The following is a 247456-nucleotide window of genomic DNA, read 5'->3' on the forward strand; positions in this document are numbered from 1 at the left end:
CCTCTCTTCTGAGGGACCTGAGTTCCTATCAAGTTGGGCCTAGTAAGAGGTGTGTGGCAATAATAAACTATGTGGTCTGTAAGCAGCCAGCATGTGAAAATGTATGTGTGGGCCTATAGAAAGAAATGGAAAAATATGCACATTCACCATGTCAGGTGCAGGACAGAAGAATGTATCAAAGAGAAAGGGAATGTACACAACTCTGAAATGCTCCCATGGTGATTTAATCAGACGCACAATGAACACAACGTTTCGATCCGAAGTTTGATCATCATCAGGTCGTACATACACCACTGTGAAACACACATACTTAAGTAACCTCTAGAGGCATATACATCCTGTCAGTTGAATACAGTGTACAGTACATTCGGGAAAATATTCAGACACCTTTAACTTTTCCACATTTTGTTACGCTATATTCCAAAATGTATTAAATCGTTCAATCTACACACAATAGAGCAGAACAGGTTTTTAGAATTTTTTGCAAATGTATTAAAAAAAAAACCCGAGATCACATTTTACATTTACATTTAAGTCATTTAGCAGACGCTCTTATCCAGAGCGACTTACAAATTGGTGAATTCACCTTCTGACATCCAGTGGAACAGCCACTTTACAATAGTGCATCTAAATCATTAGGGGGGGTGGTGAGAAGGATTACTTATCCTATCCTAGGTATTCCTTGAAGAGGTGGGGTTTCAGGTGTCTCCGGAAGGTGGTGATTGACTCCGCTGTCCTGGCGTCGTGAGGGAGTTTGTTCCACCATTGGGGGCCAGAGCAGCGAACAGTTTTGACTGGGCTGAGCGGGAACTGTACTTCCTCAATGGTAGGGAGGCGAGCAGGCCAGAGGTGGATGAACGCAGTGCCCTTGCTTGGGTGTAGGGCCTGATCAGAGCCTGGAGGTACTGCGGTGCCGTTCCCCTCACAGCTCCGTAGGCAAGCATCATGGTCTTGTAGCGGATGCGAGCTTCAACTGGAAGCCAGTGGAGAGAGCGGAGGAGCGGGGTGACGTGAGAGAACTTGGGAAGGTTGAACACCAGACGGGCTGCGGCGTTCTGGATGAGTTGTAGGGGTTTAATGGCACAGGCAGGGAGCCCAGCCAACAGCGAGTTGCAGTAATCCAGACGGGAGATGACAAGTGCCTGGATTAGGACCTGCGCCGCTTCCTGTGTGAGGCAGGGTCGTACTCTGCGGATGTTGTAGAGCATGAACCTACAGGAACGGGCCACCGCCATGATGTTGGTTGAGAACGACAGGGTGTTGTCCAGGATCACGCCAAGGTTCTTAGCGCTCTGGGAGGAGGACACAATGGAGTTGTCAACCGTGATGGCGAGATCATGGAACGGGCAGTCCTTCCCCGGGAGGAAGAGCAGCTCCGTCTTGCCGAGGTTCAGCTTGAGGTGGTGATCCGTCATCCACACTGATATGTCTGCCAGACATGCAGAGATGCGATTCGCCACCTGGTCATCAGAAGGGGAAAGGAGAAGATTAATTGTGTGTCGTCTGCATAGCAATGATAGGAGAGACCATGTGAGGTTATGACAGAGCCAAGTGACTTGGTGTATAGCGAGAATAGGAGAGGGCCTAGAACAGAGCCCTGGGGGACACCAGTGGTGAGGCGCGTGGCGAGGAGACAGATTCTCGCCACGCCACCTGGTAGGAGCGACCTGTCAGGTAGGACGCAATCCAAGCGTGGGCCGCGCCGGAGATGCCCAACTCGGAGAGGGTGGAGAGGAGGATCTGATGGTTCACAGTATCGAAGGCAGCCGATAGGTCTAGAAGGATGAGAGCAGAGGAGAGAGAGTTAGCTTTAGCAGTGCGGAGCGCCTCCGTGATGCAGAGAAGAGCAGTCTCAGTTGAATGACTAGTCTTGAAACCTGACTGATTTGGATCAAGAAGGTCATTCTGAGAGAGATAGCGGGAGAGCTGGCCAAGGACGGCACGTTCAAGAGTTTTGGAGAGAAAAGAAAGAAGGGATACTGGTCTGTAGTTGTTGACATCGGAGGGATCGAGTGTAGGTTTTTTCAGAAGGGGTGCAACTCTCGCTCTCTTGAAGACGGAAGGGACGTAGCCAGCGGTCAGGGATGAGTTGATGAGCGAGGTGAGGTAAGGGAGAAGGTCCCCGGAAATGGTCTGGAGAAGAGAGGAGGGGATAGGGTCGAGCGGGCAGGTTGTTGGGCGGCCGGCCGTCACAAGAAGCGAGATTTCATCTGGAGAGAGAGGGGAGAAAGAGGTCAGAGCACAGGGTAGGGCAGTGTGAGCAGAACCAGCGGTGTCGTTTGACTTAGCAAACGAGGATCGGATGTCGTCGACCTTCTTTTCAAAATGGTTGACGAAGTCATCTGCAGAGAGGGAGGAGGGGGGGGAGGGGGAGGAGGATTCAGGAGGGAGGAGAAGGTGGCAAAGAGCTTCCTAGGGTTAGAGGCAGATGCTTGGAATTTAGAGTGGTAGAAAGTGGCTTTAGCAGCAGAGACAGAGGAGGAAAATGTAGAGAGGAGGGAGTGAAAGGATGCCAGGTCCGCAGGGAGGCGAGTTTTCCTCCATTTCCGCTTGGCTGCCCGGAGCTCTGTTCTGTGAGCTCGCAATGAGTCATCGAGCCACGGAGCGGGAGGGGAGGACCGAGCCGGCCTGGAGGATAGGGGACATAGAGAGTCAAAGGATGCAGAAAGGGAAGTGAGGAGGGTTGAGGAGGCAGAATCAGGAGAAAGGTTGGAGAAGGTATGAGCAGAGGGAAGAGATGATAGGATGGAAGAGGAAAGAGTAGCGGGGGAGAGAGAGCGAAGGTTGGGATGGCGCGATACCATCCAAGTAGGGGCAGTGTGGGAAGTGTTGGATGAGAGCGAGAGGGAAAAGGATACAAGGTAGTGGTCGGAGACTTGGAGGGGAGTTGCAGTGAGGTTAGTGGAAGAACAGCATCTAGTAAAGATGAGGTCGAGCGTATTGCCTGCCTTGTGAGTAGGGGGGGAAGGTGAGAGGGTGAGGTCAAAAGAGGAGAGGAGTGGAAAGAAGGAGGCAGAGAAGAATGAGTCAAAGGTAGACGTGGGGAGGTTAAAGTCGCCCAGGACTGTGAGAGGTGAGCCGTCCTCAGGAAAGGAGTTTATCAAGGCATCAAGCTCATTGATGAACTCTCCGAGGGAACCTGGAGGGCGATAAATGATAAGGATGTTAAGCTTGAAAGGGCTGGTAACTGTGACAGCATGGAATTCAAAGGAGGCGATAGATAGATGGGTAAGGGAGAGAGAGAGAATGACCACTTGGGAGAGATGAGGATCCCGGTGCCACCACCCCGCTGACCAGAAGCTCTCGGGGTGTGCGAGAACACGTGGGCGGACGAAGAGAGAGCAGTAGGAGTAGCAGTGTTATCTGTGGTGATCCATGTTTCTGTCAGTGCCAGGAAGTCGAGGGACTGGAGGGAGGCATAGGCTGAGATGAACTCTGCCTTGTTGGCCGCAGATCGGCAGTTCCAGAGGCTACCGGAGACCAGGAACTCCACGTGGGTCGTGCGCGCTGGGACCACCAGATTAGGGTGGCCGCGGCCACGCGGTGTGGAGCGTTTGTATGGTCTGTGCAGAGAGGAGAGAACAGGGATAGATAGACACATAGTTAACAGGGTACAGAAGAGGCTACGCTAATGCAAAGGAGATTGGAATGACAAGTGGACTACACGTCTCGAATGTTCAGAAAGTTAAGCTTACGTAGCAAGAATCTTATTGACTAAAATGATTGAAATGATACAGTACTGCTGGAGTAGGCTAGCTGGTAGTGGCTGCGATGTTGACACTACACTAATCAAGTCGTTCCGTCGAGTGTAATAGTTTCTACAGTGCTGCTATTCGGGGCAAGCTGGCTAGCTAGCAGGTTAATTGCGTTACGTTACTTTAAAAGAACGACAATAGCTGGCTAGCTAACCTAGAAAATCGCTCTAGGCTACACAATTGTCTTAGATACAAAGACGGCTATGTAGCTAGCTAGCTACGATCAAACAAAACAAACCGTTGTACTGTAATAGTTACTACAGTGCTGCTATTCGGGGGCTAGCTGGCTAGCTACGTTACAAGAACGACAATAGCTGGCCAGCTAACCTAGAAAATCGCTCTAGGCTACACAATTGTCTTAGATACAAAGACGGCTATGTAGCTAGCTAGCTACGATCAAACAAAACAAACCGTTGTACTGTAATAGTTACTACAGTGCTGCTATTCGGGGGCTAGCTGGCTAGCTACGTTAGAAGAACGACAATAGCTGGCCAGCTAACCTAGAAAATCGCTCTAGACTACACAATTGTCTTAGATACAAAGACGGCTATGTAGCTGGCTAGCTACGATCAAACAAATCAAACCGTTGTACTGTAATGAAGTGAAATGAAAATGTGATACTACCTGTGGAGCGACGCGGAATGTTGACCGGGTAGTTGGAGTTCAATTCGGTAGAGGTTGGCTAGCTGTTGGCTAGCTAGCTAGCAGCATTTCCTACGTTAAGGACGACAAATAGCTGGCTAGCTAACCTCGGTAAATTAAGATAATCACTCTAAGTCTACAGACTCTAAACTGCACAATTATCTTGGATACGAAGACAGCGAAGACAACTATGTAGCTAGCTGACACTACGCTAATCGAGTCGTTCAGTTGAGTGTAATAGTTTCTACAGTGCTAGTGGACAGTGGATGTTAGCTAGCTGCTTAGCTAGCTGCTGGGCAGATACGTTAGGAGTAAGAAATACGATAATTATGCAATTGTCGTTGATACAAAGACGGCTATGTAGCTGGCTAAGAAGAAATTGCTAAGATTAGACAAATCAAACCGTTGTACTATAACGAAATGTAATGAAAAGTTATACTACCTGCGGACCGAAGTGTAGATGCGACCGCTCGCTCCAACCGGAACCGGGACCATTTTACTTAAGTAATACATTTTTCTTCAGTGAAGTAGCTATCAGCAAAGTCAGTGCTAGTGTGGGGGGGGGAAGTTGAGCGAGTGTTTGTTTTTTGGGGGTGGGGTACTGTGGGATTATTTAAGATACTCCTTGAAGATGTAGGGTTTCAGATGTTTTCAGAAGATGGGCAGGGACTGGTTCCACCATTAGGGTGCCAGGATAGAGAAGAGCTTTGACTGGGCTGAGCGGGAGCTGCCCTCCCGTAGGGGTGGGAGGGCCAATAGACCAGAGGTGGCAGAACTAGGTACTTGTGTTGGCGTGTAGGGTTTGAGCATAGCCTGAAGGTAGGGAGTAGCAGTTCCTCTTGCAGCTCTGTAGGCAAATATCATGGTCTTGTAGTGAATGCGATCTTTGACTGGAATCCAGTGGAGTGTGCGGAGGAGCCGGGTGACATGGGAGAACTTGGGAAGGTTGAACACCAGGCGTGCTGCATTGTGGGTAAGTTGCAGGGGTTTGATGGAAAAGCGGGGAATCCAGCCAACAGCGAGTTGTCCAGACGGGAGATGAGAAGTGCCTGGATTAGGAACTGCTGCTTCCTGTGTGAGGCAGGGGCACACTCAAAAGATGTTGCAGAGCATCAACCTGCAGGAGCGAGTCACTGCTTTGATGTTTGCAGAGAATGACAGGGTCTTGTCCAAGGTCACGACAAGGTTCTTTGCACTTTGGGAAGGAGCCACCATGGAGTTGTCAACCGTGATGGCGATGTCTTGGAACGGGCAGGCCTTCCCCGGAAGAAAGAGCAGCTCCGTTTTGTCGAGGTCGAGCTTGAAGTGGGCCGACATCTAAGCTGAGATGTCTGCCAGGCACGCAGAGAATTCAGTTCATTGTTCGCTGTTAGGGAGTCCTGCATGCCCTGGGCATTACTGAATCAAATCTAGAGTCATATCTAATCAAATCTGAATCACACTAGTCGAAAGATTTGTTCGTTTTACTGAACGAGTTGAAAAGATCAGTCAGTAAAAAAAGCAGAACTGCCCATCTGTAATATAAAATTCCCAGAAATGGGTATTCAGAACACATGCCCATTGATTTTGGTATAATGTTTGGACAGAGGATCACAGAGCTAGCCATGGCAAAATGCATAAAATTGCAGTAAATTGTCTTTCAGCTCAATGAAAGAATTTGTAGAATTGCAGAAAATGCGCTTTACAACAGCAACATTTTCTTTACACTGCCAAGATGACTTTCGCTACCTTCTAGCTAGCTAATATACTATGTTAGAGTTTACACTGCCAAGATGACTTTAGCTACCTTCTAGCTAGCTAATAGACTATGTTAGAGTTTACACTGCCAAGATGACTTTGGCTACCTTCTAGCTAGCTAATAGACTATGTTAGAGTTTACACTTCCTCTTCCAATGAAGTAAGGCGAGGTCAAAACAATGTCTACCAAATCTATTCATTTTAAAATGTTGATTACTTCATTCTTGCCATTATCATTCACCTGATAAGACAAGACATGACTTAGATGTTTTGCTAGTATATGGTCGCCGGCTTGCATGGACAGGGTCGAATCTCCGAGCAGGAGGAGAGAAAAAGGTCTGTGCTATCATTGGATCCTTCGGACCTCCCTACCCCATTGAAGTTGAAATGTAAAATGGTTAAGGGTGCAGGTTTAGGTTTATGCTAGGAACTTCCCAAGGATCCCAGATAACACTGATGACAGAAAAGGCAGAGGAACTTCTTATGCCAGTTGAACCAGAAGCAAATCCAACACCGTCCTAATGGTGGTCGGGGATGCAACAATGTAACTAAATTATTCTGTGCAAGAATGAGCTAAAAGTAACCTGGGGTTTACATACACTTCACACCAAATAGACTTGGTGTTCATCTTTGACCTCAAAAGCACGCAACACATGAATACATACACAGCAGCGTCAATGGTGTCATAGCTTGCTTTGACGTCATAAAAGTACATACAAGTCTTTCTCTCTCTTGCGCTCTCTCACTTTAGCTGGGGCTATGTTCGTTGCAACCAGTGGAGCATTCTGGAAAGTATTCAGACCCCTTCCCCTTTTCCACATTTTGTTACGTAACAGCCTTGTTCTAAAAATGTATTTATTTATTTTATTTCACCTTTATTTAACCAGGTATTTAACCAGGTAGTTGAGAACAAGTTCTCATTTACAACTGCGACCTGGCCAAGACAAAGCAATGCAGTTCTACACATACAACAACACAGAGTTACACATGGAGTAAAACAAAACATACAGTCAATAATACAGTAGAAACAAGTCTATATACGATGTGAGCAAATGAGGTGAGATAAGGGAGGTAAAGGCAAAAAAAAGGCCATGGTGGCAAAGTAAATACAATATAGCAAGCAAAACACTGGAATGGTAGATTTGCAGTGGAAGAATGTGCAAAGTACAAATACAAATAATGGGGTGCAAAGGAGCAAAATAAAAATTGATTAAATAAGATCATCAATCTACACACAATACCCCATAATGACAAAGTGAAAACAGGTTTTAGAAAATTTTGCACAATTATTAAATATAAAAAAACAGAAATTCCTTATTTCCATAAGCATTCAAACCCTTTGCTGTGAGACTCGAAATTGAGCGCAGGTGCATCCTGTTTCCATTGATCATCCTTGAGATGTTTCTACAACTTGATTGGAGTCCACCTGGGGTAAATTCAATTGATTGGACATGATTTGGAAAGGCACACACCTTTCCATATAAGGTCCCACAGTTGACAGTGCATGTCAGAGCAAAAAAACGAGCCATGAGGACGAAGTAATTGTCCATAGAGCTCCAAGTCAGGATTGTGTCGAGGCACAGATCTGGGGAAGGGAATCAAAACATTTTCTGCAGCATTGAAGGTCCCCAAGAACACAGTGGCCAGACAGAAGCCACTCCTCAGTAAAAGGCACATAACAGCCCGCTTAGAGTTTGCCAAAAGGCACCGAAAGGACTCTCAGACCATGAGAAACAAGATTATTTGGTGTGATGAAACCAAGATTGAATTCTTTGGCCTGAATGCCAAGCATCCCTACGGTGAATTATGGTGGTGGCAGCATCCTGCTGTGGGGATGTTTTTCAGCAGCAGGGCGTGGGAGACTAGTCAGGATTGAGGGAAAGATTAAAGGAGCAAAGCACAGCGATTCTTGATGAAAACCTGCTCCAGAGTGCTCAGGACAGGACAACAACCCAAAGCACACAGCCAAGACAATACAGGAGTGGCTTTGGGACAGGTCTCTGAATGTCCATGAATGGCCCAGTCAGAGCCCGATCAAACATCTCTGGAGAGACCTGAAAATAGCTGTGCAGCGACGCTCCCCATCCAACCTGACAGAGCTTGAGAGGATCTGCAGAGAAGAATGGGAGAAACTCCCAAAATACAGATGTCCCAACCTTGTAGCGCCATACCCAAGAAGACTTAAGGCTGTAATCGCTGCCAAAGGTGCTTCAACAAAGTTCTGAGTAAAGGGTCTGAATACTTATGTAAATGTGGTATTAAAATTTGCCCAAAAAAATCTCAACTTGTTTTTTCTTTGTCATTACGGGGTATTTTGTGTAGATTGATTCAATTGTATATTTTACTCCTCAATTTTAGAATAAGGCTGTAACGTAACAAAATGTGGAAAAATTCAAGAGGTCTGAACATTTTTTCCAAATGCACTCCATCTGTATTCAAAGTGAAAGTGAAAGTGCTAATGCCTTCCGTTGTCCTGACTGTAGGCTAGGGTTTGTGTGTCTAGGCCGTCTGCGCAGGGACCTTTGCTTACAATCTCCAAGTCAATTTGCAGGGGCGGCTCGAGCATGTAAACCAGCCGACTGACTCTGAAAACATTGAAATCAGCAAGAATCTTATTGACTAAAGCATGTCCCAATTAACTCTGATCACAACTCATAAAACGCTCATTAGAAGGCCCATTAATGGGCAATGGGCAAGTCGGGGTCAGGCTATCAGACTGTGATTTGTAATCTCTGGAATGGAAACTTGGCGGCGACATGAGTTGCTGAATTTGGGCTCCTGAGACTATATAAGGAGAGGAGTGAGGAAATATACGTGGTGTTTTGGTGTGGGAGAAAGACTTGAGGCACATAAAAGCACCATCCTGCTGCAAATTGAAGTGAAAGTGAAGTGAAATATGCTGACAGAAGAGAGAAATCTGCAGATTCATGATGTATTCAGTTGTTAGACACCCCACCCAACGGCGTGCAGTGTTGGGACTCCCCTCCCCGACACACACACACAACCACACGCTGGGACTCTCCTCCCAGACAGTCAGTCATTAGTGAAAGCATCGCAGCATACCCTCGTTTAGAATCCATAGACCTGATCACAACATTCTGCTCCACCAGGCTGTGTTAAAAGTATCTCTCTCTCGTTCTCTCTCTGACTTTCCCTCTCTTTCTCTCTCAGGGGCTGTTCTTCACTCGTGTTCTCTCATCTCTTTCTCTATCCCCCATCTTTGTTTTTGCAGGCCAAAAGAATAAATGGATAATGATGATTCACTTTGTGAGCTTACAACCCCTCAGCATTGAGTTTGTCTGCCATTATTTCTGTGTGTCCTTGCTTCGGGTTGTATTATCCTAAGTTGTGTGAGTCCCAGGTGCAGACTGTAAAGCAGGAGAGTTTCTCAAGAGAGTTTTTGCCTCACAAGTCTCTACATGTCTTATTTTTTTCATTCTGTGTATTTTTTTTGACTGTAGAAATTCCTTTCCTTCCACCTCTCTCTCACCACCAGACTGGGTGGTTAGATAATTAGAGCCGCAGTACGAGGCTGTGTCCGAAATTGCACCATATTCCTTACATAGTGCGCTACTTTCCACCAGGTCACAAATGGTTCTGGTCAAAAGTAGTGCACTATTTAGGGAATAGGGTGACATTTGGGATGGAAGCCAAGCTTGTTTTGGGAGCGCTCTGCAGCCAATTGATTTCTTGGTTGTGGTCAGGATGAGTGTGAAGCTTGGCTGGTGAAAGACAATCACTCACACAAATACAGTCTGTCTGGAGTCTGGATGGTGGTAGGACTGGGAGGAGAGATGACTAGCTGACTGACTGGGTGGGAGGATGTGCTTCTCACAATATTTTCCTCGGAATAAAAGCATGAAATAAATCTCCACGCCTATGAAACCTGACATGATTACCCAAAGCCTCTCTGTCTCTCTCTCTGTCTCTCTCTAATACATTGAACACACACTCACACACTCGCTCTCTCTCTCTTATACTATTGAGAGAGCACAGCAGCAACAAATCCTCTATCTGAAGCATCAATCAGCAGACCAGCCGCCCACACATTGAAGCGGAATTAAATGTAATGTATTTTCCAGAGCTCTCACACCGCCTGCTCCCTCCTGACATTTGACCCTTATAGGATGGTCAGCACTAACCCACTTCAGGTAGATCATCCTCCCGTCACTTCAATGGGCAGTGGAGCCTCCGCTGTTAACACAGTGCACTGATGTTGTCCAGAGCCCTATGGTAATTCACTTTATGGGGTATAGCATGCCATTTGGGACGCAGTTTACTACCCCTTCCTCTATTTCCCTCTGTTTCACTGCAAATGAGGCTTTGATTCCATACAGAGAAGGAACGGTGCATGCATTAGTCAGGCCAAGGTTAGGATATCAAAAATCACATGAAAAGTTACCCAGCAACCACCCAGTAATTGCTACGTCTGAGGGAATCATTGAGGTTGGAGAGTAATGTTGACACAAAAAAATAGGCCACATTCACACAGAAATGTGTCATATACATAAACTGTGTGCTTTAATACCTATAAGTGGTGTCTTCTTGCTCTTTTCTCTCTCTCTCTCTCTCTGTATCTCTCGCTCTCTATCTCTGTCTCTCTGTCTCTCTGTCTCTCTCTCTCTCTCTCTCTACCTCCTTCCACCACTTATCTCACTTTGTCTTTGATAAATTTGCTGATGGATAGAAGAATTGAAGAAGTGGTTCAACAGATTCCAACTCCTGGCTGGCTCTCTGTACTAGGTCCTCTCTCTCGGGTCTCCCTATCATTACCTCCACCGGGCCAATTACCTGCACTGTCAGCTCATCTCTGATATGGCTTCAAAGGGGGAGGTATTTCAAGGTGACACCAGTGAAGAGGGGCTGATATGGCGGGGGGGGGCTGGAAATGGTATGAAGATCTTTTGATCACATCGCAAATTGCTCCCATCCTGAAGAAAAAGGGCAGGTGAGGAAAGGATAGAGGTGTCAGAGGCAGAGCAGCTCGTTCTGCAGAGGAGCCTGTGTTGTCACTTTGTCTACTCAAAGCAGAGGGCTGGCTCAGGCTCCATCTCGCCCCCTTGTTCTGCAGAGGAGCCTGTGTTTTCACTTTGTCTACTCAAAGCAGAGGGCTGGCTCAGGCTCCATCTCGCCCCCTTGTTCTGCAGAGGAGTTTAGAGGATGCAAGCAAAAACTTCACAATCATGATTGTCCCAATGTCATTTGTCCCAATGTCATTTGTCCCCATGTCGATTGTCATTTGTTCTAAAATTGCTAAATGGCAATATGTGTAGAATCGCAGAAAACTTGCTTTAAAACTGCAGCATTTTCTCTACACCCCATGGCAAAATGTTTAGAATTGCAGGAAATTAACTCTAAAACTTTGTTTATTGAACCTTTATGTTGACAGGGAAGTCATACTGAGACTAGGGTATCTTTACAGATAAGCCCTGTATAAATATACAAAATTCAAAACATATTAAGAAAAACAGACAAGTTTATCAACATGGAGGTCTCCTATCATTACTCTGAACTAACCAAGGGGGACCAGAACATCTGATTTCAGAGAGCTCTATAGGTTGTTCCTCATAAAAGGCACAAAAAAAAGAATAGTTTGGTAATTTGTAAGTGTAAATTGAATTAATGATGATAGATACATAGGACGTTTCTGCATGACTGCTTTGTAGAGTTATATACAAAGAAGCCCAACCCACTTTTTGATACAAAACACATTGATGGGTTCTATAACCATCACCAGTATTAAACCTAAAGGCAAAGTGTAGATGCTGCTACATTCACATAGATTATACCCCCCATAATCTAAAATAGACATAAAAGTAGTCTGGACAATTTCCTTCCTATTAAAAGAATTGGACCTTTTTTTCAAATTTGAGCCTAAAATGACATACCCAAATCTAAATGCCTGTACCTGAAACAAGGATATGCATATTCTTGATACGATTTGAAAGGAAACACTTTGAAGGTTGTGTAAATGTGAAATAAATGTAGGAGAATATAACACATTACATCTGGTAAAAGATAATACAAAGAAAAAAACATGCGTCACAAATCAGAGCAAGATTACTGAATGTAAGTACATTATTTACCTTCAGAGGTGAACGTATCAAACCAGTTGCCGTGATAAAAGTGTTTTGTTATTGTGCACGCTCTTCAAACAATAGCATGGTACTTTTTCATTGTAATAGCTACTGTAAATTGGACAGCGCAGGAAGAATTTAAGCTTTCTGCCCATATAAGATATGTCTAAGTCCTGGGAAATGTTCTTGTTACATACATCTTGCTAATCACGTTATCTTAACGTGGCGGGGGAGACACCGGTCCCGTAGAGGTTAACAAAAGTCAGACATGCTTTGTTTATGTAAACACAGACACTGGACAGAGATATGGCTTTTTCTTTACAACTCTGCCAAGAAGGTCAGCATCCTGGGGTTGCCTCTTCACTGTTGACGTTGAGACGGGTGTTTTGTGGTTTCTATTTCATGAAGCTGCCAGTTGAGAACTTGTGAGGTGTCTGTTTCTCAAACTAGACACTCCAATGTACTTGTCCTCTTGCTCAGTTGTGCACCGGGGCCTCCCACTCCTCTTTCTATTCTGGTTAGAGCCACTTTGTGCTGTTCTGTGAAGGGAGTAGTACACAGCGTTGTATGAGATCTTCAATTTCTTGGCCATTTCTCGCACTCTCAGAAGAGAGTTCTTTGTTTCTGGCCATTTTGAGCCTGTAACCGAACCCACAAATGCTGATGCTCCAGGTACTAAACTAGGAAAGAAGGCCAGTTTTATTGCTTCTTTAATCAACAGTTTTCAGCTGTGCTAACATTCTAATGATCAATTAGCCTTTTAAAATGATAAACTTGGATAGGCTAACACAATGTGCCATTGGAACACAGGAGTGATGGTTGCTGATAATGTGCCTCAGTACGCCTATGTAGATATTCCATAAAAAATCTGCCATTTCCAGCTACAATTTACAACATTAAAAATGTCTACACTGTATTTCTGATCAATTTGCTGTTATTTTTATGGACAAAAAATGAGCTTTTCCTTCAAAACAAGGACATTTCTAAGTTACCCCAAACCTTTGAACGGTAGTGTGTGTGTGTATGTATATATATATATATACAACTGAGTTAGCAACAATCTATATAAATAACATTGGTAATGCTGTAAAATATGTGTGTGTGTATATATATATATATATATATATATATATACACATATTATATATTATATAATGTTATTTATATAGATTGTAATATATTACACACACACATATTTTACAGCATTACCAATGTTATTTATATAGATTGTAACCTTTGGGCACCCCCTCAAGGAACTCAGATTTGACCCCAGGTACCTTGATGGCCTGAGTTCTGTCATTGAGATAATAATGAAACCATCCGCAAGCATCAGTACCAAACCTTATTGACAACAACATATTCAACAGAATGACATGGTTGTACAGTATCAAAAGCTTTTGACAAGTCTACAAACATGGCAGCACAATTCTTTCTATCATCTAACAAGTCGTAGTGGTGCTATGTTTAGGTATTGAATCAATCCGGACTGATTAACATTAAGAATAGCGTTTACGGATACTAAATAAGATAGCTGTTTCTTGACGAAAGATAAGGAAACCTCGAAATGGGTCGATAATGATCAAGATCTCTATACTACCCCCACCCATGTGGAGTGGTGACACAAAACTGCTTTCCACACTTCTGGAATATTTTCTAATACTAAAGTTAAATTTAGTTAACTGAGCCAGCAATGATGGGGGGCTGCATACTTAAGCAAATATGGGTCCAAATTGTCAGCCCCTAATGACTTCTTGGTTTCGATAGCTAATAAGGCAGCAGGTACTTCAGTGTCTATGACCTGCCGAAAAGAAAAAACCCTGACTACTTAAAAAATGTCTTTTGCAATGTGTGTGGGACTTGGATGAGGGTATGAAGACTCGCGAGCAGCTGCGGACCCTCATGATGAGTTCCGATTTTTTTGTGGCCCCCAGTTGCCCATCCCTGGCCTAACTGCTGTGACCGATTAGATGTAAAAATCATAGCAACCTATCCAATCTCTGACCAGGGCTGGGCCCCACTGTCCTTATCTCAACTGATGTACTTATAGTAGGCTACAGTGGGTCACAAATGTAATCATAGAGAACAAATCTGCTTTGTAGCTTTTAGGAGAGCTATATTACCGGTACACACTACTAATCCCAAGATCCTCAGTGGAGGGCGTGATTTCCGAGGTCTGTGTTGCTAGGGGGAAGGGAAGGTGGTGCTGGGGACCTGTTGGAAATGACGGGAGAAGAAATCCGATTTCAATATAACGACCAAAACAGTACGCCTGGAATATAGCAAAGAAACGTCACCAGACCTGCGTGCTAAGGGTGTGTGCTAGTTCAAATGTATATTCATGCATTCAAACAATGCATCGTTGCGGTGTGTGAAAGATTCGCTGTCCAGCTTGCTTGCTAACTCAGTTGTGTTGGTGCACTTATCCCCACCTCTCCGGCTAGCAAGCACGCCAGCTGGCTAACTAACTTACTAGTTAGTTAATCGAGAATTGATTCTAGTGTCTTCACCAAATAATCAGAGCTAGTTAGCAAGTCTACATTTTTATGGATATAACAATGACTGCTTGTTCTTTTGTAGCAAGCAAATTTGCTAACAGTTGGCTAACTGGCTAGACTCAAATTAGCCAGCTAACGTTAATTAGCATGCTCGATAGCTAGGTAATTGATCTAGTTGAGGACAGCACCCATGCTGTCACTGACTAAGTAGCTTGCATTTCAAAAACACCAGGTGGCTTTCAGATTAATGTGAACTTTGTTATTCATTTGAGTATATCTGTATCTGCGTTTACTGTGGATTAACAATTTAAAACATGAACATAGCTAGTTAGGGGATATGCCATTCAATGCGTGTGATTTATAATCCTACAAATCCCTGGTATCACGCCCTATTTGATACTAAATTCCTAGTCAGTACTAGGACTGAGAGTACAATAACAAAGTTTACAATTCACTTTGATTGCCAATAACACACAAGGTATGCAATGAGTCTTCTCCCCTTTATAAAAATGATTGACAAGACCTGTATACCCAACCATAGGGTGTGAATAACCATGGAGACCTTGATAAGTGCGGTGGCCCCTCGGTCCCCTGCGCCGGTGAAGAAAGCCTCGGAGGTGGATTTCCGGTCGGGGGTCATGCTGGAGCAGCTGTCCTCTCAGGTGTCTGAGCTGGTCACCCTGGAGCAGGGGGACTTTGGGGACCAACTGGCCCTGGAGGTCCACACGGCCAAAGACTTTATCTTCAACATGCTGGGTAAAGCTCATAATAACAGAGAATGTGTTGTGACACACTGAGGTTAACATTCTGAAATCATTAGATGGTAAAATATATGATTGAAATATATTTATAATATAATGATTAACATTTATTTTATATATTGTGTGTTTGGTGAACACTTCTAAGTTATGTGATTGTAGTGTGTAGCAGTGGAGGCTTCTGAGGGGAGGAAGTCTCATGAGAAGGACAGATAGAAGAAAGGTGTTGGCTGTGTTTATGTTGTGTGTCATACCCCTGACACACAGTACTTTTCAGCCAGGTGAAGTGTGGTTGTTTGTCCAATAGGTGGCACTCTTCCCTCTCTTCACTGCCACTGCCCTCCCCTAAGCTCTCTCCTTTTCTCTCCTCTCTCCCTGCCTGTCCCAGTGCAACTGGAACCAAGCCTCTTTGGCCTATGTCCCTTACTTTGCTCTTTCTTTCCTTCTCTCTCTCGCGTCTTGTTTGTGGATCATGTGCAGCTTGAGAGGGAAGCACAATGCAAACAGTCGAACTGGCTGTAAGTCCACTCTCCCCGTCCATCTCTAAATCCACTCTCCCCGTCCATCTCTAAGTCCACTCTCCCCGTCCATCTCTAAGTCCACTCTCCCCGTCCATCTCTAAGTCCACTCTCCCCGTCCATCTCTAAGTCCACTCTCCCCGTCCATCTCTAAGTCCACTCTCCCCGTCCATCTCTAAGTCCACTCTCCCCGTCCATCTCTAAGTCCACTCTCCCCGTCCATCTCTAAATCCACTCTCCCCGTCCATCTCTAAATCCACTCTCCCCGTCCATCTCTAAGTCCACTCTCCCCGTCCATCTCTAAGTCCACTCTCCCCGTCCATCTCTAAATCCACTCTCCCCGTCCATCTCTAAGTCCACTCTCCCCGTCCATCTCTAAGTCCACTCTCCCCGTCCATCTCTAAGTCCACTCTCCCCGTCCATCTCTAAGTCCACTCTCCCCGTCCATCTCTAAGTCCACTCTCCCCGTCCATCTCCACTCTCCCCGTCCATCTCGGTAAGTCCACTCTCCCCGTCCATCTCTAAGTCCACTCTCCCCGTCCATCTCTAAATCCACTCTCCCCGTCCATCTCTAAATCCACTCTCCCCGTTCATCTCTAAATCCACTCTCCCTGTTCATCCCCATGTAACAATAGCTGTGAATAGGAGCCACTATTGGCACGGGTGTATTGTTTGCCCAAAAATATCATAGCTGACAGCCAACCCTCCTCCTGTGTCTCTCTGTATCTTTTGCTAATCAAGTCAGATATTGGATAAGCTCTCTGCTTCTCCTACTTTGGTTATGTGCTTGCTAGTCTAGCATCCTCTTTTCTCTCTCTCGCTCTCCCTCTTGCTCTCTCTCTCTCTCTTTCGCTCTTTTTGTCTCTCTTTGTCTCTTTCTCAATCTCTTTCTTGGTCTCTCCCCCTCTCTCTCCCCTCTCTCCCTCACTCTCTCTCACAAACACTTAACCCTCTACCCCAATTTAGTGACTCTCCCTGCCCTCACTGTGTAACCAAATCTTTTCCTACCACTGCTCCACATTCTTTCTTGACTCACATGTCCTCACACCGCCACATTTTTTTTGCTTCATTTCCTGGCTCCTTTTTTTCTTCTTCTCCCACTCGCTGTCTCCATTGACAGTCAGACTGACAGCTAAAAGCTGCTCTTAAACACTTCGCAGTGGGGGGTTTTTTCCTACAGTCTAGCTCCCTGTATGGCAGCCAAAGGATGCAATCTATTTCTCCCATCACCCTACCCCTCCCTCTCTCTTTCTTTCTCTCTCTCTCTATCTGCTGTTTCATTTCCAACTCTGCTAGAGAACAGAGATAATGTGAGTGTCGGTTGTGTGATTGTGTTAATGCACTGTGTTCATTAGCTACGGTAGTAGCACTGCCACTTGTATTCTTTTTAAGGACCTTGAAGAGGATGGAGCCTAGGCAGTTAAAAGGGAATATCTGCCCAGCTACTAGGAATGTTGAAATGGGCCCTTTTATATGGAACACTTGGAGTGTGTGTGTGTGTCTATGCATCTGTGTGTCTATGCATCTGTGTGTCTATGCATCTGTGTGTTTGTGCATCTCTGTGTGTATAAGTGTTGTCACGATACCAGGTTTGGGATACCGACGCAAAACTCAATACCGAAACGATACCGTGGCCAAAAACGCTGAACAATGTTGATAACTGGTAGAACAGTATCTTCTATATTGAATTTCGTCCCAAAATAAAACACCATGTTAAATAACAGAAGAATTACCTCAATCTTCCCTTATGCAAAACCATATGTTTTAAAAAGTCATTTGATACATATCAGGGTTGATTTGCTCATCTATGGCCATAATATTGGGTCAAATTACATTCATTAGACCTGCAATTGTTTCATTACAGCTAAATAATTGAATGTATTAAATGAATAGTTTAGTTCCAAAACAACATTAAAAAACCCCACTGACGCTCATTTCTGAAACTTTTACGTTGAAATAGTCTAGAATACAATTGAATTTACCCAGCATACTACGAGTACCAGGGTGCAATGCTCTGCCCAGGGCTGCTGGCTGGCTCGTGGCTACTGCTAGTAAGCCAAGACAAATGCTAAGTAGTCAAAATATATTGTTGTCAAGTTATGAGTGTATTTCACATTGCACAACCCAAAATGAATCCCATTATAATACCCAAATAAATGTCATGCTGAATATATGTTCATGTCATTGTCACTCAAAAATAATTCAAATTTACTAGAATAACAACGTAACTGCAATAACAACGTAAATGCAAATGTCGTATACAATAGTTTGCTTTATTTAGTTTTGCTTGGAACTGAACCTCCCTTCCATTGCACTGCTTTGTATCATGTTTTGCTTAATTGCTCATCTGCCCTCTTCTGCTCTGTAATCAAAGTATTCCCATAGTTTGCTTCTGCAGCCCAGTTTTGTCAACAAGCTGCAGGCGAGGAGATACGATGTTTTGGTTTCAAGAAGCCACGCTGTCGATATTGTCTCTCTAAAGTGTTTTGCACTGTGTCAGCTGCATGGGCAGCCTGGCTAGCTACTGCCCCCGTGAAGATTTAGACAAATTACTAGACAGACTTGGTCCTCTCAATCCATATATGAGGTGAGACACATTTGACAGAAGTACCGAAAGTTAGAAAAAATTCTAGTACCGAACCGTTTTTCAATGTTCTAGTATTGGAAATACTAGAGTTTCCGAAACACCGTGCAACAGTAGTGTGTGTGTCTGTGCATATAATGTGTTTGACATCCTTTCTAGTTGGGTCTGTTTTATAAAGATTTCTCTAGCCTAGTTTAAGCAGCAGGTGGCTCCCCACTGGCCATTAAGAGCTGACAGAGATGGAGAGGGAGAGTAGAGATATTGCACCACACAGGGAAGCAGCTGCACAGATCCAGGGAAGGAAAAAACACTTTCTTTGCCCAGTAACTCCTCAGTTAACTGTTTTAGGCTCGCCTGTAGCATGCCTTTGGAAAGAAAATGCCTCCAGTACTCCCACAGGACTATATGGGTCGGTGGGAATGCAGACTAATGACAAACATGCAGTGCATTTGGGATGTATTCAGACCCCTGCCTTTTTTCCACATTTTGTTATGTTACAGCCTTATTATAAAATATATGATGTATTTTGTGTACACAATACCCCATAATGACAAAGCGATAACAGGTTTTTATATTTTTTTGCAAATGTATTAAAAATGAAGGGGAAAAAAAACACCATTTACATAAGTATTCAGACCCTTTGCTATGAGACTCAAAATTGAGCTCAGGTTCATCCTGTTTTCATTGAACATCCTTGAGATGGTTCTACAATTCAATTGATTGGACATGATTTGGGAAGGCACACACCTGTCTATATAAGGTCCCACAGTTGACAGTGCATGTCAGATCAAAAACCAAACCATGAGATCGACGGAATTGTCCTTAGAGCTCCGAGACAGGATTGCGTCGGCACAGATCTGGGGAAGGCTACCAAAACAATTTTGCAGTATTGAAGGTCCCCAAGAACACAGTGGCCTCCATCATTCTTAAATGAAAGAAGTTTGGAACCACCAAGACTCTTCCTAGAGCTGGCCGAACTGAGCAATCGGGGGAGAAGGGAACCCGATAGTCACTCTGACAGAGCTCTAGAAGGACAACCATCTCTGCAGCACTCCACCAATCAGGCCTTTATGGTATAGTGGCCAGATGGACGCCACTCCTCAGTAAAAAGCACATGACAGCCTGCTTGGAGTTTGTTAAAAGGCACCCAAAAACTCTCAGACCATGAGAAACAAGATTCTCTGGTCTGATGAAAACCAGATTGAACTCTTTGGCCTGAATGCCAAGCGTCACATCTGGAGGAAACCTGGCACCATCCCTAAGGTGAAGCATGGTGGTGGCAGCATCATGCTGTGGGGATGTTTTTCAGCGGCAGGGACTGGGAGACTAGTCAGGATCGAGGGAAAGATGAATGGAGAAAATAGCTGTGCAGCGACGCTCCCCATCCAACCCGACAGAGCTTAAGAGGATCTGCAGAGAAGAATGGGAGAAGCTCCCCAAATTCAAGTGTGCCAAGCTTGTAGCATCATACCCAAGAAGACTTGAGGCTGTAATCTCCGCCAAAGGTGCTTCAACAAAGTTCTGAGTTAAAGGTCTGAGTACTTATGTAAATGTGATATTTCAGTTTATTTTTAGTACATTGCAAAAATCTAAACCTGATTTTGCTTTGTCATTATGGGGTATTGTGTGGATTGATGAGGGGGGGGGGACTATTTCATCCATTTTAGAATAAGGCTGTAACAAAGTGGAAAGAGTCAAGTGGTCTGACTACTTTCCGAATGCACTGTAACAAGTGATTGTTCTTATTTACAGTAAGAAGTGAGATATCGTCTTGTAAGGTTGTAGGTTCAAGTCTGTCAGATAAAATGCTACAAGTCTTTGCTGAACCAGTAAGTAAACAACAACTTGATTCTAGTGCTTTCTGCTCTGTATACACTGAGTAATCCTCCATGTTTCATTTTTCACTTCCCTTCAAAGACAGAAAAATTGACTTGGAGATAAAAAAGGAGAGGAATGTCGCCCGCTCCTATCAAACTAAAAACAGAATCCCGTTATCGCCATGGGTTCTCTCCCCATCTTCAGCCCCCACTTCTTAGGCTAGTTTTTTACAAACACACCCTTTTGAACACCAGACTACTGGTGACCCCCTTCCCCACAGATCTCATTAAAGAAGTATTTGTTTTATACCGCTCTATAGCCGTTTTAATTCAAACACAAAGAAGGCTAGAGAGGAGAGAGGGGAGGGGAGAAAAAAGGGGGAGCTCCATTTCAGATTCGGCCGTCTCACCGAGGCACAATAACAAAAGAATGAGGCACAAGTCAGGCATTGTCTCGAACACGTCCAGGCGTGCAAAGTCAGGAGGTCGCCTAGAGTTGAGAGACGTAAAGACAAAGCAATAGCAAAACAACCCAAACAAGCTGTTGTTTTGTCTCTTCCCGCTGTGCTTGTTTATTGTTGTCTGCGTGTCGGCTTGCCCGCCCCCCCCACCCCCAACAGTGGGATCACCCCCTGTATGCAACGACCAATCAGAGAAAAGCGTATTCGGAAGGGGACTCCTCTGGACAGATGGGCCCACATGTTGGGCTTCCGTAGGTGGGAAAATATCTCAGTGTTAACCTACACTGTCCTATAGGATCAAAATCCACTTACTATTATCTTATTCAAAAGTGACATATGCAAAACATTTTGGTTTTCAAGGTCATCGCCTATTTTGAGGACATATTGAATACTATTTTGTATTTTCTGTACCTCACTTAGCCTTCAACTAAGATCAAGCTAGATTAATTAAAGGTCTGTGTGTATGTATCTTGGCAGCGATGTCAACACGACTGCATCTGAATGTAAATTGACCGTTGTTTGATTGTGTGGCTGGTCTGTAGCAGCTAAGTTGTTCCGCTTGTGTTCAGGTAATGATCGTTTGTGCAAATGGTTGTTGACCGCTTTCAACTCTCCCATAGAGCTTGTGTCCTCAGTGCGTCACACACACGCACCTTTTTGACTAATGCCGCCTATGGTCCACTTTAGCTCTCTGGAAGCAGTTTTCTCTCTTTCTCGCTCTTTCGTTCTTTCTCTCGCTCTCGCTTTCTCTCTCTCATAGTGTACAAACCATTAGGAACACCTGCTCTTTCCATGACAGACTGACCAGGTGAATCCAGGTGAAAGCTATGATTGTGTGTGTGCCATTCAGAGGGCGAATGGGCAAGACAGTGTCTTTTGAACAGGGTATGCTAGTAGGTGCCAGGCGCACCTGTTTGAGTGTGTCAAGAACTACAGCGCTTGTGGGTTTTTCACGCTCAACTATTTCCTATGTGTATCAAGAATGGTCCACCACCCAAAGGACATCCAGCCAACGACAGGCCAGTAGTCGAAAATGGTTAACTGATTAAAGCGGACAAAGGAGGCTAACACAAATTGTACATAGCAACAGATGGGCTATAGTTCGTCAACTGACAGTCCAGTACGAATGGTTGCTGGATCGAATCCCCGAGCTGACATGGTCAAAATCGGTCTTCTGCCCCTGAGCAAGGCAGTTATCCCACTGTTCCCCAGGCATCGGTGATGTCGGTTAAGGCCGCTTTAGGTCAGTCAATCCTGGAAGATTTCAAGAACTATGAAAGTTTCTTCAAGCGCAGTCGCAAAAACCATCAAGCGCTATGATGAAACTGGCTCTCATGAGGACCACCACAGGCAAGGAAGACCCAGAGTTACCTCTCCTGCAGAAGATAATTTTGAGTTACCAGCCTCAGAAATCGGCAATTAACTGCGCCTCAGATTGCAGCCCAAACAAATGCTTCACAGAGTTCAAGTAACAGACACATCTCAACATCGACTGTTCAGAGGAGACTGCGTGAATCAGGCCTTCACGGTCAAATTGCTGCAAAGAAACCACTACTAAAGGACACCAATAATAAGAAGACACTTGCTCGGGCCAAGAAACACAAGCAATGGACATTGTAGAAAAGAGTAAAAATAAAGAAAACTGTTGAATGAGTAGGCGTGTCAACTTTTGACTGGTACTGTGTATATATACACATACTGATTGTATAAAACATTATAAACAACGTCCTATATTTTTATAGTAGAGTCTCCTCCGACGTTCGATAACACACACCAAGTCTCACGGCGACGAACAGCTCTGCGTGTGTTTGCTGTGCCTCCAGAGTCTGTACGCTCCCCCCTCTAGTGTAGGAGGAGATGGTTTCTTAACAGGCAGAAGGAACATTACAACTCATTAACTACAGACTGATAATTAACCAGGCGAGTGCTGTTGTATGAACTACTACAGGGAAGAGATCTCTCTCTCTCTCTTTGGGCTCTGTCGCTCGCTCGCTCTCTCTCTCTCTCCATTTACTGAATCACTTTTAATGTACATTACATAAAAAGCAATTTGACATTTACTTCATGTGAAAACCCAAACGGATGTATCATAGTCATAACACTGCGTTTAGGTTATATATTGTTTTAGCATACATCGATCCCCGAACACAGTCCATCGCTCCATTAAACTCTGTACTACAGCATTTGAACACAAACACATTGTAATGTTTCGATCACCTTCGTTTTGCGGCCTGGTGTTTGATAGATAGCCCCTGACCCTCTTTAGCTTCAAAATAAGGTTTCTCGCATCGACACCCAATTGGATTAGATGAGAACAAAGTCTCCCTCTGTTTAATTTTGAGAATGAGCGAGGCCTATTTTAAGATCTGGAAATGAAAGCGAGGCTAATCTCCGAGCTTGATGTGAACGCATAAACACCGTCGGAGGGAGGGTGGAGGGGGGGGGGTACCAGGACACACTGACTCTTTTGTGTGTGTTAATCCGTCTCTCTTGAGTCTCAGAGTATGAAAGCTCTGTATTTTAAAAGGAGCAAGGGCTCGATTTAGAGGCTAATCGTTTACGTTTTAAAAGACTCCGGGTTTGAAGCCGAGCGAGAGTGTTCAGTGGCAATTGAATGGCTAAAACGGTCTCTGCTGGAAGGATCTGTGTTACGATTCATTGGATGGTTTGGCCCTACGTCTTTGTTATAGAGAAGGCCTCCTGTCTGACATCCCAACCTTTCCCATTGTGAGTCGACGTGTTTACACAGCTACTCTTACCCTGTCTCTCTCTTACGGTACATCCCTTCTCTCATCTTTTCACTTTTTTTGGCGCCTGTATTTACATTTTAGTCATTTATCCATATCGACTTAGTGTTAGTGCGTTTAATCTTAATATAGCTAGGTTGGACAACCACATATCCCAGGCACAGAAAGGGGGGGGGGAAAACATCATTATTATTTTTAATATTTTTTAAATCTCTTTTGTAGTACTGGCATCCACACCACAAGCATTCCTCTTATACGTATGTGTGTGTGTGTGTGTCACGGTTCCCAGAGTGGCTCTATGGAAATGAGATCTGCTATGCTTGACCTCCCAGAGACCTACTGGTGGATGCATAACACTGTGGCTGTTTTGAATGGGAAATAGATGAATTAATTATAGTACTCAAACACAGTGAGTTAAGTCCTGGTTTGAAAAGGTTCAGGCACTTTAGTTTTCCTCAGTCCAGCTTCAAGGCCTTATTGGAGCCTCACCTTTGCTAAGCTGGCGACCTTTGTGTCTAGACTTTGCGTCTAGTCACGACCTGGTGTGGGTTTTGTACACCCCCCCCCCCCGCTCTCTCCCACGTTCCACCTCGCGCTCTCTCTCACGTTCCTCTGCATGCTATAGTATGCTCTTCTGCTTCCCATTTGACCCAATTGATCAACTCTAGAGATAGAACCAAAACAAATCAGAGGAAGTTTCTGCTTGCCGACTCTGCCCTTTGTCTGTCTGCCTGGAAGATATTTTCTCTCCCTCTTCTCAGCTTCTCTCAATGTTTGGGAAGAACTGACAGATTTTGATTTCTATATCTGATTATTTCTCTGCTTTCCTTTTACTGTCAGTATAACACACACTGTAGATAGACACTGTCTTTGAAATAGCTCTCTCTCTCTCTCACACACACACACACACACACACACATCGACACAGGGCCTGTAATTGGATGAGAGAAATCGCGTTAGGAGCTTTAGGCTCCAGGCTGCAGTCTCAGTGTCTGCAGTTGGCAGTCGCACCACCCCCCTCCCCCCCACCCCACCCCACCACTGCCTTCATATCGACCTCAGAGCCTCCCTGAGGGGATGGGTATAGGGGTGTACTTCAGGTCAAAGTTGACAGCCTGGAAGGCATCACTGGGTCTTAGCTCTGTGTGTGTGTGTGCGTGCGTACATGCACATTTGAGTGTTGCGAGTGTGTGTGTGTGCGCACGGTGAAGATGCATGGTATCATGTGTTGAGAGTGACCTTTTAAGCCTGTCCGGCTCTCATCTTGCTTGACTGGAACACCATAGTTGAGAACACAATAAAGGGATTTGATTGGGTTCAGTATTTTTCATCAACTCTTTGGCAAAGAGGAGAGTTTTGGTTTGGGCTGGGAGGGAAGTTGTTTGCCAGAAGCTAGATTGATAGGATGTTATGACTATTCGAAAGCTGTTAGTTTAGACTTTTCTTTCTTTTTTTTCTCTCATGCACTCTCACAATCTCTTTTCCTTCCTCTCCCTCTCTTACTCATTCCCTCTCACGCTATCCCTTCCTCCTCTCTCACTCTCTCCCCCCGGTTTCCCCTCTGTCAGAGTTATTGCAGTTTGCCCAGTCATTTTGGCTGTGTTCAGTAAAGACTCCCCCTAGGAGGATAAAGCCAGGGTTGGTTGAGGACGAACAGCTAGCGTGGAGAATAACATAAAACCACACACTGCGCCCCCCGAGGGAGCTGTGTAGACCTCATATATTTTTATGTCAATATCGCTACTGCTGTATTTCATGAATGTATGCTTTGCCTTCAGAAGAAATGGAACGGCTCAAGTATTGTATTTGTTTTTAATGTCATATTACACTCATCCTTTGTGTGTGTGTGTGTGTGTGTGTGTGTGTGTGTTTTCTTCCTCTAGGTCTAGTACAGAAGGTGGACCAGCGTCTCCCAGTGGCCAATGAGTACCTGCTCCTGTCTGGGGGGGCCAGGGAGGGGGTCCTGGACCTCAACCCAGAGGAGCTGGGGGACTACGCCAAGGGGGCCGACTTCGACCTGGACTTCACCCTCCTGGTGCCCGCACTCAAGCTCCACGACCGCAACCAGGTTGGTGCAGCAGGCCCGGGGATGTGAATCGTACTGCTTGAATGTGTCTACGTTTATTGATGAGAGGTTGTGATGTGTCTTACGGGATGTTTTTACTGTATACTTTCTGATATGGTGATTTTGATGCCAGACTAATCACCAGTATTGCCTCAGGAAAACAAGTATAGCTTAATGCAGCGTCATCTCATGTCAACCAGCCCGTCACCCTAGACATGCGGCAGTCGGCCCCCTGCCACTCCTGGCTGTCCCTGCGTCTGTGCGACCCCACCACTCTGGCCAGGTGGAGCATCTGCTGCCAGGAGGAGAACGGATTACCCCCTGATGAGGAGGATGAAGAGGACAGGGGAATCGGTCACCATGCTGTTCCCCCCTCCATCCATGTAATGCGTCTTCTAACTTCTCCTATTATTCTTTCTTTTTATTTTATTGCTTTTAGTTTTATGAAAGTTAATCAAATGTGTGTTGCTTTTAGCTTAGTCTTTTATTGTGTTTTACTGTAAAGTGTGATGAAATTATTTTAAAGGGATAGTTCAGGTATTGGCAAGGAAGGGGTTTTATGTACTTCCTTGGAGTCAGATGAACTTGTGGATACCATTTTTATGTCTTTGCGTCCAGTACGAGGGAGTTCTGCGAGCCAATGCTACCTATCTTAGCGCGAAGATTGGAAGTCTTTGCACTAAGCTAATGCCAAAATGACCCTTTAATTGCACTTGAACTAAAGTTGGGTCATGATTTGATCCCAGTCCCCCCACCAGTCTCTGGATGGGTGCTACTTCTCTCCCGCGCTGGTGGCTGACTGGTTCTGGGGGGTGGTGGGCGAGGCTGTGGACGAGCTGAGACGTTCACCACAGAGAGGCATCCCCATCCCAGAGAGGCTGGAGCGCAACGGCCCCCTGACTACCCTCATTCTTCAGGTAGGGAGTTAGTGTACATCCCAAATCTCACCCTATATAGTGCTAATAGTAGTGTCTATATAGGGAATTGGAGGCCATAGTTGTCGTCTGTATCAATTCCAGAATCTGATTAATTGGCACTAGCAACCATCTCAGCTAGTCGATTCTGGAAAAACTTGTGTTGAACAAATGTATTTACTAAGCCTATGTTTATCCGGATAAGTAATTCAGAACATCTATTTTAAATAATTGTGTTTTACAATAACTGGTTCCTACCTCCAGGCGGGGTCCAGCCGAGTGCTCTATGACCTCCTGCCTGTGGTGTCCTTCCGGGGCTGGCCCGCCGTGGCCCAGAGCTGGCTGACGGCCAACCACTTCTGGGACGGGAAGATCACGGAGGAGGAGGCCATCTCTGGGTTCTACCTGCTGCCCTGCCCAGCCCCGCTGGGGGGGAGGCCTGACCGGGAGTGGAGGCTGGCCTTCTCACGCAGCGAGGTGGGTAGGTGGTTAAGTTAGCTCTTCTTTTTGAGTAATTAGCGAGTTCAATAGATTGGGCCTCCTTCCTTATTTGGCCAGAATGGTTATCTAGCTAGATGTGTTCAATTGCAACTCAGTGATATGACATTGTCACAAGCAGCAGGATGAACCGCAGATATTGCAGATGAGCGTTAGGCAAGACGATGCACTCACACAGAGTATATGGCCATGTGCACGGGTACACTTCATGCTGCTGCAACGTGATAGCTGCGGGACCAAAACAGCAGAGAAGGCCTTCGACTTCATACTCTTAGTTGTTTCGGAAGTCTGCCCGATACTGCTGGGAAATTCCAAAATTACAGTTTGCTGTTTGTGCTGTCATTCTGTTACCAAACTTTGCACCTGCACTGTTTTTCAAGTAAATCTTTTTTTGTCAAAATGTTCAGTGGAAATTGTTAAAAGTTGTCCTTGTGCATAGAGTTGTATGGTTTGACTTTGCAATCATTCGTTTTTGTTTGACATGCATGCATTTTAAAGTCTCAACATCATTCTGTTGCTGTGGAATTGCCCTGCTATTTATCTTGTGCATTGTCAATTCTACCTTGTAAATGTTAGCTGAAGCTAAAGCGCATGACACAATCAAAAGTATGTGGACACCTGGCTGTCAAACATCTCATTCCAAAATCATGGGCATTAATATGGAGTTGGATCCATATTTGCTGCTATAACAGCCTCCACTTTTCTGGGAAGGCTTTCCACTAGATGTTGGAACATTGCTGCAGGGACTTTCTTCCATTCAGACAAGAGCATTAGTGAGGTCAGGCACTGATGTTGGGCGATTAGGCCTGGCTCGCAGTCGGCGTTCCAATTCATCCTCAAAGGTGTTGATGGGGTTGAGGTCAGGGCTCTGTGCAGGCCAGTCAAGTTCTTTCACACCGACAAAACCATTTCTGTATGGACCTCGCTTTGTGCACGGGGGCATTGTCATGCTGAAACAGGAAAGGGCCTTCCCCAAAATGTAGCACAGAATCGTCTAGAATGTCATATGCTGTAGCGTTAAGATTTCCCTTCACTGGAACTAAGGGGCAAAGCCCGAACCATGAAAAACAGCCCCAGACCATTATTCCTCCTCCAATAGTCTTTACAGTTGGCACGATGCATTCTGGCAGGTAGCGTTCTCCTGGCATCTGCCAAACCCAGATGGTGAATTGTGATTTATCACTCCAAAGAACGCGCTTCCACTGCTCCAGAGTCCAATGGCGGGTGGCTTTACACCACTCTAGCCGACGATCTTATGCTTGTGGGCGGCTGCTCGGCCATGGAAACCCATTTCATGAAGCTCTCGATGAACAGTTCTTGTGCTGACGTTGCTTCCAGGGTGATTGTGGAACTCGGTACTGAGTGTTGCAACTGAGGACAGGCATTTAAACGTTTTTTTTTATTTTTTTTTTTTTAACACACTTCACACCCTGTCCTGTTCTGTGAGCTTGTGTGGCTTACCACTTTGCAGCTTTGTCGTTGTTGCTCTTAGATGTTTCCACTTCACAATAACAGCACTTACAGTTGACCGGGGCAGCTCTAGCAGGGCAGAAATTTGACAAACTTACTTGCTGAAAAGGTGTCGAAATGTTGAAAGTCACTGAGTTCTTCAGTACGGGCCATTCGCCTGCCAATGTTTGTCTATGGAGATTGCATGGCTGTCTGTTCTATATTATACACCTGTCAGCAACGGGTAGGACTGAAATAGCAGAATCCGTTAATTTGAAGGGGTGTCCACATACTTGTGTGTGTATATATAGTGGAAGTACAAGTTCAACTTTAAATATGTTCAGGTTGAACTTTGAATATGTCTTCTAAATACAGTTGAAAATGAATCAACTGTAACATTTAGCTTCAGTATAACACCCATCAGGGCTGTCTCTGGTGCTGGTGACATCCAATTTCCCCTTGTTGGTTTAATAAAGCTTATTTTAATTCAATTCAATCTGAACCACTGGCTGCCATATCATTGTCTGTCTCCAGGTTCAGCTGAAGAAGTGCATCCCGTTCCCCATGGCCCAGGCCTTCCAGGCAGCCAAGGCTGTCCTCTCCCGCCTCCTGGCTCGCCCCCGCACTGGCCTCAGCCCCTACCACCTCCGCACCATCCTTTTCTGGGCCTGTGACCGCCTGCCCCCCTCCTACCTGTCTTCGCCTGACTCCGACACTCCCGCCCGTCTCCTCCTGGGCCTCCTGGATGACCTGGCCCACTGCATCTTGGGTAAGAACTGTCCCAACTACTTCCTGCCCCAGTGCAACATGCTGGAGCACCTGTCGGACAGCCAAGCCCTGCTGGTGGCCCGGAAGCTGGCTCACGTCCGCTCAGACCCCACCGAGCACCTCCGGGCGGCCCTGGACCAGGCACAGCAGGCAGGCCAGCTCAAGAGGAAAGCGGCGGGCGCCACCAACGGGCATGGCGGGTCACCTGGCCACAGGTACCCGGCCAGTGGCATCATCTCACCCTCGGACGACAAGCTGGCCGCCAGGCTGCAGCAGCTGGTGACAGAAAACCCAGGGAAGTCGATTTCTGTGTTTCTCAACCCTGATGATGTCACAAGGCCACACTTCCGCATCGATGACAAATTCTATTGACCTGAGGGCCTAGTCTAGTGTTGTGGTAGCCACACACACACACTCTCACACACAAGTTAAATAGCGGGCCAAATATTGGCGAGTCAACCAGGATGGCTCGAGGCGCGAAACACTGCCGATCGCTGCTCCCTATACTGCCCCCTCTTGGCGGCGAATGATAACGACGCTAACTAATAAGCGTTAACTCTGACTCTGTTGTAACTATAAGACACTGTACCAAAAAAATCCATACTGCACGCTCCCAAGAAGATGCTAGCTCTAGAGAAACCAACACATTTCTTTCGATTTAGAGACACCGTGACAGAAAAAGGCTTGTCAAGTGGTTACCACGGAGACCACTGCTCTTTATGAAGCTTGCCCTAACGAGATGTTTTTTTTTTATTTAGCTGGTTCTACAAAGAAAAGAGAATCGCTTTAGAATGAAGAAAGGAGCTGCTGCTTACTAAAGGGTACACGGTTTCACTCTCTTAAGGGTTTATGCTCTTCTCGTCTCTGCACACTGCTGAGAATACTGTATTCCCCCCTTTTTCTGCCCAATCAAAGTGGATGATAGCTGAATAAGAAAAGGGGTATCAAGGAACTTGGATGTAACTGAATGTAATTTGGTGTGGGGAAATGTCTTTGAACAGAGTGTTTTCTTTCATTCCCTCTTTCTATATTTCTTTTTATCCCTCGTTCTCTCGACCCTCTGCCCCACTCTCTTTAACTCCCTATCTCGCTCGTTCGCTATCTCTCAGGTATTTTGAATGTTTGTTTTCTATGTGACTCCAGACTCCCTCTGGTAGGGTTATGGTCCCCCATATCTACCTGAGTGGTATAACCCAGGGCGGTCCTTCCATTTCAACTCTCACTATGTGGCGGAAGGCACCAAAGAGCCACGCTGGAAGGGTGTTTCGAGGAGCCTTCAGCTCCACCCCATAACAAAAGGTATCTGTATTCACTGACCCAGAGTCAGTCTGTACTGTTAACGCTCATATTCCCCACCTTTACAATCCTCACCAACATGCAGATGAGAGATCACCTTATCAATTTGCCTTTTATCCCCTGAACGCTTGAAGAAGTTTCATCAGATAAGGGTCATATCATAGAGGCTATCAACTTAGTTCCTCTTTATTACAGTCCCCTTTGAAAGTATCTTAAACGGTGAGACGTGGTCATTTAAACGTTGTATGACATAGACCGACTACCTATAAGGAGACCGGTTGGGGAGGAGAGGTGTGAGGCAGGGTTAGCCGCTAACACAGTTGGCCCAATGCTTGATTGTATTCTAATCTCTACGTTACAGCATTACAGTACAGCCATAGCATGGCTAGCTACACCATGTAATCCCCCTGAGGCTGGTGTAAGGGCTATTTGCTTTGTTCTACTTTTTTATTTATTCTGTCTTGTTGTGGGGATGTTAAGGTTTTTGTTTGAAACCCCCCAAAAAAGCATTTTGTATTGTGTTCTCAGATTTGTAATTGTGAGAGACTTGACTGGTTTTTGTGATGGTCCCTCCTCCTGCTTAGCAGGCCTGTTTTAACAAGGTGTGTGCGTGTGATCATTGGACGACTGATCGAGGTCTTTATATGTGCTGATGTAATGAGGGATGGAACGGGAACAAATGCGCAGCGGACTCAAGCACGCAAATGTGCTAGCTACCCATCTACCTTCATCTCTTTCTGTGTGTGGGGGTCTTGGGGGCCCTATCTTGTCCACCCAGATGTGTGCTGTTAGCAGGGGGATGGATGGGGAGACTGGCCAGCCCCTGGCCCTTTGTAGAGATGAGCCCTTAAGGAAGGTGCCCCTGGGACAGCTGCTTGTCTCTCTCTCTTCATCCCCCTCTCCGCTCTCCGTACTGCTCCTATCTCTCTATATAATGTATGTTTTTCTCTCTCTCTCTCTCTCTCTCTCTCTCTTCATCTCCCTCTCCGCTCTCCGTACTGCTCCTATCTCTCTATATAATGTATGTTTCTCTCTCTTCATCCCGCTCTCCGTACTGCTCCTATCTCTCTATATAATGTATGTTTCTCTCTCTCTCTCTCTCTTCATCCCCCTCTCCGCTCTCCGTACTGCTCCTATCTCTCTATATAATGTATGTTTCTCTCTCTCTCTCTCTCTTCATCCCCCTCTCTGCTCTCCGTACTGCTCCTATCTCTCGATATAATGTATATGTTTCTCTCTCTCTTCATCCCCCTCTCCGCTCTCCGTACTGCTCCTATCTCTCTATATAATGTGTTTCTCTCTCTCTCTCTCTCTCTCTTCATCCCCCTCTCCGCTCTCCGTATCTCCTATCTCTCGATATAATGTATGTTTCTCTCTCTCTTCATCCCCCTCTCCTCTCCGTCTGCTCCTATCTCTCTATATAATGTATGTTTCTCTCTCTCTTCATCTCCCTCTCCGCTCTCCGTACTGCTCCTATCTCTCTATATAATGTATGTTTCTCTCTCTCTCTCTTCATCTTACTGCTCCTATCTCTCTATATCTCTCCTCTCTCTTCATCCCGCTCTCCGTACTGCTCCTATCTCTATAATGTATATCCAACTGCTCCTATCTCTCTATATAATGTATGTTTCTCTCTCTCTCTCTTCATTCCCCTCTCCGCTCTCCGTACTGCTCCTATCTCTCTATATAATGTATGTTTCTCTCTCTCTCTCTTCATCCCCCTCTCCGCTCTCCGTATTGCTCCTATCTCTCGATATAATGTATATGTTTCTCTCTCTCTCTCTCTCTTCATCCCCCTTTCCGCTCTCCGTACTGCTCCTGTCTCTCTATATAATGTATGTTTCTCTCTCTCTCTCTCTTCATCCCGCTCTCCGCCTATCTCTCTATATAATGTATAAGTTTCTCTCTCTTCATCCCCCTCTCCGCTCTCCTTACTGCTCCTATCTCTCTATATAATGTATGTTTCTCTCTCTCTCTCTTCATCCCGCTCTCCGTACTGCTCCTATCTCTCTATATAATGTATGTTTCTCTCTCTCTCTCTCTTCATCCCGCTCTCCGCCTATCTCTATATAATGTATAAGTTTCTCTCTCTTCATCCCCCTCTCCGCTCTCCTTACTGCTCCTATCTCTCTCTTCATCCCGCTCTCCGTACTGCTCCTATCTCTCTATATAATGTATGTTTCTCTCTCTCTCTCTTCATCTCCCTCTCCGCTCTCCGTACTGCTCCTATCTCTCTATATAATGTATGTTTCTCTCTCTCTCTTCATCTCCCTCTCCGCTCTCCGTACTGCTCCTATCTCTCGATATAATGTATGTTTCTCTCTCTCTCCCGCTGGTTGAATACCGTTAATTAAATATCATGGTGGACATGAATGTTCATTTACACAATATCAAAACACTAGAGGTCAAAAAGAACTGTTATTTAGGATTCTATAGAATTCTACGTTCTCTAGAACGTGATAGAATCACTGTACTACTGTATTGGTACTACTTGTATACATTGGTATTGCTATTTGATCAGCATCAGTTAGTGGAGCGATTTAGGAGCTACTAGTGAATTGAGTTGTCACTTCTGTTCTGTATAGCCTGGGTACAGGTGAGTGTGAATATGGACACCTTGACAAACCAAAGCATGTAGTGACGGTTGCTATACAGAAGAATGTAGACCCAGACGATAGTTAAGTGTGGGTATGTAAACTGCCAAGTACCAGGTGTGTGTGGTCCTAGCACTTTCATGGTGGTGGTCTTCGACACACCACAGCCCGATGTTGTAAGAATGTTTGAACGTATCAACGTTGTCAGGACGTTTTTGAGGCGTCCTTTAGAGATTTTTCTCCTTCCTGAAATGCTCCCCTACGTTTTAAAACACGCCAACAGTCCAACGTTGTGGTGAGGTTGTTTGAACGTGGTGAAGCTGTTTGACAGTTCCTCTAAAGTTTTAAATCCAGTGCTGTTTGAAGTTTGAAATATGCACTGTCAAGAGTATCTCTCACGATATACCTTAATCTGCCTAGTTTGTGGGCATAGAAAGTAGTATGAAGCTTGAATCAATATTTAGCCTCTTTCTGTGAAAATTGTAAACACACTTTGATCCTGGTGCAGAATATCAATATAAAAAAGTTAATGGCGGCAGTTCTATGCAATTCTGTACCCAATCTCACTTGGACTGTCTGCCGTAGATTGAGCTGTTGTGCCCTTTTCATCTACAGGGATGATCATGTTTATTGTGAAGTTTAAAAGTCTATGTAGAAATGAATTAGTTCTGCCCAGGGTTTCTATACCTATTGAATACGAAATGTGTGTTCGACGATATGACATTATCAAACATTCAGACATCCCTCTCCCATTTGCTTTCCTGTTTGAAATCTGATATCACGTAAGTGTCGGAGGCAACTAAGTCATGCATTGATAACGTCGAGGCAATGTGAGATCACTGTACTGCTTAAACTACTAAACCTTATATTATTTGGTGCTTAAACTACTAAACGTTTTATTATTTGGTGCTTAAACTACTGCTAATTGTTTTTGATTGAAAATAAACCATGATTGTAACACTTTTTCCCACTGGAATCACTCAATCAATTCAAAATAAAAAATAGTTCATCAAAGATATCCCGACCTAATTACGGTCTACAAGAGCTGCAGTATCAATCCATGGCTGGAAGTATTTGCACTTTGAAAACTTTTCCTCTTCCTCCATAAAGTGCAAATGAAGTTGATTTTCTCTTATCATGTGACTGTTACTGCAGTGTTATTTCATTTGGGATGCTTTGAATGATGATCTTGAATGGTACTGCCGTAGCATGAAATAAATCTCGACATCTCAATCCTAACATTTTGACTGTATAACTTCTTTGTGGAATAATGTTAGCCTGGCCCCAGATCTAGTTGTGCTGTAAAAGCCAACTCCTAAGGTGAGTCATGGGTAGCTACCTCAACGTGGCTGCCGGTGTTAAAACACTGGTGTGTCAACATAAACGGCCTTATCAACACAAGTGGCTGGATGGAAAAACTGGGCAGATTTGTTGCCGCCTAAGTCTGTTTTGTATGGCTGCATCTCTGAGCATTTAGCTAACCCTTTTCCTGACCGTAACCTCATTCTTCTAACCTGCTACTTTAATGATCCTAACCTGCTACTTTAATGATCCTAACCTGCTACTTTAATGATCCTAACCTGCTACTTTAATTATCCTAAATTGCTATTTTAATTATCCTAACCTTTTACTTTAATGATCCTAACCTCCTACTTTAATGATCTTAACCAGCTACTTTAATTATCCTAACCTGCTATGTTAATTATCCTAACCTGCTACGTTAATTATCCTAACCTGCTACGTAAACAAAGCATCAGTAATACCACACAGGAACTGACCAATGAAAATCTGTTAAGAAACAGAAAACACAACTCAAATCAAAACCATCCAACAAATGAAACAGCGCTGATGTTACTTACACCCATCGCTGATGATCCACCCACTTATTTGGCCACGCCCACTTTCAGACACACTTCACGTCTGCAGTTATCCATACTTGCTTAAGGTTGGCATGAACAGATCTGGGACCAGGCTAGAAGAACGTTAACAAGGTCTGTTGGCACAGTTGGTTCAAGCAACATCAGGGTTTGTTGTTTTGTTCCCTACATGGGCTACATATTGTTGGTGTGCTGGGGGGAAATCTGTCATCAACTGAAAGTACTCAACATGGAGGGGGGTGAGTGTTTTATGACTAGTAGTACTGTAATACAACTAAGTCATTCAAGACGCCTTGTGAACGTCTATTAATCCTTGGCTGCAGATCTGAAGATAAATTAAAGTCAACATTTTTGTGAACCATGTTTTTTCCCCCGGGACTCAACAATTTGCTGTATAATAATGCGTTAATTTGAAGTAACTTTGGATAAAATAATCTGCTCCGTTTATCACATTAGGACATTAAGTAAAAATCCTATCAGTTTGGAATCGAGTTTCCTTCCTTTCGGTCTGGGGAGCAATACAGTGCAGTTCCAACAGAGGGTGCTAGGAGACAGCACTTCTGCCTAAATATAGCACCATCTACTGTCTGTCCAGCTCTGCTCCTCTCAGATAGTCACACTGGGATAAGAACATCAGGAGAGGATCCAGAGAGGAGAGAAATGGCATGTGTCTGTGGCCCCGGTACACACTCGCAAACCCACACTAATCTGGACAATTTGCCCTGGTCAAAAGTGAAACATACACTCGCATAGTTGCTTATACACACTGACACACACACACACACTCACCCTGATGACCACAGTAGCAATCTGCTGTTCTATTAAGAAGATTACAAGGCCAGGGTCTTTCAGGATTGTGTGATTGGCCTGGCACAGCAATGACCTCACTACCAGTTATATCACCCTAGATCAGCCCTCCAGGCCTGGCTGTTGCCAGATTGGCTGGTCCATGGCTGGGGAGGAGACAGCAGGGGTCTTCCTGGGTCACTGAAGCACAGAGGAGATGAGGGAATGATGGAGAGGATGCAGGCAATCCTAGATCCCTTAGGTGTATAGTGGTAGAGGGAGAGAGAGCGCTCTTTTCCGTTCTCCCTCTGTCAGTGTGCTGGGCTGCTGCTGTATAAGACCCACTAGTGACTGAACGCTCAGGATATTCACCCCAGTCTGGGTATAATTACCAAATACATTATCTTAAAAAGCACAACACAGCTACCAGTATATCTGCAGAGACGGCACTGCAGGGATTCACAAACTTTTTTGGCCTGTGACCAATTTTGATTTCAAAACTTATCCCACATCCCACCATGTTAAAAAAAAATAAAAAATGATGAAATCAGTGGCCAATGTTTAGAGTTGCACCCGCTTTTGCCCTCAACAGCCTCAATTCGCCGGGCAAGGTGTCGAAAGCATTGCACAGGGATGCTGGCCCATGTTGACTCCAATGCTTCCCACAGTTGTGTCAAGTTGGCTGGATGTCATTTGGCTGGTGGGCCATTTCTTGATACACGTGGGAAGCTTTTGAGTGTGGAAAAACCCAGCAGCGTTGCAGTTCTTGACACAAACCCAGTGCGCCTGGCACCTACTACCATACCCCGTTCAAAGCCACTTCACATCTTTATTCTTGCCCATTTACCCTCTGAATGGCACACAATCCATGTCTGTTGTCTAAAGGCTTAAAAATCCTTCTTTAACCTGTTTCCTCCCCTTCATCTACACTGATTTAAAGTTGACATCAATAAGGGATCATATTGTTCACCCAGATTCACCTGGTCAGTCTGTCATGGAAAAAGCAGGTTTTCCTGATATTTTGTACACGCAGTGTACGTGTTCCTGAGAGTATTATCCTTCAGTGATGGGGTCATAATATTTTGTCGTTTAAACCATTCTTAAGATAGAGTCACATTTGTGGGACGAAAACTGAAACTGCTCTATTTACTACAACCGCATCTAGCAGCTGCTAGAGGTTACTGACGTAACCCCGGTACTATGAACCAAGCACGATTTACAGTTTCTCTCGCGACCCCACTTTCAGATCCCTAGTTTGGGAAACGCTGCTGTAATGTGTTTTAACTTGTATCTGTTCTATAATTTGATATAGACTTATATTTTGAGTTGTTTTGGGTAATGTGCACAAACTTGCTGTATCTATTTGCATGTTTGTCCTTGAATGGTGTCACTAGTCTAGTCTCCTCTGTCCTGTGTACAGTTAAAGTGGGCCATTGTAAAACCTCACGGTTAGGATGCTAGTGAATGAGGCCAGGTGGAGTAGATCTGGACACTGATCACTCAATTAACATTGGTCATAGTCCTAGTGTGAGATGTAACAGTCTCTAGAGGTTTAAACCGGATCTGATGGTAAATGGTCTCGAGGTCAAACCGGATCTGGTGGTAAATGGTCTCGAGGTCAAACCGGATCTGGTGGTAAATGGTCTCGAGGTCAAACATGATCTGATGGTAAATGGTCTCGAGGTCAAACATGATCTGATGGTAAATGGTCTCGAGGTCAAACCGGATCTGGTGGTAAATGGTCTCGAGGTCAAACATGATCTGATGGTAAATGGTCTCGAGGTCAAACCGGATCTGGTGGTAAATGGTCTCGAGGTCAAACATGATCTGATGGTAAATGGTCTCGAGGTCAAACCGGATCTGGTGGTAAATGGTCTCGAGGTCAAACCAGATCTGGTGGTAAATGGTCTCGAGGTCAAAAAAATGGTCTCTGTTCTGCCTAGTGAGCATGTGAAGCTCACCATTACTATTTCAAACATACACTATAGGGAATGGACACAGGCCTACTGTACAACACTACCTAAAGCCAGGAGAGGGGATATGGAATGAACACAGGCATAGACATCCCTAATCAGTCATGATGTAGACTACAACCACCCACTGTTTGTGTGGACTGCACTTTAGTAGCTCTTCTTTAGGAAGGAAATGTTAAAGAAACAATTTCACTTCGGAATATTTGAAGGCATGACCATATTCCTGCTCGACTCTCCGATTCCCCTCACGAAAGTCTGTAATTACTGGGAGATTTAATTCATATGGGGCGAGGGGAGCAGGGACGGAGAGATGGAATCTTTGATCTGTCCCTGTATTCACAGATGCTGTAACAGAAAGGGAGGAATAGAGGAAGAAGAGAAGTTGTTTGTGATCAAACGGGCTTCAACTTACTACTGTATTATCAATCTCTCTCTATCTCTGTGGTAACAGGAGGGAGAAGGCAGAAGACAACTTCTCAACCTGCGTCAGCACGCCCGCCCCCCTTCAGAGAATAACACAATTTAGGGATAATTCATCACTGAGGAACGGAGTAATGAGGGAAGGGGGATGGAAGGGGATGTTCATTGGTTAGGGAAGTGGACAGAGAAATTGCTTGCAGGTGGTTCCAATGTCAGGTGGGACAGTACAACAGTGGCTGAGATACTCCATACTGAGCAGCAGCATAGTCAACATTTAAATGTCAAGCCATATAATAAGGTAGAGGTTGATACTTAATATTGAAAGAAGCTGTGAAAAAACCATATCAAACAGTGGAAAAGGTGCTGGTGTCAAGCAGGCACAGAGTCATATTCATTAGACACCAAACAGAAGAAAACACAAACCGGGAGGGACTTCCTGAAATAGTCCACTAAGAAATGTTGGTTTTCACTTCCTGTTGCAAAAAGTTTCGCTACGGTGTGCACTAAGGAATAGGACCCTGAGGTCACCTCCAGTATTATGAGGTTAGACCACAGGAAACCGAGGGGAAAATAAATAAGACCAAAGGTGGGAAGACACCCAAGCCTAGCTGTGTGCCAGATCTGTTTGTACTGTAATTCCAACTCATTCCCAGTCGTTGCCATGGCAAGACAGCCCAAACGGATCTGTGACCAGGCTAACCCAGCTCTGATGTGAGGCGTGCCTATGGAATGTCGCAGTAGTAGCTGCAATCTGCTCTGTCTCGCCCCAGAAACTCTTAATACATAGGATCCTATAATGGAGATGAATGTATACTGGCAAAGGAACAGGTTCTCACTGAACGATGGAGGGAGAGAGAGAGAAAGGAGGGAGAGTGAGCGAAAAGGAGGGAGAGGGATATTTGAAGGAGAAAGGGGGACAAGGAGAAGCATGGATAAAATTAGGGAAAGGAGAAATGAATGGAGTGTTCACCCTCAGGTGAAGAAACAGATGTAAATAAACAACAATAAATAACAAAAACAGAGCGATTATGGAACTGTTGGTGTCCCCGTATGACTCTAGAACTACCCTGCAGTACTGAGTGGTGACAATCTCAACACAGACAAAATACACACACAAACACACTCAAACACCACCAGTAATACATTTAATTCAATCAAAAACACAAAATGAAACAATCAGTTGTGCTTTTCAATGAAAAGTATGGAAAATTAAGATGAGTAATGAAATAAACCTAAAATGATAAATCTGTGCCAAACATAAGCTCAGAGCCCTATGTAACTATGTAAGGATTAGCCCCTTTTTTTCAATTTTCACCTAAAATGACATACCCAAATCTAACTTCCTGTAGCTCAGACCCTGAAGCAAGGATCTGCATATTCTTGGTACCATTTGAAAGGAAACACTTTGAAGTTTATGGAAATGTGAATGGAATGTAGTAGAATATAACACAATAGATCTGGTAAAAGATGATGATACATAGGAAAAAAAACGTTCTTTTGTATATTTTTTTGTATCATCTTTGAAATGCAAGAGAAAGACCCTTAAAAACGTCGTCAGGATCCTTGTCCCTTCCATGGGACGGTTGAGCTAAAGTAGGCTAATGCGATTAGCATGTAAGTAACACAAAAATGTTTTAGTACGTGCTAATCTAACTGCACTGTCCCATTTACAGTAGCTATTACAGTGAAAACTCATGTGCAAGCGAGCTGATGTTAAACAGGTAAATTGTTGAACCTGGTGTTAGGGCTGGAAAATGCTAGTATGCAAGTTTTTGCAAGACGAAATTGCAAACTAACATGTGTTTGACACTTGCACGTCCTTAGCGCCAGCAGTGGCGATTTTAGCATGTAAATCTTGGTGTGGCAACACTACACAACATTAAATTAATTGCACTATGATGGTGACAAACGGTGCCCACAGACGGCCTACATAAAGCTGTCCCAACACCTTACCACTGCTACACCTGGCTATCAGCGGAGCCTTGTCTGGCAGCAAAACAGTTCATTCAGCCTCATTTATTGCTTAAAAAAACCTAGTTGATATGTCTGACTTGCTTAAACAGATGTGGTTTCTACTGACAATTGAGATGTACAAACTATGGCATAAGGGGACAACAAGCTGATAAGAGGTCATCTGTAATTTCGATAAAGACATTAATGAGCGAGCTCGGACAGATGTAGTCAATATAACTATTTGTTTAGCACTTTTGAAATGTACAGAGACAGAATTCAGAACATGGGCAATTCTTAGTGTTCTCCCTGTACACCAAGTCCGAACCGTGGGATAAATACAGGGGGCATATAAGCAGACAATGAAAGCTCTTACAGTATTCAATGATTACATTTCTTTAAAACAGCTAATATAGGCAACATGTGCACCACCAAGTCAGAACAGTAGGCAAAATTAAGAGGAGTAAATAGACCAAATTATTAGGGTGATGCACATCAGCTACTAACGTCTTACTACAAAGCATACACTTAGTATTACTTTCTTAGCTATAGTATACATATCTCCCTGGCATATTACATCATGCAGCAACATACAATACATTTTAGGACTTACCTTGTTGTGCTGTGCTCACTTGAACAGGAAGGTTGTGTGGTGGTCCTTCGTAGGCAAATTTTGTCATCAAAGTCTGGCATTCTCTGGATATATGGTGCTTCAAGACAACTGGGAACTCGGACAAAAACAAGGTCGGATCATGATGACATCATAGATCTTCAGGTCGTAGCTCTAGAAAGAGGCTGGATTTACAATTCCGAGTTGGATGATCGTTCAAAACGTATTTTCCTAGTCGGAGCTTGTTTATTCCCCAACTTCCCAGTTGTCTTGAACTCACTATGGTCAAGCTTTTGTAGTTCCGAGTTAACAGTTATTTTGAGCACTGCACAAATCATGCTTCATTGACAGCATGGCCAATGTTGAATGTTTATAATTTTAAACTTGAAAAAGAGCTTCTTAATCCTAGATTTGGTACCACACAGCCACTCCAATGAATAGCAGGCTAGTGATTTCTTTGCAATGCTTGCAGTTAGCCACTGTCGCTGATTCCTTCCAAACCACTCATTGTTGAATGTGCGATTTCCAACTTGTAGTGTAATGATTTTTGTCCAATGGCCGATGAGCACGGATACATTTTATCTATAATTTCTCTTAATTATTTCTCTTCATATAACAAGGATTAAAGTGGATTTGCCAGTAGATTGTCGACTTGATTCATGATGATGACTGCAAGCTAAGATTTTGAAATGATGTTGACATGATCAGTCCAATCAAAGCTACTGTACATATAACGTGATTCGACATCATTTTATCTGTGTCCAGTGACCTTGAGCCTTCTTGGATGGGCACTTCTAATGTAACTCTATGGCAGCACCCAAGGGGCTAGAATTTTCAAGCTCTACCCTTACACCTGGCGGTGACGTAGTGTCCCCATGAGCGACAGACACTGAGCCAATCACGGCGCAACGCTCCATATTTTCTGCTGGCTTGCCCCACCACAACAAAAAGCACTGAGCTCGGCTGAAACACCTGCATTTTGGAACTGCCATACTCAAGAAAACAAAAAAGAGCATGTTTGTATGCAGCTTTATTAACTCAATTATATATATTTTTTTACATTGTTTGCAAACTGATATGTGACACGTATTAATACCAAAATAACATGCAAAAAAGGCCAGACCTCCCACCCATGTTAAAATATATTATTCCAGCCCAGGTGCAATTTAGATTTTGCCCACTAGCAGGCATCTGTGTATGTGCAGAGTTTCACACTGATCCAATGAACCATTTAATTTCTGTTCAAAGTTTTGTATCAAGACTGCCCAAATGTGCCTAATTTGTTTATTAATACATTTTCATGTTCAAAATGGTGTACTCACCTCAACAATAGCATGGCAATATTTGAGGTGTGTCCTTAAAAAAGTCACAATTTCATGCAGTGCTAATGGGAAGTTTTAAGACCCACAAAAAGCAGGTCTTAAAGGTAACAGTTGATGAGAATGGCATGCTTTTGACAGAGGAAGTCCAGCCCAGACATGACGCACAGTGCCCATGGAAGGAGAGATGTGCCCGGTGAATCTCGTATTTAGAAACATTAAAAAAACATTTGTTTTCCCCCTATTTCGTTTAATTTGATAAGAAACACAAGAAATTATGAGACATTGGGCTTTATTTTCAGCTGGCGCTAAGTGGGTGTAATTTCATCATGTAAAAACTCACGTACAGGCATTTTCCAGCCATCGCCTTAACGCTGGTTTAGCAGCAATGCATAGGTGCATCTTTTTTTATCCTGGCCATTAGCCAAACGTCGCCTATGAATTAAGGGTTTTTAAAGGGTCTACTGATAATTTTGTTAGTTTTTTTTGCCCTCCTGCTTTTAAAAAATTCACAATTCACGTACCTGCATTTCGCTTATGCAAGTATATCCATCCCCAGGGAAGGGGGACGAGAGCAGTAGAGGGAAATAGAGAGAGGAAGGGGGTTGGATTTGGAGGGGAAATGGGGACAAGGATGAAGGATGGATAGATTAGGGAAAGGAGAAATTAAAGGAACGTTGACCCTAAGGTGACGAAACACAGACGTAAATAAACAAGAACAGCTGGTGTCCCCATATGACTCAAGTCCTACCCTGCAGCACTGAATAATGACAATCAACACTCACACCACCAGTAAGACATTTCAATCAATCAAATTGAAATAAAAACGCACAATGAAACAATCAGTTGTGTTTTCAATGATAAATGAAAACTAGTCTCTCTTGTCCACAGCCATTGCGTAAGTCGGTTTGAATCCTTTTCAGACAGGAAAATGACGTTTCAGCTCATATACTTCGGGTAAATTGGTGGTCAGGTCATTTTTCACGAGTGATTGCAGCAGCTCACCTGGTGGTTTGTGGAAGGAGGCATCAGCATAGATTAGATGCAGCTCATTTTTTCAACCTCTGGTTGTCAAAGAAAAGGTACTTCTGGAACGGCTGTGTGAGTACTCTCAGGAAACCCCTCTTCCTTTGAGTACTCAGGAAATGACCCATGATCAAGGAAGGAGTCGAGGCTCTTCATGTCAGCAAACCTCTGGGTCATGTGTAGGTTAATTCCATTGAGAGTTTGGAAGTACAGTCGTCAGTATCTGTCCAGGGAGCTTGGGTCATTGTCAGAGTCGTCCCAGTGGTTGACTCCCTGCTCACATTGATGCAAGCCACAACAGCATCTTTTGCATCTTTCATCTTCCATTCCAACCATCCGGACAGAGTTGTCATATATCCCTTGAAACTTTGCATCCCTTCCGATGGCTTTCAATGTACTCAGTGTATTATCAACCCGTACGTACACAAGAATGTCTTACGTCAAGATATTTGCTTTGCAGGCCCTGAAACAGTTAGTTCTGTGAGCAAAAATGGCCTTTAAAACACCAAGTTAAAAAATGTACATGAACTCCTTTAGTTTCTGTTTCAGAGCACTGCTCTGGGCAATTTAATCTTTATCCCAGCCAAGCTAAAAAAAAACTAACAGGAATCTCTTCCACATAACACCCTTATCATTGACATAGCGTGCTATGATTGTCAACTGACATTTGCAGGATATGTCTGTGGTGTCATCCACCTGGATTGCTATGAAAGGTGCTGAACTGATCTAACTATAAATGTCACTTTGTAACATGTCTGCGATGCGATAAGAGAGGTTGCATCTCTGGATGTACTAGTTATGCTGGGTGAGGTCACCACGTGTAGGAAGTGGGACGAAGGACGTATCTGAGGCATGTGGGACTAGGGGCTCTAAAATAATGATGAACTAAAATAATGATAACTATATATACAGTTGAAATCGGAAGTTTACATACACCTTAGCCAAATACATTATAACTCAGTTTTTCACAATTCCTGACATTTAATCTAAGTACAAATTCCCTGTCGTACCTCAGTTAGGATCACCACTTTATTTTAAGAATGTGAAAAGTCAGAATAATAGTAGAGAGAATTATTTATTTCAGCTTTTATTTCTTTCACCACATGCCCAGTCGGTCAGAAGTTTACATACACTTCATTAGTATTTGGTAGCATTAACTTTAAATTGTTTAACTTGGGTCAAACGTTTCGGGTAGCCTTCCACAAGCTTCCATAAGTTGATTGAATTTTGGCCTATTCCTCCTGACAGAGCTGGCGTAACTGAATCTGGTTTGTAGGCCTCCTTGCTCGCACACGCTTTTTCAGTCCTACCCATACATTTTCAATAGGATTGAGGGCAGGGCTTTGTGTTGGCCACTCCAGTACCTTGACTTTGTTGTCCACAACTTTGGAATATGCTTGGGGTCATTGTCCATTTGGAAGACCCATTTGCGGCCAATCGTTAACTTCCTGACTGATGTCTTGTTGCTTCAATATATCCACATAATTTCTCCCCTCATGATGCCATCTATTTTGTGAATGTGCACCAGTCCCTCCTGCAGCAAAGCATCCATGGAACATGATGCTGCCACCCCCGTGCTTCACAGTTGGGATGGTGTTCTTCGGCTTGCAAGCCTCCCCCTTTTTCCTCCAAACATAACGATGGTCATTATGGCCAAACAGCTCTATTTTTGTTTCATCAGACCAGAGGACATTTCTCCAAAAAGTACGATAATTGTCCCCATGTGCAGTTGCAAACCGTAGTCTGGCTTTTTTTATGCCGGTTTTGGAGCAGTGGCTTCTTCCTTGCTGAGCGGCCTTACAGGTTTTTGTCAATATAAGACTCGTTTTACTGTGGGTATAGATACTTTTGTACCTGTTTCCTCCAGCATCTTCACAAGGTCCTTTGCTGTTCTGGGATTGATCTGCACTTTTCTCACCAAAGTACGTTAATCTCTAGGAGACTGAACGAGTCTTCTTCCTGAGCGGTATGACGGCCGCGTGGTCCCATGGTGTTTATACTTGCGTACTATTGTTTGTACAGATGAATGTGGTACCTTCAGGCGTTTGGTTCATCCTTAGGAGCAATTTCCAGACTTGTGCAGGTCTACAATTCTTTTTCTGATGTCGTGGCTGATTTCTTTTGATTTTCCCATGATGTCAAGCAAAAGGGAACTGAGTTTGAAGGTACACAGGTACACCTCCATTTGACTCAAATTATGTCAACTAGACTATCAGAAGCTTCTAAAGCCATGACATCATTTTCTGGAATTTTCCAAGCTGTTTAAGGGCACAGTCAACTTAGTGTACGTAAACTTCTGACCCACTGGAATTGTGATACAGTGAAATAATCGTTCTGTAAAAAATTGTTGGAAAAATGACTTGTGTCATGCAGGAAGTAGATGTCCTAACTGACTTGCCAAACTATAATTTGTTAACAAGACATTTGTGGAGTGGTTGAAAAACAAGTTTTAATGACTCCAGCCTAAGTGTATGTGAACTTCCGACTTCAACTGTACAGTACCAGTCAAAAGTTGGACACACCTAATCTACATTGTAGAATAATAGTAGAGGGAAGAAAACTCTAGACCACATTTACCCCACACACAGAGATGCGTACAAAGCTCTACCTTGCCCTCCATTTGGCAAATCTGACCATAATTCTATCCTCCTGATTCCTGCTTACAAGCAAAAACTAAAGCAGGAAGCACCAGTGACTTAGTCAACAAGAAAGTAGTCAGATGAAGCAGATGCTAAGCTACAGGACTGTTTTGCTAGCACAGACTTTAATATGTTCCGGGGATTCTTTTGGTAGCATTAAGGAGTACACCACATCAGTCACTGGCTTCATCAATAAGTGCATCAATGACATTGTCCCCACAGTGACCGTACGTGCATGGATTACAGTTAATATCCGCACTGAGCAAAAGGGTAGAGCTGCCGCTTTCAAGGAGCAGGACTCCGACCCGGAAGCTTATAAGAAATCCCGATATACCCACTGACGAACCATCAAACAGGCAAAGAGTAAATATAGGACTAAGATTGAATCGTACCTCACCGGCTTCGACACTCATCGGATGTGGCAGTGCTGGCAAACTATTACAGACTACAGAGGGAAGCACAGCCGCGAGCTGCCCATTGACACAAACCTACCAGACGAGCTACATTACTTCTATGCTTGCTTTGAGGCAAGTAACACTGAAGCATGCATGAGAGCACCAGCTGTTCCAGACAACTGTGGTCAAGCTCTCTGTAGCCGATATGAGTAAGACCTTTAAACAGGTCAACATTCACAAGACCGCAGGGACAGACGTGTACTCTGAGGATGTGCTGACCAACTGGCAAGTGTCTTCCCTGACATTTTCAACTTGTCCCTGACTGAGACTGAGTCTGTAATACCAACATGTTTCAAGCAAATGAAAAGTAAGATAAGTAATGAAATAAACTGAAAATTATTAAATTATAATATATATATTTTTTATAAATCTGTCGTTGACTCCTCACACTAACTTTAGTCAGGGGTCATCCTTATTTTCCTGCCCTCTTTTCTCTCTCCTTCCATTGGGCCATCCCTTGTTCTCGTAGAAAATATTTTAGTGCAGTTGCTCTCTCCATCTGTTTGATGTTGTCTGGCATTCCCTTGGCTCTCAGCGTCTCCTTCATCTGAACAACACAACAGTCTTTAGTCACTAAGTATGAATCTGAAATGGAACCCTATCCCCCATTGTGCTCTACTTTTGACCAGAGCCGTATGGGCCCAGGTCATACAAAGTCGTTCAGAGCCCAATGTGTTTACATTAAAGCATAAGTTAGATGACATGAAACATTGTCACTGAAATAAATGAAATTATGAAACTATGAAGATAATGTGTTAAGACTTAATGTACTCCACAGTGCATTCGTAAAATATTCAGATTTTTACACACAATACCTCACAATGACAAAGCGAAAACAAGTTTTTAGAAATGTTTGCAAACGAATAAAAAATAAAAAACTGAAATACCTTATTTACATAAGTATTCAGACCTTTTGCTATGAGACTCAAAATGTACCTTTGGTGCATCCTGTTTCCATTGATCATGCTCGAGATGGTTCTACAACTTGATTGAGTCCACCTGGGGTAAATTACATTTATTGGACATGATTTGGAAAGGCACACACCTGTCTATATGAGGTCCCACAGTTGACACTGCATGTCAGGGCAAAAAACAAGCCATGAGGTCGAAGGAATTGTCCGTAAAGCTCAGAGACAGGATTGTGTCGAGAGATAGATCTGGGAAAGGGTATTAACATATTTTTGCAGCATTGAAGGTCCCCAAGAACACAGTGGCCTCCATAATTCTTAAATGGAATAAGTTTGGAACCACCAAGACTCTTCCTAGAGCTGGCCGCCTGGCCAAACTGAGCAATCAGGAGAGAAGGGCCTTGGTCAGGGAGGTGAAGAACAACCCGATGGTTACGCTGACAAAGCTCCAGAGTTCCTCTGTGGAGATGGGAGAACCTTCCAGAATGACAACCATCTCTGCAGCACTCCACCCATCCAGCCTTTATGGTAGAGTGGCCAGATGAAAGCCACTCCTCATTAAAATGCACATGACAGCCCACTTGGAGTTTGCCAAAAGGCACCTAAAGGACTCTCAGACCATGTGAAACAAGATTATCTGGTCTGATGAAACCCAGATTGAACTCTTTGGCCTGAATGCCAAGCGTCACGTCTGGAGGAAACCTGGCACCATCCCTGTTGTGAAGCATGGTGGTGGCAGCATCATGTTGTGGGGATGTCTTTCATCGGCAGGGACTGGGAGACTAGTCAGGATCGAGGGAAAGATGAACGGAGCAAAGTGCATAGAGATCCTTGATGAAAACCTGCTCCAGAGGGCCCAGGCCCTTGGACTGGGTCGAAGGTTCACCTTCCAACAGGACAACAACCGTAAGCACACAGGAATGACCACACACGAGTGGCTTCAGGACAAATCTCTGAATGTCCTTGATTGGCCCAGCCAGAGCCCGGACTTAAACCCGATCGAACATCCCTGGAGAGACCTGAGCTGCAGAGAAGAATGGGAGAAACTCCCCAAATACAGCTTGTAGCATCACACCCAAGAAGACTTGAGGCCGTAATCACTGCCAAAAGTGACTGAGAACACATTCTCATTTGCAGCAATAACCTGGGGAATAGTTACAGGGGAGAGGAGGGGGATGAATGAGCCAATTGTAAACTGGGGATTATTAGGTGAGCCAGGACACCAGGGTTAACACCCCTACTCTTACGATAAGTGCCATGGGATCTTTAATGACCTCAGAGAGTCAGGACACCCGTTTAACGTCCCATCCGAAATACAGTACCCTACACAGGGCAGTGGGATATTTTTTTAGACCAGAGGACAGAGTGCCTCCTACTGACCCAACAACACCACTTCCAGAAGCATCTGGTCTCCCATCCAGGAACTGACCAGGACCAACCCTGCTTAGCTTCAGAAGCAAGCCAGCAGTGGTATGCAGGGTGGTATGCTGCTGGTGAACAAGGCTGTAACGTAACAAAAAGGTTGAATACTGAATACCTTCCGAATGTACTGTATATACTTGAGCTTGCCTGCTTTATTGACCAATAGAACAGTCCCAAAATGGGAAACCTCATGCATCTTGCAATTCAGGCAGGCTAGAGCTTAAGATATTTGAAATACTTAAAATCGTATCTGAACCCAGGTCTGGCAGGAATACACATCAATACAGTATGACTGGGGAAATAAAATGCAGTATAATTTATGGGTTATTGTTACGCTTGGGATATTAGCCTCTTAGAGGGCAGTGATTACCCTACGACCTGTTATTGATCCCTCTGTTATGGTGTTTATTTACCAGTTATTACCGTGGCCATTACAGCAGATGCTCACATCGATTCTCCTGTTAGAGGAGCAGCAATTCTACAAGAGGGGGCCCAATTGGCTTTGAACTTGAACTCTCCACATGCAGACACATGCATGCTTTCAGATACACGTAAAAAACAATGTATGCTGAACAGAGTTTCCACCCCTTATCTTTTTATCCCTCTCTCTCTCCTCTTCATCTCTCTCTCTCTCCTCTTCATCCCTCTCTCTCTCTCTCTCCTCTTCATCCCCCTCTCTCTCTCTCTCTCTCTCTCTCTCTCTCTCTCTCTCTCTCTCTCCTCTTCATCCCTCTCTCTCCTCTTCATTCCTCTCTTCCTCCTGATGAGTAGGTCCAGTCTGGGTAATGTTGAATAATTCGGAAGCAGACCTGTATTTATTATAGCACTTAGTTTAATAGGATCAGCTTTATAAAGGGAGTGAAGACTGTGTGTGTGTGTGTGTGTGTTCGTGCGTGCGTGCGTGCGTGTGTGGAGCTTCAGTCGCCAGACGGCCACAGTTGGGAGATGATGGGATATCACTTATCCCCCTCCTCCATCCATCGTTCGCCCACCGAAAGCACTCTCCCAGTCTACTAGAATAATTGATTCTAAGAATGCCAACTCATTGAAAGCGATACAAATGCAAACCACGACCTGCCTACGTAAGCACACACACACGTGCGCACAAATGCATGGACGCATACACACGTAGGAACATAGAGCTTACGCACACACTGCTGAGGGAAATTAAAACGAGGTGCGTGTCGATGGACAATGGAATTCCGCCTGTATATTCTGTGTGCGTGTCACCACCACAGACTGTGTACCACCACAGACTGTGTCACCACCACAGACTATGCATTGACATTGAGGGACAGAGGGAGGGAGGGGGTGGCAGTATTGGCTCCTGTACTGATGAGGCTAAAATGACAGAAACATAATTTTACTAGCCACTCCTCCAACCCTCCCCACTCTCACACCTCCAATCCACAGACCCTCCCACACCCCTTCTCCAACTGATTAGTCCCTGTTCTGGGCCTCAGCTACCTGCCCTCATAAATCACAATGTAGGGACATTTATTCTGCTTGTCTGACTATTGTTTGCTTCTTTTATTCTTTCATTTTCCGCCTAGATATCTGAACACTGGAGAGGAGAGATTTCCACTGGCCCCACATTCGACTAGGAAGGTGGTAAAATTGCCAGTAATATACAGGGAATAAATGCAAGCATTAACACGCACCCACCCACACACACAAACACAAACACACAATCACGCAAAAAAACACACACGTCCATTGGACTCACACGACACATACCTCCAACACTATCATCTATTATCCTGGCTGCTTTTCGACCCGTACCAATAAGTGACTGAAAAGCTCATGTAAATAAATCTCGGGGAAAAAGTGTAATCCAATTGTGCACACCTGTTTTCTTCTGGGATTGCAGGAAAGGTAGAACAGACAGTGGTTGGAGCGGAAGACAGGATCGGGAAATGTAGAGGCATGTGGGCACGCTATGTTTCTGATATTGCTGTGGTGTCAGGGAACTGGTGTGGATATACTAGTACAACAGCAACCCAGAAATAGGTGTGTTTGTGTGTGTTGGTCTTCATGCCTCTTGCATGTGTTTGCCAGAAGAGAAAAACAAGCTTATCATGGGAATACATTAAATAAATACAGAGAGAAGACTGGACATGCAAGGACTCAAGGGTGGCTTAAGTGCAGAATAATGTTCTCACAAGGGTTCTGTATGTTCGGAGTACACACGCACGCTTGTGCGTGCGTACTCCGAACACATAGAACCCTTGTGAGAACATGGTTCTGCACTTAAGCCACCCTTGAGTCCTTGCGCGCACATACACTCACTCACTCTCTCTCTCTCTCTCTCTCTCTCTCTCACACACACACACACACACACACACACACACACACACACACACACACACACACACACACACACACACACACACACACACACACACACACGTTAGTATGAACTCTCCACAGGAGTATAACCCTGCACCACGCAAACACAGTCAAACACACACATACCCGTAACCAGGACCCATGCATATTGTTCACATACTGCAAGGAATCATATTCATGGCTACATGCTGTGTCGGTGAATGTTTCTGACACCAGATGTACATCCATATTCCAGTCTCTATTGGAAAAGGAGATGTGTGGCTCAGAGCACCACGGATAGACAGAGGGATGGATAGCGAGGGCTGGAGTGAAGACTGGGGAAGGACACAGGGAGAGAGGGAGGGAGAGAGAGGGTGGTGCCGCCGGGCAGAGCCCCTGGCTGGTGTGTCTTGGGAGGGGTGGAGCGAGGGAGGGATGGCAGAATGGAGGGCGGGGTGCCGGGCAGAGTGTTTCTTGTCTTTCACACGGCAGGATGAGTCATCTCAACCCTCCCTCTCTCCCTGTGTCCTTCTCCAGTCTTCATTCCAGCCCTCGCTATCCATCCCTCTGTCTATCCGTGGTGCTCTGAACCACACATCTCCTTTTCCAACAGAGACTGATGAACACTGACATGCAGTATGGATGTACTGACACAAGGAGATGGAGACCCCTGTAGGAAGGGGGGGGCAGGGAGAATCAAGAGGTAGAATGAAAGAGAGTAGGCATATTCCACTTTACTTTAACAGACTACAGCTCTCAAACATAATATGAGGTCACCTATTACAACACAGACTGAGTTACAGAGAAAAGCTGTAACGTGGGCATGTATTTGTGTGACTGAGCGAGAGAGAGAACACATGACACAGTCTATGAAACCAATCCTGTATTACAGCATGTCTCTGTTGTAATGGTAGACCTCTGTTATGTCTCCTCCATCCTTCCATCTCTATACTCCATGTGACAGTGGAGGCGTAGCTGGAAGACTGTCTGAGCCAGCAGGGGGGCAGGAGGTGAATGGTGCCTGTCACTCTCCATTCCCTCAGACATACATCTCCCCCTCCCTCCCCCGTCCCCCCTCCACACACACACACACACACACACACACACACACACACACACACACACACACACACACACAGTCCTCAGATAAACTGTTCCACTATACCCCCGGAGCTGGCCTTTTGCTTTCAGATCACAGGCTGATGGGGACTACTGTAGCGTATTGAGAAGCTCGTCTTTAAATATAACTTGATACACTAGTGCACTCGTTACACTATATTGTTGTAGATCCAGTTACTGTAAATGAGAATGTGTTGTCAGTCAACTAACCTGGTAAAATAATCCAGGTTAAAAGAACAAGGGGAGGAGGGAATCACTCATGTTCAGACAGTTTGAATAGGGACAGATTGTTGGCCCATATCTCGTATCGTCTGGCCAAATACAAGGTCACATCTCCAATAACCTCCATTCACTAGAGCATTAGAGTTCCATGTCCAAAGTCGAGGATTTGGCCTTAGTGTGTAACACACTTGTATGACAGAGGTCAATTAACTAGTCAATCAGTCCATCAATTAATCCCAAAGTCAATTGTCACAGTCTATAGTCCTTCAGCACCTGTGTCACAACGGACTTCTGCATAAAAAAACATTTTGTGTAAAAAAAACATTATTATTGATTCGTGACACATTGTTATAGGGTAAATCCATATGAGTTCAAACACTTTTTGACAGCATCCATTTTTATTGAAACAGCACTTTCCGTACAGGTTTTCCCATGGAAGAAGTGGTCAGAAAGTGACCGTTTGGACCTGAATGCCAAAACATTCCAGAGATAAATGTGCTCCAAGTTGACCAATTTTGCATACCCCTACCATACAATTAGACATCCATATCTTCATCACTGGTGAAGATTAACGGTTTAGTGTGATATCATTTAAAAGCTTACAAACAGGGCTGTTAAACTATGTCATAATTTCTTAAACAAAACAAAAACGCACGTTTTTTTCATATTTGTATATGTTGTAGCTTAGACCCGACTTTACACCATCTGAGGTTCTTGTGTTGCGGCCGGCATCAGTTGAGACACAACATTCCCTGGGATACAGGGTGGGGTATCATTTCAGGCATAGAAATAGAATTCATAGATTGGACCTATCCCTTCAGACCACTGTAATTTGGCTGATACACCATTGAAATGTATAATTACTACCAAGATGGCCGCCGGTCCACCCACCGGTCTTAAATGGTCATGTCCATTCTATTATCTGTCTTTTCTAGGATTTCAACAGGTTTCCTGTGGAGGATTAACAGTATAATTTAAAACAACAGATAGTCCCATTCAAGTCAACATTCTCTGATGTGTAGACCTCCAAACATCTTTGTGATACCATTTGAAAGTCGAAATGTGTGTTTTATTCCCATAGTACATTTATCAGCCAAAACATGACACCCACCCTGCATTCAAGAGAATGGTGTGTCTCAACCTATGGCAGGCACAACACAAAAATATCCAAAATGGTGTCTAACCTGCAACCTATACGAGTGTTTTCTGACAATAAAAAAAAAATTAAAATAAATAAAATAAAAAAATAAATAAAATAAAGCTAAAAAAATGACTTAATTTGTATGATAACAGTTTGACAACCCTGTAGTAGTAAGCTTAAAGATTATATACATCTCAACCATTTATCTTTCACAGTGGTGAAGACATGGATGCCTCGTGGTATGGTGGGGTATGCCTCGTGGTAAGGTGGGGTATGCCTCGTGGTATGGTGGGGTATGCCTCGTGGTATGGTGGGGTATGTCTCGTAGTATGGTGGGGTATGCCTCGTGGTATGGTGGGGTATGCCTCGTGGTATGGTGGGGTATGCCTCGTGGTAAGGTGGGGTATGCCTCGTGGTATGGTGGGGTATGCCTCGTGGTATGGTGGGGTATGCCTCGTGGGGTATGGTGGTAAGGTGGGGTATGCCTCGTGGTATGGTGGGGTATGCCTCGTGGTATGGTGGGGTATGCCTCGTGGTATGGTGGGGTATGCCTCGTGGTATGGTGGGGTATGGTGGGGTATGCCTCGTGGTATGGTGGGGTATGCCTCGTGGTATGGTGGGGTATGCCTCGTGGTATGGTGGGGTATGCCTCGTGGTATGGTGGGGTATGCCTCGTGGTATGGTGGGGTATGCCTCGTGGTATGGTGGGGTATGCCTCGTGGTATGGTGGGGTATGCCTCGTGGTAAGGTGGGTAGGTGGGGTATGCCTCGTGGTATGGTGGGGTATGCCTCGTGGTAAGGTGGGGTATGGTGGGGTATGCCTCGTGGTATGGTGGGGTATGCCTCGTGGTATGGTGGGGTATGCCTCGCCTGGTATGGTGGGGTATGCCTCGTGGTATGGTGGGGTATGCCTCGTGGTATGGTGGGGTATGCCTCGTGGTATGGTGGGGTATGCCTCGTGGTATGGTGGGGTATGCCTCGTGGTATGGTGGGGTATGCCTCGTGGTATGGTGGGGTATGCCTCGTGGTATGGTGGGGTATGCCTCGTGGTATGGTGGGGTATGCCTCGTGGTATGGTGGGGTATGCCTCGTGGTATGGTGGGGTATGCCTCGTGGTATGGTGGGGTATGCCTCGTGGTAAGGTGGGGTATGCCTCGTGGTATGGTGGGGTATGCCTCGTGGTATGGTGGGGTATGCCTCGTGGTATGGTGGAGTATGCCTCGTGGTATGGTGGGGTATGCCTCGTGGTATGGTGGGGTATGCCTCGTGGTATGGTGGGGTATGCCTCGTGGTATGGTGGGGTATGCCTCGTGGTAATGTGGGGTATGCCTCGTGGTAAGGCGGGGTATGCCTCGTGGTAAGGTTGGGTATGCCTCGTGGTAAGGTGGGGTATGCCTCGTGGTATGGTGGGGTATGCCTCGTGGTATGGTGGGGTATGCCTCGTGGTATGGTGGGGTATGCCCCGTGGTATGGTGGGGTATGCCTCGTGGTATGGTGGGGTATGCCTCGTGGTATGGTGGGGTATGTCTCGTGGTATGGTGGGGTATGCCTCGTGGTATAGTGGGGTATGCCTCGTGGTATGGTGGGGTATGCCTCGTGGTATGGTGGGGTATGCAAAACGGGTCCACTTTTAACTATTGAATATTTTGGCATTCAGTTCCAAAAAATATCTGAGCACTTCTACAATGGGCAAATACATATAGAAGGCTTCATTCACATAAAAAGGTGTCTATTAAAAGTTATTGAATTCAAATGGATTTAGCCTATAGCTGAACATCAATAACAGCATCTGCTCAGAGAGACAAAGATGAAAGATGAAACAAAACAGAACAGAACAGGGACAAGTGTACTGTAGTATTGAGTAGCTTTGGTGTAATGACAACTGTTGTAGTAGTTTGGTCCCCTAGGGGCCTATGTATTATGTGACCCCTGGTCTCTCTAATCACTGTTGGCCTGGTAATCTAATCTTGGTGAATCCTCTACGCCCTCAGGAGCTGGCACCACTATACTACTCCTAGTGGCTCTGTAGCTGATTGTGGGCGGTGTTCTGTGTCCACACGCAAATACACAGACATAATTGAGTCATTTATCAGTTTGTTTTTGTCTGTTCAGATCCTCAGGTGGGCTGGTAGTACTGATGGAGATTTAGGAGCTCTACCCAGGTGTGTGTGTGTGTGTGTGTGTGTGTGTGTGTGTGTGTGTGTGTGTGTGTGTGTGTGTGTGTGTGTGTGTGTGTGTGTGTGTGTGTGTGTGTGAGAGAGAGAGAGAGAGAGAGAGAAACGTGCTCACTGGTGTAATGGATGCTCACACTGCGGTGGCAGATGTCACACTCACAACTTATGAAGTTATCTTCTATCATACAGCCAGGGTGACCTTGGGGACGGCTGTCGGATGTGCGGGTATATACATATGTGTGTGTGTTTCTGTGTGTTGACGGTATTGGAAGCGTTATTTATGTGCATGTGTCCATCATAGAGCCACACACTCAAGGGACGTGTCAGGACTAGATTAGTATGATTGGGTAAGAGTTACATCACAGGGAGAAGTTTTTTGTTGTTGTAATCTGGAGATATAAGTCATTAGTACTCTTCACAAGAGAAAGAGGGGGGACTCCATGGATAAGTGTGTGTGTGTGTGTGTGTGTGTGTGTGTGTGTGTGTGTGTATTTGAAAGTGCGTGTGCGAACATATACGTGTTAATTTGACTTTCGTGATAAACAATTGCTAGTTAAAGTCTTGTTCATTCACTGCAACTCCCCGATGGACTCGGGAGAGGCGAAAGTCGAGAGTCATGCATCCTCCGAAACACGACCCTGCCAAGAAGCACTGCTTCTTGACACACTGGAAGCCAGCCGCACCAATGTGTTGGAGGAAACACTATCCACCTGGCGAACGAGGTCAGCTTGCAGGCGCCTGGCCCACCACACGGAGTCACTAGAGCGTGAAGGGACAACGAAATCACGGCTTGTCAAACCATCCCCTAACCTGGACGATGCTGGGCCTGTGTGAACATACTTTGTCTTGCCACTGTATGTGAACCCTTTGGAAATACCTGGATTTCTGCATAAATTGGTCATACAATTTGATCTGATCTTCATCGAGGTCACAACAATAGACAAACGCAGTCTGTTTCAACTAATAACACACAAACAATTATACATTTTCATGTCTTCTTTTGAACACCGTATAAACTTTCACAGTGCAGGGTGGAAAAAGTATGTGAACCCTTGGATTGAATAACTGGTTGACCCTCCTTTGGCAGCAATAACCTCAACCAAACGTTTTCTGTAGTTGTGGATCAGACCTGCACACCGGACAGGAGGAAGCATCTCAATCAGGTTGAGGTCAGGACTCTGACTGGGCCACTCCAGCAGGCATATTTTCTTCTGTTGAAGCCATTCTGTTGTTGATTTACTTCTGTGTTTTGGGTCGTTGTCCTGTTGCATCACCCAACTTCTCTTGAACTTCAATTGGTGGACAGTTGGCCTTACATTCTCCTGCAAAATGTCTTGATAAACTTGGGAATTCATTTTTCCGTTGATGATAGCAAGTTGTCCAGGCCCTGAGGCAGCAAAGCAGCCCCAAACCATGATGCTCCCCCCACCATACTTTACAGTTGGGGTGAGGTTTTGATGTTGGTGTGCTGTGCATTTTTTCTCCACACATAGTGTTGTGTGTTCCTTCCAAACAACTCAACTGTAGTTTCATCTGTACAGAGAATATTTTGCCAGTAGCGCTGTGGAACATCCGGGTGCACTTTTGCAAACTTCAGACGTGCAGCAATATTTTTTGGGGACATCAGTGGCTTCTTCCGTGGTGTCCTCCCAAGTTAAAACAGGATTTTACAAATTTTTGCAACAAAAATTATATATATATATATATATATATATATATATACATACATACACACACTACCGTTCAAAAGTTTGGGGTAATTTAGAAATGTCCTTGTTTGTTTGTCCATTAAAATAACATCAAAAATACAGTGTAGACATTGTTAAAGTTGTAAATGTCTACTGTAGCTGTAAACAACAGATTATTTCATGGCATATCTACATAGGCGTACAGAGTTCCATTATCAGCAACCATTGTGTTAACTAATCCAAGTTTATCATTTTAAAAGTCTAATTGATCATTAGAAACCCGTTTGCAATTATGTTAGCACACTTGCAAACTGTAGTGCTGATTAAATAAGCAATAAAACTGGCCTTCTTTAGACTAGTTGAGTATCTGGAGCATCAGCATTTGTGGGTTGGATTACAGGCTCAAAATGGCCAGAAACAAATTACTTTCTTCTGAAACTCGTCAGTCTATTCTTGTTCTGAGAAATGAAGGCTATTCCATTCCGAGAAATTGATAAGAAACTGAAGTTCTCGTAAAACGTTGTGTACAACTCCATTCACAGAACAGCGCAAAGTGGCTCTAACCAGAATAGAAAGAGGAGTGGGAGGCCCCGGTGCACAACTGAGCAAGAGGACAAGTACATTAGAGTGTCTAGTTTGAGAAACAGACACCTCACAAGTTCTCAACTGGCAGCTTCATTAAATAGTACCAGGCTCAATGTCAACAGTGAAGAGGCGACTCTGGGATGCTGGCTTTCTAGGTAGAGTTCCTCTGTCCAGTGTCTTTGCTCTTTTGCCCAACTTAATTTTTTCTTTTTATTGGCCAGTCTAAGATATGGCTTTTTCTTTGCAACTCTGCCTCGAAGGCCAGCATCCCGGAGTCACCTCTTCACTGTTGACGTTGAGACTGGGTACTATTTAATGAAGCTGCCAAAGTGTACTGTGATCAGTTGGTGTCCAGAGACTGATGTTTTCCATCTTTCAAAGACATTCTCTTTTTTTACCGAAAGGGGGAAAAAGAGGTGATGATTTAGTTTAGGAACGTTTATTACGCAGCAATTGCTGGGGAATTGTAGTCGAGCAAGAGCCACCGTGGAGATGAGGAAAACATGATCTAAGCAATTTTCAGGGTTAGTGCTTTCTCTCTCTCTCTCTCTCTCTCTCTACAAACACACACGTCCCCTAATGACCAGATGCTGTTAATTTCACGTCTGTTGACTTATTTACATTCCTGCAATCATGGGATTATATGAATATTTATAAAGCTGATCACTGAAGGGTATTTGATACTTGTGTGTGTGTGTGTGTGTGTGTGTGTGTGTGTGTGTGTGTGTGTGTGAAGGAGATCCAGGAGCTAGTTGAAAGGTGAGAACAACAGCGTATTTTCAGTCGGGTTTCCTCTCCTTCCACAGCCCCTCTGAAGACTTCTAGTATGGCGAAACACTAGCAAAAGTCCAATTAACATTTAATCTGGGCTAAAGCTCAAGACACTCAAGTTGTATCTCTCCCTTCTTGTTCTTACTCTAATATCTCTGTTATAAGCTGATAGATATTCCAGCTTCTATCTGAATTGTTCCCTGTTCATAACAAGAGGAGACATATTCTCAGCATCTAAGAGTTGCTCAGTATTGTGTGATGGCGTTAAGTGATGCGTCATCCATCAATGCCAGCTCAGTCACCTTTCATTTGGATCAGAAGGACTTTCACAGGTAGGTGCAGAGAAAGGACTTGTGTCCTACTGCTTTTCCAGTCCATCCCCTGATAACCAGTAATATGACTAGAGAAGTCAAAAGGTTGACCTTCTTCTGAGGTGACATAGACCCTATTTTGGTCCATCTGTAATTACACTAGTCTTGTTGGGATGCAAGGGGCAGTGTGTATATGCCTTTTTAGGAGAGTGTGTACGTTTAGGAGTGTGTCAGGTCAATGACTTGACATAGGGCTGGTGAGTGCTGGTGGTACAAATGAGAGGTAATAGCCACATGGAAAACACCTCGCAAGGTCTCTCTCTCTCTCTCTCTCTCTCTCTCTCTCTCTCTCTCTCTCTCTCTCGCTCTCTCGCTCTCTCTCTCTCTCTCTCTCTCTCGCTCTCTCTCTCTCTCTCTCTCCTCTCGACAGGACCACACTATTTATTCCCACCAGGTGAAAGAGCACACACACACACAGGCACACACAGACAGGAGCAATGGTGATGACAACCCAGAGCTGAATGATTTAAGACTTGGGCCAGACTCTCCTCTCTATCTGTTCTCTAAAATGCCCATGCCTGCCCCGTTTAACCATGCCTGCCCCGTTTAACCATGCCTGCCCCGTTTAACCATGCCTGCCCCGTTTAACCATGCCTGCCCCGTTTAACCATACCTGCCCCGTTTAACCATACCTGCCCCGTTTAACCATACCTGCCCCGTTTAACCATACCTGCCCCGTTTAACCATGCCTGCCCCGTTTAACCATGCCTGCCCCGTTTAACCATGCCTGCCCCGTTTAACCATGCCTGCCCCGTTTAACCATGCCTGCCCCGTTTAACCATGCCTGCCCCGTTTAACCATGCCTGCCCCGTTTAACCATGCCTGCCCCGTTTAACCATGCCTGCCCCGTTTAACCATGCCTGCCCCGTTTAACCATGCCTGCCCCGTTTAACCATGCCTGCCCCGTTTAACCATGCCTGACTCCAGAGGACACACACACACACCCGTTCAACACATCCGACGCCGTTACGACAGCGTTAATGTGACAGCGTTCAGTTAGTGTTGACTAAGGACCTCCCGTGACCCTCTCGCTAATCATCCATATTTAACAGCCTGCTGGATTGACAAGGTCAGATTCATCCACCATCTTATCCCTTTATTCACTCCCTTGTTACCTGCTCTTCGTTCATTTCATCCCTTTAATTTATTTGCTCTCTCGTTCCCTTCTCTTCTTTCACACCGAGAGCCATTATTTTGGCAAGGGACTCTTCTGGGACAATGACTCTCAGTTGTGTCATCATGGGAACACTTCACCAATCACGTGTTAGTTATGAAGCTAATTAACCAATCAGCTGTCTGTCATGCGTGTACTTCCCGTAGAAATAGAAGCTAAGCGACAAGGAAGGAGAGGAGAAACGGAAGAAGAAAGGTTTCACATCAGGAGATGTCATAATTGACAGGAAAGAAAGAAGGGAAGCAGATAATTGGTTAGAGGAACGCACCAATGGTTTGTAATGATGTATTTCTAAGCAGCTTTGGTGAAGTGGCTCCTCATGTTCAAGTAGTGTGGGGGTCAGTGGATGCAGGGAAAGCCTGAGGCAAAGAAGGAAGGAGACAGAAAATGACACGGAAGAAAAGGAAGGGTAAATGAAATAGGCGAGGGGCATGGGAGACTGAGAGAGAAAGAGCCTCTTCTCTCTCCTCTCTTCCCTCAGGGTTGACACCATCCATCCATTTCTCTCTGATGCCTCTACTAGAGAAAACCCCCAAAGCATCAAAGCTTTACCCTCCAACTCTCTCTATTTCTCCCTCTCTCCTCCCTCACTCTCCCGCTCTCTTTTCCCCACGTCTGGATCGTACAGGGCTAATCACAATCTGTTTCAGTGTGATATCACAACGGCTCTATTGTCAATGTAATTCCATCCAGTCTATTGGGCAGCCGATCACAGTGCAGTCCCAGCCCGTGCCAACCCAACACATATACACACACACACAAAGATTTGGGCACAACCCAGTGTCGCTGCAGCCCTGATGCCACCTAATTGCTTTAGGGGGTTTCCATGATCCCATCCATCCATCCCATCCATCCACAGCTCTGTCCAGTACCAACAGACCGACAATCTCTTTTATTATTTCACACTTTTTAGATTTCTTGTAAGTGCTGGTTAAATGTCAACTCAGTCAAACTACTGTATTGTCAGTTAATCACCATGAAGGGACTTTGCTGTCAAAGCATTTGTTCTTGGTCTTTACACCTCTTCAAAGACGAGTACACAATTATGACTATGTCTATATAACCTTTATACCAGGGTTGCCCAACTGGCGGCCCAAGTGTGATTTTATTTGCCCCCCCCAAGTTTTCTGAACAAAACAATTCAATTTGCATATTTAAAAAAAAAGTGTTGGTACAGGAATGATTCAATACAACTAAACCATATTCTGTCCCAACAGCACCCAGAGCTGTGTCTGCTACTGTAGTCTGGAACCAAGAGGACTAGGATGAAACCTGTCCAACCGCTGGAAAAACGCCAGCAAATCAGCTCCGAGTGATTTTAGTTTGGAAATCTATTCCAAAGTATCCCCACGCATAGTAGGGAAGTACAGTTGAAGTCGGAAGTTTACATACACCTTAGCCAATACATTTAAACTCAGTTTTTCACAATTCCTGACATTTAATCCTAGTGAATATTCCCTGTCTTAGGTCAGTTACCACTTTATTTTAAGAATGTGAAATGTCAGAATAATATTAGAAAAAATTATTTATTTCAGCTTTTATTTCTTTCATCACATTCCCAGTGGGTCAGAAGTTTACATATATTCAATTAGTATTTGGTAGCATTGCCTTTAAAAAGTTTAACTTGGGTCAAACGTTTCAGGGAGTCTTATAACAACCTTCCCACAATAAGTTGGGTGAATCTTGTCCCGTTCCTCCTGACAGAGCTGGTGTAACTGAGTCAGGTTTGTAGGCCTCCTTGCTCGCACACGATTTTTCAGTTCTGCCCACAAATGATCCATAGGATTGAGGTCAATGCTTTGTGATGGCCACTCCAATACCTTGACTTTGTTGTCCTTAAGCCATTTTGCCACAACTTTGGAAGTATGTTTGGGGTCATTGTCCATTTGGAAGATCCATTTGCGACCAAGCAAAACTTCCTGACTGATGTCTTGAGATGTTGCTTCAATATATCCACATACTTTTCCTTCCTCATGATGCCATCTATTTTGTGAAGTGCACCAGTCCCTGCCGTAGCAAAGCACCCTCACAACATGATGCTGCCACACCCGTGCTTCGCGGTTTGGATGGTGATCTTCAGCTTGCAAGCCTCCCCCTTTTTCCTCCAAACATAACGATGGTCATTATGGCCAAACAGTTCTATTTTTCTATATCATACCAGAGGACATTTCTCGAAAAATAACTCTTTGTCCCCATGTGCAGTTGCAAACCGTAGTCTGGCTTTTTTATGGCAGTTTTGATGTAGTGGCATCTTCCTTGCTGAGGGGCCTTTCAGGTTATGTCGATTATAGGACTCGTTTTACTCTGGATATAGATACTTTTGTACCCGTTTTCTCCAGCATCTTCACAAGGTGCTTTGCTATTGTTCTGGAAGTGATTTGCACTTTTCGCACCAAAGTACGTTCATCTCTAGAAGACAGATCGCGTCTCCTTCCTGAGCGATATGACGGCTGCGTGGTCCCATGGTGTTTATACTTGCGCACTATTGTTTGTACAGATGAACGTGGTACCTTCAGGCATTTGGAAATTGCTCCCAAGGATGAACCAGACATGTGGGGGTCTACATTTTTTTCTGAAGTCTTGGCTGATTTCATTTGGTTTTCCCATGATGTTTTGCAAAGAGGCACTGAGTTGAAGGTAGGCCTTGAAATGCATCCACAGGTACACAAACTCAGATGATGTCAATTAGCCTATCAGAAGCTTCTAAAGCCATGACATTATTTTCAGGAATTTTCCAAGCTGTTTAAAGGCACAGTCAACTTAGTGTATGTTAACTTCTGACCCACTGGAATTGTGATACAGTGAATTATAAGTGAAATAATCTGTCTATAAACAATTGCTGGAAGAATTACTCGCATCATGCCCAAAGTAGATGCCCTATCCAACTTGTCAAAACTATAGTTTGTTAACAAAAAACTTGTGGAGTGGTTGAAAAACGAGTTTTAATCACTCCAACCGAAGTGTATGTAAACTTCCGACTTCAACTGTATATGTGTCCGTTTACAAATGTAAGTAAGGTTTGAAATGATTATGTTTTAGTCAATTTGCAGTCTACATATTATTCGTAATTATGTTCCGACCCCCCGCGGCTGCATGTAGTTATTACCCCAGTTTTACTCTTTTACCTGAGAGTGTACCTGCAACACCACAATCTGAATACTCAATCAGGGACCTAACTCACCCTTTGCCTGCAGTTTGCCTGCATGTCATTTCAAAATCAGTGTTTAATATCTATCCCAAGCTGTCTGCATGATTATACAAACATTCCTACTGTGATATCATCAGTGTACTTAGCATCACCCATTTAATCCTCCCCAAAAAAGCCCTGTCGCACCAAACCCCATAGACATGTCATAATACCTTTACATAACGCCTGTTCAGAATGCTTTAATTAAAAAGAAAGAAATAAAGCTCATTTCAAAATGCTTTCCTACTTAGCAGATCAGCACTTGCATCGGCGGCTTTAGACAAACAAAACAAATGACAAGATAGCACGGGATGACAGGCTTAGAAAGGGGGGAGGGAGGGAGAGAGAGCAAGAGTGGAGAGGAAAGGGGGGAGGAGAGGAGAGAGAAAGACAGAGAGATGGAGAGAAGAGGAAAAGAGGAGAGGGAGTCTACAGTATTCATAATGCTTTTTCTCAGGGTAGTCGCGTTTCCCGTCACTCGAGCAGCAGAAGACAGACACTCCCATCCAAACTTCCTCAAACGATGCACTCTATATACCTCCCATTTAACCACTCTGATGGAGAAACAACTCACAAACCAACACGCCAAACGCAGCAGTACATACACTCTTGAGAACTCTACGCCACACACACGCACGCACGCACACACACACGCACGCACGCACGCACACACACACACACACACACACACACACACACACACACACTTTGATACTTCCTCTGAGATGAGTGTGTGTGTTATGTTACTGAGACTGGAAAGAGGATTGTGTTTTAAAGACAATGCCACAGTTTGTACTGCATCTCTCTCTCTCTCTCTCTCTCTCTTGTTTCTCTCTCTATTTCTCTCTCTCTCCCATGGTTTGTCTTTCTCTCCTTCTGTCTCTCTCCTTCTCTAGCTCTCTCTGGCTCTCTCTCTGGCTCTCTTTGGCTCTCTCTCTGGCTCTCTCTCTGGCTCTCTTTGGCTCTCTCTCTGGCTCTTTAAGTATTTAAAGCTACCAGCCAGGCTTTTTCTCTCTCCTGTCCTCAGTCTGTTTTGAGTGGGGCTAAGGCTGTGTCCCTTGACGACCTGTCCGCTTCCTCACTTCCTCTCACTTTCTCTCCTCTCATCAGCACATTTATCATTTCTACTTCATATTCACATTTAATTGTCTCTTTTCCGCTCTCTTGTTCTTTTTCTCTCTTCATCATCGTGTCATTTTAACCCGCTCTTCCTCTCCTCTCCTCCCCTCTCCTCTCCTTTCCATTAGTTTCCTCTCCTCTCCTCCCCTCTCATCTCCATTGCCTGCCTCTCTTAGACACACAAAGAAAGGGCTGCTCCATGACCCGTGCATTGTTTCAGTGTTGCAAGAGAACCTCTCTTTCACAAGTACTGTTCTCTAGTTATCTGAAGAGAGAAGAGAAGTGGAGATGGGCTGCAGGGAGGCCAGACTGCCTATTGTCTTTGGTTGGCTTGGCTGGCTGGCATTTGGAGAATTCTTGTAATGCATCACTAAATCCCAACAGCACTCAAGCCCTTCATGTCTGTACTGGGAACTTGAGGGAAGGGACGTAGTGGCTATGATATTTCTATCCATCAGCTCTGGTTGTTGATTGGTTTGTTTGACAGAGGGAGAGTTTTGGAGAGTGGTTGAACCGATTCCACATATAGATCTCTAGAGAGGTTTAGACCACACACAGATCTATTCATGGCTCTGGTTCGACTGATTGCGGTGTCTCCGATGTCTCTGCACACCACACCCAACTGAAGATCGGTGAGGAGATTTTTTCAGACTATTTTTCTCTTCCCCTGTCTCCCTCCCATCTAGTTCTCCTTCCTATTCCTCCCTGGATCCTCCTCCTCCTTCCCCATTCCTCTCCTCCTCTAGATTATATTCTGTCAGCAGTTGGACAGGTTTATTCCCCGTCCTTTTGCTTCCAGACTACAGTAAGGAGACACAGCTCTGGGTGCTGTTGGGACAGAATATGGTTTAGTTGTATTGAATCATTCCTGTACTGTTCTGTAGGTTGGGCCTTGTTGCAGGCCTTTGTAGTGTGAGAGAAAAATGATCCACAGATAATCATTGTGGGAGAGAAAAACATGTTGCAAGTGTATGCAACCTATATGGTGTGTTTGTGTGTGCTTGTGTGTGAACATCAGCGTTTTAGAGTAGAATAGGGTATAAGGTATGTGTGTTTGTAGAGTAGGGTATCAGGTGCGTGTGTGTGTGCTTGTGTGTGAACATCAGCGTTGTAGAGTAGAATAAGGTATAAGGTATGTGTGTTTGTAGAGTAGGGTATCAGGTGTGTGTGTGTGTGTGCTTGTGTGTGAACATTAGCGTTGTAGAGTAGGGTATAAGGTATGTGTGTTTGTAGAGTAAGGTATCAGGTGTGTGTGTGTGTGCATGCGTGCATGTTAAACTATACTTGTGGGGACCAGAAACCCCAACGAGAATAGTAAATTAACAACAATTTGACCAACTGGGGACATTTTGTTAGTCCCCACAAGGTCAAATGCTATTTCTAGTGGGTTTAGGGTTAAGGTTAGAATTCGTTTTAGGGTTCAGTAGCTAGGGTTAGGTTTAGGGTTAATGTTAGGGTTAAGTAAGGTATAAGGTAGGGATCATCAATTGCAGTGCTTTCAGAAAGTATTTATACCCCTTGACTTATTCTACATTTTGTTTTGTTAGAGCCTGAATTTAAAATTGATTACATGTTGATTTTTTTGTCACTGGCCTTCACACAATACCTCCTAAGGTCAAAGTTGAATTTTGTTGAATTTAAAAACAAACAAATTCATACAAAAAGAACAGTTGAAAAATATTGAGTCAATAAGAATTCAACCCCTTTGTTATGGCAAGCCTAAAGTTCAGGATTAAAAATGTGCTTTACAAGTCACATAATAAGTTGCATGAACTGCAATAAAAGTGTTTAAAATGATTTTTGAATGACTACTTCATCTCTGTACCCCACACATACAATTCATTATCTGTAAGGTCCCTTAGTTGAGCAGTGAATTTTAAACACAGATTCAACCACAAAGACCAGGGAGATTTTCCAATGCCAGCAAAGAAGGGCACCTTTTGGTAGACGGAAAAAAACAGACATTGAATATCCCTTTGAGCATGGTGAAGTTATTCATTACACTTTGGATGGTGTATCAATACACCCTGTCACTACAAAGTTGCTGGAGAGGAAGGAAACTGCTCAGGGATTTCACCAATCGACCAAAACAAGTTACAGGGTTTAATGGCTGTGATAGGAGATAACTGAGGATGGATCGTCAACATTGTAGTCACTCCCCAATACTAACCTAATTGATTGTGAAAAGAAAGAAGCCTGTACAAAATAAAAATATTCCAAAACATGCATCCTGTTTGCAACAAGGAACTAAAGTAATATTGCAAAAAATGTGACAAAGCAATTTACTTTTTGTCCTGAAAATAAAGTGTTATGTTTGGGGCAAATCCAATTCAACACATTACTGAGTACCCCGCTTCATATTTTTAAGCATAGTAGTGGCTGCATCATGTTATGGGTGTGCTTGTAATTGTTAAGGACTGAGTGGTTTTTCAGTATAAAAAAATAAACGGAATGCAAAACACAAGGCCAAATTGACACTGAAATTGCTTACCAAGAAGACAGTGAATGTTACTGAGTGGCCGAGTTACAGTTTTGACTTAAATCTACTTGAAAATATATGGAAATGATCAACACGTTGTAACGGATGTCGTCTGGAGATAGAGAGGAGGACCAAGGTGCAGCGTGTTCATGTCTTTTTTTAATAAACAAACTTAACACTGGAACAAAACAATAAACGATGTGACCAAAACGAAACAGTACCGTGTGGCCCAAACAACAAATACCCACAAACCAAAAGTGAAACCCGGGCTACCTAAGTATGATTCTCAATCAGGGACAACAATTGACAGCTGCCTCTGATTGAGAACCATACTAGGCCGAACTCAAAACCCAACGTAGAAAAGCAAACATAGACTGCCCACCCCAACTCAAGCCCTGACCATACTAAAACACAGACGAAAACAAAGGAACAGGTCAGAACGTGGCACTCGTCTTAGAAATTTACCAAGAAAGAGCCACAGCTGTAATGGCTGCCAAAGGTGTTTCTACAAAGTATTGACTCAGGGGTGTGAATACTTATGTAAATTCAATATCTCTGTATTACATTTGCAATACATTGGCAAACATTTCTAAAACATGTTCTCACTTTTTCTTAATGGTGTGTAGATGGGTGAGAAAAATACATCTGTTTAATCCATTTTGAATTCAGGCTGTAACACAACAAAATGTGGAAAAAGTCAAGGGGTATGAAACCATGGTACACACAAACGTGCTACACACTCACTCGCTTTTTTCCCTGTGTGACTTTGAGAGGCAGATAAATTTACCAGGTATCTTTGTCAGAGAGTAGTGCAGCGGACTTCAATTACTCCCATTAGCTTAGTGCACTTCTTTTCTTCAGAGGATAGTCAGGGGGCCGGAACATAAATACAAATCATTTGTAGACTGCAAATTGACTGCAAGAAGCCCAAATAAATATAACATTTGACAAAAACATAATTATTTGAAACCTTGGTTAAATTTGTATATGATCACATACACAGTATTATGCGTGGGAATGCTATTATGCGTGGGAATGCTATTATGTGTGGGAATGCTATTATGTGTGGGAATGCTATTATGCGAGGGAATATTATTATGCATGGGAATACTATGCGTGGGAATACTATTATGCGTGGGAATGCTATTATGCATGGGAATACTAATATGCGTGGGAATGCTATGCGTGGGAATACTATTATGCATGGGAATACTATTATGCGTGGGAATACTAATATGCGTGGGAATGCTATTATGCATGGGAATACTATGCGTGGGAATACTATTATGCATGGGAATACTATTATGCGTGGGAATACTAATATGCGTGGGAATGCTATTATGCGAGGGAATATTATTATGCATGGGAATACTATGCGTGGGAATACTATTATGCATGGGAATACTATTATGCGTGGGAATACTATACGTGGGAATATTATTATGCGAGGGAATACTATTATGCGAGGGAATACTGTTATGCATAGGAATATTATTATGCGTGGGAAAACTATTATGTGTGGGAATACTATTTTGCGAGGGAATATTACTATGCGAGGGAATACAATTATGCGAGGGAATACTATTATGAGAGGGAATACTATTATGTGAGGGAATACTGTTATGCGTGGGAATATTATTATGCGTGGGAATGATATTATGCGTGGGAATGCTATTATGCGTGGGAATGCTATTATGCGAGGGAATATTATTATGCATGGGAATACTATTATGCGTGGGAATGCTATTATGCGAGGGAATACTGTTATGCGAGGGAATACTGTTATGCGTAGGAATATTATTATGCGTGGGAATACTATTATGCGAGGGAATATTATTATGCGAGGGAATATTATTATGCATGGGAATACTATTATGCGAGGGAATACTATTATGCGAGGGAATACTGTTATGCGTAGGAATATTATTATGCGTGGGAATGATATTATGCGTGGGAATGATATTATGCGAGGGAATGCTATTATGCGAGGGAATACTGTTATGCGTAGGAATATTATTATGCGAGGGAATACTGTTATGCGAGGGAATACTGTTATGCGAGGGAATACTGTTATGCGTAGGAATATTATTATGCGTGGGAATGATATTATGCGTGGGAATGATATTATGCGAGGGAATGCTATTATGCGAGGGAATACTGTTATGCGTAGGAATATTATTATGCGAGGGAATACTGTTATGCGAGGGAATATTATTATGCGTGGGAATACTGTTATGCGAGGGAATATTATTATTCGTGGGAATACTATTATGTGAGGGAATACTATTATGTGAGGGAATATTATTATGTGAGGGAATACTATTATGCGAGGGAATACTATTATGTGAGGGAATATTATTATGTGAGGGAATATTATTATGTGAGGGAATACTATTATGCGAGGGAATACTATTATGCGAGGGAATACTATTATGCGTGGGAATACTATTATGCGAGGGAATACTTTGGAACAAGCCGCCAGTTGGGAAACCCTGTTATAAGATGTGTCTGTATAGAGTAAGGTATAACGTGTGTGTGTTTCATCAGTACCTCGGTTGGCAGGATATGAGGTAACTGCAGGCTGATGGCCAAATGCATCACAGTCTAACAAAGACGTTAACAACCCTCGTCTCAGAGCAGGAACTCTGTCACCTGAGGTTTATGTGTCTGTGGAGAGAGAAATGATACATTTATTAAACGTTCCCTGTAGGACGAGTTTCAATATCAATCCTTGTTTTGAGGGGTTATTCGTCTCAGAGCGACACCATGCTAACAACCACTGACTGACACAGGCACTCGTGTATTACTGCGTTGCTTGGCGAAAGGTTATAATTTACCCAGGCCTTATCGACGGCTGTATCTGTGGATTTATAGTAGTTGGATCCTTTCAATTGTAGCCGTCGTGGTATCGCAAAGCAGGCACACAAACACACACACCATAGGCCTGTATTGCTATCACATCTCAGCATTTGTGTTTTTATAGCCCCGTGGTTGTGTACATCTGAGTTTTATTGGGTATATTCATCTGTGACTCCCATGTCTCGGCACAGTGTTGCAGACTACACAAAATGAAAACACGTCGCCTCCACACATTATGGTATGTATTTATATATCTATATAAGGGACTATGCATACTACGCATGTGTGCCAGTGTGTTTAGTTGATAAACTAAAGCTGGCTATTGCTATTCTATCTGTATACGAATGTGTCTGTGTTTGTCTATATACATGTTTGCGTCTCAAATGGCACCCTATTCCCTGCATAGTGCACTAGTTTTGATTGGCCCTGGTCAAAGTTACTGCACTATATAGGGAATATGGTGCCGTGCTACCACAGTTTATATTGGCAAGGTAGGCACTGTTTCCTAAGGATTACAGAGGAAGCTGGCATTATGCAGGCTATTGCAAACTTCATCTCCCCTCTCTCCTTCCTTTCCTTTCCCCTCTAGTCATTCTCTGTGATCCCTCCTCCCTTTCCTGTTTCCCTCCCTCTACACCCCTCTCTCCATCTATAATTGAAAGTTGTGGAGGTAGCCTTCGGCCTCTGTTTCGGCCTCTGTGTTTCTCTCTCGCTCACTCTCTCTCACACACACACACACACAGGGCTGAGAGGAGGCGATGTAGTCGTTCCTTCAGATCTGCAAAAGATTAAGGGCTCTATTCAATCCGCATCGTGGAAATTCAGCTGCTTTACAACGTGATTGACATTTAAAGGCAATGTTCCGCTTTAGCGGGGACTGCATTCACTGTAAACGTTGCATATGTCGGCTCAATCGGAGATGACCTTTACATTTCTATTGCGGAATCTGTAACAGTGCAGCTTTACAGATTGAATAGAGCCCTTAGTGCTATGCTAATCTTTAACAGTCCCCTCCTCTTCCCTCTCCAATGGAGGGTTCGGACATTAAACATCAAAACGAGTCCACTGCTCTGCTCCCTCCTTTCACAGCCCAAGTAAGAGACTAGATGTTACATGTAACCGAGGATGTTTCTGTGTGAGAGAAGATGATTCTTTATGGGGAGAGTGTGTGTAAATGTGTGTCGAGATCTTTGTGTGTTTGTGGCGATGATGATGTGTTTCCCCACTGTGTGTCTAAATGGGATTTCCTCTGGAGAGGTCTCTGGGGCCTCAGACTACTAATCTCTCACACGGACACTGTGTCTGAACTCCAAATCCCACAATCCCATCTGCTTGAACCCCCCCCCCCAGCCTACAGCGGTGTGATTGGAGAGCGTCTGATGAGATGTGATATTCAGGGACTAAAGAGTGTGTTTTAGTGCTAATCTGTGTGCTCATATAAAACATGTGTTTGGGATTTTCTACTTGACAGATTAAGAGAGGAAGTGGACTTCATAAGCGGAGCCATGGACAGCAGCACGATGATGTTACCTAATCTGACCAAGGTTGAGACGTTATCTCTCTATCCCAATGAACAACTGAAAACACAGTGTTCCAACTCTAGTATAGCATGTGGTTGATGATTGAGGACCGGACTGACAGTGACATGTTTGCAGTCGAGAGGTAATAACTAGAGACTTCCTGAATGCCTCAGTGTGACTTGATAGAGAGATGGAAGGATGAGGGATTGAGGGATGGAAATATGGAATTACGGTGTTCATATTAGGTCAGCCAAAAATAACAACCAAGCCACACCATCCCTCTATCCCTCCATCCTTACATAATGATGTGGAGGATTAGAGAGAGAAAATGAGACCAGTCACCTCTGTTGTGTCAGAGATAGGGGGAGAGGGGGGGAGTGAGAGAGGGAAAGGGGGGTACCAGGTCATTTGTACAACTGAATGCATTCAACTGAAATGTGTCTCCCGCATTTAACCCAACCCCTCTGAATCAGAGGTGCGGGCGACTGCCTTAATCGACATCCAAGTCTTCGGCGCCCGGGTAACAGTGGGTTAACTGCCTTGCTCAGGGGCAGAACGACAGATTTTTACCTTGTCAGCTCGGGAATTCGATCCAGCAATCTTTCGGTTACTGGTCCAACGCTCTAACCACTAGGGAGAGGAGGGAAGAGATGGAGGAGAGGATGAATGTAGGAACAGAGGGGAGAGAAGTGTGACATGATCAATTTGGGCACCATCCATGCATAAATCAGATACATTTTTAAGAGTTTTGGAAAATAACATGTACTTCGTTTTTACCTGCATTAAGTACCCATTTCAGTTCAACAAAAGGTTTCTACAAAGCAATAAAGGCAGGTTGTAGCTCCGAAAGAGCCTTGTCGACATAAGGGGCAACGGTATACACAACAGTATCGTCTACAGACAAGTGGAGTTTACAATTACTTACAGACAAACCAATATTGTTTACATAGATAGTAAAAAGTACAAGGCCCAACATCGACCCTTGTGGGACAGCTTTAGTAATATTAAGGAACCCTGACTTCACACCATCAGAAGACACACATTGTGTCCTGTCTGTCAGATAATTTTCAAACCAAATGCGTGCCGCCTGATCCAGGCCAATTTCAGATAACCTATGAATGAATAATGAGTGGTCAACATTATCGAAAGGTCAATGAAAAGGGCAGCACAATGCTGCCTTCTGTCCATACAGTTTACTTGATCATTTATAACAAATGAAGCAGCAGAAATATGCTATGATCTGGCCTGAAACCCGATTGATAAGCACTTAGAATACATCTTGTTGATTAAAGATTCTAAGATTTTCACGAGGCAAAACAGTTCAGAGATCAAGCGATTAATTATTCATGTCAGTGGGCTCACCTCATTTGTGGAGAAGGAGCACATGGACAGCCATCCAAACACTAGGGATAGCAACTGAGAAAGTAAAAAATATGTGAATGATTCCACAGAAATCTGCACCAAGAAAGGATCAAGAAAATCAGCCCAGTGGATTTTTTTTACATAAGCAAGGTGTCGAGCACATCACAAGTAGAAAGATGTTGAAATGAAGACAAAGATTCACTAGAAGTTGATGGATCTTCCATCATGTCAATTAGAGGCTAGGAGAGGGAAAAGCAGTCGACTGACCAGGGTCAATTAAACCACCATTTATTTTAAATAAAAAGCCTTTTAAAAGGTATAAAATGCTGATTCATGATGATTCATTTTTTCTCTGTAATGATGCTAAAGTCTGACATCTTGTTTAGTCGAGGAAAGAGATTCATTATCACACTTCAGTGCATTAACTGTTTCCCAAAATGTTGACGGATCATCAGTAGAGTCTCCTCATAATGGGATCTGAAAGTTCTATAGAGAATTACGGATTTGCCATATTTTTTTACTCAAAGGTGTTTAAAGGGGGCAAGTTTGTCTGCAAGAGAGATAAAAAAATAGATGACAAATGTTCTCCAGCCAATTCATGGTCAGGTATACAGCTGATAAAGGAAAGCTCAGTAATAAAAAATGAAGAATCCCAGGAGAAAAGTAAAAAGATTAGATACAGTATGTCTTCATAATTAAATGAGGATTGGTATTTTTCTGTTTGGTATCTCTAATACATGCAATATGACAGTGATCGCTGAGATAATTTGCCAAGACACCACTAGACAAATACTTGTGGGCGCTATTAGTCCGAATTAAATCAATCAGTGAGGAGTTAGCAGGGTTTTCCACATTGAGCTATATCAGGAATCAAGGTAAGACCCAGATGCAGACACGTCAAATTGACAATGGGTTAATATTCCAACAGGGAACAGGCAATAGACAGGTCAAGACAGGCAGGGGTCAGTAAACCAGAGGTGGGGCAACGGTACCGGACGGCAGGCCGGCTCAGGATAGACAGAGGTCAACCATCCAGAGGTGGGGCCAAGGCACAGGTCAGCAGCCAGGCTGAGGGTCTGGCAGAGTGGTCAGGCAGGTGGGCTCAGAGTCCAGACAGGCAAGGGTCAAAACCAGGAGGGCGAGAAAAGAGAGACTGGGAAAAGCAGGCGCTGAGAACAAACACGCTGGTTAACCTGACAAACAAGACGAACTAGCAACGGACAAACAGACAACGCAGGTATAAATACACTGCGTATAATGGGGAAGATGGGTGACACCTGGAGTGGGGTGGAGACAATCACAAGGGCAGGTGAAATCAGGGTGTGACAAGCTGAGTGGGCTTTGAAATCAGTTGAATATTTTTAATTGTTCTGAGGCAGGGGAGTCTCAATCTACACTGAACAAAAATATAAACAACACATTAAGTGTTAGTCCGTGTTTCATGACCTGAAATTTAAGATCCCAGAAATGTTCCATAGCGACAAAAATCTTATTTCTCTCCAATTTTGTGCATACATTTATTTTCATCCCTGTTAGTGAGCATTTCTCCTTTACCAAGATAATCCATCCACTTACGCAGGTGCATCTTGTGCTGGGGACAATAAAAGGCCACTCTAAAATGTGCAGTTTTGTCACGCAACATAATGGCACAGATGTCTAAAGTTTTGAGGGAATGTGCAAATAGCATGCTGACTGCAGGAATGTCCACCAGAGCTGTTGCCAGTGAATTTAATGTTAATTTCTCCAACGTCGTTTTAGAGAATTTGGCAATACGTCCAACCGGCCTCACAACCGCAGACCACGCCAGCCCAGGACCTTCACACCTGACTTCTTCACCTACGGGATCGTTTGAGACCAGCCTCCGGACAGCTGATGAAACTGAGGACTATTTCTGTCTATAATAAAGCCCCTTTGTGGTAAAAACTCATTCTGATTTGCTGGGCCTGGCTCCCCAGTCGGTGGGCATGGATCCCAAGTGGCTGGATCTATGCCCTCCCAGGCACACCCATGGCTGCACCCCTGCCCAGTTGTGAAATCCATAGATTTAGAAATCATATACATGTCATATACAGTGCATTCGGAAAGTATTGAGACCTCATGACTTTTTCCACATTTTGTTACGTTACAGCCTTATTCTTAAATGGATTCCCTCTAGTGGTGTGGGGGCTGTGCTTTGGCAATGTGGGTGGGGTTATATCCTGCCTGGTTGGCCCTGTCCAGGGGTATAGTCGGACGGGGCCACAGTGTCTCCCAACCCCTCCTGTCTCAGCCTCCAGTAATTATGCTACAATAGTTTGTGTCGTGGGGCTAGGGTCAGTCTGTTATCTGGGTATTTCTCCTGTCTTATCAGGTGTCCTGTGTGAATTTAAATATGCTCCCTCTCTTTATCTTTCTCTCTGTCTCGGAGGAGGACTTGAGCCCTAGGAACATGCCTCAGGATTACCTCACCTGATGACTCCTTGCTGTCCACCTGGTCGTGCTGCTGCTCCATTTCTATGTAACCCTGATCTGTTCACCGGACATGCTACCTTGTCCCGGACCTGCTGTTTTCGACTCTCTCTCTCTACCGCACCTGCTGTCTCTAATTCTGAGTGATTGGCTATGAAAAGCCAAATGACATTTACTCCTGAGGTGCTGACCTGTTGTACGCTTTACAACTACTGTGATTATTATTATTTGACCCTGCTGGTCATCTATGAACGTTTGAAGATCTTGTACATGTACTGCTATAATCTCCACCTGGCACAGCCAGAATAGGACTGGCCTCCCCTCAGAACCTGGTTCCTCTCTAGGTTTCTTCCTAGGTTCCTGCCTTTCAGGGAGTTTTCCAAGCTACCATGCTTCTACATCTGCATTGCTTGCTGTTTGGTGATTTAGGCTGGGTTTCTGCATAGCACTTTGTGACTAAGTTTCTCCCATTCTCCACGGCAGATCCTCTTCATCTCTGTCAGGTTGGATGGGGAGCGTTGCTGCACATCTATTTTCAGGTCTCTCAAGAGATTTTTAGGTCTCTCAAGAGATTTTCATTTGGGTCCAAGTCCGGGCTCTGGCTGGGCCACTCAAGGACATTCAGAGACTTGTCCCGAAGTCACTCTGGCGTTCTCTTGGCTGTGTGCTTAAGGTCATTGTCCTGTTGGAAGGTGATCCTTCACCCCAGACTGAGGCCCTGAGCGTTCTGGAGCAGGTTTTCATCAAGGATCTCTCTTTACTTTACTCAGTTCATCTTTCCCTCAAGCCTGACTGGTCTCCCAGTCCAGGCTGTTGAAAAACATCCCCACAACATGATGCTGCCACCACCATGCTTCACCGTAGGGATGTGGCAGTTTTCCTCCAGACATGACGCTTGGCTTTCAGGCCAAAGAGTACAATCTTGTTTCATCAGACCAGATAATCTTGTTTCTCATGGTCTGAGAGTCCTTTAGGTGCCTTTTGGCAAACTCCAAGTGGGGTGTCATGTGCTTTTTACTGAGGAGTGGCTTCTGTCTGGCTACTCTACCATAAAGGCCTGATTGGTGGAGTGTTGCAGAGATTGTTGTCCTTCTGGATGATTCTCCCATCTCCACAGAGGAACTCTGAAGCTCTGTCAGAGTGACCATCGGTTTCTGTGCCTCGACCTAGGTTGGGCAAAACTAAACATGGCGGTGTTCGCCTTAGCAATCTCGCTAGAATAAAGACCTCCTCCATTCCTGCCATTATTGAAAGAGATTGTGATACCTCACATCTCAAAATAGGGCTACTTAATGTTCGATCCCTCACTTCAAAGGCAGTTAGAGTCAATGAACTAATCACTGATCATAATCTTGATGTGATTGACTTGACTGAAACATGGCTTAAGCCTGATGAATATACTGTGTTAAATGAGGCCTCACCTCCTGGTTACACTAGTGACCATATCCCCCATGAATCCCACAAAGGCGGAGGTGTTGCTAACATTTACGATAGCAAATGTCAATTTACAAAAAAACAAAACATTTTCGTCTTTTGAGCTTCCAGTCATGAAATCTATGCAGTCTACTCAGTTACTTTTTATAGCTACTGTTTACAGGCCTCCTGGGCCATATACAGTGTTCCTCCCAGAGTTCCCTTAATTCCTATCGGACCTTGTAGTCATAGCAGATAATATTCTAATTTTTGGTGATTTTAATATTCACACGGAAAAGTTCACAGACCCACTCCAAAAGGCTTTCGGAGCCATCATCGACTTAGTGGGTTTTGTCCAACATGTCTTTGGACCTACTCACTGTCACAGTCATACTCTGGATCTAGTTTTGTCCCATGGAATAAATGTTGTGGATCTGAATGTTTTTCCTCATAATCTTGGACTGTCGGACCACCATTTTATTACGTTTGCAAATGCAACAATAAGTTGCTCAGACCCCAACCAAGGAGCATCAAAAGTTGTGCTGTAAATTCTCAGACAACCCAAAGATTCCTTGATGCCCTTCCAGACTCCCTCTGCCTACCCAAGGACGTCAGAGGACAAAAAACAGTTAACCACCTGAGGAACTCAGTTTAACCTTGTGCAATACCCTAGGTGCATTCACACACCTAAAAACATGTGTCATAAGAATCTAGCTCCCTGGTATACAGAAATTACCCGAGATCTGAAGCAAGCTTCCAAAAAATTGGAACGGAAATGGTGCCACACCAAACTGGAAGTCTTCCGACTAGCTTGGAAAGACAGTACCGTGCAGTATCGAAGAGCCCTCACTGCTACATGATCATCCCATTTCCAACTTAATTGAGGAAAATAAGAACAATCCGAAATTTATTTTTTATACTTTCGCAAAGCTAACTAAAAAGAAGCATTCCCCAAGAGAGGATGGCTTTCACTTCAGCAGTAATAAATTCATGAACTTCTTTGAGGAACAGATCATGATCATTAGAAAGCAAATTACGGACTCCTCTTTAAATCTGCGTATTCCTCCAATGCTCAGTTGTCCTGAGTCTGCACAACTCTGTCAGGACCTAGGATCAAGAGAGACACTCAAGTGTTTTAGTACTATATCTCTTGACACAATGACGAAAATAATCATTCCTCTAAACCTTCAAGCTGCCTACTGGACCCTATTCCAACTAAACTACTGAAAGAGCTGCTTCCTGTGCTTGGCCCTCCTATGTTGAACATAATAAACAGGTCTCTATCCACCGGTTGTGTACCAAACTCACTAAAAGTGGCAGTAATAAAGCCTCACTTGAAAAAGCCAAACCTTGACCCAGAAAATATAAAAAACTATCGGCCTATATTGAATCTTCCACTCCTCTCAAAAATGTTAGAAAAGGCTGTCATTGCCTTCCTGAAGACCAACAATGTATATGAAATGCTTCAGTCTGGTTTTAGACCCCATCATAGCACAGAGACTGCACTTGTGAAGGTGGTAAATTACCTTATAATGGCGTCAGACCGAGGCTCTGCATCTGTCCTCGTGCTCCTAGATCTTGGTGCTGCTTTTGATACCATCGATCACCACATTCTTTTGGAGAGATTGGAAACCCAAATTGGTCTACACGGACAAGTTCTGGCCTGGTTTCGATCTTATCTGTCGGATATGATGCAGAAAAATGAATCCATGCTTTTGTTACTTCTAGGTTAGACTACTGCAATGCTCTATTTTCCAGCTATCCGGATAAAACACTAAATAAACTTCAGTTAGTGCTAAATACAGCTGCTAGAATCCTAACTGAACCAAACAATTTGATCATATTACTCCAGTGCTAGCCTCCCTACACTGGCTTCCTGTTAAGGCAAGGGCTGATTTCAAGGTTTTACTGCTAACCTACAAAGCATTACAATGGCTTGCTCCTACCTATCTTTGCGATTTGGTCCTGCCGTACATACCTACACGTACGCTACGGTCACAAGACGCAGGCCTCCTAATTATCCCTAGAATTTCTACGCAAACAGCTGGAGGCAGGGCTTTCTCCTATAGAGCTCAATTTTTATGGAATGGTCTGCCTACCCATGTGAGAGACGCAAACTCGGTCTCAACCTTTAAGTCTTTACTGAAGAGTCATCTCTTCAGTAGGTCATATGATTGAGTGTAGTCTGGCCCAGGAGTGTGAAGGTGAATGGAAAGGCTCTGGAGCAACGAACCGCCCTTGCTGTCTCTGCCTGACCAGTTCCCCTCTCTCCACTGGGATTCTCTGCCTCTAACCCTATTACAGGGGCTGAGTCACTGGCTTACTGGTGCTCTTCCATGCTGTCCCTAGGAGGGGTGCGTCACTTGAGTGGGTTGAGTCAATGACGTGATCTACCTGTCTGGGTTGGCGCCCCCCGTTGGGTTGTGCCAGAGATCTATGTGGGCTATACTCGGCCTTGTCTCAGGATGGTAAGTTGGTGGTTGAAGATATCCCTCTAGTGGTGTGGGGGCTGTGCTTTGGCAAAGTGGGTGGGGTTATATCCTGCCTGTTTGGACCTGTCCGGGAGTATCATCGGATGGGGCCACAGTGTCTCCTGACCCCTCCTGTCTCAGCCTCCAGTATTTATGCTGCAGTAGTTTATGTGTTGGGGGGCTAGGGTCAGTCTGTTATATCTGGAGTACTTCTCCTGTCTTATCCGGTGTCCTGTGTGAATTTAAGTATGCTCTCTCTAATTCTCTCTTTCTTTCTTTCCAAACCAGTTCTCAAGCAAATTAGTAAGAATGTCTCACCCCATGTTCAAGAATGGCCTTTATCCCTTTATTCAGATTACAGCCTCTCACTTTCAGTTACTTGAAAATTAAATCATCTCCAAAATATTGCTATTTTTAAAACAAGCCATGGGTTGGTTGCAATTTCAGTTTAATCCAAAAAAGACAGAACAAATAATACAACAAATAGTGGTTAAACTCAATATATGAATTTGATAACAAAAACATTTTTCAATTAAATTACATTTAAAAAAGGGGCGGCAGGGTAGCCTAGTGGTTAGTGTGTTGGACTAGTAACCGGAAGGTTGCAAGTCAGGAAGTTAAAGCTTGATCGCAAAAGGGTCTTCCAAATGGACAATGACCCCAAGCATACTTCCAAAATTGTGGCAAAATGGCTTAAAGACAACAACGTCAAGTTATTGGAGTGGCCTGACCTCAAGCCTATAGAAAATTTGTGGGCAGAACTGAAAAATTGTGTGCGAGCAAGGATGCCTGCAAACCTGACTCAGTTACACCAGCTCTGTCAGGAGGAATGGGGCCAAAATTCAACCAACTTATTGTGGGAAGCTTGTGGAAGGCTACCCAAAACATTTGACCCAAGTTAAACAATTTAAAGGCAATGCTACCAAATACTAATTGAGTGTATGTAATCTTCTGACCCACTGGGAATGTGATGAACGAAATAGAAGCTGAAATAAATGATTCTCTCTACTATTATTCTGACATTTCACATTCTTAAAATAAAGTGGTGATCCTAACTGACCTACGACAGGGAATTTTCACTAGGATTAAATGTCAGGAATTGTGAAAAACTGAGTTTAAATGTATTTGGCTAAGGTGTATGTAAACTTCCGACCCCCAAACTGTATTTGGGGGACACAACCTTCCCAGCTCTGCAGATTTTGGTGCTAAGAGTAATTAAATCATTTATTTTGGTACTGTATATATGTATCTTGTTTTTGTTCACAGGTCCAGGATTGGCAGAAGAATTGCAACACTTACCTGGAGCTAACTCTGCAGATAGCACGACTGGGTGATTTGAAAAGTCATAGTCAATCGATCAACAATAATATATTACTTTTTATCTTTAATGAGAATAGAAAGGTTCAGAACTTTTGTGAAGCAGCACAAAACATCACAGCACAGTCAAAAAAATATATGGCAAACAGAAATCCAAGATGGATGGCATTAAGATATAGATGGCAGGGGTTGAATGGAGCTGAAGGGTGGGACTAATAGCAACAAGATTGTCCATAAAATGTACATAGGTTCAGAACTTTTGTGAAACAGCACAGCTAAAAATACATGGCAAATACAAATCAAACTGGATGGACATCAGAAATAGAGGAAGGCCAGGACTAATACCAAACCAAATATAACTATTGTAAAATAGATTGTGTCGGTAAAATGTGTATAGTATGTTTTAGCTGGAAGTAGAAGCCTAAGAATTGCTGTTCATTAGTTTACTCCAATTAGGGGAGGGGTGGTAGGGTTAATGGAAAATAATAAAGGAAAAAATAGTTTTCGTGTATATACGTGTGTATGTATGAAGTGGCAATTTCAGCATGACATCTTGGTGGGGGAAAAGAAGAAAAAGTGGGATACATGCCAGCAAAGCCACTACACACCACTAAACAACACATTAATTGCACTATAACAGTTTCAAACAGTGCCCAGAAACTGTTAGGGCCTACATAATGCTGTCCCAACAGCAGTCCCAACATCTTACCACCTGTCACGCTTGTCGAAATGATCGGACCAAGGTGCAGCGTGGTAGGCGTACATTTTGTCTTTATTAAAAATGAACACCTAAAAAACAACAAAAGGAAAACGAACGTAACGTTCGGTAGGCTACACAGAGCTGTACAAAAACTAAGGTGGCAAAACAGGCTAGCTAAGTATGATTCCCAATCAGAGACAACGATAGACAGCTGTCCCAGATTGAGAACCTCCGACTTCAACTGTAACTATTTGCTTAGCACATTTGAAATGTACAGTGACAGAATTCAGATCATGGGCCATTCTTACAGTGTTCTCCCAGTACACCAAGTGCGAACCGTAGGATAAATAAAGGGGGCATATGAGCAGACAATGAAAGCTTTTGCAAAATTTGATGATTACATTTCTCTAAAACAGGATATAGGCTACTTTGCACCACCAAGTCAGAACAGTAGGTGAAATTAAGAGGGGTAAATAGACCAAATTATTCAGGTGAGCCACATGGGCTACTAACATCTTACTAATCAAATCAAATACCATTTTATTGGTCACATACACATGTTTAGCAGATGTTATTGCGGGTGAGCCACCTGTCTTAAATGACGGGTTGCTGCTGTATTTATGTATGTATATTTATATATGTGTGTGTATGTATGTATGTATGTATGTACAGTGTGTGTGTGTGTGTGTGTGTGTGTGTGTGTGTGTGTGTGTGTGTGTGTGTGTGTGTGTGTTTGTATATATATTTACAAAATATATGGGGGATTGGAAATGATGCAGACAATTAGATTCATGGAAGCTACAATGTATCTGCAATATTAAAGCTTATCTACCCCCTAAATAAAAAAATAAAAATTGCTGCAGACATTTATAATACCCTTCCCCAGATCTGTGCCGCGACGCAATCCTTTCTCTGAGCTCAATTCCTTCGACTTCATGACTTGGTTTTTGCTCTGAAATGCACTGTCAAATGTGGGACCATATACTGTATAAACAAGTGTGTGCCTTTCCAAATCATGTCCATTCAATTGATTTTATCACAGGTGGACTCCAATCAAGTTGTAGAAACATCTCAAGGATGATCAATGGAAACACCTGAGCTCAATTTTGAGTAAATAAGGTATTTCAGTTTTTTATTTTTAATAAATTGCAAACATTTCTCAAAATGTTTGCAAAATGTTTTCGCTTTGTCATTATGGGGTATTTGTGTAGATTTGGAAATAAATAAATGTAATCTAGAAGACTACAGAATTCCATATATATTATTTGTCTTCAGGAAGGCAGTGAGTTGCTTTTTCTAAACTTTTTGAGAGGAATGGGAGATTCGATATAGGCCGATTAATATTTTAGATTTTCTGGGTCACGGTTTGACTTTTTCAAGAGAGGCTTTATTACTGTCACTTTTAGTGAGTTTGGTACACATCTGGTGGCATAATAAATAACATTAATAGACAGGTACAGAATTATATCAATTTAAAATAAGAATAGACGTTCATAATCATAATAACAGCTACACTGCAGTCATCCATGTTGTCTTAGTTGCTTACTGTTACAATTGCACGTCCTGATCCTTATCTCTCAGAACCAGTTGTTCTGTAAAAACTTGTGAGAATCTCACAACATTGGGAACCGCCGTGTCCTTGGTTCTCCCGTTTGACGTCAATACTATTCATAATAATAATGTGATTCATAGATGTTGCTGAACGCAAGTGCAATGAAAACGGATGAAAATGGAAATGCAACAATTCCCCAGCTAAGGCTTCAACCACAATTTTCACTCTAGCACCTGTGCAATTCAGCTCATAAATGAGCTACAGATGGAGTTTCCTCCCCACCAAGGCTTCAATTTAATCCATAAATTGAAACTTCCCATTTGGGCTAACAGTAACAGAGTTAACACTGGATTGTGGGGGTTTGCCGTTGATAAAAAGAAAATTCAAATGTTGGATATCCCCACTCTGGCTGGATTCCAATAGGAATACACATCCCTTGCAAGCCAGAATGATGTGACTTTGCAGGCCTGAGTGTCAGGCCACTATATTAGGGTAAAACTAGGCCTTAAAAAATAAGGCCATATGAAATATGTATAGTTTTTTTTTAAATAATAACATTTTAATGATAACATATTTGCTTAGAATCTCACTTGGTGAAAGCCACATGACTGAAAATGAATCCAACAACCATATCACTAACAAATACAGTCATGGGTAGTAACTCTCTACGATTCACTCAAAAAAAGGCAAGGCACACTGGGAAATATGCAAATAGAGCTTTACACTGAGCAAAGTGTTCATTTAAAACACTGGAGACACTGGAGAGGAGAGGAGATCATCTGATGTGTGATCTCTGGTCAGCGTTACCTGGTTGTGTCAAGCTCAGGGATTTGACAGTGCTGAAACCGACACACACCAAAACACATGGACTCATTAACTCCTTATATTCTCATCTCTCCCTCCTCTTTTTCTCTCTCCCTTCTCTCATTATGTCTTTCTCTCTCTCTCTCTCTCTCTCTCTCTCTCTCTCTCTCTCTCTCTCTCTCTTACTCTCTCACAAACCCTTTATCTCCTTTGTAGTGTTATCTATCCTTGGCCTCCCTTCCTCCTCTTCTCTCTTCCTCCTGGCACTCTGTAGCAGGTCTTGGCTTGTTTGGACTGAGTGATGTCTTCATCACAAATCTCCTGTGTCTGTGGCTCTTTCCAGTTTTAAGTGTCTACCTCCCCTCAATGTGGAGCTGTGAGAAACGGGGTTCTTCTGATCCGCTGGAGTTCTGTGGTGTGAGGAGAGCTAACCTAACTCCAGAGCCAAAAGGAGAGAGAAGGGGATAATAAGAGGGTGAGAGAGAGAGAATAAGAGGGTAAGAGGATGGGAGAGAGAGAGAGAGAGAGGTGCAGTAGAGATATGCAGAGAAAACTGGAATACGTGTGTGTGCATGCGCATGTGTGTGTAAGTTCCCAGGAGAGGGAGAATCTTACAAGGAGAGAAAACCCAGCAGGCGAGAATCCAATCCAGGGCTTATATTATATCCATATAATATAAGCACTGTTAAACTGCTATTACTATACCGAAGAAAAATATGAAATGCAACATGCAACAATTTTGAAGATTTTACTGAGTTACAGTTTATAGAAGGAAATCAGTCAATTTAAATGAATTCATTAGGCCCTAATCTATGGATTTCACATGACTGGGCAGGGGTGCAGCCTTGTGTGGGCCATGGAGGGCATAGACCAACCCACTTGGCAGCCAGGCATACCCACCTAGAAGGGTGGGCACCTGCTCGTCGAACATCTAATTCCAAAATTATGGGCATTAATATGGAGTTGGTCCCCCCCTTTGCTGCTATAACAGCCTCCACTCTTCTGGGAAGGCTTTCCACACGATTTTGGAACATTGCTGCAGGGACTTGCTTCCATTCAGCCACAGGAGCATCTGTGAGGTCGGGCACTGATGTTGGGCGATTAGGCCTGGCTCGCAGTCGGCGTTCCAATTCATCCCAAAGGTTTTTGATGGGGTTGAGTTCAGGGCTCTGTGCAGTTCAGTCAAGTTCTTCCACACAGATCTCGTCAAACCATTTCTGTATGGACCTGCACAGGCATTGTCATGCTGAAACAGGAAAAGGCCTTCTCCATTCTGTTGCCACAAAGTTGGAAGCACAAAACCCTCTAGAATGTCATTGTATGCTGTAGAGTTAAGATTTTCCTTCACTGGAACTAAGGGTCCTAGCCGAAACATGAAAAACATCCCCAGACGATTATTCCTCCTCCACCAATCTTTACAGTTGGAACTGTGCTTTGGGGCAGGTAGGGTTGTTCTGGCATCCGCCAAACACAGGTTAATCAGTCAGATTGCCAGATGGTTTAGCGTTATTCATCACTCCAGAGAACGCGTTTCCACTGCTGCAGAGTCCTATGGCGGTGAGCTTTAAACCACTCCAGCCAACGCTTGGCATTCTGCATGGTGATCTTAGGCTTGTGTGCGGCTACTCAGCCATGGAAACCCAATTCATGAAGCTCCCGATGAACAGTTATTTTGCTGACGTTGCTTCCAGAGACAATTTGGAACTCGGTAGTGAATGTTGCAACCGAGGACAGACGATTGTTACACGCTTCAGCACTCGGCGGTGCCGTTCTGTGAGCTTGTGAAACACCACCACATCGAGGCTGAGCTGTTGTTGCTCCTAAACGTTTCCACTTCACAATAACAGCACTTACAGTTGACCGGGGCAACTCTAGCAGGGCAGAAATTTGAAGAACTGACTTGTTGGAAAGTTGGCATCCTATGATGGTGCCGCATTGAAAGTCACTGAGCTCTTCAGTAAGGCCATTCGACTGCCAATGTTTGTCTATGGAGATTGCATTGCTGTGCGCTTGATGTTATACACCTGTCAGAAACTGGTGTGGCTGAAATAACAAAATCAAAACATTTGAAGGGGTGTCCACATACTTTTGGCCATGTAGTGCATATTGTTTAATAATGCACATTGATAATACTTAAACAATATGCAATATGCAATATGTTGAGATTAGCTGACTAAGATCAAGAAATGGCAATGAGAAGCGAAGAACAAAGCAAGTATTTAATTAACATAGTAGCGTGTACAAGTTCCATAATATAAGGCAAAATCACAAGTTGCAAAGCATCACTGGCATTAAAACAGGCCTTATTCTAGGCCTAAAGATCTAAGCGTGAACAAAACATGCCTACTCAGGCCAAAGGCCAAGCAGTCTAGAGAAGAGCGTTTACATACAACCGTTTCCGTAGGGCAAGAGATCGAACACAATACCTTTTGAAGGTCTAACTGTTCAAACCATAACCATTCACCATTGACCAATCAGACCCACCAAACTACGGTAGCTTGATCAATCTGGCCCAATCTCCACAGCATGTCACAGCATCCAAAGCCTAGTGTGGGGGATGAGGCCAATGCAGAATACAATCCCTTTGCATGCAGTACTTTCAAGTTCACCCTGTCCAGATACAAGTTACCACAGAGATCATACATCAATACAGATGGCAGAAAACAATTCTCCACAGAGGACAAGTTTCAGACGAATACCAAACATGGCTACAATAGCATTATTCTAACACACATTTCTATAGAGGCATGTTGTCCTCTTAATTGGGGAAGGACTAACTGGTCCTTGAGCATTGTCTTGGACCATTTGCCATGCGGACCCAGGTGGAAAAGAGCAAATAAGTTGGCGCGGGTGCCTTCATACGTTCGATAAGTGACGTTGTACCGATGACGCTGCCCTGCCTGACTCAGTGTGTCTGTCTGTCTGTCTGTCTGTCTGTCTGTCTGTCTGTCTGTCTGTCTGTCTGACTGTCCATGTCCTTGTCATATAGAGCAGTGTGGAGAGGGACTACAGCCACTGACATACACTCTCTGTTTGTCTCTTTACACCAACATCACAGAGGGGGGGGGGGGGGGGCGGTAGAGAGAGAAAATAGGAAAGGGGGAGAGAGGGGAGGAGAGGATGGGAGAGATACAAGGAGTGAGGAGGGATTTCGAATCAAAGAGGAGGGAGAAGGAGAGCAAAGGGGAGGGCTTAGGGAAATAGAGAGCGTGTGATTGAGCGAGAGAGCGTGTAAAGCATGTTGCTGCTGCTGGCTCTGTAATGCACTGTGAGCAGAGGACGAGAAAGAAAGAGGGAGAGAGGGAGTCACACACACACACCCTGTCTCTTGCACGCACACACACAGAAACTGAGAAGTGTCTTGCTTGGGAGATTGAGAGACACATGCACGCACTCTCACTCTCTCACACATGCACACACACACAGGGGGAGTGGTGAAGGCAGGCTCCGGTGCGTTTTGAAGCAGCAGTGAGGGTAAGAGAGAGGACTAGCCAGTACAGAGGACAGACGACTCTTAAGCTTGAACGGACCGTCACCTACCTACCAGCCCCCAGCCGATGAGCCACAGCCACTGCCACAGCACCGTAAGAGACTACAGCTACCTGTCACCTCCATCCCTTCATCCATCCCTCTCTCCCCCTCAACTCATCAGTGTCTATGTGAAGGGCACTCGGCTGTAGTGGTTCTGTAGTTAGCGCGCCTTGCAGAGTTGGAGATCTGAGGGGAGGATAGGCAGCAGGCATACTGAATGTGTTCCCCCTCTCTCTCTGCTCTCGTTCTTCATCTCTCTCGCTCCCTCATTCATGAATGTCACCTCTGTCTGTGGGAACTGCTGGTATTTACAAATGTTTCTTTCTCTCTCCCTCTTCCTCTCTCTCTCTGTCACTCTTGGGGGGGGGGGTAGGTGATAAAAGGGGTTATGCCAGGAGAGCTTGAAAGGAAGGGAAGATCCAGCTCTCTGTCAGTCCATCTGTCCGTCCGTCCGCCTCTTCATCCTCAAGCCCCTTTTTTTCGGAGCCGATATCTCAGGTCGGACTGTCCCATTTTGAATTCTTCCTTTTCTCTTGTCATTCTCTTGTTTTGATGGCGGGATGTTAAAGATCAGGTGAAGAAAGGAGGAGCTGCATTGTGGACGTCTGCCAGGTCATGTCGTTTATACATTGTTAGTTTGTTGTTTTTTCAACGATCCCTCTTTTGTCCTCCTCCTGACTGAATTGAAGAGTGTGTGTGAGACGCAGGACTGGAGCCTATGAGGACTTTGAGACTGATCTGTTTTGATATGATCCGGTCGTCAGGCAAATTCTTTCCTATCCTGACGGAGCTGTATCAAAGTTAGCTGGAGCTCAAGGGAGAGGAGGGGGCCGTGGGGAGGGCCTGGGGCCCACGACAGAGCACCCGCATTGGGACACATGCAGAGAGGGACACTGGCATAGTGGTTCTTCTCACCCACTGTTTTCTGTGTACAGGAAAATGACAACAGTAGTTTTCTATTGTCCTGTTGCCATGTTGACGGAGGGACAGTGACATACCAGGGCAACACCTGAACAACAACAACGGTAACAGCAAGGACAGGCAACAGCCATATCTAAAAGACAACAACAGGTAAACCACCAGTGACAGCAACAATGCACTGCATCTAACCAAACCTCAATCAGCCAACACCTGATAACTTTGGGTGGGCCTTTGACAAGGACTCCACCCCTCCATCTCTCCATCCCCCTCTCTCCCTGCTGTGGTGTCCTTCTCCCTTCATCCTCCAGCGAGAATCCCCTAGTGACCCCACTCTGCTACTATATTTATCCAGATATTGTTGACATTATATTGACATTTATATGTCAATCTAGGCAAGTTTGCTCAAAGGATTCTGGGTAATCACCCCGGGCGGTGCTCCATCGCCCTGGGTGAAAGGGCAGGGGGGTGGCCCACGGTTCCCCCCGACCACAACCGGGTGAAGAGCGGGCGCGGGCAGCAAGATGGCAGCTCTCGCCAGCTCGTTGATCCGCCAGCGGCGGGAAGTGAAGGACCCCCAGGCCAACCGGCAGGTGGCCAACAAGAGGAAGCCGTGCCCCAAGGCCAACAAGTCCCTGTGCCAGAAACAGATATTATTACTCATTTCAAAAGTCCGACTATGTGGCAATCGAGGCCGAAAATTAGAAAAAAGACCGGGTGAGTCAACACATATCTTTCTCTTTTCTGTTTTTTTTTCTTTCTTTCTTGTCTTTCTTTCCCACTGAGATTCAGGATTGTTTCTTTGATCTGGTTAATTAAAAGAAAAGCTCCTTTACCTCCCTGTTACTGAACACACATGCAGAGTATGGGTTGAGTCTGTGCTCCCGGTAGGAAGGAGAGGTGTTATTCGGGTATTGACCGAGCGGGGACATTAGCATAAGCCCCCGTCATGTGTGGGGGAGGTCAATGGAGCTGATCACAGGTTTATTGAACTCAGGTCAAAGTTCTCTTGAATCATCAGGGGAATGGCTGGAACATCTGTTGCATTATCAACTAAATGGAAGCGAGAGGGAATAACTACTTGTATGTACTGATTCTGCTCAGCCTGTCTGTAGAGAATCTAAAACATTCAGACATATATCCAGTCATATCTGACAACACAGTAAAAGTACATTTTCTAAACACCTCATTTCCCCCGTTACAACACACCTCAAGGGTCAAAGTATACATGGCAGAGAATTAACCAGAAAACTGACCCCTTCACTCTCTGTAATGGTTCTGATTATTGTGTCAACACGGCGGACCGACCAGCAGACAGGTCCCGGTCATCCGCGACAGTCGAATGAACTTGACTTATGGCGTAGTGATTTAGCGCCGTATGAAAACGTCACTAGTCTCATTTACGATTCTGGGGGCCGTTCACCAAGGGGCCCCCATGGTAACTGGCTTGGGACTATTTCTACATTGGGTGTTGTGTAAAATAAACCGTGTGTGTGTATGTGTTATAAACTCAGAGACACATTTAGCCTGTCAGTAAATCTATCAAAAGACATTTCTAGTTAGCGGAATTAAACTAGACGTGAGAAGGCATATTCCCAGACTGCTTTGGGGTCTTCATATGGTGGCGTTTTATGACCTCCTATGTAAATGTACCAAAATGATGTTTAATGGTGGCTAATAGTATTTCTATGAGGTAGTGTGAGACATTGGGTTGAGCATGAAGTCTAAGACAAACAGTTCTTAAAAGGATATTCTAGCATTTGGGATGAACTCGTGGACATGTCTATGCGTGCTGTAGGAAGGTAAATAAGAGGTCTATTCGCAAACCAATGCTAACTAGAAAATGGCTTCATTTTTGACTATAACACTGCTTAATTGCCAAATCTCGCAGTATCCCTTTAATGTAAAAAAAAAAATAACAAAAAAAAGAGGCAATAATATGAATATTATTTACAACATGGTGATGTTTGGAGATAAAGAGCACATCCTGATTTTGTGTGATGTTCACACACTGTGACACACATCTCGGTCCTCTTGACATGTGGAACCGGTCGTTTGGAGTGTGCTGAGTGTCAATGAATTGGATTGATTTATAGGACTGTGATGTCACCTTTAGAATCGATTAGCCTTTTCTCGCTCAGTATACTGTCTTCTATTTAATATCATATTTCCCGAGTACGATTTCAGGCATGTCATTTTAAGAATTGAATGCTCACTTACTGTTTGATTCTGTTTGAGGTTTGACCTCTATTGTGGTTGGATTGTTGTGTGAATTTTCTATAAATGTGGTGTGAACGTTCTATAAATCAGAGTGGTTCTCAACCCACATTAAACCAATCTGGGAAACCATTTGTAATGCCATATTGATAATAGTTGTAGTAATCATATGACAAATGAAATAATTCAATGTTGCCCATATTCTTGATGAAGAATGTTAAGAAGCCCTGCTAATAGCACCTCATTAAAAATGTTATCACTCTCCCTGGTTTTAATCATTTCATTTGAGAATCGCTGCTATAAATGTTGTGTGAACCTTCTATGAATGTCAACCCACCGTATTTCATCAGGATAATCACCATGGAAACATTAACCCTGAACATAGCATCTGCCGTCGCGGCGACCGCACTGTAATTACAGGTGTAAAATATGGCGGAACACGCTCACGCTCACACCGACCGAGGCCACAGTGAAAACAGATATAAAGGCCAGGTCCTAATGGCCTGCCATTGTTTGAGACCCATTCCCTTTCTCCACAGTCTGATTGTTTTATGATCTCCACAATGGTGACATTCACTTTAAGATATAGCTGGACCCCTGTCATTGTGGGAATGTTGCTGAGAGTGAGAGAGAAAGACAATCATTTGCTCAGGGTGTGTGAGAAGGTGTGTGTGTGGTGCACGGTAACGAGGGATGGAGAGGGGAATGGAGAGAGGGGATAGCTGTGTCATGTTTAATTCCTGTATCAACTATGGTGACAGTTCAAACGTGTAGTATGTCAGTGTGTGATCTTTCCATTGGTGTGTGTTGTTTTGTCTGTGTTGGTGAGTGTGGTGGTGTGGGTGATATGGGTCAATATGTTTTAGTGTGTTTGTGTGTCTCTGTGACTGTGTGAGTGCTCCAAGTGTTCCTGCGTGAGTGGCAACGAAATCCCTTACAGAAAAACCACATGAGATGTCAGTTCGAGAATGAAGTGAGTGGTGAATGTTAGAGGGGGAATAATTAGCCACACACCTCCTAGCATTTTGCATGTGAAACTTCAATTGATTTGTGATATCATGTGAAAACAAGTTTTTTGGAACACTTCACAAGTGATATGAGGAACTGACCCCCCCCCCGGTGGGTACTATCCCAAACTACAAACTAATGCCGGCCCACCCTCCACTTCAGCCCAGTCAGCTGTTAAGAAGGTCAGCCTGCTCCACTGCAACCAACACTACATGGAGGAGGAATCACCACATGGGAATTACAGACAGAGACAGAGACAGAGACAGAGAGAGAGAGAAAATGAATGAATGGGATGATGTATAGGGCATAAGTGCTGTTAACCAAACAGAATACAGCAACACCTAGACCACACATCATTTTAGGGGCACGCTCATCTATTGTGTGTGTGTCTGCATGACAGTGGGCCTGCATGAGGATGTCTGTGTTTGCATAGAGACAAGTGATGTGGTGACAACACACACACTCTGGCTGGCTGCTGGTGTGTATAAAGGAAGGGTGTGTGTATAGAGGCAGCGTGTGAGCGGTTCATTCTTGCAGTGTGATTCATCAGGCCCCGTCAGCACCACTCATTAACACACTGATTTATCAATAACAGACACACACAGATTTGATCAACAACACCGTTCTCAGTTTAGAGAGCAGCCTCTCAGCCCTGCACACACACAGAGCGGTATCGGCCTGAGGTTAACCCATCTCTTTCTCTCCAAAGTGTATCTTCTCTCCCTGGCTAAAGTAACCATGGCAGCGTTGTCAGTGAGCCAGGCAGTTAGTCAGGGACAAAGGGGAGCTGGGGCATTGTGTATTATGCTACAGTACATAGACCCAGGAACCAGTCTATTGTGAAGCTGATCATGTGCATCTATAACGTACAGTAACTCTAATTATTATAGGGGAGTGGCTACTATTAGGGATGAGATGACAGGCATTCACTGTTGTGCGAGGATTGTGTATGCATGATGCTTGATGCACGTAACTACATACAGTAGACAGTATTACACACACACACACACACACACACACACACACACACACACACACACACACACACACACACACACACACACACACACACACACACACACACACACACACACACACACACACACACACACACAGCAAGTTTGTCAATAAGGATATGGGTCCATCAATAAGGATATTGCTTTCCCATTAGTGTTGTAGTGTGTGAAAAATACAACTACTGCAATAAACCACAGAAAATGTAAGTGTTACATACCACTGAACATTTGTAATTATTTCATTACGCTATTGTTTCCAAATACGGTCACAGATCTATAAAAGGCTATGAGCTGTGAGCGAATGACAGCAATTTCTATCCCGAAAGTTCAGACCACCGCCATCCAAAAGAATTATGTCTGATTCTACCTGTCTAAGATGGCCGTAAATTTCCATTCTTCAGTTCCATTGTTTTTCACTGCTCACCTCCTGTTTAATGCCAATGGGACAGATGTTGTGTGTGAAATGGTGCCCGGTAGCAATGGGTTTTAGATGATCACATTTGGTCTCACTAATGATCAATGAGTGTAAATGCTGAAGGTCCTACCTGACTGATTTATGGTTTTATGTGGAAAGTCTATTGTTTTTTTTTAGTGCTCGGTGAGAGTATCGACATGGATAGGTGACAGTTCCATGGTACCAAAGTGGGACAGAGAGATTGGAGCACAACAACTGAGCTTCAGTTGACCTTCAAAGTAGGAGAAAACATAGGGACAACACACACACAGTCAAAAACTGCACTGCAACAACAGTTAACAAATCACCACACTTTTACAGCATATAATGGTGGAATCAAGCAACACGTCAACAAACCTTTTTACGTGACAAATTGGACAAAATCATCACAAATTGTCATGCAGAATGTCATGATTCCCGAAGCAAAAATCTAACATTTTGGACTGCAGCTACCACAAAAACAAAATCCAATTATTTGGTCCAAAAATCTGTAGGGACTGATTGATCCTGTCTTGTCATGTACAGTTTACATTGGCACCCTTGCACTTTGTTCAAGTAACTCACAATTTTCCCTAAAAATAAGTATTTGGTCTCCACAATTCTTTATTTCACTGTTAATATTACAGAACCTTTGTTTTAGATTCAGAACTTAATATATCCATTTAAATCAGAAAATAAACAGGATTGGCATTGACAAAATTGACACCCGAGACTTAATATTTGGTAGCACTGTCTTTGGTCAGAATTCAAGCGCTTCCAATAACCATCAATGAGCTTCTTGCACCTCTGTACTGGTAGTTTGTCCCACTCCTCTTGTGCAAACTGCTCCAGTTCTCCCAGATTAGAAGGGGGCCTTCTCCCAACTGCTGTTTTCAGATTTCTCCAAGTTTTAAATGGGATTTAGATCTGGACTCATTGCTGGCCACTTCAGAACAGTCTAATGTTTTGTCTTGAACTCATCCTCGGTGCTTTTTGAAGTCTGTTTGGGGTTATTGTCCTGTTGGAAGACCCAGGAGCTTTGACAGAGACCCAGTTTTCTGACATTGCACTCCAAAATACCTTGGTATTCTCCTGATTTCATGATGCCATGCACACGTTCAAGGAACCCAGTGCCAGAGGCAGCAAAGCAACCCCAAAACATCACTGAACCTCCTCCATGTGTGACTGTAGGGAAGTTGTTATTTTATTTGAAAGCTTCATTTTGTTCTCTGTAAACATCGAGATTGTGTGCTTTACCAAAAAGCTGTAATTTGGTCTCATCTGTTCACAGGATATTTCCCCAGAAGGGTTTTGGCAAGTTCAGGTGTGTTTTGTCAAATTGCAGCCCAGCTTTCTTATGTCTTTCTCTCAGCAATGGGGTCCTTCTGTGTCTCCTACCACATAACCACCTTTCATTGAGTTGGCGACGGATGGTTGAGTTGAAACTGTCGTACCTTGTGTCTGAAGGTCAGCTTGAATCTGTGTGGCAGTTGTTCGAGATGATTTCTCCACAATTCAAACAATCCTTGGCTGCACTCTTCCATCAAGTTCTCTCTTGCGGCCACGTCCTGGGAGGTTGGCGACAGTGGCAGGGGCCTTAAACTTCTTGATAACATTACGTACGGTGGAAACAGGAACATCAAGGTCTCTGGAGATGGACTTGTAGCCTTGAGATTGTCCATGCTTGGCTATAATCTTGTGTCTGGCCTCCTCAGATAGTTCTTTGGTTTTCTTTCTTTTGTCCATACTCATTGCGGTAAACACTGTGACACATAACAGGAGAATGACTCCGTTTCTCTATTCAAACTGGTTGAATACATGTTTTTATACTGCAGACAACTTCAACTCAGCACAGGTGAGTTCAATTCCAAAGTAAATGAGAATCACCTGTTTGAAATCTAATTATTTCTAACTACTTCTAGAAGGTGCCAATAATATTTCCGGGCCATTTTAGGATTTCTTTGTGGAATTAGCTAAAATTCAGTTAATTATTCAAATTTTTTTTTTTTCTACTGCACACCGAAGACATACATATGTGGATACCAAAATAAGCTTTAATTTCAACAGTTTTCTGGAAGAAATGCGGCATTATTTGAAAAAAGTGCATGGGTGCCAATATTGTTGGCCACGACTGTATGTAGTTGGCAGCCTTCTCTCTCATTGTGAATATGTGACTTAAGCACATGCAGGTAAAAGATGTGTTTCTGCCAAGGCAGCATCTTCCTCTCTCCCCACCTTCTTGACTCAATGTCAAAAATGAGCAAGTGGCGAGATGACATGAATGAAGCATTATCCCTTTAATCATGTCAGTATTAACAGAGGAAAGAGAGGAAAGCCCACATTAGCATTTTCAATGTGCCTGATTTTATGCACACACAGATGTGCATACGGTGCATTCGGAAAGTATTCAGACCCCTTGACTTTCCCCACATTTTGTTACAGCCTCATTCTAAAATGGATTAAATAGTTTTTCCCCCTCATCAATCTACACATAATACCCCATAATGACAGAGCAAAAAATGGTTTTGGGAATTTGTAGCAAATGTATAAAAAAAAATGTATATTCTCCTCAATCTACACACAACACCCTATAATGAAAATACAGAAACAGGCATTTAGAAATGTTTGAAAATGTATAAAAAATAAAAAATTGAAATATCACATTTAGATAAGTATTCAGACTCTTCACTCAGTACTTTGTTGAAGCACCTTTGGCAGCGATTATGGCCTCTATTCTTCTTGGTATGACGCTACAAGCTTGGAACACATTGGGGAGTTTCTTAAGCTCTATCAGGTTGGATTGGGAGCGTCGCCGCACAGCTATTTTCAGGTCTCTCCAGAGATGTTCGATCGGGTTCAAGTCTGTGCTCTGGCTGGGCCACTAAAGGACATTCAGAGACTTGTCCTGAAGCTTCTCCTGCGTTGTCTTGGCTGTGTGCTCAGGGTCGTTGTCCTGTTGGGAGGTGAACCTTTGCCCCAGTCTGATGTTCTGAGAGCTCTGGAGCAGGTTTTCATCAAGGATCTCTCTGTACTTTGCTCTGTTCATCTTTGCCTCGATCCTGACTGGTCTCAGAGTCCCTGACCTGAAAAACAACCCCACAGCAACAGTTTTCAGCTGTGCTAACATAATTGCAAAAGGTTTTTCTAATGATCAATTAGCCTTTTAAAATGAAAAACTTGGATTAGCTAACACAACTTGACATTGGAACACAGGAGTGATGGTTGCTGATAATGGGCCTCTGAACGCCTAAGTAGATATTCCATTAAACATCTGTCGTTCCCAGCTACAACATTAACACTGTCTACACTGTGTTTCTGATCAATTTGATGTTATTTCAACGGACCAAAAAAATGTGCTTCTCTTTCAAAAACAAGGGCATTTCAAAGTGACCCCAAATGTTTGAACGGTAGTGTACATGCAGAGAAAAACACAAATGCGCATGCACACCCCGCACCCCCCTCTCCCCTTCACCCCTTGTGGCCATGCGTGCAGAGTGTGATATCTCTGTCGGCCCTGTCACACCGGCCTCACACACCCTCATTAAATAACTCTTCCCTCTAACCCCCTCTTTTCTATCCTCCGTCTCCTCCCCCTCTCTTCTCCCCACGGCCAGTGTATGTGTGCGGTGTGTCAGAGCTGGGCGCGTGTTAATTTGCTTTGATCATGGAGGGATTAGTGGGTGACAACAGGTGTGAAAGACAAAATAGATAATGGCATACTCTGCTCCTGGCATCTCTCTCTCTCTACCGCCCCATGCCTCTCTCCAGCTACCACTACCCCTTCCCACACACGCACACATAGTGGGGCAAAAAAGTATTTAGTCAGCCACCAATTGTGCAAGTTCTCCCACTTAAAAAGATGAGAGAGGCTGGTAATTTTCATCATAGGTACACTTCAACTATGACAGACAAAATGACAGACTTTTAAATTCATTAAAAGTCCTACAATGTGATATTCTGGAATTTTTTCTTCTCATTTTGTCTGTCATAGTTGAAGTGTACCTATGATGAAAATTACCAGCCTCTCTCATCTTTTTAAGTGGGAGAACTTGCACAATTGGTGGCTGACTAAATACTTTTTTGCCCCACTGTATACACATGCTGCACTAAAACATGTATACTAACGGTCACTTAAAGCAATCTTTTGACATGAGTACATGAACCACAGTTAAAGTAACTTCCAAGTGAAATCTCACTTTTAAAAGTTCATATTCTGTTAACTCATAACCAAATTATGTTGTTGACTTGTCCTATACTCGTATTTGTGACCAAAGCATAAATTGGAGAACAAACACAAACTTGTATCTCAAACAGCGTTAAAAAAATGCTTGCAATTTCCTTATAGAACATGATGTCATCTCCCTGAGGAGGATAATCTGGCCAATCAGCAGTCTAATGACCATTATACGCCCACACCCTTCTGTTGTTGGGGTACACACACACCGTTCCAACACAGAAAAGCAGCTTATTAACATACCTATTTTTTTTAATTCGGAAGGAAAACTATATATACGTAATATTTCATAAAGATCTGGAAACACTGGGCAGTTACTTTAAATATTCAACACCTTCCATACTAAGTACATGAACTACATTAAAACATTCATGCTCTTCTGCCATGCAGCCAGCCACCACACTACTCATTATCAAAATGACATCCGGAAGAGCAGTGTGTGTGTGTGTGTGTGTGTGTGTGCACGCAATGGCACGTGTATGCATACGTGCCTGAGCTTTCACGTCTGTCTGTGTGACTGTTCTTGTCTGTGTGTGTGTGTGTGTGTGTGTGTGTGTGTGTGTGTGTGTGTGTGTCTGCTCATGCCTGCTCGGTGTATGTGTGCCCGTGTGTGTGTGTGTGTGTCAACCATCCCATAAGAGGTAGCTAGAGTAGAGTGTAGAGTGCTAGTATTTAGACTAACAAGGAGCACATTACGGCAGTAAAGAGGCTCCCTGGTGATGTTCTGCTAAGACAAGGTAGTGTTGTGATGGTAGGGCTGATGATGTAACAGGACCTTCTGCATTACAGGGACGGGGCTGATCTATGTGCACTGTGGGGTCTCCCCTGGGAACCTGGTGTGCGTGCAGAGCAATGAGTGCAGATACATGTAATGTATGTTCATTTGTGTGTGTGTGTGTGTGTGTACACTGCATGACGAGGCGTATGTGGACACTTGCTCGACAAACATCTCATTCCAAAATCATGGGTATTAAAATGGAGTTTGTCCCCCCTTTGCTGCTATAACAGCCTCCACTCTTCTGGGAGATGTTGGAACATTGCTGCAGGGACTTGCTTCGATTCAGCCACAAGAACTTTCGTGAGTTCGGGCACTGATGTTGGGCGATTAGACCTGGCAAGCAGTCTGCATTCCAAATCATCCCAAAGGGGTTTGATGGGGTTGTGGTCAGGGCTCTGTGCAGGCCAGTCAACTTCTTCCACACCGATCTCGACAAACCATTACAGTATGGACCTCGCTTTGTGCACAGAGGGCATTGTCATGCTGAAACAGGAAAGGGCCTTCCCCAAACTGTTGCCACAAAGTTGGAACCACATAATTGTCTGGAATTTCATTATATGCTGTAGAGTTAAGATTTCCCTTCACTGGAACTAAGGGGCCTTACCCGAACAATGAAAAACAGCCCCAGACCATTATTCCTCCACCAATCTTTACAGTTGGCACTATGCAGTCGGGCAGGTAGGGTTCTCCCGCCATCCGCCAAACCCAGATTTGTCTGTCAGACTGCCAGATGGTGAAGGGTGATTCAATACTCCAGAGAATGCGTTTTCACTTTTCCAGAGTCCAATGGCGGCTAGCTTTACACCACTCCAGCCGACACTTGGCATTATGCATGGTGATCTTAGGCTTGTGTGCGGCTGCTGGGCAATGAAAACCCATTTCATGAAGCTCCTGACGAACAGTTCTTGTGCTGACGTTGTTTCCAGAGGCAGTTTGGAACTCGGTAGTGAGTGCTGCGATTTTTATGCGCTACGTGCTTCAGCACTTTGCAGTCCCGTTCTTTGAGCTTGTGTGGCCTACCACTTCGAGGCTGAACCGTTGTTGCTCACAGACTTTTCCACGTCACAATATCAACATTTACAGTTGACCGTGGCAGCTCTAGCAGAGATTGCATGGCTGTGTGCTTGATGTTATACACCTTTCAGCAACGGTTGTGGCTGAAATAGCCAAATCCACTAATTTGAAGGGGTGCCCACATTTGTATACATGCCTTCGGAAAGTATTCAGACCTCTTTACTTTTTCCACATTTTGTTACGTTACAGCCCTATTCTAAAATGGATTAAATGAAAAATACCCCATAATTACGAAGCGAAAACTGTTTTTTTAGATGTTTGTGCAAATTTATAAAACATTTAAAACATAAATATCTTATTTATGTAAGTATTCAGACCCTTTGCTATGAGACTCGAAAGTCCACCTGTGTGCAATCTAAGAGTCACATGATCTGTCACATGATCTCAGTAAATATACACCTGTTCTGAAAGGCCCCAGAGTCTGCAACACCACTAAGCAAGGGGCACCACTAAGCAAGTGGCACCATGGAGACCAAGGAGCTCTCCAAACAGGTCAAGGAGAAAGTTGTGGAGAAGTAGAGATCAGGGTTGGGTTATAAACCTCTTGAAACTTTGAACATCCCACGGAGCACCATTAAATGCATTATTAAAAAATGTAAAGAATATGGCACCACAACAAACCTGCCAAGAGAGGACCGCCCCCACCAAAACTCACAGACCAGGCAAGGAGGGCATTAATCAGAGAGGAAACAAAGAGACCAAAGATAACCCTGAAAGAGCTGCAAAGCTCCACAGCAGAGATTGGAGTATCTGTCCATAGACCACTTTAAGCTGTACACTCCAAACATCTGAGCTTTGCAGAAGAGTGGACAGAAATAAAGCCATTACTTTAAAAAATGAATAAGCAAACACGTTTGGTGTTCACCAAAAGGCATGTGGGAGACTCCCCAAACATATGAAAGAAGGTACTCTGGTCAGATGAGACTAAAATTGAGCTTTTTGGCCATCAAGAAAAACGCGATGTCTGGCGCAAACCCAACACCTCCCATCACCCCGAGAACACCATCCACACAGTGAAGCATGGTGGTGACAGCATAATGCTGTGGGGATGTTTTTCATGGGCAGGGACTGGGAAATTGGTCAGAATTGAAGGAATGATGGATGGTGCTAAATATAGGGAATTTGAGACTGGGACAGAAGTTCACATTCCAACAGGACAATGACCCTAAGCATACTGCTAAAGCAACACTCAAGTGGTTAAGGGGAAACATTTAAATGTCTTGTAATGGCCTAGTCAAATCCCAGACCTCAATCCAATTGAGAAACTGTGGTAGGACTTAAAGATTGCTGTACACCAGCAGAACCCATCCAACTTGACAGAGCTGGAGCAGTTTTAACTTGAAGAATGGGCAACAATCCCAGTGGCTAGGTGTGCCAAGCTTATAGAGACACCCAAAGAGACTTGCAGCTGTAATTGCTGCAAAAGGTGGCACAACAAAGTATTGACTTGGGGGGGGGGGGGTGAATAGTTATGCATGCTCAAGTTTTCAGTTTTTCTTTTCTTATTTATTGTTTGCTTCACAATAAAAAATATTTTGCATCTTCAAAGTGGTAGGCTTGTTGTATAAATCAAATGATACAAAAAAATATATTTGTATTCCAGGTTGTAAGGCAACAAAATAGGAAAAATGCCAAGGGAGGTGAATACTTTCGCAAGCCACTGTACACAGTGTATGTGTAGGTGACCTTTGTGGATGTCTGCATGTGTGAATGTATGTACATTTTGTGTGGGTTAGCCACCTTTGAAAGATGTGAGAACAAGTGTGTGGACTTGTGTATGTGTCTTAAAGGGGAATGGAAACACTTTAGGAAGTAAAGCTATAAGCACACATGTGTATTCCATCCACTAATACTAAACATGAGCATTTGACATAGAAACATCTCTATTTTTAGGATGTTGATATTGTATGTTTATTAGAGGTATGGGTAGCGCTATCTTAAATTGCCACTGACGACTGGCGGGAGAGAGCGAATAGTGAGCAATAGTAATGGGGTCTTTTTGTAGGAACTAACTCCGCCATGGTTCGTTTCGCAAAGCCTATGGGAAAATGTATAGGGTTTTTGGATAAACGATGAAAATAAGGTCTGTGATAACACAGGCTTAGGAGATCTTATACGTTTTGTTCTATGAGCTAATCTTCATCAGCTAAAGTCACTTTTTGTCAATTTTGACGCCTTTATGTAATAAAAACACAACACACAAAGGCTTCATAATTCATAAAGATCACTGACTGACATTATCTCATAGAACAAAACGTCTAAGATTTCATAAGTCTGTATTAACCACAGACCTTTGGCGTTTATTCCAAACCCACATTTTTCTCCATTTATTTTGCCCATGGGAATGGCTGAACGAACCAGAGGTAAATCATTTCCGTTTTTTAGGACTACAAGCTGGCGAGATCTATTTTGAGTGGGGGACTGAAAGTGAATGAATGGTGCCACGGGCCTCACCTACACTGGACCTGAAAGGTTTCTCACAACTTTGACAGCTTTGTCATTGAGATCAGCACAACAATATTAAGGTAAGACACTGTATGGCCGGTCGTGACCGGGAGTCCCATAAAGCGGAGCACAATTGGCCTAACGTAGTCCGGATTAGGGGAGGGTTTGGCCGGGGGGTTCTCCTCGGCTCACCGCGCTCTAGCTACTCGTGGTGGGCCGTGCGCTTGCAAGCTGACTTCGGTCGTCAGTTGAGCTGTGCTTCCTCCGACATATTGGTGCAGCTGGCTTCCAGATTAAGAGAGCAGGTGTTAAGAAGCAGCGGGGCTTGGTGGATCATGTTTCGGAGGACTCATGACTCGACCTTCGACCTTCCCGAGCCTGTTGGGGAGTTGCAGCAATGAGACAAGATCATAACTACCAATTGGTAGAAGGAAAAAAAAAGTTTTTACGTTGGTAAATTATAATATTTACATTTGAAAGTATTTTTTTCGATTATACTATGAGTCTGTGAAATTAACTTTGATATGAATCAGAGTATACAGTCAGGCAAAACGAGCCATGGTAGCTGGCTAGCCTACTTGATTTAGCTCTTCTCTTGTCTTGTCTCTTTGACGCCTAATGAGATATCTAGCTATGTTTTCATTGATAGATGTACAAAATACAATGCTCATACTGACAATTCAAAAGAGAATTTGTCATTGGTATTAGCTAAGAGCTAAAATGAAATGGCTAGTGTCTGATTCGATGTGTAGCAAGCTAGCTAGTAGCTAGTCAGCCACAAGAGAGAGCTGCTGCAGGATTGCTATTCTACAAGTAAAATGTATGACACCCATATAATTATCAGCTAGCTAAATAACTTCTACATAGGTAGATATCTCCTTGGGCGTCTTCATCTGTGATATGATTCCTAAAAATAGTAAGCTTGCTGACTGTTGATTGCAATAATGAATGTAGCCTAAACCTGAAGTTTAACCCTTACAGCTAGCTAGCTAATAGCTCTGACTTTTGAAAGCTCAGGATGGTAGTCAGCTCGGTAACTACATTATCATTGTCTAGCTGGCACTCTAACTGTTAATTATGTATTATTGTTGTGTACTACTGGGCCTATAGATGTGAGGTCTATGTTTAAAATGTTTTGCTTCCTCTCTCTCTCTCTCTCTCTCTCTGTAGGACACTGGTGGACTGTCAGCACTCAGAACTTAGTGAAGAGGACGACACTGTAGACATGTCACCTGTGCACCAGGCAGTCAATGGAAGGTGTCTCCAAGGTGCCAAGGACAGACAGGGTCTGGAGAGACTGGACAACATGCTGCTGAGTCTGCAGACAGGGCTGAGGGACAATCATACCCTCACAGCCTAGATAGAAACATAGGAAGGAGGATATGACGTGGTTTGTTTGTGTTACGCCAGGATGCAAGGGCAAGCAGTAATGCATCGTAGAGGACCTACATTGTTTTAGGTTGTGGTACTCCATTGAGTGTAACTCATTGCAGACATAGGGACTAGTAAAGGGACACCTAGTCCTCACCCAGTAGCTTAGATTGTCACTAGTCATTTTGCCTCCCTTGCATGCTTTTAATAAGTTCCCATTCTGACTCTCCATGTATTCGGCTATAAGCATAGTGGAATGCATTTTGCTATTGGCATTGTGTATCAGGCTCTAGGTCTAGTGTGCACAGAAGAAATATACGTTTTAAAGCCAAATATTCTTATTATATGCCTTATTCTTATCATATTTTGTCATTCAAATTTTCAATGTAACTTGCACTTTGTTTTCAGGTTTGAGTGAGACGATGTATTCCCCGCAATAAAGTACTTTCAATAAAGTTCTTGATTTATTAATATTATATTACTTGTGTATGACTTTCCTTATCATATGTAAGACTAAATGCCATTTGTAATGTTTTGGTCCAGATATGTGTTTAATATACAGTCCAGATAAGAAAATGTGTAATAATGGAACATTCCATGGAATTCTAGAAGAAAACACCGTTCACTAAAACGGATGTAACTCATTCACAGTACAAGGTATTAATATTCTGATTTCAGATTTTCAATCCTAACAAAATAAGAAAGACTCAACACGATATACGTTTTTCTCTGTCCTCATAAGAAGTTGTGTAAATGGTAGTTGTTTGGGAAAAATGTGTTGATTTTCATACACATTTTCACAGGTGTTTTTTCTTGACTGATTACCATTTCATTGATGCAGTGCTATTGTATGTCATTTAATTTGAACGGGCTGTTTCGCAGCTTTGAAAATACAGTACAGTGAGGGAAAAAAGTATTTGATCCTCTGCTGATTTTGTACGTTTGCCACTGACAAAGAAATGATCAGTCTATAATTTTAATGGTAGGTTTATTTGAACAGTGAGAGACAGAATAACAACAAAAAAATCCAGAAAAACGCATGTCAAGAATGTTATATATTGATTTGCATTTTAATGAGGGAAATAAAGTATTTGACCCCTCTGCAAAACATGACTTAGTACTTGGTGGCAAAACCCTTGTTGGCAATCACAGAGGTCAGATGTTTCTTGTAGTTGGCCACCAGGTTTGCACACATCTCAGGAGGGATTTTGTCCCACTCCACTTTGCAGATCTTCTCCAAGTCATTAAGGTTTTGAGGCTGACGTTTGGCAACTCAAACCTTCAGCTCCCTCCACAGATTTTCTATGGGATTAAGGTCTGGAGACTGGCCAGGCCACTCCAGGACCTTAATGTGCTTCTTCTTGAGCCACTCCTTGGTTGCCTTGGCCGTGTGTTTTGGGTCATTGTCATGCTGGAATAAACATCCATGACCCATTTTCAATACCCTGGCTGAGGGAAGGAGGTTCTCACCCAAGATTTGAGGGTACATGGCCCCGTCCATCGTCTCTTTGATGAGGTGAAGTTGTCCTGTCCCCTTATCAGAAAAACACCCCCAAAGCATAATGTTTCCACCTCCATGTTTGACGGTGGGGATGGTGTTCTTGGGGTCATAGGCAGCGTTCCTCCTCCTCCAAACACGGCGAGTTGAGTTGATGCCAAAGAGCTCCATTTTGGTCTCATCTGACCACAACACTTTCACCCAGTTGTTCTCTGAATCATTCAAGATGTTCATTGGCACACTTCAGACGGGCATGTATATGTGCTTTCTTGAGCAGGGGGACCTTGCGGGCAATGCAGGATTTCAGTCCTTCACGGCGTGGTGTGTTACCAATTGTTTTCTTGGTGACTATGGTCCCAGCTGCCTTGAGATCATTGACAAGATCCTCCCGTGTAGTTCTGGGCTGATTCCTCACCGTTCTCATGATCATTGCAACTCCACGAGGTGAGATCTTGCATGGAGCCCCAGGCCGAGGGAGATTGACAGTTCTTTTGTGTTTCTTCAATTTGTGAATAATCACACCAACTGTTGTCACCTTCTCACCAAGCTGCTTGGCGATGGTCTTGTAGCCCATTCCAGCCTTGTGTAGGTCTACAATCTTGTCCCTGACATCCTTGGAGAGCTCTTTGGTCTTGGCCATGGTGGAGAGTTTGGAATCTGATTGATTGATTGCTTCTGTGGACAGGTGTCTTTTATACAGGTAACAAACTGAGATTAGGAGCACTCCCTTTAAGAGTGTGCTCCTAATCTCAGCTCGTTACCTGTATAAAAGACACCTGGGAGACAGAAATCTTTCTGATTGAGAGGGGGTCAAATACTTATTTCCATTTTTGACATGCGTTTTTCTGGATTTTGTTGTTATTCTGTCTCTCACTGTTCAAATAAACCTACCATTAAAATAATAGACTGATCATTTCTTTGTCAGTGGGCAAACGTACAAAATCAGCAGGGGATCAAATACTTTTTTCCCTCACTGTATGTATTGTTTATTCTTATATGGCTTGACACCAGCAAATTTTGCTACAGTTACAGTTAGCTGCTGTTCTAAAGCCTAGTGTTTCCATTCCCCTTTAACACGTGTGTGTGTGTGTGTGTGTGTGTGTGTGTGTGTGTGTGTGTGTGTGTGTGTGTGTGTGTGTGTGTGTGTGTGTGTCTGGGGCACCTTGATAATTGCAGCACCATGTCTACCTGTGCGTTGGTTCTGTGCTACAGGAGCACAGGTGCACGATGTGTCCTTCACTTTAATGTGCCATCAATCTCTCACACTGGAGACACGCCAGAGAACACACACACACAAGGTACACACTTCAAGGATGTTGCAGGATACGCATCAAGGCATAGACATTTACACACTTACACTGTAAAGGGATTGTTGTGAATTTAACAGTAACTTGCAGGCAGCTCAGTGGCAAGTAAGATATTGTATTATATGTTGCAGTAAACCTATTGTAATATACAGTGACTTTGTAAAGTATTCAGACCTCTTGACTTTTTCCACATTTTGTTACGTTACAGCCTTATTCTAAAATGGATTAAATATGTTTTTTCCCTCAGAAATCTACACACGATACCTCATAATGAGAAAGCTAAAACAGGTTTATAGAAATTTTTGCGAATGTAGTTAGACCCTTTGCTATGAAACTCGAAATTGAGCTCAGGTGCATCCTGTTTCCATTGACCATCCTTGATGGTTCTACATGATTTGGAAGAGCACACATCCGTCTATATAATGTCCCACAGGTTCTACAGTTGACAGTGCATGCAGAGCGAAAACCAAGCCATGAGGTTGAAGGAATTGTCCGTTGAGCTCCGAGACAGGATTGTGTCGAGGCACAGATCTAGAAGGTCCCAAGAACACAGTGGCCACCATCATTCTTAAATGGAAGAAGTTTGGAAAGACCAAGACTCTTCCTAGAGCTGGCCGCCCGACCGAACAGAGCAATCGGCAGAGAAGAGCCTTAGTCAGGGAGGTGACCAAGAACCTGATGGTTACTCTGACAGAGCTGTAGAGTTCCTCTGTGGAGATGGGAGAACCTTCCAGAAGGACAACCATCTATTCAGCACTCCACCAATCAGGCCTTTATGTTAGAGTGGCCAGACGAAAGCCACTCCTCAGTAAAAGTCAAATTAGAGCCCCCTTGGAGTTTTCCAAAAGGCAACTAAAGCACTCTCAGACCATGAGAAAAAAGATTCCCTGGTCTGATGAAATCAAGATTGAACTCTTTGTCCTGAATGCCAACCGTCACATCCGGAGTAGACCTGGAGCCATCCCTATGGTGAATCACGGTGGTGGCAGCATCATGATGTGGGAATATTTTTCAGGGCAGGGACTGGAAGACCAGTACACAGAGATCCTTGATGAAATCCTGCTCCAGAGTACTCGGGACATCAGACTGGTGTGAAGGTTCACCTCCCAACAGGACAACAACCCTAAGCACACAGCCAAGACAATGCAGGAGTGGCTTCGGGACAAGTCTCTAAATGTCCTTGAGTGGCCCAGCCAGAGCCCGGACTTGAACCCGATCCAACATCTCTGAAAGTAGCTGTGCAGCGACGCTCCCCATCCAACCTGACAGGGAAGAATGGGAGAAACTCCCCAAATACAGGTGTGCCAAGCTTATAGCGTCACACCAAGAAGACTCGATGCTGTAATTGCTTCCAAAGGTGAATCAAACAAGTACTGCGTAAAGGGTCTGAACACTTAAGTAAATATAATATTTCAGTTTTTCATTTTCAATAAATTAGCAAAAATGTCTCTAAACTTGTTTTTGCTTTGTCATTATGGGGTACTGTGTGTATGTAACAGGTGTAAAATATACTTTATGTATTTCACCGAAAATCCCTCCATATTTATTTTCATTTATTATTTTCAGGTTTTGAGATAAATTACCGTACTTTCAAGAGTGAACTATTTTATTGTATTCATTTTCTAAGTTGTGTTAATGTTGTGGTGCCATCAACGGGAGCCATGCTTTTACTCCTCAGTTTGCTCAAAGCGTGATGAAGAGAGGTATGTGTTTATGTATGCTCCGGTCTTTTGAATGCAAACGTTCACAAATGCATGAAAAAGACAAGCAAAAATTATATAATCATTGACTTAGTGTTGTTGCACTACTGTTTGTAGGAATACCAATTGGCGTGAATGGGGATAATTTTAGAGCGCAAATTTGATTGCAACTTTGCAATGCTAGGGCAGCTACCGTTAGCTTTGTTTGCGGGAGAGGGTCTCTTTCAGGTACAGACAGCATGAGTTTTCTGACGATTTTCTCAAGGGCATTATACACTGTCTTTTGCATTTTATCAGGCAAATATACTGATGAGAGTCCAGACAGCAGCATTAAAGTTTGCATAGCATTTGTATCCATTCCATGCTGGTACGTTTTTGTATTTCATGTTTAATGTGTCTAGTTAGCGGCCATTCATTTTGTTACTTGTCTGGTCATGTCAAAAATGGCATTGTTGCCTTATTAGTATGCCTCAGGTATAATGGTACAATAGTACACTCAAATATCTAGCACGAATGAACAAATTATTAGAGTTCAGTGTGTCAAATCGGAGGGCCTGTTGTCCGGACCTCTGGCAGTCTCTATGGGGGTGCCACAGGGTTCAATTCTCGGGCCGACTCTCTTTTCTGTATACATCAATGATGTCGCTCTTGCTGCTGGTGATTCTCCGATCCACCTCTATGCAGATGACACCATTCTGTGTACCTCTGGCCCGTCTTTGGACAGTGTGTTAACTAACCTCCAGACGAGCTTCAATGCCATAAAACTATCCTTCCATGGCCTCCAACTGCTCTTAAATGCAAGTAAAACTAAATGCATGCTCTTCAACCGATCACTGCTCGCACCTGCCCGCCCGTCCAGCATCACTACTCTGGATGGTTCTGACTTCTGAATATGTGGACAACTACAAATACCTAGGTGTCTGGTTAGACTGTAAACTCTTCTTCCAGACTCACATTAAGCATCTCCAATCCAAAATTAAATCTAGAATTGGCTTCCTATTTCGCAACAAAGCCTCCTTCAATCATGCTGCTAAACATACCCTCGTAAAACTGACCATCCTACCGATTCTCGACTTTGTCGATGTCATTGACAAAGTAGCCTCCAACACTTTACTCAACAAATTCACAGTGCCATCCGCTTTGTCACCAAAGCCCCATATACTACCCACCACTGCGACCTGTACGCTCTTGTTGGCTGGCCCTCGCTTCATACTCGTCGTCAAACCCACTGGCTCCAGGTCATCTACAAGACCCTGCTAGGTAAAGCCCCGCCTTATCTCGGCTCACTGGTCACCATAGCAGCACCCACCCATAGCATGCGCTCCAGCAGGTATATCTCACTGTTCACCTCCAAAGCCAATTCTTCCTTTGGCCGCCTTTCCTTCTAGTTCTCTGCTGCCAATGACTGGAACGAACTGCAAAAATCACTGAAACTGGAGACTCTTATCTCCCTCACTAGTTTTAAGCAGCAGCTGTCAGAGCAGCTCACAGATCACTGCACCTGTACATAGCCGATCTGTAAATAGCCCATCCAACTACCTTATCCCCAACATGTATTTATTTATTTATCTTGTTCCTTTGCAACCCAGTGTCTCTACTTGCACATTCATCTTCTGCACATCTACCATTCCAGTGTTTAATTGCTATATTGTAATTACTTTGCCACCATGGCCTATTTATTGCCTTACCTCCCTTATCCTACCTCATTTGCACACACTGTATATAGACATTTTCTACTGTATTATTGACTGTATGTTTGTTTATTCCATGTGTAATTCTATGTTGTTGTATGTGTCGAACTGCTTTGCTTTATCTTGGCCAGGTCGCAGTTGTAAATGAGAACTTGTTCTCAACTAGCCTACCTGGTTAAATAAAGGTGAAATAAAATACAACATAAATACAATTAGTCTATTGATGTACAACGTTTATAAGATGAAATGTGAGTCTTTTGAAAATATGAACATGTACATTTTGTACAATGCATTTTTTTGTTGATGTAGAGTTTGCTCAAAGCGTGATGAGGAGAGGCAAATATACTTGTGCGTGAGAGTCCAAAAGGCAGCATTAAAGCTTGCCTAGCATTTGTATCCATACCATGCAGCCATTAAAAGAGAGACAACCAGCAGAATTGTGTCTAGAGCCTTCCCTTCCATCTACACCTCACCAGAACATAACGCAGAATGGGACCAGTACAGAATCGGTGCAATGTAGATTGATGAAGGATTTTGTATTTTTTTTTAAATCAATTTTATAATAAGGCTGTAACGTAACAAAACATGGAAAAAGTCAAGGGGTCTGAATACTTTCTGAAGGCACTGTAAATACAGTATCAAAGCAAGTACTGTGTAATGACACACAATACCAACAACATTATCTGGGTTAAACAATTATGGAATAATGATTATCCAGAATTCATGAGAACACACAATGTTACATTCACTCCTGAGTATCAAATTGTTGTTAGAGTAACAAGTTGTTGTTAGAGCGGTCTCTAAAGGTGCTATTCTTCTATTGGGAGAATATAACAATACTCAAAGTGCAACTGACGATTTTGGAGCCTCAATACAACTAGAATGAATTGACATTTTAAACGATAAATGTAATAACATGTATACAAGAAAACTATGATGATACGTTACTATTCCCTCTGCTAAAATGTACTGGAATGCAGCCCTAGGACAAGTGAACTGAAACAAAGTCTCGTTGTTGTCTGGTAAATATAGTATATCTAATAAGGTGAAAGAAGTATCATACAAACTCATTCATAAAATCTACCCTGTAAATACACAGATTCAAAATAGTTATTGATAACAAATTTCTATTTTGTGGTTGTGACCCAGAAACTCTTGACCATTTATTTTGGGACTGTTCTTATGTCAGAAGATTTTGGAGTGATTTTATTTGACTATTAATGTTAATCTGAGACTGATATTATGTTTTATTTTGTTCCAAATGATATGGACCCTGGTTTAAATTTCATTGTTCATTTGTTTATTTTTCATGGAAGATTCTTTATCCATAAAAGAAGTGGGAGGAGAACAAACCTCTCTTTGCATTATTTAACATAGAATTTAAATATTATTTTGAAATGATCAGTAAATGTAAAAACAAAAAAGCAATATGGCACCATAAAACATTTTGACAAATTGAAAATAGGTGTGGTTTATGTAAAATAGGTTTGGTTTATGTAAAATAGGTGTGGTTTATGTAAAATAGGTTTGGTTTATGTAAAATAGGTGTGGTTTATGTAAAATAGGTTTGGTTTATGTAAAATAAGTTTGGTTTATGTAAAATAGGTGTGGTTTATGTAAAATAGGTGTGGTTTATGTAAAATAGGTTTGGTTTATGTAAAATAGGTTTGGTTTATGTCTGTTAGGTTTATGTACTCTTGTTTGTATATTTCTGTATTTGTATTTGTTGTGTTCATAATAAAAATGTTTTTTTTTAAAGACACAATACCATAAAATTGACTGGTACCGTAATCGGAACGAATGAATGGATACATGGATGAGGGGAGTGGTATGTATTTCACAGTATTTTACTGTAATTACAAGGGATTGATGCAAGCTGGTTGGCTGCTAGGTAAAGTGTTTTCACATTACAGCATATTTTTTCCCTTCCCACAACATTTTCGCACAATGCACCATAATTTACAGTATGCTGCAGTAAAACGTTTCAGAGTATTTTACTGTTGATAATACCCCAAATTACCATATAAATTACAGTTTTCCGATACAGTGGAGCTACATATTGGTGGGGGATAAGAGGTAACATTCAACCTTTGAGTTGATGTAAAATATTCATCATCAACTTGGCTTTCCCTCAGCATAAACAGGAGATATGGAGAGAATGAGAGGAGAAGGAGGCAGACAAGAAGAAGGGAAAGATGACAGTGAATCATCAGTTAATGTATGAATAAATTCTGTAGCCACACAGAAAAATATATATATTTTTATTTTATTTTTTAGCTTTGGTTAAATGTTGGATTTATACATTAGGCCTATATAATGGTGATTAAAATTGAGCATTTTCTCTGGCACTCATTTTTAACCCATTAAATTATTTAGTTTATTTCAAATAAAAAAAGGGTGTTTTGACATCAATCATACAGAAAGTCCTCTTTAAATCCTGTTCATAAGCATATCAACAACAAACCTCAGGAAAAGTATCAGAGCAAATGCCAACATGGAGTTCAATCTTCCACACCAGGCCAGTGAAAAGCCCCAACAGAATTAATCCTTTACAAGCATTAACAACAAGTAGTAATGAAAAGGAGACACTGCAGCGACCAGCTCTAATCCAATAGAAATTGAAGCGCTTCAGTTTACTGGTCATTCACTCTCCAAATCAAATCACAAAATGGAGGCTTCTCTGCCAAGTGCTGTTCACGGCTTCTGTAAGGAACAAGGATTGCGTGGCAATGCTCCATCTGGGGAGAGGAGAGAACAGAGTGTGAATGGTCCCGCTCAGTACAAATCAATCAGGAGCAGAGACTATGTAGTCTGGTCCAAACCAGATTAAAGCCATACTACGGAAGGGTTCTATCCAAGCCAACCCAGGCTGTACAGGCCCCTATTGAAGTCAAAAAAGGGTAGAAATAGCCTGGTTCAAACTGGATGGACTGGAGTGCAGTGAAGTGAGCCAAAACCGATATTGTATGAACATACAGCTGGTCCGATTACAAGTGGGCAATGCTTACTGCTTACAAACATCATGGTGACACATAAAAGCTTGCACAATCACAGACATATTCAGTTGGACATAGACACTGACTAAGCCAGGGCCATGGGCCTGTAAAATGGCCCAGTAGATGAGAGAGAATGAGTGTGTGTCGCAGGCGGTTGCGTTTTAAATGGGAGGTCTCTCTCTCTCTCTCTCTCTCTCTCTCTCTCTCTCTCTCTCGTTAAAGCAGACAAGGACAAACTGAGCCTGACATGTACTGAGAGGTAACCACTGAGACAAAAAGGGGGGGCGGGGAGAGGGGTGTGGGTTTGTTTTGGAGCAAGGGGCAGTGGATGGAGGGAGAGAGTTACAGAGAGGGGGTAGAGAAGAGAAAGAGGGAGGTGTGGGTTAGGGCGAGGAGTGGTAGAGGAAGATGTCAGGTGCCGTTTGCCTCAGGTATGCTAGGTAACTCGTCACCAATGACTAAAACGTCATCCCTGCCCCCTCCCCCCTCTTTATCTTCCAACATGATTTTCACCTGCACTTTACTTTCAACGTCTCTATTTAAAGCTCTATTCGGAGGAAGGTAGTTGGGGCTCTCACTCAGGATGGGAGAGCGCACACGCACACACACACACTAGGCAACCCTGGGGCGGCAGGGTAGCCTAGTGGTTAGAGCGTTGGACTAGTAACCGGAAGGTTGCAAGTTTAAACCCCCGAGCTGACAAGTTACAAATCTGTCGTTCTGCCCCTGAACAGGCAGTTAACCCACTGTTCCTAGGCCGTCATTGAAAATAAGAATTTGTTCTTAACTTACTTGCCTAGTTAAATAAAGGTCAAATAAAAAACACACACACACAAATCTTCACATCTGTGAGAGCTACTGTACGAGCCTTGGGTACAGCCCCCGTCCATTTAGCAGGAAGCTGCTGTGCATTAGCTAATTTGTCTTCCTCCCCATATCGGGCCCTGTTTTATATGAGGGGAGTTTGAGAGGGGGAGAGAGAGAAAAAGGTCTGCCTGGGGACCCAGCCTGCAGTTTGATAACAGGAGGAGGACAAGGTGGAGGGATGGAAGAAGAAGGATGGAGGGATATGTGGCCCACAGCACCAGTTTTTGAGTTAGGCCCCTTGTGATGTGTGAAGGGTTTGTGTTTGTGTCTCCATTTATGTAGTTGAAGTGAGACTGTACTCTCCTCTGTTCTGCGGGCAGCTCCACTGCTTCAGACAGAGATAAGCAGGCATAATTAAGAGGCCATTAATAAATCTGTTAATGAGCACTCCATTAGAGAAAGGAAAAGGACAGGCACATTAAACCCAGTCCACTGTACTGTGCTACACATGCTACACTGTAGAGGAACCAACATGCTACACTGTAGAGGAAACAACATGCTACACTGTAGAGGAAACAACATGCTACACTATAGAGGAAACAACGTGCTACACTATAGAGGAAACAACATGCTACACTGTAGAGGAAACAACATGCTACACCGTATAGAAAACAACATGCTACACCGTAGAGAAAACAACATGCTACACCGTAGAGAAAACAACATGCTACACTGTAAGGGAAACAAATTGCTACACTGTAGTGGAAACAACATGCTACACTGTAGAGGAAACAACATGCTACAATATAAAGAAAACAACATGCTACACTGTAGAGAAAACAACATGCTATACTGTAGAGTAAACAACATTCTACGCCGTAGAGGAAACAACATGCTACACCGTATAGAAAACAACATGCTACACCGTAGAGAAAACAACATGCTACACCGTAGAGAAAACAACATGCTACACTGTAAGGGAAACAACATGCTACACTGTAGAGGAAACAACATGCTACACTGTAGAGGAAACAACATGCTACAATATAAAGAAAACAACATGCTACACTGTAGAGGAAACAACATGCTATACTGTAGAGGAAACAACATGCTCCACTGTAGAGAAAACAACATGCTACACTATAGAGGAAACAACATGCTACACTGTAGAGGAAACAATATGCTACACTGTAGAGGAAACAACATGCTACACTGTAGAAAAAACAACATGCTATACTGTAGAGAAAACAACATGCTACACTGTAGAGGAAACAACATGCTACACTGTAGAGGAAACAACATGCTACACTGTAGAAAAAACAACATGCTATACTGTAGAGGAAACAACATGCTACACTATAGAGGAAACAACATGCTACACTATAGAGAAAACAACATGCTACGCTGTAGAGAAAACAACATGCTACACTGTAGAGAAAACAACATGCTACACTGTAGAGGAAACAACATGCTACACTGTAGAGGAAACCACATGCTACGCTGTAGAGGAAACAACATGCTACACTATAGAGGAAACAACATGCTACACTGTAGAGGAAACAACATGCTACACTGTAGAGGAAATAACATGCTACACTGTAGAGGAAACAACATGCTACACTGTAGAGGAAACAACATGCTACACTGTAAAGGAAACAACATGCCAGACAATAGAGGAAACAACGTGCTACACTGTAGAGGAAACAACATGCTACACCGTAGAGAAAACAACATGCTACACTGCAGAGGAAACAACATGCTACACTATAGAGGAAACAACATGCTACACTGTAGAGAAAACAACATGCTACAGTTATGGAACAGGTATACATCATTATTATAATTAATGTAGAATTAGATGTTTACTTCTCATCTCTATAATAGGTATGTTACTCTATATAATAGAGTAGTATGTAGTATATAATATTATAATATTGTGCTTATCTTCAGTGTTAGTGAAGGGGGACTGGTCAAAAGTAGTGCACTATGTAGGGGATACAGTACCATTTTGGATGCCACCCTGCATCCCATTTGGGAGTCCAGATGCTGCTGAGAGTGGTGTTGGAGGGCCAGTAGGAGGAACTCTTTCCTCTGGTACAAAAAAACTATCTCAATACTCCAGGACAGTGATTGGGGACATTGCACAGTGTAGGGTGCCGTCTTTCGGATGGGATGTTAAACGATTGTACTGATTCTCTGTGGTCACGAAAGAGCCAATGGCAATATCGTAGGGTTGTTAACCCCGGTGCCCTGGCTAAATTCCCAATCTGACCCTCATACCATCATGGCTACATAATCATCCCCAGCTTCCAATTGGCTCATTCATTCAACTACTCCTTGGTAACCCAAGATGGCTTGGTAGTCGTAGACGTGTGTTTTGTTTAGTCCCGTCCTGTCCTGTCCCTTGCATATATTGTTTTCTTTGTATATAATTCGTATTTATTTTAATCTCACTTTCCATCTACGGACTGAATATACTCTCCTGCAACCCGCCTCACCCAAACCCCCATCAGAAGCTAGCCAGCTAACTAGCTACTAGCTAGTAGTCAGTTAGCCACTGCTAGCGGTCCTCACTGTTAACTTGGACATCAGCCAGCCTCAGCCCGGTCAATTCCCGTCCGTCTGCACAGCGCAATATCAACCCAGAGCATACCGGATTGCTGTTTCTCTACCACATCTCCGGATTCCTACCACAAGCTCTGAACCTCTACACCGGATCATCGCAGAAAGCTAGCTGGTTTCCGAGTGGCTACTCCTGGCTAACATCTCTGTCCCGAAGCAAGCACCAGCTAGCCTGGAGCTAGGCCCATCTCCTGGCTAGCCGAAGAGGTCCATCAGCCAATTCTTAGGCTACAATACCTCTTTTGCCAATTGGCCTGGACCCTTTACTGCCGACACGAAACCCAGCCGATCCATCATGACTGGTCTGCCGACGTAACCGTCCGAGGTGGTTTCAACAGGCTCTTTCGTTGCGATGCCGCCATAGGCCCATCTGCTATCCCCGGCCCGCGAGCTGTCTGAATCACTGCGTCTCCAGCTCACCTAGCGTAGTAGCGACTACTGAATTGGCTCTATGACTCATCTATTGATACTCTCTGGACCCTATGATCACTCGGCTACACATGCCTCTCCCGATTGTCAATATGCCTTGTATATTGCTGTTCTGGTTAGTGATTATTTTCTTATTTCACTGTAGAGCTCCCAGTCCTGCCCAATATGCCTTAGATAGCCCTTCTGTTCCACCACCCATACATGCGGTGGCCTCCCCTGGCTTAACTGGTCCCTCTAGAGACAACACCTCTCTCATCGTCACTCAATGCCTAGGTTTACCTCCACTGTACTCACAACCTACCATACCCTTGTCTGTACATTATGCCTTGAATCTATTCTTCCGTTCCCAGAAATCTTCTCCTTTTACTCTCTGTTCATAACACACTAGACAACCAGTTCTTATAGTCTTTAGCCATACCCTTATCCTACTCCTCCTCTGTTCCTCTGGTGATGTAGAGGCTAACCCAGGCCCTGCAGCCCCCAGCACCACTCCCATTCCCCAGGCGCTCTCATTATATGACTTCTGTAACTGTAAAAGCCTCGGTTTCATGCATGTTAACATTAGAAGCCTCCTCCCTAAGTTTGTTTTATTCACTGCTTTAGCACACTCCGCCAACCCTGATGTCCTAGCTGTGTCTGAATCTTGGTTTGGGAAGGCCACCAAAAATCCTAAAATTTCCATCCCTAACTATAACATTTTCCGACACGATAGAACTGCCAAAGGGGGCGGAATTGCAATCTACTGCAGAGATAGCCTGCAGAGTTCTGTCATACTATCCAGGTCTGTGCCCAAACAATTCGAGCTTCTACTTTTAAAAATCCAAACTTTCCAGAAACAAGTCTCTCACTGTTGCTGCTTGTTATAGACCCCCTTCAGCCCTCAGCTGTGCCCTGGACACCATATGTGAATTGATTGCCCCCCTTGGTTCACCTCAGACTTGACTGCCCTTGACCAGCACAAAAACATCCTGTGGCATTTTGCATTAGCATCAAATAGCCCCGCGATATGCAACTTTTCAGGGAAGTCAGGAACCAATATACTCAGTTAGTTAGGAAAGCTAAGGCTAGCTTTTTCAAACAGAAATTTGCATCCTGTAGCACTAATTCCAAAAACTTTTAGGATACTGTAAAGTCCATGAAGAATAAGAGCACCTTCTCCCAGCTGCATGCCGCATTGAGGCTAGAAAAGACTGTCACCACCAATAAATCTACGATAATCGATAACTTCAAGAAGCATTTTTCTACAGTTGACCATGCTTTCCACCTGGCTACTCCTACCCCAGCCAACAGCTCTGCACCCCCTACAGCAACTTGCCCAAGCTGCCCCTCCCCGCTTCTCCTTCACCCAAATTCAGACAGTTGATGTTCTGAAAGAGCTGCAAAATCTGGACCCCTACAACTCAGCTGGACTAGACAATCTGGACCCTCTCTTTCTAAAATGATCTGCCGAAATTGTTACAATCCCTATTACTAGCCTGTTCAACCTCTCTTTTGTCTCAGATCTCCAAAGATTGGAAAGCTGCCCCGGTCATCCCCTCTTCAAAGGGGGATACACTCTAGACCCAAACTGTTATAAACCTATATCCATCCTGCCATGCCTTTCTAAAATCTTCGAAAGCCAAGTTAACAAACAGACCACCGACCATTTCGAATCCCACCGTACCTTCTCCACTCTGTAATCTTGTTTCTGAGCTGGTCATGGGTGCACTTCAGCCACACTCATGGTCCTAAACGATATCATAACCGCCATCGATAAAAGACAGTACTGTGCAGGCGTCTTCATCGACCTGGCCAAGACTTTCGATTCTGTCAATCACCGCAATCTTATCGGCAGACTCAATAGCCTTAGCTTCTCAAATGACTGCCTCGCCTGGTTCACCAACTACTTCTCAGATAGAGTTCTGTGTGTCAAATCGGAGGGCCTGTTGTCCCGACCTCAATGGGGGTGCCACAGGGTTTAATTATCGGGCCGAATCTTTTCTCTGTATTCATCAATGATGTCGCTCTTGCTGCGGGTGATTCTTTGATTCACCTCTACGCAGACAACATCATTCTGTATACATCTGGCCCTACATGGACACTGTGCTAACTAACCTCCAAATGAGCTTCAACGCCATACAACACTCCTTCCGTGGCCGCCAACTGATTTTAAAGGCTAGGAAAACTAAATGCATGCTCTTCAACAGATTGCTGCCCGCACCTGCCCGCCTGACTAGCATCACTACTCTGGACGGTTCTGACTTAGAATATGTGGACAACTACAAATACCTAGATGTCTGGTTAGACTGTAAACTCTCCTTCCAGACTCACATTAAGCATCTCCAATCCAAAATTAAATCTAGAATCGGCTTCCTATTTCGCAACAAAGCCTTCTTCAAATCATGCTGACAAACATACCATCGTAAAACAGACAATCCTACCGATCCTTGACTTCGGCGATGTCATTTACAAAATAGCGCCCAACACTCTACTCAGCAAACTGGATGCAGTCTATCACAGTGCCATCCGCTTTGTCACCAAAGCCCAATATACTACTCACCATTGTGACATGTATGCTCTCGTCGGCTGGCCCTCACTACATATTCGTTGCCAAACTCACTGGCTCCAGGTCATCTATAAGTCTTTGCTATGTGGTCACCATAGCAACACCCACCCGTAGCTTGTGCTCCAGCAGGTATATTTCACTGGTCATCCCTAAAGCCCACACTTCCTTTGGCCGTCTTTCCTTCCAGTTCTCTGCTGCCAATGACTGGAACGAATTGCAAAAATCACTGAAGCTGTAGTCTTATCTCCCTCTCTAACTTTAAGCATCAGCTGTCAGAGCAGCTTACCGATCACTGTACCTGTACACAGCTATTCTGTAAATAGCACACCCAACTACCTCATCCCCATATTGTTATTTATCCCCTTTCTCTTTTGCACCCCAGTATCTCTACTTGCACATCATCATCTGCACATCTATCACTCAAGTTTTAATGCTCAATTGTATTTGTTTTGCCTCTATGGCCTATTTATTGTCTTACCTCACTACTCTTCTACATTTGCAAACAATGTACATAGATTTTTCTATTGTGTTATTGACTGTACTTTTGTTTATGTGTAACTCTGTGTTCTTGTTTTTGTCGCACTGCTTTTCTTGATCTTGGCCAGGTCGCAGTTGTAAATGAGAACTTGTTCTCAACTGGCCTACCTGGTTAAATAAAGGTGAAATAAATAAAATACTTCAACTATTCCCCAGGTCGTTGCTGTAAATTAGAATGTGTCCTGAGTCAACTTACCTGTTTAGTGTAGCAGAACACCCTCCTCAAAGTAGGCTTTATAGTTACATGTGTATCCTGAGTATCCCCCCACCAGCCCAAAGCTTTACAGTAATAAATGAGACAGTATTTTAACAGAGTAAGAGCTCTTTGAGTATCTGTGGTATGTACTGTATTTCCGGTACGAAAGGTGCAGTACACCCTTTGGGGGTGGTGTTGTGTTTGTGGTGACGCTGAGAACTTTTCAGACCCACTTATGTCACATGGCGGGTGTTATAAATGTTGGATGGCAATCAGGAGGACCGGGAGGGACGATCTGAGAGAGGGGCTGAGTGGGACGTGAGTGGGGTGGGGAGGCGAGGGTGGCTGTGTGTGTTTGTGTGTGAGAGAGAGGGTGTGTGTCAGAGAGAGAGGGCGAGAGTATGTGTACAGAACCAGTCGAAAGCTTGGATCAAACCTACTCATTCAAGGGATTCTTATTTTTACTATTTTCTACATTGTAGAATAATAGTGAAGACATCAAAACTATAAAATAACACATATGGAATCATGTAGTAACCACAAAAGGGTTAAATAAATCAAAACATATTTAATATCTTAGATTCTTCAAAGTAGCCACCCTTTGCCTTGATGGCAGATTTGCACCCTCTTACACACTCCAACAGAAGTTTCCACATGTGCTGAGCACTTGTTGGCTGCTTTTCCTTCACTCTGCGGTCCAACTCATCCCAAACCATCTCATTTGGGTTGAGGTCAGGTGATAGTGGAGGCCAGGTCATCTGATGCAGCACTCCATCACTGTCCTTCTTGGTCAAATAGCCCTTACACAGCCTGGAGGTGTGTTGGGTCATTGTCCTGTTGAAAAACAAATGATAGTCCCACTAAGTGCAAACCAGAAGGGTTGGTGTATCACTGCATAAAGCTGTGGTAGCCATGCTGGTTAAGTGTGCCTTGAATTCTAAATAAATCACAGACAGTGCCACCAACGAAGCACCCCCACACCATCACACCATCACACCTTGCTTTTTTTGAGCTGTTCTTGCCATAATATGGACTTGGTCTTTTACCAAAAAGGGATATCTTCTGTATACCACTCCTACCTTGTCACAACACAACTGATTGGCTCAAACATTTAAGAAGGAAAGAAATTCCTAAATTAAATTTGAACAAGGCACACCTGTTAATTGAAATGCATTTCAGGTGACTATCTTATGAAGCTGTTTGAGAGAATGCCAAGAGTGTGTAAAGCTGTCATCAAGGCAAAGGGTGGCTACTTTGAAGAATCTCAAATATAACATATATTTTGTTTAAGACTTTATTGGTTACAACATGATTCCATATGTGTTATTTCATAGTTTTGATGTCTTCACTATTATTCTTCAGTGTATACAATAGTAAAAATAAGGAAAAACCCTGGAATGTGTCGGTGTGTCCAAACATTGACTGGTACTGTATGTGTACGTATAGGGCTATTGTGTGTGTGTGCGTGCGTGTGTGTAACTGTGCTTCCTTGCTTGCGTGCGTCTGTCACATGCATTAGTTTGCAGAGTGACTGAAGCGTGTATGGGGACCGACAGCACAGTAAGTCGTGTGATGTAAGTTCCTTGTGGCCAAGACATATGGCTGGTGAGGAAAATACCTTCTGAGAGTGACCGTGACCTCCTGAAAATGTTGTTGTAGTGTTAAAATGGATTTTATTGTAGTAGGAAGAGGCTGTGGCCTCGGCAACATATGGGCTGTTTGTGTTTGTTGTTGTTTTTGTTGACAGGATTTCATGATAATGGATCTCTCTCTCTCTCTCTCTCTCTCTCTCTCTCTCTCAATCCCTCTTTTTTACCTCCCCATCTCTCTCCCTCAATCTCTCTCTTTACCTCTCTCAAAGTAAATTAAGCTTTTACTTAGTTACAACTGTCCAACTCCTCTCTCATTATCCCATAGCTAAAGGGCTTTGACAACAGTAATTGCTAAAAGACTGCATCCCACCCACACGCATTAAGAGAAAACATTGGAAGGATTCCGGGGGTTTTCCCTGTATTCCAATTAAACACAGAAAGAGAGAGCGCAGGGACAGAGATCGAGAAGAGAGACAGAGAGAGAATAATAAGAAGGGGAGAGCAGAGAATCCCTCCCTCCCTCCATCCATCCCCCGCTCTTCTCCTCTCCTCTAAAACCCATCTTTTAAACTAAACTCCAGGGACCGGAGGGTGGAAGCAATTACTAATGTTTCCCCTTGTATTGCATGATGATAATGATTAGACTGATGATGAACCACGGGGGTTGCCAGATGCTTGGAAAAACTCTTTTTAACTGACCTGTTGTTTTTTTTACCCGGTGGCCTTTCTCCAGGAAAGAGCCAAATAGACATGATGAGACTGCACAAGCCTGTGTGAGTGGAGGGTTGTGTGTTACAGTATCCAACCTGGCAGTCCCTGAGAAATTGAAGACATAATGAGTGAGTCACTAGCTAGGTTTCCATCCAATTGGTGACTAAAAACAATTTCCACCAGAGTTGTGTTTCTATCAAATTGACTAGTTGCGGATAAAAGACTGTGCGTGATGATGTAGTGCACATAACATTTACTTCTGTGGTTAAGTTCCCATGTACCCATTGTGGAAATTCTTACACAGGGACACTCAAAGTCAATCTTAAATTTATTGTCAGCACGCTGGAGAGGTTCCAACAAACTTAATGCACCATAGTGAACGTCTGTCAGAAGCTCTGCTGGGGCAGTCCCGACAGTTGTCTTATATACAGCTATACACAGACAAGTTATATTTGCATGATTTAACATAATTAATTCATCATTAGCATTTTGTTTTGTTCATGTGACCGAACCAATCATGACATGTGACAGACCAATACCTCACGAGGCCTCTTCTCTCCAACCTGAGACCTTGAAACAGATCTTTTGTTCTCAAAACAAGGTCTGGGCGTACTGCCAAATTGCAGACACTGATAATGAGGATTTGCTCAGTCAGTCACTTGCATAAACACAGAAATTGGTTTATAGAAAAGCATAAACATAGAACATAGAAATTGGTAAATAGAAAAGCACTAGTATAACATTTCCATCACATACCAAATAAAAAATACAAGTTAAGTGGGTTTCCATCACATTTTCAACTCTGCTGATGGTATTGTCCCCCCAAAAATTAGATTGCGAACTTGTCCACTCTGAACTCTGGCCAACAGTGATAAAGTGCGGGTAAACTTGCCTGATGAGCTTGTATTTGTCAAATGGCAGCAAAAGATTGATCGATCATCATAATTTAATACATTTTACAGACATAAAAAGATCCCACCTTCTCTAGCGTATTTTGTTTTGTCGACATCTGGAAAGTTTACTGACAAATCTGCTGCTTCCATCAGGCCTGTCTTGACATGTTTTATCTGATATAAAAAGGATGAATACAGGTTTGGGTGGGTTACTTTATAAATGCAATCTGTTAGTTACAAGTTACCTGTCCAAAAATTCAGTAACGTAACATTTGAATTACCCAAACTCAGTAACATGATCTGATTACTTTCAGTTACTTTTAAATTATTTTCCCCTTAAGAGGCATTAGAACAAGACTAAAATAATCCATCACAAACATGTGGTGTGTCATCATAGGGGTCTCTGACTTGTGGTCAGTCTCGTTTAGGTGGAAGAAACATTATTTTTTCGATGCTGAATTTAACTTCAATGAGAACACAGAAACGTGTGATCATGTATTATATTTCGCAAACATCCTTTCTGAATTTAAAAGTAATGATCTAGGTTTTTCAAAAGTATCTGTATTCTGATAACAATATTTGACCGACCGCCTTGATTTCGGTCTTATGTAGCGATATTTGAAATTGTGCTTTTTACATTGGATAAAAGCAGAGACAGAGAGTTACAAAATCTTATATCATACACTGCATTTGAGGAACAATGGGGAAAGTAATTCTGCTTTGAAAGTTGATAAACTTGTAACCTCACTTTTGAGAAAATGGCCTTTGAATGTTTTGGTACCTTCTGGAGAGCTCTTCTTTGTCTACACCCACTCAGCATCATTCACGATAAGCTTTAGCCCCCACCCAAACTCTGATCATTTTACTCGCCTTAGCAAAGCTGGTTAGGCTGGTTAGGCTGTTTTCATGTTATCCAGAGCGTTGGTGACTGTAACTGTGCTGCTGGTAACAATTGAATTGCTTTTTTTGCCAACGTTTACTGACACCGGCCATATTCAACGGGTGTTGAGCGTTCGTAAATTCACCTGTTATTCTATGCTCTGGCACACTCAGACGAGAGTTCTCAGTAATCAGAGTAGATGGCCAGACTGAATTTATGAACGCACCCGAAATGGTTAATTGTATAATGGAGTCTTTCGTTAAAACGTCTTAGGGCTGCAATCCCATTAACGGGATGATATGGCAACAGCCAGTAAAAGTTCAGGGTGCCAAATTGAAAACAACAGAAATCTCATAATTACAATTCCTCAAACATACATGTATCTTATACCGTTTTAAAGGTAATCCTGTTGTTAATCCCACCACAGTGTTCGATTATGTTATGTTAGGTGACCACCAACTCACAAAAAAAACACAGCCATTTTTCCAGCCAAAGAGAGGAGTCACAAAACGCACATATAGAGATAAAATGAATCACTAACCTTTGATGATCTTCATCAGATGATACCCATAGGGGTGGCAGGGTAGCCTAGTGGTTAGAGCGTTGGACTAGGAACCGGAAGGTTGCGAGTTCAAACCCCCGAGCTGACAAGGTACAAATCTGTCGTTCTGCCCCTGAACAGGCAGTTAACCCACTGTTCCCAGGCCGTCATTGAAAATAAGAATTTGTTCAAATTAACTGACTTGCCTGGTTAAATAAAGGTAAAAAAAATAAAATAGGACTTCCTAGTTCATACACAATACATGTATGTTTTGTTTGATAAAGTTCATATTTATATAAAAAAAATCTTACATTGGCGCGTTACGTTCACTCGTTCCAAAAACATCCAGTGATTTTGCATAGCCACATCAATTCAACAGAAAAACTAATCATAAATGTAGATGAAAATACAAGTTATACACATGGAATTATAGATATACCTCTCCATAATGCAACCGCTGTGTCCGATTTTAAAAAAACTTTACGGAAAAAGCAAACCAGGCAATTATCCGCCATGTTGGAGTCAACAGAAATCACATTATAAATATTCCCTTTCCTTTGATGATCTTCATCAGAATGCACCCCCAGGAATCCTAGTTCCACAATAAATACTTGATTTGTTCGATAATGTCCATTATTTATGTCCAAGTAGCTACTTTTGTTAGTGGTTTAGTACACAAATCCAAACGCTCGTGCAGGTCCATCCGAACGTCGGATGAAAACTTCAAAAAGTTATATTACAGGTCGAAGAAACTTGTCAAACTAAGTATAGAATCAATCTTTAGGGTGTTGTTATCATAAATCTTCAATAACGTTCCAACCGGAACTTCCTTTGTGTGTAGAGAAACCATGGAACGCAGGTCGCTATCATGTGAATTGCGCGTGACTGCTCTCTGCCAGACACCTGACTCATTCAGCTCTCATTCATCCCCACAACACAGTAGAAGCCTCATTCAAGTTTCTAAAGACGGTTGACATCTAGTGGAAGCCCTAGGAAGTGCAACTTCATCCATATACCACTGTGAATTCAATAGGGGCTGGGTTGAATATCGACCAACCTCAGATTTCTCATTTCCTGTTTGGATTTCTTCTCAGGTTTTTGCCTGCCATATGAGTTTTGTTATACTCACAGACATCATTCAAACAGTTTTAGAAACTGCAGAGTGTTTTCTATCCAATACTAATAATAATATGCATATATTAGCAACTGGAACTGAGGAGCAGGTCGTTTACTCTGGGCACCTCTGGTCACCTTTCATCCAAGCTACTCAATACTGCCCCTGCAGCCATAAGAAGTTAAGACATGTAGCTAGCTAAACAATGAACAATCTTACCCGTGGTCTGAAATCGGAGTAGATAGCCAGAGCGAATGTTAGGGTTAGGGTTAGGGATAACAATTGCAATTTAACAATTGCATTTTGTATTTACAGATGGCATGCATGTTTATTATTAAAGCACATGAACGTTCACATGTTCGAGAAGGCATTTCTGCCCAAAAAACGGATTTCGATTAAAAAAAAATAGTTTACGTTCAAACGGCTCCTGTGAAGCAGTGACCCATATGCCTAGTTTCCTGGAACGGGTTACATATGTTTGCTGGTAACGTAACTGATTACAGTTTTTTTGTCATGAGATTACTTGTAACTCTCTACATTTACAATTGTCTTTCTACATACAATCAGTTTCTCCCCAACCTTGAGAGTGAGAAAGAGAAAGATAAAAGGGGATGAACAGATGGAGCAGGAAGCACCTGCTGCAACTGTAAACCATGTGGGTAGCCTTGCTGGCTGGCGGGGAGAGAGAAAAAGAAACCACACCACTGCTCTCCCTGTCTCCCTTTGTGGTAGACTTACTACAGACCACACTGGGGTAGGATAGCAGTATTTTGGTTCAGTGGCCAGGAGACAAAAACACAGAACCACCGTTGCGAAAGCATCAACTGAACAATATGAAACCATCATAAAAAGAATAACACTTCATTTGGCCCTGACCAAACTCTGTATCAGGACATGGTAGTCTCTCTATCTGTAGTTGTTTTTGTCTGGGAGCCAGTGCCACAATTGATTTGAGCAGTTAGAGATGATTACGCAGGAGGTGGAAACAGCAGTGGTACAAATGAATGGGGGAAATTATTAGGACTAATATTTCAGGTGATTGCAGGGCAATCATGGGGGAATGATTGGTGTGTGTGTGGGTGCATGCACTGACTGTGTGTGCGCATGTAGCGGGGGAGCGGATAAACTGAGGACAGAATCAGAGAGGGACATAGAGACTCCCAGCAAATCAGATTAATTAAAGAGTATTGATGCATGAGATTAGATTGGGAGCCTATGGTGTAAAGGATATGATTACACGAGAGAGAGAGAGACAGACAGACAGACAGACAGACAGACAGACAGACAGACAGACAGACAGACAGACAGACAGACAGACAAAAGATAAATACTGAGAAAGGGAGAACGAGATGGAGAGAGGTGAGAGTGAGTGAAAGACCAGATAAACAGAAGAAAGACAGACCTCCCACCAACTCTCTCAGTTGCCCATGGAGACTAAACAGTGTGCTTTTGCTTGGTTGCCAAGGCACCCAAGGTATTTCCTGTTGTCGTGGCAACGCCGACTGACATGTGGGTGACTGTGACATTTACGGCTGTGTGCGCGTCAGCCTGTCACACACACACACACTGTCCTCCAGTCCCTAATTAGGAATGTCACCCAGAAGAAGGTGACGAGACAGGGCCTGCCAGAGAGAGAGCGAGCCAGCGAGCTTAATCACACACACACACGATATGTCAGGACACCCATAGCATTTATTTGTCAACACACGCAGTGTCACACGTCACCGAATATGACAGTGAGAATACTAAATATGTCAGGTCTTTAATTTGTTTCTATCTTTATGGAGGACAGCTGTGAAATAGTGTGTATGTGTGTGTGTGTGTGTGTGTGTGTGTGTGTGTGTGTGTGTGTGTATGTGTGTGTGTGTGTGTGTGTGTGTGTGTGTGTGTGTGTGTGTGTGTGTGTGTGTGTGTGTGCATGTGAGACCATTAAGTTGCATAGCTGTTACTTGCCCCCGTGGGAATTGACAGGGATGTATATAGAGATAGATTTTGGAGTAACAGAGGGAATGTGTGAGGGAGGGAAGTAAAGAGATAAATAGCTAGCTGAGGTTTGTTTGTTTTTATAACTCCTGACACAAGGTAGGCAGGGTGTTTTTGAGCAAGAGAGAAAGAGAGAAAGAGAGAGAGAGAAAGATGTACACCATTGAAAGCTGATTAGCATTGTGGTCCATGTCCCACTGCCGTGGCTTCGACTCACCGCTAAAAAGAGAGAGAGAGGGAGAGAGAGAGATAGATAGAAAGACAGAGGGATGGAGAGAGAAAGTGGCAGATTCGCTGCCTCAGCACTCTGGGGCGGAGGAGAAGAGAGGAGTCTGGTGAACCTGTGTATTTAGAGAAAGAGAAAGAGACATGGAGGGAGGGAGGGCGAGAGGGAGAGAGAAGGGAGAGAGAGAAGGGTGGAACTGCAGACAAGAGGGCACTTCACCCTCATACAGGATAATTGACACTTTTCTCTTTTCCTCCTCGCTGTCCTCTATCTTCCCCCCGTTCTCAGTGTCTGTGGTGCCTCATTGAACTGTGGTAATAAAACAGACTCTTTTTCTCCTTCTGTTCTTCTTCCTGTCCTCCGCCGTCATTCTTTTCTCTCTTCTCGCTGTTGGGGGTGTGTCCTCTTCTCTCGTCCTGTGCATTGCTGCTGACGTGCTAAAACACTCTGCTCCATACGGGTGTTTAAGGAGACAGCACATAGACTGTACACCGCTCAGACACAGTCACACACTGGTGCTCGCTGGGCGAACGGTGCAGCGGTCATTAACTAATGGACTGCGGGGAGAGCGTGCCCACCGCTGCCCGCCACACAGGGGTCAGGGGGGCACTGATGCAAGAGAACATCAGTCCATCGGAGGGTCACTCCACCCCATCTATCTCTGTCATACTGCCGTGCCAACACAACACACACGCACACTAGCTGTTAAACACATCCACACACTCACTATCACACACTCGTTGATAAACACACACACAAACACACATGCACACTGATAAACACACACACTCGCTGATAAACACACAGATGAATGGAGCCGTCTTCAAAAACTGCTGAGAGAGAGATGCGTGTGTGTACGTGTAAGGCATTGGCAGCCACACACTGTCTCTCCTCAGCTCAGTGAGTCAGACACAGAACAGTAGCACTGCAGTGGGAGTACAAAGTCTCAGTTCACAATAGGAATTTGCAAGGTGATACGAATAGCTGCCTGGAAGCAGTGTTAACTGTTGACTGTGAAATATACAGTTGTATGGAATAGTGAGTCACACTGTAGAATGATGCCAATCAGTAACTGTCACCCTGAGAGCGACGGGACAGAGATTTCAGAGGCAGATTATTGCGCTGGTATCGGCCTCTAACGGCACTTAAGGGAATATACAGAATGTATCTGTCCATAGGTCATACCAACTTAACATCACCACGTTGGATCACTTTCCTGTTAAATGTATTGGGTATTAAACCATTTAAACAGCTCAAAGACGAGTAAGGTTCCTTGTTTGGTTCGTAGCCATCCTCCAACTTTTGACGCCCTTTAACGATGCAAGTTGCAACACAAGCGTTCAAGCCTGATTGATTTTTTCCCCCACTCCTTCGCTGACTCCGCCCCGCCTTTGATTTTTTCTTCTTTCTCGTTCTCGCTCACCCTCTCCTTTCCTCTCCCTTTTCTCTCTCGCTCATTCTCTCCTCCACCTTCCACTCCTCTCTCTTTTCCCACGTTCTCTCTCCTTTCCTCTCCACTCGCTCCCTTCCTTCCTTTTCTCTCTTCCCCCTTTCTCTCCCCTCCCTCCTCACCGCTCTCTTTTCTTTATCTTGTTCCCTCTCTCCGCTCCTCCCTGTTCTATCAGGTGTTGGGTGGAGGCCAGACACCAGAGCATTGTGGGTCTAATCGTTAACGTCATTAACATCACTAACGGCTCGGCTTGGGAATCCTCCGCAATGGCTCTCTCCTTCACGCTTTCTCTCCATCTCACTCTCCCTTCCCTCTCTCTCTCTTTAACTCTATCCATCTGTCTGTCTGTCAGTTTGCCTGTCACTCTACCTGTCTGTCTGTCCATTTGTCTCTGTCTGCCTGCCTGCCTGCCTGCCTGCCTGTCTGTCTGTCTGTCTGTCTGTCTGTCTGTCTGTCTGTCTGTCTGTCTGTCTGTCTGTCTGTCTGTCTGTCGTTCTGTCGGTCTGTAAGTTAGTCTGCCTTTCTCACTCTTCCTATTTTCTCCTCTGAACATGACAGCCCCCAAGGGAAACTTTCCTCTTCTATAGCATTGTCATGCCTCCCTCCCTCCCTCCTTTCCACTCTCTTTTATCCCTCCCTCCCTCCCCCTCCCTCCCTCCCTCCCTCCCTCCCTCCCTCCCTCCCTCCCTCCCTCCCTCCCTCCCTCCCTCCCTCCCTCCCTCCCTCCCTCCCTCCCTCCCTCCCTCCCTCCCTCCCTCCCTCCCTCCCTCCCTCCCTCCCTCCCTCCCTCCCTCCCTCCCTTATTTCCCCTCTCTTTTCTCCCTCCCTCCCCCTCCCTGCCTCCCTTCTTTTCCATATCAATATTCCCCTTCATCCTCCCTCTTATCTCTTCCTCGTTAGCCCATCGCTCACTCATTTCTCTGACAGCTGCTTTTCTTTCCCCCCCTTCTCCTTTCTCTGGCTCCCTCTATCTCTATCTCGGTCTTAATCATTCTGCTGTCCGTTAAGCTACAAATCATTAAGCTTTACAGACAAACTGCTCATTAGTTGCTCTTTAATTAATCCTCAACTCCCCTCCTTCACTCTGACCTCTCAGCGGGGTGTGTGTGTGTCGTGTGTGTGCATGTGTCTGTGTGTGTGCATCTGTGCGTATGTGTATGAGTGATTATCTGTGTGTGCGTGTGTGTTCTGTGTATAAGTGTCCTGTGTGTGTGTGTGTGTGTGTGTGTGTGTGACTGCTTTTCAGGAAGTAGATGGAGATAAATGTGATGTATGGCTTTGTGTCTTAGCCTCTCTGCCTTCATTGCATGTATCTAGTCTCTCTGGATATAGAGACAGACATTATGGAATTAGACTGAGACAGCTGACAAATATCCACTTTATCTCCTACTCACACACTTTTCCTTCCTTTTCTGTCCATTTTTGCCCATTTCTCAGGCCGCCATTGGCCAAATCTGCGTTCAAAAATGTACATATATACGTCCTATGGCAGCCTATTTCCAAACTGCACTATATGTGATTACGGTGCCATTTAGGGCATATCCCAAGAGATCTGTACTGTCTTCATTGGCTAGCTGTCATCTCTCTTCAGCCAATGCAATGTCAGGAGAGAAATACTGTCCCAGTTGGTGAGCCATTGTAACTTACTTAGTGATCTAAGTGACAGCAAGGGTTGGAGCTTTTGTACGTCGTGACAGGGCTCCATTTCATTGGACCTGGTTGCTTTTTCCTCTTCTTATAACTAACCTTTCCTAACACGTTAATAGATGTCCAATAAGCTCCACGACCATTCATTTATCAACACCGAATAAATCCCTTTCATTAATTATCATTATCGATCTCCCTAAAAGCGGGCGTTGGGCGGGCTGCAGAGTCAGAGCAGTGGGGAGAAAATAGTTTGTTTTAAAGTGTCACCACGCCCATCTCTAGATGAATGATGAGGAAGTCTTTCACAGCCAGATATGATTGATGGTCCCACTAAATACGCCCATTAGGAAGTGGGCTCTCCCTGCCTCCCTCCCCATTACTCTTACTCACACAGGGCCACCAAGAGCAGCCATGGTCATTTGATGCAATTTAAATGCAGACCTATCGTGAATATGAATAGGTGAAAATGTGATGGAAGATACACCTAGAGCTTTTTATGCCTCCTGTGTGTGTGTGTGTGTGTGTGTGTGTGTGTGTGTGTGTGTGTGTGTGTGTGTGTGTGTGTGTGTGTGTGTGTGTGTGTGTGTGTGTGTGTGTGTGTGTGTGTGTGTGTGCGGGCGCGTGTGTATGTATTTCTCTCGAACGCTCTAACTGCTCTCTAGAGTTTTGTTATTGGGCGTGACAGGAACAGCGATGGGAGATGTTGCAGCTTCACCGACAGCAGCTTTTGGTACAGTAGAGATGCCTGCTACATCCCAAAATGGCACCCTGGTCCCTTTGTAGTGCACTGCCTTTGACCAGGGCTCATAGGGCTTTGGTCAAAAGTAGTGAACCGCATAGGGCATAGGGTTCCATTTGGGACACACCCACAGTTGTGTAGCTTGTGGTAGCTTGTTCTTTAGTGTTATTACTAATATTATTATTATTATATTAGTCTTCTTCTTGTTCTTGTTCTTCTTGTTCTTATTAATAATTGGGTACCTTCAGTCCAGGTGATTTGCCATGGATGCAATAAATAGTTCAATGTGAAATATTAACGCTACAGTCGTGGCCAAAAGCTTTGAGAATGACACAAATATTAATTTTCACAGTCTGCAGCCTCAGTTTGTATGATGGTAATTTGCATATACTCCAGAATGTTATGAAGAGTGATCAGATGAATTGCAATTCATTACAAAGTACCTATTTGCCATGCAAATGAACTGAATCCACCAAAAACATTTTCACTGCATTTCAGCCCTGCCACAAAAGGACCGGCTGACATCATGTCAGTGATTCTCTCGTTAACACAGGTGTGAGTGTTGATGAGGACAAGGCTGGAGATCATTCTGTCAGGCTGATTGAGTTCGAATAACAGACTGGAAGCTTCAAAAGGAGGGTGGTGCTTGGAATCATTGTTCATCCTCTGTCAACCATGATTACCTGCAAGGAAACACGTGCCGTCATCATTGCTTTGCACAAAAAGGGCTTCACAGGCAAGGATATTGCTGCCAGTAATATTGCACCTAAATGAACCATTTATCAGATCATCAAGAACTTCAAGGAGAGCGGTTCAATTGTTGTGAAGAAAGCTTCAGGGCGCCCAAGAAAGTCCAGCAAGCGCCAGGACTGTCTCCTAAAGTTGATTCAGCTGCAGGATCGTGGCACCACCAGTACAGAGCTTGCTCAGGAATGGCAGCAGGCAGGTGTGAGTGCATCTACATGCACAGTGAGGCAAATACTTTTGGAGGGTGGCCTGTTGTCACAAAGGGCAGCAAAGAAGCCACTTCTCTCCAGGAAAAACATCAGGGACAGACTGATATTCTGCAAAAGGGATTGGACTGCTGAGAACTGGGGTAAAGTCATTTTCGATGGTGTATCCACTTTCCGATTGTTTGGGGCATCCGGAAAAAAACTTGTCCGGAGAAGACAAGGTGAGTGCTACCATCAGTCCTGTGTCATGCCAACAGTAAAGCATCCTGAGACCATTCATGTGTGGGGTTGCTTCTCAGCCAAGGGAGTGGGCTTACACACAATTTTGCCTAAGCTATGAATAAAGAATGGTACCAACACATTCTCCTGAAAGCAACTTCTCCCAACCATCCAGGATGATGGAGCACCTTGCCATAAGGCAAAAGTGATAACTAAGTGGCTCGGGGAACAAAACATCAATATTTTGGGTCCATAGCCAGGAAACTCCCCAGACCTTAATCCCATTGAGAACTTGCGGTCAATCCTCAAGAGGAGGGTGGCCAAACAAAACCCCACAAGTTCTGACAAACTCCAAGCATTGATTATGCAAGAATGGGCTGCCATCAGTCAGGATGTGGCCCAGAAGATAATTGACAGCATGCCAGGGCGGATTGCGGAGGTCTTGAAAAAGAAGGGTCAACACTGCAAATATTGACTCTTTGACTCTCAACTTCATGTAATTGTCAATAAAAGACTTTGACATTTATGAAATGCTTGTAATTATACTTCAGTATTCCATAGTAACATCTGACAAAAATATCTAAAGATACTGAAGAAGCAAACTCTGTGGAAATTAATATTTGTGTCATTCTCAAAACTTTTGGCCAGGACTCTACACCCTTAGAAAAAACATGCTAAAAGGGTTTTTCTATTGTCCCCATAAGAGAATGCTTTTGGTTTCAGATAAAACCCATTCCACCGGGTTGGTTCTACATGGAAGCCAAAAGGGTTCTACTGGGAACCAAAAAGGGAAAGCCATGTAGTAAAGAGTGTAGTAAAAACCAATGTGGGTGGGTGTCTTAAAAGCCGTAAGTTGTGATTGATGGAGCAAAGACAATATTAGCTGCAGTAAGGGGTAAGACGGTGACTGGCTTAACAAGAGAGGAGAATGAATCCAGAATCTATGCCAAACTATTGCAATTTGAGTTATTTGAGCTATTTGACCAGTATACGGAACAGCAGCGTCTCACCCTCCAGTGTGTCACAGCAGACAGACAGACTGATTTGCTTAAGCACAGTCTCGCCTCAGTGCTTTATTGACGTTGGGCGTGACGAGCCCTCCTCTTTTATTTAGTGTGAAACTCTCCTAATGAAATAAGAGTGTCATTCCGCGTTACACTGCAGCCACGCTATTCCCACACACCCCTTCCTCCTTACTCTCTACTCTCGCTCTCTTCCTTATGTTTCTCTCTCTCTCTCTTTCTCTCTCACACTTCCTTCTCTTCCTCTTACTTCTCTTTTTAGCTTTGTCTTAAAAGGCTAAACTGATCCTAGATTCAGCACTCATACTGAGCATACACTACATGACCAAAAGTATGTCGACACCTGCTCGTCGAACATCTCATTCCAAAATCATGGACATTAATATGGAGTTGGTTCCCCCCTTTGCTGCTATAACAGCCTCCACTCTTCTGGGAAGGCATTCCACTAGATGTTGGAACATTGCTGCGGCGACTTGCTTCCATTCAGCCACAAGAGCATTAGTGAGGTCGGCACTGATGTTGGGCGATTAGGCCTGGCTCGCAGTCGGCCTTCCAATTCATCCCAAAGGTGTTCAAAGGGGTTGAGGTCAGGGCTCTGTGCAGGCCAGTCAAGTTCTTCCACATCGATCTCGACAAGCCATTTCTGTATGGATCTCGATTTGTACCTGGGGGCATTGTCATACTGAAACAGGAAAGGGCATTCCCCAAACTGTTGCCACAAAGTTGGAAGCGCAGCATCGTCTAGAATGTCATTGTAGGCTGTAGCGTTAAGATTTCCTTTCACTGAAACTAAGGGGCCTAGCCCGAAACATGAAAAACAGCCCCAGACCATTATTCCTCTTCCACTAATCTTTACAGTTGGCACTACGTATTGGGGCAGGTAGCGTTCTCCTGGCATCCGCCAAACCCAGATCCATCTGTCAGACTGCCAGATGGTGAAGCGTATTCATCACTCCAGAGACCGCGTTTCAACTGCTCCACCACTTCAGCTTTACACTTTGGTGGTGGTAAAGTGGGAGATTTGTACAGGGTAAAAAGGGATCTTGAAGAAGGAACTCCATACCCTGTGGATGGCGCATAATTGGAGCCAATTTCCTCCTTCCTGCAGCAAGAAGCAGTCAGCTGGTATTCTGTCTATAATGGAGTGGCCAGCACAGTCACCGGATCTCAACCCTATTGAGCTGTTGTTCAGCCACTTTAGCCGACGCTTGGCATTGCGCATGGTGATCTTAGGCTTGTGTGCGGCTGCTCGGCCATGAAAACTCATTTCATCAAGGCCCCGACGAAGGTTTCTTGTGCTGACGTTGCTTCCAGTGGCAGTTTGAAACTCGGTAGTGAGTGTTGCAACTGAGGACACACGATTTTTACGCACTTCAGCACTCGGTGGTCCCGTTCTGTGAACTTGTGTGGCCTACCACTTCGCGGCTGAGCCGTTGTTGCTCCTAGGCTTTTCCACTTCACAATAACAGCACTGACAGTTGACTGGGGCAGCTCCAGCAGAGCAGAAATTTGACAAACTGATGTGTTGGAAAAGTGGCATCCTGTGATGATGCCATGTTGAAAGTCACTGAGCTTTTCAGTAAGGCCATTCTACTGCCAATGTTTGTCTATGGAGATTGCATGGCGGTGGGCTCGATTTTATACACCTGTCAGCAACGGGTGTGTCTGAAATAGCCGAATCCACTATTTTGAAGGGGTCTCCACATACTTTTGTATATATTGTGTATCTCTTTCCACCCTCTCTCTCTTTCCTCTCACTCCCACTTTCTTGCTTCCTTTAAAAAAAATGTCCCTCTCTCACTCTTTCCCTCTTTCTCCCCTCTCTCTTTCAGCAGAGAAAAGTAATGACTTGGTATCCCTGCTGATTGGTTGATGTACACTACCATTCAAAAGTTTGGGGTCACTTAGGATTTTGTTTTGTTTTTGAAAGAAAATCATATTTTATGTCCATTAAAATAACATCAAATTGATCATAAATACAGTATAGACATTGTTAATGTTGTAAATGACTATTGTAGCAGGAAACGGCAGATTTTTTATGGAATATCTACATACTGTAGGCGTACAGAGGCCCATTATCAGCAACCATCACTCCTGTGTTCCAATGGCACGTTGTGTTAGCTAATCCAAGTATATAATTTTAAAAGGCTAATTGATCATTAGAAAACCCTTTTTGCAATTATGTTAGCACAGTTGAAAACTGTTGTTCTGATTAAAGAAGCATTAAAACTGTCCTTCTTTAGACTAATTGAGTATCTGGTGCATCAGCATTTGTGGGTTCGATTACAGGCTCAAAATGGCCAGAAATAAAGACCTTTCTTCTGAAACTCGTCAGTCTATTCTTGTTCTGAGAAATGGAGGTTATTCCATGCTACAAATTGCCAAGAAACTGAAAAGTGGCTCTAACCAGAATAGAAAGACGAGTGGGAGGCCACGGTGCACAACTCAGAAAAAGTAGAGTGTCTAGTTTGAGAAACAGTCCTCAACTGGCAGCTTAATTAAATAGTACCCACAAAACACCAGTCTCAACGTTAACAGTGAAGATGTGACTCCAGGATGCTGGTCTTCTAGGCAGAGTTGCAAAGAAAAAGCCATATCTCAGACTGGCCAATAAAAATAAAAGATTAAGATGAGCAAAAGAATACAGATATTGGACAGAGGAAGATTGGAAAAAAGGACAGACGAATCTAAGTTTGAGGTGTTTGGATCACAGAAGAAGAACATTCGTGAGACGCAGAAAAAATGAAAAGATGCTGGAGGAGTGCTTGACGCCATCTGTCAAGCATGGTGGAGGCAATGTGATGGTCTGGGGGTGCTTTGGTGGTGGTAAAGTGGGAGATTTGTACAGGGTAAAAGGGATCTTGAAGAAGGAAGGCTATGACTTCATTTTGCAACGCCATGCCATACCCTGTGGACGGCGCTTAATTGGAGACAATTTCCTCCTTCCTCCTGCCTCTTCCCTTTTTAGGGAAGAAGCAGGAAGCAGCAAGAAGCAGTCAGCTGGTATTCTGTCTATAATGGAGTGGCCAGCACAGTCACCGGATCTCAACCCTATTGAGCTGTTGTGAAGGACACAATTATTATTTAAATTATAAATCATTATTTATAACCTTCCTATTAATTTTGCAACTCATTTCATGTATGTTTTCATGGAAAACAGGGACATTTCTAAGTGACCCCAAACCTTTGAACGGTTGTGTACATGGTGTTACTGAGAATGATCCAGAGAGAGAGAGAGAGAGAGAGAGAGAGCGAGAGAGGGAAAGAGAGAGGGAAAGAGAGAGAGGGAAAGATAAAGAGAGAGCGAGAGAGGGAAAGACAGGAGACTAGAAGGAAGAGATGGAGAGTAGAGAGAAAGAAAGAGGGAGAAACATTGCCAGTGAGGTCCCGTGTGGCTCTGTTGGTAGAGCATATGCTAGCTTGCAATGCTAGTGTTGTGGGTTTGATTCTCACAGGGGACCAGTACGAAAGTGTATGCACTCACTACTGTAAGTCGCTCTGGGTAACAGAGTCTGCTAAATGACTAAAATGTAAACTGAAAAAATAGAGTGAGGTCCCACTGTGGGCATCTCTCTGTGTGTGACGGCTCCAGTCTTTGGCATGTCTGCTTCACCCCTCTGCCCCCTGCCAACCCCATTCCTTAAGATGAGTCCCTCACTGCCATTCTCTGGGATGAGGCCTGCCAACACTCATATGTCCATCTTAGAACTTGCACACACACACACCCATATCAGAACTCTCAGATCCTACACACAGCTCTCCGACATGACAAAGAAACCAGTGGGAATGGGTCAAGTTAGATGGGAGTCACAGGGGAATATTGGGACTGACAAGTCTGGTGTCCACTTGGTTTGTCTTCTTACCTCTTGCTTCACAACCAGAATAGAAAAAATGTCCTGTACAGCCCTGAGAGCCCTAACCCTGGATCGATGGCTCTCTCTATCAGGCGCCGGTGATGGCTGGGGCTTGGGATGAGCTGGGTGGGACTGTCTGTGTGTGCATGTGAGATGGGGTAGAGTGGTAGTGCCGCTGCAGTGTTTAGCATACAGAACAAGGGAGGGTCCAGCTTGTCCAGCCCTGGCAGGAGGCACTCAGGAGGGGGAAGCTCTCCTCGGCTCGCACCTGCCCTCTCCAGAACCCCCAGACGTCCTGCTGAACACAGCCCAGTCTAATTGACATGATCCCCCGCCTCCACACCACTCACAGCGGATACTGCTGCTTTTAACCTTGACTGGAGGGGGAGTGTGAGTGTGTTTGTGTGTGTTTTTGTGTCTGTGTATGCGTGTGTGATGTTACTACAACATTTCTTTGAAGAGTGAAGAATACTCCAGTCCAGAATGGAGATTACAGATTACAACCAAGTTGTCGAACTCGGACCCTGCTTGTCTGATGTTTGACCACCCATGTGATCTTTTTGTTGTTACTTGGAAGCAAAAAGGTTAGTCCTATGGGGACAGCCGAAGAACCCTTTTAGAACCCTTTTTCCTAATAGTGTATCCTCATGGATCCTCATGAATGTCCTTCCTTAAATCTTGATGGCGGCACTTAACTATTCTGACATTCCCTGTCATACAGTATTTCCCTGCTCTTTCGAGGTCTAAAGTAAAGGATTATCTCTGTTGTGTATAATATTGAGTTCCGCACCAGAATGTGACTGACAGAATGGGTGTTGTATGTGGAGGATGAGGGCTGAAGTAGATATCTCAGATAGGGGGGAGTGAGGCCGAAGAGGGTTTTATGAATAAACATCAACCAGTGGGTCTTGCGACGGGTTGAACAGTTTACAGCGGAGTATAGAGTGCAGTGATGTGTCATATAAGGAACATTGGTGGCTAATCTGATGGCCGAATGGTAAAGAACATCGAGCCGCTCGAGAGCACCCTTACCTGCCAATCTCTAAATTACGTTTCCATAATCTAGCATGGGTAGGATGGTCATCTGAATCAGGGTTAGTTTGGCAGCTGGGGTGAAAGAGGAGTGATTACAATAGAGGAAACCAAGTCTAGATTTAACTTTAGCCTACAGCTTGGAAATGTGCTGAGAGAAGGACAGTGTACCGTCTAGCCCAGACATGGGCAAACTACGGCCCGCGGGCCACATACGGCCCGTTAGGCTTTTTAATCCGGCCCGCCGAACTTGTCCAAATTATAGTAAAAACCTCCTTTTTTCCCCTTTCCCTGCAATGCCCACGTTTCCCCAATAGATGGCGCACTCAAAACACATTGACCGTTGTTGGAGTGGCGCGTATTTCTCTTTATTTCACTTTAATTTTCACTTCGTTTCACGTCACCATTAAGCCCTTCTGTGAAAATGAGCGGACCAAAGAGAAGGAAAGTGGACAGCGAATGCCGAGTGTTTAATAAGGAGTGGACAACAAAATACTTCTTCACTGAAGTCCGATCAACGGCTGTATGTCTGATATGCCAAGAAGCTGTTGCGGTTTTCAAAGAGTACAATATCAGCCGTCACTTTGCGAGAGCAATGCGCATTTACGCACAGCAGCGGTACAGTAGCTTAATTAACACGCCGCACATCGCTCTTAATTTAAATTTAAATTTTCAGCTGATATTTAATACAGCCTATGTCTGTGTGCTTGGCAACGATACACGTGTACTGTTTGCGCGTGAAGGCGAGGGCGTCCGTGGCGAGTTTGTAGAGCGCGCGGTCAGGACAATCCATCCATGATTTTGCGGAGTTTAACACAAGTAGATATTATTGAGCTTGAGTATTTCGTTGTGTAATAATATGTTTTGAATGTTGAAAGTGATTCCATTTTTCAATAAATGTTGATTTCTGTAACTTTGCACCTTCGATTGAAACTTATTAAAAACAGACGCAATCTTGATAAATCACAGTGCGTATGTTATTTTAATCTATTTACATTTCCTCCTCCCAGTATCTCCGAAATAGTATGTAAATGCCATATCTTGCATATTCCTTGAGACAAATTTATTAACTGATAAGGGCTATTTTTCACATTTGAAAGACAGTTAATAAATTGGGTTGTAGTGTTCTTATGTTCTATGAGGTTTGCACACACTACATTTAATGCTTTAGTATATCCGGCCCAAACACTCCCTCCAAATGCTCCTGGCCCGGCCCCTCTGTCAAATTTTAGAACCCATTGTGGCCCGCGAGTCAAAAAGTTTGCCCACCTCTGGTCTAGCCATACTCCCAAATACTTGTATGAAGGGACTACCTCAAGCTCTAAACCCTCAGAGGTAGTAATAACACATGTGGGAAGAGGGGCATTCTTCTTACCAAACCGCAGGGAAAGCTTGTTGGACACTAAGAAAGCTTTGTTGTAGAGCGTTTAAACACAAAATCCGGGGAGGGGCCCGCTGAGTATAAGACTGTACCATCTGCATATAAATGGATGAGAGTTGATGCAAATTCAGAAGAGCATGGGGCCTATGATCGAGTCTTGGGGTACACCCTTGGTGACAGGCAGTGGATGAGACAGCAGATGTTCTGACTTTATACAATACACTCTTTGAGAGGTAGTTAGCAAACCAGGCCAAAGACCCCTCAGAGACACCAATACTTCTTAGCCGGCCCACTAGAATGGAATGGTCTACCGTATCAAAAGCTTTGGTCAAGTCAATAAAAATAGCAGCACAACATTGCTTAGAATCAAGGGAAATGGTGACATCATTGAGGACCTTTAAGGTTGCAGTGACACATCTATAACCTAAGTGGAAATAGACATCAAGAAAGCCAGTCAGTTGATTATTGACAAGTTTTTCCAACACGTTTGATAAACAGGGAAAAATAGAAATAGGCCTATACCAGTTAGAACATTCACCCTCTGAATGGCACACACAATCCATATCTCAAGGCTTAAAAATCATTCCTTAACCTGTCTCTTCCCCTTCATCTACACTGATTCAAGTGGATTTAAGTGACATCATTAAGGGATCATAGCTTTCACCTGGATTCACCTGGTCAGCTGTACTTAATGTGTTGTACACTCAGTGTATAGCACAGTGTTAGCTAGCTAGGATGCTACATAAGATGCAACACACTTCATGTCATACAGTAGTTCCCTGCTCTTTTGAGCTCTAAATTGTAGGATTATGTTGTGTGGAGGCAGAAAACAACAACTGCTGCTGTCCTGTAGAATTAGCTAGCACGCTACAGTAACTCTCAACAGGCGACATAATTCCAGGTGTATTTCCTTGCTCTTTGGAGGTTGAAAGGGGAGGATTCTCTCTAAATAGCACAGCTGTCCCATAGCATTAGCTAGCACGCTAGCTGTCAACAGGAAGCTACACACAATGTTACATATTATTTCCCTGCTCTTTTGAGGTCTTATGGGAAGGATTTTCTCTGTTGTAGAAAGGGCCGTAACCAGGGTTTGAGTTTTAGTGAGGTCCGGAATAACTTTTTGAAAGTTTACTGCATTTCGATACAATTAAAACACTTAAAAATGTTGTATGGAGAACAGAAATCAACAAGCAAAAATGGCCCTAGCCATTATCACCTTGGCTGCTGTATGTTCATTCAGTCAATCTACAAACACATAGCCTATTAGATATGCAATTGTGATGTTATACCCTTGAAAGGGGGGAAATATGAGAAGTGATTCACACTGACAAGTAGCATCAGCAACTCTTCAGCCAGTTGTAATGATGAATTGCATAAAATCCTCAACTCTACATAGATTCAGTGCATTCAGAAAATATTCAGACATTTTGTTACATTACAGCCTTATTCTTAAATGGGTATATTGTTTTTTTTCTTCTCCTCTTCAATCTACACACAATACCCGATAATGACAAAGCAAAAACATGTTTTTGGAATTTGTTGCAAATTTCTAAAAAATGTCAAACTGAAATATCACATTCACATAAGTATTCCGACCCTTTACTCAGTACTTTGTTGAAGCACTTTTGGCAGCGATTACAGCCTCAAAGGATTTCACGTGGCCAAACTGCTAAATCCCCCAAATGGGAAAATTAAACTATGTCCACTTGTGGGAAGGGTCCGTGGACACTTAAGTTATGTTGAGTGTGTTTCACTTGGTGACCTCAGAAGTACAGGAAACACACACAACTATATCTCTGAATGTATCCATTTCTCAATTATGGTGTTCTCATCTAATTATTGTATAAAATGAATGAGTAAAGATGAAACTATTTGTGAAATGATGTATGTGATGTTAACCATTAATTTTGAGAGAATTGTATTCCCTGTAAAAATGTAACTAGTCAGCGGTTACGCCCCCGTGAGCACAGACATAATCTGGCATCATGGAACCGCCCTCTTCTACTGTTACGAATAAAAGCCCCTCCTGAGAAAATCCTCTGAAGACTAAGCAAACTCACAGCGTGAGCTGTGTTTGCTTATAGTTAAGACCACAAAAACCTCAGTGTAAGCTAAGGTTGCAATGGTTGTTGAATTCCTAACCATACCACGTGGAGCATCGGCTACACAGCTGAACATAAACTCAGACTATCGATCCTCAAAGAATGAGAGTAGAATAATCTTAGATACTAATTACTAGCTAGAAATTATGCAAACCTCGGAAGCGAATAACGACAACAGCTGAAACATTTATTCTAAGAACAATGGACGCCTGACGGTTCCATTACAACAGACACTATCAGGAGTCGCCACCATGAGTAGCCAGAGACTCTCTGATGAACTGACCAACGATTCCAACAGAGAAGACAACAACTACACAATGGCGTAAATATATTGATTGCAAATATTCCCGAATGAGCGAGCGTTCATGTGCAAAGGATTAGCATTTCAATGAATACAATTATCCACTGTGTGTAGTGATCCATTTGGTCTTTCCCGCTCTCTCTCTTCCACACCCCCTTCCCTTTGTCCACCAAGCCGTTATATCTGTTTAGCCCACTAGGGGATCTTCATTGTTCGTAACCAATATTTGTTTGTTTATGCATTTCTGTGAGTTTATGCATTTCTGTTACTTAGTAAATCAATTATTAAGCCAATTGGTGTATGGATGATTCATAGTTTAGGCTGGGTTCGTGCAGAACCCAACAATTTACAGCGTTTAGAATGAGACTGTCGTGAGGTAAAGAATAATTCATTAATAGAAGACTAATTGATCAAATATTAAAATATCTGAATAGTTATATTCGGAAAAGTATAACTTTATAGTCTGAAGATTTTCCGTGGTGCCCCAACTTCCGAGTTAATTCAATTTACATGATTAGTTTAATCACGTAATAATAATTACAGAGAAATTATTTAATAAAAATGCACCTTTAACGATGCCAAAGACACGACATCCATATTTGGGGAGTTTCTCCCATTCTTCTCTGCAGATCCTCTCAAGCTCTGTCAGGTTGGATGGGGAGCTTTGCTGCATAGCTATTTTCAGGTCTCTCCAGAGATGTTTGATCGGGTTCAAGTCCAAGACTTGTCCCGAAGCCACTCCTGCATGGTCTTGGCTGTGTGCTTAGGGTCGTTGTCCTGTTGGAAGGTGAACATTTGCCCCAGTCTGAGGCCCTGAGCAGGTTTTCATCAAGTGGGCTGTCATGTGCCTTTTACTTAGGATTGGCTTCAGTCTGGCAACTCTACCATAAAGGCTTGATTGGTGGAGTGCTGCAGAATTGGTAATCCTTCTGGAAGGTTCTCCCATCTCCATAGAGGAACTCTGAAGCTCTGTCACCTCCCAGACCAAGGCCCACCTCCCCCGATTGGTTTGGTGGTTCCAAACTTCTTCCATTTAAGAATGATGGAGGCCACTGTGTTCTTGGGGACCTTCAATGCTGCAAAAATGTTTTGGTACTCTTCCCCAGATCTGTACCTCGACACAATCCTGTCTCGAAGCTCTGCAGACAATTCCTTCGACCTCATGGCTTGGTTTTTGCTCCAACATGCACTGTCAACTGTGGGAGCTTTTATAGACTGCTGTGTGCCTTTCCAATCAATGGAATTTACCACAGGTGGACTCCAATCATATTGTTGAAACATCTCAAGGATGATCAAAAGAAACAGGATGCACCTGAGCTCAATTTCGAGTCTCATAGCAAAGGTTCTGAATACTTATGCAAATAAGGTATCTGTTTTTTTATTATGAATACATTTGCAAAAAAAATCTAAAAACCTTTTTCGCTTTGTCATTATGGGGTATTGTATATAGATTGATGAGGAACATGTTTAAATGAATCTATTTTAGAATATGGCTGTAAGGTAAGAAAATGTGGAAAAAGTGAAGGGGTCTGAATACTTTCTGAATATACTGTATCTCTTTTCTCAAATTACAGAGTATTCACGTTTGTATTCTAAGGCCTTACTAATCAAGCTCCACACAAACAGACATCAATGGAGCTCACAGATGACCCTATTATCACATTCAAATGAATTATTTCAGAATATGACCTACAATTCTGTATTAATATCAGTGATGTAGTGGCAAAATGGTGGGTAAGGGATAAGAAGAACAAACACTGATATAAACAAAACTTTTTAGAACTGGATTGTTTGCATTTTGATAGCATTTTAAAGCAGGCCTATAGGGAAGATAGGCCATCTTGAGATGTGTTCATATTGAAACATATACACATATTTTTTTCTCCTAATTTGTTTGATAAGGTTAGTAGAGATTTTCTCAGGGGACCCCACATGGGCCTCAACCCTAAGTTTGGGTACCACTGTACTAACCTCTCTCTCGCTCTCTATCTTGCTTCCACCTGCATGCATTGCAGCCATAGATTGCAGCCATATCTATAAGCAACTAAGTTCTGCACTAATTTTCCGAAATTCGGAGTCGCGGGAAGTTTTTACAGGAGTCGCGGGAAGGTTTTAAAAATGGACTTTTGTCTGGCATCGCAAACAACCGGTCAGCAGCGTCTCTTGTTTTGCCTACTTCTCTAGTGAGCTGGGGAAGTTTGTTTCATGTTTCAGGCCCTTGCCCTGTACCGCTAGAGGGCAGGGTTAGAGAGAGTGGTGAATGTGCTGCTAAGAAGGCAAATAAAGGAGGCAAATCCAGCAGACGCAGGCGAACATAACAAACAAACCACTCTTCATGATTCCAGAGGCAAAAGAACGATTAGAACTCAGATCAATAATATAGGCGTTCTGAGCTTTGATCACTGCTAGGAAGCAGTATTTAGACTTAGTTGATTTTCTTATTGAGTACAAAATATACAGTACTGGCATTCTCTCAACCAGCTTCATGAGGTAGTTACCTGGAATGCATTTCATTTAACAGGTGTGCCTTGTTAAAAGTTCATTTGTGGAATTTCTTTCCTTCTTAATGCGTTTGAGCCAATCAGTTGTGTTGTGACAAGGTATCGGTGGTATACAGAAGATAGCCCTTTTTTGGTAAAAGACCAAGTCCATATTATTACATTTTACATTTACATTTAAGTCATTTAGCAGACGCTCTTATCCAGAGCGACTTACAAATTGGTGAATACACCTTCTGACATCCAGTGGAACAGCCACTTTACAATAGTGCATCTAAATCATTAAGGGGGGGGGTGGTGAGAAGGATTACTTATCCTATCCTAGGTATTCCTTGAAGAGGTGGGGTTTCAGGTGTCTCCGGAAGGTGGTGATTGACTCCGCTGTCCTGGCGTCGTGAGGGAGTTTGTTCCACCATTGGGGGGCCAGAGCAGCGAACAGTTTTGACTGGGCTGAGCGGGAACTGTACTTCCTCAATGGTAGGGAGGCGAGCAGGCCAGAGGTGGATGAACGCAGTGCCCTTGCTTGGGTGTAGGGCCTGATCAGAGCCTGGAGGTACTGCGGTGCCGTTCCCCTCACAGCTCCGTAGGCAAGCACCATGGTCTTGTAGCGTATGCGAGCTTCAACTGGAAGCCAGTGGAGAGAGCGGAGGAGCGGGGTGACGTGAGAGAACTTGGGAAGGTTGAACACCAGACGGGCTGCGGCGTTCTGGATGAGTTGTAGGGGTTTAATGGCATAGGCAGGGAGCCCAGCCAACAGCGAGTTGCAGTAATCCAGACGGGAGATGACAAGTGCCTGGATTAGGACCTGCGCCGCTTCCTGTGTGAGGCAGGGTCGTACTCTGCGGATGTTGTAGAGCATGAACCTACAGGAACGGGCCACCGCCATGATGTTGGTTGAGAACGACAGGGTGTTGTCCAGGATCACGCCAAGGTTCTTAGCGCTCTGGGAGGAGGACACAATGGAGTTGTCAACCGTGATGGCGAGATCATGGAACGGGCAGTCCTTCCCCGGGAGGAAGAGCAGCTCCGTCTTGCCGAGGTTCAGCTTGAGGTGGTGATCCGTCATCCACACTGATATGTCTGCCAGACATGCAGAGATGCGATTCGCCACCTGGTCATCAGAAGGGGGAAAGGAGAAGATTAATTGTGTGTCGTCTGCATAGCAATGATAGGAGAGACCATGTGAGGTTATGACAGAGCCAAGTGACTTGGTGTATAGCGAGAATAGGAGAGGGCCTAGAACAGAGCCCTGGGGGACACCAGTGGTGAGAGCGCGTGGCGAGGAGACAGATTCTCGCCACGCCACCTGGTAGGAGCGACCTGTCAGGTAGGACGCAATCCAAGCGTGGGCCGCGCCGGAGATGCCCAACTCGGAGAGGGTGGAGAGGAGGATCTGGTGGTTCACAGTATCGAAGGCAGCCGATAGGTCTAGAAGGATGAGAGCAGAGGAGAGAGAGTTAGCTTTAGCAGTGCGGAGCGCCTCCGTGATACAGAGAAGAGCAGTCTCAGTTGAATGGCTAGTTTTGAAACCTGACTGATTTGGAGGATCAAGAAGGTCATTCTGAGAGAGATAGCGGGAGAGCTGGCCAAGGACGGCACGTTCAAGAGTTTTGGAGAGAAAAGAAAGAAGGGATACTGGTCTGTAGTTGTTGACATCGGAGGGATCGAGTGTAGGTTTCTTCAGAAGGGGTGCAACTCTCGCTCTCTTGAAGACGGAAGGGACGTAGCCAGCGGTCAGGGATGAGTTGATGAGCGAGGTGAGGTAAGGGAGAAGGTCCCCGGAAATGGTCTGGAGGAGAGAGGAGGGGATAGGGTCGAGCGGGCAGGTTGTTGGGCGGCCGGCCGTCACAAGAAGCGAGATTTCATCTGGAGAGAGAGGGGAGAAAGAGGTCAGAGCACAGGGTAGGGCAGTGTGAGCAGAACCAGCGGTGTCGTTTGACTTAGCAAACGAGGATCGGATGTCGTCGACCTTCTTTTCAAAATGGTTGACGAAGTCATCTGCAGAGAGGGAGGAGGGGGGGGGAGGGGGAGGAGGATTCAGGAGGGAGGAGAAGGTGGCAAAGAGCTTCCTAGGGTTAGAGGCAGATGCTTGGAATTTAGAGTGGTAGAAAGTGGCTTTAGCAGCAGAGACAGAGGAGGAAAATGTAGAGAGGAGGGAGTGAAAGGATGCCAGGTCCGCAGGGAGGCGAGTTTTCCTCCATTTCCGCTCGGCTGCCCGGAGCTCTATTATTAAAGAACAGCTCAAATAAGCAAAGAAAAATGACAGTCCATCATTACTTTAAGACACGAAGGTCAGATAATAAAAGTTTCAAGTGAAGTCGCAAAAACCATCAAGCGCTATGATGAAACAGGCTCTCCTGAGGACCACCACAGGAAAGGAAGCCCCAGAGTTACCTCTGCTGCAGAGAATAAGTTCATTAGAGTTACCAGCCTCAGAAATTGCAGCTCAAATAAATGCTTCACGGAGATCAAGTAACAGACACATCTCAACATCGACTGTTCAGATGAGACTGCGTGAATCAGGCCTTTATGGTCGAATTGCTGCAAAGAAACCACTACTAAAGGACACCAATAATAAGAAGAGACTTGCTTGGGTCAAGAAACACAAGCAATGGAAATTAGACCTGAAATCTGTCCTTTGATCTGATGAGTCCGAATTTGAGATGTTTGGTTCCAACTGCTGTGTCTTCGTGAGACACAGAGTAGGTGAACGGATGATCTCTGCATGCGTAGTTCCCACCGGGGTGCTTGCTGGTGACCCTGTCAGTGATTTATTTAGAATTCAAGACACACTTAGCCAGCATGGCTACCACAGCATTCTGCAGCGGAATACCATCCCATCTGGTTTGGGCTTATTGGGACTATCATTTATTTTTTAACAGGACAATGACCGAACACACCTCCAGGCTATGTAAGGGCTATTTGACCTAGAAGGAGAGTTATGGATTTCTGCATCAGTTGACCTGGCCTCCACAATCATCCGACTTCAACCCAATTGAGACGGTTTGGAATGAGTTGGACAGCAGATTGAAGGAAAAGCAGCCAGCAAGTGCTCAGCATATGTGTGAACTCCTTCAAGATTGTTGGAAAAGCATTCCAGGTGAAGCTGGTTGAGAGAATGCCAAGAGTGTGCAAAGTTGTCATCAAGGCAATGGGTGGCTACTTTGAAGAATCTCAAATATAAAATATATTTGTTTAACACTTTTTTGGTTACTACATGATTGTGTTATTTTTATTGTTGATGTCTTCACTATTATTCTACAATGTAGAATGTAAAAAAATAAAGAAAACCCCTTGTAGTTGTGTCCAATCTTTTGACTGGTTCATTTTTTCTTCTCAGAAAAAAATTGCGGAGGCCCAGACCTGTGTCCTCATATGTAGTTACAGTCATGGTTATGGGGAAGGGTAAACGACTGCTGTTGTCCCGTAGCATTAGCTAGCACGCTTGCTGTCAACCAGAAGCTACTACACAATAAGAGCCTGCAAATGTAGCAGGTAAACTCAGGTAAAGTGTTCATCTGGAGATACAAATCCCAGTTAGCTCTACAAACAATTTTTCTGCCTCAGAACATACTCTGTAAACAACAAATCGGAGCGTCACAGTAGATGGAAGACGTGATCCCGTGTCATTAAACTTTTAGTAGCTCAGTCGAGTTTTTCTTGTTTGTGTTTTTGTCTTTAGCGTTCCTCCTATCTCGCTCTCTCACTCCTCTGCCTTATCGCGAACAGAGCAGCACAGCCTCACATGCTATTCATCTTTAACGAAGCATTCTCCGTGCTAGGCAGTAGGCAGGCACACACACCCTACCTCCCCTCATCGTAGACGCGGCCCCTTTTTAAGCAGGCACCAAGGTCCCATCAATAGTCAGTCATTGTAAATAAGAATTTGTTCTTAACTGACTTGCCTAGTTAAATAAAGGTTAGATAAACAATACAAAATAATTTAATAGAGAAGGCCACTGTGGACACAGATGCTGCCTTTCAGTGTAAATCACGTTGTAATATATTTGGGAGAAAATACATTAGAGTGTAGAATCTTCCTTTACTGTTGTTTGTTCCCAGATGCTGAGTTTGAGTGCAAACATCACTGACTATCATGCAATATGAGGACACAAATTAACCCTGTCCTGTCCCCCTGCAGAGCCCCAACTGAAAGGCATTGTCACGAGACTCTACAACCGGCATGGCTTCTACCTCCAGATGCTTCCGGATGGCACCATGGACGGCACAAAGGACGAAAGCAGCTCCTTCTGTAAGTCTGTCTATCTGTCTCACACCTGTCTGTCTGTCTGTCTGTCTGTATAACCCTGCTGTCCTTCTGTAAGTCTCACACCTGTCTGTCTGTCTGTATAACCCTGCTGTCCTTCTGTAAGTCTCACACCTGTCTTTCTGTGTCTGTCTGTCTCTATAACCCTGTTGTCTGTCTGTAAGTCTCACACCTGTCTGTCTGTCTGTCTCTATATCCCTGCTGTCCTTCTGTAAGTCTCACACCTGTCTTTCTGTGTCTGTCTGTCTCTATAACCCTGCTGTCTGTCTGTAGGTCTCACACCTGTCTGTCTGTCTGTCTCTCTAACCCGGCTGTCCTTCTGTAAGTCTTACACCTGTCTTTCTGTGTCTGTCTGTCTCTCTAACCCTGCTGTCCTTCTGTAAGTCTCACACCTGTCTGTCTGTCTGTCTGTCTGTCTGTCTGTCTGTCTGTCTGTCTGTCTGTCTGTCTGTCTGTCTCTCCACAGTTTGTATTGAAATATAAAAGTCTGTATAGGCACAGTGATAATCTTTAGACAGTACGTATTTTTAGACAGTTATTGTACACAAGTTATTGCATAACAGTCTGTGAATCTTAAATATATGGTAGATGTGTACAGGGCTCTCACACTTTAGCCATTGTGGACACTTTTTTAGGTTGGTACAGTATAGAAACTGTAAGCACAGTAAATCACTGCATAACATAACAGGTCCCGGTTGGGGTATTAAAGTTTGTTCAGAGATTAGAGGACAACTGTGAAGTGTTTTTGAGTGTGAGTTACGGTATATTTCATAACAACTATAACTCTATCAATCCTTACATCAGGCTTACTGTTACTGTGAGCTTTCTGTAAGGGGAACAGGCTTAGGGGAGAGGAAGAGGCGAAGTGCAGGATGGGAGAGGGAGGCAGGGAAGGGTGAAGAGCGAGAGGAAAGAGGTGTAGAGAGAGAGAGAGAGGTGAAGAGCGATAAAAAGAGAGAGGGAGATAGAAAGAGAGAGGGAGAGAGAGAAAGAGGCGGGTGGAGGGAGATCTGGCATGTACAGCCCAGTACAGGACTCATAAATCGTTCACTTTTCATTCAAAGCAGATTATTTATTCATTCCCACAGCACGGTAGAATTGTTGAGTGATTGACATCACAACGGCATAATCATCTACCCCACCGCACAGAATATTGAATGGGATAGATTAGTGTTTTGCGTGTGTGTATGTGTGTGTGTGTGTGCGAAGTGTGTGCATGCGTCTCTGTTTGTGTATGTGTTTGAGCGTCTATGATCAAGGTCTGGAATATCTCATTTTGTATTTACTGTAGGCCAGAACAGAATGGCAGGCCTCCCTGCGGAGGGAGCAGAGGTTCCTCTCATACACCACAACTGTGGTTCTGAGTGGCTGATGGACCTGCCTAGCTTTTTGTCTCACTACAGCGTAGCCTCCTCAGCCTCTCTCCTTCTCCCCCTCTCTTTCTCTCTGCCATCAGCCCCAGGGTGGGACCCCCAACCTGTTCCCTGACCTCTCCTATGAAAAAAAGAGTGTTTGTGTGCGTGTGTTGACGTGCATGCCCGGATGCGTGTGTGTGTCTGCCTGTGTACATGTCCATGTGTGTGTGTTTGCATGTGTGTGTGTCCATGTGTGTGTGTGTGTGTGTGGATATGTGTGTAATTACGCACCCCACTGCAGAGTGTGCTGAGGCCAGTCAGTAAAGGGCCAAATCAGCAGCAAATGGAGATAAATAATTAAGGAGGAAACAGTCAGATTCATATCTGAGTTCTACAGAGACAAGCTGACTCCCAAATTGCACCATATTCCCCATGTAGTACACTACTTTTGACCAGGTTCCATATTGCATAGTATACTATGTAGGGAATAGGTTTCCATTATGGACACACTCACAGAGTCTGGAGTGTTCTGATGGACCAGGCCTACCCAGGCTTCCCCTGCTCTCTCTTGCTAACAGGACAAACACACACACACACACACACACACACACACACACACACACACACACACACACACACACACACACACACACACACACACACACACACACACACACACACACACACACACACACACTCCCGCCATTCAGCAATATGCTTTATCACAGGGGACAATTTTAGGGCTCATCATTGAGTCCTAAAATCCCACAAAAATGTGGGCTGGACCTCTCTGTCAGGAAGAAGAAAGCTGCAATCTCTTTGATTAATTTACAAAGCAATCGGACAGAAACTCCCTCTATATGTAACAAATCTGTGTTTTGTATTTTTTGACCCTAATTTGTGGAACAATCTGCAGAGGTCACTGCAGTTAGATGTGCTGGTGTCACTCAGGCAGTTTCCATTATTGATTGATGACCTCTATGTAGTTGAATGTGATTTTTGTTGTTGTGCTGAATTTTATTATTTTATACACGTGTACAGTCGTGGCCCAACGTTTTGAGACTGACACAAATATTAAGCCTCAGTTTGTATGATGGCAATTTGCATATACTCCAGAATGTTATGAAGAGTGATCAGATGAATTGCAATTCATTGCAAAGTCCCTCTTTGCGATGCAATTGAACTGAATCCCCCCAAAACATTTCCACTGCATTTCAGCCCTGCCACAAAAGGATCAGCTGACATGTCAGTGATTCTCTCGTTAACACAGGTGTGAGTGTTGACGAGGACAAGGCTGGAGATCACTCTGTCATGCTGATTGAGTTCGAATAATTGAATGATTGAGTTCATTGCTTTTCACAAAAAGGGCTTCACAGGCAAGGATATTGCTGCCAGTAAGATTGCACCTAAATGAACCATTTATCGGATCATCAAGAACTTTAAGGAGAGCAGTTCAATTGTTGTGAAGAAGGCTTCGGGGCACCCAAGAAAGTCCAGCAAGCTCCAGAAATGTCTCCTACAGTTGATTCAGCAGCGGAATCTATGCACCACCAGTACAGAGCTTGCTCAGGAATGGCAGCAAGCAGGTGTGAGTGAATCTGCACGCACAGTGAGGCGAAGAGTTTTGGAGGATGGCCTGGTGTCAAGAAGGGCAGCAAAGAAGCCACTTCTTTCCAGGAAAAACATCAGGGACAGACTGATATTCTGCAAAAGGTACAGGGATTCGACTGTTGAGGACTGGGGTAAAGTCATTGTCTCTGATGAATCCCTTTTCCGATTGTTTGGGGCATCTGGAAAAAAACTTGTCCGGAAAAGACAAGGTGAGCGCCACCATCAGTCCTGTGTCAAGCCAACAGTAAGGCTTCCTGAGACCATTCATGTGTGGGGTTGCTTCTCAGCCAAGGGAGTGGGCTCACTCACAATTTTACCTAAGAACACAGCCATGAATAAAGGATGGTACCAACACATCCTCAGAGTGCAACTTCTCCCAACCATGCAGGAACAGTTTAGTAACGAACAATGTCTTTTCCAGCATGATGGAGCACCTTGCCATAAGGCAAAAGTGATAACTAAGTGGCTTGGGGAACAAAACATCGATATTTTGGGTCCATGGCCAGGAAACTCCCCAGACCTTAATCCCATTGAGAACTTGCGGTCAATCCTCAAGAGGTGGGTGGACAAACAAAAGCCCACATATTCTGACAAACTCCAAGCATTGATTATGCAAGAATGGGCTGCCATCAGTCAGGATGTGGCCCAGAAGTTAATTGACAGCATGCCAGGGCGGATTGCAGTGGTCTTGAAAAAGAAGGGTCAACTCTGCAAATATTGACTCTTTGCATCAACTTCATGTAATTGTCAATAAAAGCCTTTGACACTGATGAAATGCTTGTAATTATACTTCGGATTTCGATAGTAACAACATCTGACAACATATCGAAAGACACTGAAGCAGCAAACTTTGTGGAAATTAATATTTGTGTCATTCTCAAAACTTTTGGCCACGACTGTATGTTGTTTATGTTTTTATTGTCATATGTACAGGGCTCTCTGTGTAAAGAGATTCTTCATCTCAATCTCAATCTCAAGTTTAAATAAGACAAGATCTAGACGTAAAATGATGTTCAACGAACACACACACACACAAAACATAGAGAAACTCCCTCAAAGTACATTTGACCGTTGGGAGTTGTCAAAGGACACTGGGATGGGATGCATCCCTCCCTCGCTCTGACAATTAAGTAGAGAGGCTGTTGTTGGCGGAGGCCCCTGGGTGTTTGGTCCCTGGCCAGGGGTATTACACACTGCGGCTGCACCTCCCTGTCAGTTAATTGCTAATTTTACTAACGCCGGCCTGTCAGGATGACCCCTGCGGCCCCCTCAGCCTTCAGCCTCCGCTCTGGGAACTTCCACCCCCGGCGCCCTAACAGACCCCAGACACAAGGCCCCAGTCCTGAGCACATAGACCCATCCCCCACCCTGGGCACATAGAACCAGCCCCCGGCTTCAGCCATGGGAACTTTCCCCCAAGGCCCCCTTACAGCCACGACGGGTCGGGCCACGGGAACCAGCACACACCCAGGAGAGAAAGGGGGGATGGGGGTATACATCCACCCCCATCACCTATGTCTTGATTCAACCCCTCTGCTCTCATCTCGGGGGAAAATGCTTATTTTCTTCCTCTACGACTTTAGAGGTCTGGACCTTTGAAGGGATGCAGGAAGGGAGGGAAAGAGAAAGGGGGAAGCAAGCAAGGGAGGGAGGGAAGCGAGCAGAGGAACAGAGGGGAAGACAGAGAATAGGGAGAGAGGGGAGGGATGAGAGATGAGGGAAAGAGGATAGAGAGAGAGGAGGGAATGCGCTGCCAAAGAAGCAGCTGGCGAGCCACTGATGGCCATTCAATCACTGTGTCTCCCCCCTCTGGTGGGAGGTACAAGAGACTGGCTTTTTCTCTACCCCCCCCCCCCCTCTCTCTCTCTTTCAGATGGTTATGTAATGGGGTAATGAGGGAAAGTGGGAGGAGGGAGGGATGGAGGGAGAGAAGGAGAGAAGAGTTTGGACACCTCTTCTCTGTCCAGCTGGACTGACCAGTGAATTGTCACGGTGACATGAATGTGTGTGTAAGAGAGCCAGACCTCCCACCTGACGGACATGGAGGAGGGAGAGGAGACAGGGGGAGAGAAGAGGAGAGGAGTGGGGGAGGATGTACCAAGAGAGGAGGGACTCTCCCGTCCTACACAAATAGGCAGGAAGAAGAAACAGACTGGAAAATGAAATGATGAGGGAGAAAAATACAGGGAGGGTGAGAGAGAGAGGGTGAAAGAGAGAGACAGTGAGAAAGAGAGAGGAAGGGAGGGTGGGGAGAGAGGGTGAAAGAGAGAGAGGGTGAAAGACAGAGACGGTGAGAAAGAGAGAGGAAGGGAGGGTGGGGAGAGAGGGTGAAAGAGAGAGAGGGTGAAAGAGAGAGACGGTGAGAAAGAGAGAGGAAGGGAGGGTGGGGAGAGAGGGTGAAAGAGAGATGAAGGGAGGGTGAGAGAGAGGAAGGGAGGGTGGGGAGAGAGGGTGAAAGAGAGAGAGGGCGAGAAAGAGAGAGGAAGGGAGGGTGGGGAGAGAGGGTGAAAGAGAGAGAGGGCGAGAAAGAGAGAGGAAGGGAAGGTGGGGAGAGAGGGTGAAAGAGAGAGACGGTGAGAAAGAGAGAGGAAGGGAGGGTGGGGAGAGAGGGTGAAAGAGAGAGACAGTGAGAAAGAGAGAGGAAGGGAGGGTGGGGAGAGAGGGTGAAAGAGAGAGACGGTGAGAAAGAGAGAGGAAGGGAGGGTGGGGAGAGAGGGTGAAAGAGAGAGACGGTGAGAAAGAGAGAGGAAGGGAGGGTGGGGAGAGAGGGTGAAAGAGAGAGAGGGTGAAAGAGAGAGAGTGCGAGAAAGAGAGATGAAGGGAGGGTGAGAGAGAGAGGGTGAACGAGAGAGAGGGTGAGAAAGAGAGAGGAAGGGAGGGTGAGAGAGAGAGGGTGAAAGAGATAGATGGTGAAAGAGAGAGAGGGTGAGAAAGAGAGAGGAAGGGAGGGTGAGAGAGAGAGGGTGAAAGAGAAAGAGGGTGAGAAAGAGAGAGGAAGGGGGGTGAGAGAGAGCGAGGGTGAAAGAGAGAGAGGGTGAGAAAGAGAGAGGAAGGGAGGGTGAGAGGCTGCGAGACAAGTTTACAAGAGGGTGGTTGAGACAGAGAAAAACAGAGAACCAGAGAGTTGCAGAGGAAGACAAGAAAGTGAGATATTGGGTTTGAAAGGGTGGTGTCAATGGATTTGGCCTGCTTTGGAGATCTCCATCCATCCGGAGGGACAGGGGGAGTGGGAGGAATGGAAATTCCATCAGAAATCCATAAAGACCAGTTAACTTGATTCCCTGAACATTTATCCCCTCCAATTCCTGCTGCGAAAAACATTTATTCATCTCTCTCAGCTTCGGGATTGGTCTAGGCTGACATCGTCTTTTCAGTTTCAGCAACTCAATAACACACAAACACACACACACACACACACACACACACACACACACACACACACACACACACACACACACACACACACACACACACACACACACACACACACACACACACACACACACACACACACACACACACACACACACACACAGAGAGAGAGTGAGCAAGAGGGAGAGAGAGATAATGACATTTGAAATGTCTTTATTCTTTTGGAACTTTGTGAGTGTAATGTTAACTGTTAATGTTTATTGTTTATTTCACTTGTGTTTATTATCTACTTCACTTGCTTTGGCAATGTTAACATATGTTTCCCATGCCAATAAAGCCCTTAAATTGAAATTGAATTGAGAGAGGATGAGAGAGAGAGGATGAGAGGACCATGCCTCAGGACTAACTGGCATGATGATTCCTTGCTGTCCCCAGTCCACCTGGCCGTGCTGCTGCTCCAGTTTCAACTGTTCTGCCTGTGGCTATGGAACCCTGACATGTTCACCGGACGTGCTACCTGTCCCAGAACTGCTGTTTTCAACTTTCTAGAGACAGCAGGAGCGGTAGAGATACTCTTAATGATAGGCTATGAAAAGCCAACTGACATTTACTCCTGAGGTGCTGACTTGTTGCACCCTCAACAACTACTGTGATTATTATTATTTGAACATGCTGGTCATTTCTGAACATTTGAACATCTTGGCCATGTTCTGTTATAATCTCCACCCGGCACAGCCTGAAGAGGACTGGCCACCCCTCATAGCCTGGTTCCTCTCTAGGTTTCTTCCTAGGTTTTGGCCTTTCTAGGGAGTTTTTCCTAGCCACCGTGCTTCTACAACTGCATTGCTTGCTGTTTGGGGTTTTAGGCTGGGTTTCTGTACAGCACTTTGAGATATCAGCTGATGTAAGAAGGGCTATATAAATACATTTGATTTGATTTGATGAGCGGGAGAGGAATATGGAGAAGGTGAAATCAAGGAACTATTGTGTGAGAGAGAGGGAAAGAGAGCGAGTCAGGGAGACAGAGAGAGCGAAAGAGAGAGGAGAGAGAGAGAGAGAGAAAAAGAGAGTGAGTCAAGGAGACAGAGAGAAAAGAGTGAAGAAAGAGAAGAGGTGCTGAGAAATTAGGATTTAGAACAATACAGATGCATGAGAGTAGAATAAGAGATATTAGTTTCGCAGGAGGGAGAATGAAAGACAAGAATAGGGGATTGAATGAGAGAACTAGATAGGGAACTACAGCACTAAAGGAATAGAGTCAGGTTAAATGCATACAAACTGTTTGACAGACAGACAGAGGCAGGTAGATAGAGTTTAAAGGTTGTTTGAGTAGGTGGGGAGAGAGAGGGAGAATAGATGGATGGACAGAGAGAAAATGAGAAAATAATATATATATTTTGTATTATATATCCTAAAAAGAGAGGTATAGGTAGATGGCTTGTGGTCTCTATAGTATTTGACCTCTCGTGACCCCTATCCTCTTCCTGTTGATCTGCCTCTGATCTGATTAGTGAGTGATGGTGAGGGAGCAGATGCTTGTCACCAGCCATCTAGGCAACACTAATCCCTTACAGCAGCATTGCTAAGGCGATGAGAGATGAGTGACAGCCCGATAGGGGTGCACTCTGGCTTTGAACATAAAAAGAGTATGACACTATACTTCAATAACATGTCGAACACCCAAGCCTTTAACAATGAGTGACTGTCTGAATACCCATACTAGCGTACCATTTAGCACATACCGTTTAGTAAAAATGATGGAGCATGCCATGGCCGCAACGTAGGTGGGGCGGGGCCTAGTTCAGGTGGACCTTTCCAAATTCAACAGACATGCACCTGATAATAGATCCTTTCCAATTTGATGAATTTCTCTAAACTAGAATAGGAATGGAGTTATAATCCTACTCAAGCTGGTTATAGGGAGACTATTAGACCTTTACCGTAGCCCATATCGCCCATCTAGCACTGATCATTGGAAACGAGATCAGAATGACTGCTAAAGGCCGCATCCATACATGTAATAATTATACAGGGCCTGCGAAAGTATTCGGCCCCCTTGAACTTTGCGACCTTTTGCCACATTTCAGGCTTCAAACATAAAGATATAAAACTGTATTTTTTTGTGAAGAATCAACAACAAGTGGGACACACGAATACTTTCGCAAGGCACTGTATATGTAGCCTAGCCTACAAAACGAAAACAATCGATGTGTTCAAATCAAAAGGCCCGATTAACACGTCAATATGATTAACATCAATAATGCCACATCCCGAATCTCCGGTGCCGACACATTCAGAAATCAAAAGATGGTTAAGCATTTAGTTTAAAAGCTCTGACGAAGGAACACTTTTTCAAAATAAGCACTTTTCAATGAAAAAAAAGGAGAACAAAAAATACTTCTGTTTTCAAAGATGTAGCGATGCAATACTCATGTTCATTTAAAGGAGAACAAAAGAACCCCTGAGCTTACATTTGAACACCACTGCAGAAGCTTTGCTATACAGCATCTTCCCAATTAAGTACCCTCGTTTTGTTGTTTGGCTACTTGAAGAGAACCCGGCACTATCATTCGCAGCTCACCTCTTCCAATGCACTGTGGGAAAGTGTGCATCGGATTCTACTAGATGAAGAACCTAAATTACTATAACATCCTGGCATTTAAACCATACTTGATTTAAGAAAATTCATATACTATAACTCGTTTTATTTTCACATATTGAGAATACTTTGTTTCTCCATATTCATTGATTTCGCTAGTACGCCCCCATATCTAACTGATCAGCTGTTGTCAAAGCCAAAATGAGTATGACATCCAGGCTTTTAAAGTATACTCAATCTTCAAAATGTCACATACTATTAAACTACATTTTTTCACATACTCAAACGGCCTACTATTTAGGACGCAAGTACAAGTATTAGGTCTCTCTCACCCATCATCCCAAACAGGAAGTTGAGAATGAGCAATACTTCCTGTATTTCTTCTCCTTGTCGTCCCTTTACTTCCTGTCCATCTACTTCCTGTCCATGTGTTGAACTCTCTCCATGACACAGACAGCTAATCGTCTCGTTCTCGGCTCAATACAGCACAACATCTTCAGAAAGACCACTGATGCCCTCTCCTCCATACCTTCCATCCATCTCCCCATCCTCCCTCTCCTCCATACCTTCCATCCATCTCCCCATCCTCCCTCTCCTCCATACCTTCCATCCATTTCCCCTTCCTCCCTCTCCTCCATACCTTCCATCCATTTCCCCTTCCTCACACTCCTCCATGCCTTACATCCATCTCCCCTTGCTCTCTCTCCTCCATGCCTTCCTTCCATCCAGCTCCCCTTCCTCTCTCTCATCCATGCCTTCCTTCCATCCATCTCCCCTTCCTCTCTCTCCTCCATACCTTCCTTCCATCCATCTCCCCTTCCTCTCTCTCCTCCATACCTTCCATCCATCTCCCCATCCTCCCTCTCCTCCATGCCTTCCATCCATCACCCATTCCTCTCTCTCCTCCATACCTTCCTTCCATCCATCTCCCCTTCCTCTCTCTCCTCCATACCTTCCATCCATCTCCCCTTCCTCTCTCTCCTCCATACCTTCCATCCATCTCTCCATCCTCCCTCTCCTCCATCCATTTCCCCTTCCTCCCTCTCCTCCATGCCTTCCATCCATTTCCCCTTCCTCTCTCTCCCCCATGCCTTCCTTCCATCCATCCATCTCCCCTTCCTCTCTCTCCTCCATGCCTTCCTGGTTGTTGTTCTCCTCGTTTATTTATTGTGTATTGACTTGCTGGGATTGATTCAGCAAAGCCGCCTATCTCCCCATCTCCCCCCACCCATCTCTATCTCTCTCTTTCGCTCTCTCCCTCCCTCTGTCTCTTACTCTAACAACTTTAATTAACCTAGCAGTCTCCCCAGCACCACGCTGAGTGTCTTGAGAAAGAAAGAGGGGAGGGGAAGAAAGAGAAGGGGAAGCGAAAGAGAGAAACGGCAGGCTGACCTATTATCTGCTGTAATCCATATGATTAGAAAGAGAGACACCTTTCATGGAGAGAGAAAGGAGGACTAACTCTCACTCTCGTAGAGAATGAGTGTTATGAGAGAGGTGGGAGGGAGGGAGAGATTAATAGGAAAGTGGAAAACATAGTAGATACAGTATCTTCAGAAAGTATTCACACCCCTTGACTTTTTCCACATGTTGTTGTGTGATAGCCTGAATTTAAAATTCTGAAATGTCTTGAGTCGATAAGTATTCAACCCCTTTGTTATGGCAAGTTGCATGGACTCACTCTGTATGCAATAACAGTGTTTAACATGATTTTTGAATGACTACCTCATTTCTGTACCCCACACATACAATTATCGATAAGGTCTCTCAGTTGAGCAGTGCATTTCAAATACAGATTCAACCACAAAGACTAGGGACGTTTCCCAGTGCCTCACAAAGAAGGGCACCTATTGCAGTCATTGAATATACTTTTGAGCATGGTGAAGTTATTCATTACTCTGTGAATGGTGTGTCAATACACCCATTCCCTACAGGAATACAGACGTCCTCTGAACTCAGTTTTACGTTAGTGCAATAAGGCACTAAAGTACAACTGCCAAAGTTTGGCAAATAAATTAACTTTATGAGAGCGTTGTGTTTGAGGCAAATCCAAAAAACCACATCACTGAGTACCACTCTTCATATTTTCAAGCATTGTGGTGGCTGCATCATGGTACAGGTATGCTTGTCATCTGCAAGTTTCAGGGAGTTGTTTAGGATAAAAAGAAATGGTATGGCTAAACGCAGGGCAAAATCCTAGAGGAAAACCTGGTTCAGTCTGCTTATCAACAAAAACTGGGATACAAATTCACATTTCAGCAGGACAGTAACCAAAGGTCCAATAGTTGCTTATCAAGATGACATTGAATGTTCCTGAGTGGCCTGAGTTACAGTTTGACTGAAATTCGCTTGAAAAACTATGGCAAAACTTGAAAATGTTTTTTTAACAATGATCAACAACCAACTTGACAATCCAGGTGTGCAAAGCTCTTAGAGACTTACCCAGATCACTGGCAAATATGATTCTAACATGTATTGATTAAGGGGGTTGAATACTTATCAATACATGTTAAAATATTAAATCAAGATACACAATATATACAAACGTATGTGAACACCCCTTCAAATGAGTGGATTGGCTATTTCATCCACAGCCGTTGCTGACAGCTGTATAAAATCAAGTACACAGACATGCATCTCCATAGACAAACATCGGCAGTAGAATGGCTTTACTGAAGGGCTCAGTGACTTTCAACGTTGGACCGTCATAGGATGCCACATTTCCAACAAGTCAGTTTGTCAAATTTCTGCCCTGCTAGAGCTGCCCCAGTCAACAGTAAGTGCTGTTATTGTGAAGTGGAAACATCTCGGAGCAACAACGACTCAGCCGCAAAGTGGTAGGCCACGAAAGCTCACAGAACAGGACCGCAAAGTGCTGAAGCGCATAAAAATTGTCCGGCCTCGATTGCAACATTCACTACCAGTTTCCAAACTGTTTGTTGGGAGCTTCATGAAATGGGTTTCCATGGCCGAGCAGCCGCACACAAGCCTAAGATCACCATGCGCAATGCCAAGCGTCGGCTGGAGTGGTGTAAAGCTTGCAGCTATTGGACTCTGGAGCAGTGGAAATGTGTTCTCTAGAGTGATGAATCATGCTTCACTATTTGACATCCCAACGGATGAATCTGGGTTTGGTGGATGCCAGGAGAACGCTACCTGCCCCAATGCACAGTGCCAACTGTAAATATTGGTGGAAGAGGAATAATGGTCTGGGGCTGTTTTTCATGTTTTGGGCTAGGCTCCTTAGTTCTAGTGAAGGGAAATCTTAACGCTACTGCATACAATGAAATTCTAGACGACTCTGGGCTTCCAACTTTGTGGCAACAGTTTGGGGAATGCCCTTTCCTGTTTCAGCATGACAATTCCCCCAGGCACAAAGCGAGGTCCATGCAGAAATGGCTTGTCAAGATCGATGGGAAAAACTTGACTGGCTTGCACAGAGCCCTGACCTCAACCCCATCGAACACCTTTGTGATGAATTGGAAGACAGTCTGCGAGCCAGGCCTAATCGCCCAACATCAGTGCCGACCTCACTAATGCTTTTTAGGCTGTATGGAAGCAAGTCCCCGCAGCAATGTTCCAACATCTAGTGGAATGCCTTCCCAGAAGAGTGGAGGCTGTTATAGCAGCAAAGGGGGGACCAACCCCATGTTAAAGAGTTCAGGAGCAGGTGTCCACTCACTTTTGGTCATGTAGTGTATCTTAGTGTTTTAATTTAGTTCACTTTAAAAAAATATATATATATATATTTTTTTTTACAAATGTTAGAATTCTTTATCCAATTTGACATTAGATCATTTTTGTTGATAGTTGACAAAAATCTATTTTTATCGAATTGTAACAGTAAAATGTGGAGGGGTCTGCTCAAAAAAATAAAGGGAACACTAAAATAACACATCCTAGATCTGAATGAATTAAATATTCTTATTAAATACTGTTTTCTTTACATAGTTGAATGTGCTGACAACAAAATCACACAAATTATCAATGGAAATCAAATTTATCAACCCATGGAGGTCTGGATTTGGAGTCACACTCAAAATTAAAGAAGAAAACCACACTACAGGCTGATCCAACTTTGATGTAATGTCCTTAAAACAAGTCAAAATTAGGCTCAGTAGTGTGTGTGGCCTCCACATGCCTGTATGACCTCCCTACAATGCCTGGGCATGCTCCTGATGAGGTGGCGGATGGTCTCCTGAGGGATCTCCTCCCAGACCTGGACTAAAGCATCCGCCAACTCCTGGACAGTCTGTGGTGCAACATGGCGTTGGTGGATGGAGTGAGACATGATGTCCCAGATGTGCTCAATTGGATTCAGGTCTGGGGAACGGGCGGGCCAGTCCATAGCATCAATGCCTTCCTCTTGCAGGAACTGCTGACACACTCTAGCCACATGAGGTCTATCATTGTCTTGCATTAGGAGGAACCCAGGGCCAACCGCACCAGCATATGGTCTCACAAGGGGTCTGAGGATCTCATCTCAGTACCTAATGGCAGTCAGGCTACCTCTGGCGAGCACATGGAGGGCTGTGCGGCCCCCCAAAGAAATGCCACCCCACACCATGACTGACCCACCGCCAAACCGGTCATGCTGGAGGATGTTGCAGGCAGCAGAATGTTCTCCACGGCGTCTCCAGACTGTCACATCTGTCACATGTGCTCAGTGTGAACCTGCTTTCATCTGTGAAGAGGACAGGGCGCCAGTGGCGAATTTGCCAATCTTGGTGTTCTCTGGCAAATGCCAAACGTCCTGCACAGTGTTGGGCTGTAAGCACAACCCCCACCTGTGGACGTCGGGCCCTCATACCACCCTCATGGAGTCTGTTTCTGACCGTTTGAGCAGATCCATGCACATTTGTGGCCTGCTGGAGGTCATTTTGCAGGGCTCTGGCAGTGCTCCTCCTGCTCCTCCTTGCACAAAGGCGGAGGTAGCGGTCCTGCTGCTGGGTTGTTGCCCTCCTACGGCCTCCTCCACGTCTCCTGATGTACTGGCCTGTCTCCTGGTAGCGCCTCCATGCTCTGAACACTACGGTGACAGACACAGCAAACCTTCTTGCCACAGCTCGCATTGATGTACCATCCTGGATGAGCTGCACTACCTGAGCTACTTGTGTGGGTTGTAGACTCCGTCTCATGCTACCACTAGAGTGAAAGCACCGCCAGCATTCAAAAGTGACCAAAACATCAGCCAGGAAGCATGGGAACTGAGAAGTGGTCTGTGGTCACCACCTGCAGAACCACTCCTTTATTAGGGGTGTCTTGCTAATTGCCTATAATTTCCACCTGTTGTCTATTCCATTTGCACAACAGCATGTGAAATTTATTGTCAATCAGTGTTGCTCCCTAAGTGGACAGTTTGAGTGTGTGATTGACTTGGAGTTACATTGTGTTGTTTAAGTGCTCCCTTTATTTTTTTGAGCAGTGTATATATACACAGAGAGAGAGAGAGAGAGGACGTGAGCAGACAATTGGTGGGAGAAATGGTTAAAGAGAGGAGATTGGAGAAAGGAGAGGGAAGGGGAGAGTGAAACTGAGATACAGGAGAGTGAATGGTCAAAATGAGAGAGAAAGGAAGAGAGAGCGAGAGAGAGTGTCTGTCTGTAGCAGTGTCCAGGGTTACAGAGGGTCATAGACTCCATGTGTGAGTAGGGGGTATTATATATTCTATACGTGTATGTGTGGCTGTGTGAGTGTGTGAGAGAGAGAGAGACAAGAGAGGGACTGTGTGTGCTCTTCTATGTGTCACCTTCTCCGTGGTCTTTAGTGACACCATGTTCATTTGCGAAACGGCCTGGTTGAGATTCAGGGATCGATAGAACAAATAAAAGCAGGGCCTAGAGAGAGCGGGGGGGGGGGGGGGGGGATACAGAGGACCAGGGCAGCCTGCACTCCTTCATCACCCATCCTATCATCACTCTCTTTCTTTCGGCAAGAAAACCCTATTAGACAAAAGCAGTTGTTGGCTGATACTTGTGGTTGCTGTTGTTCTTCCATTTTTAAACTGACTATTAAATGGCCTATTCAAAGCTACTATTCCTGGCTGTTTTTTTGGGGGACCTTTTAGGACCCTCAAGGGCAGTCATTGAGGGCTTTGGTTGTCACGGCAGCAGTCGCCGCAATGCTTTCAGGCGTCCGTTTAAAATCTGCATGGCTCCCGCAGTGTTGTGTAGCCGAGGGGCGTTTTGTCAATATCACTCAAGTTAACATGTTACTTAGCATATCCCCCCAACACAGAGGGTTTATGGTCAAGACTCTCTGACAACGCACAAACACACACATAATGCTTTTTACATCGACCCAGGTGAGGTGTCTTTATGGAAAACAATGCACATTAAAAAGGTTCAAAATAGAGGAGATGCACTCAACTGCATTAAAAAGACAGAAAACTAAATGAATGTGGTGTTTACAGTGTTGTTAAGAGGTGTTTTAAGAGGTGTCACTCAGTAATGTATTCCAGAGGCATAAAGCCTTCTGTTCTCTCTCTCTCTCCCTCTCATTCGCCTCCCCCTCTTTCCCACTGTCCTCCGTCTCCTTTCTCCTCTCTCTTTCTATCTCCGTCTATCTCACTCCCTCTCTCCCCTACCTCAAACAGAAAAAAATATATGTTTTATTGTCAGATACACCGGGTAGGTTGCAATGAAATGTGTTGTTTTACAGGGTCAACCATAGTAGTAGGGCAGGCCTGAAGCAAATTAGGGCACAATGGATTTTTCACAATGTCGGCTCAGGCATTCAATCCAGCTACCTTTTGGTTACTGGTCCAATGCTCTACCACTAGGCTACCTGCCGCCCTTTAAATCAAGTAACTCGGGTGAGATTTAGTTATTTGTGGCAGAAGGGCGCGCTGAAGGAAGCGGCTGAAGCGTCTCTAAAAGCTTAATCGCCCCAGGCGGCCTCCCCCTCTCTTCCTTCTCTCTGACGGATGGTGGGAGGAATGAAACGAGAGGAGGCTCCAATTGTCTTTTTGAAACACTGAGAATGTTTTAGTAAGAAACAAGGGCAGATTACTCTAACACCTCTCTCTCCCTCTCCCCAATCCCTCTATTTCTTGTCATTGTGTCTGTTTTGCAGTGCAGTTCAACTTGATTCCTGTGGGCCTGAGGATAGTAGCCATCCAGAGCACTAAGACAGGGCTCTACATTGGGATGAACAGCGATGGATACCTCTACACTTCGGTAAGGCAACAAATGATGATTAACGTTATAATGCTATAGACGCCACTTCTACTAGAGTTATAACATCTCTACACCTCGGTACGGCAACCTCTTATGAAGTTATAGCAGCATAGGGACACCTACTAATTCAAGGGTTTTTCTTTATTTTTTACTATTTTCTATTTTCTATTGTAGAATAATAGTGAAGAGACATCACAACTATGAAATAACACATGGAATCATGTAGTAACCAAAAAATTGTTAAACAAATCAAAATATATGTTATATTTGAGATTCTTCAAAGTAGCCACCCTTTGCATTGATGACAGCTTTGCGCACTCTTGGCATTCTCTCAACCAGCTTCATGAGGTTGTTACCTGGAATGCATTTCAATTAACAGGTGTGCCTTGTTAAAAGTTAATTTAGGAATTTCTTTCCTTCTTAATGCGTTTGAGCCAATCAGTTGTGTTGTGACAAGGTAGGGGTGGTATACAGAAGATAGCCCTATTTGGTAAAAGACTAAGTCCATATTATGGCAAGAACAGCTCAAAAAAGCAAAGAGAAACAAAACGGAACATTTCAAGAACTTTGAAAGTTTCTTCAAGTGCAGTCGCAAAAAAGATCAAGTGCTATGATGAAACTGGCTCTCATGAGGACCGCCACAGGAAAGGAAGACAGAGTCACATCTGCTGCAGAGAATAAGTTCATTAGAGTTACCAGCAAGTAACAGACGTATCTCCTCATGAACTGTCCAGAAGAGACTGTGTGAATCAGGCCGTCATGGTCGAATTGCTGCAAAGAAACCCCTATTAAAGGACACCAATAACAAGAAGAGACTTGCTTGGGCCAAGAAACGAGCAATGGACATTAGACTGTTGAAAATCTGTCCTTTGGTCTGATGAGTCTAAATTTGTGATTTTTGGTTGTAACCGCCGTGTCTTTGTGAGGTACAGAGTATCTGATCTCTGCATGTGTGGTTCCCACCGTGAAGCTTGGAGGAGGAGGTGTGATGGTGTGGGGGTGCTGTGCTGGTGACACTGTCAGTAATTTATTTTGAATTCAAGGCACACTTAACCAGCATGGCTACCACAGCATTCTGCAGCGATACACCATCCCATCTGGTTTGCGCTTAGTGGGGCTATCCTTCATTTTTCAATAGGACAATGACCCAAAACAGACCACCAGGCTGTGTAAGGGCTATTTGACCAAGAAGGAGAGTGATGGAGTGCTTCATCAGATAACCTCACCTCCACAATCACCCGACCTCAACCCAATTGAGATGGTTTGGGATCAGTTGGACCGCAGAGTGAAGGAAAAGCAGGCAACAAGTGCTCAGCATGTGAGAACTACTTCAAGACTGTTGGAAACACATTCCTCATGAAGCTGGTTGAGAGAATGCCACGGGTGTGCAAAGCTGTCATCAAGGCAAATGGTGTACCTCAATAACAGTCTACACATTATCACCTGTACTGTTGTTATAGCAGTATGTACAACAGTCTCCCCTGTAACTATTCCCCAGGTTGTTGATGTAAATCAGAATGTGTTCTCAATCACCTTACCTGGTAAAATAAGGGTTCAGTAAAAAATACTATCAGACCCACAGAGATGATGCAGTACCTGATGAGAGAAAAATTGTTGATTGAATGTTTATTATCTCTATGGAACTGTGTTTAACAGTCATTGATAGAGTTTTCAGTGTCACTACAAATCTGACAGTCTAATGCATGGTGCTCTCTGCGTCCTAAATGGCACCCTATTCCCTATTGAATGCACTTTTTTTACCAGGGCCTATAAGGTACTATGTAGAAAATAGGGTGCCATTTGGGCCGATCAACAGTGTACTGGTCCACAGCTCTTTAAGAGGGGTATTTCACCTTGATCTGGGAGAGTGGAGAGGGAAGGTAAAAAGAGAGATGCACCCATCTAGTCTGCTGTGAAGTAAATAAAGTGTGCAAGTTTCTATTTGAAGTAGATCTGTGCTTTCACTTCAAAGTCGGCATACTGCCTGCCCACTGCCTGCCTACTGCAGGAGCTGGGGTATACAGAGGATTGGTGTTTGGACGTTTTTAAAAACCTTGCCTTTCCGGCGGATCAATCTACACACACACTTTGACACACACCTTCCCCCCCCCACACACACACACACGGCTGTAGAGGATATACTACCCAGGCATTCTCCAAACAGAAGAAAGGTGACCTATTTTCACAGGGGAAAGAATCACAAAAGAGAGAAAGAGAGAAAATCCCTTTGAAAAGAGGAGAAGAGAGGGAGCTGTTTTTTTTTGTCTTTTTCCACAGTGTGAAGGAAGGCTCACCTCAAATTACCTGAACACTAGATGCTGCTGTGGCAGTTTCTCACACAAAACCCATACACATTCACATACACTACACACACACACACCTCCAAGTAACTCAGAGGACTGAAAGCATCAGAACAAGGGAAGGTGGTAGGGACTATAGCGCTTTAACACACAAAAATAAATAATAACCCAATGCCCCAGGGCAGTGGTAGGATACATTGCCCTGTGTAGGGTAATGTCTTTCAGAATGGGCTGTTAATTGTGTGTCCTGACTCTCTATGGTTACTAAAAATCCCATGGCACTTATCGTAAGAGTAGGTAGTATTAACCCCAGGGTCCTGGCTAAATTCCCAAACTGTCACCAGGTTGGCATGGTAACGGTGTGATATCATGCAGTGATACTTTAGAATTTTAACTATTCTTCATAAGGCCAATATACACCGAATGCACAAAACATAAGGAACACCTGCTCTTTCCATGAATTCAGGTGAAATCTATGATCACTCATTGATGTCTCTTGTTAAATCCACTTCAATCAGTGTAGATGAAGGGTAGGAGACCAGATAAAGAAGGATTTTTAATCCTTTAGACAATTGAGACATGGATTATGGACAGTATGTGTGTGCCATTCAGAGGCTGAATGGGAAAGACAAAAGATATCAGTGCCTTTGAACGGGGTATGGTAGTAGGTGCCAGGCGACACCGGTTTGAGAGTGTCAAGAACTGCAATGCTGCTGGGTTTTTCATGGTCCACAGTTTCCCATGTGTATCAAGAATGGTCCACCACCCAAAGGACATCCATCCAACTTCACATAACTGTGGGAAGCGTTGCTGTCAACATGGGCCAGCATCCGACAGCAACTTGTAGAGTCCATGCCCTGACAAATTCATGTGGTTCTCAGGGCAAAAGGGAGTGCAACTCAATATTAAGAAGGTGTTCCTAATGTTTGGTACACTCGGTGTAAATACCATTCCAAGCTTAAAGATGGAATCCTTAATGGTGAAACTGCCACATCCATTTGTGATATTACAACAACAAAGAAGTTACTGCAAACAATGAACACAGTTTTTCCCCCTCGGACATCATTGCATACAACAATATTAGTCTCAAAAAGACAGTCTGCCATCAAAATTGAGAGTAGTAATGGAAAGCTCCACTAGCCTGTTGGAGAGGATTAGTGTACAGTGCCGTATCTTAATTTGATGAACATGTTGTTGCAGGAATTTGCAAACTATTAGGTTTAAAAAGGCTTCTAAAGTTTGTAATTTCCACTTCAACATTTCAGACTTGATTTCCCCTAATGAAAAATGTATCAACCCCTACAAACAATATCCATTGCTGCAGGATTATTTTGCTGCTGTGTGAAACTGGGTCAAATTAAGATATGGCATCTGTAACATGTCTTAAATCAGAAAGGTGTACAAGTTCAAAGTGAGTTAGGAAGGCGTTGATAGCCATAACCTTGGCAAGGAATATAGAAGTAGTAGGCTGAGTACAGAGCATACCGCACTGGGATTGCGAGTGTGGTTTTAAACAATTGATGTACAGTCGTGGGGTTAATTTAAGAACAGTCAATAACACACACGCACACACAACTGGTCCAGTAGTCCCTCAGCATTAATCATTAATGTGTCCCTATGGCAAACAAAGCCCCAACACACTGTCATTATGTTCTCCTCCGAGGCCACACACACACACAGACACACACACACACACACACACACACACACACACACACACACACACACACACACACACACACACACACACACACACACACACACACACACACACACACACACACACACACACACCTTTCCTCTCCTCTCCTCCACTCTTGTCTCCTTTAAAGAGAGAACACACTCTCTCTGCAGGAAAGCAAGTCAGGATCTGAGGATGTAAACAAGGATATAATTGAAAGAAGAGAGCTTTCTGAGCAGAAAATCTTTCTCAGCAGATCAAGGAGAAGTTAAATCATCCCACTTCAGACCTATTGCTGGTATTTTAGGATCACTCAACTAGCACTAGAGAGAGAGAGAGAGAGAGAGAGAGAGAGAGAGAGAGGGGACACAGAGAGAGAAAGATCGGGAGAGAGCGAGTGAGAGAGAGACAGAGAGTAGACACACAGAGAGAAAGATGGAGAGCGAGAGCGCACGCGAGAGAGAGAGAGAGAGAGAGAGAGAGTAAATAGGTTCAGCTCAGTCAATGTCAAGAAACTAAAGTGGTGTCTTGAAGAAGTTCTAACAATACACTGTGGATCACTGTCCTGTAAAGAACTAAAGCACCTCCACAAGGACAGAGGCAAAGCACGTCACAGAATGTGTGGTGTAAGAACAACGTCACAAAATCAACAGAGACTTTATATGGAAACTATTGAAAGATTGAATCCTTGTCTTTTTAGCCTTAAAGTTTGCTTCCGTTCTTCCGTCCTTCTCCTCCAACCTGGGCTTGAACCAGAACCCCTCCGCACACATCAACAACAGTCGCCAATCGCTCCACAAAAGCAGTGGCCTTTGCAGAGCAAAGGAAACAACTATTTAAAGGTATTTAAAGAGAGAGTGACGTCACCGATTGAAAGGCCACAAGCGCGCACAGCTGACTAGCTAGCCGTGTCACACCCTGTTAGACGTGCGTGTGTCTGCCTGCCTCCCTCCCTGTGTGTGTACAGACTGGTGGCATGGTATAGTACAGGACTGGATTCCTGGTGGCATGGTATAGTACAGGACTGGATTCCTGGTGGCATGGTATAGTACAGGACTGGATTCCTGGTGGCATGGTATAGTACAGGTCTGGATTCTTGGTGTCATGGAATAGTACAGGACTGGATTCCTGGTGGCATGGTATAGTACAGGACTGGTTCTCTGATGGCATGGTATAGTACAGGACTGGTTCTCTGGTGGCATGGTATAGTACAGGACTGGTTCTCTGATGGCATGGTATAGTACAGGACTGGTTCTCTGGTGGCATGGTATAGTACAGGACTGGTTCTCTGGTGGCATGGTATAGTACAGGACTGGTTCTCTGATGGCATGGTATAGTACAGGACTGGTTCTCTGGTTGCATGGTATAGTACAGGACTGGTTCTCTGATGGCATGGTATAGTACAGGACTGGTTCTCTGGTGGCATGGTATAGTACAGGACTGGTTCTCTGATGGCATGGTATAGTACAGGACTGGTTCTCTGGTGGCATGGTATAGTACAGGACTGGCTCTCTGGTGGCATGGTATAGTACAGGACTGGTTCTCTGATGGCATGGTATAGTACAGGACTGGTTCTCTGATGGCATGGTATAGTACAGGACTGGTTCTCTGGTGGCATGGTATAGTACAGGACTGCTTCTCTGATGGCATGGTATAGTACATGACTCATTCTCTGTTGGCATGGCATAGTACAAGACTGGTTCTCAAGTGACATGGTACAGTACAGGACTGGTTCTCTTGTGGCATGGTAGAGGACCTGTACTCTGGTGGCATGGTACGGTACAGGATTGGTCCTCTGGTGGCATGGTATAGTACAGGACTGGTTCTCTGGTGGCATGGTATAGAACAGGACTGGTTCTCTGGTGGCATGGTACAGTACAGGATTGGTTCTCTGGTGGCATGGTACAGTATAAGATTGGTTCTCTCGGGGCATGGTATATTACAGGACTGGATTAATGGGGACATGAGAGTACAGGACTGGTTCTCTGGGGACATGGTATAGTACAGGACTGGATCCCTGGTGACATGGTACAGTACAGGACTGGTTCTCTGGTGGCATGGTACAACCATGGAACCAGTCCTATACCAGGTCATGCCACCAGAGAACCAGTACTGTACTATACCATGTCCCCAGAGAACCAGTCCTATACTATACCAAGTCCCCAGAGAACCAGTCCTTTACTATTTTATGCCACCAGGGAACCAGTCCTGTGGTATAGTACAGTACTGGTTCCATGGTGACATGGTATGGTACTGGACTGAATGATACAGCACAGGACTGGTTCTCTGATGGCATGGTGTAGAACAGGACTCGTTCTCTGGTGGCATGGTGTAGAACAGAACTGGTTCTCTGGTGGCATGGTAGAGGACTCGTACTCTGGTGGCATGGTAGAGGACTCGTACTCTGGTGGAGTGGAAGAGGACTCGTACTCTGGTGGCATGGTAGAGGACTCGTACTCTGGTGGCATGGTAGAGGACTGGATCTCCAGAGGTATGGTATAGGACAGGACTGGACTGGTTCCCTGGTGGCATGTATTAGTACAGGACTGGTTCCCTGGTGACATGGTATTGTACTTGACTGGTTTACCAGTGAAAAGGTACAGTACAGGACTGGTTCTCCGGGGACATGGTATGGTTCTCCAGGGACATGGTATAGCACAGGACTGGTTCCCTAGTTACATGGTATAGTACAGGCCTGGTTCCCGGGTGGCGTGGAAGAGTACTGGATTCCTGGGGACATGAAATAGTACAGGATTGGATCTCTGGACGAATGGTATAGGACACGACTGGACTGGATCCCTGGAGGCATGGTATAGGACACGACTGGACTGGATCCCTGAAGGCATGGTATAGTACTGGACTGGTTCTCCGGGGACATGGTATAGCACAGGACTGGTTCCCTAGTTACATGGTATAGTACAGACCTGGTTCCCGGGTGGTGTGGAAGAGTACTGGATTCCTGGGGACATGAAATAGTACAGGATTGGATCTCTGGAGGAATGGTATAGTACAGGACAGGTTCCATGGTGACATGGTATGGTACTGGACTGGTTTTCCGGTGGCATGGTATAGTAGAGAACTGAACTGGATCCCTGGTGGCATGAAATAGTACAGGACTGGTTCTCTGGGGACATGGTATAGTACAGGACTGGTTCTCTGGTGGCATGGTATAGTACAGGACTGGCTCTCTGGGGACATGGTATAGCACAGGAATGGATCCCTGGTGGCGTGGTATAGTACAGGACTGGTTCCCTGGTGGCATAAAAAAGTACAGGACTGGTTCTCTGGCGGGATGGTATAGTACAGGACTGGTTCTCTGGTGGCATGGTATAGTACAGGACTGGTTCCATGGTGGCATGGTAGAGTACAGGACTGGTTCCCTGGTGGCATTGTAGAGTACAGGACTGGTTCCCTGGTGGCATTGTAGAGTACAGGACTGGTTCCCTGGTGGCATGGTAGAGTACAGGACTGGTTCCCTGGTGGCATGGTAGAGTACTGGACTGGTTCCATGGTGGCATGGTATAGTACAGGACTGGTTCCCTGGTGGCATGGTATAGTACAGGACTGGTTCCCTGGTGGCATTGTAGAGTACAGGACTGGTTCCCTGGTGGCATTGTAGAGTACAGGACTGGTTCCCTGGTGGCATGGTATACTACAGGACTGGTTCCCTGGTGACATGGTATAGTACAGGACTGGTTCTCTGGTGGCATGGTATAGTACAGGACTGGCTCTCTGGGGACATGGTATAGCACAGGAATGGATCCCTGGTGGCGTGGTATAGTACAGGACTGGTTCCCTGGTGGCAAAAAAAAGTACAGGACTGGTTCTCTGGCGGGATGGTATAGTACAGGACTGGTTCTCTGGTGGCATGGTATAGTACAGGACTGGTTCCATGGTGGCATGGTAGAGTACAGGACTGGTTCCCTGGTGGCATTGTAGAGTACAGGACTGGTTCCCTGGTGGCATTGTAGAGTACAGGACTGGTTCCCTGGTGGCATGGTAGAGTACAGGACTGGTTCCCTGGTGGCATGGTAGAGTACTGGACTGGTTCCATGGTGGCATGGTATAGTACAGGACTGGTTCCCTGGTGGCATGGTATAGTACAGGACTGGTTCCCTGGTGGCATTGTAGAGTACAGGACTGGTTCCCTGGTGGCATTGTAGAGTACAGGACTGGTTCCCTGGTGGCATGGTATAGTACTGGACTGCTTTTCCGGTGGCATGGTATACAATAGGACTGGTTCCCTGGTGACATGGTATCGTACTGGACTCAATCTCCGGTGGCATGGTATAATACAGGACTAGTTCCCTGGTATTATAAAATAGTACAGGACTGTATCTCCGGTTGCATGGTAGAGTACAGGACTAGTTCCCTGGTATTATAAAAAGGTACAGGACTGGTTCTCTGGTGGCATGGTACTGTACAGGAGTGGTTACATGGTGGCATGGTATAGTACAGGACAGGATCCCTGGTGGCATGAAATAGTACAGGAGTGGTTCCCTGGTGGCATGGTATAGTACAGGAGTGTTTCCCTGGTGGCATGAAATAGTACAGGACTGGTTCTCAGGTGGCATGAAATAGTACAGGACTGGATCTCCGGTGGCATGTTAGAGGACAGGACTGGACTGTTTACCTGGTGTCATGAAATAGTTCAGGAATGGTTCTCTGGTGGCATGGTATAGTCCAGGACTAGTTCTATGGTGGCATGGTAAAGTACAGGACAAGACTGGATCCCTGGGGACAAGAAATAGTACAGGACTGGTTCGCTGGTGGCATGAAATACTGTACCATGCAACCAGAGAATCCAGTCCTGTCCTCTACCATGCCACCAGAGAACGGGACCTGTACTATACCATGCCACCAGAGAACCAGTCCTGTACTATACCATGCCACCGGAGAACCATTCCGGTACTATTTCATGCCACCAGGGAACCAGTCCAGTCCTGCCCTATAACATACCTCTAGAGAACCAGTCCTGTACTATTTCATGCCACCTGAGAACCAGTCCTGTACTATACCATGCCACCAGAGAACCAGTCATGTACTATACCATGCCACCAGAGAACCAGTCCTTCACTATTTCATGCCACCAGTGAACCAGTCTTGTCCTCCACCATGCCACCTGAGAACCAGTCCTGTACTATACCATGCCACCAGAGTACCAGTCCTGTGGCATGGTACAGTATAGGACTGGTTCTCTGGTGGCATGGTACAGTATAGGACTGGTTCTCTGGTGGCATGGTGGAGGACTGGACTGGTTCCGTGGTGGCATGAAATAGTGAAGGACAGGTTCTCTGGTGGCATGATATAGTACAGGACTGGTTCTCTGGTGGCATGGTATAGTACAGGACTGGTTCTCAGTTGGCATGAAATAGTACAGGACTGGTTCTCTGGTGGCATGGTATAGTACAGGACTGGTTCTCAGGTGGCATGAAATAGTACAGGACTGGTTCTCTGGTGGCATGGTTTAGTACAGGACTGGTTCTCTGGTGTTATGGTACAGGAGTGGTTCTCTGGTGGCATGGTATAGTACAGGACTGGTTCTCTGGTGGCATGGTATAGTACAGGACTGGTTCGCTGGTGGCATGGTAGAGTATAGGACTGGTTCCCTGGTGAAATTGTTTCGTACAGCACTGGTTTTCCGGTGGCATGATACAGTACAGGACTGGACGAGATCCCTGGTGGCATGAAATAGTACAGAACAGGATTTCCGGTGGCATGGTACAGTATAGGACAGGTTCTCTGGTGGAATGGTAGAGGACAGGACTGGATTCCCGGGGAAATTAAATAGTAGAGGACTGGTTCTCTGGAGGTATGTTATAGGACAGGACTGGACTGGTTCCCTGGTGGCATGAAATAGTACAGGAATGGTTATCTGGTGGCATGGTATAGTACAGGACTGGATCTCTGGTGGCATGGTACAGTATAGGACTGTTTCTCTGGTGGCATGGTATAGTACAGGACTGGTTGTCTGTCGGCATGGTATAGTATAGGACTGGTTCTCGGGTAGCATGAAATAGTACAGGACTGGATCTCCGGTGGCATGGTAAAGTACTGGACTGGTTTTCCGGTGGCATGGTACAGTACAGGACAGGACTGGATCCCTGGTGGCATGAAAAGGTACAGGACTGGATCTCCGGTGGCATGGTACAGTACAGGACAGGACTGGATCCCTGGTGACATGAAAAAGTACAGGACTGTATCTCCGGTGGCATGGTACAGTATAAGACTGGTTCTCAGGTGGCATGAAATAGTACAGGACTGGTTCTCTGGTGGCATGGTACAGTATAGGACTGGTTCTCTGGTGGCATGGTAAAGTACTGGACTGGTTTTCCGGTGGCATGGTACAGTACAGGACAGGACTGGATCCCTGGTGGCATGAAAAGGTACAGGACTGGATCTCCGGTGGCATGGTACAGTACAGGACAGGACTGGATCCCTGGTGACATGAAAAAGTACAGGACTGTATCTCCGGTGGCATGGTACAGTATAGGACTGGTTCTCAGGTGGCATGAAATAGTACAGGACTGGTTCTCTGGTGAAAAGGTTTCGTAATGCACTGGTTTTCCGGTGGCATGTTACAGTACAGGACAGGACTGAATCCCTGGTGGCATGAAAAAGTACAGGACTGTATCTCCGGTGGCATGGTACAGTATAGGACTGGTTCTCAGGTGGCATGAAATAGTACAGGACTGGTTCTCTGGTGAAATGGTTTCGTACTGCACTGGTTTTCCGGTGGCATGGTACAGTACAGGACAGGACTGGATCCCTGGTGGCATGAAAAAGTACAGGACAATATCTCCGGTGGCATGGTACAGTATAGGACTGGTTCTCTGGTGGCAAAGAATAGTACTAGACTGGTTTTCCGGTGGCATGGTAGAGTACAGGACAGGACTGGATCCCTGGTGGCATGAAAATTACAGGACTGTATTTCCGGTGGATTGGTAGAGTACAGGACTGGTTCTCTGGTGGCATGGTATTGTATAGGAGTGGTTCCCTGGTAGCATGGTATAGTATAGGACTGGTTCTCAGATGGCATGAAATAGCACTGGACTGGTTTCCTGGTGGCATGGTATGGTACAGGACTGGTTCACTGAAGGCATGGTATAGTACAGGACTGGTTCCCTGGTGTCATGAAATAGTACAGGACTGTATCTCCGGTGGCATGGTACAGTATAGGACTGGATTCCTGGGGACATGAAATAGTACAGGACTGGTTCTCTAGAGGTATGTTATAGGACAGGACTGGACTGGTTCTAAGGTGGCATGAAATAGTACAGGAATGGTTCTCTGGTGGCATGAAATAGTATAGGACTGGTTCTCAGGTGGCATGAAATAGTACAGGACTGGATCTCTGGTAGCATTGTTTCGTACTGCACTGGTTTTCCGGTGGCATGTTACAGTATAGGACAGGACTGGATACCTGGTGGCATGAAAAAGTGCAGGACTGTATCTCCGGTGGCATGGTACAGTATAGGACTGGACTGATTCCCTGGTGGCATGAAATAGTACAGGACTGGTTCTCTGGTGGCATGGTATAGCACAGGACTGGTTCTCTGGTGGCATGGTTCAGTATAGGACTGGTTCTCTGATGGCATGGTATAGGACTGGTTCTCTGGTGGCATGAAATAGTACAGGACTGGTTATCTTGTGGCATGGTATAGTACAGGACTGGTTCTTGGTGGCATGAAATAGTACAGGACTGGTTCCCTGGTGACATTGTTTCGTGCAGCACTGGTTTTCCGGTGGCATGATACAGTACAGGACTGGACGAGATCCTTGGTGGCATGAAATAGTACAGAACAGGATTTTCCGGTGGCATGGTACAGTATAGGACTGGATCTCTGGTGGCATGGTATAGTATAGGACTGGATCTCTGTTGGCATGGTACAGTATAGGACTGGTTCTCTGGTGGCATGGTAGAGGACAGGACTGGATTCCTGGGGAAATTAAATAGTACAGGACTGGTTCTCTGGAGGTATGTTATAGGACAGGACTGGACTGGTTCCCTGGTGGCATGAAATAGTACAGGAATGGTTCTCTGGTGGCATGGTATAGTACAGGACTGGTTCTCAGGTGGCATGAAATAGTACAGGACTGGTTCTCTGGTGGCATGGTATAGTACAGGACTGGTTGTCTGTCGGCATGGTATAGTATAGGACTGGTTCTCGGGTAGCATGAAATAGTACAGGACTGGATCTGCGGTGGCATGGTACAGTATAGGACTGGTTCTCTCTTGGCATGTTAGAGGAGAGGACTAGATTCCTGGGGACATGGTATAATACAGGACTGGTTCCCTGGTTGCATGGTATAATACAGGACTGGTTCCCTGGTTGCGTGGTATAATACAGGACTGGTTCCCTGGTTGCATGGTATAGTACAGGACTAGTTTCATGGCTGCATGGTATAATACAGGAATGGTTTCATGGCTGCATGGTATAATACAGGACTGGTTTCCTGGTTGCATGTTATAATACAGGACTGGTTTCATGGCTGCATGTTATAATACAGGACTGGTTTCCTAGTTGCATGGTATAATACAGGACTGGTTTCATGGCTGCATGGTATAATACAGGACTGGTTCCCTGGTTGCATGGTATAATACAGGACTGGTCCCCTGGTTGCATGTTATAGTACAGGACTAGTTTCACTGTATAGTACAGGACTGGTTCCCTGGGGCCATGTTATAGTACAGGACTGGTTCCATGGTATCGTAAAAGGACTGGCTCAATGGTATAGTACAATATTGGTTCCCTGGTGGCATGGTATCGTACAAGACTGGTTCCCTGGTGGGAACAGTCAAAACTGTTCGCTGCTCTGGCCCCCCAATGGTGGAACAAACTCCCTCACGACGCCAGGACAGCGGAGTCAATCACCACCTTCCGGAGACACCTGAAACCCCACCTCTTCAAGGAAAACCTAGGATAGGATAAGTAATCCTTCTCACCCCCCCCCCCTAAATGATTTAGATGCACTATTGTAAAGTGGCTGTTCCACTGGATGTCAGAAGGTGAATTCACCAATTTGTAAGTCGCTCTGGATAAGAGCGTCTGCTAAATGACTTAAATGTAAATGTAATGGTATAGTACAGGACTGGTTCCCTGGTGGCATGGTATAGTACAGGACTGGTTCCCTGGTGGCATGGTATCGTACAATATTGGTTCCCTGGTGGCATGGTATCGTACAAGACTGGTTCCCTGGTGGCATGGTATAGTACAGGACTGGTTCCCTGGTGGCATGGTATAGTACAGGACTGGTTCCCTGGTGGCATGGTATAGTACAGGACTGGTTCCCTGGTGGCATGGTATAGTTCAGGACTGGTTCCCTGGTGGCAGGACTGGTTCCCTGGTGGCATGGTATAGTACAGGACTGGTTCCCTGGTGGCATGGTATAGTACAGGACTGGACTGGTTCCCTGGTGGTGGCATGGTATAGTACAGGACTGGTTCCCTGGTGGCATGGTATAGTACAGGACTGGTTCCCTGGTGGCATGGTATAGTACAGGACTGGTTCCCTGGTGGCATGGTATAGTACAATAGTACAGGACTGGTTCCCTGGTGGCATGGTATAGTACAGGACTGGTTCCCTGGTGGCATGGTATAGTACAGGACTGGTTCCCTGGTGGCATGGTATAGTACAGGACTGGTTCCCTGGTGGCATGGGATAGTACAGGACTGGTTCCCTGGTTGTATGGTATCTTATATGACTGGTTCCCTTGTGGCATGGTATAGTACAGGAGTGGTTCCCTGGTGGCATGGTATAGTACAGGACTGGTTCCCTGGTGGCATGGGATAGTACAGGACTGGTTCCCTGGTTGTATGGTATCTTACATGACTGGTTCCCTGGTGGCATGGTATAGTACAGTATTGGTTCTCTGGTGGGATGGTATCGTACAGGACTGGTTCCCTGGTGGCATGGGATAGTACAGGACTGGTTCCCTGGTTGTATGGTATCTTACATGACTGGTTCCCTGGGGGCATGGTATAGTACAGGACTCGATACCTGGTGGCATGGTATAGTACAGGACTGGTTCTCTGGTGGCATGGTATAGTACAGGACTGGTTCTCTGTTGGTATGGTATGGTATAGGACTGGTTCCCTGGTGACATGGTTTCGTACTGCACTGGTTTTCCGGTGGCATGGTACAGTATAGTACTGGTTCTCTGGTTCCGTGGTATTGTACAGGACTGGTTTCATTGTATAGTACAGGACTGGTTACATGGTACAGTACAGGACTGGTTCCCTGGTGGCATGGTATAGTACAGGACTGGTTTCATGGCTGCATGGTATAGTACAGGACTGGTTCCCTGGTGGCATGGTATAATACAGGACTGGTTCCCTGGTTGCATGTTATAGTACAGGACTAGTATTCACTGTATAGTACAGGACTGGTTCTCTGGGGTATACAGTACATGTTGGCATAGTACAGGACTGGTTCCATGGTATTGAAAAAGGACTGGCTCAATGGTATTGTACAAAATTGGTTTCGTGGCATGGTACAGGACTGGTTCCCTCATGGTATAGTACAGGACTGGTTCCCTGGGGGAATGGTTGCATGGTATAGTACAGGACTGGTTCCCTGGTTGCATGGTATAGTACAGGACTGGTTCCTTGGTGGCATGGTATAGTACAGGAGTGGTTCCCTGTTCCCATGGTATAGTACATGGGACAGGACTGGTTCCCTGGTGGCATGGGATAGTACAGGAGGACTGGTTCCCTGGTATAGTACAGGACTGGTTCCCTGGGTGAATGGTATAGTACATGACTGGTTCCCTGGGGACATGGTATAGTACAGGACTGGTTCCCTGGGTGCATGGTATAGTACAGGACTGGTTCCCTGGACTGGTTCCCATGGTATAGTACAGGACTGGTTCCCTGTTGGCATGGTACAGTACAGGTTCCCTGGGGGAATGGTATATACAGGACTGGTTCCCTGGGGGAATGGTATAGTTCAGGAGTGGTTCCCACAGGACTGGTTCCCTGGTGGAATGGTATAGTACAGGACTGGTTCCCTGGTGGAATGGTATAGTACAGGACTGGTTCCCTGGTGGCATGGTATCGCACAAGATTGGTTCCCTGGTGGCATGGTATAGTACAGGACTGGTTCCCTGGTACAGAACAGGATTTTATCCCTGGTGCCATGGTACTGTTCAGGACTCGTTCCCTCTTGGCATGCTATTGCACAGGACTGATTCCCTGGTGGCATGGTATAGTACAGGATGGGTTTTCTGTGGGCATATTATAGTACAGGAGTGGTTCCATGGTACAGTACAGGACTGGTTCTCTAGTGGCTTGGTATAATACAAGACTGGTTCCCTGGGGCCATGTTATTGTTCAGGACAAGTTTCACTGTATAATACAGGACTGTTTCTCTGGTGGCATGGTATAGTACAGGAGTGGTTCCCTGGGGGAATGGTATAGTACAGGACTGGTTCCCTGAGGGAATGGTATAGTACAGGACTGGTTCTCTGGGGGAATGGTATATTACAGGACTGGTTCCCTGGGGACATGATACAGTACAGGACTGGTTCCCTGGTGGCATGGTATATTTCAGGACTGGTTCCCTGGGGGAATGGTATAGTACAGCACTGGTTCCCTTGGGACATGGTATAGTACAGGAATGTTTCCCTGGGGGAATGGTATAGTACAGGATTGGTTCCCTGGGGGAATGGTATAGTACAGGAGTGGTTCCCTGGGGGTATGGTATAGTACAGGAGTGGTTCCCTGGGGGAATGGTATAGTACAGGACTGGTTCCCTGGGGGAATGGTATAGTACAGGAGTGGTTCCCTGGGGACATGGTATAGTACAGGAGTGGTTCCCTGGGGGAATGGTATAGTACAGGACTGGTTCCCTGGGTGAATGGTATAGTACAGGACTGGTTCCCTGGGGGAATGGTATAGTACAGGACTGGTTCCCTGGGGGAATGGTATAGTACAGGAGTGGTTCCCTGGGGGAATGGTATAGTACAGGAGTGGTTCCCTGGGGGAATGGTATAGTACAGGACTGGTTCCCTGGGGGAATGGTATAGTTCAGGAGTGGTTCCCTGGGGGAATGGTATAGTACAGGACTGGTTCCCTGGGTGAATGGTATAGTACAGGAGTGGTTCACTGGGGACCTGGTATAGTACAGGTCTGGTTCCCTGGGGGAATGGTATAGTACAGGACTGGTTCCCTGGGGAATGGTATAGTACAGGACTGGTTCCCTGGGGGAATGGTATAGTACAGGACTGGTTCCCTGGGGGAATGGTATAGTACAGGACTGGTTCCCTGGGGGAATGGTATAGTACAGGACTGGTTCCCTGGGGGAATGGTATAGTACAGGACTGGTTCCCTGGGGGAATGGTATAGTACAGGACTGGTTCCCTGGGGGAATGGTATAGTACAGGACTGGTTCCCTGGGGGAATGGTATAGTACAGGACTGGTTCCCTGGTGACAGGTTGTGAGCGGCAGTGGCAGAGAGATCTTACAGCAGTAGCAAACAGTAGTAACAAAGAGAAGACAAACAGCAGTCGCAAACACCAGTATTTAACAGCAGTAGCAAACATTAGTAACATACAGCAGTAGCAAACACCAGGAGCAAACAGAAGAATTTAACAGCAGTAACAAACAGTAACAGAGCAGAGTAGGAGGGATGGTCTGACAGGGGACCAGGACGCACACACACACACACACACACACACACACACACACACACACACACACACACACACACACACACACACACACACACACACACACACACACACACACACACACACACACACACACACACACACACACACTGTAGGGAGACACCAAGTAAAGTCTGTGTCTGTGCATGCGTGCAAGTGCAAATGCATGTGTAGAAGAATGGCCTGACAGTGCCAGATACACTCAGTACTGCCTGTAGGGAGAAGAAAGCACTCTCTCGTTCCCTCCTTTTTCTCTCACTCCGTCCATCTCGTCTCTCTCCTTTTTCTCGTCTCATTCCTTTTCACTCCCTGTCCAGCTATCTATACTGAACAAAAATATAAATGCAACATGCAACAATTTGATTGATTTTACTGAGTTACAATTCATATGAGGAAATCAGTCAATTGAAATAAATTCATTAGGCCCTCTATGGACTTCACATGACTGGGAATGCAGATATGCAGATATGCATCAGTTGGTCACAGATACCACGGGGAAAAAAGGGCCTCACAATGGGCCTCAGCATCTCATTATGGTATTTTTGTGCGTCCCCTGCTAATGCATTACCATAACCCCACCACCACCATGGGGTACTCCGTCCACAATGTTGACATCAGCAAACCGCTCGCCCTCACAACACCATATATACGTGGTCTGCGGTTGTGAGGCCGGTTGGAAGTACTGCCAAATTTTCTAAAATGGCATTGGAGGCGGCTTATAGTAGAGAAATTAACATTCAATTCCCTGGCAACAGCTCTGGTGGACATTCCTGCAGTCAACATTCCAATTGCACGCTCCCTCAAAGCTTGAGACATCTGTGGCCTTGTGTTGTTTGACAAAACTGCACATTTTCGAGTGACCTTTTTTTCCCCAGCACAAGATTAACCTGTGAAATGATCATGCTGTTAAACCAGCTTCTCGATATGCAACACCTGTCAGGGGGATGGATTATCTTGGCAAAGGAGAAATGCTCACTAACAGAGATGTAAACACATTTTGTGCAAAACATTTGAGAGAAATATGCTTTTTGTGCATATGGAACATTTCAGGGATCTTTTAATGCAGCTCATGAAACGTGGGACCAACACTTCATATTTTTGTTTGGTGTATATCCATCGTGCTATTCGCCTTTCTCTCTGACTCGTGGTTTCTCTCTCTCTCTTTCTCTTTTTTATTTATTCCTCCCATCTCTAGTTTTGTCCTGATATGTACCTGGCTTTGTATATCCTCATTTATTGTCCTTGACCTCCCTTCTTCTCCTTCCCCTTTCTCTGTCCTCTTTAACTAGCACTCCCTCTCCCTCTCCCTCTCTTTCACCCTGCACCCTCCACAACTCTCTCTCCTCCCCCACCCTCTCTCTCTTATCCCTCCCTCCTCTCTCTCCCTTTCCCCTCTCCCCCTACACCTCTCGCCCTCACTGCTCTCTCTCTCCCCTTCCCTCCATCCCTCCTCTCTCTTCCTTTCCACTAGAAGAGGGGCCTTGGGGTGCGGGCCATGCCTAGCCTCAGCTCCTGGGGGAGCTGTAGGGACTAGAGAGAGGTTCATGTTTGAGGGAAATTCCTTGTCATTGGTCTATTGTCTGAGACGCGGCTTGCCTGGGCTCAACTACAGCTACCTGTGGGGCAACGGGTGGAAATTGCTTCTGATGAAAATAGGTCTGGCCCACTTAATTAGCTGTGTGTTCTAGAAAACCCTCCTGGGTAGAGCGAGAGAGGGATGGAGGGATGGATGGATGGGAGGAGGGAGGGTGGGAGATGAAGTTGCACACGCACACACACATGGAATAACAGGGGCGCCCACACACACACACACACACACACACACACACACACACACACACACACTGGATGCAGGTCTAAACAAACTGACAGAGGGAGGTAGACATAATTAGGACAGTAGGCTCTGACCAGGCAGCTAGAACTGACCGGCTTTTTTCTCTCTAAGAGGCTGGGTGAAAGAAATTTGGCTGGAAAATGTTTAAACGGAGGGATGACATTGTGGGTTAATACAATAGAGATAAACGAACACTTGAATAATGTTGTAAAACTGAGCGAGAGAAAGACGTAGAGAGAATAGACATTTTTAATACACGCCGCAGGCATATTTGTGTGCTTACAGGGGCAATCAGAAGGTGAAACAATAACAAAGTGTTTCAGGGGAAAAGAGGGATGGCCCTGGAGAAATGTAACCACTCTCAAATTCATTGATTCATTGACAGAGCAATGAATGCAAGGACTGACCATCCATGATATCAAAATGAGAGTTTTAACCATGTTTTGAGGCTATGTAGTTTTTGCTTACATTTACTTTATTTATAAACATTGGGGTAAAACAAGGTAATATTTTGGGTTCTGACGGGGTACGACAGCTATATTCTTCATGAATCAATGTGTACATATCATTATTTATATATCCAAAAATGGATGTAGCAACTGCTCTCTCTCTCCCACTCGTCCTTCCTCTCTTCTCCTCTCCTACACTCTTTCCTCTCTCTATCTGTTAATTTCTCCATCTCTGGCCCTCTCTCGGTTTCCTCCTTCCCTGCCATCCTCCTTGAGTAGCTCGTTTCATCTCTTTAAAAGGCCTTATTGAGATGCAGCAAGGCAATGCCCGCAAGATAGGGATCACCTCCCTGTCACGTGACTCACACAACCACTGAGGGAGGGAGAGAACGAGAGAGGAGTAGGGGTGGAGAAGAAGGAGTGGAGGAGAGGGAACAAGGGAAGGAAGGAAGAAGGGAAGGAAACATAGGGACACAAGAGGCAGGAGGAGAGAGGAGGATTTGTTCTGCCTTGTTCTGTAGTCTGATCACCACTAACAATCCATAAACACACACTACACAGAATAATGTACAGTAGCAGACACACACAGAAATGTACAGTGCACACACTCAAGTGTTCGTGTCCCCCCCCCCACACACACACTACTTTCCAATATTTATTATCACAGACATGCTTTATGAACTACATCCTGTGTCATTTAATGGCTGTCATACAAAACACGCTAATTGAGAGAGATTATATTTTGGGGTTTCTCAGCCCCCAAATGTATACATTTTTAATAGTTAGATGTTCCCATCCCTTCCCTGTATGCATGGTGTGTGTGTGTGTGTGTGTGTGTGTGTGTGTGTGTGTGTGTGTGTGTGTGTACATGGTTTCTCTTAAACATAGTATAGTAGTGTGCCCATCCGTGCTTTGCTGCAATGCCATTGTGAACAGTAGAGGAGAACACAAGGAAGTCCAGCTACTGTTGAGTGACATTTATCCCTGTAATCAATGTCAACCCAGTGGAGCGTGTGTGTGTGTGTGTTGTTGAAATGATGCCAAAGTGAGAGTGCTCTCATATATAGATATTTTATTAGGATGTTCTATTCATATGAATGGTCTGTTGTCGGGGATGTGGACACAGTGACAAACAGTGTATACAGTACAGTATATAGGCCTATAGACAACCTGTTGTATGTGGACACACACATAGTATATATATAAAGTACATTGTTGTGTGTGTTTGTCCACCTTCTCCAGGATTCAGGGTGATTCTTCATACTGGTCATGTCTGGTTTGGGAGGCGGTTGAAGGGGGTGAGTTGTAGGGGTCATATTCCTCTGGCCCCCCTCACCCCTGGCCCTCCTTGGCCCTCACCCCTGGCCCTCCTTGGCCCTCAGCCCCTGGCCCTGACGGATGAGCTAATTAGTCAATATCACTAGAACCTGCAAGGATCCACACTGACCTCAGAGGACCAATCTGCACTGTGCAACACACACGCGCGCCGGTTATGCACGCGCGCGTGCGCACACACACACACACACACACACACACACACACACACACACATCACCCTCTCCATCCCTCTCTTCTGACCTTCCACACCTTTCATCGAATCAGAAAACGCTTGTCTTTTTTTTGATTGAGTCAGCACTCTCTCCTCTTACTCCCTCTCCCTCCATCCCTTTAGTCAACCTCTTCTCAGTGTTTTTCTCATTCTGTTTATCCTCCCCTACTTCCCTCTTCTCCCCCTCCCTTCCCTGAAACTGACCGAGCAGTAAAGGCATGCAGACACACGTGGCCCTCAGATATGGGGGGAGGTAAAGAGGTAGGAGAGAGAGAGAGAGATGAGAAAGAGAAAGGGTGAGAGAGCAAGTGTTACAGAGTGAGAAAAAGAGAGAAAGAGAGCAAGGGAGCGAGCGAGAAAAAGATGGGTAGAGAGAGAAAAATAATGAGGTAGAGAGAGCGAGAACGAGGGCAAGAGAGTGTGAGAGAGAACGAGAGAGTGTAGGTTAGTTCTAGTTTCCTCTGGAAAATCCCCAAACGCGGGGTCTGGAAGACAAGGTGAGATGCAGAGGACACCCCCTCCTCCTCCTCCTCCTCCTCTCCAGCTGTTCTGAACATGGTGTGTGTGCGCCTGTGCAAGTGCGTGTGTTTCTGTATGTGTGTGTGTATGCATATGTTTGTTTGGCAGTGGGGTCAGTGACTGTGAAGGCTCCTGCAGCTCAGAGGTCCTGGTAATGATCCAAGGCGTCCATCTAGCTGCCAGTTTATTGGCTTAGGACCTCTCCATGCACCTGGTCTACGGTACTACTACTACTGTACTATAACCTCCACCTGTGTATGCGTGTGTAAGACACCCTACTACAACCCTGCCATTACGACAGTTATGTCCTAATCTTCGTCCATTATAAAGACATGGACTGATGATTGATATGACTGATAAAGGACTGATGAAGGATGTTATGACTACTAGGATATCTTGTTGTGACTTCTAGGATATCTTGTTGTGACTTCTAGGATATCTTGTTGTGACTTCTAGGATATCTTGTTGTGACTTCTAGGATATCTTGTTGTGACTTCTAGGATATCTTGTTGTGACTTCTAGGATATCTTGTTGTGACTTCTAGGATATCTTGTTGTGACTTCTTGTTGTAGGATATCTTGTTCTGACTTCTAGGATATCTTGTTGTGACTTCTAGGATATCTTGTTCTGACTTCTAGGATATCTTGTTGTGACTTCTAGGATATCTTGTTCTGACTTCTAGGATATCTTGTTGTGACTTCTAGGATATCTTGTTCTGACTTCTAGGATATCTTGTTCTGACTTCTAGGATATCTTGTTATGACTTCTAAGTTGTTTTATTTTTGCAGATCATGTTTGAGACTATGACATTGCAACACACTTACGCACGCACATACACATACGCACACTCTTGCATGCACGCACGCACACACACACGTCCGCTCCTATCGACGGTGTGAAATACATTTGTCCCCTGGGAGACATTCGATAAGTGTCAGGATGGTTAAACCCAGGCTTAACTTCTAGTTGGCCGATACGGAGCTTGTAATGTAAGTGCTCCTATCTTCTCCATGCTTGGGTGTATATGCATGCGTGGCGTGGCCAACCAAATGCCTATTGACCTTTCACATATGTCCAACATGAAATCAATTCTCCAGTTGACTGCAATGAGAGCTCAATGGTTAATGTCAACCCAGCAAGTACTGGCAAGGGAGAAGGGGGGAAAGGGGGAGTAGAGGAGGGGTGTTTCTGGTAGTGTATGGAAATCAACCTGCTCCCTCGGACCTGTGCATGTTCAGATTTTAGCAGTAGGATGTAAATTGGCTCCATTCCTTATAAGTGTACAATAGTATTTATATTGGCCTTATGAAGAAGAGTTCTAACGTGCCATGACATGATATCATATCGTTGCCATGACACCCTGGTTAAGGTGCTTTGGTAAACATTTTCAACTCTGCTGTACCCCCCCTCTCTCCCTATAGTGTTGTAGAATATTATGTAAGATGTGTTAAACTACCTACCACCTCTTCTACCACCTCTCTCCCACTCACTCTCTATCCCTCTTTTTCTCTCTCCTGTCTCTCTTCCCAATTTCCCTCTTTATCCATATCTTTCTACATCTCTCTCTCCCCATCTCGCTCTCCCTATCTCTCAGAGTGAGAGTGAGTGATGAGTGAGGGGACTGGTCCATCTGTTACTAATGTCAGTGAGAATTGGATGGTTCACCTTCCTCCTTCCCTAACTCCATCCTTCTATCCTGCTGCCTGGTTAAGGAGAGGAAGGATCTTTCATGTCTGGCTGTCACAACAAGACTGGGCCCACAAGCAGACAAGAAGACACACACCAACAGTAGACCTGCCCTATCCCATCTGGACATGAGGAATACCCATGTACTGTAAGAATGCTATAGCTCAGCATTCAACACCATACTCCCATCCAAGCTCATCATTAAGCTTGAGGCCTTGGGTCTGAACCCTGCCCTGTGCAACTGGGTCCTGGACTTCCTGGAAACAACACCCCCGCTTCGCTGATTCTCAACTCTGGGGACCCACAAGGGGGCGTGCTCAGGGTGCTGAGCACGCCCCCTTGTGGGTCCCCAGAGTTGAGAATCATGACTGTGTGGCCAAGCATGCCTCCAACTCAATCATCAAGTTTGCAGACGACACAACAGTAGTAGGCTTGATTACCAACAATGACGAGACAACCTACAGGGAGGAGGTGAGGGCTCTGGGAGTGTGGTGCCAGGAAAATAACCTCTCACTCAACATCAACAAAACAAAGGAGATGATTGTGGACTTCAGGAAACAGCATAGGGAGCACCCCCTCTAGCCACGGGACAATGGGACTACAGTGGAGAAGGTGGAAAACTTCAAGTTTCTTGACGTACACATCAATGACAAACTGAAATGGTCCACCCACCCAGACAGTGTGGTGAAGAAGGCACAACAGCGCCTCTTCAACCTCAGGAGGCTAAATCATTTTGTATTGGCACCTAAAACCCTCACAAACCTTTACAGATGCACAATTGAGAGCAACCTGTCGGGATGTGTCACCGCTTGGTACAGCAAAGAACCACCCGCAACCGCAGGGCTCTCCAGAGGGTGGTGCGGTCTGCCCAACGCATCTCTGGGGGCAAACTACCTGTCCTCCAGGACACCTACAGCATCCAATGTCACAGGAATGCCAAGGACAACACTCAAGCCACTGCCTGTGTGTGTTAAGATGGAGCCAGAGGGGTGGATGAGATTTTATGGGCTCTTAACCAACCTTGCTATTTTGTTTGTTTTTGCGCATTGTACATAATGTTGCTGCTACCATCTCTTATGACCGAAAATAGCTTCTGGACATCAGAATAACGATTACTCACCTTGAACAGGATAAAGATTTTTTTTTAATGAGTCGGACGAGAGGGATTTACTCCAGACACTCAAACAGGCCCTCATCCCCCTCATTCGCTAGAGACAGTGAAGGAGGTATCACGGAAGGAGATCGAGGTGCCTTGTGAGGATCCGGCGAAGAGTGGCTAATTTGACTAATCTACTATTGGCCAACGTACAATTGCTGGAAAATAAAGTGGACGAACTACAAGCACGTGTATCCTACCAACGGCACATTAAAAACTGTAATATCTTATGTTTCTCCGAGTCGTGGCTGAACGACGACATTAATAACATGCTACTGGCGGGTTATACATTGTATCGGCAGGATAGAACAGCCACCTCTGGTAAGACAAGGTGGTGGTGGTCTATGTACATTTGTAAACAACAGCTGGTGCACAATATCTAAGTAAGTCTCAAGGTTTTGCTCGTCTGAGGTAGAGTATCTCATGATAATCTGTAGACCACACTATCTACCGAGAGAGTTTTCATCTATATTCTTCGTAGCTGTATATTTTCCACCACAAACCGATGCTGGCACTAAGACCAGCTGTATACGGCAATAGGCAAACAGGAAAATGCTCATACAGAGTAGGCACTCCTAGTCGCCGGGGACTGCAGCGTAACTTAAATCCATGTTCCCTCCTTTCTACAGGCATGTTAAATGTGAAAACATAGGGAAAAAACTCTAGACCACCTTTACTCCACACACAGAGACATGTACAATGTTCTCCCTCGCCCTCCATTTGGCAAATCTAACCACAATTCTATCCTCCTGATCACTGCTTACAGTACAAGCACAAAATCCAGCAGGAAGAACCAGTGACTTGGTCAATAAAAAAGTGGTCAGATGAAGCAGATGCTAAGCTACAGAACTGTTTTGCTAGCACAGACTGGAATATGTTCATGGATTCTTCTTAGCATTGAGGAGTACACCACAGTCACTGGTGCATTGATGACGTCGTCTCCAAAGTTACTGTACGTACATACAACCAGAAGCCATGGATAACAGGCAACATCCACAATGAGCTAAAAGGGTAGAGCTGCCGCTTTCAAGGAGTGGGACTCTTACCTGAAAGCTTATAAGAAATCCCGGTATGCCCTCCAACGAACCATCAAACAGGAAAAGCATCAATACAGGACTAAAATCGAATCATACTACACCAGCTCTAACGCCCGTTGGATGTGGCAGGGCTTGCAAACTATTACAGACTACAAAGGGAAGCACAGCCAAGAGCTGCCCAGTGACACGAGCCTACCAGACAAGCTAAATTACTTCTATGCTCGCTTTGGTACAAGTAACACTGAAACATGCATGAGAGCATCGGCTGTTGCGGACGAATGTGTGACCACGCTCTCCGCAGCTAATGTGAGTAAGACCTTTAAACAGGTCATCATTCACAAGGCCGCAGGGCCAGACGTATTACCAGGACGTGTACTCCGAGCATGTGCTGACCAACTGGCAAGTGTCTTCACTGACATTTTCAATCTCTCTCTGTCTGAGTGTAATACCAACATGTTTCAAGCAGACTATCATAGTCACAGTGCCCAAGAACACTAAGGTAACCTGCCTAAATTACTACCGACCCGTAGCACTCACGTCTGTAGCCGTGAAGTGCTTTGAAAGGCTGGTCATGGCTCACATCAACACCATTATCCCAGAAACCCTAGACCCACTCCAATTTGCATACCGCCCCAACAGATCCACAGATGATACAATCTCTATTGCACTCCAGACTGCACTTTCACACCTTGACAAAAGGAACACTTATGTTAGAATGCTGTTCATTGACTACAGCTCAGCGTTCAACACCACAGTGCCCTCATCACTAAGCTAAGGACGCTGGGACGAAACACCTCCCTCTGCATCTGGATCCTGGACTTCCTGACGGGCCGCCCCCAGGTGGTAAGGGTAGGTAACAACACATCCGCCATGCTAATCCTCAACACGGGGGCCCCTCAGTGGAGCATGCTCAGTCCCCTCCTGTGCTCCCTGTTCACTCATGACTGCATGGCCAGGTACGAATCCAACAGCATCATTAGGTTTGCCGATGACACAACAGTGCCGACAACGACGAGACAGCCTATAGGGAGGAGGTCAGAGACCTGGCCGTGTGGTGCCATGACAACAACCTCTCCTTAAATGTGATCAAGACAAAGGAGATGATTGTGGACTACAGGAAAAGGAGGACCGAGCACACCCGCATTCTCATTGACAGGGCTGTAGTGGAGCAGGTTGCTTCAAGTTCCTTGGTGTCCACATCACCATCAAACTAACATGGTCCAAGCACACCAAGACATGAAGAGGGCACGACAAAACCTATTCCCTCTCAGGAGACTGAAAAGATTTGACATGAGTCCTCAGATCCTCAAAAGGATCTACAGCTGCCCCATCGAGAGCATCCTGACTGGTTGCATCACTGCCTGGTACGGCAACTGCTCGGCCTCCGACTGCAAGGCACTACAGAGGGTAGTGCGTACGACCCAGTACATCACTGGTGCCAATCTCCCTGCCAACCAGGACCTCTATACCAGGCGGTGTCAGAGGAAGGCCCTAAAAATTGTCAGACTCCAGCCACCCTAGTCATAGACTGTTCTCACTGCTACCTACATTTACATATTACCTCGTTTACCTCGGCTAACTGGTGCCCCCGCACATTGACTCTGTACCTGTACCTCCTGTAATAGCCTTGCTATTGCTATTTTACTGTTGCTTTTTAATTAATTTGTTACTTTTATTTCTTTATTTTAGGAATTTTTATTAAAACTGCATTGTTGGTTAAGGGCTTGTAAGTAAGCATTTCACTGTACCTGTTGTACACCTGTTGTATTCGGCGCACGTGACAAATACAATATGAATTAATTTGATTCACCCCGTTATCACCCAGAAGGCGAGGTCAGTACAGGTGCATCAAAGCTGGGACCGAGACTGAAAACATATTCTATCTCAAGGCCATCAGACTGTTAAACAGCCATCACTAGCACACGGAGGCTGCTGCCTTTATACATAGACTTACAAATCACTGTCCACTTTAATAAATGGAATACTAGTCAGTTTAATCATGTTAACATGTCTTACATTATTCATATGTATATACCTTATTCTATACTATTCTACTGTATCTTAGTATATGCCGCTCTGACATTGCTCGTCCATATATTTATATATTCTTACTTCCATTCCAATACTTAGATTTGTGTGTATTGGGTATATGTCGTGAAATTGTTAGATATTACTTGTTAGATATCATTGCACTGCCAGAGCTAGAAACACCATCATTTTGCTATACCCGCAATAACATCTGCTAAACACGTGTACGTGACCAATGTAAAATGTGATTTAATTGACCTCCGTCCCTCTGTCTGTCCCTCTGTCTGTCTCTGTGTCTATGCCCTGTCCATGAGTCTGTGTAAATCTCCCTCCTCCTCTCTCTATGGCACCTTTCCATCTCACTCCTTCTTTCCCCCGGTTTCTTTCCCTCTTTCCCCCTATCCCTCTATTCCCCCCCATCCCCATCTCCTCTGTTCCTGATTAACTTATGTAATGTGGAGTGAGAGGATGTGCTAATAACAAATCTGCCTCAAATCCCCCAACATGCAACAGGAGAGACTGAGTCAGCTAAGTAAACCACACATGGATTTGTAATGCGGGTCTGGTAAATTAAATGGGCTTTAGCGTGTTTTAAAAGGGCCCAGGCGGTGGTAGGTCTGAGGTTTGGGTAAGTGGTAAGAGAGGAGAGGTCTTTATGTTAATATTGTGTGTGTTTGAGCAGCCCCTGCTGGAGAGAAGTGGATTTGCATTAGTGCTCATAGTACAGTCGTGGCCAAAAGTTTTGAGAATGACACAAATATGAATTTTCAAAGTCTGCTGCATCAGTTTGTATGATGGCAACTTGCATATACTCCAGAATGTTATGAAGAGTGATCAGATGAATTGCAATTAATTGCAAAGTCCCTATTTGCCATGCAAATGAACTGAATCCCAAAATGACATTTACACTGCATTTCAGCCCTGCCACAAAAGGACCAGCTGACATCATGTCAGTGATTCTCTCATTAACACAGGTGTGAGTGTTGACGAGGACAAGGCTGGAGATCACTCTGTCATGCTGATTGAGTTCGAATAACAGACTGGAAGCTTCAAAAGGAGGGTGGTGCTTGGAATCATTATTCTTCCTCTGTCAATCATGGTTACCTGCAAGGAAACATGTGCCGTCATCATTGCTTTTCACAAAAAGGGCTTCACAGGCAAGGATATTGCTGCCAGTAAGATTGCACCTAAATTAACCATTTACCGGATCATCAAGAACTTCAAGGAGAGCGGTTCAATTGTTGTGAAGAAGGCTTCAGGGCACCCAAGAAAGTCCAGCAAGCGCCAGGACCGTCTCCTAAATTTGATTAAGCTGCGGGATCGGGGCACCACCAGTACAGAGCTTTCTTAGGAATGGCAGCAGGCAGGTGTGAGTGCATCTGAAAGCACAGTGAGGCGAAGACTTTTGGAGGATGGCCTGGTGTCAAGAAGGGCAGCAAAGAAGACACTTCTCTCCAGGAAAAACATCAGAGACAGACTGATATTCTGCAAAAGGTACAGGGATTGGACTGCTGAGGACTGGGGTAAAGTCATTTCTCTGATGAATCCCCTTTCTGATTGTTTGGGGCATCTGGAAAAAAGCTGGTCCGGAAAAGACAAGGTGAGCGCTACCATCAGTCCTGTGTCATGCCAACAGTAAGGCATCCTGAGACCATTCATATGTGGGGTCGCTTCTCAGCCAAGGGAGTGGGCTCACTCACAATTTTGCCTAAGAACACAGCCATGAATAAAGAATGGTACCAACACATCCTCTAAGAGCAACTTCTCCCAACCATCCAGGAACAGTTTGGTGACGAACAATGCCTTTTCCAGCTTGATGGAGCACCTTGCCATAAGGCAAAAGTGATAACTAAGTGGCTCGGGGAACAAAATATCAATATTTTGGGTCCATGGCCAGGAAACTCCCCAGACCTTAATCCCATTGAGAACTTGTGATCAATCCTCAGGAGACAAACAAAAAACCTACAAATTCTGACAAACTCCAAGCATTGATTATGCAAGAATGAGCTGCCATCAGTCAGGATTTGACCCAGAAGTTAATTGACAGCATGCTAGGGCGGATTGCAGAGGTCTTGAAAAAGAAGGGTCAACACTGCAAATATTGACTCTTTGCATCAACTTCCTGTAATTGTCAAAAAAAGCCTTTGATACTTATGAAATGCTTGTAATTATACTTCAGTATCCCATAGTAACATCTGACAAAAAGACACTGAGGCAGCAGACTCTTTGAAAATTAATAGTTGTGTCATTCTCAAAACTTTTGGCCAGCTCCACATTCATAAAAGGTCCAATGCCAACAAGCTCTCACAGTCTCACGTCAGCATCAAACGTAACATTTCGAAGTCATTCCAAACGTCAAAGTGTTTGGTTACTTCTCTGTATCGTTTCAAGGTTAAGTTTAGCCATTAACTCCGAATGGTTAAGGTTAGGCATTAACTCCGAATGGTTAAGGTAAGGGTTAAGGTTTTAAAACAAACATTCTAAAACAACTTTCTATCGCTGGATCCAAACATGCATCGTTTGGAACCAGAGGCAGATGCTTACAAGCAACCCACCATCCCCATCCACAAGACCCTTAACTTAACCATTCCCTAGCTAAACCAAAGCTTACTTGAAGGTAACAGCGCTCACTGTTGCCCCTAGTGGCCGGTTTCCACATCATCACCTGACATCCTCAGACATGGATAGACCTTGAATACTGACTTGCATCACAGGTGACCTGCCTGGTAATGTAGACTATTATTAATAAAAAAAATCTCAACATCAAATCATTTCTAGATAACAATTAACCCCTTAGAGTTGTCCACATCCGGCATACATCGAATTTGCATAATAAAAAAATCCCCATCAAAATCTGTTTTTGCAAATTTGTTTGTATGGGCTGCGTCTCAATCCATCTCATCCACCAATGGCAGCCTTCTGCATCTGTGGTGGAAGATGGATGAGCTACAGTGGTGTTTGTCAGACCACGAGAGAGCTCAAGAATCGGCCTTCTCACGAAAACGATCTGCCATCTTCTGTCTGTAGCGTCCGAACAGTTTGGGCTACACACTAATATGACCCGCTATGGAAAGGTGAGACTCTTTTGCTGTTTTGCTCTCGGATGCCCCACAATCCTCACAAGACTCGTCTGAAGGTAGCCCGGTATCAGTAAAAAACATGTATGGAAGTAGTTTAGTGCCTAAGAAAATGTGTTAAATATGGGTCAAAACGAAATCTAAAACATTTCCTGATCTTTCGTGTATGTCTCAGATATACAGTAAGACAGACACTTTAAAACAAACGTCCTTTGGTTTCATTTTTGACTATATGCTTTTCAATGTATGACTCTGCTATGCTTAGATTTAGATTTGATCATTAAGTACCTTACTGTGATTGTTTTAATTTAAAACAAAAATTCAAAATTGCTTCTTAGCAAAAAGCTATTTCTTTAAGCAAGAATTTTTCTTGGACTATCTGGGAATGGTCTGAGTGAGGGGCCTAATTGGAGGACCCTAATGGGAGGGGGACATGTAATCTGAAACCTACTTATATTGGCAGAGATGTGGGCAAACTCTCTTCGTTATTGGTCTATTAACTAATACTGCCTGGTGATGTCGCCAAGTGATCTGAGATCAGTTTTGCCTTTTGTATCATAATGAATACGCTTAAATGAACAGGGCTGCCTGATACTAGGTCAGTCCTACTCGGAGAGGGTAAACTCTTCTCAGGTTATAGCATGTATTTTCAACTCACTAGATTCAGCATATTAATACAAGAAAGAAGGACTACTAAACTAACATTCTGACCACTGTCATTATAAAAGGAGTTCACTGGTTGGTTAGAGAGTGACTAACAACTGACGTTTTACTCGGGACACCCCCTTCCAGTATCGGGGAACATCCCCCGCCTCCCCTGCATGCACGCACCCACCACATCTATTTCTATGGGCACAAGCGCTGTTCAAGACACAAACTGTTCACACCCCTCTAGTTGGTGGAGAGAATTTTGCAGGTTTAAAGCATATTTCCTGCAATTCTACACATTTTGTCATGGGCTGCAAAGAACATTTTGTAGTTTTATAGCAACTTTTCTTGCAATTCTAGACATTTTGCCATGTCTAATGTGTTTTTATGATATTTGAGTGATAAATAAACTCACATGGGCTAGTTGATCTGGACATAACCCGAAAAGTTATAAATAGCTATCTAAGGTATGCAATGACTAACCTGACAAGAGGAACTGATGATGCACTACCCAACTTCGTACCTTCTGCGTTCTACTATTACAACTTTCAAGAAAGTTTAAAGCCGGACCAAAACAAAGAGAAGGATTCGAGGGGGCTACCAATGAGAATAGCCTACAGCAGAGGAAAGAAAAAGAAAGAGAGGGATGAGAAGGATGTCTACGATAAATGGGTGTGCAGTTGTGTCCTGTGGTTGGTGTGTTGGGTGGCTCAGCCTCCTGTCCAAACGATCGTTCTGTTTAAATGCCTGTTATCCTATTAAGAAACACTGCTGATGTTCTGCAGAGTTGATAAAATCAGTTCAGGGGGAGTCATTGTCTCTGTGTGTGTGTGTGTGTGTGTGTGTGTGTGTGTGTGTGTGTGTGTGTGTGTGTGTGTGTGTGTGTGTGTGTGTGTGTGTGTGTGTGTGTGTGTGTGTGTGTGTGTGTGTGTGTGTGTGTGTGTGTGTGTGTGTGTGTGTGTGTGTGCGTGTGTAAGCATGCCTGCCTGTGTTAATATGTCTGTGTGTGATGGGGAGTTTGGGCCGGGCACGAGTCATGATACAAGTCTCCTTCCCTCCTAGTCCTAGGCTAAGGGATGCAGCTTTGGGTTCATTCATTTCAACACAATCATTCCTTTTTGGAGTGAAGGGTACTTTTTTAGGGTACTTTTTCTTAATTTCCTTAATTTTAGGCCTTAGAGTACAGAAGGGTGCCACTGTATTAACATTCTCTGTTTAAGTCTTCCCCTCCCTCCCTCCCTCCCTCCATTAATTCATTCCCCAATGGCAGCTCAGAGGGCATCGTGGTTCTTATTGTCCCCCACAATTAAATCGGGGAGGGGACTGTGGATCTGTCTCCGTCTGTTAGTGCATACGTTAGCCACACACGATCTCAGACAGCACTGGCCCAATCTTCACGAAACTTGGTTGAATTATTTGTTTTGCTATAGAGATCCGGCATTTACAAAATTATAGTCAATGGCCAGATGGTTTAACAGGATATTTTGATTTGAAAAAATTTGAAATATCAGGAAATAAATGTCGTTCCACTTCCTGATTGTGTCCCACTTGATTTTGATTTTGAAAAAAAACACGTTTTATATCTTTATGACCATTTACACAAAAGCCTGAAATGTGGCACCTATGGACAAAGGTCTCGCAACGCAATAAACCTTTACATGGGCGTGGTCTGGTACATATATGCATATAAATCTGTCAAGGATATTCGTATTGTAAAAAAATTAAGTACACCTGTTGCAAACATTGTCAAGACTCACCATATGTGAGAACATTCATATCGACCACACGGCGGTGCCATAACAGGCACATGTTTATATCTCTTGATCGGTTTGACTCAGAGTGATGACATTTGGCACACGTGCTCAGGGATATGAGTCTAACTGACCCACGCGATATCTGACATCACTGGCCCAATTTTGATGAAACTTGGGTGAATGATGCGTCTTGCCAAAGAGATCTGACATTTTCAAAATTGCACTGATTGGCCCAAGGGGGGCGCAGCATCATTCGTGGGGGACAACATGTTTACTGTTGCCATGTTTATTGATGAACCTGGTGGGGAGAGGGACTGACTGGCTGTGTTTAGGTGCCCCAATGGACTCCTGCTTATTTAATGAGGTGGCATGGGCCCTGCCATGTCTGGGTCCTCAGATGCGAGGAATCGAGGATGCAAGGAATCGAGGACAGATTAATTGAGAAAGATCTGATGTGTGGCCCCTGGGAGGACCCAATCTTTGTCAGACAAAGGTGAGATGGAGACATTTGGTAAAATTCCTCGCATCCTCTCTCCTCGCCTCAACTGTATTGGAGGAGAGGGTCTAAGGTCCTTCCCTTCTGACCTTCTCCTCCAATGAGATTTGAGGAGGTGAGGAGCTAGGATATGATGAATCAAGGAAAGGTGCCACTACATTGTGTAAAGAAGGATTTTTAAGCCTTGAGACAACTGACAAATGGATTGTGTATGTGTGCTATTCAGAGGGGGAATGGGCAAGACAAAATATTTAAATGCCTTTGAACGGGGTAAGTGCCAGGCACAAGTGTGTCAAGAACTGCAACGCTGCTTGGTTTTGCACGCTCAACAGTTTCCTGTGTGTATCAAGAATGGTCCACCACCCAAAGGACATCCAGCAAACTTGACACAACTGTGGGAAGCATTGGAGTCAACATGGGCCAGCATCCTTGTGGAACACTTTCGACACCTTGTAGAGTCCATGTCCCAAAAAATTCAAGCTGTTCTGAGAGGGTGCAACTCAATAGTAGGAAGGTATTCCGAGAGTGTCTGAGGACCTGGAAGGTATTTCTGAGAGTGTCTGAGGACCTGCTATTTAAGGGTACTGTCCCTCATGGCTTCACATTGTTAGCTCAGGGAGATGTATCTATGAAGGTTTGTGTGTGTGGGCAACTATGCATGCGGTATTAACTCCCTCAATAGATCCACCACGTATAATTGTTTTTACCCCTTTTTCTTTTATTTTTTTGTGGTATCCAATTGGTAGTTACAGTCTTGTCTCATTGCTGCAACTTCCGTATGGACTTGGGAGAGGCGAAGGTCGAGAGCCGTGTGTCCCCCGAAACACGACCCTGCAAGCCACATTGCTTCTTGACACAATGCCCACTTAACCCGGAAGCCAGCCGCACCAATGTGCCGGAGGAAACACCTTTACACCTGGCGACCGTGTCAGCACTGCGCCCGGCACGCCACAGGAGTCCCTATTGCGCGATGGGACAAGGACATCCCTGCCGGCCAAACCCTCCACTAACCCGGACGACGCTGGGCCAATTGTGCGCCGCCCCATGGGTCTCCCGGTCGCGGCCGGCTGCGACGGAGCCTGGACTCGAACCAGGATCTCTAGTGGCACAGCAAGCACTGCGATGCACTGCGCCACTCGGGAGGCAATCCACCACGTTTTGAGGATGATTGCATGGGCTGGATCTTATAGTGCAAACAATTTCATGAACTAATGATAGATAATACTATTAACAGTAAGTTAATGAGTGAATCAGTTAATTTGATGGGATTTAGAATTTTAGGTCTTTCAGAGTTTATGTGACTGTTTGTCATATCATTCTTCATACAGGGCAGAATTAGAGTTCTTCATGTTTGGCAAAATTAGAGTACACCCACTTCTCCAGCCACTAAGAGAGAGCGAGCGAGAGAGCGAGCGAGAAGGGGGAGAAAGAGAGTGAGAAGGGGGAGAGAGAGAGGGAAGGGGGATATAGAGAGAGAGGGAGAAATGGAGAGAGAGGGAGAAAAGGGGGAAACAGAGAGGGAAAAGGGGGAGACAGTGGGGGAGTGAGAGAGTGAAGATAATGAGGGAAAAAACTGAAAAAGAGGGAAGAAGTAGGTGAGGTAAAGAGCGGGAAAAGGATAAATAAAGAGAGGGATGAGGAAGAGAGGGAGAGTAAAGTCCTTATTCAGGGCGTTTCTGTTCACCAGTCACATCAAGGCTCCAAATCAATCCTGCAAATTGGTTTGCTCCTCAACAAGGTTACCAAATGACGGTGGGATGGAGGAAGAGAGATAGATAGAGGAGAGAGACAGAGAGAATGGAGAGAGAGAGAGCGAGAGACAGACAGACAGACAGACAGACAGACAGACAGACAGACAGACAGACAGACAGACAGACAGACAGACAGAGAAAGGAGAGAGAGAGAGAGCGAGAGACAGACAGACAGACAGAGAAAGGAGAGATAGATAGAGGAGAGAGACAGAGAGAATGGAGAGAGAGAGAGCGAGAGACAGACAGACAGACAGACAGACAGACAGACAGACAGACAGACAGACAGACAGACAGACAGACAGACAGACAGACAGAGAGAGACAGAGATTGTGGTGGTGATATGGGTGACTATAGATGGGACAGTTGAACTGGGGAAGGAGTGAAGGACTTCTGTTGATTGCTGGTTGTTACTGGAAACAGAATGTCATCCGTATGTTAATTTTCTTTTTTCTTCCTTCTTTCAATTGTTTCCTTGTGTGTTTGAGAGCGAGCGTGTGTTTGTTATGACACAAGAGAGACAGAGAAGACAGATAGCCTCCGTGTGTGGGCGTGTGTGTGTGTGTGTGTGGTTATGTGTTCATTTTCCTCACAGCAGACACAGATGCTCTCCTAACCCTGTCACAATGAAATGTGGGCTCCATTTCCCGCCATTCCCCAGCTGAGCCTTTGGAATTGGAAAATAAATATATAAATAATGGAATGAATAAAAAATGGTCAGCACTTCCAATCTGTTATTCTTCTCCGCTGACCCAGAGTGTGTGTGTTTGTGTACATGTACACATATTGAAAAAAGGTGCTATCTAGAACCCTTCTGAGTTCAATGCAGAACCCTTTACACAGAGGGTTCTACATGGAACCCAAAACAGCACTACCTGGAACCAAAAAGGATTATCTCTAAAACCAAAAAGGGTTCTCCTATGGGGACAGCCAAAAAAACATTTTGAGTTTTTTCTAAGAGTGTGTGTGTGTGTGTGTGTGTGTGTATGCACACATGCGCTTGTATTCGCTATGTGTTCACCTATGCTTTATCTGTGTGTGTCTGTCTTCTAATCCACAGGAACACTTCACCCCAGAGTGCAAGTTCAAAGAGAGTGTGTTTGAGAACTACTATGTGACGTATTCGTCCATCCTGTACCGGCAGACCCAGTCGGGCAGGGCCTGGTACATCGGCATCAACCGGGACGGGCAGGTCATGAAGGGCAACAGGGTCAAGAAGACCAAGGGGGCCGCCCACTTCCTGCCCAAACTCATTGAAGGTGCAGTACAGTACAGTAGGAAGTTAATTATGGTCATTAGTTGGCTCTGTCATTATGTCACGTTGGCTTTTCGTGATGTACTCTGGTCTCATTTAAAAAAAAATGAGTTTTGTTCTGTTCAATATTGTTCTGTCTCCCTCTTTCCTTTTCTCACATCCCTTCCCTCCCCCCTACAGTGGCTATGTACAGGGAGCCGTCGCTACATGAAGTGGTGGTGGTCGCCGAGCTGAGTTCCCCCAGGAAAATGGCCAAGGCCTCCGATTCACCTGTGCTGCAGAACGGCAAAAAAGACCCGCCCTCAAAAACCAAAACCTCCTAGCGCACAGAGAACACAGGGGCGGTCATACGGGCACTGGGCACTGGCATGGGCACCTAAAGGAACTACAGGGATGATATATAGAAGCAATGGAGCTACTTGATGGTAGCATTAGAAGAACTCTATCTCCCATAATGCAATAGTGAACGGTTGGGGAAATAAATGCCAATGGAACCCTTCTTTAAAGACATGGTGTCCCCCCCACCCACTGCAGCCCCCTCCCCTTCTCTTACCCAACACCGCCCCTGTATGAGTCTGAGATTTCAGAGCAATAAAACTTGAGGAATGAGGCTGGGTGCGTCGTAGCATGCACTGGTCACGTCACAACTATATACACATCCACTACGGGAAATTCCCGGAAAGAAGACCGACACCTGTCATCAGCATCGTCTGTTTTTAATCTACGTCACTTCACAACGAACAACGTCTTCCTGTTTTTATTACACAGGGTTGTCACGGTTAAATGTTTCCCCCCCTGCCCCACTGAGCAGCAGGGGGGGCCTATTGTTCTACATTCCCAAAGCTTCCATTCATACTAATGTAAGGTTGATCCAGGATGCGTCTGCACCCTATTTTCAATATAGTGCACTACTTTGTGTGGGTTGTGGTCAAAAGTCGTGCACTACAAAGGGAATAGGGTGCCATTTTGGATGCAAGCCCAAAACATCCTTTTGTTCTTAGTTATCGGTTAGCAGGTCTTCTCTGTCCGTCAGCACCTTTGTGACCATAGCTATGTATCTCCTCCATACTTTTTTCATTTTTTTTCTTTCCCTCGTTAACCTCAGTTTTCCACTCGGCAGCACAAGAAAAAAACTCCTTGTTCCACTCTAGGGCTGTTTAACAGCAGCTTCCACTGATCAAAATCTCCCCAACTCTTGAAAGAGAAACCTCCCTGCTGCACTGAACTACACACACACGATTGTATTCACACACACACACACACACACACACACACACACACACACACACACACACACACACACACACACACACACACACACACACACACACACACACACACACACACACACACACACACACACACACACCGGCTGGGCAGCAGAGGGAGAGGGTGATTGTGTGCGGGTCAGAGGTTGAAGAATGATGACGATATAATCAGTGAGATGGTGTAGATGTTCTGGGAGTCTGTTTGTCCATGAGGGTTATTATTAAACTGACTGCTTTACCCTCTCTATGCCCAGCCATGCGTTACACCATCCTATAACCACACTAGATCATTTCTCTAGCTCATGCCCCTAACATGCTGACCACACCGCCCGCGTCGCGTGCGCGAGCATTGCAAAACAAATGTACACATACATGTTATTCAATCATTGCACCCACACTGCTAGCCAGGTGCTAGAATAGAACTTGGTTCTATTTGTGACGCTTGATGCGCTACAAGTCTCGCCTCTCCCATCTCCTATTGGTTTTTAGGAGCATATTCCCACATGGGCGATTGAAAAATGAACTGAGAGCCACACTCCAGTCCTGTTGGACCCTGTGCATTTCAGGTAAAATAACAACCCCATGTTTATATCCCAGGACAAATTAACTAGCAACAGCAAGCTAGCTAGATAAATTGCCATAAATGTTTAATGCTTTTCAACCTTTCCCCAAATTAATATAGTTGGTTCAGAGTTCGTTTTAATATTTTAACCTGGGTGTCCTGATCACGTCTGGTGTTTGCGTCTGGTGTGGGTGGACAAGATCAACATGTGCGCGAACGGTCTGGTCAGCATGTAAGCCAGGGAGATACAGCACACATGCCCACTGTGGGGTTTATTTTCTGGTTGGGTATGTGATATTGCAGGACAGTTGTGGTTCTTTTCAGAGGGCTGCAACCTCCTAGCCTGGGTGCCAGTCAGTTTCCACTGTCAAAATCCTTATGGGATTGTAATAGCAAACAGACTGGCACCCGGGCTAACGACCTCCTAATTCCACGTTGATTTCTTCTTGTTAATCTCTACTTTATATGTAATAAGCAACTAGTATGCACTGAACCTCTCCAACACTGGGTCAAGTGTGTTAGTTATTATGCAAAGGAAACAAGCCTTCTTTAAAAACGCGCATCTCGCCATCATGTCTCATAGGGGGCGTCCAAAATGGCACCCTATCCCGATATAGTGCACTACTTTTGACCAGAGCCCTGGTAAAAAGTAGCTCTCTACAGGGGAAAGGAACCATAGACTATTATCAACCTGTAACTTGTGCTGTCAATGTCACACCCCATGCTGCACAGCAACAATGTTGCTAATGGTAAGAGACCGGATGCTAAAGGCACAGACATAATAAAAAGAGGGCGATGGCTTAGTAATAAGGATGAGAGCGCATAGCTAGAAGAAGCGACATGTGCTTCCTCCTCCGTTTAAAAAAAGAAGAAGATTAGCCATGAACAATCTTTCTGCCAGTCACTGACGTAAGTCTATAATTCTATGATGAGTGTTTGTTTTTTTGTTCATGTTGACGTGTTTACTGGAGGGATTTGAGCTCTGTATGCATCCCATCCCAAATGGCACCCCAGAGCCCTATGGGGACTGGTCAAAAGTAGTGCACTATGTAAGGAACAGGGTGCCATTTGGGAAGTATCCAGAGCTAGGGCAGAGTGGTAGATAGGGAGGTCCTTATTTTAGACTGAGCATGCTTGTTTGGTTGAGCAAAAGGGGAGAAAGGAAGTAACGAAGGTTCAGAGAGAATTATGGGAATTATGATGGCTTCTCCCCGTGGCAGACCAGGTAATCCCAAATAAGGTGTTGACAACAGGCATCTCTCACCCACACACACACACACACACACACACACACAAACAACCTGCTGTGAAGATTTGTAAGCTGTATACACTGCAGTGTTGCAACCCTACTGGACCAATGTTGTGCAGTCCACCTTCATAAGCAGCAGAAGATAGAGGCCTACAGGGTGTCATTCTGTCTACTACTGTGGCTCAAACTTCCTTAACCCCCCCCGGGTGCTGAGACAACAGGCTCACATTAACACAGACACATACAAAACACACATTAACACACCACGCCCGATCCACTGATTCCGCAAGCTAATTCCAAGCACGTCCTACTGAAGAAAGGTTTTGAGAACATGAGTCTCTGGGAAGATTCCCAACTAAAGGGTGTGAGACTGTCAGGTGAGGGGGAGGTGGAGACGGGGGGAGGGAAAGGAGAGGAGAGAAAAGGAGGAGATGGGTGTAGAGGGAAGGAGAGGGGGAGGGGATGAGGGAAGAAGTGAGCAGAGCAGCGAGAATAAGAGGATACATTAAGCGAGGGCTTCTACTGGTTTATCAAACCAGTCAATGTTGAATAAGGTCAGTGAATCCATAAATGGGATATTTGGGAAATAGCTATGAATCCTGTGATTTTACTGTTTTCTTTAAGGGCTGGGAAGATCTGGCGCAACATATTATTATTATCATACGCCTCTCTAATGTCTTTCCTAACTTTTCCATCACAACTCTCCAAACGCACCTTGATAAGCGTTAGTTACTATTAGCTATGAGATTAGAGTGTACTGTAAGTAAGTTAAGGGCTAACGCTGAGTAAGTTACCTGAGTAGCAGCAGATGACGTACGAAGACAACGCAGTCGTGATAGTACAACACTGATACCCACTAGTCCCTTGGCCATGTGATAGAGTACTGTCCTGTTCAGCTGGTTGAGATCACGCTACATTAGAGGTAATGAATGTGAGTGCGTTTACGTGTGTGTATGTCATTGTTATTATCATAAGGGTATGTTTGTGTCACTGTAGGGATAGGTGCAACTTTACACCACATTCAATTTGTTCTAAAATCAAAAAAAAAAAAAAATGTTTTTGTTTTGTGTGTGTGTGTGTGTGTGTGTGTATATACACATGCATGTACAGTATATCTATGAACGCACATGAACGCACCTGTACGTACATGTACATAGCCACAGGGTGCTTTTATGCTAGTGTATGTAGGTAGGTTATGGAGTGTATGGTGGCAGTTATAACATATCGATGCAGGGGTATAATGGATTGTGTATGGCTCTAATCTGACGTAGCTGACGAGTCAGATTCCTCCTCTTCTCGTGTTAATCAGACAACAAAACCAGCAGGGTAGACGCTTCCGTCTTAAAATGTACACACATGCCCACGCACACACACAGAGCAAAAAAAATCAAGTCCGAATGTATTCAAAGTTGACTTATTTACATCTGCGTCTAAGTTGCAATAATGAAAATGGGATAGCATCCAATAGCATATTGTAAATGGTACTGTACAGTAGAGGAGGATTATGTTGTTATTCAGATGGACTGCTATTTTATATAGTCCCGTAGATGTTGGGTTTGCAGTGTTTGACCTTCTTTCATTAGATGCAGAGAGGGGAGACTATAAATATGTGTATAGTGTGGCAAGTGTGTGTGTGTGCGCGTGCACGTGTTTGTGAGTTCATGGATTTCTGTGTGCGCATTCATAAGTGTGTGTGAGTGTGCGCGCGCGTGTTTGGGAGTTCATGGATTTCTGTGTGCACATTCATAAGTGTGTGGTGTGCCGTGTTTTTAGATTTCATGTTCAATTCATAAGTGTTTTGAACCGTTTTTTGTTGAAAACGTGTTCTTGAAGAACAAAGCACTCCTCATCATCTCTTCATATCCTACGTCTTCCTTCGGCTAATCAGATAACACCGAAAGTCATTCATCTTGAATTATTGTGTCTAAAGACGGCCATTCATATCGTTTTTTAATTGTTTAATTGTCCCATCCACCCCCCCCCCTCCCCCTTCGGAGGACAAAGTAACTTTGTTACAAATACATTTTTACCTACATGTTTTTTTTTTTTTTTTTTTTTACATATTCTAACATACACTGAGTGTACAAAACATTAAGAACACCTGCCTAATATTGAGTTGAACCCCCCCCCCTCATCCTCAGAACAGCCTGTATTCATCGGGGAATGGACTCTACAAAGTGTCGAAGCGTTCCACAGTGCTGCTGGCCCATGTTGACTCCAATGCTCCCCACAGTTGTGCCACGTAGGCTGGATGTCCTTTGGGTAGTGGACCATTCTTGATACATCATTTGGATACATTGGATTTGTTTTAAACATTTAGATTCATAGTGCACAGACATGTCCAGTACACATGATATATATTATTTTCAGTCACAACTACTACAGATTATATTCAACCCCCCCTCTCAGCCCATCCCACCCATCTCCATAGACCATCCTCTCTTGATTTCTTTGTGTCATATGTATGTCTTACATAGATTCTGAACCTTTGTAATCCCATATTATCAACAGATTGTGATTTAAAAATGAACATTTTAGCTAAGAGTATTATTATGGTGTTGATTGATTGACTATGGCTTTCCAGGATGCCCAACAGTGCTATTTGTAAGGTTCATTCTGGAACACTGACTTTTTACAAACTCCTGAACCGGTGACCAGTATCTAGCTACATAGGGGCAATACCAGAATAAGTGATCTAATGATTCTGTGTCTTCGCAGCAAAATATGCTCAGCTGAAATGGGTGTTTGCCCTGTATACTGTACACAACATTCTGTTTGTGGCAGGAATTTACCATCATTTTAATGGAAAAACATATTTTTGAATCAAGCATCGTTTTGTGTGTCAGTTCATAAACCACGTGCCATGGAATCGGGGCATCGAAAATCTATTCCAAAACTATTTTGCAACCTGTATAGCGCCTCCATTCATCTTTTTCCTAGATACTTTATCTGTCCATCCCATGTTTTACCTGACCACATACAGTACCAGTCAAACGTTTAGTGTCCAAAGCTGTCCTCAAGGCAAAAGATGGCTACTTTGAAGAATCTCAAATTTAAATACATTTTTGATTTGTTTAACACTTTTTGGGATACTACATGATTCCATATGTTATTTATTAGTTATTTCATAGTTTTGATGTCTTCACTCTTATTCTACAACGTAGAAAATAGTAAAATATTAAGAAAAACCCTTGAATGAGTAGGTGTGTCCAAACTTTTGACTGGTACTGTACATTGGATCAGAAAGAAAAAGAGCTGGATTTACAGCTGCTAAACTCCCCATAAATTGCTCCAGGATTTCACGTGCAAAACAGCCTCCCTTTAGAACGTGTATGACATGACATTAATACATTCATTCTGACCATGTAAGTGGGAGAGAGCTTGTGGACGCTTGCTTAAGTATGTGTGTGTAAGGCCGTTCGAATATGTGTGTGTGTTGTGACAGATATGGTTATTAAACAAGGTTAAGCGTTAGAGGTTCTGTGCAGGAGTACACTTCACACGCTCCGTTTGCCCTTGGTTCCCAGGGGGACTTCTCTCCCTCCCCTCCGTCTCTCCCGCCTTCTCACCCTCCATTTCTCCCCCCAGTCAGAGAAAGAGAGAACTGCAGTTTAGGTCTTCTGGAGGACTCGGGGGAGAGGGATGGAGAGAGAAAGACAGAGAGAGGGATAGGGAGAGAGGCTTCCTGTATTGATCCGTCTCCTGAACACAACTTCCCTTCAACCTGAAGGCAGAGGCTGTGCGCGTGCGCATGCATCTCCTCTGCATCCCATCTGTCTGTCTGTGTCCATCTCTGTGTACGGCCTGTCTACAGTACATGTATTTTAAGTGTGGAAATGTGTCTGTTCACTCCGTGTGCGCTCCTGACAGCGTAAGGGTGTGTGAATGAGGAGATGAATACGTGGAGAAACCAAATCAATGAGCGCTAGTCCTCGGGCGGAAAGCAGTGAACTTCAATAAAACATGCAACACAGAGGATATATCTAGGAGAGTGTTTAACGAATTAGCAAATATAAAGCTAAAATGTGTTGTTTGTCAGATCTTTTTATTTTTCGAATGTTTTGTTTGTGAGTGAGTGGGGTTGCCGTCACATGTCTGTGTGTGCTCCTTTGGGGTGTAGTCTTTCTCCCCACATCTGCAATGCAGTAGAAAATAGACACACAAAAAACAGAGAGAGATGAACCAACCGCCTCATTCTCAGATATATATATATATATATTCATTTTTTAAAACCCTGACCCAACCCAGCACTGAGTTTAATGCTAAAATACCACTGGCCCGTAGCTATCTCTAATCCCCCATCCTGTTAGACCTTGGAGTAACGCTGCATTTTAAAAGGTATAGTGCTCTCCTGAAGCACATCTGCAATGCACACACAGCACTTCTGCATGGAGTCGGGCTGGCGCAGATGTAAATTGCAGAGGTCACCTTTAAAATAAGAGCTCAGCTGGGGAGCTGCCCAGAGGTACTGTATACCAGACCTGGGTTCAAATACTATTTGAAATCATTTCAAATACTTTATCATGGCTTGATTGAGCTTGCCCGGCATAATGGAACCAATAGAATACTGGCATGAGTGTAAACCCCTCCCATTGGGCACTTCATGAAGAATAGGGCAAACAAACACTCAAACTGTTTGAAAGATTTAGAATAGAATTTGAGCCCAGGCCTACTATAGTATGACGGTACACAGTGGCTTCACATAGTGATTGTACGTTGACTATGCTAAAGGGAAGATGTACTACTGCTTTAAAAAGTGGGATCTTGTTGGTGAAGACAGCGATTGATTGATTGTCATCGGTGGGGGTATTGTTGTTGGGGATATTGTGATATTGTGACTGTTGTACAAAATGTTCTTTTTAGTGACTGTATGTCTCTATTCAACCTGTTTCTTTTCTAATCAGAGTCTGACGTGCGCCACCCACCCAACATTGAACATCAACCCGACAATGCAAACTAAAAGACAAACAGAAAAGTAAAATATTAGTGAGTGACAGAGTGCAAAGGAGGAAGGTTATTCACATTTTGGCTACAATCAAACTGGATGACCTCTGACCTATGAACCTTGAAAGGAATCTAACTCGCTCTCCAGCAGCATGTACACTGCTCGCTCACCGTCTCTCTCTCTCTCTCACACACACACACAGTATAACCCACTTGTGTGATTTTGCGATCCACCAAAGTGGTCTGCTTTGTACATTGGAGCCCCTAGAGTTTTGTATTGCATGGATGATCCAAGTTATTGTGATGATGATAATAATGAAGTCTTCCAAAAAAGGATTTTAAGAAAATGTCCATATAACTTTTTTTCTCGTCTTCCAATGCAAAAACAGTGCATCAGTCTTCCAGCTAACTAAAAAGCCACAATGACACTATTTTTGTAACAAAACAATGAGACTATAATAAACATGGATTGACAGGGAAAAAGAAGGGAATGGGAGGTGGGACAATAAAGTTCTATCTATCCAAGGTTGATTTGAGCACTATAGCCTACGGCAGCAGAGAGGGTCACAGACAGACCGTACTACAAGCATGCATGCGTCCAACATTTACTGGAAACATCAAAAAAGAAAGTCAAGGAGTCCTCTATTTACTCTCCCCTTCCCCCATAAACACTCTTCCTCCTTGAACCCTTGTCTTCTCTGCATTTGCAATATGATCTGTATTCATTTCTATAATAACTTACACAATGTCAAGGGAGGCATATTATTGGATATAATTGAATAAAAACTAATATATTTGTATGATTGTAAAAAAAAAAAACTGGTCTCCTGGATTTGCTTCTTTAAATTGTGTTCTGTGCTTTCTTTCATACTTGTTACAACTACGTAAATAACCAAGGCTATATCCTGTTTGACAAATAACTAATATCTGGTCATTCACTTGTGCATATGACTACGTAAATAAGATATCATTGACGACTACTTAATTAAGATATCATTGCTGAGCATATCGGATAGATGAATAATCTGATTCCCATATCTCCTCGCCATCAGATGCAACCCATTATTATGCCACTTGATATTCTTCAAGATATAAGAAAGACGAGTGTGAAAAGATGGTACAAATGAATCCCTTTCTTTGAGTTAGTACCAAAAAGGAAGCTTTATAAACTGACTTTTGACTAGCGTGGGTGTTGAGTTGACACCAGTTGCAGAGTTGTTAATAGTTGGCTTCTATGGTAATTAAATTGGCGGGGCTCCAGATGCTACTGACAGTGCATCATAAAATACCGGGACATCACCACGGGTGCTCGTGAAGTGCGGATCGGTGGCGGCATATGCTGTGGGTGCCTTCGGGGCTTTGTCTCTGCATTATACCGGGTCCGGTGCGACCGCAGCCGGCCAAAATTGACCCAGCACAGCGGGCTTTATTTCAAAGAGAAGCGGGACCCGTCAATATTTTCAGATGTGCCAATGACTCTCTGTGATGACAGCCCATCCATCTACTTATGCAATTGCATCTTTATCCTGACAGTGACAGGCAGCTAATGCGCGTTGCCGAAACTGTAGGCTATTTGGAGTCACCCATTCTCTGCCTTTCACCTCAGAAGTCCTCTGTTGAGTTCAACTGTAACACCAGTGTTACACTAGTGTATACTATGTTATATTAGTGAAATTATGTTTCCATAGCTAGGGCTGACAGTAAACACTCGCGAAGAGCAGAGTCAACAACCTCTGCAGAATCAAAATGGCTGCTTGTGAGGTGTACATTTCACAGTTAGTGAAAAGTACCAGTGGTCTGGCTTTGGCCCAAGTGAGAGCAGGTCCCCCAGGGGGCCATGGCCCAGTGAGACACAGGTGCGTGCTTGAGTAGATGGAAAAAGAGAAGTCTGAGCCTTTTGGGGAAACCACTGGCGTAAATCCGGTATGGAAATGTGCCATTAAGTATGCAAGGGCTTCAACAGCATAATTAATCTCACTATTAAAATCTCTGTATCATATTTTAGTTTAATAGCAGAGATAAGAGTGAGTAATTCCTATGAATAACTTTCACTAATGACCTAAAAGTACATTGCATTAATAACTAGGGCTATGAGGCCTCTACTCTTCTGGCCAAAACACATCAGAAACCACATAGGCTAATTATGCTGGCAGTGATTCAAATACATCTTCAAATGATATTCCCCCATAAAATAAAAACCCAAACTCTCATCCCTTGTTATTTCTTTAATATTTTAATTGTAAAGTTTTTATGCATTCCCAACCTTGTGGCCTCGAACATAACCTTCCTCTTTTTTTTAAAAACAGGCAAGGGATCAAATTGATTAGTAAGTTTGAATGTATCCCTTAATCAATTGAAAAGGTTTTGATATACCCTGATCTAGCACAGTCATGCCCTGAATATGGATGTGTAGGCTAAAGAAGTTTATCATTATACATTACCAGTCAAAAGTTTGGACACACCTACTCATTCAAGGGCATTTCTTTATTTTTACTATTTTCTACATTGTAGAATAATAGTGAAGACATCAAAACTATGAAATAACACATATGGAATCATGTGGTAACCAAAAAAGTGTTTAAAAAATCTAAATATATTTTCTATTTGAGATTCTTCAATGTAGACACCCTTTGCCTTGATGACAGCTTTGCACACTGTTGGAATTCTCTCAACCAGCTTCATGAGGTAGTCACTTGGAATTAGAGGTTGACCGATTAAATCGGAATGGCCGATTAATTAGGGCCGATTTCAAGTTTTCATAACAATCGGAAATCTGTATTTTTGGACACCGATTTCTTTCATCTTTATTTAACTAGGCAAGTCAGTTAAGAACACATTCTTATTTTCAATGACGGCCTAGGAACGGTGGGTTAACTGCCTCGTTCAGGGGCAGAACGACAGATTTTCACCTTGTCAGCTCGGGGGAACCAATCTTGCAACCTCTCGTTGCACTCCACAAGGAGACTGCCTGTTACACAAATGCAGTAAGCCAAGGTGAGTTGCTAGCTAGCATTAAACTTATCTTGTAAAAAACAATCAATCAATCATAATCACTAGTTAACTACACATGGTTGATGATATTACTAGTTTATCTAGCGTGTCCTGCGTTGCATATAATCTGACTGAGCATACAAGCATCTGACTGAGCGGTGGTAGGCAGCAGCAGGCTCGTAAGCATTCATTCAAACAGCCCTTTTGTGCGTTTTTCCAGCAGCTCTTCGTTGTGCGTAATGACTTCAAGCCTATCAATTCCCGAGATGAGGCTGGTGTAACCGAGGTAAAATGGCTAGCTAGTTAGCGGGGTGTGCGCTAATAGCATTTCAAACGTCACTCGCTCTGAGACTTGGAGTGGTTGTTCCCCTTGCTCTGCATGGGTAACGCTGCTTCAAGGGTGGCTGTTGTCGTTGTGTTCCTGGTTCGAGCCCAGGGAGGAGCGAGGAGAGGGACGGAAGCTAAACTGTTACACTGGCAATACTAAAGTGCCTATGAGAACATCCAATAGTCAAAGGTTAATGAAATACGAATGGTATAGAGGGAAATAGTCCTATAATTCCCATAATAACTACAACCTAAAACTTCTTACCTGGGAATATTGAAGACTCATGTTAAAAGGAACCACCGGCTTTCATATGTTCTCATGTTCTGAGCAAGGAACTTAAACGTTAGCTTTCTTACATGGCACATATTGCACTTTTACTTTCTTCTCCAACACTTTGTTTTTGCATTATTTAAACCAAAGGCTACATTGATTTTATTGATGTATTATATTAAGTTAAAATACGTGTTCATTCAGTATTGTTGTAATTGTCGTTATTACAAATAAATTTAAAACAAATCGGCATCGGCGCTCCAATAATCAGTATCGGCGTTGAAAAATCATAATCGGTCGACCTCTATTTGGAATGCATTTCAATTAACAGGTGTGCATTGTTAAACGCTCATTTGTGTAATTACTTTCCTTCTTAATTTATTTGAGCCAATCAGTTGTGTTGTGACAAAGTAGGGCTGGTATACAGAAGATAGCCCTATTTGGTAAAAGACCAAGTCCATATTATGGCAAGAACAGCTCAAAAAAGCAAAGGGAAACAACAGTCCACCATTAGTCCATCATTACATTAAGACAGTCAATTCAGAAAATGTCAAGAACTTTGAAAGTTCCATCAAGTGCAGTCTCAAAAACCATTAAGCGCTATGATGAAACATGCTCTCATGAGGACCAACACAGGAAAGGAAGACCCAGAGTTACCTCAGAGGAGGCAGAGGATAAGTTCATTAAAGTTACCAGACTCAGAGATTGTAGCCCAAATAAATGCTTCACTGAGGTCAAGTAACAGACACAGCTCAACATCAACTGTTCAGAGGAGACTGTGTGAATCAGGCCTTCATTGTTGAATTGCTGCAAAGAAACCAATACCAAAGGTCACCAATGAGAAGAAGAGACTTGCTTGGGCCAAGAAACACGAGCAATAGACATTAGACCGGTGGAAATCTGTCCTTTGGTCAGATGAGTCCGAATGTGAGATTTCTGGTTCCAACCGCTGTGTCTTTGTGAGACACAGAGTAGGTGAACAGATGATCTCTACATGTGTGCTTCCCACTGTGAAGCATGGAGGAGGAGGCGTGATGGTGCTTTGCTGGTGACACCGTCAGTGATTTATTTAGAATTCAAGGCACACTTAACCAGCATGGCTACCACAGCATTCTGAAGCAATATGCCATCCCATCTGGTTTGCGCTTCGTGGGACTATCATTTGTTTTTCAACAGGACAATGACCCATCACACCTACAGGCTGTGTAAGGGCTATTTCACCAAGAAGGAGAGTGATGGATTGCTGCATCAGATGACCTCACCTCCACAATCACCCGACTTCAAACCAATTGAGATGGTTTGGGATGAGTTGGACCGCAGAGTGAAGGAAAAACAGCAAACAAATGCTCAGCATATGTGGGACCTCCTTCAAGACTGTTGGAAAAGCATTCCAGGTGAAGTTGGTTGACAGAATGCCAAGAGTATGCAAAGCGGTCATCAAGGCAAAGGGTGGCTACTTTGAAGAATCTCATTTAACACTTTTTTTGTTACTACATGATTCCATATGTGTTATTTCATAGTTTTGATGTCTTCACTATTGTTCTACAATGTAGAACATAGTCAAATTAAAGAAAAACACTTGAATAAGGTGTGTCCAAACGTTTGACTGGTACTTTATATGAGAATCTGAATCAAATCCGTGCGTCTCCAGTGCAAGTCGTCTACGGTCTCTCCCTGTGGACACAGTGCCCCGCTCACGTGGAGGTAATTTGAGCAGACTTGAGCAGACGGCAGTTAACTCGAGCTGCCTGACTGACAGACAGCAACACTCTGGATTTACACGGAGACCGAGGAACTACACCGCACAAACTGTATAATAACTGATATTTGTCGTGTAAAAGAGTATAAATACTCACTGTTTTGAAGGCCTGTCGGTTTGTGGGTCGACATGAGGGCCCTGGACTTGCTCCTGCTGTTATGTTGCTTGTGTGGCCTATACGCGGTGGGAGGTAAGTGGGACTTCAGAAACAGAGTTGTGGAGGCATGGTAACTCACGGTCGATGTAGTTTGAAAATACCTACTTTATTTAAATTGTTGTCAAGTGTTGATGGGCCGGCTATTTTATGCGCGTTCCCCTAAAACATGCACTTTACTATGTGCAGTTTTGCGCAACTCAAGCAGCGAGTGAACCATAAAATCAGTCTGACGTGATGACATCATACAGATATGATTTAAATGACAAGATTATTCCAAGATATATCAATAGGAGAAGTACTTGGAGCAACAATAAAAAACAGACCAACTGCATTATTTAGGCCTCGGCTACTGCCTGCATATGAGTCACAACCTATTTTCAATGTGAAATCCTGACGGAATCCTGAAACCACCCCAGACCATATCAGTGTGATTGAGTTTTATAATTAAGAGAGGTCCATAATGGTGGTTTACAAAAAAAAAAGTAATTTCTTTCTTCTATTTCTTCTGTTTTTTTTACCACCCAGCTGTCTGTAGTTCGTTTGAGGGGAGGTGTGTGGCATCTGGCATCTATACAGAAGGACTCATTACTGCCTCTACTCTCAGCTATCTATCCTATCTATCATTTCTGTACAGTTAAAAGGCCACTGAATAACAAGTGACTGTGGCCTTTGTCATGAGCTCACATAGAAATCTGGTGTATACTTTTATTCCAAATAAGTTCTACTCACACATCCTACCTGATTTTGAGGCCTACGTGGTGTAGCCTAAACGGGAGAGGTAAAGGCACTAAATGCTTAACAACTGTCTGAGTCCCTCCCGGCTCCCCATCTGTCTGTCCCTTCCTGTGCTTGGCTAATGGAGGTGCCTGGTTGTGTGATGGCTGTAATTTGTCCCTGTCAGAGGCGGTCCTGCTGGGCAACTGGTTCGTAGGGCCACATGATGAATGCTGCTGCCTCTGAAGCTGGCCATTTTATAAATGCTGTGAAACCTTCAGAGGAAGAGGGGAAAACAGTAGTTATGCATGGAAGTGCTACCCTGCGGCAATATTGGACAGTTTGGCGGGGCTAAGGGTTAGACGCTTACAAGGCCACCGGGCTGGTTATACAGGGGCTTGCACTCTCTCCAGACCTGGGTTCAATTCAGATTTGAAATCTTTTCAAACACTTCAGCTGCGCTTGATTGAGCTTGTCTGTTGCAATGGCAAGGATTTCAAATCTTACTTGTATATTTTCTTTTTTCTCTTTTTTGGTAGACAAAAAAATGTCTAAGAATATTTCAGAGGAGTGAGGTGCAGAAGGTTAAGGGTGCACCGTTCCACAACATGCTTTATGCCAGGAGTGGCTGGTCCTGCCGAGCCACCAAAGTATAGGCTTATATTCCAGCGAAATCAATTAACCAATCCAGATACAATTGAAGTCTGACGTTTACATACACCTTAGCCAAATACATTTAAACTGAGTTTATTCACAATTCCTGACATTTAATCCTAGTAAAAATTCACTGTCTTAGGATCAGTTAGGATCAGGTCAGTTAGGATCACCACTTTATTTTAAGAATGTGAAAAGTCAGAATAATAGTAGAGTATTATCTTTTTATTTATTTCATCACATTCCCAGTGGGTCAGTAGTTTACATACACGCAATTAGTATTTGGAAGCATTGCCTTTAAATTGTTTAATTTGGGTCAAATGTTTCGGGTAGCCTTCCACAAGCTTCCCACAATAAGTTGGGTTAATTTTGGCCCATTCTTCCTGACAGAGCTGGTGTAACTCAGTCAGTTTTGTAGGCCTTGCTCGCACACACTTTTTCAGTTCTGCCCACAACCTTTCTATAGGATTGAGGACAGGGCTTTGTGATGGCCACTCCAATACCTTGACTTTTTTGTCCTTAAGCCATTTTCCACAACTTTGGAAGTATGTTTGGGGTCATTGTTCATTTGGGAGACCCATTTGCGACCAAGCTTTAACTTCCTGACTGATGTCTTGATGTTGCTTCAATATATCCACATACTTTTCCTCTCTCATGATGCTATCTATTTTGTGAAGTGCACCAGTCCCTCCTGCAGCAAAGTATCCCCACAACATGATGCTTCCAGCCCCGTACTTCACAGTTGGGATGGTGTTCTTCGGCTTGCAAGCCTCCCCCTTTTTCCTCCAAACATAACGATGGTCATTATGGCCAAACAGTTCCATTTTTGTTTCATCAGACCAGAACACATTTCTCCAAAGTACGATATTTGTCCCCATGTGCAGTTGCAAACCGTAGTCTGGCTTTTTTATGACGGTTTTGGAGCAGTGGCTTCTTCCTTGCTGATCGGCCTTTCAGGTTATGTCGATATTAGACTCGTTTTACTGTGGATATAGATACTTTTCTACCTGTTTCCTCCAGCATCTTCACAAGGTCCTTTGCTGTTGTTCTGGGATTGATTTGTACTTTTTGCACCAAAGTACGTTTCTCTAGGAGACAGAATTTATTTTTTAATTTTACCTTTATTTTACTAGGCAAGTCAGTTAAGAACAAATTCTTATTTTTAATGACGGCCTGCTGCGTCTCCTTGCTGAGCGGTATGACGGCTGCGTGGTCCCATGGTGTTTATACTTGCGTACTATTGTTTGTACAGATGAACGTGGTACCTTCAGGCATTTGGAAATTGCCCCCAAGGATGAACCAGACTTGTGAAGGTCTACAATTTTTTTCTGAGGTTTTAGCTGATTTCTTTTGATTTCCCCATGATGTCAAGCAAAGAGGCACTGAGTTTGAAGGTAGGCCTTGAAATACACCTCCAACTGTCTCAAATGATGTCAATTAGCCTATCAGAAGTTTCTCTGGAAAAGCTATTTAAAGGCACCGTCAACTTGGTGTATGTAAACTTCTGACCCACTGGAATTGTGATAGTGAATTAATCTGCCTGTAAACAATTTTTGGGAAAATGACTTGTCATGTACAAAGTAGATGTCCTAACTGACTTGCCAAAACTCTAGTTTGTTAACAAGAAATTTGTGGAGTGGTTGAAAAAGAGTTTTAATGACTCCAACCTAAGTGTATGTAAACTTCCGACTCCAACTGTATATTATATTATAGCATTTTATATCATTCTATGGTCCCATCCTCCCTCCCTCCCCCTTCAGGTGCGTCGGAGGGGGAGAAGCAGCTGATGAAAGCCCTGTTCAACAACTACAACCTGAAAGTTCGCCCTACGGCCTCACCTGGCGCCAAGGTGGTGGTCCGGATTGGCATGATCCTCTCCTCCTTCGTCAGCCTGGTAAAGGGTGCCGCAACACACACGCACTCACACACAAACAACTAACCACTACGTTACTGGCAACATACCAGTGAACATGACACATCCAAAGTGTTACAGGAAGTGAATGAGTAAGTGATAGCCCTATGTAGAGATCAGGTGACAGAGGGAGAGTTACATGGTTCACCCCTCCTTCCCACCCCCCCACCCCTCTTCTTCTCTCCTCTCTCTGCTAGGTCAGGACAGCTGTCTAGCTAGACCCCCTCTCTCATCTCCTTTCCTCTCTGCTAGGTCAGGACAGCTGTCTAGCTAGACCCCTCCCTCTCCCCCTCTCATCTCCTTTCCTCTCTCTGCTAGGTCAGGACAGCTGTCTAGCTAGCTGACATTCCTCTGCAGGTTTTAAATAGCAGCGCCTGGCCGGTCGGTTCTCTGTGCTCAGTGCAACTATGTACCCTGGTCAGAGACAATCACTCCAACCACATTCACTGCTGCTTTTCACCACAGATCTAAAATCAGATTACCCAACCGACATTCTAATCATAATCGTTGGGGAGATAAAAAAAATATCTGACCTTGAATCAGTAGTTAGGTGACTTCTACGTACTGTACCACCAAACCCCAACAACTCACCCCTTTTATCCCCACTGTACCCCTGTTTACAAACATTACCCCTCTCTGGATTCAGGTATAGAGAGAGGAGTGCAGAAATCCACACTGTCTTGTAGGGGAGGGCCTTCCCATAATGCACCACGACCTTACTGTGTGCTCTTTCTCCCTAGAACATGAAAGCAGAAGAGATGAGCACAATTGTTATCATGAACCTGGTAAGTGTCTGTACAAACTGTACTCTCTCTCTCTCTTTCTTTAATGTTACTATTCAATCTCCCTTGACCCAGGCTCCAATTCAATAACTTTATTTGCATGTAAAACATTTCTCAGTGAATCTGCAGGGCTTTATAAGCTAAAATGTTAACACACACAACACCGCAATACAAATCATGCACTCAGTGAGAACACTTGAAATAATAATACACAATTTATGCAAAATGAAAAACTTATGCAAATGTTATTGATATTATTCATGGCCAAATGCACCGCAATATTGTGCTCCCTATAGTTAATGACACTAGCTGGAAAATGTGAAATAAATTGATCAAATGATGAAGTGGTTAGATTTCAAATCAGAAAGTTCTCTCTTCCGTCTCTCTCTGTTTCTCCTGCTCACACTCACATTTTTCCCTCCTTTTTTCTGTCCTGTCTTTCTCGGGATATTTCCATCTGTTTTAAATCATTGAAACTTAAACCCAACACCCAACATGGACAATTTGTCTGTCTCTGTCTGTCTCTGTCTGTCTCTGTCTGTCTGTCTCTGTCTGTCTCTGTCTGTCTCTGTCTGTCTCTGTCTGTCTCTGTCTGTCTGTCTGTCTGTCTCTGTCTGTCTGTCTGTCTCTGTCTGTCTGTCTGTCTGTCTGTCTGTCTGTCTGTCTGTCTGTCTCTGTCTCTGTCTCTGTCTGTCTGTCTGTCTGTCTGTCTGTCTGTCTGTCTGTCTGTCTGTCTGTCTGTCTCTGTCTGTCTCTGTCTGTCTGTCTCTGTCTGTCTGTCTCTGTCTGTCTGTCTGTCTGTCTGTCTGTCTGTCTGTCTGTCTGTCTGTCTGTCTGTCTCACACACACACACACATCGCTGTGATATCAGGAGTGGACAGACCACCGTCTCTCCTGGAAACCTAAAGACAATGACGGGATCGAGGTGATGCGACTTCCTGCTGGGAAGGTCTGGCTGCCTGACATCGTACTCATCAACAAGTAAGAACCTGTTATTCCTCCTGTGTAGCTCCGTTGGTAGAGCATTGCAACAGCAGGGACATGAGTTTGATTCCCGCTGGTGCCACCCATACAAAAACACTTTGGATAAAAGCATATTTGAAATGGTATATATTGTTACCCGGGTGTCCATTTAAATTCCGGAAGTATACTGACGTTCCAATTCCAAAATGACTAACATAATGTTAGTGGTCTCAGTCATTTAGATACTAAAAAGCTAAGGGTTGTGTCCTAAAGTTTTTTTGAGAATATTGGCTATTTTGATGGCTTCTGCTCCTGGCCATTATCATTCAACACCATGTCTTTTAAGTTAACTGCAATAGTTTTGGCAGAACCTGGATGGGTCAGTCAGGACAGCGTACACACACACTCGCTCAGTCAGTGTGGAGGCTCCCATTAACTGTGCTGTAAATATCCCCTCTGCTCCATTCATTCATCACTGCTTTATAGGCAATTAGGCAGCGCGGCTCCCCAATAACAGAGCCAGTGGCACCGCACCGCTCAGACAACGCCCCAGCTGGGAACCTACTCACACAGAACCACAGAGGAGTGGGGAGTGGAGCTGGACGCACACACTCTAACACTCTTAGAAAAAAAGGTGCGATCTACGTAGAACCTAAAAACGTTCTTCAGCTGTCCCCATAGCAGAGCCCTTTTTGGTTCCAGGTAGAACCTTTTTGGTACCAGGTAAAACTCCTTTGGGTTCCACGTAGAACCCTTTCCACAGAGGGTTCTACCTGGAACCAAAAAGGGTTGTAACTAAAACCAAAAAGGGTTCTGCTATGGGGACAGCTAAAGAACCCTTTTGGAATCCTTTTTTACAAGAGTTTAGCTCCACCTGTTTTGTGTGTGTGTGTGTGTGCGTGCAAGTGTGTGCACGTCGTGTGTGTGTGTGTGTGTGAGAGTGGGTGCTCAATGTTTCTCATATTACCTCTGAAAACAGGGAGAGGGTTTTAGAGGGGCCCTAGCCATAAGGACGAGCTTTCAATAGCATATTGCCAAGCCTATAAAACCTTGCCGTGTAGACTGCAGTACTGCGTGCTCAATCTGCCTGTGTAATTGTGGTGATGTCTCTGTTGTATCTTGGCATTATGAGTTTAATTGGAACTGCAAGCTTATTTCTTACAGCTCTTTAGACAGGATACTTAATCTACAGTGAGATTGGTATTTTTCTGTCTCTCTCTTTGTCTCTGTCGCTCTCTCTGCACCCCCCCACCTCCCTCTCTCTCTCTCTCTCTCTGCAGTAATGATGGTGTGTTTGATGTGGCCCTCCATGTTGCTGTCCAGGCCTATAGTAGTGGGAGGGTGACCTGGTCTCCCCCTGCCCTCTTCTGTAGTTCCTGTGGGGTCAAGGTGACACACACATGCACACACATGGACATACACACACACACCGAATGCAAGTGCGCACACATTCATACATGGATGCGAAGACACACACACACACCAGTGTTTCCTTAAAGATGTGTAAGCAGGCCTCCTGAGTGGCACAGCGGTCTAAGGCGCTGCAGTGCTAGCTGTGCCACTAGAGATCCTGGTTTGAGTCCAGGCTCTGTCGCAGCCGGGAGACCCATGGGGCGGCGCACAATTGGCCCAGCGTCGTCCGGGTTAGTGGAGGGTTTGGCCAGCAGCGATGTCCTTGTCCCAACGCACACGAGCGACTCCTGTGGCGTGCTTGGCGTAATACACGCTGACACGGTCGCCAGGTGTACGGTGTTTCCTCCAACGCATTGGTGCGGCTGGCTTCCGGGTTAAGCGGGTATTGTGTGAAGAAGCACCTTCGCCCCCCAGATACAGCAACAAGACTGTAACTACCAAATTGGATATCATGAAATTGGGGAGAAAAAGGGGTAAAAAATGTGTTACTTTTACCCCCCCATTATTATGTAGAAGGACTGAGAAACTCCTTTCTGGTGACTTTTTAAAAGGACATCATACTCCATTTAAAATACGATTTTGACCTCCAGAAATGATTAATTGTTAAAATAATTGTAACATATTGGACCATGCAGGGTCCATAATATCAGGTATAAGCATTATCATAGCCCAACTGATGTAGCATAGTGGCTATAAATGAATAGGCTGAAGCATGGGGTTGCCCATCTGCATCCTTTAACTAGTTAGCATCCTATTGAATCATTTCATGTCCCAAATAACTTGCATGAGCACAGTGAATATAATATAGGTCTACCTGTTAGGGTAACTTGGGGTAACCCCCCCCCAACACTTTCCCTGCTTGCCACTACTCTTGCCCAACAACAAACGTGTTCTGTCTCATCACAGTTTAAGTCACTCCAGAAAAATGATCTTGAGGTAGGGTGGCGTTTTACCCCAAGTTACCCTACAATTGACCCGTGTTGTACTATATTATACTCTTCCATGTGCAATTGCATAGCAGTAAGGTGCTTAAATGTGCCGCTGTTTAAAATGGTGCAATTCGTGCATATTTAGGAGTTGAGAAATTAATAAAGTTGGAATGGAAAGCTGGGATCCCCTCCCTATGGCACTTGAATGCACCTGGAGAGGAATATTTCTGCTGCGTAGAACAACCAACAATGTGCCGACTAGGTAAATAGATCTATTCTGAGGTTATCTGATTTTTCTATTCATTACTTGTTTTGTTTGCAGAGGAAAAGTAAATATGGAGAGTTCTAGCATCTTCAAAGTGCGCCTCGGCAGAAACAATTTCTTCTTTCATGTTCCATATTTTGGGGTCGTTGCCGGCAATGATTTTTGACGTGGCGCAGCGCCACAGCTAAATCACTGCAGCGGAAACACTGACACACACACACACTGAATGCAGGTGTGCACACATTCTCACCTTTGCGCGCGCATATAAACACACACGCTTGTTGAGGTTACTTTTACCGTCTCTGTGTGTCTATTCTCTCTTTTTGTCATCACACGGTCACGGCTAGAAGGGATCCTTTTGTCAAACTAACCTCACGTTTAATTTTTCTAACCTTAACCTAATTCTCCTAACCTGCTATGTAAATGATCCTAACCTGCTGCATAAGTTATCCTAACCTGCTACCAAAAGTTACATCTGACGTTAATTTGACAAAGCTGGATCCCTTCTAGCCGTGACCCAAACATCCCCTCTTCCTGCTTCATGTGTCCAGGTGACGTACTTCCCATTTGACTGGCAGAACTGCACCATGGTGTTCAAGTCTTACACCTACGACTCATCAGAGGTGGACCTGCAGCACGCTCTGGATGACCAGGGCAACGAGATCAAAGAGATTCAATACGATGGGGGCTTCAGTGGTGAGGGGACGCACGCTCGCACAAACGTGCAATTACTCCAGCTGCACTTAGATGGAGTTGTCCTGCTGGCACAATGGAAACAATCGAATGTGTGTGTTGAAAGAACACAAATACTATTTGAGACCAGGGCAAGAGAAGAGATTAGAACACTGATGATTAAAACTATCTTCATTGCTGTGTATGTTCACTAAAAAAAAGACTTTGTTTTGGATACCTTTTCATTATGTTACCAAACACCCACTGTCCCCAGAGAGTGGTGAATGGTACATCCGCCACCAGCCCAGCAGGAAGAATGAGATCCGTGAGGACCTGTATGAAGACATCACCTTCTACCTGATCATCGAGAGGAAGCCTCTCTACTATGTCTTCAACATCATCATCCCTTGTATCCTCCTCACCTGCATAGCCATCTTCAACTTCTACCTGCCGCCCGACGCTGGTGAGATGGCACAGGTCTAGGATCAGTGTAATAATAATGGATTTATGTACTAGAGCGCTCACCACACATAGGCACAAATCTAATATCAGTTTAGCCTCATTGACCATAATCATAACCCTAACCTTGAAGCTGGTGAGCCATAGATTCAGGATCAGTTTAGCATCCTCTAATACTAACCTTAACTATTAGGGGTGTAATGCAAGACAGATATTAGGTGCAACTTCTTCTAGTATAGCAGAGAGAACAGTGTTATAGAATGAGTGAAATGAATACATTTAAGGAGTATGTGGATGTCTATGTTGATATTGCCGTGTTCATCATGATATTCATCCTAAAACAGGATTGCCTGTATTTAATAGTAGGTTGAACAGAATAATTTATAGAACCATATAGATCGGTATACATGTTTTTAAAATTAGCCTGCTGTTGTAGTATGGTCCAACTGAAGCTCAGTTGGTAGAGCATGGTGCTTGTAGCGCCAGGGTAGTGCGACCACCCATAAGTCAAATAAAAGCGTCTGCTAAATCAAGTCAAAGTTGATTTGTCACGTGCGCTGAATACAACCGGTGTAGACCTTACAGTGAAATGCTTACTTACAAGCCATAACCAACAGTGTTTTACCTAATACCTATGTAAAGAAATTTAAAAAAAACTGTGAAAATAACAGTAACGAGGTTATATACAGGTGGCACCGGTACAGAGTCATTGTGCAGAGGCACCGGTTAGTTGGGGTAATTGAGGTAATATGTACATGTACATGTAGGTATAGTTAAAGTGACTATGCATAGATGATAAACAGAGAGTAGCAGCAGTGTAAAACAGGGGTTGGGGGGGGAGACACAATGCAAATAGTCCTGGTAGCCATTTGATTACCTGTTCAGGAATATTTTGGCTTAGGGGTAAAAACTGTTGAAGCCTTTTGGACCTAGACTTGGTGCTCCGGTACCGCTTGCCAAGTGGTAGCAGAGAGAACAGTCTATGACTGGGGTTGCTGGGGCCTTTGACAATTTTTAGGGCCTTCATCTGACACCGCCTGGTATAGTGGTCCTGGATGGCGGGGAGCTTGGCACCAGTGATGTACTGGGCTGTACGCACTTCCCTCTGTAGTGCCTTGCTGCTCTGGATTTTGTAGCTGTAAAACCTTTTTGAGGATCTGAGGACCCATGCCAAATCTTTTCAGTTTCCTGAGGGGGAATAGATTTTGTCGTGCCCTCTTCACTACTGTCTTGGTGTGTTTGGACCATTCTAGTTTGTTGGCGATGTGGACACCAAGGAACTTGAAACTCTCAACATGCTCCACTAAAGCCCCGTCGATGAGAATGGGGACATGCTCGGTCCTCCTTTTCCTGTAGTCCACAACCATCTCCTTTGTCTTGATCACGTTGAGGGAGAAGTTGTTATTCTGGCACCGCCCGTCCAGGCCTCTGACCTCCTCCCTATAGGCTGTCTCAGTGTTCAGGCCTATCACTTATGTCATCTGCATACTTAATGATGGTGTTGGAGTCGTGCCTGGCCATGCAGTCGTGGGTGAACAGGGAGTACAGGAGGGGACTGAGCACGCACCCCTGAGGGGCTCCAGTGTTGAGGATCAGCGTGGCAGATGTGTTGCTACCTACCCTCACCACCTGGGGGTGACCCGTAAGGAAGTCCAGGATCCAGTTGCAGAGGGAGGTGTTTAGTCCCAGGATCCTTAGCTTAGTGATGAGCTTTGAGGGCACTATGGTGTTGAACGCTGAGCTGTAGTCAATAAACAGCATTCTCACATAGGTGTTCCCTTTGTCCAGGTGGGAAAGGGCAGTGTGGAGTGCAATACAGATTGCATCATCTGTGGATCTGTTTGAGCGGTATGCAAATTGGAGTGGGTCTAGGGTTTCTGGGATAATGGTGTTAATGTGTGCCATTACCAGCCTTTCAAAGCACTTCATGGCTACAGACGAGTGCTACGGGTCTGGCATTCTTAAGCAATAAGCTACGAGGGGATGTGGTATATGGCCAATATACCACGGCTAAGGGCTTCTCTTACGCGCAATGCGGAGTGCCTGGACACAGACCTTAGCTGTGGTACATTGGCCACATATCACAAACCCCAAGGTGCCTTATTGCTATTATAAACTGCTTACCAACATAATTAGAGCAGTAAAAATACATGTTTTGTCATACCCATGGTATACAGTCTGATATATCATGTCTGTCAGCCAATCAGCATTTAGTGCTTGAACCAGGCTAACTATCACAGAGTCTCTCATTGTGTAGAAATGGTGTGTTTTTCCTATGACCTTCGTCTTCCTACACAAACACACACACACAGCCTCTCATGGGTGACCACGAGCACAGAATGTTCCTTCAGGCTCCAAGACACACGCAAGCACACACACAAGCACACTTCAACACTAAAAAAAAGCTTGTTAAAACCCACCCTACCTGTGAACATGTTTCTCTTTATGGACCCAAGGCTTCTGTAGGAGGGGAGTTAGAGGGGTGTTCTTTGGCCACACTGTGATAGCACCGTAGCGTAGCAGCACAACACACAGACAGTACAAGTACACATTTAAGCACGGGTCCCTGTGGCTCTGTATGTAAAGACAGTCTCTTTCTCTCTGTTCAGCTCTCTGCTTCTCTATGCCCCCCCCCCTCCTCAAGGTCTCATACACACATGCATGTGTACTCCCTGTTTGCAGAGATGACAAAGGCCACAAACCCACTCCTTAAGGTGTGAAAAATTGTGTCCTTTAAGCAACTTTTACGTCACTTGATTCTATCATTTTTAGTCGGGACGTTAAATGTTCAGCCTGCTGCACTGTCCCAATGGACGCTCTATTATAGAGGGCCTGTTTTTATTTTATCTCTAGGTGGTTAAATTGGTGAGAAGTATATGTGACTTAAAACGCAGCTGTAATTCTCTTTCTCAAATGGCACTGACAATGTGGGTCGGTCTCTCTGTAAAAGTTGCTGACCACATACCAATTTGAAAATTTGACAGTCAAACTATCACTTAAATGGCAGCCAACCGTTGGCGGTGTTGATATCCTGTGAGTCGTGATTCCTTGAAGAAAAAGGGTTATGGTTCCTGCTCTGTGATGGCAGCCTCCCGAAATCAACACCCCTCATTCCAAAATATACAGTTGAAGTTGGAAATTTACATACACCTTAGCCAAATACATTTAAACTCGTTTCCTGACATTTAATCCTAGTAATAATTCCCTGTCGTAGGTCAGTTAGGATCACCGCTTTATTTTAAAAATGTGAAATGTCAGAATAATAGCAGAGTGACTGATTCATTTCAGCTTTTAGTTCTTTCATCACATTCTCAGTGGGTCATAAGTTTACATACACTCAATTAGTATTTGGTAGCTTTGCCTTTAAATTGTTTAACTTCGGGTAGCCTTCTACAAGCTTTCCACAATAAGTTGGGTGAATTTTGGCCAATTCCTCCTGACAGAGCTTGTGTAACTGAGTCAGGTTTGTAGGCCTCCTTGCTCACACACACTTTTTCAGTTCTGCCCACACATTTTCTATAGGATTGAGGTCAGGGCTTTGTGATGGCCACTCCAATACCTTGACTTTGTTGTCCTTTAGCCATTTTGCCACAACTTTGGAAGTAAGGTCCTTTGCTGTTCTGGGATTGATTTGCACTTTTTGCACCAAAGTACGTTCATCTCTAGGAGACAGAACGCGTCTCTTTCCTGAGTGGTATGATGGCTGCGTGGTCCCATGGTGTTTATACTTGCGTACTGTTGTTTGTACAGATGAATGTGGTACCTTCAGGCGTTTGGAAATTGCTCCCAAGGATCAACCAAACTTGTGGAGGTCTACAATTTGTTTTTCTGAGGTCTTGGCTGATTTCTATTGATTTTCCCATGATGTCAAGCAAAGGGGCACTGAGTTTGAAGGTAGGCCTTGAAATACATCCACAGGTACACCTCCAATTGACTCAAATGATGTTAATTAGCCTACCAGAAGCTTCTTGAACAATGACATTTTCTGGAATTTTCCAAGCTGTTTAACCTCCAAGCTGTTTAACGCTAGCGTCCCACCTCGACAACAGCCAGTGAAATTGCAGGGGACCAAATTCAAAACAATAGAAATCCCATAATTAAAATTCCTCAAACATACAAGTATTATCCACCATTTTAAAGATAAACTTCTTGTAAATCCAACCAGTGTCCGATTTCAAAACGGATTTACTGCGAAAGCACACCCAAACGATTATGTTGGGTCACTACCTAATCACAGAAAAACACAGCCATCCAGCCAAAGAGAGGAGTCACAAAAAGCAGAAATAGAGATTAAATGAATCACTAACCTTTGATGATCTTCATCAGATGGCACTCATAGGACTTCATGTTACAAAATACATGTATGTTTTGTTCGATAAAGTTAATATTTATATCCAAAAATCTCAGTTTACATTGGTGCGTTATGTTCCGAAATGCATTCTCGAACAAACATCCGGTGAAAGTGCAGAGAGCCACATCAAACAACAGAAATACTCATCATAAACATTGATAAACAATACAAGTGTTAAGCATGTAATTATAGATAAACTTCTCCTTAATGCAACCGCTGAGTCAGCTTTAAAAAATGCTTTACGGCGAAAGCACACTTTGTGATTATGTTAGGATAGCTCCTAGCTACAGAAACCCATACAGCCATTTTCCAAACAAGGAGAGGTGTCACAAAAGTCAGAGATCGCATTCAAATTAATCACTTAACTTTGATGATCTTCATCTGGTGGCACTCCCAGGTCTCCATGTTAGACAATAAATGTTTGTTTTGTTCGATAATGTCCCTCTTTATGAGCAAAAACCTCCTTTGTTCGCTTTTTGTCCAGTAATCCGACTGCAGAAGGCGCGTGCACTAATTCCAGATGAAAGGTTTTTAAAAAGTACAATAAAAGTTAGTAGAAACATGCCAAACTATGTTTAAAATCAATCCTCCGGTTGTTTTTGTCATAAATAATAAATAACATTTCAACCGGACAAAAGCTTCGTCAATAAGAAAGGAGAAACAAGAAAGGCGCATTCACGATCAGGGCGCATGGCTGATGAATGGAGATTTCCACTGGCCACTGATTGAAAGTGCTGTATCTCCCTCATTTTTCAGAGTAAAAGCCTTAAACAATGCCTAGAGACTGGTCACATGTTGAGGAAGCCATAGAGCTCGTGAACTGCTATATCAGTTCTGTTATAGTCACAGACATTATTTTAGTGTTTCTATCCAAATCTTCTGGGACGAGTTGCAGTCAGTTTAATTTGGGCACGCTTTTCATCCAAAATTCCGAATGCTGCCCCCTACCCTAGTGAAGTTAAAGGCACAGTCAACTTAGTGTATGTAAACTTCTGACCCACTGGAATTGTGATACAGTGAAATAATCTGTCTGTAAACAATTGTTGGGAAAGATTACTTGTGTCATGCACAAAGTAGATTTCCTAACGGACTTCCCAAAACTATAGTTTGTTAACAAGAAATTTGCTTGTCTAAATTAGTTTTAATTACGTTTTTCTCCAACCTAAGTGTATGTAAACCTCCGACTTCAACTGTAGATATAAGCCTTCTACAAGTTCTCATCTAACCAATCATGTGTAGGTTATTAAGTTTCCGTGTGGCTTTTGAATGGTGTTAGTTTAAACGTTTGCCCCCTGTTCTATGGATTTCAGCGTGATATCCATGGAAGGGATTCATAAAAAAAGGATTGCGTGACACTTATGGTGTTGGCGACCCACAATCAAAATGCAACACTTCAAAATGGAGCTAGCCGTCTTCCACAAAGTGTCCTCTAACCAGTGATGTACCCATTATTCCTAGATTCCGTGTGGGTTTTTGAGTTGTGTTAGTTTTATCAGGATGTGGAACTTCCTCTCCCCTCTTGTGTTATTGATTTCAACGTGATAATCAATGAGTGATTGACAAAACAGTGTTGTACTTCTCTTTCTGTTTTGGTGACCCCAGTATCAGTATGCTAATTTCCATAATGTAGCTGAGTGGACTGTGTTCTGCAGGTAGTCCTCTAACCACTGATGTTTCCATGTGAGTTTTGAGTTGGTTTCAATCAATGAGTGATTTATTGCCACTTGTCAAAGCAACAGGGTTTTTGGTGCGTGTGCACTTTACAATGTGCTCGGTAATTTGATAAGTAATTTGATTACTATTGTTGCATGTGTGTAGAGATTGTGATATATTGAAAATCAACATAAAATGTACAAACTGTTTCTGAATATTGGCTATTGATTTTTGACACTTTAAAACTGTGTTTTGACATTGGGCTTTTTATCAATATGTCTTGTCAACAGGAAGTGGTGACAGCAACATTTTTCCACATACGTTTTAGGAATATAAATGGAACTTTCAACATAATTTCAAAATGGTATTGTGCTTAATCAGGATAAAACCGCTGAATGAATCCAAAAATGTGCTGCAATTGATTGATTTTGATGATATGCTATTTTATGGCTCCCTGCCTCCCCAGAAAGGGAACGTGAGATGAATCCCCCCAAACAAGTCATTAGCTGATGCATTACATAATGGGCCAGCTACTGTTAACACACAGAATCAATCCCCTTTGTCTTCTCCTTTCCTCTCACTAACTACACACACACACACAAGCTCAGTAGGCCAGACTAAGGACATGTTACAAATGATTTAAAGGGGGATAATTGCTCTGTTAATAGCCTATTAGGCTTTATATATGCGCTGTGCACCGCATTAACCTGACCACGGGAGGACTCACGCTGTGTGTCCTCTGTTGGTAAGCAACTGGGGACGGGAGGAGGGTGGAGGAGATGGGGTGTGTGGGGGGGAAAGAAAGTGTGTGCGTGTATCCATATCTAAATTGTATATCAATTCTGTATAATGTCAGTGTGTATATATAGATCTCTCGCTCGTGTGTGTGTGTGTGTCATCTCTAACCTATGTGTAAAATATTTGTTCTGTATGTTGTTCATCTATTTATCTCTCTGTGTGTCCTCCTTTCTCTCTCCAGGTGAGAAGATGGGTCTGTCCATCAACGTTCTGCTCACCCTGACTGTGTTCCTGCTGCTGCTGGCTGATAAGGTCCCCGAGACCTCCCTGGGTGTCCCCATCATTGTCAACTACCTCATGTTCACCATGATCCTGGTCACCGTCTCAGTCATCCTCAGTGTGGTGGTCCTCAACCTGCACCACCGGTCCCCCTCCACACACCACATGCCCATGTGGGTCCGCAAGGTGAGATTGGGCATCTCTGTTGTAGGACCCCCCCCCCTCTCTCCTCCCCCCACCTCTCTCCCTTCCTTTCCTCATAGAAACTGATACGATGAAAACGCAAAATATATTTATGATGGTCGGAGGAGGAATGCAGAAGAAAACGATAGAAGAAGAAGAAGAAAAAGATTTCTAAAGGGAGTCTCAGGCAGGCGGGAAGGTGTGTGTGTGTGTCCATACGTGCCTTTCCCTCTGTTCCTCCTCATTTTTTCCCTCCTCTAAAAGTGCGTGTACATCAACAACTAGAAGAGATTCAACTGAGGAGTTCTCTTTCCTGAGCAGAGAGACCCGTTGACAGGATCTATTAATTAGCTGGTTAGCATATCAGTGTACTCGCAGTGAATGGGGAATGCCACATAGGACAGAGTGAAATGCGATATCCAGGGTTGTGGTAAATTCCATTTAAATTCAGCCAATACAGGAAGTAAACAAAAATTCAAAATCCCCCCAAAATATATATATATATTATACAATTTGAAAAGTATTGATGTCACAGTGAGTAGCAAGCACTGAGAAATAATGTAATTGGAATGTCAGTTTACTTCCTGAGCTGACTGTATTTAAATGAAATTGGATAGAGCAGAGATCAGAGATCACTACCAGATATGCTTGTTACTCACTGTGACATCACACATTGGATCAAAGATGACCGTTAGCCTTAATTGGTTATGACCATTGTGGGTTAGTCCACACTTCGTTGTCTGTTTATGTGAAGAAGAGAGAGTGATTTTAAAAGGCCTTTATTGTCAAATTCAGGAATGCACTTAGAGTTTCAATGTGACATCCACCGAAATCAGTTAAACCTCAGATATGGTGTTCCCATCACATAGGAAACAGCAGGAAGCCACTGAAGACAGGCTGATTTCAATAAACATACCGAGTCCCGGCGTATGGAGACCACATCTCCTTTCTCCAGCAACAGAATCACTGCATTGGATACATACAGTACTGGTTGTGTCCATCATTGTAGTTGTTTGCCGCCATTATACGGTTGTCCATACCAATGAATCTGATCTAGTAGACCCCTCTCACTGGTGCTGTGAAGGCCCTGTATCAGGGCTGTAGGCGTTACTAATGTTAGTGAGGACATTGGTGTAGACCAGAGAGGTGTCAGCATTGAAGGGTCCCACTGGGTGGCCAAAAGCAGCAGAGAAGGCCTGCGTTCTCTCTCTCTCTCTCTTCAGCTCCTCCACCTCTCCTCTCAGTTGATCCACTAGGTTCTTGTGGCTCTGCAGTTCAGTCTTAGTGACGCTCAGACCACCTTGTTCACTAACCCGGCATTCTTTCTTCAGTTCCTCCATCTCACCGGCTGTCAGTTTGGCCTCCATGTACCTCAGCTCCACTCTCTGTTCCAAACCCATGTCTCTCAGCTCAGCCGTCAGGTTGGGGTTGTCTCTAGCTTCGGTCCTGTGACCTCGTTGAGTGATGTCATTCTCTTGGACACCTCTATGTCCCTGAGCCCATGCAACAGACAGACAGACAGACCAGCAGAGCTACAGTACCCCCCTCATTCTAAAACGGTAGCGGTTTCCAGAAAGTATGTCGTCTATGAGGCTCAGTCCCCTTCTTTAGATACACATCAGAGGTGGCTGTTGGGAGGAGATATCGGAGGACAGGCTCATTGTAATGGCTGGAATGGAATAAATAGAATGGTATCAAACCCTTTCCATTCATCAATCTCAGGCATAGCAGTGAGCCTGTCCTCTGATTTCTCCTCCCGCCAGCCTCCTCTGATACACACTGACCACGGTGGACTAATACATGGGAACTTTAACAGGGGACCGCAGTGGAAGGGGAACATAGTCTCGGACTGTGCATGATGTAACGGAACACCGGTAAAGATGAGTGAAATCCGGGGTTGTTTAAGGCCATGGATTGAGGAAAAACAAGAGAGACGCCAAACAGTACATACTACATCCTCCTCCTTCTTAACCTACTGCTCGTCTAGTTGAAGTGTGTTATCTCCAGCTGGGAGAGTTTTATTGGGTGTGTTCCTCTGGCGCGTGTGCCTGTGTACATTTGTGCGTACTCGTGTGTGTGTGTGTGTGTGTGTGTGTGTGTGTGTGTGTGTGTGTGTGTGTGTGTGTGTGTGTGTGTGTGTGTGTGTGTGTGTGTTGGCAGGCGCTGCTTGTCTGATAGTTCTCGCTCTGATGTCGGCGCTTGGCAGCTCTGACGAAAATGAGTGACATCCTGGCATTTAAAGTATACTATGTTTTAGAAATGTCATCTACTGTAAAACGTTCCATTGTCGCATACCAAAAATGCCTATGCAAGTACGGGTATTCGGACACGGTCTCTCTCTCTCTCATATCTAAGCCCCATTATCTGCAAACAGACGCATGTAGAGGCTCCCAGTCTGTTGCCCCAATAGCTTTTCTACTGGCACCTGATTGAATTTTCCTCCCTGATACGACTACTTTTGAGAATGAGAGGGTTGAGGCATTGAGACTCAGTCATGCAAAAAAATAGTTTTCTACGGTGTGTTCACTCAGACACACACACATGCAGAGCTGGCTTGTGTGTCGGAGTGATTGAGTGGACACACAAGCGCGCACACAAATGCAAGCACACGTTCTCACACACACACACACACACACACACACACACACACACACACACACACACACACACACACACACACACACACACACACACACACACAGAACGAGAAGGTCGGCTTTAGTGCAAACTCAATGAGTGTATATCTGACACTGGAGTGGTGGACAGTAGCCTTCCAACTATATAGTGTTACATTGTAGAATAATAGTGAAGACATCACAACTATGAAATGACACATGGAATAATGTAGTAACCCCAAAAAGTGTCCAACAAATATATTTTTGTAGCCACCCTTTGCCTTGACAGCTTTGCACTCTCTTGGCATTCCTAATATTGAGTTGTACCCCCTTTTGCTCTCAGAACAGCTTCAATTGGTCGGGGCGTGGACTTTGCAGGGTGTCGAAAGCGTTCCACAGGGATGCTGGCCAATGTAGACTCCAATGCTTCCCACAGTTGACTGGATGTCCTTTAGGTGGTGGGACCGTTCTTGATACCCACAGAAAACTGTTTAGCGTGAAACTCAGCTGTGTTGCAGTTCTTCACACACTGAAACCAGTGCGCCTGGCACCTACTACCATACCCCGTTCAAAGGCACGTAACTATTTTGCCTTGCCCATTCAGCCTCTGAATGGCACACATACACAATCCATGTCTCAATTGTCTCGAGGCTTAAAAATCATTCTTTAACCTGTCTCCTCCCCTTCATCTACACTAATTGAAGTGGATTTAACAGGTGACATCAATAAGGGATCATAGCTTTCACCTCGACAGTCAACAGGTGTTCCTAATGTTTTGTACACAGTGTATGTAGATGTTTTCTTGTCACATACACCAGATAGGTGCAGTGAAATGTGTTGTTTTAGACCAGGGGTGTCACTCATTCCGTGGAGGGCCTAGTGTCTGCTAGTTTTAGGTTTTTCCTTTCAATTAAGACCTAGAGACCCAGGTGAGGGCAGTTCCTTACTAATCAGTGACCTTAATTTATCAATCGAGTACGAGGAGAGAACCCACACTTGGCCCTCTGTGGAATGAGTTTGCCGAACGTTTTACAGGGTCAGCCATAGAAGTATGGTGCCACTGGAGCAAATTGGGGTGAAGTACCTTGTTCAAGGGCACATTGGCAGATTTTTCACCTTGAGAGACGAGAAAGAGAGACGGACACACGGACACACACGCGCACACACACGAGATACAAGTATAGTTAGCGGAAGCAACAGCTGGTCAACAGGCTTGCTGATAATAACATGCTGATTCATGGTATTTCTGAAGGTATTTCTACAGACATATCCACTGAAACATTCATTACTGACAGTAGGTCTCTGGAAAGCCATGAAGGTTGTTCAAATCCATGAATATCACTGAATATTACTTTGAATGATTACCCCCATGCAGTAAAAAAACAAGGCATTTTTCTATAGTTCAATCAATGTTGCACTGCCTGCCGTGCTAAGCCCTCCCTTCTCCCCTCCCTTTCCTTTCCTCCACTCCCAGATCTTCATCCACATGCTGCCCCCCTACCTGGGCATGCTGCGGCCCAAGGTGGAGATGCCCCTCTCCCTGGACCAGCCCCCCAGGAGGGAGAAGAACAATATGGCTATCAGCCGCGCTGCTGACGAGTATTTCATACGCAAGCCCAACACCTGCTTCCTCTTCCCCAAACCCAACAGGTGAGAGGTCAGGGGTTACAGGTCACTGGGGAGGGGGTCAAATGTTAACCCAACACCAAAGAGATGAAAAGAGGTCTCATTTTGTATCTGTGCCATTATGGCATCTGTAACAGCATGCATGGGTGGTGCCATTGAGACAATCTTCATTTTAAAGTAGTCAATTTTCTTATTTTGTTTTTGAAAAAAGTGTAATGCTGATATTGGTGATTTACCGCCACCTGTAGTAGCAGTAAATCCAATAGCAGTCCCCAATCCCACTTGTAGGCTATGTCATGGCAACGTTGGCTAGCTAAGCTCATGCGTAGAAACACGTCATTGGCTCTAACAGTCGTCTCTCGTCGAACTGTGCATGTGCAGGCCGTCAAATCAAGGCACTCCCTCGATAGTGACCTGACCAAAATCACATAGAAATGTGTATTTATATATATATATATATATATATAAGAGCTGTTTGAAGTTGCTGAACAAAACCTAAAGTAAACGATGCAAAAAAGAAACTTAAGAACAGGAAGCATAGAAATAGTACACATAGAAGAGATCTACCGCTTCTTAGACTTGCTTTCAACAAGAAATATATATATATATATATATCGTTCTCTTTGAAAGCAAGTCTAAGAAGCGGTAGATATCTTCTATGTGTACTATTTCTATGCTCTCTGTTCTTAAGTTTCTTTTTTGCATAGTTTACTTTATTTTTTGTACAGCAACTTCAAACAGCTGAAAATATATTTCTCAGCGGTTTAGAGGGTACAATGAATTATTCTCTACACCAGTGGTCACCAACCTTTTCTGAATCCAGATCACTTTGAGTCCAAATGCAAGCCAAGATCTACCGCTCAGATTTGTTTTAAAACATGACTTAAAATGAGCCTACGCAACATTAACCAATTAAAAACAGTGCTGTAGCAATGAGGTTTGTGCAGTAGACTATAGGCCCAATACATTATAACTGCATATTGGCTACGCTTGAATTGCCCTGCCAATGTTCTTCTCAGACCATTTTGATATGATATTTTAAAAATGTATGTATATGATCACACTGGTAGTAGGTCATTTGTTGTATTACTTGTGAGGCATAGCTGAGAGAGCATAAAATGTAACTTCTGTTTTTTTTTTTTTTTTTTTACTGGACTGATTGCATATGATGGTCAGTGTGAGGGGAGGGAGGGTAGTGATGGGCTTTCAGAGTATTTTCATTGAGCAGGCTCCCAAACGGCTCTTCAAAATGCTTAACCTGTAGTGACACCCCATCCCGTGAACGGGACCGTTGTCATCATCTGACACTAATTAGCATAACGCAACGGACATAAATCTTCCTAGAAAATCTTCCTATTCATGAAAATCACAAGTGAAATATATTGTAACACAGCTTAGCCTTTTGTTAATCACCCTGTCATCTCAGATTTTCAAAATATGCTTTACAGCCAACGCTAGACAAGCATTTGTGTAAGTTTATCATAGCCTAGCATAGCATTATGTCTTGCTAGCAGCAGGCAACATTGTCACGGAAATCAGAAAAGCAATCAAATTAAATTGTTTACCTTTGAACTTTGAATGTTTTCACTCACGAGACTCCCAGGTAGACAGCCAAAGTTAATTTTTTTCCCAAAATATTATTTTTGTAGGCGAAATAGCTCCGTTTATAGCTCCGTATCCCAAAATCCCATTATGTCAGATCGTGAAATGTGTATTGAAATACATTTTTACCTGGCCAAAATATTAGATCTGTACATTTCTTTTGTTTTTACGCACTGGAAAATAATCACTGTGGACCAGATGTGCTTTCCCCACTATGTATTGTTTCTGCAGTGAACATTCACCCTCTTCAGATAATTATTTTGCAGAATAACATTGAGCTATTAAAAAAAGTTGTAGCAATATGCAAATTACGAATGGCCCATCACTAAGGGAGGGAGCAGCGGTGAGGCTACCTCTCACCTCACTGACACCGTCCCTCCGCTCTCCGCTGAGAAAAGGGGATGCAGTCTTCCAGCTGGTAGCAAATCTCAAGCTGCACTGCATTATTTCTGCCTCATGTACCAATTCATGGTGGTTACTCCTATTACAGTGCTGGTTGTAGTGTGAGTGGAAGTAGGGAGAACACGCATTTTATGGCTTTAACAGAGTGTTGACAGTGCTGGAAACAACTTCAACATTAGACTTATTCATAAAAAACAGCTGCTCTTTGCTCTATTCGTTGAGTCTCTCTAGTCATGGTTTTGAAATCTCACAGTATCAACTTTGCTGTGCATTTGAGGTTTCTTTTTAAAGTCTGTGGCTCTAGGAAACTACAGACACGGTGATCTAAGCTAACTGGTTGGTCAGCGGTAGGCCTATAGGCTCACTTGATTTGCTCTCTGTTCGTCTCATTGTTCGTTTTTTTACAGAAATATTTGGTGATCGACTAGGAATGCCATGGAGATCGACCCGCAATCGACCGTTTGATGACCACTGCTCTACATTATACTTGCTTGTTTTGTCACATGAACTGAAATTAGGCTATGAGAATTTTAGCAACCAGGAAATGGTTGAGCAATTTCTGCATAGTGCATCTTTAAGACAGCGGCTCGAATCTAGGTCGTGGCTTTTAGATTTAGAGAAAATGAAGAACTAAGGAAGAATTTTTCACTTTCATTGACTTCTCAAACCCCAAGCCACGGCCTGGTCTGTTTCGCAAGCCTTTCTGGAAGTCTCACAATGTTGCGCCTCTGGGTTTAGAAACTCTGTAATAGCACCCTATTTAAAGAAGACAATGCTCTGCTCATTGGGTGATCGCGCCCAACCCATTGGAATCTCCACCCAGTTGACTACTTTGCCATTGAGGGCTTCCATCATTTTAATGTCCATGCTAAAGTGGGTTATATCCAAGTTGAATCCTCTAACTATCTCTATGGTAATTTGAAGGTCATTCTAGAATATACATTCCCATTCGATTTCTGTGTCTGTGATGTGATAGATGGGACCAGTGGCCATATTAAGTGTACCTATTCTCCCCATCGTGGATTTAACAATGGTGGAAACTCCCTCCAGCCAATGTTTGCACCATTTCAATGATTTAAAAAAAATATATATAATTGTCATTCTGATGGTAAAGATGGCTGTGAGATAGGGGTGCAACTTCTATCACAGATTACTTGGTGAAAGTACTGACCTGGGCTGACTCCCAAAGGGCACCCTATTCCCTGCATAGTGCACTACGTTTGACCAGCGCGAGTAGTGCACTATGTAGGAAATAGGGTGCCAATTGAGACTTAGCCACAGCCTCTACACATGGGTCTGTTGGGGACGACTCACCTCTGGGGTCATTGACTTTCCCTAGTGTCCCCTAAGGTGAACTACCATCATTTACTGTTAACTCATTCAGTTCTGAGGAAGAGCAGCCCCCCCAGGGATTCCTGCCATGAGGACCTAATGGATAACTTAGTGTCTGAGAACATGTTTTAACCCTCCCTGGAGGTCATTTACACAGACACACACGCAGAGCCATGCACGCAAGTGCACACACACATAGTCACGCACGCAAGCGCACACACACTCACAGATTGAAAAGCAGGCAGGCACCTACACCTTTATTAACCACAGGCACGTCCTCCCGCCGCTCTAAATCAACTCACAGGGGAATTGAAGTTTGAGGCCGTGAGAGAGAGAGAGTGCGAAAATCATTGCTAAAATAATGATGATCAGCGCAAATCGCCTCTAACACATTAGACCTGGTGTGCGTGGGTGTGTGTGGGGGGGGGATTGCGATTCGGAGATGGAGGAGAGTGGGGTGACTACTAGAGCGATTCGATGAGGCAGCAATATCTCTCTGCCTACGCCCCTCCGCCCCCCCCCCTACACAGCCTGTGCCCCCCCTGGCCTTCTTAATTGGTTTTAGTGTGTGTCTTGGCACCGTTGGTGGCCGGTCTTAGTTTAATTAGTCTCGCTGATTACTCATCTACATCTCCCTGATGAAGTGATGCTGTGAGAGGGGGACCAAGAGGAGGGAGGAGAAGAGAGGAGTCTATCCCCCTCAGTCAGGTAGCTCATCCCAGAAAAACAGAGAGGGAGACGAGCTGCTGAGGTCAGTGGTGATTTGCTCGCCTCGCCGGCCTGGGAGACACACACACACACACACACACACCACTGCATTGTAAAGCCAGGATTTGCCCGGAATACCAAGTAGATAGACTACAGAGAGCGATAGAAGACCTGCCTGTTTGCCCGGGAGATGCTTTAGGACCACACCATAGCCAGGCTAAAAGACACAGCACCATGCTGACTCCTGGTGGTAGCTACAGAGGACTGCAACACTAACAGTTTCCAGTCTCCGCAGGGCTACAGCAACAGAGAGGGCTGTTTCAGACAAAACAAATGCTAGGATGCCGCCACCTGAGAGAAGAGACTACATATGGTCCACTAGTAGAATAATCTCAATATGTCCAGGATTAGAGGTTTAAAATGGCCCCTATTTACTAGATATTGCGCTACTTTTGACCAGGGCCCATAGGGCCCACTTTGCTCAAGGCAACTCGCAGTAAAGCTGTGTCGGCCCATCGTTATAGCTAGTAACCCCACTTCTTCAGAACAGCTTTGTCAGCAAAAACTGCTCCAGTCTAGCTAAAGACCCGAGGGAGAAAATGTGAGGAGGAGTGGAGAGGGAGCTTCTCTGACCTTATCTCAGCAGAAAAAGGCCCAGTCTAGCTAAAGAGCTGAGGGAGAAGCTGAAAGGAAGTTTATCTGACCTTCTCTCCTCTCTCAACATACAGGGAAAGGAAGTGCACTGTTGTTAGCCGGCTGGTTAATTAGTGATGAGCCTTGTGGGGTTTGGGCCTGTCTGCACATCTCTGCCTGCTTGTTCTGTGGTGACATCTGGACTAGTTTTAACCCCTTCTATCTCCCTTACCCGTCCTTTCTCTCAAATCAACCCCTGTACCCACTATGCAGTTCTGTAGATATGAAAAGATAAGAAGATTGAAGTTTTAGGTCCACTTTGCAATCCCTGATACAGTAGCGAGGCAGAAATGTACCCTGTTTTGCCTACACCCATCATTGCCTTCAGGGCCCTTACTCATAAAGAGTATCAGCTTTAATGGGTGCTGATCTAGGATCAGAAAGGCAAACTGGTCCTATACCAGCACTCTGAGACGCTATGAATACAGGCCCAGAGCCACGAAACGGCCTAGGCGTATAGGGAATAGGCGGTGGTAGTGGTAGTTTATTCGGGATTGGACATTTGTATCTTGTTTATGTCTAGGTACCAGTCTGAGGGCATGTGTACTGACCTGAGGAAGTTCATCGACGGACCCAGCCACTACCTCACTCTGCCTCCGGAGCTCAAGACTGCCATCGAGGCCATCATCTACATCGCTGAGCAGCTACAGGCTGAGAAGGACTTTGCTGCTGTGAGTGCTGTGTGGGGGACCTGCCTGGGTTGAGGGTTCTCATTTGAAGTCTTTAGTTTCCCTTACAATTTCTCCAGCTTCTGGAAAACTATTGAAGATCTATATAGGGTCTGGGCATGGGCTGAGTGGATGGAGAGGGGTCCAAGAGGAAAGGGAAAGTTTAGATGTCTATAGCTTCTAGCCTGTACATTTCCCCATAGCTCCGTCTATTTCTCTTCCTTCACTCGTATCTATTTATTCCTGTTATGGATTCCTTTTCTCTCTATCCCTTTACTTTCCTGACTTTTGTCTCTTTGTTTCTCTCCCTCCCCCTCCAGCTGAAGGAGGACTGGCAGTATGTAGCCATGGTAGTGGATCGCATGTTCCTGTGGATCTTTGTGGTCTTCACTACTGTGGGAACCCTGGGCATCTTCGCCGACGCCAGCTTCAACCACACCCCCAGCGACCCCTTTAAGTACCCCTAACGTGGGACACACACTCCACGTATGCATGAACACACACACACACACAAGATCCCAAACTTTACCTCACTGAAACCCCAGAAGCCATGACAGTTGCCCCAGCCTCCAAAACAGACATGCATAGCGAGATCCTCTACATGCCTTGGACATAGCTACTCTATACTGTACATGGAAGGGTTTCTTTTTCTATATCTGCTGTGCCTAAGTGTGACATTGCTGTAGTTCTGGGGCAGTAGGAATCAAGCATCTCAGAGTAGGAGGGCTGATCTAGGATCAGCCCACAGTCGATGGAATCTTATTCATTATGTTCTAAAAGGCTAAACTGATCCTAGATCAGCACTTCTATTGTGAGATGCTTTCTGAATACGGGCCCTGGTTTTACTAAAATATATTTATTGATTGTTATATGTTTGTTGGGAGGATAAAGACAGTGAAAACCTACTATAAAATACCAAGTGTATACATTTAATTTACCAGAGTGAGTATGTGTGTTTGGCATATATACTATATGTACCTCTGGTCATCCGTTGTGTATTTTAGTGTGTATGAAGTTTATTCTTGTATTCAGGAGTAGAATACACACACACACACACACACATATATGTACAGTGGGGCAAAAAAAGTATTTAGTCAGCCACCAATTGTGCAAGTTCTCCCACTTAAAAAGATGAGAGAGGCCTGTAATTTTCATCATAGGTACACTTCAACTATGACAGACAAAATGAGAAGACAAAAAATCCAGAAATCACATTGTAGGATTTTTAATGATTTTTATTTGCAAATTATGGTGGAAAATAAGTATTTGGTCAATAACAAAAGTTTATCTCAAAATTTGTTATACACCCTTTGTTGGCAATGACAGAGGTCAAACGTTTTCTGTAAGTCTTCGCAAGGTTTTCACACACTGTTGCTGGTATTTTGGCCCATTCCTCCATGCTGATTTCCTCTAGAGCAGTGATGTTTTGGGGCTGTTGCTGGGCAACACGGACTTTCAACTCCCTTCAAAGATTTTCTATGGGGTTGAGATCTGGAGACTGGCTAGGCCACTCCAGGACCTTGAAATGCTTCTTAAGAAGCCACTCCTTCGTTGACTGGGCAGTGTGTTTGGGATCATTGTCATGCTGAAAGACCCAGCCACGTTTCATCTTCAATGCCCTTGCTGATGCAAGGAGGTTTTCACTCAAAATCTCACGATACAGGGCCCCATTCATTCTTTCCTTTACACGGATCAGTCGTCCTGGTCCCTTTGCAGAAAAACAGCCCCAAAGCATGATGTTTCCACCCCCATGCTTCACAGTAGGTATGGTGTTCTTTGGATGCAACTCAGCATTCTTTGTCCTCCAAACACGACGAGTTGAGTTTTTACCAAAAAGTTTTATTTTGGTTTCATCTGACCATATGACATTCTCTCAATCTTCTTCTGGATCATCCAAATGCTCTCTAGCAAACTTCAGACGGGCCTGGACATGTACTGGCTTAAGCAGGGGGACATGTCTGGCACTGCAGGATTTGAGTCCCTGGCGGTGTAGTGTGTTACTGATGGTAGGCTTTGTTACTTTGGTCCCAGTTCTCTGCAGGTCATTCACTAGGTCCCCCTGTGTGGTTCTGGGATTTTTGCTCACCGTCCTTGTGATCATTTTGACCCCACGGGTTGAGAGCTTGCGTGGAGCCCCAGATCGAGGGAGATAATCAGTGGTCTTGTATGTCTTCCATTTCCTAATAATTGCTCCCACAGTTGATTTCTTCAAACCAAGCTGCTTACCTATTGCAGATTCAGTCTTCCCAGCCTGGTGCAGGTCTACAAATAAAATCATTTAAAATCCTACAATGTGATTTTCTGGATTTTTTTTTTCTTCTCATTTTGTCTGTCATAGTTGAAGTCTACCTATGATGAACATTACAGGCCTCATCTTTTTAAGTGGGAGAACTTGCACAATTGGTGGCTGACTAAATACTTTTTTTGCCCCACTGTATGTATACTATACAGTAATTGGAATTCCACAGGCAGTTGATATATATTTCACCAGCTATACCAACCGCCTGTGGAATTCCCATGACTGTAGAAATCTGTACCACCAATCTCAATCATTGTTTCTCTCTTCTCTCCTATACACCTGTCTGTTAAGCTTGTCGTGCTTTTGTTTAGTTTTTTAAAATAAAGATCTGAGATGAGTCAAATCAAAGGCTCCATCTGTTGTCAAAATGCGATCCCTGCGCATAATAATGGAGAATGCGCGCACACACACAGAGTGGGAGGCCTCGTCAACAGACTGTTTGACTTGACCTAAAAAAACTCTGGGCCCTAGTTTTCCACTGAAAACACCCATAGGCTACAACAAGACAGAGTTTTCCTGTAGGATTGTCATGAATGAAAACTCCTGTCCCTCTGTTTTTCCGATTTACACATGCATTTAGCCCTTGAGGCTGCCTTCTAGCCTGATTACCTCTGTTCATGGTGATCTTTTAGTGTGTTGACCAGGTGTTGAATACTGCTGTGGTGTTTTATGGTTTGTTTGTGTGTGTGCTGGAGTTCCCCCAAGGTTTCTAATGATCTGCATATCACAACACTGGGCAGAGTTGAGAACACCTGCCCTTCCATCAAAGGACAGAAGAAGAGAAAGAAAGAGAGAATCTGAGTCTGGGGGGGTAGTAGAGTGAGAGCAACAGATAGTCTAACTAGACAGAGAGACAGACACAGATGGACAGACAAATTGAAAGAGAGAGACATTAGGGGGTAGCATGCAATGAGGGTTCCACCAAAAGCATGTTGCGACCTGATGTGTGGCGTCTCCGGTTTACCCCCCGTCCTTCCTACTGGGGGAGTGATCATCTGAACCTCTCCCACTTTGTTCTCCCCAAACATATCCCCATTGTCATGCCCCCCTCTCCCCACCCCGACCAAACCTCAACAACAGGTATCTGACTACGGTGGCTTCCATAGGCCAAAACCCATTCCTCCATCCTGTCAATCCCAGCACCGCCGGCCAATCAGGCGAGAGCTTCCCCAAGTGGACGTCACCCACCTATAAAGAGAGGAGAGACAGAGCGAGGGAGAAACGTTTTGCACGCACAAGCAGGTTGGTGTAGCTGTACGGCGGTGTAGCGGCTGTGCTGGCTTGTTTCACACTCTGGACCTGGGTGTGTGTGTGGAGGCATGTGATAGTTGGAGTGTGTGTGAGGGTTAATGGTTTCGGAGACGTGTTGGGTTCCTACTACCCAGGTTCCTGAACGACAATGCCTTTGAATTTGACCTTGTGACCCAGTGGGGGTGTTGAAAAACAAACATCCCCCCCATGCTAGCTGGTGACCTCTGGGCCATTAGGTGCCTACTGTGGTGGTGTAGTGTCCTCTGGGCCATTTGGTGTCTACAGTGGTGGTGTAGTGACCTCTGGGCCATTAGGTGCCTACAGCGGTGGTGTAGTGACCTCTGGGCCATTAGGTGCCTACAGTGGTGGTGTAGTGACCTCTGGACCATTAGGTGCCTATAGTGACTGGGCCATTTGGTGCCTCAGTTGTGTATCCTGGGCCATTAGGTTTCTTTCTGACCTTGGGAGTGCCTAAAACCTGGGCAGGACAGGTATGGATGGATCAGAGTTTTATGATTTCCTTTAAAGGCAGGACAGGTATGGATGGATCAGAGATTTTATGATTTCCTCCAAAGAGAGAGGAGGGAGAGAGGAAAGGGAGCAGGAGAAAGGGGGAGACGGAGAGGTAAATGGAGTGAAGGAGAGAGGCGGCCAGACGTGACTGTGATTAGAGGACAGGAAGCTAACGACCTGTTGGGGGGGGGGTAGAGATGGAGGGAGAGTGATGGTTTTCTGGTAAATTAAATAACGTTGATCGAATCAAAACTGTAAATCAGAAGTCCTTATCCAAATCCCCCCCCTCCCAGGTGCAGCTTCACCAGAAGATCTTCCATAACTACAACCTGAAGGTCCAGCCAGCCAAACACTGGGAGGAGAAAGTCTAGGGCAGAGTGAGGTTAGCCCTCTCGCAGCTTGTCAGCCTGGTACAACACACACATATGCTGAGTACACAAAACATTAAGAACACCTGCTCTGACCAGATTAATCCAGGTGAAAGCTGTGATCCCTTATTGATGTCACTTGTTAAATCCACTTCGATCGGTGTAGATTAAGGGGAGGAGATGGGTTAAAGAAGGATTCTTAAGCCTTGAGACATGGATTGTGTATGTGTGCCATTCAGAGTGGGGGGGGTCAACTCAATATTAGGAAGGTGTTCCTAATGTTTGGTATACTCATTGTAAACATACACATGTCAAAGCACTCGTAAACACACACACTCGCGCATGCATATATAAACACAGCCACGGCCTCCTTCCCTTGGCACTGCCAGCCAGCCTTGTCTCAGCAACATCGAGCCTCCAATCATGCATGGCTAATTAAGCTTTCCTAGGAAAGGATTGAGTATAGCAGGCTGCCATGTACAAGAAGATTCACCCCCAACCCCAGTCTAATGTCTATCTCTCTGGGCAGGATGAGAAGAACAAGGTGATGACAACCAACGATGCTCATGAATATGGTGAGCGTCAAACATTTATCCTCATCATCTCTCCTCTAAGCTTCGCTCTCTTCTCATCTCTTGTCAAAATGAAATGATTTATTTCTGGATCTCTCTCGTGTGTATCCTCGCTCTTCTCACTTTTCGCCTGGCTTTTCTTCCCTTGGTCTGCTGCACAAATTGTTATTGGAGAAGGTGTGTGTGTGTGTGTGTGTGTGACATTGCAGTGTCTTTGTAAATGAGACCGCCACAGCAGCGTTAGAAATGACAGCAACATCAGAGAACTGTAATAATGATTTCATCTCTGTTCCCATTTCTGTTGTTTCTCTATCTCCTCCTTGTTTCGTGACTTAATCTCTCTCTCTCTCTCCCCCTCCCTCTTTCTCTAGGCGTGGACAGACTACAGGCTATCATGGAAACCAGAAGAATAGAATAATATAGAAATCCTCACGATTCCTCCCGACAAGGTGTGGCAGACTCCTGTCCCGCTCCGAAGTGGAATATCATAGAACATGACCAAGAGTTTAGAATATCATAGAACATGACCAAGAGTTTAGAATATCATAGAACATGACCAAGAGTTTTTAGAATAGCATAGAACATGACCAAGAGTTTAGAATATCATAGAACATGACCAAGAGTTTAGAATATCATAGAACATGACCAAGAGTTTTTAGAATAGCATAGAACATGACCAAGAGTTTAGAATATCATAGAACATGACCAAGAGTTTAGAATATCATAGAACATGACCAAGAGTTTAGAATATCATAGAACATGACCAAGAGTTTTTAGAATAGCATAGAACATGACCAAGAGTTTAGAATAGCATAGAATGCCATCCCTGTTCCATGACCATCAGTTTTTCCTGACTATGTGACACTGAACTGGAAAAACTCTGCACTCCTTAGATGTCCCTAAAACTGGGGCCTTGCGGAACCGGAGGTAACCCCGGAGGTAACCCCGGAGGTAACCACCCCTGTCCCGTTCCTCCCTATCCCTTTTCCCCAGAGCTGAGGATTCAAATCACGTTCTGCGCATGTGTTTCTGGACAGCTACCTCAACCCTCCCTTCTCATTTCTCGAAATGTCAATCGTGAATGAACATTTCGCAGGTTAGCGTTTTGCGTCGTGACTCTTGTTCTGGAAGCAGCTTGGCAGTGGTCACTAGCTGGCACAGTCATAAAATCTGATTTTTAACCCTAACCTTAATCACACTGCTAACCCTAATGCCTAACACTAACCTTGAATGAAGACAAAAAAGCTTTTTTTTAATGCATTTTTACAATATAGCCTATTAGCCCAACTAGAGGAAATCTCTCAGTTCTGCCTCAAGGACAAGACTCATTCCCATAAACGTCAGCCTACAACAATTCTTCAAGTTTTACCGGGGGAAACGTCCATGCAGCATCTGCATGCCAACCATTTGATTTCAATCAGTTTCATGTGGTCATGCGTTTAGATGTTCTTGAGTTATGTAGGCTATAGTGTTGTTTCGAAGTAGCCTAGTGTTTTGATTGAATAAAAGCACATATTTTGCCTAGTGGTGCGGGGCCATATGATTTTGGCCCGCATGAGAGAGAAATGCTGACCATTCCCACAATAATTCTAAAAAGTTTTTCTTACAGTAGCATTATACTATGCTACTATATCCGGTTCTGTTAGTTCCAACAAGCACCATTCGTCAGAGTAGCTTGTTCTCTGAGCATCTGAAGCAGAACAAAGACTGTGTGTAAAGTAGAGAATCATGCACATGTGCAGAAGCTTTGGACCTTAAGCTGTTGGGAAGAGGGTTCCAGAGAAGATGGATCCGCAGCACAATTTAAATGACCTACAACTTCCGATTAAGAACCCAACCAATTTTACTTCACGTTTAAGAGCTTTTTGAGTGAACTGTTTCCATTGCAAAATATTTTGCAACAGATTCCAACTAATGAATACACCCCTGGTTTTCTGTTATACCTGATAATTACACCCCGCTGGTGTCCCAGGTCTAAATCAGTCCTTGTATAGAGAGGAAGAATGAAAATCAGCAGTGGAACTACACTGGCTTCGATGTCCAGATTTTAATTGATATTATACAGTTGAAGTCGGAAGTTTACATACATACACCAAATATATTTAACTCAGTTTTTCACAATTCCTGACATTTAATCCTAGTAAAAATACCCTGTCTTAGGTCAGTTAGGAACACCACTTTATTTTAAGAATACAAAATGTCAGAATAATAGTAGAGAATGATTTCAGCTTTTATTTCTTTCATCACATTCCCAGTGGGTCAGAAGATTACATACACTCAATTAGTATTTGGTAGCATTGCCTTTAAAATTGTTTAACTTGGTTCAAACGTTTCGGGTAACCTTCCACAAGCTTCCCACAATAAGTTGGGTGAATTTTGGCCCATTCCTCCTGACAGAGCTGGAGTAACTGAGTCAGGTTTGTAGACCTCGTTGCTTGAACAAGCTTTTTCAGCTCTGCCCACACATTTTCTATCGGATTGAAGTCAGGGCTTTGTGATGGCCACTCCAATACCTTGACTTTGTTGTCCTTAAGCCATTTTGCCACAACTTTGGAAGCATGCTTGGGGTCGTTGTCCATTTGGAAGACCCATTTGTGAACAAGCTTTAACTTCCTGACTGATGTCTTGAGATGTTGCTTCAATATATCCACATACTTTTCCTACCTCATGATGCCATCTATTTTGTGAAGTGCACCAGTCCCTCCTGCAGCAAAGCACCCCCACAACATGATGCTGCCACCCCCATGCTTCATGGTTGGGATGGTGCTCTTCGGCTTGCAAGCCTCCCCCTTTATCCTCCAAACATAACGATGGTCATTATAGCCAAACAGTTATATTTTTGTTTTATCAGACCAGAGGACATTTCTCCAAAAAGGACAATCTTTGTCCCCATGTTTAGTTTCAATCTGTAGTCTGGCTTATGGCGGTTTTGGAGCAGTGGCTTCTTCCTTGCTGAGCGGCATTTCAGGTTATGTCGATATAGGACTTGTTTTACTGTGGATATAGATAACTTTGTACCTCCAGCATCTTCACAAGGTCCTTTGCTGTTGTTCTGGGATTGATTTGCACTTTTTGCACCAAAGTACATTCATCTCTAGGAGACGGAACACATCTCCTTCCTGAGCGGTATGACAGCTGCATGGTCCCACAGTGTTTATACTTGCGTTCTATTGTTTGTACAGATGAAC

The 247456-nt window shown here is 44.3% G+C and overlaps 3 protein-coding genes across 3 annotated transcripts; all 3 read left to right on the forward strand.

Moving 5' to 3' along the window:
- Positions 1 to 14397: 14397 nt before the first annotated feature.
- On the forward strand, positions 14398 to 31537 carry tmem102 (transmembrane protein 102). The gene is made up of 7 exons (XM_064940423.1): positions 14398 to 14523; positions 15248 to 15462; positions 25475 to 25659; positions 25857 to 26039; positions 26403 to 26573; positions 26835 to 27047; positions 29052 to 31537. The coding sequence occupies exons 2-7, from the start codon at positions 15261 to 15263 to the stop codon at positions 29655 to 29657; spliced, it is 1560 nt and encodes a 519-aa protein (XP_064796495.1). The 5' UTR covers positions 14398 to 14523; positions 15248 to 15260; the 3' UTR covers positions 29658 to 31537.
- A 56717-nt stretch (positions 31538 to 88254) lies between these two features.
- Positions 88255 to 200447, forward strand: LOC135515497 (fibroblast growth factor 11-like). Its single transcript, XM_064939127.1, has 5 exons — positions 88255 to 88530; positions 147997 to 148107; positions 164134 to 164237; positions 199930 to 200128; positions 200305 to 200447. The coding sequence occupies exons 1-5, from the start codon at positions 88338 to 88340 to the stop codon at positions 200445 to 200447; spliced, it is 750 nt and encodes a 249-aa protein (XP_064795199.1). The 5' UTR covers positions 88255 to 88337.
- Positions 200448 to 213494: 13047 nt separating this feature from the next.
- chrnb1 (cholinergic receptor, nicotinic, beta 1 (muscle)) lies at positions 213495 to 240413 on the forward strand. The gene is made up of 11 exons (XM_064939040.1): positions 213495 to 213685; positions 216781 to 216914; positions 217673 to 217717; positions 218586 to 218695; positions 219958 to 220066; positions 221836 to 221980; positions 222231 to 222419; positions 229399 to 229622; positions 233709 to 233884; positions 239121 to 239268; positions 239586 to 240413. Exons 1-11 carry the CDS (start codon positions 213625 to 213627, stop codon positions 239730 to 239732), a joined length of 1488 nt encoding a protein of 495 aa, XP_064795112.1. The 5' UTR covers positions 213495 to 213624; the 3' UTR covers positions 239733 to 240413.
- The last annotated feature ends 7043 nt before the right edge of the window (positions 240414 to 247456 follow it).

Source organism: Oncorhynchus masou, chromosome 27 (assembly GCF_036934945.1).
Source record: "Oncorhynchus masou masou isolate Uvic2021 chromosome 27, UVic_Omas_1.1, whole genome shotgun sequence".
Taxonomy (NCBI): domain Eukaryota; kingdom Metazoa; phylum Chordata; class Actinopteri; order Salmoniformes; family Salmonidae; genus Oncorhynchus; species Oncorhynchus masou.

Bases quoted from the DNA above. Each gene is read 5' to 3' on its own strand.
- tmem102 (XM_064940423.1), top strand. From the start codon at position 15,261: ATGGAGACCTTGATAAGTGCGGTGGCCCCTCGGTCCCCTGCGCCGGTG. The intron at 26,574-26,834 runs GTAGGGAGTTAG...TCCTACCTCCAG, and splicing joins TGACTACCCTCATTCTTCAG to GCGGGGTCCAGCCGAGTGCT. The intron at 27,048-29,051 runs GTGGGTAGGTGG...GTCTGTCTCCAG, and splicing joins TGGCCTTCTCACGCAGCGAG to GTTCAGCTGAAGAAGTGCAT.
- LOC135515497 (XM_064939127.1), top strand. From the start codon at position 88,338: ATGGCAGCTCTCGCCAGCTCGTTGATCCGCCAGCGGCGGGAAGTGAAG. The intron at 164,238-199,929 runs GTAAGGCAACAA...TCTAATCCACAG, and splicing joins ATGGATACCTCTACACTTCG to GAACACTTCACCCCAGAGTG. The intron at 200,129-200,304 runs GTGCAGTACAGT...TCCCCCCTACAG, and splicing joins CCTGCCCAAACTCATTGAAG to TGGCTATGTACAGGGAGCCG.
- chrnb1 (XM_064939040.1), top strand. From the start codon at position 213,625: ATGAGGGCCCTGGACTTGCTCCTGCTGTTATGTTGCTTGTGTGGCCTA. The intron at 213,686-216,780 runs GTAAGTGGGACT...CTCCCCCTTCAG, and splicing joins TGGCCTATACGCGGTGGGAG to GTGCGTCGGAGGGGGAGAAG. The intron at 218,696-219,957 runs GTAAGAACCTGT...CTCTCTCTGCAG, and splicing joins GACATCGTACTCATCAACAA to TAATGATGGTGTGTTTGATG.